The sequence below is a fragment of the Phyllostomus hastatus genome, unplaced genomic scaffold (assembly GCF_019186645.2).
Source record: "Phyllostomus hastatus isolate PE091 unplaced genomic scaffold, TTU_PhHast_1.1 phas_contig_1162, whole genome shotgun sequence".
Classification (NCBI taxonomy): domain Eukaryota; kingdom Metazoa; phylum Chordata; class Mammalia; order Chiroptera; family Phyllostomidae; genus Phyllostomus; species Phyllostomus hastatus.
In genome coordinates, this window is record NW_025333537.1 from 12,049,162 (window position 1) to 12,325,305 (window position 276,144).

The 276,144-nt window shown below is 63.4% G+C and overlaps 3 protein-coding genes across 6 annotated transcripts; all 3 read left to right on the forward strand.

The window, feature by feature from the left end:
• Positions 1 to 316: 316 nt before the first annotated feature.
• On the forward strand, positions 317 to 17,698 carry LOC123821919 (BRI3 binding protein). The gene is made up of 3 exons (XM_045843656.1): positions 317 to 661; positions 4,500 to 4,602; positions 12,764 to 17,698. Exons 1-3 carry the CDS (start codon positions 455 to 457, stop codon positions 13,183 to 13,185), a joined length of 732 nt encoding a protein of 243 aa, XP_045699612.1. The 5' UTR covers positions 317 to 454; the 3' UTR covers positions 13,186 to 17,698.
• Positions 17,699 to 26,900: 9,202 nt separating this feature from the next.
• On the forward strand, positions 26,901 to 46,481 carry AACS (acetoacetyl-CoA synthetase). The gene is made up of 18 exons (XM_045845489.1): positions 26,901 to 27,129; positions 29,742 to 29,845; positions 31,000 to 31,120; positions 32,068 to 32,181; positions 36,390 to 36,487; positions 37,141 to 37,255; positions 37,407 to 37,488; positions 39,036 to 39,183; positions 40,511 to 40,591; positions 41,144 to 41,268; positions 41,568 to 41,632; positions 41,768 to 41,890; positions 42,286 to 42,399; positions 43,034 to 43,159; positions 43,366 to 43,435; positions 43,843 to 43,901; positions 44,671 to 44,873; positions 45,349 to 46,481. Exons 1-18 carry the CDS (start codon positions 26,997 to 26,999, stop codon positions 45,484 to 45,486), a joined length of 2,019 nt encoding a protein of 672 aa, XP_045701445.1. The 5' UTR covers positions 26,901 to 26,996; the 3' UTR covers positions 45,487 to 46,481.
• A 20,128-nt stretch (positions 46,482 to 66,609) lies between these two features.
• On the forward strand, positions 66,610 to 218,341 carry TMEM132B (transmembrane protein 132B). Of its 4 annotated transcripts, XM_045841193.1 has the most exons (9): positions 66,610 to 66,885; positions 147,635 to 148,526; positions 160,198 to 160,344; positions 196,823 to 197,009; positions 209,959 to 210,102; positions 212,678 to 212,883; positions 214,147 to 214,417; positions 216,076 to 216,267; positions 217,043 to 218,341. In XM_045841193.1, the coding sequence occupies exons 1-9, from the start codon at positions 66,819 to 66,821 to the stop codon at positions 218,207 to 218,209; spliced, it is 3,273 nt and encodes a 1,090-aa protein (XP_045697149.1). In that variant the 5' UTR covers positions 66,610 to 66,818; the 3' UTR covers positions 218,210 to 218,341. The 4 variants fall into 4 exon arrangements, with proteins under 4 accessions (XP_045697149.1, XP_045697177.1, XP_045697159.1 ...); XM_045841221.1 differs by lacking the exon at positions 147,635 to 148,526 and having other exon boundaries at positions 66,775 to 66,885; XM_045841203.1 differs by lacking the exons at positions 66,610 to 66,885; positions 147,635 to 148,526 and adding an exon at positions 159,379 to 159,478.
• The last annotated feature ends 57,803 nt before the right edge of the window (positions 218,342 to 276,144 follow it).

The following is a 276,144-nucleotide window of genomic DNA, read 5'->3' on the forward strand; positions in this document are numbered from 1 at the left end:
GGCCGATTAGTGGGTACCGTTGGTCAGCTCAGTGATATATATAATATGCATAGTAGTTCGTGTTTTCCAATCAACTGCAGTCAAGTTTTCCAGGCTTGGGTTGCTTCTCACAGAAAAAAAAATTATTATTATTTATTAACTTTAAAAGGTTGAGACCCCACCAGGTCAGGGAGAGCTTGCGGAGGACGGGAGCGGGGAGACTAAGCGACCTAAAACCGGTCGCGACTGCTCCTGCCGGGTCGTTGGCGGGTCCCTGTCTCCGGGGGCGGGGCCAGGCGTGGGTAGGGCGGTCGCGTCTCTGCGCGCGGGGCGGGGCAGGTGGCGCATTGGCGGCGACGGGCAACGGCGCTGCACGCGGTGCTCTAGCGCGCCTACGCGGTCCCCGCCGGAGTCGCGGCGTCCCTCCGTGCGGCCCTCACCTTTCTTCCTGTCCTCGCATCGCTCCGGCCCCAGGATGGGCGCGCGCGCCTCGGGCTGGCCCCGGGCCCGGGCCGGGCTGTTGCTACTGCTGCCGCTGCTGCTCGGGATGCTGGCCCCGGGCGCGCAGGGGGCGAGGGGCCGCGGCGGCACGGAGAAGAACAGCTACCGCCGCACCGTCAACACCTTCTCTCAGAGCGTCAGCAGCCTGTTCGGCGAGGACAATGTGCGCGTTGCTCAGAAGGTGGGCTCTGGGCCAGCACCCGCGGTCACCTTGCCCCGGCCGCCGCGCACCTGGCGCCGGGGCTGGCCTGGGCCGTACGCGGCCTCCGGTGCGTGGGGTGGGGGGTATCAGGGACAGGGGTGCTTGGGACAGGGGTGCTCAGCCTGCACCCGTGAGCCTGCCCGGCCAGTGTCGGGTCTGGCGGCGGGTTCCGGCGCGGGGCCTGGGCGCAGGGCCTCGGGGCGCCTCCTGCTCCACGTCGCCCTTCTCCTTGGACCTTGCCCCGTAGGGCGCCGCTGCCAGGGCCTCTCCGGGGCTGCGCTGACGCCGGCCGCGCCTCTCATTCATTCATTCTACACGTTTGAATGAGCACCTACTGTGAGCCAGGCACCATGCTGGCTACCCCAGGGGCGCCCTGCCCCCGTGCGCCTCTTCCCACGCTGTTCCCAGCCACCCCAGGTCTCCTCTAGACTCGCACCTCCCCTGGGCTCCTGTAGCCCTCTCTTTTTGTCATTTGAAGATATTTATGCTTTTTTTTCTTTACAAGAAAAATGGAGAGAAGCGGGCTGTTCTGTTGCTTTGGACGCCTGGCACTGTAACCCCCCGAGTGCCTACTGTGTGGGGGGCCTTTCACTCGGAGCCGGTCGTTCCCTGTGGAGCTGTTTAGGAGCCTGCAGCCCCTGGAATGGTGTGGAGAGCTCCGGAGCAGCTCAGGGAGAATGCCGGCTCCCCCTGGGTCACAGCTTTGTCCTTGGAGCTGGGTGGGATGGGCCCGCCATTGGGGCCAGAGTTCACCAGTAGTTCTCCAAAAGAGGAAGTGAATGGGGACGGTTGCCTGTGGTGTATGGTTCCTTTGCCACCCTGCTGTTAATTCCTTTGTCTGCGCTAGCTCTGGGGCTTCGGAATGGAGAGAAGTTTGGGTTCAAGTTCAGGCCCTGCCACTTGCAGACTGTTTGGCTTCAGGCAAGTGTCTGAGTTTCTTCCTCCTGTTAAGTGGGGTTGCTCATGTCCCTTCCGCTGCGAATTCGTGGTGGTGGGTGGTCAGTACTTTCCTGGCCCAGAGCAATGGCTGAATTGGTGTCAGCTGCTATTAGGTATAGTTTAGCCAGGGTACAAGCCAACATTGTTTAACCGGGCTGGAAGGGCTTTCAGGGTTAAAAAAAAAGTTTTCTGGTACTTGAGATTTGTGGGGGGAGAACGATGAAACCCCAATCAGACTGGCCAGACATCCTCCTTGGGCGAAAGGAAAGACGGGCTAATGTGTTAGGAAGACTGACTTCTGACCCTCCTCTCCCGAGCGTTTGTGGAGGCCGGGTGGTGCGGGTGGGGGTGGTGGTTCTGGAGCAAGTGAGCTCTCTGTAGGGGGTCGGGGGGGAGCAGGGGTGGGGGGGCACCAGCAGACACCTGAGTGCAGACAGGCTGCCCTGGGTCTGCCTGGGCCTGAGGGGTGCGGACGAGGCCAGTCTGTGCCCTGGGCCTCTTGAAAGCAGAGAGCATTTGTCTTGGAGCAAAAAGAGTGTGACTTCTTCATGCAGGACGAGCAGCTGCAGCCTGTGTCTCAGCAGACGGTTCTTTGGGAGAACCTGAGGCCCTCGGCTGTGAAACACAAAACATTGACGCGAGGGCTTCACCTCGGGGCCGGCGTCAGTGAGGCAGCTGTGGCTGGCGAGGGCTCCGAGAGGCTCGAGGTCAGACCCTTTCTCCGGTCAGCCGGGCTTCGAGCCTCTGACGGAGGTGATTGTAACGCTGACTCTGCTGCCTGATTGAAATGTGCTGAGTGCTTGCATTAGTCGAGTAACTCAGTCCTGAGAACAGTCCTAGGAGGTAGATGCTGTCACTGTGTCTAATTTACAGGTGGGGAAACCGAGGCACAGGGTAGTGAAGGGACTGGCTGCAGATGAGGCTGAGTGGTAGAACCGGGATTTGAACCCAGGCAGCGTGGGTCTGGCGCCCACGGTCTCCTGCCTCGGGACCTTTCCCGGTGTCTCCAGTCCGGGCAGTTTCTAGAACCAGGCTGACCTGACTTATCTTCCTTCCTGCCGAGTGTGGCCCAGACCAGCCAGGCTTGTGGGGGCTCGTCTCCTTAATCCTAAGGAGAGGAAACCCGGGCTGGCTGGCAGCTGTGGTTCCCGGCGGGCCGTGGAGGTGGAGGGTGTTTGAAGCAGCACCCCATTCGCCAGCCTGGGACTTGCCTACGCACGGGCCTTGCTGACCGGCAGACATGGACCGGGACCCCGGCTCTGCTTCTCACCGACCTTGGCCACTCGCTTGACCTCTGGGTCGCCCGTGTGTGCAGGAGACAGGTGACTTGGGGGCTGAACGTGATCGGCCAGGATGAGGGGTACCAGGCGCCGAGTGGGCCTCCAGCGAATGGTAGAAGGTGTTTGTACAGGGAAGGGGTTCGTCTGGCAGCAGTGACACGGTCGTTCATGCATTTAAAAAGTCCTGAGCGCCTCGGACACGAGCGTTCACAAAAGCACCTTTCACGTTAGCCGGAAGGTGGAAAACCGCCCGGATGCCTGTCGGCTGACGGACGGGTAAACAAACAGTGGTCCGGTCACGTGGGGGGGCCGGTTCAGCCACGGACAGGAATGAAGTCCGGCTGCACAGGCGAGCCTTGGGGACGAACAGCAAGACCCAAAGGTCACGTGCCGTGCGATCCCGTCTACGTGAGACGCCCAGAACAGGGGACCCGAAGACATGGAAAGCGGATAGGCGGCTGCTAAAGTTGGGGGGGGGCAGCTGGGGGAGTGGCTGCTCGTGGGAGACAGAGCTTCCTTCTGGGGGATGGAGATGTTCTGGAACCAGACGACCAGAGGCGACAGTCGCAGACATGGTGACCGTCCTTCCTGCCAGTGGACCGTGCGCTTTGCGGCGGTTAAAAGAGCCCCCGCTCCGTGGAGCGCACGGCGGGTGCAGCGTCCCCTCCGGAGGAGCCCCCAGGGACCGGGGTGTGCACGGGCAGCGGTGACAGGACGTGGTGATGTCAGAGCACTGGGTGTCGGTGAGCAGAAAGAACGGGGTGCTGTAGCAGGCGCAGTGGGCGGCCCTAGCCCACGGCTGGCACCCCTGTTCCTCAGAGGAGGGACCCGAGGCACAGAGGGGCGGCGCTCCTAGGACCTGGAGTTCGGCTACTTGGTGGCGGGGAGCTCTGAGCGTCCACACTCACACCCCCCCCCCCCCGTGGGACTGGCAGTAACCGCAGAGGCGTGGCCGGGGGAGTGAGCTGCGGGAGAAGTGCCAGGGGCCGAGGGGACAGCATGAGCAAAGGCCCTGCGGTGGGAGGGGGCTCGGAGCCTGGGAGGGCCAGGGAGGCGTGGCTTCGATCCGCCTGGTGAGCCAGGGACGTGATATTGTCCTGACTGCGGGTGGTGCGGGGGTGGGCACCAGGCTTACGGGGGTGGGGGCTGCTTCACAAGGTTTATAGACATCTAATTTCTAGGCCGTGCACCTGACGCTGACATGCACTGTAATACCAACTGTAACTGAAAAATAAGTAAGTAAAAATAAAAAGGAGAGATCAGGCAGAGGAAGGCAGAGGCTTTGACAGAGGGTGAGCAGAGGGTTCTGGGAGCACCCAGACCGGGAGCGAGGCAGCCGTGCTGAGGGGCGGCTCCTGTCTCCCGTGGGTGCATTGCTTATTCTGCCGGAGGGACTTTAGCCCAGATTTTGCTCAGTTCTCGGCCCACCGACAATTGGTCCCAGCTCATCAGTGCCCTGGGCTCCTCGGCCGCTCACGGTGGCCGGCGGCTGCGGTGGCAGCCGTGGTGGTTCTGTTTTCCCGCTGGCGTGTCGACCGTGAACTTGGGAGAGGGCAGCGCTGGCCGAGTGAATAACGACCTTCCTCTTGTTTCTGCAGTTCTTGACCAGGCTGACCGAGAGGTTCGTGCTGGGTGTGGATATATTTTTGGACACCGTGTGGAAAGTGTGGACAGAGATCTTGGATGTTTTGGGACTTGACGGTAGGTATCGGTCTGGGCGGGGGTCCTTCAAGGCACTGTTTTATTCCGGTGGTTTCTTCAGGTGGGCCGGGTACCCACAGTGGGTGGTCGAGACGCGCCTTGCGGGGGGCAGCGCGGGTCGGAATAAACACCTGTTGTGGTAGTTGCTTACGTGGAAGGTCCGTCGGAGCTGAGACTCACAGGTGCCACTCAGGATGAGGTGCCAGGGGCAGCGTCTCGGTGTCTGTCTCCGGGCCAACTGCGTGGAGTGGGGGTGGGTCCTCTGGTGTCCGTACCGAACTGCTCCAGTCCCGTAAGCAGGAGGGGGTTTAATTCAGAGAGTGAGGCGCTCACGGAGTCATCAGAAGGTCCGAGGGAGTGGCGTGTGACCCCCGGGCCCAGCCGACTTGCTCTGCTCTGGATGCCGGAGGCTGCTGCTGGGACCGTGGACATCAAGGACATGGCCCGGGTCCAGGCTACTGCCGGTCCCTCCAGGGAGTCTGGAGGCGTGTCGGGGTCCCCAAGGCCACCTCCCCCCCCACCCAGGCTCGGTGACTCCCCGGGAAGGCTCCCAGGGCCCAGCGTGGGGTCATAGTCATGTCTGGTATATACGCCAGTGAGAGGACACGGAGCAAAATCCACGAAGGGAAGAGGCACGAGAGATGAAGTCTGGAGGGGACCAGGCTGCAGCTTCCGGAGCTTTCCCGGGGGAGTCGCCCAGGACACACTTAGTTCCCCAGCGATGAGCTGTGACACTACCTGCGTGAAGTGTCACCTACCAGGGAAGCCCACTAGAGACTCAGGGTGTTATCTCGGGCAGGTCACGTGCACCCCCTCTGCCTGGCTCCCTGACACCACACCGTCTGGGCAAACGGCCCCGCACGGAGAGCCCCTGTCCTCGGGGAGGGGGGGCCCTTTCTCCGACATCGCACCGCCGGGCAGCAAACTCCAATCTCCTCGGACGCTGGCCGGCCGCCCCACAGACGGAGCTCGGTTCTGACGTGACCCCCTGGAGACGCGTCAGCTCCCACGGGCTGGGGGCTCTGTCCTGCGAGACGGCCCCACTGCCAGGGCGTCCCAGGCTTCTGACAGACGCCCCCTGCGGTTCGGGGGGTCCCACGACGCCCTCCTCCGCTCCGATGACTTTGCTGGGTCATCCCACGGAACTCAGGAGACGCGTTTACTCACGAGGTTACCAACTTATTGCAAGACCTAACCCAGGAGCAGCCCGATGGAAGAGACGCAGGGGGCAGGGTCCGGGAGAGGGGCTCGGAACTTCCGCTCTCTGAGTTCACGGCCCCGGAAGGCCCCCCGAAGCCCCTGCATCACGTGGGCACCATTGAGGAAATCACCTGCCTGGCCGTGGGGGACCGGACCGATCCGACCTGCAGCCCCTCTCCCCTCCCCTCCCCTCCCCTCCCCTCCCCTCCCCGAAAACGGCGGGAGAGGGGATGGACCGGTCCCGCCCTCCAACCACAGGGCGTTTCCCCTGGCAACCAGCGCCACCTTTAGGGGCTTCTGAAAGCCGCCTCGTTAAGAAACGCAGGTGTGGTCGAAAGGAACCCCGTGTGAATTATCAGGACAATTTTATTGTTGTTATCCCTGGGGACATAAATGCCCTGGGCTCTAGGAACCCTGTGCCAGAAACAGGGACAAAGCTCAAATACATATTTCTTGTCGTGAACCACGGCGCTCTGGAAATCCAAGTTCACAGACCCGAGCCAAGGCTGGTGTTGCCAGCGGGCCTTGCTGGAGAGGGCGGCCTTGGCCGGCGGGCTGACTCTCCCCGAGCACCTCCTAGTGCGGTTTCTCCCCGGGCTGTTTGTGGTCCCTTCTTGGCCAATCAGCCAGGGTGGTTTTTTTAATTACTATTTTTATTGCATAGAGTAATTAAACAAAAAACCATAAATCAGGTCAAGTCCCTCTCCTAAACTGCCCAGTGACTTCCGGTTGCACTTGGAATTGACACAGGGGTTGTGTGAGGACTGTACGCTCCAAGGATCTCCTCAGCCTCTGCCTCTGCCCTGTTCTTGGACGTGTCTTGGCCTTCACACCTTCCGGGAGTCCCTTTAGGTGTTTTCTGCCAGGAGCGATTCCCCAGCCCTTTGTCTGCTCAGCTGTTTCCATCTTTGGGCCTGTTGTACATGACACCTCCTCCAAGGGGTCCACCCTGATTACCCCAAGTAAAGCCACCACATCTGTTCTCACACTGTCCCTTTGTTCTCTTTATGGCAGCAGCCCCCAGCCTTTTTGGGCACCAGTGACTGGTTTTTCCGCAGTGGGGGATGGAGAGGCAGGAGGCAGGGCTCAGGCAAACTTCCCTTTCGGCCCAGTTCCTAACACGCCCAGGGCCCACACTGGTCCGTGGCCTGGGGGCCTGGGGACCACTGCTTTGTGGCACTGGTCCGCTGTAACCTCCCGAGTGTGCTGCAGGGGGTGCGGTCTCCTCTCTGGAATCCCAGCTCCAGAGACTGCGGTCTTGCCCGGCTCCTCCAGCTGCACCCTCCGCCCCGACTCTGCCCCGGCACTGAGGGGCCTGGCGTTGACTGCCGCTGGAGGACTGCCGCCTGCCGCTGCGCTGCAGGTGTGGTGAACCGTGTCCTTCCAGAAAGGCCCTGCCTCGGTGCAGGCGGCCTCCCCCGGGGACGGGGTCTTGGTGGGTGCGGTCAGGTTAAGATGCCGCCGTCCGGATCGGGGTGGGTCCCAAACCCGGCGCCTGCTGTTGTTATCAGAAGAGGGGCATCTAGATGCAGAAACACCAAGAAACACCCGGAGAAGACAGCCTTGCGACCACAGAGGCAGAGCCTGCAGGGACGTGGCCACCGCGTCACTCCAGAGGCTGAACAACACGAGGCAGGGCCTCCCCTGGAGCCTGCAGTGGGAGCCCCGCCCCGCCCCGACCTTGACCCAGAGCGGGGAGAGAAATCACTCTGTTTCAAGCCACCGGGAGCTGTTGTTTGTTACAGCAGCCCCAGGAAACCGATACAGCTCTGTCCCTGCAGAGTCCCTCGGAGGCGTCCTGCTGGCCTCCGACACCCCCGCCTGACCCGGGCTGGAGGTGGAGCCCGAAGCCCCGGGTCACACCTGCTGTCGTTCCCCTCAGCCGCTTGGAACCACCTGCAGCCTTGAACCGCTGAGTTCGACCTCCGAGGGGCCCTGAGGCTGATGGGGTCGCCTCGCTGCTCGGGCACAGAGTCTGAGGTGTTGACGCAGCCCTTTGAGAGGAGGCTGTGTGCCCTGCAGCCCCTGGGGCTGCCGCCGGCGCCCCCCTGGGACTGAGGCTGAGCCAACGCATAACCCAGATGCAGCAACTGTGTGCAATCCCGCTCGGAACCCGCGCTCCCCGCCTGCCCGGAGCGCTCAGCTGTCGGCATGTCCCCCCCGAGCCCTGAGTCTGCAGAGACAAACCTGGTTGCAAGGAATTGCGTGCCGCTCGGGCCAAAAAAATACGGAGGGGAGACGGCCGTCCACGTGTCTGGACGGGGCCAGAATCGGAGACGTCTCGCAGCGGGGCCACGCGGCAGTGGACGCCCACCTTGGTCCACACTGGGGAGGGGAGACCCCGGTGTCACGGTGTCTTCCCTTTCACCTGGCGCACCGGCTTCACAGCATCCGAAGGCCTTTGCGATTTGTGTCTTGGGCTTAGAAGTTCAAGTGTGCACAAGGCTCGACAGGAAATGCTCCCGGGTTGAACGGTCTGGTACAGTCCTTCCGTGGGCACGGTCCCCTAGCTTCCTCCTTCAGAACGTTCCAGGTGTTGTCACCACGGAGACGTCTTAGCCCAGGGCGGTCTGACAGGAATAGGCAGCCAGCCACCTATGCCAGGTGACATGTCCTCGTCACACTGAGAAAGGAAACTGGTGAAATGAATTTTAATAAGATATTGCCGTGACCACGATCCAAAACATTGTCCTCTCCACCTGTCATCAACGTGGAAAATGACGACTGAGGCGTCCTGCATTGTGGGGGTGTCCGGTCTTCGGGATCCAGTCTGTCTTGGACATGGCGCGTCTCGCTGGGACTGGCAGTGTGCGTGGTGGGCCACGGGGCCAGCGGCCGCTCTGACGCACAGCCTTGGCCAGGGAGGCCGTCGGCTCCAGTGCTGCCCTGCCCTAGCGGGGGACTCTGGACGAGCCACTGTGGGCCCGGGTCCCCGTGTGGGAAACGCTGTGCGTCTCATCAGCAGGTCGTGAGCACTGGGGACAATGTGTGCAGGGCTGTCAGAACGGCGCCTGGCCCACGGCAAACGGCTAGGAAACTCACAAAGGCTTACGCAGGGGCCCCTGTCCACAAAGGACATCTCCAGCGGTTCCAGGAGCCGCCCAGTCTCGATTCTCTCTGCGGAGGGCGCTGCCTGTGCCTGGCGGTGCCTGGCACAGCCTTCCCCTACACCGCCCACGGGGACTCGGCGGTCATGCGCACAGTGACGTGAGCCTCGGGCCAGACGGAGAAGCAAGCCCGCCCCGAAAACGTCCACTTGTCTTTGAGTGGCACGTGCTGTGGGTTGGACTGTGTTCCCCTCAAAGTCACATGTTCAAGCTCCGACTCCCAGGACCTCAGAAGGTGACCTGGTTTGGAAACGGGCTCGCTGCCGATGTCAGCAGTTAAAAATGAGGTCACACTGGGGTAGGGAGGGCCCTACTCCAGGATGCCTGGTGGCCTCGAGAGAAGGGGACATTGGGACCCAGAGACACGGGACGAAGGTGAAGGCGGAGACCAGAGTGAGAGCCACTGGGAGTCGGGAATGCCCAAGATCGCCAGCAAAGCCCCAGGGGCTAGGGGAGGCCGGGACCGGAGTTCCCCCCAGAGCCACAGGAGGGTTCTGCTTAACTTTGCCATGAGCCCCCATCTTGGAAAAAATTGCCTGTTTAGAGAAAAACGTTGAAGAAAGTCACGTCAGTTTCTCCTGTGGTGAATGTCAGGAGATGGACGGAACACGGGCGAACAAAAGCTCGCGGGAGTCCTGAGACCGAAGGGCCGGGCTGCGCCTCACCTTCCGCAGGCGTTCCGTGTGAGGCTCAGGTCCGAAGCCAAAACCGCTTCAGTCAAAGCGCTGCCGAAACCTCCGCGGGGGGCCCCACGAGGGCGCGCGTCACCGCGGCTGTCGGGGACCCTGCCTGGGTGGCCCCGGGTGCCGTCAGCCCCGGAGGAGGCTGCTGTTCGCGAGCTTATGCTCAACCCTCTGACCACACGTGGGGTTGCGGGGAGGGGAGGAGACGGTCACCCTGCAGACGCTTTTAGGGGCTCGGAAAGCCCCAGGCTGCAGCCTTCCTGTCTGGGGCTTGCTCTGCGTGCACGCTTGGCCGCTCCGCGTCGTCACGTCCCGCGTCAGCCGGGGCCCCGCTCCTCCCTCTCGCGCACGGAGCGGGTTGTACCTCGGCCTCAGATCTCAAAGCGAGAGCCTCAGAGCAGCAGCCGCGGCAGCAGCAGCCGCAGCGTCCCCAGGAACTTGCTGACCCCGGCGTGTACGGTCCACCGGTACTGGATGAGGGAGCCAAGACAGCGCCCTGGAAGAAAGACAGTCTTCGGTCAGCGGTGCCGGGGACCTCGGATACTCCCACGTTAAAGGGACGAGACCGGGCCGCCCTCGGACGCCACTCACAAACTCCCTTGGAGTGGACTGGGGACTTGAGCGTGAGACTGGAAGCCGCAAAACGTCCAGAGGAAAACCTACGTGGCACACTCCTTGGCGTCAGTCTTGGTGATGATTTGGGGGATTTGACATCAAACGCAAAAATAAATAATCCGGATCCAACGCCAAAGCTTCTGCACGGGTGAAGAAGTGAGCGACAAAATGAAAAGAACCTCCGACATGGGGAAAAGGTGTTTGCGCACCATTCTAAAATACATAAAGCACTCGTACTACTCAGTAGCAAAAAAACCTCCAAGTAATCCTGCCCTGGCTGGTGTGGCTCAGTGGACTGAGCACCAGCCTGCAAACCAAAGGGTCTCAGGTTCGATTCCCAGTCAGGGCACATGCCTGGGTTGCAGGCCAGGTTCCCAGTATGGGGCGTATCCTGCCATATGGGGTGTATGTTGATGTTTCTCTCCCTCTCTTTCTCTCTCCCTTCTCCTCTCTAAAAATAAATTAAAAATCTTAAAACACAACAACAACAAGTAATCCTATTAAAAAATGGGCTCTGGACCGCAATAGACATTTTTGCAAAGAAGACAGTGAACGGCAAACAGGTGCACGAAAAGCGCTGATTGGTGCCCCTGGACTGCAAGGAAGTCCGATCAGAACTCGCACCTGTCAGAACGGCGCTTTCCAAAGAGACAGGGAGGCAGGAGAACCCCCATCCTCGGTGGTCGGGAATGTGAGTTGGTGCAGCCACTGTGGAAAACAGCGTGGAGCTTCCTCAAGAAGTTACACACGGATCTGCCACGTGACCCAGCCATTCCGCCTCTGGCTCTGTGTCCAGGGGAAACGAGGACACCCCGTCTAAGAGGCACCTGCACCCCGCGTTCGTTGCAGCGTGGTCACCAGCAGCCCAGACGTGGAAACGGCCTCAGCGTCCATCAGTGAAGCTGTGGTGGCTACGCGGTGGGGTAGTACTCCGCCATCACATGAAGGGACTCTGCCGTTTCTGGCCACATGGATGGGCCCTGAGGGCGTCGTGCTGGGCGAGACGGTGCAGACAGAGACAAGTGCTGTGTGATCTCACGTACATGTGCAATCTGGAGGGGGGGCGGGGGGCCATCCCACACCCACAGGAGAAGAGATCAGATGTGCGCCTACCAGAGGCTGGTGAGGCGGATGGGGGTTGGACGGAGGTGGCCGCAAGGAACAGCGTGCGGCCCTCGGCAAATAAGTACTCGGATGTCGGGTGCAACGTCACGGCCACGGCCAGCCGAGCTGCAGGCTGTGCGGAGAGGCCGTGACAAGAGCACTAGACCCTAAGAGTTCTCAGGATGGCAGACAGTTTTTCCCTCTTTTGTATCTATGTGAGGTGGTGGGTGTTAATTAAGCGCACGCGGTGACCCTGTCGCAGTGGGTGTGAGTCATCGTGCTGTCACCATAAACATATGTGGCGCCATAGGTTAGTTATATCTCAATACAGCGGGGCGGGGGGGCCACGCTGAAGTATGGAGTGTTCACCTTTCAATGGGTGGGTAAGAAAAGTACACGTGACTAGAGAGAGAATTGGGAAACCTAGCTGGTTTCCATAGGGGCACCGATTTTACTGCTCTTGTAACCTTTCTGTTTGAGTGTTTTCTGAAGTTGGGCACATGGAAGATGCAACTCCTCCATGTCACTCCATGCTTAGGATGGAACTTTGTGTGTGGGTACCAGTTACCATTAGGTGTGGCTGTGAGTAAGGAACCCCAAAATAGCCCTGGCTGGTGTACCTCAGTGGATTGAGCGTGGGCTGCGAACCAAAGCATCGCAGGTTCGATTGCCAGTCAGGGCACATGCCTGGGTTGTAGGCCACGGCCCCCAGCAACCACACATTGATGTTTCTCTCTCTCTCTCTCCCTCCCTTCTCTCTCTAAAAATAAATAAAGTTTTAAAAAAGGAAACCCCAAAATAATAGCAGCTTAAACAAGATGGAAGCTTATTTCTCTTGTGCAAAAGTTCACAGGTAGGTGGTTAGGCAGGTGGGAGGCTTTGTAGCCCGTCGTCCTCAGGACCGAGGCACCTTTCATCTCACTGCTCCCCAGTAGGTGACCGTTCTTCCCTCATGGCCCATGACAGCTGCTCCCATACCTGCCATCGCATCCACATCCCAGCAGGCAGAAGAAGAAGAGTAAAGAGCACAATCCTGCTACCTTTAAGAAAAACCCTCGAAGCTATCGCAGAAACGGGTCTGCTTCCCTCTCTCTTGACCACGGCTTAGTCATGTAGTGATGGAGGAGGAGACTGGGAAGTGCCTTCATCCTGGGCAGCGTGTGTCCCGCCTGACGGTGGGCACTGGTTGCTGCGGAGGGCAGGAGGGGAGGAAACGGAAGGGCAGTTTGCAGGCTCTGCCCTGCTGTGGTGGACGACCTACACCCATCGGGCAGGCAGTCTGAAAGGCTGACCCTGTCCTCTCCCGGGCCTTAGCGCGGAGGTCCGAGGGGCAGCTCAGTTCCTGGGGCTGTCGCGAGGGCCCAGCAGGTGTGCTGGGCTGCCCAAGCCCGGCCTGCACAGAAACCCGACTCCCTGTAACCGGCCACTGTCCCCCTTTCCTCTCTCCTGCAGTCTCGAACATGTCGCAGTATTTCAACCCCGCCTCGGTGGCCAGCAGCCCCGCCCGCGCCATCATTCTGGTCGGCGTCATCCTCCTGGCCTACTGGTTCCTGTCCCTGACCTTGGGCTTCACCTTCAGCGTCCTGCACGCCGTGTTCGGCCGCTTCTTCTGGATCGTGCGCGTCCTCCTGTTCTCCATGTCCTGCGTGTACATCCTGCACAAGTACGAGGGGGAGCCGGAGGGCGCGGTGCTGCCGCTGTGCTTCGTGGTGGCCGTCTACTTCATGACCGGGCCCGTGGGCTGCTACTGGCGGGGCGGCCCCGGCGGCCCCAGCGTGGAGGAGAAGCTGGAGCACCTGGAGAACCAGGTCCGGGTCCTCAACATCCGCCTCAGCCGCGTGCTGGAGAGTCTCGACCGCGCCAACAGCAAGTGACAACCAGCCAGCCGGCCGGGTCCCCTCGCCCCGGCGCCCCCTCTCCGGAAACAGAAGAAGAGGAGGAAGAAAAGGACGGCGAACCCCAAACAATCTTAATAAACGTTCCTGGGCAAGAGAGAGGGGCGCTCTGTGAGGGTGTTTCCGGCCACGCGCGGACTCTCAGGACGCATTCCGAGAGCGAGGACCCGCTCCGCGACGTGGAGCCACCTGCCAGGTGTTGTGAGTGGGAGAGATATTTTTTACACAAAGGAGATAACCCTATTAGCTGTACAGTCAGAGAAGTTTATCTGCATAGAGCATAAAGTTAATTTTTTCAAGCATTTAAATACATCTTTTGTAAGGTTTTTTAATAAAGGCAGACCTGAGTCGAGTTTCTTAAACCTTTACGTAGAGGGGGAAGGACGTGCTGATTCGACGCTTTAGTGGAGTTACGTGTCTGTGTCCGCGGGGGGGGGGGTGTCGGGGGCAGGGTCCGTGTGCATCGTCTTCACGTCCCTGCAAGGTGAGTGCGTGTGTCAATGTTATTTTGGGCTGATGGCGACCGAGCGGATGAACGCTGTCGCTTCTGAGTGTAGGCAGCTGGGCTGCAGGATGAAACCGAGCGTCTCTCGGGGCGTAGGGACCCCGGCCAGGCCCCCACCGATGACGTTTCCAAGGGAAGAAATCCTTATTTGTAGAAATCTTGCTAAGGGTTCCCCGTCCCCTTCTGTGCTTGGCTGCATGGTAAGCTCCACCTGTGATAAAGGAAGAACTCCAGGGCCGGGAAAAGAAACGTCCTCAGGCGTGATGTCCCGGGGATCTCGCGGCTGCGCTCGCCTCGCCGCCTGCCGCCTGGGTCTGTGTGGGGAGGACTTGTTGGGGCTCTCCGGGGCTCTTTTGCTTAGTTGCTGCCTTTCGGCGTCGGGTGGCTCAGGACCTTGGAGGGAAGACGAACCGGGGCGGGTGATAACACTTGCAGGCCCAGCGCGGCTTACAGAGCATCTCAGGAACTAGAAGCAGCAGATGCAAGCCTGGGAGGAGATGTGAATTGTTTCTCCTGAAATGTTTACGATACACCTGCTAGGGGCTTTCTGTCGGGGGTCTGTGGTGTCCGTGTCGTTTGCGGTGGTCTCCAGGGGGCAGAGAGAGGTCCAAGCAGGGCAGACAGCTGCGGGCACCTGCGTGGTGGGGGCGGGGGTGGGTGGGTTGGACGGCTGGGATCAGGGGCTGGTGGAAGTGCCCCCCCTGAGGACCCCCAGGCGTATTGGCATGCCCCAGAAAACAGGACACGGAAAGGAAGCCCAGCTGTTGCTGAACATAGTTTTGAAGGCTGCTGGGGATCCCCAGGGTCTCTGCAGCCCTCCCTGGCGCACCCCCGAGTCCCGGCAGCCCCTGCCCGAGCCCCCTCCCTGTCTGATCAGGCAGAACCAAGGCCTTGTGGTCCACGCTGCAGATAACTCAGCCCCTGCCAGCTCCAGTGCGGTGCTCCTGTGAGGTTTTAGCTGGAAAACGGAAGCAGGGGTTTCTGAGGGATAGTTAGGAAACGTCTCTTTTTAAGGTGCACAGCAAGGGTCCAGCACTCCTGCATTGGTCTCGCTCCTCGGGTTTGCCGGGGCAGGTGTGTGTCCCTGGGCACTTGCAGCCTGGGCTTTCCAGCTGCGGCTGCCCAGCCACTTTTGCCATTGAGATACTTGTCGGTGGACGTGTTCTAGCACTGAGTACAGACGACTCCCAGGGGGAAGGGGGGCGCCCGGGTCCTCCCGTTTCTGTGTGTGCATTCAGCTTGCTTAGGTACAAAACATGGCTTTGTGTATGCTGACTGGGGGACATTGGCACGTTCTGCACAGAACTTTTAAAGATATTATTCATTTATTTTTTGAGCAAGTGGAAGTGGGGGAGAGAGAGAGGGAGAGAAATATCAACATGTGGTTGCCTCTTGCACGCCCCCTACTGGGGACCTGGCCTGCAACCCAGGCATGTGCCCTGACTGGGAATCGAACCAGTGACAGTTTGATTCGCAGGCCTGTGCTTAGTCCACTGAGCTACACCAGCCAGGTCTGCAGAAAACTTTTAAGTCTTAAACTCTCTCTGGCCTGGGTGTAATGGTCACTCCATTCCCCGTCCCGCCCTCGCACCTGAACCCTGAAGGGCCCTGTGCTGGCCTCAGGTCCCGGTAAGAAAGCCGTTTTAGCTCTCAGAAAACCGAGGGAGCCCCCCCACCCCCCAGCCAGCCACCAGCATAACTGAAGATCGCGGCTGAGACTTCGTACCCTTCCTACCCCGCGGGCACTGGGTGGGGTCTGAAGGCCCTTTTACAGTCTGATGTGCTCCAGGGACGGGTGTCTGTCTGTCTTTGTCACGAGGGAGCCTCGCTTCAGTAGGGGGTCACTTCAGGGTAGGGCCTCGTCTGAGAGTCCGATGGAAATCCTCCATGGTAGGGCTGAGGACTCTTGCTTTTTAATGCAGAAACTTGACTTCTGTTTGGGCATATTCTTAACCCCCAGAGAGCTGGGTTTTATTTTTCTTTCTCCATTCCATGGAAGCATATAGGGTATTTGGCCTTCCCCGCCACACACTCCTCTTTCTTTTTTCCTCTCTTTTGTACGTGGAGAAATGTATTTTTGTACCATGATCTCATACCTTGAAGAGACCCTTTTTATATCTTCAGGGCTGTGGGATGTATCAGTGCAACACTCCAGTTCATGTGGTGTAGAAACATCCCGGCGAGATGACCGCGGATCTGTCCCAAGTGAGACTCAGTTTTCTAAACCATCAGTGTTAATTTCCCGATACTTCAGCATCACAGTAAACACCAAGAACAGAATCTAGTCCAGAAAAGGAAAGGACCAACTGTCTCCCAATCGCTGGATTTGTGTGGATGTTTGGGGACCGATGTTTAGAATGTTGTCTTACCTGACACTCGAGAAAAAGATGCTTTCGGGGCACAGAGCCTTCCCTAATCCCTTAAATACATTTCCTGACACCAGTCAGCATTCCCGGCCTCCTGGGGTCTCTGCTTCGTGTTTCAGGGGTACCCCGTGTCATTTCCAGGAAGGAACGTGCAGCAACAGAACTTGAAAGCTTGTCCTGTGAATTGTGCCAGGGTCTTAATTTATAAAGGTGACCACACCAGGTCACAAAGGGGTTAATGCCGTTGAAAGGTTTTTAATCCTCAGGTCCCTGAGGGCACAGCACGCCACGCAGGGCCACACACAGCCTGTCCCAGGCGGGGTGGGCAGGGAGAGGACCCCCGGGGGCTGCGCTGGCATCCACTGCTGGGTGCGCGTGTGGGTCAGGGTGTGTGTTTGGGAGGGTCACGACTTTTGGGCACCCACCAGGGCTGGCTTCAGGGGACCGCAGGGACTTTGGCTGTTCATCTGTCTCTGATTCAGCAGCCTTACCGAGAGATTAGGAGTGACGTGTCAGACAGCCAACACAGACTCTAAAAATCCTACATGGCTTCATTCCATGCTGCCTGCTGCTTAAGATGCTTTTGATGAATGACATCCATCTGCCTTAGGGGTTGGTGCCCGCCGCCTTCGTCCTGCTGGGGTTGGAAGTGGCCGACTCAATCAGAAACGCAGCCCTCGGCCGCCCGGCTGTCACCCGCCCCCACTTTATTATTATTATTATTTTTTACGATCACTATTCTGCAGAGTTTTTGTTTATGGCCGTCTGAGCAGTTGGACTTTTGCCCCTCACCTGTGAATAATGGAATTATGTATCTTTTGCAGGATCTAACGCAGTACCTTTAAAGTTAGTGTCAGGCACCCATCGGTACGATGTACAATATCTGAGACAGACAGGCTTTGGTCCTCATTCGAACTCTGCCCTCTTCTCTTCTGTGATGGCTTGCCGTGGGGCAGGTGCAGCAGGACCAGATTTCCCCCTGTGCCGGCATCTAAGCTGATTGTCACTTGCGTCACGTACTGAACACCTGTGGCAGCTAGGGACGTTCGTGACCATATGTTCCAATGTCTTTTTGCAGATTTAAAGGTTTTAGTGTTAATTGAATATCTGCATGTGTGTGGAACCTCTGAGTACTGTAAATTAAATTGATTCCTTGTGACAGTGACAGTCAGTGACCGACGCTCAGCTCAAAGTCGCTGAAGCAATCGCCCTCCTCCTCACCGGAAGTCGTACGTGTGAGGTCCGGCGCCCATTGTCAGCAGTGCACTCACGATTCGGTTCTGATTCTGTGTACCTGGTTATGAATCGGATATAGCATTTAATTTGACGCTTCACATAAATCCGTCCGATCTGAACACAGTGGTGTGTGTGTGTGTATACATGCGTGGTGTGCACAGTTCAGCCCCATGAGCTTTGAGAAACTGATTCTACAAATATCGTGTATAGACATAAATGTATAAGGCTTATTTTTTTAATTTAATCTTTTTTTTTGGCAAAGCGATACATTCCTGTTATTTATTGAATAACTGGCTTTGGTGATAATGTAGAGATCTTTGTAGACTGATTTCAGAACAGAATTAAAATACTGTGAAAATTACAGCTCAATAAATGTTTATTGTAATTTCGTTGTACGGACTCCCTAAATATATTTCATCACTTCCGGCCAAGCATATGTGGGGTTTTCCCAAAGCGGTCATGTAAGGGGGATTCTGTGAGTCTGCTCCCCCTCTGAGATGGTCGTACGACCCAAATAGCACATGGGATGTACTTACACTAAAAATGTGTTTGTTGTTTATCTGAAATTCAAATTTAACCAGGCATTCTGCTCTGGCTAGTGTGGCTCAGTTGGTTGGAGCACTGTCCCATAGTCAGAAAAGTCACGGGTTCGATTCCCGGTCAGGGCACATGCCTGAGTTGCAGGTTCGGTCCACAGTCCGGGGGTGGGGGGTGGTGTGCATGGAAGGCACACCATGTTTCTCGCCCTCTCCCTCAACCCCCTTCAGCTCTCTCTAAATCAGTGAGCATGTCCTTGGGTGAGGATGGAAAACAAAAATTTAACCAGGCATCCTGTATTTTTATATGCGGATTAGGGGCACCCCAGCAGGGCTTTGAGGACCACCCTTCCAGCCCCACCCGGAGCCAAGATTCTTGAGAGATAACTTTGTGTGTGCTAAAAATGGTTTTCCCAGCAACATTCAGGAACAAATGTAACAAGAGAAAGTCAAGTTAAATCCACTATGGCCAACAATATTGCTCCTGAGTACATTTATATGGCAAGGAGAGTCTCACAGGGGCCCCCAGGGGACGGTGCGAGGCTAGTCGCTGTGACCGTCTTTGGACGCCGCCTGGCCAGCCCAGCTCCAGGAGACGAGCAGGCAGAGAAGGCAGCAGCCAGTAGCTGTGGCAGCCATGCTGGCGAGACGGTGGGAACCAGAGTGAGACAGGAAAACCGTCCATAAGTGAAGTAAATATGAGAGATTAAAATAACCATTTTTTTGCAAGAACACATCAAAAAAGAAAGATTTGAATGAAACAGCACGCTGGGGCAGAAGATGGGGACCCGGAGGAATGAATGAAACAGGAGCCAGTCCTCGCCAGGCGATGCTGTGCTGGCCGAGGGGACAACGCCTGTCTCTGCAACGAGAGCCAGAGGTCCCACCCCAGTCCAGCCTCCTTTGAGCGTCGCCAGCTTCCACCACGCCAGCTGCCTGGGTCACGGCCATCATTGGTTTAGTGAGTTTCATAAAAATAATATGTGTATGTTAACATGTAATGGGCTTAGCATTGTTATTTTTAATGAATATGTGTATATATATATATATATATGTGTTGCTCAAGTTTTATTTCTAATTTGGTAATTATTTCTAAGTTTATTATTAATTCTGAACGGTAGATATAACCCACAGAAACAAATGCTCCTGGTCTTCGGTAAAAAAGGCATAAAAAGGTCCTTGCCTTAGTCCATTTGAGCTGCTATAACAAAAATACCCTAGGTTGGAGGGTTTAAACAAGGAGCACTTATCACAGCTCTGCAGGCTGACGTCCAAGGTCAAGGTGTCAGATACTTGGTGTTGGGCGAGCGGCCGCTTCCTGGTTCAGCCACTTTGTATTCTGTGACCCCGGTTATTTGTCATTTCCTTCCCTCTGCACTTCGTGGGGTGCCCCCCACCCCCCAAGTGCATTGGGTCTCACTAGGAGCCCCATGTACTCATATCTGAGTATAAATGTTACGAATGTTATACAAATGGTAGAGTGACCGTGTCCCAAACGCAAATTCCTGCTTTCGTCCCACAGGAGCCAAGCTCTAGGCTGTGACTCAGCGACGTCAAGGGTGACTATATCGAGACTGGGGGAGACCAGCATTTGGGGCAGGATGACTCGTCCTGTACCCATCCGGTCGTCAAGGTGACAGCGCGCGGGTCTTCACGGTTGAAGGGCGACCCCGCCCCGCTGCCCAGCTCCTATTGGGCACGCCTTCTTCTACCTCTCCTTTCAGATTGGCTGGGAGGCGCGACCCATACAACGGAGCCACTAGCGATTGGTTGGCCCTCAACCCCTGTGCGGCAGCCGATGTGGGACCAGCGCTCCACTAGCCAATCAGCGTGCAGGCTAACTGTGGTGCGTGCGTGTGGTCGGGATCCTTCCGCCGCTGCCTCCTCCCAGCGCTCCGCGCTTGAGCTGCAGGCTGAGCGTCGGCAGGGGCCGGCGGAAGCCCGCGGGAACTGGCGCGGGCGCACCTGGCGGAGGCCGCGAGCACTCCGTGCTGCCAGGTGGAGGAGAAGGAACAGAGTCGGGCAGGTTTATGAGAGCGGGCTTTGCCTGCTTGTAAGGACGCCTGCGGCAAACTCAAACTCTTGCTTAACATCCAAAAGAACGAAGGAACAAAAACACCCAGAGAATCACGAATACAAATAAATTCAATACATAAAAGGACGCTCGTAAAAAATAAAGGGAAGGTTTAAATTGCCCAAAATGTCCAAGACATGCTCATATAGACTTGCAGTAGACACAAGAGGGACAGATGCCGAACCCCTCCGCCCTGAGGTCGTTCGTCTTTCCAAAACGTCTGTCCAGGTGCTGCCGTGCGCCGGACCTCCCGGGAGTGGCTGGTGAACCAACCAGACGGGCGGGGCGGGGCGGGAGTGAAGCGCTTTCCGGCAGCGTGCTGGAGGCTCGCCAAGGACTTGCTTTCAGATGCTGATAAGTGCTGTGGATACCAACAGGGTCATGGGTGGAGGAGCTATCCGGCTGCGATTCTGAATCGCACCCACACGCAATAAAATGGGGTGGGGGTGGTATCAGGGTGGCCAGTGACGCGGGCTGTGGAAGAATTCACAATGACAGCCCAGAGCAAACCTTTATTTGCTTTCTAAGGGAGGAAAGAGGCTAGGCTCCAGAGAAATGCAGCAGCCCCGAGGGGTTAGGGCACCAGATGGGAGGGGTTAGGGCTCTGAGCTTTCCCTGGATTGCTACGAGGAAGGACAAGGGGCTGCAGTCGCATGACAGCAGCGGACACAGACTGGATGCTTCCGTTGGTTGGTTGCATCCAGTGGGCTCGAGTTTGCCCAGATGTTATCTGTAGGCTCAGGGTCCAGCCCCTGCAGCCTGGCTGGTCCCATTTCGTACATTTTCCCAGCCTCTGTGGCTTCAGGGTGTTTCCAATTACTTTCTAGTCCTGAGGACAGAGTAGTCAGTCATGCGCTATGGGGTCACGCTATCTCTGGCAAAGACCACCCGAAAAAGGCGCTTTTCTCCTTTTAGGTGGGATGGCTTTTCCAAGGAGGAGCGGCACTCCAGAGGCCTTTTACTACGTGCATAGCCCGGGGTGGGGTGGGCACAGCATGGAAAAGGGAAGTGTGTATGCGAGTGGAAATGAGACTTCTTTGCATCTTACTACACCCTCTAGCGCTTTCCTATACTAGATGGGCCGGAGGAACACACAGGAGACTCTTTATGTTTCATGATCCTTTCCTCGGGAAGCCTGTCTTCTGCAGAAAGGGAGGAGGAGGAAGCCACATCAAGGCAGGCCGTGGGGAGGCGCCTCCTCGGAGTGTCCCCTGAGCCTGCAGCAGCCGGTGTCAGTGAGCTGGAGGGAGAATGCATCCACCTGGCACCTACCCCTGCTTCCCCAGAACTTCGCTGTCAAGGGCAGGCACAGAAGACGACGATCAGGATAACTGTCTTGCCCTGTCAAGGAAAAAAAAAATGAAATAACGGGTTGAGTGCCTGGGAAGGCGGTGGGAGGAATGCTTAATGAGTTGGCCGGCCGGGGAAGGTCCGGTTAGAGGGGGGGACGCTTGACCCGATGGCCAAGGTCTGTGTCAGGTGATTCAAGCAGAAAGGGTCTGACGCATGGAAAACCAGTTTGCTGAAGGCCGGTTTGCCAAATCCTCAAGTCACTGGATTTGCAGAATTGGCCCGACTGACCCATCTACCAAAACCCAATCCCTGGTGGCTTAATCTTCTTGAATGAGAGTCAAACAACCATCTAGTCTTTTGAGTTTTTTCCTTGACTATAAGAAAATGCTCTCCATGAATAGATTTTTATTTAGTCGATTCAGGAACATCCGGCCAGAGGACCCTGGGTGCTCCCCTGCAGTGTCCTCACCGTGGAGTGTCTGTGCCCGGCGTGTGAGCTCTGAGGTGCGGGGAGGGGTGCGCTGCGCCCGCCTGGTTCCCGGTCCCAGTCCCTGACCCGCTGCTGTAGGCTCTCTTGTCCGTCACCGGCAATCTGTTGAATGACTGAGTCCCACGGCCAGACTGTGCGTGTGGAAATCTCCCTTTCCGGGCGTCAGGACGGAGAAAGTTTGAAGCCGGAGGCTGCACCTTTGGAAGTACCGATCACGCCGGGAGCCTTTGCGTGTTCGCTCCAGAGCAACCGTTGTGAGGCAAAACAACCCTCAATGTAATGTCGTCGGAGGCGTGAGGCCCTGCTGCTATTTATTTGTTTAATCGTGAGAAGTGTGCGGAAAGACGGAGCACGGTCCGTGGGTCCGGTTTGGGAAAGAATGCGCACGCACCATGTCCCTGTCACCCAGTCTGATGGGGCGCGGCCAGTACCTTGGAAGCCCCTCCCCAATTTCACCCCCTTTTCTTCTCTTAGAAGAAACCTGTGCCCTGAAAGTGAAGTATTTTTTTTTTGCCCCTCTTTGTTTTTCTAACACGCATGTGTCCCTAAACCAGAGATCCTGGGTTTTGCCCGCTTCCGGCCTCGTTGTAAAAGGAAGCAGACGCTTGAGGCGCGTCTGTGGCCTGGTGCGCGCCTCTGCCCGGCATCACGGTTTTGAGACTCATTGTCCTGCTGGCTCGTCTTTGGGGCGCCCCTTCCGAGGCGCAATAGCGTTCCCCTGGGTGGCTCCCCCGCTTTGACCCCGCCCTACTTCTGTTGAAGATGCTGGCTTAGGAGGCCGCATTCCCTCCTCAGCCTTGTCCTTGGGGATGGCGAGGAGGTGGGGAGCTTGAACTCTGAGACATCGCTCCGGGCACCCCGGTAACTGGCGTGCACCCCATCGCCGCAGGCCCGTGGGTGGGCGGGGAGGGTTGTGGCAACCGTCCCAGGAGGGCTGGGGAAAGAAGTCCTCGAACACCCTCTGGCCCGATACCCTCAGGGAGCCTGGCTGGGAGTCCGATGGGAATCATACCCACCCCCCCCCCACCCCCCCACCCCCGCTCCGGATGGGCCTGGAGGGGCTGCTGTGCGCGCGGCAGCCGGCGTCTCGCCCGTCTGCTCTGCTCCCCTTCCCCGTAGCCCCACTGCATTACCCCTTTCGTCCTGACTTGGGGAAAATCAGTTTTACGCTAGAATTTGTTCTCCCGTCTGCGCCCCGAGGTTGCGTATCTAACCCGGCAGCATGCCCTCTTGGTTCTGCTTCCCAAAGTGGCTCTGTGTATGTTGAAAGATCTCTCCACCCACCCACCCATCATCTACCCTCTTCTCACCATCCCCACCTTTCCACCCCAGTCCACGCCACTATCACACCCCATGGGGACTTTTGCAAAACCCCCTAAGAGGTCCTCTGATTGTGCCCCGCCCACCCCAACCCCAACCCCATCCCTTTGAAATCGAAGTCACATCACACCCCACTCAAAACTTTCCAAAGGGCTTGTAATTACACCCTGAATAAAATCAAAAGTTTACCCCTGGCCTCCCAAGGCCCCACGTGGCCAATACCACTGGGCTGTGCCAGTACGCCTCAGGGCCTGTGACTCTGTCTGGAAGGTTCTTCCCAGAGACCAGCCCTGGGCTGGGCGCTTCACCCCACGTGGGCGGAGAGTCTTCAGTTCTCATCTTCCCTGGCCGGCGGGACCCTGAGACGCAGGAGCTGATGCAGGGGTCCCGGCTTGGGTTTCGGACCTTCCCTAGTTATTACCGAGAGCCTTCCATCTCGGAGCAGGGGCGATGGGTGTACTAAAGGGAAGAGAGTCCCCTGGGGGGAAAGAGCAAGAAAAATGGCCTTTGGTGATTGCTTCAGTTACAATGCCTTTGGCAGCGGTTACGACAGCTCGGCAGCCAGCGGCTTAAGCCAGGATGGCAGTTACTGTTCCTTCAGCCAGAAGCCCAGGGCCAGTCCCGGGCTCGCGCTGGCGGCCCAGCGGAGCGGCTAGGCTTCCCCCTCTTCTGCCCCGACACGCCGTGTTTATGCGCTTTCCGCAGCGTTGTTTCTGGGGGTCGCGAAGTGTCTGTCTCAGCTGCCAAGGACCGGGCTCATCAGAGGAAAACCGGCCCAGAGCCCCCCAGTCCATCACACTCTCCTTTGGTCTCATTGGCTAGAATTCGGTCTCATGAGTTACCCTGCGCCAATCCCTGGCAAAGGAGAAAAGGGAGCGCTGTGATTGGCTTAGACTGGTGGGCCTTTAAATTGGGGCATATTGATCCCCCGCGGGTACATAAAGAATTTCCAAGGGGCGTGGGCATCCAGATGCTTTTAATGCACTCAATTTACAGATCCTCCATCTCACATGTCCTCGGCCCTTACGATCACGAGGGAAATGACGCGCATGCCCATTGTCCTTCACCACTTGACGGCGGCAGAGGCTGACTCGGAACTCCCCCCCCGCCCCCGCCCCGGTTCTGGACTCGCCCCGGGTGTAAACAGCAACCCCACCCCAGAGCCTCCTCCTTTAATAGCTGCCTGCCATTCGCTCACATTTCTCTGGCTCGGACATTTCTTCCAGGCAGAAAGTTTGGCTTGGGTTGAAACGTTCTAATTTTGGAACGACCAAAGTAGTGGCATTTACTGATTCTTATAACTAAAAAATGTAGGATTTTCTGATACTTTAACATTTTTCCAGATACATTAAGGAACATCGAATACATTTTAAAATGCAGTTTCTTTCCGAGTTGGTATGCATTAATCAGTAAGATAAATAAAATGTATTTTATTTAATCACGTCGGGGCGTATTCATTCCAATGACAGCAAAGCCTCTTCTCACTTTGTTATCAAATGCTCAGTTAAAAACATGGCCGTGCAAGCCTATGAGGGAACTTTCTAGAAGTCAGTTCTTGGCACCGTACTCCCAGGAGACACCCTGAAGGTGGCAGCAGGCAGGCGTTCTCAGCGGGGGCGGGGGGGGGTGTGTTGGACGTCTACCAGGCTATTTTCCAGCCCCCTCCCGGAGACAGAAACTTTGCTTTTTTCCCAGCCATGCCTGCATTGCGACATCTGTTTCTGAGTGCACAAAGACTATCGTGCTTTGCGAAGAGGACGAATGTCACACTGTCAGAAGCACGTGAACCCTCCTGACCCCGGCTTCTTCCTCCTCTAGGGAGGCCTCGCCTTCTCCAGACCACCCCTGTGGGCCTGTCTGGGGCAACTCCTGGCTATTTCCAAACACTCAGGCCCCACCCATGAAAGGACTTTCAACAGACTCCAGAGGACTCAACCTGTTCCCCCAGTTTGCTGCATTGGTTAATGGCCAGCTGAACAGTGAGGACTTTGAAACGTGGTAAATGTAACTTAACGCACACCCTGGTGGGAGAGAGAAACATCATGGGTGGGCTTATCCACGGAGGGGCTAGCTAGCAGGGCAGGTTTCGAGGAATGACGAGGAGGTCCATGCTCCGAGGGAAGTGCCCGTGTCCTTGGCCTGGCAAATTTCTACCCTCTTTCTGGAAAGTTCTGAAGCACCTGCCGTGTGATGGGGACGCACAGGTCAGGAGTGTGGTGGACGTGGGGTGTCCATTTGAACCCCTTACCAAAAAAAACCAGCAACAGGGACAAGCGTGATCTGGGATTGCAGCTAACCAAGGCGGGTGACGCAATGTTCTTGGAAAAGCAGGACCCTTCCAGCTCTGTTCCTATTTTCAGTGGAAAGAACTGTCTCAAATCTGTTCTCCACCTCCCGCCGTCCTGATCTTGTTAGGAAGAGTGGCGCGTAGCAAGGTGGGACCCCGAAACGCACCTCCGCACACTCGTGTGTCTGGGGGCATGTGCCAGGAGCGGTGACAAAGCGCCCAGTTCCCTCACTGACCTCGCCTTCTCTCCCTGGGCCCCGGGTCTGGGTGAAGGGGCCAAAGGGATTAAGAATGAACCAAGTGGCCGTCAGGTGGGTGTATAAACCCAACCCTTCCCGGTTCCATGAGAATTGGCCAACCCAGTGGTCGGACTCCAGACTTCCGTGGCCCCTGAGGGCTGGGTTCATTCCTTCCACACAGGAGCTCCGTAGCCTCGTCCGCAGCAGGCATGCATGAGCTATTTCTGAATGCATGCATGCATGCATGAATGAATGAATGAATGAACGCACGAACACAGCTGGGAGCCCTGCGGTGAACCAGTGTGACAAGGATTCTGCTCCTCTGGAAGCTGAAGAAGGGGTGAACCTTCACAAAGGGCTAGCCCCCGGCCCTAGGGCGTGGAGGTCGGTGGATGGGGCTGTTCTGGCAGCCAATGGAGTAAGCACCCTGTTTAAGTGAGAACCCGTGCTTATTTGCGGTGCCTGGGAGATGGAAACTGTGTCGGGGTGGAGGGGGGAGGTGGCTTCACAAACCTTCAACACCACAAAATACTGTACTTGGGGGGGAGCAGGTGGGGTTGCTGGGAGAACGAATTACGGCAGGGATATAGGGAGGGTTGCTAGCTCTGGGCACCAAGATACTGCAGGAGTACCACCAGTAAACACAGTCAGAGCCCGTTCCTACTCTGCTCAAAACCTTCCCATTCTCATTGCGTGGTGGTGTGGGGGGTGGGGGGAGCCAGCTCACCCCTGCCACCTTCTCAGTGGGATCTTCCCTGCCACCTCTATTTAAATGGAAACCTCCCACATTACCTACTACCCTTTCCCCTGCTTTATTTCTCCCCACGCGAACCGTATTCTACGTGTTCCTCTGCTACGTATATCACGATGCTCACTGGTATACTGTGTGTGGCCCCGTGAGCATTATTATCCTGTGTGCGACCTACACGGGACGTGTTTATTTGTTCGTGGTCTGCCTCGCCTCCTCCGCACACCTGCCCCTCTCTCCTTCCGTGCTGCAGAGAACAGCAGGGCTTCTGCTTTGCTCCCGGCTGCCTGGCGCCCAGCAGGCGCCCAGTGTGAAAAAAATCACGAGGGAACCTAGAACACCTGATGGAACCTGCTGCTCTGGCTTCCAGGGCTGCTTCCACCCCCAACGCGCCTGCGCCGCTCCAACCGCCGCGGAGGAGCAGGTCGGAGACCTGGCCGCGCTGCGCTCGCACTCCTTTGCAAGGCGCCGCACGCGCGGAGGGTTACACTCGAGAGCGGCGACGAATTGAAAGGGTGGAGACGCCTGTGGGCGTGGACTTCGGCGGGCGGGGGCTTCGGTGGGCGGGGCTCGCCGCGTGTTTTACTGGGGGCGGCCGCGCCTGGTTCAGTTGCGCTTTCCGCGGCGTGTGCAGCCACCTGCCCTCGACCCTAGCTCTCGCCGCGCCCCGGCCCCCGCCGCGCCCCAGCCGCAGCCATGTCCAAGGAGCCGCGGGCCGGGCGGGACGAGATCCTGGAGGGCCAGGTGATGTGGGAGCCGGACAGCAAGAAGATCACGCTGATGGACCGCTTCCGGGCGGCCGTGGGCGCTGCCTGCGGCCTGGAGCTCGGTGAGTGAGCGTGGCTGCTAGGGGGCTCCCGGGCCACCTCCTTTGGGATCCGAGGGGCTCCCCTGGCGGACGGGCTCGCCTCCTGGGGCCCTGGCGCCCCCTTTTCCTGGACGTTGCTCTCGCGGCTCCTCCTAGTTGTTGGAAGGGCTTCCCAATGTTGTTTCCCTCTTCTGGGGTTGGAGGAGCCGCTGGACTTGCGTCCCTCTCCAGGGGGTGCGGCGCCTCGGACTGTGGGGGTTTGTCCCCTTGCCCGTGCGGGGCATCACCTCCCCACTTTCTGAGTGCTGGGCTTCTGACTGCAGCACCTCCTGCGCGTGCGGTGTCCTCTTCTGGGGGGGGTCCCTCCCTGCACCCAGCTGTCCCTTGTTCACAGGGTTCCTCCTTGTGAGGTGAGGTGCTCATCGCCGTCTTGCACTCCAGCGCCCCCCGCCCCCCGCCCCCTGGCTTTCTCCGGAGCACACAGGCCTTTCTGACTTGCAGCTCCTCTCCTCCGTTTGTGGGGGTCGCACCTCATGCTGTTTCTTGTTAAGAGCCCCCACCCCTCCCCCGGCTGACCCTGCTAGAAGGCCAGCGTGTCATTTCAGGGCGCCAGGGAGAAAGATGGTCCCATGGCAGCTGCCTTTGGGGCTGCCCTTCCCTCTTGCTCACCCTCCCAGCCCTGAGCACATATGGAGGGCCCTCCTCCCAGCCACCCCTCGGCCTCCGGAGCCACCAGGCTGGGTACGGGCAGGGCAGAGCAGGACCCTGTTTCTGGGGGGCGCATGCATGTGCTTGCCCCCAGCTCTTGCCGGCTTGTCCCCCCACCTGCTGGGCCTTTCAGCTCTTCGTGGCGTTTCCTCCCCTCTTGCCCCCTCCGCTGCCTGTACCAACTCCTGTGATTCTGCTGGTGGCATCCGCTTCCTCAGTCAGCCTCACAGAAGTGGTGACCTGTCATCTGGCTTGGACAGGGTGTCCGCCCCAGCCACACCGGCTTCTTCCATCCCCCCCTCCCCCCACCCCGGCGCCAGCACCCGCACCTCTCCTGGGGCCCCTGTTATCTCTTCCCGGGACACTGGCTGGTCTTCCTGCTTGCTGCCTTTCCTCCCGCCTTCAGCACACCCTGCGTGCCTTGCCCGGGCGGGCTGGGAGCACAGGTCTGTCTGTCACCCCTTGGCTCCCGGGCTCTCAGTGGCTCCTCGCTGACCACGAATTGCGAACGGTGCAGCCGGCAGCTCCCACCCAGCCCCCTCCCTCGGCCCCTGCAGCCCCGTGCCCCTCCCTCCTGCCCGCTCACCCGAGACTGAGCAACTGGAGGCAGATGGGTCTTGTCGCTCTTGGGGCCTTTCAGGCGGTAGCTGAGAGGTTTACGAAATCATCTCACCCACGGGCAGTCCTGTCGGACGGGTGAGACCACGCTGTAATTTGACAGCCTGGGTTGGAACTGGCCCTACCACTGGCTGGCTGCGTGATCAGGTGCAAGTCTCTGGATCGCCCCAAGCCTCTGTTTCATCATCCATGAAGCAAGCCATGTGTGTCCCAGGGTGGGTGCGAGGTTGCAGGAGGTGGCCCGGCGGGCTTAGTTCAGGTGGCTCCCCTGCTGGGGGACCACGTGGGAAAAGCCAGATTTCCACCTTCTCCAGAGAAGCCAGCAGCCTTCCTCTGTGTGTGCCCCCGCTCCCAGGGTTGGGGACAGCGAGGACGGGGTGACCTATGGTCAGCCGAGGACGGTGACATGGTCCAGCTCAGCCGCTGGAGGAGGCCCCGCACAGCCTGCTGGCCATCCCCCCGCTGTGACCGTGTGCGGGGCACCAGCCTGTGAGAGTCTGTCCCGTGGAGGCGGACGAGGCCCGAGGGGGCAGGACTTTCTGCGGGTCGCAGGGTCAGAGCCTGGCGTGAAGGGGCCGAGTGCCCCGAGCGCGGGGTCAGAGCGGGGGACGTGCTTCCTCGCACACGAGCTCTCCCGGGGGCTGCTCTCCGTGACTGGGGGCATCTGGGCCAGCAAAGTCCGTTTACTGTGTGGCCCTCTATACCTCTGTGATTTTGAATCGCGGGACTGGATCGCTTACTCAAAAATCAAAATAAATAGATGACCCCCCCTGCCCCCAACACCACGCTGGAGTGAGAGGGCCTCAGCAGGCTTCCGGTTTTGACCTTTGGGGTGTCCCGGTCTGTCTGGGGCAGGGGTGGCAGACCCCTCCTGCAGCCCGACCCCGTCCAGGGCCCGCTCTCGGCCTCCTGTGCACATGCCCACCAAAGCCCCCCGGTGGCATTGCGGAGAGGGGCTCTGTTTATCACCCCCGTTTGACGGATGGGGAAACTGAGGCACAGTACGAGCCGAGGTAGCTTGCCTGAGGTCGCACGGCTCCTAAACGGCCAAGCCAGGGCTGGAGCCCAGGCCCCGAGGCGCCTGGGTCCTGTTCTTAGGCGCGCCGGGCAAGACACGGAGCCTCATGGCTTTTGCTCCCCTTGGGGATGGGCGGCGGGGGGCTGGCTGCACCCCGACGTTTCTCGGCAGGTGCCTGTGCGTGGCTCGGCACACCCACAGTTCCACAGGGGCGCCCCCTGACTGCCGGGCCTCGGGGGCTGCCCCTCGGAGACTCACCGGGCTCTGCGCCCTTGTGTTCTGCCTCTAGAGAACTACCACGACCTCTACCAGTGGTCGGTGGGGTCGTACGCGGACTTCTGGGCCGAGTTCTGGAAATTCAGCGGGATCGTGTCTTCGCGCATGTACGACGAGGTGAGTGGGGGTCTTGTTCTGCACTGTCTTTTCCCGGCTGTGGTCCGGAGTGAAGCGTGGGTGTCTGGGAACACCGCGTCGTCTCTTCCTCTACAGCCTCTCATCGGTGGGGTGCGGGGGTGGGGGGTCAGCGCTGCAGAGTCGTGCCGGGGTCACGAACCCCACGCCGGCTCTGGCCCCTCCGACGCGTGTCCGGGGAGGGGGCTTGACCACCCTGAGCAGTTGGGCATCGTTTTACGTTGATTTTATTGAAAAGCTGTAAAAGGGCGATAAAATGCACGTGACATGAAATTTATCATCTTGGCCACTTTCAAGTGTGCGGCTCGACGACTTTATGGTGTGTGCGTTCATGCTGTTGGTTTTTTAAACTCTCAGCAGTGAACCTGGATTTAGAGATTGCTTTTTAAGTCCTTACCCACCAATTAGTAAATAGCTGGGAAAAGGAAGTCCTGTTATTCAAAGTATAATTGATTGTGTGGCTTTTTAAAAAGATTTTATTTATTTATTTTTAGAGAGGAAAGGAGGAAGAGAGGGAGAGACCATCAGTGTGTGGTTGCCTCTCGTGTGCCCCCTACTGGGGACCTGGCGCACGACCCAGGCATGGGCCCTGACTGGGAACCCACCCAGAGACCTTTTGGTTCGCAGGCCGGCCCCTAACCCCAACCCTCAGTCCACTGAGCCACACCAGCCAGGGCGGCCTTATTTACTGTCCACCTTCAGCACCTCCCCGAATTAGGTGCTCAATAAATATTTGTTGAGAAATACATTGGTGGGGGCGGGGTTTCCCCTTGGCCTTCATCGTCAGCGCTTTATGGGGGAATAACGGGCAGGCCCAACTGCGTGTCCTCGAAGTGGGTGACGGGGTGATCTGGTGCGCGTGCACGCTGTGGAGTCAGCGTGTCCGTCGCCCCACAGCGCGGGGACTCCCTTTTTCTCGCGGTGGGAACGCCGGCGCCCACCCTCCGGGCCCTCGGGCACACAGTGCCGCCCAGTCGAGCGGGGCCCTCGCGGTCTGTGCAGGCCGGCCCGGCGCTCAGTCTGGAAAGCGAGCGGAGGACGCGCCGGGCGTCCCGGTCGGTGGGGCCGCGGTTACCTCCTCCTCACCGTGCCCACCTCACGCGTGGCCATGCCATGGCCTGCCGTCCTTTCTCTAGGTCGTGGACACGTCCAAAGGGGTGGCGGACGTGCCCGAGTGGTTCCGGGGCAGCCGCCTGAACTACGCGGAGAACCTGCTGCGGCACGAGGACCAGGACAAGGCCGCGCTCTACGTGGCGAGTGAGTCCCGGCGGCCGCCCCGACGCCCCGCTCGCCTCTGCCCGGGCTCCGGCGGGACTCTCAGGCCGCACCCCAGCACCCCGGCTCTCTCTGGTTTTGGCAAAAAACATGTCATGCTACATTTTTTTCAACCACTTCTAAGCACAGCTTAGCGGCGTTAGGTGCACTCACGCCGCTGCGTGAGAGACCCCTAGGAGCTTTTCGTCTCCCCCGCTGAACCTCTGTGCCCGCGAAGGACCAACCCCCGCCCCCCCACTGACCCCCACGGTGAGGTGGCGCTTTCGAGAACCTCGCTGACACACGGAGCCACCGGCACTTCTGTGACCCGAAGAGCTCGCATGCCAGGGTCCCCTCGCCTCTCCCTCCTGGCCCCTGGGTACACCTGGCACACCTGCGTGCGCTCCATGCACTGCGTCAGGCCCTGCAGGGGCACCTGGTGACCCCCGCCCCGCCCTGAGGACAGTGGAAGGTCACACATGAATCTTCTTGTACAAGCAAAACACAGAATATGCCTAAAAACAGCAACACACCCGCCTGCTACCCAGGCGGGGGAGTGACGGGGTCAGCGTGACTGCGTCCCGCCTCTCGCTGCGGAGCTTGACTTTTAAATAGCGGAGCCTCTTCCTGTGCTGAGCTCTTCCCCCCCCACCCCATATTTGCACTGGGACCAGGTCCCCTCGAGCCAGGGGTCAAACTGAGATTGCACGTGGGTGCCTTCCCTGAGCAGGGCCCTCCCCTGGCTGATCGTTGGTCGGGGCCCGGAACGTGCTTGTCCCATTTCCTGCGTGTTTCTCCAATCTGGGGGGCTTCATGCCCCCGCTGTGCGCAGGTGTTCCAGCCCCCACCCTACTCACAGACCCTCCCAGCCGGGCTCACCCCTCCTGCGCACACTCCGGCGGGGTGGGCAGTGGCACCCAAACGAGCCTGCGCCCCTCTGTCTCTTCCAGGGGAAGGCAAGGAGGAAATCGGGAAGGTGACTTTCGAAGAGCTGCGGCAGAAAGTGGCTCTGTTTGCGGCGGCCATGAGGAAGATGGGCGTGATAGCAGGAGACCGCGTCGTGGGTGAGTGCTCTGGGCGCTCGTCCCGGTTTGTGGGGGGAGACCGCGGCGGAGGGAGTGGCCTGGGGGGTCGGGGCGACTTTGGAGTGAGGCCGGAGTCATGTGGTGACGTTCAGTGGCGCCTGCAGCAGACGTAGACGAGGAGGGCGGGTGGCTGAAGGTGCTGCCTCCTCGGCAGCCTCTGAGGGCCCTGGGCTCCTGGGCTGTGCGACCTGCTTCAGCGCCTGCGCCCCGACTTTGTCTGTGTCTGGGGCGGCAGAGAGGCTGTGTCTCTCCTGGGCAGAGAAGTTCTGCTTCTCAGCCCTGGCCCTCCCCCGGCACCCAAGGGGGGGCCGGTGGCAGTGACAGCTGACAGCGGGGGCTTCCGGTGGCGGTTTCCAGGCCAGGGTGGGGCTGAGGTTCTGCGTGCATTTTGCTATGCCGCTGAGGTCGCTGCAGGTGAGTTCCCGGGATCAGAAATCAGATTTTGTTCTGAAGCCCGAGATCTTGACTGGAGACCAAGTTTGCAGTTTCTCTTGTGCACTTGAGATTCGGCAGGTTTCCCGGAGGCGGGGGAGAGCCGGGCGGGGGCCTGGTCACAGGTCAGTAAGACCATGTGCTGTTTGCTTTGAAGGGAGGGTCTGACAGGCAGTCAGCTGTTAGAGGGCGGGGCCCCAAAGGGGGCGTCGCAAAGGTGCGCGCTCACCTGGATGCTCACCTGGATGCTCACCCGGATGCGCAGAACAGGGGACGGGGCTCGCCTGAGGCACCGGGAAGCCTGGCTGTGAAGGAGCCTCGTGCCCCAGGGGGTGACCGCCGCCCTGGCCTGCCCGGGAGGGAAGGGAGCCATGGTCAGCCCACTTCCTAGCACCGCTCCTTCCTTCCCTCCTGCCCCGTCCTCTTCAGAGTGTCCCTCCGAGCCCCTCTTTGGGGTGCCACGGCACCCCCGACCCTGAGTCGTGTTGCCGACCTTTGTGGTAACGGCGTGGTCCCTGTCTGTCTGTCTGTGTTTGTGACTGTTTGATGGTCAGCCCCTCCACCGAACCCTGAGCCCCACGAGGCCAGGCCCCTGGTGCGCCGCCCAGCGCGGCCTCATTGAAATAGAATCCACACGCCGTGCTGCCCAGCCATCGGAAGTGCCCGAGTCCGTGGCCTTTAGGATACTCAGAGTGGTGGGAACCTCACCACAGTCAATTCCAGAACATTTTGCCCACCCGCAGCCCACGGTCGGCGCTGGGGGTTTGTCTGTCGAGGACCATCCGAGTAGACGGAGTCACGTGCCGCGCGGCTCCGCGGTCCGGCCGCCTTCGCACGCTGCCGGAGTGGGCGCAGCGGTGGCTGCCAGCAGGTCGCTCCTTTCCCGGCCCCGCCGTCTCCCACGGCACGGGCGGACGGCGCTGTGTGTGTCTGTCACCCGCCGGTGGGTGCTGGGTGGAGCGGGGCTTTGGACCCACTGATGCTGAGGTTTGGCGTGGGTGGGGGCCCAGGACAGGGCGGAGACCTGGCTGGGGACACTTTGGGGGCCTTGTCCTCGGCTGGCCAGAGGCGGCTTTCCCGGCCACGGCCATGCGGGGTCGGCGGCCGGGCCCTGGTCAGGGAGGGAGTTGACGGGAAAGGGTGACCCGATGGTGAGGGACACGCCGAGTTGCCCCGTCTCGCCCTCGATGGCCTGTTGCGCACCTGTGGCCTCGCCCTGGGTCATCTGGGTCTCTGTTCCGATGGTTCCTGCTCAGGGGCTGTCCCTGGAGAGAGAGCCCCATGGAGAAACCGGGTGCTGGGCTCTCCTTGTGCCCCGCTTTGCTTTCCTGGCCTCCTTGCCGCCCCCCTGAGACCGCAGGGTTCTGCGTGTGCGTGGCTGCCCTCTGGGACCAGGGGCCGTGCGTCCTGTCACTACCATGTCTCACCTGCACCGAGTGCCTGGCACGTGGCAGGTGCATGACGGGTATTTCTGGGGGGAATGAGCGAGCTGGCCGGCGGTCAGAGCGGCATTGTCGTGGCTGAGGCCTCAGCATCTTGGGTCCAGTGTAGTCTGCACCCTTCCAAGGTCTAGAAAAGGGATTTTGAAAGGTTCTTCTCCAGCTTTTTCTTCCCTCCGGTTCTCATTTTCAAACGCCTCCTCTGAAGCCTGAGTTCTGAAGGGGCACCGAGGGCAGGTGTGCGGGGAGGACTGTGGAGCCCCCTTGGCCGTGCTGGCTCTGGGGGACCCCAGGGGCTCCAGTGGCCTGGACTCTTCAAAGCCAGGCTGGTGCTCGGTGGCTGCAGGACTGGACTGGGCGTTCCCTGGGGGCGGAGCGCCAGGGAGCAGTTCTGGGGGAGGACTAAGTGGGCAGATGCTTGCCGGGCGTCGTCGCTGACGGAGTCAGGGCTGCTCCTGGCTCGGTTTCCTGTGTCGCCTCCCCACGGTTGACCATCCAGCTGGGCCGCGCAGCGTCCCTGGGTGGTGCGCCATCGGGAGGTGCTGGCGTGCCCTCACCCCCAAAGCAAACATCCGGTACCTGCCACACTCCAGATGCTGGGGGGAGCCCCGCCTGGCAGACGCTGGGGCCGGGCCGGGCAGAGGCAGCGCAGCCCCGAAGTAATGGAGGCGCCCCTGCCTTGGCCAGGGGGGTCCGGAGCAGTGGAAGGAGGGGCGGGGGGCATGTCCGGGGTTCTCGGGGAGGAGCCCAGTGGGCGTGGCGGCCAGCCCGGGAGCCCTGCTCAGGGAAGGCCTTTGGCCCTGGCCCTCCTGCCCCGGTGCCTGGTGCACGAAGCCTTTCCTCTGGACGTTTAGGACGGTCCGCTTAATTGACCGGAGTCTCTCTGGCCCTAGAGGTTCCCTGTCTCTCGGCGAAAGCCCAGCCTCTGACCCAACGGAGGCCTGAGCCCCTCCTCCGCCCCTTGGAGGCCTGTGTGTGTCCGTGCGGTCCTGCTCGCGTTCTCCATTCCCCTCTCCTTGCTCTCCGTCGTCGGCCACCCCTCCCTCCCTCTGTCGTCCATCCATCCATCCATCCATCTGTCCGTCCATCTGTCCATCCATCCGTCCTCCATCCATCCATCTGTCCGTCCATCCATCCATCCATCTGTCCATCCATTTGTCCATCCATCCATCCTCCATCCATCCATCCATCATCCATCCACCATCCATCATCCATCCATCCTCCATCTGTCCATCCATCTGTCCGTCCATCCATCCATCCATCTGTCTATCCATCATCCACCATCATCCATCCATCATCCATCATCCACCATCCATCATCCATCCATCCTCCATCCATCCTCCATCATCCATCCATCCATCCATCCATCTGTCCATCCATCCATCTGTCCATCCATCCATCTGTCCACCCACCATCCATCATCCATTCATCCATCATCCATCTGTCCATCCATCTGTCCATCCATCCGTCCATCCATCCATCCATCCATCATCCACCATCATCCATCCATCATCCATCCACCATCCATCCACCATCCATCCATCATCCATCCACCATCCATCCATCATCCATCTGTCCATCCGTCTATCCATCATCCACCATCATCCATCCATCATCCATCATCCACCATCCATCATCCATCCATCATCCATCATCCATCTGTCCGTTCATCCATCCACCAGCAGCCGACAGGCCAGTATGGGAGGGCCTGGACAGGCGGGGCACGGCAGAGCAGAGAGTAGGATGGACGCGGTCTCTGCCGTCACTTGAGAACCAGGTGTTGACCAGCCCGTCGTGATTATCATACATGGGGGATCGTTGTGGTGTGCTTGGTAAGGGAGGAATACAACGTGCTCTGTGGGTGACTGTCCTGGCCACCTGCGCCTGGGGAGTGGCCACAGAGAGGCTTCCTTGAGGAAGTTCCCTTCGAGTCAGGAGCTGAGGGGTGAGCATGCCCCAAGCAGGGAGTGCTGGGGCAGCGCACACGGCTGAGGCAGGGGCAGCCGGGGGCAGCCGCAGACGCAGAGGAAGGCTGTTGTGACCGAGCCCCGTGTGGCCGGACGTGGGGGGAGAGGAGGCGGGGTGGGGTCCTGTAGGGCTGCGGGTCCCTCTGGTCGGACCCTGAGAGTGGCTGTGGGGAGCTTTGGTCGGCCACCCAGCTGGGAGGCGTCACGGCCTCTGGGGAGGGGGGTGGTAGGGGAGGCTGGCCCCACTCCCTACTCCTGCCTGACTCGTGGGGGATGCCCTTGGGGATCTGATGCACCCGATACGCCCTGAGCCCAAGCCCTCCCCCCCGCCCCCCCGTGTCCCCTGCAGGCTACCTGCCCAACGGGGAGCACGCCGTGGAGGCCATGCTGGCCGTGGCGAGCATTGGCGCCATCTGGAGCTCCACGTCGCCCGACTTTGGCGTGACTGTGAGTTGGGGGCCCCACCGGAGGGGGTGATTGGGCTCTGTTGCCCCGGGGTGCAGCCCGCCGGATGGCTTGTGCAGGGGCGTGAGGGCGGAGCTCCCGGTGGAGCTGTGTGGCCGGCAAGGCGGGGAGGAGGTGGCCCCGGGGCAGCCCGGGAGCTGACCCAGCACCAGCTGCGCTGGCCTGACGGCGGGGAGGCAGGGGCCGGGGCCCCGTTCTGGGGGCTGTCTCTGCAGCCGCTCCTCCGGGGTCCGCGCTGGGGGACAGCCGGCAGGGCAGGAGGGAAGGCCTGTCGGGGGGGCTCCCGCCTGTCACCCTTGGACGGCTGGCTCTTGGGCGGCAGCACGCGGGCCTGAGGCCCCCCCTCGGCTGGAGCCGGGGGCCGCCCCTCAGGAAGGCGGGCCCCACTGCGCGTGTTGGAGGCGGGGCCTGCGCGGCAGTGCGGCCGCCCCGAGCTGCCCCTCGGAGAAACGGGGGTTTGCCCTTCCTTCCCGCCGGCTCCTCCCGAGGTGACGGTCCCCTTGGGCGCGTGTCGCGCTTTGCTCGGCTGTGTTCATTGGCTGCCAGGAGACGGGGGCGCAGGAACAGGGCCGTGGGCCCGAGGCCGTGGAGGTGCCTTCGGGTGGCGGGTGATGAACGTCTCCCTCCGCCCCCAGGGTGTCCTGGACCGGTTTTCCCAGATCCAGCCGAAGCTCATCTTCTCGGTGGAGGCCGTGGTGTACAGCGGCAAGGAGCACGCCCACCTGGACAAGCTGCAGCAGGTCGTGAGAGGTGCGTGGCCGCCCCGCCCCGGCCGGCCGGCCCGGCGACACCGGGGCCTGTGCCCGCTGCTGGCAGCACGGGCACCCGGGACGGACGGACGCACCCCTGTGCGGCCCCGGTGGCCGGAGGCCGTGATGTGCGTGCTCCCCTCACTCCTCAGGGCTGCCAGACCTGGAAAAGGTGGTGGTGATCCCTTACATCGCCTCCAGAGAGAAGATAGACATTTCAAAGATCCCAAACAGGTGAGTCGGCCGCGTGCTGACTGCGGGCCCCAGGGGGGACCTGCCGCGGGGCCGCCCGGCGGTGGATTCGGGGGCTCCTCTCACGTTCTGGGGCAGCGGTGCAGGCGGTTGTGGTCCAGTCGGCGTTTGGTGGACGGGCGCCTGAGGCCCCAGACTGAGCCCCGCAAGGCCACAAGGCGGGTCAGCGTCAGGACTGAGAAGGTCCCAGGAGCCCTCTCCTGCTGTCCACATCCCTTTCCAGGGGGGGGGTGTGTGCCAGGCCCCACTCCTGGGACTGGCGAACCTAAGTAACGCATGTGTACACATGCACACACATCAGTGCACACCCATGTCTGCAAACACATGTATACACACATGTATGTGTGTGTGCCAATACACACACGTGCACACACACACGTATTTTCCATTTAGAACCTATTTTCGTCCTCTTTGTGGACAGCACCTTCCTTCACTCTCCCGACACTCACACGCTGATACCCATGCGCCCCGGGCACCGGGCAGAGCCGTGAGCAGCTCGGTCTGTGATAGACGTGGGCGAGGGGACGTCTGTCCGCGCAGAGGTGGACCTGCCCCCAGGCTCTCCGAGTCCCACTGCTGTCCTCTCTCCTGGAACAGCCGTGGGGGGCGGTTCCCAGGTCAGGCCTGGTTTCCTTCGCTGGGAGGCCCTCCCCCCAGCCCGCTGTCCCCGCTGCAGTGTGGGGGGCGGTTGCACGGGTGCAGCAGGGATCCCGCGGGGCTGGCTCCTTGCGGGGGCGCAGGGAGTTCCGGGTAGTTGAGAGAAGGGAGTGTCATTGCTTGTTCGTGGGGTCTGGGAGAGGTGGCCCCTGAGCTGACGTGGAGAGGTGAGCAGGGCTTGGGCACAGCTGCGGGTGCCAGGGTCGCAGCAGCCAGAGGTCGCTGCAGGCGAAGGGACCGTTGTCCGAGGGCCGTGGTCTCGAGCCAGACCGCTCAGGTTCAGGGGTCGCTGCGCGGCCCCGTGCAGGTGATCAGCCTCTCCGTGCCTTGGTTTCCGCATCTGGAAAATGGGCTGGTAACAGTCCTTTCCTCACAGTCCAGCTGTGAGCAGAGTGCTTTCGTCAGCTCCCAGTGATGGTGGCAGACAGCTGCCGGCAGGGGTGGGTTGGGTCCCCAGGGGCCCCTGTGTCGGGATGCGAAGGCCTGGGGGCTGGGACTTGTCCTCTGGGAGCCCTGGCGTCTTGGGTGCAGGACAGCCGGACTCAGGCCCGCAGCGGGGGCGTGCCCGCAGCGGGGGCGTGCCCGCAGCACTGTGGCGGCCCTCAGAGCCCCGCCTCCGTTCATGTACTGAATCTCCGGAGGAGGGGGCAGCCCTGCCCTGCCCTGGCCGTGGCGCTGTCACGGCAACTTGGAATTTCCCCCGGGCTTCCCCTCGGTCCGCCTGAGTTTGGGAGAGGGGACCTCCTGCCCCCTGGCTGCCCCTTGGCCCATGTCCCGGTGCCCAGGCCCGGCCCAGCCAGATGGAGGCAGCGAGGGCTGTGTCCCGGCCGGGAGGGTGCGGCCCTGGTCTGACCTGTGCGTTCTGCCCACAGCGTGTTCCTGGATGACTTCCTGGCCGCTGGGAAGGGGGACCAGGCGCCCCAGCTGGAGTTCGAGCAGCTGCCCTTCAGCCACCCGCTCTTCATCGCGTTCTCCTCGGGCACGACTGGCGCGCCCAAGTGCATGGTGCACTCGGCCGGGGTAGGTCCCCGCCCACGCGGCGCCGGGTGCCGCCCGGAGACCCGGATGGGGCGGGCGGTGCAGCACCGGGTGCCCAGTGCTGCTGTGGGGCCGTCACCTCGGGCAGGGGACAGCGCTCCAGGCCCGTGGAGCTGCTGCTCCGATGGCCCCGGGCGTGTCCACTGGCCGGCTGGGCAGCGCCCTCCACACCCAGCCCCCCGGGCGCTCTCTGCCGGCTCGGCGGGCAGGAAGGGGAGCCCTGCACCGCCTTGGTCACGCCTTGTCGTAGCCGTTTCTCCTGCCCCCCCCGCCCCCCCCCAGGAAGAGTCTCACCCGAGTGGGGGCCTCGCGCTCTAACTGCTGTCCATCCCTTGCTTGCCGAGCCGCGGTGCTTGAGAACGGAATGTAGGACTTCTCCTGGTCTAGCGCATTTGGCTTTATGGGTTCCCCACGCCTGGGAGCCCTTCGAATTCCTTCCGCATGAAGGAGCCATATCCGTTTGACCCAGTTGGGGCCTCATGTGGCCCCTCACGGTGTCCCCCTCAGGACGGGCAGAGCCAGCCGCGCTCGGCTGCAGCCCGGCGCAGACCCACCGAGGCCCAGGTGCGGTGCAGGCTGGGAAATAGCAATGGAGTCCTTTCCGGCACGGCAGCAGCTTCTCCGGACACCCTGGGCAGGGGGAGGGGGACGTCGGGCCGAAGGCTTGTTTTCGGGGTGCTCTCTGTGGGGGTGAGAGACCTGGGTGCTGGGCCGGGCGTGTGCCTCGGGCTTCGAGGTGCAGCTCCGCGGGGCTGCTGCGGCCCCTGCTCCCTGCAGAGGGGGTGCAGCCGCCTGGGCGGGGCCTGGGCCCGGCCGTGGGGGGACGGGTCAGGAGCCTGCAGGCAGAGGGACGCGCACAGCAAAAGTGCAGACGTTCAGGAGGAACCGACCCGTCTGGCTGGGCTCCGTTCTCAGTGCTTTGGGGGCGGAAACGTCACTTTCTAGGACAGGGACGGAGAGAGGCGTTAGGTGCGATAGTGTTTGCTCACAAAACCAATTCGTGGGCAGGATGGTGTCTGTTGGGCCTTTAGAGGGATCGCCTCCTCCAGTGGGCTTGCTCTCTCCTTCCTGTGGGGTCCGACCAGGGTCCCTTGTTGTAAAGGTCGGTTCTAACCGCGGGTCTGGCTTCGGCCTCCGAAGTTCCTGACCCCGGGGCTCCACTGCCGGTGGCGGGGCGCTGCCATCCTCGGGCCTGGCTGAAGGGCGGGCTCGGTCCCTCGGGGCCAAGGAGGGGCGTCCGCAGTCCGGCCTCGGGGCCGGGGGCGACAGCCACTGCGGAGGGGGAAGGCTCATGGCCTCTCCTCCCCAGGGCACCCTCATCCAGCACCTGAAGGAGCACCTCCTGCACGGGGACATGACCAGCAGCGACACCATCCTGTACTACACCACGGTGAGTGGGCCCCGGGGACGCCCCGGGGGCAAGCCTGCGCTCGGCATGGGGCTCCTGCCCGCCCGCCTGTGCGCCCTCCTCGGCGGCCGGGCTCCTGCAGGGTGGCCGGGCTCCGGCTTCGCTGCTCCGGCTTCGCTGCAGTCTCCCCTCGCCTCTCGGCCTCCCGCGGCGGCACGGTTAGTAGCAGGCAGCGCCCGCGCCCTCCGGCCGCACCGGAGCAGCTTCAGCTGGCCGGGCCGCCTCTCCGACTGCTGCTGCCCTGCTCCCTGCCCCTGCTGCCACTCGAGTCTCCGCACCCCGTGGCCCCCGCTTTGCCGGAGCCCGGGTCAGCCCGGAGAGCCCGGGACACAGTGCAGCCTCTAGGGGGCGAGGGGCGAGGGTCACGTGACTGAGCTCTGCCGTCAGCCAGCGGGGCGGGAGCTTGAGGCAGGTGTCCTGGGAGAGACAGCTGCCTGGGGCAGGGGCGGGAGGGAGCACAGTGGCCCCCGAGACCCCAGGAGCCTGTGACCCCCGGCTCGGCCAACGCCCCGCGCCTCCCTCCGTCCGCTGCAGGTCGGCTGGATGATGTGGAACTGGATGGTGTCCGCGCTGGCCACCGGCGCGGCCGTGGTCCTGTATGACGGCTCCCCGCTGCTGCCCACGCCCAACGTGCTCTGGGACCTGGTCGACAGGGTCGGGTGGGTGTCGCGCTGGGGCCGCCTGCCTGCCTCCTGTCCGTGCCTGCCAGCCGGGGCGCAGGGGAACGGGGTGGCGGGGGGGCGGGCCTCGTGGAAGCGGCTGTTGGAAGCAGGGCCGCTGCCCAGGAGCCCGCGCTGCCTGCTGGGCGCCAGGAGACGCAGGGCCCGGGCCGGCCCCCGGCCACGTGCGCAGTGCCGGCCCCACCCAGAAAAGTGACGCCCGCTCACCGGCCGCGGGCCGCTCGCCTCAGAAGGGCCCGCGGAGTTTCTGGTGACTTCTGTCCCTCCTGTGCCCTCAGCATCACCGTCCTCGGGACGGGGGCCAAGTGGCTGGCGGTTCTGGAAGAGAGGAAGCTGAGGCCGGGTGAGTGTGCCCGCAGCGCTGGCCCCCGGCCCAGGCCAGGGAGGCCGCACCCCCCCCCCGCCCCACCCCCCCGCCCACATCCCGGCCCGCCCGGCGGTGCTAGCGGGGCTCGTGTTTCCGCCCCCCTCCCCGCAGTGGACACCCACAGCCTGCAGACGCTGCGCACCGTGCTGTCCACCGGCTCCCCGCTGAGGGCCCAGAGCTACGAGTACGTGTACCGCTGCGTGAAGGGCAGCGTGCTCCTGGGCTCCATCTCAGGTGCGGCCTCTGCTGCGCGCGGGTGCCCGGGAGGGCCCGTGAGCGCCCGTGTGTGTGCCCTCCGGCCCCACAGTGCCCGCGGGTGGGGCGGGTGGGGTGGGTGGGTGAAGCACCTGGTTCCCACAACCCTGGGTCTTGACCTCGGTGCGGGTGGCCGTCGGCTTTGGTCTCCGCCGGCAGGACCCTCGGTCAGAAACACTCACCGGGCGCGGGAGGCGAGGCCGGCCCGTGTCTAAGCCCCTCCCCCTCTCCTGGAGTTGTTAGGGCTTGCCTGAAAGAGCAGGGGGGGCCCGTCCTTGGGGGGCGGGGCTCTCTCTCCTGGCGCAGGGACGCAGGCAGCGGCCGTGTGTCTGCGTTCTGAGCGCCGAGCCACCCCCTGCCGCTGTCTGTCACAGGCGGCACCGACATCCTGTCCTGCTTCATGGGCCAGAACCCCTGCCTCCCGGTGCACAAGGGCGAGATCCAGGCCCGCAACCTGGCCATGGCCGTGGAGGCGTGGGACGAGGAAGGTGCGTCCGCCCCGCTGTGCGTCTCTGTCTGCAGCTCGGTGTGAGCGGCGACCCGGAGGGCGGGGGCGCCTGCCTGCGCTCCGTGTCTGTGCCCCTGTCGCGGGCAGACCCGCGTCCCTGGGTGCTGGTGGAACAGCCCCTGGTCGCCCCAGCCCCTGCCCCAGCCCCAGCCCCAGCCCCTGCGGCCTGCCCACCCGAGCAGGAGGCGTCGGGCTGGAGCGGAGACGGAGAGCTGGGCGCTCAGGAGAGGCGGGCGGCAGGCGTCCCCGGGCGTCCGAGCCTCGAAGGGTTGCCGAGGCCGCCCTTGCCAGCCGAGGACCCCGCTGCCCTCTCTGCTGGCCCAGGACAGGCTTTGGTGTCAGGGTCAGTCATGGCTGGTGGCCGTGCGTCAGCAAAGCCTGTTCGTGTCCCCAGTGCCAAGCAGGGCCTGGCGCGGGGCGTGTGGCGTGTGCACCGCCCACGTTCAGGGACTCGCCCTCCTTCGGCTGCCACCACCGCAATCCTCGCCCGAGTCTGAGCGGGAGGGGGGTGACGTGTGCCCCGCTGGCACGAGGCGGAGGGAACGACCACCGAGGGGGCCGCACCGGGTGGCCGAGGCAAGTTTCCAGCTGACCCTTGAACCCCCCCACACCAGGAAAGGCCGTGTGGGGGGAGAGCGGCGAGCTGGTGTGCACCAAGCCACTCCCCTGCCAGCCCACGCACTTCTGGAACGACGAGAACGGCAGCAAGTACCGGAAGGCCTACTTCTCCAGGTTCCCGGGTGCGCGCCCCGCCCCCCCCACGTGGGCCCCGCCCCCCATGTGGGCCCCCCACCACGTGCCCTCCCCCCGTCCACTGTGTCTGCTGGTGGCACTCGTGGTGCAGAACTGATGAGTGTCCCGTTGCTGTCGTGTTTGCCGTGGGCGTCTGCCCGGCCGGCCGCCGGGACCCTGTGCTCTGGGGTGACCGAGTGCTTTGCCCCTGCAGGGGTCTGGGCGCACGGCGACTACTGCCAGATCAACCCCAAGACCGGGGGCATCATCATGCTGGGCCGGAGGTGAGGGTCGCGGTCGGCTTCACATCCCCGGGTGGTCGGGGGCGTGGGGGGCAGGCCCGTGCCAAAGGCCCAGCCAGTGACTGCCCACAGGGGCGGCAGCTCTTCCGGGATGCGGTGGGGGTTGTGGGTCTTGGGGGCCGCAGCAGAGCTGGGAGGGAGGGGCCCACGCACAGGTGGGAGGCTCGGGGAGGTGACGGGTGTGTCCATATGAAGGGCGCTGCCCCGGCCTCTGGCCTTGAGTTCAGAGAGAGGGGGTGGCTGGTCGGGGTCAGGGGTGGGGACATGAGCCTTCCGTGACGGGTGCTGGCATTGCCGTGCGGACGGGGGTGATGCCACCCCGGGGCCCCCTCCACAACACGCCCCGCTCGGGTGTTGCTGCGTGTTCACGACCTCGTGTCCGTTTGCAGTGACGGCACGCTCAACCCCAACGGGGTGCGGTTCGGCAGCTCGGAGATCTACAACATCGGTACGCGGTCCCCTTCTCCCGGTTGTCGTCGGTCACCCGGGAAGGGAGGGGCCCCCAGCTTTCCAGAGGCCTCGGCTTCGGGGGAACACTGGCCCCCCACCCCCCTCGAGTCAGACATTCACGAGCTCGCCCTTTTCGGGACATGCCCCGTCCACGTGGCGCATAGCTCGTGACGCCCCAGGAGGGGATTCCTAAGGTCACGTGGCCTGTCCCCGTCCCTGCCTCGGTCCCTGCTCACGGTGAGCCCTGGGAGGGGTCGGTGGCGTCTGCTGTTTACGAGAGAAGAAACGGAAGCATGGTGGGGTGGTACGGCTGCTGGAGGTCGCACAGCACCGTGCGGGACGCTGAGGGCAGTGTGGGCCCCTGGGCCTCACGGCTGCACAGTGAGCTCCCCCGGGGCCTTCAGAATGCCCAGCTCAGGCCACAGGTCAGCCTTGTGCGGCCTTGTGCGGCCTTGTGCGGCCCGGTGGGGGAGCCCTGGCTCTCTCCAGCCTTGCTCCTCCCAGCAGCCCTGCCACGGGGTCACGCTTCCTTTGTGTCTTTAAGTCAACGAGTGCAGGAAGGGCTGCACGCGGCCCCTGGCAGAACGTCCCGCTCCAGCTGAAGCTGCCTGTGCCCCCGGCGGGGGGTGACCGTCCGCCTGTGCCCCTCCCCCGATGCTCGTCCAGGGAGGGCGGGAGGGCGGGAGGGCAGACGGCCTGCCCTCCGTCCCTCGGGGTCTCGGGGGCCGGGCGGGACAGCTGCAGCATGCCCTCCCGTGTCCCCGCAGTGGAAGCCTTCGAGGAGGTGGCGGACAGCCTCTGCGTCCCCCAGCACAGCAAGGACGGGGAGGAGAGGGTGGTCCTCTTCCTGAAGATGGCCTCCGGCCACCGCTTCCGGCCCGAGCTGGTGAAGCGCATCCGGGACGCCATCCGCGCCGGCCTGTCCGCCCGGCACGTGCCCAGCCTCGTCCTGGAGACCCAGGGCATCCCGGTACGGCCCCGCGGGCCCCCGCATCCCCCCCCCACACCCCCCACGCCCGGCCCACGCGCCTGGCCTCTCACCTGGGCCTCGCTGGAGCTGTGTGTGGGGGTGGTCCCCGTTGCCTGGCAACAAGTCCTGTTTTCCTCGCCATCCCTTTTTTAAAACCTTTACTAAATCGCGCTATAAAGCGCTTTCTGCTGCTGCTGGTGGGGGGCGGTGAGCAGGCCGGCCCGCAGCGGCTGTGGTGTGCTCTGGAAGTCGTTGTCGATGGGGAGACCGGTGGAGGAAGGCCCCCTGCTCGCCTTGGGGGTGGGCTCTCCGTGCCCTGGAGGCCGCAGTTGGCTGGGAGCTGGGGGCCGGGAGCTGGGAGCTGGGGGCCGGGGGCCGAGGTCGGTCTGCCCGGCCCGCGCGCACCCGGGCGCAGAGCGAGGGAGGCTTCCCCTCCGGCTCACACGGCCCCGTGTCTTCTCTCCCACCCCGGCAGTACACCCTCAACGGCAAGAAGGTGGAGGTGGCCGTGAAGCAGGTCATCGCCGGGAAGGCTGTGGACCCCCGCGGGGCCTTCTCGAACCCCGAGACCCTGGACCTGTACCGGCACCTCCCGGAGCTGCAGGGCTTCTGACCGCGTCCCCCTGCTCCCGCGTGGGTGCCGCAGCGCCGGTGTGTGCGGGAGGGTCCTGGGACGCCCCAGTGCTCTCTGGGGGCTTGCCCCCTGCCCCCCTGCGCCTGTGGTCCGAGTGGGGGTGCCCGGTCTGCCGCACGCGGCACGCCGTCCTGACCTGGGGGCCGGCAGGGGGGGTGTGTGGGAGTGTGTGGGAGTGTGTGGGGGTGTGTGGGAGCACGACCTTGCACATGTGCTCCGGTGTGCACGCCCAGGAGGACTGGCGGCAGACGCTCAGTCATGTGTACGGCGTGGCCTGGCCCCTGGTGACAGACAGCACAGCCCCGAGGGGCCGTCTCGCCCTCGGCGCCCCCGCCCCCCCATGGGCCCACTGTGCCCCGTGGAGGTGCAGATCAGTCCTCCCTTCACTCTGGTCTCCGGCTCCGGCCGTCGTCCCTCAGGGCCCGTCCGTCCTCCCCTGCTCGTCACTTGTCTCCAGGGCGTGGTCCAGTGTGACTGCCCCCTCCTGCCCCCCGCCATGCTCTGTGTGGTGACCAGACACATGCCATTCCTGGCGGAGCCGCGTCCGCCTGCCCGGCCGCACGGTGGGCGCTGCCCTCGGAGAGCCAGCGGGTCCCCTGCCGTGACGGGGGCTCCTCGCTGCGTGGACGTTGGCCGGTGAGAACCCTCCCCTGGGAGTCGTCTGGTGCATGGGTGTTCGGAGGACTGGACGTCCACCTGTGGGCGGCCTCCCCGCCCCCCGGCGGCGGTCACCCTGGATCCCAGGAGACGGACTTCTCTGCGCGAGGGCTCTGCACCTGGGGAAGGTGTTGCAGCGCCCGCTGGTCGCGTCACAGGGTTGACAGCCAGTTGGTTTGTACGTTCTCTTCAGTTCAGCGTATTCCTGTAATATTCCTGTGATCCTGATGTTCGTTTTTATATTTTTTAAAATGGAGCACAATGAAATCCTTTTTTGAATCCCCTTTCTTCTGATTATAAAAATTTATGGGGCCTGGGCTGGTGTGACTCAGTGGATTGATCGCCTGATTGCAAACCAAAGGGTCGCTGGTTCGATTCCCAGTCAGGGCACAGGCCTGGGTTGTGGGCCAGGTCCCCTGTAGGGGGCGCTCCAGCGGCAACCACACATTGATGTTTCCCTCTCTCCCTCCCTTTTCCTCTCTAAAAGTAAATAAATAAAGTCTTTAAAAAATGAAACAAAGACATATGGGGAAAATTGCCACGAGGAGTTTAACGCAGTAACAAAAACGTGTGTGTGTTGTGTGTGTGTGTGCACATACTACACATGCAGTGTGCCGGCGTGTGCTCCCTGGAGGGGCAGCTGGCTCCACGGGCAGGGGGCTGGCTGTGCTGATGGGCCAGCTGGGAGCCGTGCTCCGGGGGAGGTGGTCGGTCCAAACGGTTGGGGCATTTCCTGGGCCCCTGCTGACCAGTGACCCAAGGGTGCTTCTCAGTGGGAAGCCACACCCCAGAGGGCGATAATGTCTTCACCTGGGCTCCCCTGTGGCTGGTTTCTGGACAACGACACTTACCTTGTCATTGCCAGGGTCACGTGTCCCCGGGGCTGTGTCTGGCTGCAGGTCGCAGAATCCAGGCCCAGCCCAGCGGGGTTGGCGTTTCTCACGTCCCAGGACGCCGGAGGCCAGCCATTGTCCCGGGGTGGCTGCTGCTGCAGTGCCCAGCCTCTTCTGTCTCCTGCCCCTGCCGTCCCACGGGTTCTGGGTGGAAGAAGGGCTGGGCGGGAGGACAAAGGTCCACCCCCCTCTGCCTGTCCCTTTTTTATTAGCGGAACGAGGGCTTTTCCGGAAAACCCACCCAGCACCCACATGCTTCTGCACCATGGCCAGAGTGGGCCGCAGAGCGCCCCTAGCTGCAAGGGAGTCTGGCGGTCAGCGTGTTTTGAAACAGCTCTTACTCCCTTTTTGTATCCGTCTCCTGCTGCTGCTCTAACGAAGCACTACCAACATAGTGGCCTAAGCCCACGCCAACTGTTAGTGGTCCTGGAGGGCAGAAGCTGCCGACCGGGCTCTCACTGGGCTGACGCCCCAGGGACGGCCGGGCTGCCTGCTTTCCGGTGGTTCTGGGGGGGTCGGCTCCCTGCCTTTTCCAGCCGCTGCGTCCTGACTGCTGGCCCCTTCCCTCATCCCGTGGTGTCTCACCCTCCCTCCCTGACCACGTACGAGGACCCCGTGATGACACTGGCCCATGGGAAGGTGTGGGTTAGTCCCCGGTCTCACCATCTGCAGACCAGCGAGGTCAGTTTCGTCTGCAGCCGTAACCCCCGCTCCCCCGGCCACACGACTGGACATTTTCACAGGTTCCGGGTGTTGGGACCTGGACGTGCTGGGGGCGCCAGAGTGGTCGTCGGGGAGATATGAGCCTTGAGCTGGAAGAACCCTGGTTGGTGACTGCCCCCAGGCTGGGCTGACCCTCCCCAGGTGACCAACTGGCCTGCCAGTCCTCCCCCGGGGCTCGGGCCAGTCCCGGACCGGCTCACACCGGCCGAGGAGTGGCCAAGGCCTCCTTGCTGTGCCCTCCCGTCCCGGCAAGGTGTCCGGGCGGGCCACACCCACACGTCCTTATTAATCGGCGGGCTGGCAGCTTCCCTAATGAGGGACAGACGGCCGGGAACCACAGCCTCCCGTGCCTTGGCCCCAGTATCACACTCGGAGAACCCGCCACCTGCCGGCAGCCGCCTTCTCCTCTCCGCGGCGGCCCCACCCCGCCCGACCCAACCCCCAGCAGCTTCGGGAAGCTGTGGGTCTGCAGTGCGGCCTGGCGGGGGCGCCCTGACGCCGTGGTCCCGCTCATCCCTCCAGCCCTGCCGCCCACGCGCGGGCTGTTCCTCATCAGCGCTGCCTTCCCCGCTCCGGGAACCTCCTCCACCGCCCCCCCCTTCTGGCCGGGCAGGCAGGCTCTCCTGGGGAACCCTGGAGCACCGGGTGGGGTGCCTGAGCCCGGGCCCGCCCCTTCCTTCCACGCCCTGCTCCTCTGCGCTGGCTTAGATCCCTGCACTGTCCCTGCGGGCACCTGTCAGCCGGTCCCGTCCCTGCCTTCCGCATCCCGCAGGCCCCCCAGTTTGCTCCTTCACCTGGACCCCGAGCCCCCGGCAGAGCGCCCAAACCCACGTTCCGGGAAAGGCCCACCCGGGACCGTGCAGGGACAAAGGAGACCCTTCCCTGGGGGCTTCACGTGCCCTGGGCGAGGGTCTCGTGGGGAACAAGCCCCCACACTCGGGGCCCAGCCTGCCGAGGACTGCGGCACACAGAGGTACGGGTGTGGTCCTTGGGGTGCTGGCTGGGGTGCCGGCTAGGCTGCCATCACGAGCATCCCCGAATCCAGCTCGGCCGGGAAAGAGTTTTTCTCCTGTCACAGCCCTGAGGACGGTGGGTGGGCCAGGGTGGCTGGGTGGCTTTGCTTCGCAGGGCCACCCGAGGGCCCAGGCTGCTTGCATCCGCTGGTGGGGGGGTGGGGGTGGCGCGGGGGGGTGGGTGGTCTTGTCCGCGGGGCGGAGCCAGCTCACGGCGTTCACCTCACTGAAACCCACCTTCTTCCCGGGAAGGGCTCCCCAAAAGAATGAAAAGAATCCTTTTTTTAATGAACCTCATTTTGTGGTCTTTTATTGGGCGGGGGATAGTTCTTGAATGTCTAGATTTAAAAAAAAAATCACACCTCAGTGGAACACCTCGACTGCCATGTATGGTTTCCGAGTCACTCCGACGGCGGCACCGACACTGTCACGTGCTCCCGCCCCAATGAGAGTTGTGGGGGGGGGCACCCGTTCGTGCGTCATGAAACTTTAAAAGACAGCGTTCCGGGAACGGCACGCCCCGTTGTTCCCGCGTGGCTGGAATTGTGGGTTTTAAAAAAGACGCTATTTCTCCTCTGAAGATGAGGGTGCTTTCGAGAGGGTTCCGCCGCACCGTCCTCGTGGGGGGCGAGGGGGGTGCGGTGTGGAGGGCGGCCGGGGCTCTCTGCCATCTCGGAATGGATGCGTTTCCGTGGCTTTCCTTCTTCTCTTTCTTTCTTTTTTTTTTTTTCTCCCGAAATAACCCGACCCAGCAGCGATCCCTCTCCACCGATGGGACCGTCAGGGTCTTGCCCGAGTCTGTGTCACATAATTGCTTTCGTGCTCACACCCGGCACGCTCGTGTTGATGGCTGCGACGCAGATGTGACAATTCTATTAGGCCTGGTTCTTGCATGGTTGACCCTGCAAATTGAATCCGGGGAGGTCAGCCCTTCTGCCTGGCTGCTGGATTCCGCGTGAGCCACGCCGTTGGGGGAGGGGCCGGGAGGTGGAGGCGTCGGGGCCTGGGAGCCTGCAGCCTCTCCGACCCCTCACCCCCCCCACTTGTCGTCCTGCACGCTCCCTCGGCTGCCCAGATGGAAAGTGCAACCCTTGATGGATGGGCTTCTGCCCCCGTGGCATCATTAGCTACTCTGTCAAGGTGACAAGGTCATTTTTAATATCCGCTCTTCGGAGTGGAGGTTTATTTTTAGGTTGGGAGTCCGCCAGCCTTCCCATAGAGAGAGAGGGAGAGAGAGAGAGGGAGAGAGAGAGAGGGCCACGGCTCCGACCCTGGCGGCCCCGGCAGCTGTGAACACTTCCCAGGCCCACAGGGGGCGCTGTCTGAGGCGCGGGACGTGTTCTCAGGACGTGATGAGCACGTGGAGAACGAAGATCCCTTTTGCGTCCCGGGGCGGGGCGGGGGCCAGGGAGCATGGAGTGAGGCCTCGGCTGTGGGAGGGCTTTCATGGCGCCCCAGGAAGGGGAACAGAGCTACCCTGTGCCCCGGCCATCCCACCCCGAGGGGGGCACCCCAGAGGATCGAACGCACGGACTCAGGCGGGCGTCTGGACACCCACGTTCACGGCGGCGCTGTTCGCAGCGGCCGGAAGGGGTGATCGCGATGGTCACTTAGCAACACAGCGCCGGGTCACCGGGGTCTGGACCCCTCAGACTAATTCGGTGTCACCCGTCAGCTGTAATTGAAACATGAAAAGTGATTAAAAAAAAAAACACCTGAAATATTTTCCCTATCAAGTGTTTGGAGGACCTAATTATGAACTTCATTATAATTGTTCATTAGTTATATTTTGTTCAATTACTTTAACAAGTTGCCAAACGGAACACAAAGCCGGCAATTAGCATTATGTAATTGTAATGAGGCGCTCAGATCGGGGCTGCTGCGTGCTTTTCCCGCGGAGGGAGCCAGCGGGAGGCGGCGGCTGGCGCCCGCGTCCGCTCCCAGGCCCCCTCCGAGCCGCGGGGGGCGGGGCGGCCTTTTCTGCCGCGCAAAGATCCCGGTCGGAAACTTGGACACGTGTGAGGGCGGGGCTGAGAACGTCCCGATGACGTCGGTCGTGTGTCACGTGGTGTGTGGCAGCCCGCGTCCCGGCTGGCTTTCGTGCCGTCACTCACGGAGCGTGCCTGTCAGTCCCAGACGTGAGGGCTGTCGCTTGCCCGCTTTGCAGATGCAGACATCGAGGCACGGGGTCCGGGCGACGCGCCCGAGGTCACGCAGCCCGGAGGCGCTGGAGCTGGGCCCTGGCCCGTGCCCTTGACCGCGGCTCTCTGTTGGGCATTGATTACTGCGTCTCCGAGAAACGTGCGTTTTGAAACATGCAACGGCCCACTTTCTCCAGCAGGAGACCAGCAGCGAGAGAAGAGATAACACCGCATTTCGGCCACTTCGTTGTTCGTCTCAGGATGTATTTCAGAGGTAGAAGTGTGAATGCAGCTTTCTACAATTCGCCCCGGCTGGTGTGGCTCCGAGGGTTCCGTGCCAGACTGCGAACCGAGGGGTCACGGGTTCCATCTCCATCAGGGCACAGGCCTGGGCTGCAGGCCAGGTCCCCAGTAGAGGGCGCTCAAGAGGCAACCACACATTGATGTTTCTGTCCCTCTCTCCCTCCCTTGCTCCCTCTCTAAAAACAAATAAATCATTGGCTGTTCTTAACCACTCCCCACTCCCAGCTGTGGCTGGGGGCGGGCGACAGACAGGCCCACCTGACAGGCGACAGCCCTGCGCAGGCACTTCCATCTGTGAACATGTCTGGACAGGATCCCGTCCCTTAAAACCTGTTGAAGGTACAGAGGCCGGCGTGACTCTACGGCAGAAGAGGAGAGCCTTTATTAATGCGACTGGGAAGTCCGAGGATGGCCTTCAGGCACGGCTGGGCCCAGGACCTCACACAAGGTCCCCAGGGCTCGTTCTCAGTTGTGGTCCCCAGAGGACAAGCTGGGTCCCCTCCCCAGAAGGGGAGGGACATGGCTGCACTCAGGCACGCCCAGCCCCCAAGTCTTGGGGCGGTGGGGGGCACGGGTTCAGGAGGCCCGGTCCTCAGCCAGCTTGTCCCGTCTCCTGTTTCGGGACGCAGCAACCACATCCACGTGGCGGGCACGCTGCAGGCGGGTCCCACTCCGTTTCTCTCTCTCTCCCTCCGTCCCTGTCTCTCTCCCTCGCTCTCTCCGCCTCTCTCCTGCCCTCAGCTGATCCCGGTGCTCAGCCCACACCGGTCTGGGCTCCCCACTGTCAGCCGGAGCCCCCTCCAGGTGGAGGGGCGGATCCGAGTCCATCGCCTGGTGTGCACGGGACACGGAGCTTGTTCTTAATAATGATGAAAGGCGACAGGAACCTCCTCTGGACCAGACCGAGGGACCTGGTCAGAATCACACTGGCTGCTGTGGCGCCAGCCGTGGCCACCAGGACAGGTGTGACCAAGGAGCCCGGTTCCCCTGCAGCCTCAGTCCCCTCCTGGTCTGGCCTCAGAGTCTGGAAAGCTAGGGCCGCCTGCATCCAGGACGGGTGTGTCCTGAGGACAAGGGTCCCTCTCAAAGAGGCCGGGGGCACAGCGCAGGTACGGCGGCCCCAGAGCGCAGCTCACACCTGCGGTGAGCACCGTACCTGGTCGGCCGGGCTACCTGGAGGCCTCGAGGGCGAGTCCTGCTGCTTCTCGGAAAAGGAGCTGATCGCAATGGCACCCGGGGAGCTGCGAGGTGTCCGCAGCTACAAATGAGGAGCATGAGGGTGTCCACACCGAGGGCGCTGGGCACAGCGTTAGCCTGTGCGGCATGGCCACCACGATGGGCCCCGGACGCCCCGGGACACGGGCACCGCTTCTCCGCCCCTGCTTTTGCAGGCCGGTAGCTCCCAGCTTGAAGTCTGGGTGCCCACACTCTTGTTGGGGGTTGGGGGTGAGGCCTCAATTAAGCACCCGGACTCTGGCGCTGGATGGGGTGGGCTTGAATCCAGGCTCCACCATTTACCGTGTGCGTGGCTGTGGGCAACCTCTGTGCCTCAGTTTGTTCATCCACAAAATGAGGAGAATAGTTGCACCGGCCCCAGGGGGTCGTGGGAATTAAATGACAGAACATGTGTGCAGCGTGGCCAAGAAGTAACTGGGTGGCGTGCTCAGTTTTGGCGGTCACTCGGAGTCTTTTAAAGGGACCAGTTGGCATGTACTGTGTGAGGTTTCTTGTGAAGACTCAGCCGGCGGGGGCTTCCCCACGGGTAGCAGGGCGGCTCCCAGGACGGGCCCTACCTGGGGCCTCCCTGCCTTTCCTCTGCTGTTCAAGTGGGTTTCTATTTTGAGCTCCGCTGGCCTGAGGTTTCCTGAAATCTCATTCACCTGGGGTCACGCCTGCCTGTCCCCAGGCCGCTTCTCACACGTGCAGTCTGAGCACCCGGAAGCGGAGCGTGTGCCCTCCAGTGTGCCGCAGTCCCCACCACTCCCTAGCGCCCTGCACCCACCCTGTGTCACTCAGTTACCTTACTCAGCCTGGTCCCCGTGGACCTCCGAGGTTAGGACCCCAGAACCAGAGAGCGGGGGTCTTTGGATGATAAAGAGAATGAACCCTTAGAGGCTTCTCCCTGGGAGTCACATCCCCCCGGAGACAAGGAGATGACAGGATCTGTCATCTGCTGAGGGGGTGGGGGGACACAGTGACAAGTGCTACCCAGGCACAAATGGATGGATGCAGGGCCTCTCACAGGGCCCAAATGCAGGACACAGAGCTGGTCCGTGGGGCCGAGACAGTCAGGGCAGCCGCCACCCTCTGCCACCCTCTGGGTTTGTCCCCGTGGCTGACGTCAGCAGAGGTGCCGCTCACAGGAAGTTCCTTGGCCCCAGAGCAAGGAAGCATCTTCTGGGCTCTCCGGAGGCAGAGTCGTGGGTGTGCGGGTCGCCATGGTAACCCTTCGTCACGGTGACGCCCCGAGTTCGGTCCCCTCCTCCACCTCGGGCAGCTCTGCTACCTCACCTCATTGGACCGAGGGGCCACCACCCAGTCCCCATTGCTGTCACCCACTGAATGAGCTTTAGGGCCCCCTCCGGGGACAGAAGCTAACACGTCGCCTCCAGAATCCCTCGTCAGGGCCCCACCCAGATCAATGACTCCCGCTGGGTCCGGGGGCGAGTTCTTCTGACCTTGGTCGAACGCTTTCCCGTGCTCCTCCGGCTTCCGTCAACATTTATCGACAACACCTTGTGGTGCTGTGGTGGCGACCTCTGTCGCCCTGGGCCAGAGGATGTGCCTGAGCTGCGGAGCAGTCCTGGATCCCAGTGGGGGCGGATCTTCGGGGGGCGGGGGTCCCCCTGCAAGGCGCCTGCCCCCCGTGAGCTCACCACTCGGTTTTGGGAACGGGACGGCCTGTCTCCCTAGACAGGAGAGAGTGGGGACAGCCTTTGGCCCGGCAGGCTCCGAGTGACTGAGAGGTCGGAGGTTCTCGGCGTCCTCTGGGCCCCGCCCGATGTCCCTGTTCCCGGTTTCAGCGTCCCGTTCTGTCCCGCTGGGTGTCCTACGCTGCAGGAGAGACTTGGCGAGGCTGCGAGCCCGGCCGATGTGATTCGAGGGCCGCACGGTCAAATCGAGTTTTCGGTGGTAGCAGCCCGTGGCTAGGGTCAGTGAAGGAGACTCCGCCCCCGGAGACAGGGAACGTGAGCAGGGACCGCTCAGCGCCAAGGATCCCGGGCTGGTAGGCGCTGGTTAGCTTCGTTGAGGGCTGAAGGGGGCACTGGGCGCCCGGAGCAGCCGAGAGGAGGAGGACGGTGCAGGGTCTGCGGCCTGGACGGCGCCTGCCCTCATCCCCAGGGCTGACCTCTCTGAGGGGGCACGGTGACTGCGGGGACATGCACTCGGCTGGAGCTGGGACCTGTGTCAGAAGGGGAGGCAGCAGTGGGCCCGTGTAGACGTCCACCCTTGTTCTCTGGACACGGCCCACTGGCCGGGGACACTTGGGTGGTCACTTCGTCTCTCTGAGGCCCAGACTCTCGTCTGACAAGCGGAGGCACTAGCCGGCTCATCCACACTCTCGGGGCTGTGGGGGCGGTGGGCAGTGGTCCTAGCTGGGAAAGTGGACTCCTTGGTTCATGTGGGCGGCGCAGCCAGGAAGTGCACAGCTGCTGTATTGGTAAGACATGACCTTGGCTCACAGGTACCAGGACATCTCACTCTCTCGGCTTAATTAGGACTCACTTTCCTCGTATATCCAGAGTTCTCGAGGTGGTTGTCTCTGGGCGATGCTGGAGTTGCTCAGGGATCAGAGGGCCAAACATCTCTGTGAGTCTTTGGCCTTCTCCTCATGGCCACAAGATGGCTGCTGCAGCTCCAGACATCACGGCTGCATTTAAAGCAGGAAGAAGGCCCAAGGCCTGGCCGGCCACCTCTGTTCCTGCCTCTGGTGGACAGAGGCCATCCCGGCCTATATCTCGCCCTCTGCCCTCTCATCTCACGGGACAGAAGCAGGTCTGCAGGGGAGTCTGGGGTGATGAGCACGTAGCTCTCCTACCTCTGCAGAGCAAGGAGGCCTGGGAGGGGGAAGCGGGGATGGGTGTTGCGTTAGAGAGCTGACGGTGTCTGGAGCAGCTGGCAGGTGCCACGCGGCAGCGACCGGAACTGCTCTGCCACGGCGGGGAAGAGACCATGGGAGGATTCGGTTTCCATCCCGGTGGGCCGTTCACGACGGGGCTGCATCGGAATCGCGCGCATGTACACTCGGAGGTGGAATTACTTTCCGTGCTTGCCGTCATGCAAATGGCTGTCTCGCTATAGCTCAGGGTTTTCGTTTTCCTATGAATTATTCCTTTCTCACTGTCTCCCCCCTCTTGGCAGGCACGACGCAAGCACTGGCTGATCAGAGGAATTTTCCAGTCGTTCAGTCAATGGGACGTTCACTGAGCGTCTTCCAGGTGCGGGGAGCTGCCCCAGGCACTGCCCCAGGACCTAGGGGACAGGGACGCGCCCTCTGTGGTCTGGGAGCTCACGCCCCGGCGGAGCAGAGAAGCAACAAACTCATCAATGTCTCAACGTAGGAGCACGACCGGTGGGCGGCAGGGAGTGAAACATGGCGGGTGAATGGATCTGTGGGTGCGGAGGATGCTTTAGGAGGGGTGGTCGGCAAGAGTCTCGGAAGAGAGGCTGTCCCAGGAGGAACGTGGAAGATGGGAGGAGGCCAGCCCTGCGGTGGTCTGGGGCGGGGGGAAGAGATTCCCGGCGCAGGGAGTGAGAACACAGGCCGAGGCCCCGGGGTGGGGGGCCCCGAGTGTGGACGGCCCGGAGGAGAGAGGAAGGGAGCTGTGGAGACCCCAGTGGTGGGCGGGGAGGGGGAGGGGCAGGCCGAGGCACGCTGGGCTCTGGAGGGGCGCTTTGGCCCCAGTTCTGCCTGCTGGGAGCAGGCTTCCCAGGTGCAGCTCCTTGGCTAGACATGGGCCATCGACCCCTGGCCTGGGGCCCAGCCGCCCGGGCCTCAGCTTTTGGGGGTCCGTGTTACCCCATTGGCGTGACCTCGTTCGTTCCCTTGCCCCCCGCCTGTTTCCCCCACTTGAATACCGACCCCGTGGGGACACGGCCCTTATCTGTCTGGCCCACGGCGGCGCCTCCAGCCCCAAGCTGGGAGCCGCACGCAGCAGACGCTGGGAAATACCGGACCGCTGTGCCGCGGTTTTCCGTTGTTGCATCATCGGTGACTTAAAAACGCAGCAGCTTAAAACAGCGCCCGCTCCTTAGCTCACGGTCCGTAGGTAGGGGCCGAGGCCCCGGGGTCTCGCCCAGGCTCGGGGTCTCAGGGTCTGAAATCAGGGTGTCGGATGTGGGATGCGGGCTCCGTCCCCCAGCCTGCGTGGAGGTGGTGGTGGTGGTGGTGGTGGTGGCGGCGGGGCTCAGTGTTTTGCTCTGTGGGTGCCGGGCAGCAGCTGCTCCCAGCCACGGCCTCCGCCAAGCCCCGACCTGGCCTGTGGGTCTCCTCCCCGGTCCGGCCCCTGGGCCCTTGCACGTCCGGCTCCCGCTGCCGGACAGCCTCTGCCCTCGGCGTCCACGTGTCCGCTCGCCCGTCACACCTCCAGCGGAGCCTCTCCTGACGCCCTCCCCCCCTTTAAAAACTCCTTGGTGCTTGTTTTACACCCTCCTGGGCTTCCCTTCCTCTGACCGACCATACGTCGGGCTTACAGTCTCCCGCCGTGGAACGTCAGCCTCGCACGAGCAGGGAGTCTGGTTCGATCCTCTGTGGCGTCCCCGAGCATGCACACGGGAGGGGCTGGCCAACACCCAGAGGAAGAGTGAGTCAGGTTCAGGGAGGGCAGTTTCCACCTCGTCTCCTTCTCCTTCCTTCCTCTCGCTCGCTCGCTCGCTCGCTCCCCCCTCCCTTGTTTGTCGGGGAAAAACCCGCCAGGCACAGCCTCCCTTCCCCCGGCAGCCGGCGTCCTTATGTAACCAGGGCCTCGCCGGCGGAGCCAGGGGCTGGCGGAGGCTGTGAGCAGCGCTCCTGGGCGTTTGCAGCCTCTCCTCCCGGCGGCACGCGCTCTCTCGACGGGCCTTGGGCAGGAAGAGGGGGCGCCTGGGCCCAGTCCAGGGGGGCCCTGGGGGCGGGAGCGGGTGGGCACTGACTGCAGGATCCGCCCACGGCCAGGGTCACGCCCAGAGGTGCCCCTCTGGGGGTGGAGAGAGGGATTCAGGCTCTGAAGCAGACGGGAGGGGCTGCGTGTCCCGGAACGTCCCGGAACGCCCCGCAGTCTCGGGATGCGGGCGACGCGGCGTCTCCCACTCGGATGCTCCCTGCCGGCTCTCACCTGCAGCAGCCAGACGGCGTCCTCAGGCCCGGCCGGGCTCTCGCTCACCACCCCCCCTCACCCCGGGTGTGAGGGCAAGGCACCAGCCTCTCCGAGCGTCACCTCGACCACCCGCCCTGTCCTCAGCCCCCGAGGGGTCACCGTGCGAAGGTGCCGGCCACGGCCAGTTTGTTCAAGGCTCGCACACTCATCCTTGTTTTCTTCTTCGCTTTGTTTATTCACTCTCTCACACACACGCCCTCTTTTATGCAATTAATAAAAGTGCTCCTTCCACTCCAGGTGAGCTCAGCACACGTGACGAATCTGTAAATGTCAAGGAGATGAGTGCAGTGCACTGTGGGTGGTGCGGCTCCGAGGGCGCTGCAGCGGGCGGCGGGGGGGGCGTCCACGGTGGCGTGGAGTCAGCTCGGGGCCCCTCCCACCCAGAACAGGGGCCGGGCGGCCTGGGGCTGCCGCTGAGCTCCGCACGTTGGCGTGTTTAAGACACTCGAATGTTCGTGGCAGGGGTGGGGGTGGTCGAGCGTTTCCAGCAGGCCCCCCACCCCGCTCTTCCGGCTGGTTGGCTTCCACAGGTGAGCTCCCATCACCGCCCTGAGAGCACAGGAAGTTCAAGTTCAGCATGGGGGGCGCAGTCCAGCAGTTCTCGGTGGTTAACGACCACAGGACACAGTGGCCAGGAAGCTGTTGCCACTCCCCAGGGTGGGTGCCCCGAGACACAGTGTGTCACCCCGGTGGCTGGCAGCTCTGCATCTTGATGTCAGTATCGGCCTTCCGAAGAGCTGGAGACAAGCACCGTGGAGACCCCTGCAGGGCCCTGGGGACAGCGAGGTCTCCGTTCAAACTCCAGCTCTGCCCTTTGAGTGAAACCCCCGAGCCTCAGTTTTCTCATCTGTAAAATGGGGGCAAAACACCCCCATCCTTTGGCTGGGAGGGTGGAATGGGCTGCCACATGGGAGGGCCTTACTGAACAGTGGGGCAGGGCTGATCCCCTTTGACGGGTCACGGGCGCCCCTGCTGACCACCCGGCTTCCTCCACTCGGGCAGGAGGCCCGACGCTGGGACTGGCGCGGGGTGTTTGAGAACCACACTGCTCTGCTTCGGGCTTCTGTCCGGGACCTTGCTGGTATGTTGAACCGAGACCCCCGCCTTACTCAGAGGCTTGGGCTGTGAAAAACTGGGGTAACCCAGCTCGAGTGCCAAAGTACAGGACTTGTTCTATGCTGGAGGGAATGCAGCCATGTTTAAACTTTTAATTTTGTTGTCATCACCTCCGTCCCCAGCAAGCAGAACCAAGGGGCATGCGGTGGGAACTCAGGGGCAGGAGGAGCCTCCCTGGCCCACGGAGCAGCGTTCTGTCCCGGTCTGTCCTTCACGCCGAGTCACCTTACAGTGGACGCCCGTCGTCCTGACCCCCTCTGCACCTGTCTCCTGAAAGCAGCACACTGATTCTCCTGGGGGACCCAGTGTCCCCCACACCCAGGCTGTGGGGTCCGGGCAGAGCCGATCCTTTTCCAGCTCTATGTGACTCAGGCCTGGCTGATTTGCATAGTCATCCCCTCAGACACAATGATTGGTCCAGGGATAAGTATGTGAACTCCCTGTGGCCAATGATATTCCTTTCCTGCCCTTCTTCTGCCCGATGCAGAGTCCTGAGGACATTGGGCTTCTGGAACCAGCCGAGCCTGAAGCCACGGACACTTGGATGAGGCGACCATTGAATCCCTTCTGATTTAGAGTTTAGTCACTGTAAAATAGAACACCGCTCAGAGCCCCGTGGTTCCAGATCCAAAGAAATCTCTTGGCCCTCTGTAGGCGAAACGCAATGATTTGGCAAGGCGATCGGCTCCAACTTGGGTCCCCCCGGGAGGGAGGACTGCGGAGGACCGCAGCCAGCACCGGTGCCAAATGTCCTTTGCTGTTCCCGTACTCCCACCCAGCCTGTCGTGGGTTGGCTCACTGCCCGCCTCTCCGCCGAGCTGCGGGGCTTTGCACGCCCTGCAGAGCTAATGAACAGTATTAATCCTGGTGTGGTACTCGATGTGCTCTCACTTTCCCACAGGAGGCGCTCCTGAACGGAGACGAAAGGAAAACCAGAACGCGCAGGAGAGATACACAATACTTAAAATTGTGTACCCAGGCCTATGGGGTCAGGAGAAGGAGCTAACTAAGCAGAGGGGAACAAGCCCGCCCATTTTCCCGACACACAGCACAATACCCCGCCCCACCCAGAGCTCACCACAAGGAGGTGGGTTGACCGTGATGATAGTGAGTGAGGGTAAAGTCATACCCCGGTTGGCTTCCCCTAAGTTTCTAAGTTCCGTTGCTATCTCCTCACTCAACATGCCATCCTGTACAAAGAACTGACCCGAAGGGGCAATCTGTAATTAGTTGCACAGAGCAGAGGGCGTACATTAAAGAAGAACAGGACAAGCAGGGTTGAGTTTGTGGACCTCAGCTCAAGATCTGAGCAAGTGGGCGCCTGCCAGGCACTCCGAGGAGCTGGCGTCAGTGCCGCTGTCTCGAGGGGCCCTGGAGGTGATGGCCCCCGGCCACACACGCCTTTGCCCGACAACCCGGTTTTGGGGACAGACGCGGAAGGACGAGCCATGTGCATGGGGAAGGGGGCAGGGACGTGCCTGTTGCTTCTGAACATCGAGGAAACGGCGCACGACCCGAAATGTTCGGGAACGTGAGCACTGGTTAAACATTTCCAACCGTCGTGACATTTCCAACGATCAGATTGTTCTCATTAAAACTGTCCTGGAGAAAAAGATTTAAATGGCACGGGAAGACGGTCGTAATGTGTCATTGAGTGCAGGGAACACGTTAAAACAATACCCGTGATGGGAGCTCATCTTTAATGAATTATATACAGAATATGCTCAGAGCAGAGGCTGGGGAGAACATGGTCCCGGTGAGAAGTGGGGATTTCTGAACGGTGGGGCAATGTGTTTTTTTCAATATCTGCCTCTTCGAGTTTCTGCCAGAAACATAATTTGAAAAATAACCCTCACAAAGTCACTGCAAAGGGAGGATACTTTTCTGTTTTTTTTCCCACCATGTGATTTGTTTATTGGGTGGTAAGTATGCATCCTCGTCCACTTGGGAGTTCCCCATACCGGCCTTTATCAGCGAGGCCGCTTTGGGCCGCAAGGAACAGCTGGCCAGATAGCTGTGCTCACACAATGCACCTCGTCACCTCGGCGACCGGCCGGGAAGGCTGCCGACAGCACTGTGGCTCCAGGACGTGGTGCCTCCAGGTCAGAAGAGGCTGCCAGAGCCCTCCCATCACGACTTCACTCCCCAAGATGCCAAGAAGGGAAGGGGTGCAGGGAGCAAAGGGACCTTTGCCTCCATCACCTGCTCAATGACTTCAATCTTCCTGAATTTCCCCGTTGCATCTCATTGGCCAGAACTGGGTCACATGCCTCCTTCTGGCACAAGGAATGTGATTGGCTGAGGCCTGTCAGGATTCAGCCCCTAGGGCGGGGCTTATGGCCACTCAGACCAATTGGAAGCCTGTTGGGAAGGAAGAGGGCTCTGCGTTGAGTTTCTGGGGGTCTAGGGTGGTACGGAGGCAGGGGTGGGTGGGGGAGGTGTAACCCATCCATTTGGAGGGGCTAGCACGCCCGGGAGTCAGACCGCCTGGGGTCAGATCCCATTCCGCTGCTTGCTGGCTGGCCGTGTGACCGAGGGGAAGTTGCTTCATCTCTCTGCCTCAGTTTCCTCTGCCATAAAACAAGCAGATGGCTGAGATGGATGAACGGAAACGTGTGAGCCCCCAAGAATGAAGCCAGCTGCTCCGACGAAACTTGTGCACGAGTGTTTCGGTGGCACTGTTCGTAGTAGCTGAAAGAAAGAAAGGTGGAAACGGCCCGAATACTGAGTAACAGGTGGGCCAGTCCACTGGTGTCTCACCCCCCTGCAGTGGGGTCTTACTCCGCCTCAGACGGGAGGGAGTGAGTGCTGACTCACACTGCAGTGTGGGCGCACCGTGGACACGCTCCGTGCCAGGAGCCGGACAGGAAGGCCACTCATTTTACAGTCCGGTTTGCAGTGAACTGTCCAGAACAGGCGAGTCCATGGAGACAGGAAGGAGTTTGGTGGCCGGGGGAGGGAGGAGTGGGTTAGGGTGGGGGAGGAGCTGGGCACAGCGTTTCTGTTAGGGGGCACGGGAATGTTCTGGAGCCGGATGGAATGTTCTGGAGCCGGATGACAGCACGAGGGGCGCCCGGCACTGGGCGTGTACCGGATGCCACAGAACTGTACACGCCGACGAGGGCGAAGTGGCAGGTTTCACGTCCTGTGCGTGTTAGCACAGTGAAGAGCGGTAAGGCCCATCGAGCCCTGCCTGCTGGGCGTGTATCAGAGGTCCTGCCGTCACTCCTTTCTAGTCTTTGTTTTGTGCTAGCATGTTTTTCCCCCTTACCTTTTAAAATTAAGTTTATTGGGCCCTGGCTGGTGTGGCTCAGTGGATTCAGCGCTGGCCTGCAAACCAAAGGGTCTCTGGTTCGATTCCCAGGCAGGGCACATGCCCATGTTGTGGGCCAGGTCTCCAGTAGGGGGCGCTCGAGAGGCAACCACACATCGCTGTTTCTTTCCTTTTCTCCCTCCCTAAAAATAAATAAATAAAATCTTTAAAAAATTAAGTTTATTGGGGTGACATTGGTTAATAAGATGACATAGGTTTTAAGTGTACCATTCTGGGGTACCTCATTGGGACACTGCACCGAGCTCTCGCCACCCAAAGTGCAATGTAGCACGTGTTAAACCCCCACACCCGACCCCTCTGGGGCCCTTGGCCAACCCCGAGGGCCACCCACCCACTCACTCAGCCCACACTGCCTGCTGCGTGCTGTCCTGGCGCCCGCAGCCCCGTGGTGAGGGAGACTCGGGCTGACAAGCTGGCGGAGGGGCCGGGCAGCTGGCTGTGAAGGCTGTCGTCTCCCTGTGGTTGGGAGGGCCGGCAGTTAGCAGCTGGTCTGCAGGAATCTGTAAGGTGGGGGAAAGGACACAGAGAGAGACGGGGTACCCGAAGCCGGGGGTCCCCAGAACGGTTGCCCTAAAGAGCCTGCTCCACTTGGTCGCTGGCCCAGGTGGCCAGGTGGGCCCGGAACGGCTCCCTTCTTGATTTCCTAGGTACGTGAGCCCCGCTGCTGTATGGAGAGGCGCCCCTTCCCTGCACCGTTCCCCAGAGGGGTGGAAAGGTACCCGGAGTCGATTCTGGTCCCTGGTGGAAATGCCAGCGGCCGGCTCGGCTAACCACGAGTGTTTGCGGTGGGAAAGGAAGACGGTCCATGTTTGCAACCAGCATCTCGACGGGTGGGTCACGTCGGGGGTCATCGCCTGCCTGTTGGAAGTGCTGGCGGTGCAAAGCATAAAGGGGTCTCATAAAGCTCCTGCGATGTGGGGCGAGTGGGAAATCTATTTGCCTTGCCGCCCCCCTCAAACCTCGGCCGCCCCCGCCCCCTCCCTCACCGCCTCGTCCTGTCCTCAGTCTGCCTTCTGAGGCTCAGGTCCCGTCCGCAGTACCAGCCGCAGCCACGAGATGGCAGCGTCGCCCTACACTCGTGGGCCAGAGCGTGGGCCGAGCTGCAGCACGCGGGGCGGGGGAGGGCCGCATTGGGGCAGCTGCTGGTGGGTGGAGCCTAGCGCCCAGCCGAGGGCCTTGGGCCGCGGGGTAAGGCTGGTTCTTACTTGCATCTGCTCCCCCCACACTCACAGAGCCTGGGGCAGGGCCGTTCCTGGCCTCAGTTTCCCTATCTGTGCACAAGGGGACAGTTTGGGCTCTGGGAGATTCTCATGATCCTTCCCCAGACTGGGGGTGGGATTCTGGGTTTGCTGGAGGGGGACATAGGGTGGCAGGGAGGGGAGGGCCCTGCCCAGCCCTGGGGTCTCCTAGGTCATCGGTGCCCCATCTCTGCCAGCCCCCCCCAGCCCCCCAGCCCTTCAGGACCAGGGAAGGCCTTTTCCTGCTCAGACCAACACCAGAAATACCCCCGTTAGACCCAGACTCAGGGACCTGGTTAATGGGTGGGCATCTTCATCCAATCACAGCACAGGCTGAGGCAGAGCTGCAACTGTCACACAGGAGCTCAGAGAGGGCTAGGGGGCCGTCTGAAGTCACACAGCCGGGGGGTGGGGAAGCCACCGTCAGAACCGCACCCTCTTCCGAGCCTCTGGCTCAGGCGTTGTCGGCGCCCTCGCACTGCGCTCCCTGGCTACACACCCTCCTTCCCGTCCGGGCGGGCGGGAAGTCTGTCTGTCTCCGTGGGCTCTGCCACAGCAGTCCTCAGAACAAGATGGGGACAGGGCCAGACAGGGACTGGGGCAGAGTGGGGGCGGTCCATTTTAGACCGTGTGGTCTGGGAAGGCCTCCCAGAGGAGGTGACATTTGAGCGGAGATCCGAAGGGAGAAGGAGCGGGTCTTGGGAAGAGCCGCGCAGGGTGTGCCGGGAAGAGGGCACCGCCGGGGCAAAGGTGCGGAGGTGGGGACACGGTGTGCGGGCGGATGGCCCGGGAGGCCCGGTGGCTGCAGGGCCGGCCCCGCGGGTCCGGGGGAGCTTGCCGAGCTGGGCAGGTGGACGGGCCTACGCTCCCAGCCGCCGCCGGCCCTGGAGACAGCCAAGTGACTCTTGGGGTGTGACGCGGCGGTCCTGAGCGGGGTGGGGGGAGGGCAGTCACTGTCAGTCACCACACCTGCTACCGTGTGACCCTTGCTCGGGGACCCCCTGGACTGGCTCACCCCCTCACATGCACCCCTGCCGGAAAACGACGTCTCATCTTCAGCCACAGACGCCCAGCTCTCTCTGAGCCGCGGCCTGGTCACACCCGTGAGGCACCTTGGCAAGGACACCCCCGGCCAGGGGCCGGGCCCCAATCTCCCCTGCGCTCCCCCCCACGAGCTGTGTGTGCACAGCCCCACCTGAGACAGGAAGCTCCCGGGGGGCAGGGTGCCTGCCCTCCACTTGTTTTCCTTCTCCCCGGCACCGCACAGGGGCCTGGGGCCTGGGGCCCAGCAGGAGCCCAGCGAGCACTCCGGAGTGAGAGCGGGAAACAGGAGAGGTGGCCGGGGTGGCTGTGCACGGAGGGTCCCGAGAGCGGCCTGGAAGCTTCTGGTGGCTCATCCTCCCAGCTGGGGAGCCGGTCACAGAGAGGGGGCAGGCAGGCGGGCCTTCCACCGGGCCACTCCAGACCCCAGGAGACTGCCCGTTGTCCAGCCTGTTACGTGGCTCCCCGGGCAGCCCGGGCCTTGCCAGGGGGCCCCATGGGGTGGGGGTGGGGGGCTCGCCCAGGACGGGGGTCCTTGGAAAGGAAGCCTTTCTCAGTTAACCTGGGCTGCGGCCTCACCACCTGCCCCCAGCTCTTTCTCCCTCTTTTATGTGGGAAGCTCTGAGTGCTGCCTCTGCTAATGAGCTTGTCTGTACTAATGAAGCAGGTGCCCTGTCCCCCGCCGGCCCCCTCGCCAGCTGGGAGGGGCGGAGGACGCTCTGATGTGAGCTCTGGGCCTGCAGAGGGAAATCAGATACATAATAATAATGACCGTAATGACGAGAATACTAATGTCCACAGTGCATCCCTCTGCATGAGCCCGCACCTCACGGGTCAGGGTTTCGCGGGCGTGCTCCGGGGCGCCAGCCGGGCGCCGCAATGGCCTCCCCATCTCAGACAGGGAAACTGAGGCCGGAGAGGCTGGAGCGGGCTCCAGGTGGCACACCTAGAGGGGGGGGGCACAGAAACCCTCCCCAAACTGTCTGTGCGTCACCCCGCACCCCCGAGGTCCAGAAAGTCTGACACTTTCTCCTGGGAAACTGAGACACCGGAGCCGGGGGCCGGGACCAGGGTGCCCGGGGCAGCGCGAGGACCCAAGCACGGGTGCCCACTCCGGGGAGCCCTGGCCTTTGCAGCTGGGTGGGGCAGCTTTCACAGCATCCGAGGGCCGCAGGCCCTGCTCCCAGGGGTGGCCAGCGCCGTGCGTGCGTTTGGCCACGCCCCCGCTGCCTTGCCCGGGTTGAGGGGTGCGCCGGAGCCCATTAAGATGAGGACTTCTCCATCGTAGGCACTGTGAGCCGGCTGAGGCCTTGCTCCTGCCTGGAGGAAGCTGACCACCCAGTCCTCCTCTCTGCCTCGGCTGCACCGCTGCCCTCCCTGCCCTCTCTGGCCTTCGCCCCCTGCCCCCCACAGCACCCCGGCGCGCGCTCTCGCGGCCTGCGGGAAGTGGGAAGGGGCGTGCTGTCGCTCCAGGGAATCAGGGCCTCCGAGGGCCCCTGCTTCCCGCCTGGGCGGGCAGCGTCAGGACACCTTCGACCTGTTCCGGGACCCCTGATGTGCCCCTGCCCCCTGCCCTGCGGACACTCCTCAGGCACCCCCGACCCCCGGAGGCCACGCCGCCCTCCCCTCCCCAGAGGCATCCCCAAGCCCTGCCGCATCTATCTCTTGTCAGCGCCGAGCCTCGCCGCCCCGAGTCCCTGCAGACCCCTCCCCTGAAGGCGTCGCTGCCCCACTCCGAGGACCCTCCGCCGCGCCCCTCGGCCCCCGACCTTGGGAACTCCCGCCAGGACGCGCCGAGCCGCCCGGCTCCGCCCGCACTTTGCCCGGCAGGTCGCCCCGCCGACTGTACCTGTCCCCACGCGGCCCCCGACCACCCCCGCGCGCGCGTCTCCCCCGGGCTCTGCGTCCAGGCGCCCTCCCCCGGGGACGCCAGGGAGTGGCACGTCCCGCCGCCTATCGCCGGGCGGCCGCCCGCTGCCCGGTCTCCGGCGGCGGCCCCTCCCCCGGCCCCGCCGCCCCTCCCTCCTCCCGGCGCTCGCTCTCTCGCTCGCTCGCTCACTCGCGCTGGCTCGAGGGGCGGCCGGCAGCTGGCGCGGGCAGAGGCGGCGGCGGCGGCGGCGGCGGCGGTGGCGGCGGCGGCGGCGAGACAGGGATGGGACGGGCGCTGGGGCGCAGGAGCCGCGGCGGCGGCGGCAGCGGGGGCCACGCAACTCGGGCCAAGTGCAGGGCCGCCGGCGAGGGCGCGGGGTGCTGAGCCGGGCCCCCGCTCCCCTCCGCGCCCGGCCGAGCCCCGGAGAGCGCGCCCCGGCGCAGCCTAGGAAGCGCCGCCCGCGCCGCCCGCCTGCGTCCGGGGAAGAGCGGCGCCGGGGGAGCGAGCCATGCCCGCAGCCGGAGCGTAGCCTCCCGGGCCGCTCCCGGGAGCCGCGGGCCGGGCCGGGCCGGGCCGGGCGCGCGACAAGAGCAGCTCCGCGCCGCACCCACCGCGCGCCAAGGACCATGCCGCCCCCGGGCCGGGCGCCGCCGCTCGGGCTCCTGCTGGCGCTGACTGCGCTCCGGTGCCCAGGTAACGCGTCCCCGGGACCCCATCCCCGACCCCGGCCGCCGCGCGCAAAGTTGGCTCCTGCACAGAGCGGCCACCTCCTCAAGTCCCCGGCAGCTCGCTCCTCCCAGACTTGGAGCGATCTGGGGAGACGCTGGGGATCCAGGGGTCTCCTGCACGCACCGCCTTCCTCCCCCAACCCCCAGCTCCCCTGCGGGTCCTTTCAGAGCGCCGAGCCTCCGGAGGCGAGTGGGGGCGCGCCTCCTGGAATCTAGCCCCCTCCCTGCTCCGCCTCGGGGCGCCATCCCCCAGGTTTCGGTTCTCGCGGGGTTTTGCTGTGGCAGGGCATTGGTGAAGCCCCTCTTGGCTCCCTGGTCCCGGTGGTCGCAGGGCCGTGAGTTCCCAGGACACCTGCGGGCCCAGACGTCAGGTCGTCCGCCGGCGCAGGCTGGCACGTCCCGGCTCCTCCCCACGGGCAGCGGCACTCTCCTTTCATACCCCCTCCCAAAGGGCCCTTCCCCAGGTGGCCTCGCCCTGGCCGAGGTGCAGTTTGCCGCTCGCCTCCTGTTTCAAAGCCGGGCTGCCCCAGCGCCCTGACCCCACGTGGGCCAGGCAACCCCGGGCATGTGGGGCCTCCTTGGAACCGGGTGCCGCCCGGAGCCGTGGCCTGGGCACCGGGGAGCCAGGCTTTCTGCTGGCCCCCGCACAGCTGTCGCCGGAATCTAGTGAGTGGGAAAGGCAAAAACAGGTATTTTCTGTCTCCGCTGGAGTTTGGAAAGCCTTTCCGCCGCCGCCTTGGTGTGGCTCCCTGTTGGTGCTGGAGGGAGCTCATCCCAAAATGCCAGTTCCTCCCCTCCCCCCACCGCAAGCAGCGGAGAAAGACCCTACAGGTCCCTCGGCACCGGGGGCAGCAAGGTTCCCGCTGCGTTTGGAGCGCTCGGTGCTGCAGACCGTGCACAACCAGGACCTGTGATTGATCGGTGAGCAGGCGGCTGGGCTCGGGCTCCGGGAAAACGTTCTCCTCGTTTTCTTAGCAAACAAGCCACACACGCCCGCCCGCCCTCGGAGTGCAGCAGGAAAATGCAAGTGTAACTTTTCAGCTCTCGCTGTGGGGGAAGGTTGCATGAGGAGCGGCCGCCAACTTCATGTGCATTTGCATGGAAAAAGTAAATATCGCCTTCCTCCGAGGTGCCCTCTGGTGACCCGGAGTGTGTAATAAGACCGCGGTGGCGGCGGTGGCGGCGGTGGCGGGGGGTGGGGGGGGCGAGCCCTGCGGCCGGAGGCATCCGTGGGCATTCGGCCTCAGCTGGGTCTGGGCAGCGGGTCCCGCCGCGCGCACGCGGGGCTGCAGCTCCAGCCCGGAGCTGTGCTGCTCTCAGGCTGGTCTCTGGTGCATCAGAGGGGCTGCGCCCGGGGGGGTCCGGGCGGCGTCCCTGGAGCCGAGGCCCCGGGACCTGCGTCCAGAATGCGTGGCAGTCCTCCCTTCGGGACTGGAAGGTTGCACTTGTGTCTCTGTTTGGCTTCTCCGCGGGGGTCAGCGCTGCCTGTTCTCCAGAGCGGGTGCTGGCTGGCGATCTCCCCGAGGAGCAGCCTGCCTCATGCTTTGTGAGAAAACGGTGCAGTCCGCACCCGCCTTCCGCCGCTTCCCCTGGCCGTGGGAGCGCGCGGGGCTGGCTCTGGGAGGCTGGCTCTGGGAGGCCTGGTGCTCCTGCGGGGGGCGCCCTGCCGCCGGTGAGGTCCGCTCCTGGCCCTGCCGGGCAGCTCCGGCCACGTGCCACCGCCGGGTCTTTGGAAGCACTTGTCTGTCTCCCCCGCCCCCCCATCCCCACCCGATCCCCACCAGGGACGCGGAGAGAGACAGTTTGATAACTCTATATTTAGCACCAGCGAGGAAGGAGAGCTGGAGAGAAAACAAGGCTGAAATTCCTGAAAGATACTTAGCAGCCTCCCGTTTGGTGGAAAGGTTTGCAGGCAATGCACCCGCGCTTCCTCCCCCGCCGCCGGTGGGGCCTGAGGGATGTTTTGGCCGGGTTGGCTGACCTCGTCCGGCCGGCCGAGGCCCTGGCAGGGGCGCTGGACGAGCTCAGCGGCGGGAGGAGAGGCGCTGCGCCTGCACTCGCAGGGCCTGTCTGCCTGCGCCCGCCCCCCTCCCCCCTGCGTGGGCAGCAGCCATGGTGAAGAGCGCGGTGGGTGTACTTCTTTCAGCCGCGCAAAGTGCTTAAACATATGGAACTGTGCTCGGTAAGAGTCAGCACAAATCCCACAGCCTAGCGACCGGGGGGCCCCCATTATTCGAGCGCTGTGGTGCCTGCTCCGGCCCTGCAAACGAGCGCAGCCGCCACAGTCCCCGCCGCGGAGCTGGCCGCGCCGCGCGCCGCTGACCCATTGTGCTCGGGCCTGCAACAGCGGGGTGGGTGGCGGGCCCGGACAGAGGGGCCTTGTGAGGGGCCCAGCCCGCTGCGGGGGCGGGGCGGGAGGCCTCTCGGCCGAGGGCCCTCAGTGGTGCCTGGCACCTTGGCATGGGGCGTATTCCATCCTCATGGCAGCAGGGACGCGGTGGGGGGGCCGCGTGGGGGGCTGCTCTCCGGAGAGGGGGCGCTGGGTGGGGGCAGGCAGCGGTATGCAAATGCCGTCCCTCCCCTGAGTGATTTACTGGTGGGACAGGGGAAGTTCCCAGAGTAAATCATTGCCTGCCCCCCCACCCCGTCCCTGCCTCTGCCCCCCTCCCCCGGATGCAGGGGATTTGGGGGCGGGGAGTCCTGCCCGAGGTTGGTGCCGAGGCCAACCATGAGGTGGCGGTGGCCTCGACGCAGGCGGCGAGGAAAAGAAACCCGGAGCCTGTTGGCGCGGAGTCTGGGCGGGCGGTGCCTGGGCCGGCAGAGCCCTTCCCCAGAACCCCCCCTCCCGACGCGCCCCGCCCCCAGCCGTGTGCGCCCGGCCGGAAACGGAGTGGGGGTCTCGAGGGCCCGTTTCCCTTTGCCGCTCTGGGGCTCGGCAGGTGCATGGCCCCGTTCCCGTGGGGAGCAGCCCTGGCACCCCAGGCGGCGTCACGGGGTGGTGGTGGTGCCACCGGCCCTTCCCCCTCCCCCAGAGTGCGCGAGTGCACGTCCACGGCGAGAGCGTGACTTCGAGCGTGCCCGCCGCCAGCCCCTTCGTGCACGTGGGAGGCGGAGCCTCGGGCGCGGGGCGGGGCCTGCTGGGGGGGCGTCTCACAGTGAGGGGGTGGGGGTGTCAGCCCGGGGCTCATGGCGCCCACACTTTCGCTGCCTTGGAAACTCCTTTCCCAGGACGTTCTCGCCCCGCGCAGGGCCCCCCAGCAAAGGCCCCTTTCTGGCAGAGGACCTCCGCCCACGGCCCCGTACCGACCCGGGCTCCATGAAGGAGCTGAAGGTCACGCGAATGAGAGCCGCCTGGTGCGGCCGCAGGGCGAACGTCCGCTGGGGGAGACAGGCAGCAAACCGTCCCGGCGGGGCCGATGGCCAGGGCGTGGCGATGGAAGCTGGCGCTCCTGCGGGCGCCCCGGGCTTGCGGGCCCCCTCCCTGGGGCGCCAGGGCCCTCGCCCCCCGGGGCCCGGGGCTGCCCTCTCGGCTCCCAGGCCATGGGGTGTGGGGGGGGGGAAGCTGCGTCACTGGCTTGCACTCGCGCGGGGTCAGGGGTCAGGGGTCAGGGGTCCCGCCCCGGCGCCGCTCTGTGCACGGAGGGGGGGCAGGGGCTGCCGGACGAGCCGGACGCGTGCTCCAGGGTGGCGGGCGTCAGAGTCCCTTCCATGGGCTGGCCTTCACTGGGGTCTGTCACTTCCTTTCCTCTTTCTCTCTCTCTCTCTCTGTCTCTCTCTCTCTCTCTCTGTCTCTCTCTCTCTCTGTCTCTCTGTCTGCAAGAGTCCATCTCTGGACGCAGACTGAGGGTGAGAGCCATGGGCACCACACCGGACTTGCCCTGTGGGCAGCTGGGAGGCCTTCACGTTCCGTGCCCTGGAGGGAGTGGGTGGTCCCCTCCAAGGGTGAGACTTGGGCAGACAGCCGTGCCGCGGTTGCCTTCCCTTTCCTTCCTGGTTGCCCCACGCCCGTGTACCCCGGAATCAGAGCCAGCCAGCCCCCGTCAGGACCTGGCTGTGAGGCCTCCGACGCCCCTCGCGCCCACGTTGCATCGTGCCGAGTGTTCGGCCGTCCCGATGGGGCGAGGACTCGCATTGGCCCCATTTTGCAGATGAGGAGGCTGAGGCCCAGTGCGATGCTGTGACCTGGGCAAGGTCACACGGCCACAAAGGATGGGCGTGCACCCACAGTGTGTCGGCTGAGTCGGTGCCCCTCCCCTCCCCCCGTGATCCTGGGCGCTGAGACCCATGGGCAGCTCACTGGGCTCGGAGACGGATTTGGGCCAGGGGAGGCCCGCGCACGTGTCTCGGTTGAGGGCGGACTTGGGTCTTTTTCGAGAAACCTGCATTGGGGAGTTTTGGTCCCTCTAATGTCGCTAAGCAGTGCAGGGAGCCCTGGGGCATGGCAGCAGGGTGGGGCTTGGCGCTGCGGGGAACTGAGCCGGCGCGGAAGGCCGGGGACGGCCACCGCTGCCCGTGGACGTGTCTCGTTAGGGGCCGACATCACAGGGTAGGTGATGCTGGCACCGAGACCCCGCGTCTGGTGTCGCCCCCGACAGCGGGGGGTCTGGCCCAGGCCCTGGGCCTCAGCGAGGCTCGGTTTGCCCGTCTGTAAAGTGGGCCTGGCCTTCCGCCACGAGGCTGCTGTCACTGACCGCCACAGACGGGTGTCTGACAAAGCACGGACATCTATTTCTCACAGTTCTAGAGTCTGGGAAGTCCAAGGTCAAGGGGCCAGCACGGCCGCATGGTGTGCGAACCCAAGTCTCCGCGTCTTCTCACGGCGGGAGGGGCGCGGGAGCTCTCTGGGGTCCGTGAGGGCGCCGACCCCATCACGGGGGCTCCCCCGAAGACCTCACCGCCTCCCAAAGGCGTCACCTCCTGACCCCGTCACCTTGGGGGGACGGTTGCAGCATATGGACTTCTGGGGGCGGCAGACATTCAGGCGACAGCAGGCCCTGACCTACCTCTGTGGCCTTGCCGCGGGGTCGGGGACCCAGCAGTGGCGGCGGCGGGGCTGGGCAGCCGGCCCGTGGGGTCCCAGGAGGAGGAGGGGCAGCAGGGGAGGGCTGGTGGGCTCCTTCCGTGACAGCGACAGCTGCAGAGGACAGGGGCCCCTCAGGCCGGCCCTGTGGCTTCTCACTTTGGGATTTCACTGACTGCCCGGGGGGAGGGTAGGGGCTCGGCTGTGTCCCCCGATGGGGTCGCCAAGGCTCCGAGCCAGGCAGGGTCCTGCTGGAGACCATGGAGCCATGAGTGGCAGGGAGAGGTCTCCTCCCCGAAGCCCCTGACTCCGGTCTCTCCTGCCCCTGTGGTGCCTCTTTGTCCTGGAGTTTTGCCTCAGTTTCCCCACACTCAGGCTTGGGCGCCTGTGACCTCAGGGGCCTGCATTCCAGGGCAGCCTCAGGGTGACAGAGAGTGACAAGAAGCTGACACACACAGACAGGAAAGTCCCAGGCAGTAATTTATCCTCTTCATATTCAACACAAGGCGGTCCAATGAGGAGTGACTGGGTCACCCAGGAGGACTTCTTGGAGAAGGCAGCATTTAGGTCTGAGACCTAAATGATTGGCGAGCTCCAAGCCAGAGAAGGGTGTTCCAGGCAGGAGGAATGCACATCCTTGCAGAGTTGTTTGCACAGTGCCTGGCACAGAGCAAGTGCTCAAGAGATGCCGACTCATCTGTCCATCCATCCATCCATCTGTCCATCCATACATTCATCCATCTATCATCCATCCATCCATCATCCATCCATCCATTTATCCATTCATCCATTTATCATTCATCCATCCATCCATCCATCCATCCATCATCCATGCATGCATGCATGCATCCATCCATCATCCATCCATCCATCCACAGACGTGTTAGTCCGCACTGAGCACTGGGGACCGGTAGGGAGCACAAGAGGAGCACCCCCTGTTCCGAGGACCTGTCGTTCCAGCAGAGCGAGACGACATTGACACAATGAAACAAACGATGGGTGAACACGTAAAGGTCATTTGATGTCAGGCGGGGATGGGTGCCCCCGGGAGCAATAAAGCAGGGTCCCTGGTTGTCGCCTTTACTCTCCGTCCAGGTACGTGGTGTGTGTCCTTCCGCTCAGCGCAGGGCGGACCCCCATCCCCCACTCCACGCCGGGGCGGCAGAGGAAGAAGCCGGGCGCCTGGGCGGGGCCTCTCTGGCCCACTCCTCATGGCCCTCGTGCGGGCCGCAGCTCCCCACCCCTCCCCCGACACCTGCCTCCTTGACTGGTCAATACCCTCGCCTGGCGCTTCGGCCCCAAAACTGTTACATAAAAAATCAATAGAGCCCGATTTGATTGGCTGTATTTTATGACTGAGGGCGATGGAGTGTCTGGAGTCCCCGGGCGCCCCTGAGCCGGCTGTTTTGTGGATGTGAACCTAAATGAACCCTTTGGGGTCCTGCCTCGTCCGTCACAGCTGTGCTCGGGAGCCCCACGCTGCCCCCCCCCCCGCCCCAGGAAGGGCAGCTCCGTTGATGACGCTCCCCTCACATCGGCTTTGTGGGCACGAATGCTTCCCACCGGGCTCTCTGTACTGGGCGGGGGGAGACACTGCGGCCAGCCGTGGCGGCAGCCAGCGCTCGGGCCTGCGGGGCCCTGGCTGTGCTTCCTGAACTGGGGTGGGGGGAGGGGGGGCGGCGGGCGGTGCCTTTGCCCGCCCTGGTGTCTCAGCAGGGCTGAGTGCTCTGCTACGTCCCTGCCCTGGTATCTGTCCTGTGGTTGTGTCCCCTGCTGCTGCTGGCCGTCCTGGGCGAGCTGAGGGGCCAGGTCAGTGGCGGGGGGGCACCTGGGCAGAGGGCTGAGGTGAGAGGGGGCGGCCTCTCGAGGGAACCCTGTGCTTCCCGAGGCAAGTCTGGGCGGGGGGATGAGGTGGGGGACACGGCAGATGTCATTGTGCCACAAAAGTTGCTCCCAGGGTGGCAGGGAGTCGGAACTTCCCAGCGGGGGGAGGGTGGCTGGTGGCCCGTGGGCCGCATCCACCAGCAGGCGCTCGTGTCAGCGCCGCTGGCGTGTGGAGAGTGAGGGTGGCCGTACGCAGGCTTCCGGCTTCCCTCGAGACACTGGGAGATCTGCGGGTGCTGGCCTAGCCCCTTGGCCTCTCGGGGACTCAGTTTCCCCGTCTGTAAAATGGGCCCTGCTCATCTTCCTGGGACCGTCACCCGGGGCCCCTCAGAACGCCCCGCCCGCCCCCGTTCGCCCCAACAGTTTCTCGTGCGTCTGTGCTGGGACGGGCACTGGCCTTGGAGGCAGTGACTCGGCAGGGACCAGGCAGGCGTGGGCCCCTGTCCTCGTGGTGCACGGGCTCTGGACTACGTCAACAGCTAGAACGCTCGTTGAGCGTAGTCGGTGCTGCAGTGGACCGTGAAGGGGCAGTCAGAGAGGGGCAGACGGGGGGCTGTGGGGTGGGGTGTCGTGCACCTCTAAGGAGGAAGAGCACGGAGGTGACCCAGGAGGTGGGGGAGGGAGCCGAGCCGCTGTCTCGGGGAAGGGTCAGGGAACAGCCTTCGCTCCGAGCTGCGGGAGCGGCACGAGCAAAGGCCCTGCGGCCGGGTGTGCTGGGCGGTTCAAGGGCAGAAAGGAGGCCAGTGAGGCCGGGCCGGGCGAGGGGCCACTGTAGAGGAGGTGACAGGGACCCGCACCTGGCAGGGACGGTGGCTTTGACTCACGGGGCGGACGCAGGGAGACCCAGGAGGGCCGATGCTGCCGATGGCCCGGTGGTGATGCCGGCGGCTCGGGGCACAGTGGTGACCGGAGAGGCGGCGACGGGCGGTGAGATTCGGGTGGGGTTCGAAAGCCGAGCCACAGGCTCTGCCGGTCGGCGGGTTCGTTCGGCGAACACTGACCCGGTGCCCACTCTGCGCCTGTCTGCGCCTGTCGCTGCACTTGGAGTTGGGGCGGACCGCCCTTTGGTGGCGGGGACATGCACAAGCACAACTCACACTGGTCACTGGAGCTCCGCCTTTCTGGGATCCGCCCGCAGCCCCGGGGGGAAGGTGGGTGCTCGAGCTGGTATCGGCCCCCGCGGGGCGGAGGTAGCGACCTGTCAATAACGGGAGTGGGGCCAAGAGGACGCAATGAGATGGTCGATGTACAGTGCCCAGCGCACAGTAGGTGCTCAGTGGACGCTGGCGACTGTCAAAACGACGTTCCGACAGCAGAGGAGACCATGGCTCTGGGACGCTATTTGTGCCTGGAAACTCAGCCGCTGGGGGTTCCCAAGGGACCCCCGGCGTTCAAAGGAAACAGTTCCCTCTGTGTTCCCGGTGGGGTAGTTCTGGCACGGCGTATGGCTCATGTGCCGGTACAGATGTCCTCGCTTTATTTGTTTAGACGTGTAAGTGAAAAGCTATGTCCATCAAATTCCATTTTCCTCACCTCCACCCAGAGCACTTCGGAGACGTGTAAATGCCACCCAGCCCTGTGCTGGCCTGGGCCCTCACATGTGTCCTGTCATTCTCTGCACCCTGAAACGGGGCAGCACCAAACTGCGGCCCGTGGGCCACATCCGGCCCTCCACTTGCTTGTGTAAATAAAGTTTTATTGCAACGCAGCCACCCAGAATTTTTTTTTTGCCTCCTGTCGATGCTGCTTTCTCACCGCGGTGACAGAGGGGCGCAGCTGTGACAGAGACCCCTCGGCCTGCCAAGCTGAAGTCAATGACCTGCTCTGTGGCCTTTGCCAAGACGAAGTTCGCCTGAAGCAGCCACGCTGGGGATTCTCTGTAGATATGTGTTTGCAGCTCTTGGTGGCCAAGATCAGGGGCCCCTTTTTAATGTCAGAAAAGTTACCCTGCTTGTTGTCTGGACGAGAGTCGTGGGGCCGGTCTGTCTTGGTGGAAAAAGAAAAAACATATTGATTGAAAGTTGCCATCAATTCTGTACTGCTTTTGAACGAGTGGGTTTTGGTAATTACAGTAGCATTTTATGTAACATTTTAAAAATAGTAGCACATGTGTGTGTGAGATATTTTCTGCTCTGCAGGCAAAGCTTGGCGATGGCTCCCAGCTCAGGAGACCTTGTGCAGGGATGCTGCTGCGGGGACTGGTACTGAAGGGACCCACTGGTCGGTTATTTCAGCCTCGGAATGACCCTTGTCAATGGGCCTCTTCTATGAGCTGGGTTTTTTCTGATCTGGTTGTTCTGAAGATGAACGCAGCCCTCTCTGTTTCACGTGTGACACAGGTCAGGTCTGTTTTCAACACTACAATTTTGGGCGAGCTCATGGAGGTGATGTGCCACATGCAAGGGCGTGCCACTGTATTAATTTGGGTTCTCACAGTTGCAAGGGGCACACTTGGAAATTTACTGGTCCTTGGAGGTGGGAAGGTCAAGGGGGGAACAGCTTCAGGCATGGCTGGATCCAGGGGCTTAACTCTCTCCTAAGGAGCGCTTCTGTTCTTTCACGTCATGTCTTCGTTCTCTCGTCCCCCGTGTGCACCTCACGGTCAGACAGCCTTTCTGCCCCTGACGGCAAGGCTGGACACATTCCGCTCCAGCCTTTTTCCTCTCTGACCGGAGAAATCGAAGGTCTCTTTGCTGGCTGTCCCAGCATGAGTCACGGGCCCGACCTTTACTGGATGAACTCGGGTGTGCGCTGACCCCTGAAGCAGGGCCTGTGGCTGTGGGGATGGGCCCCCGTGCCCCCCAGTCAGCCACACGTAGGGCGGAGGCTCAGCTCCGCAGAGGCAGGAGGGGTTCCCATGGGAGAACCTGCTGCTTCTTCCAGAGGCCGAGGCCTTGGGACAGTCTTCTGATGGGGGTGGGGGTCCTCTGGGGCGGGGCAGCCCCTGTGTGAGGCTAGGCCTCCCCTGCCCCACCCTCGGAGCCGACACACACCCCTCCTGCCCCTGAGGTGCTCCCCAGCTGCAGCCGGGCTCCTGGGGCTTCTTTCTTGGGCGCGTGACCTGGACGCCCCAGGTCAGGATTTCTCACGCGTCGTGGGGGCTTTGCACGAACACGAAGAGTATTCGGAACGTGGCCTGCAAACACCGACGGAAGTGGGACCGGGCTGGGACCCCGCGAGCCCCCCTCTGGGGAGCCTCTGCCCTCTGCAGAGAGGGGCAGGACCAGGAGAGGCCGCCTGTTCCGGACGTGTGTCACGGCCTTGTCGGCCGTGGCAGGAAAGAGGTGCTCCCGGAGTGTCTGTCCCCCTGACGGGGTGGGGCGGTGGCATTTCGGTGGCGAGAACCATGCCGCTGTTAAGAAGGGCAGGTGGGACCTGTGTCCCTTGTCCTGGAGGGATGGCCGTGGTGGCTTGGGGTCGAGTGGGCAGCAGGGTCACTCGCACGGTGCGTGCCATTTTGGCGCCAGCCACCGACAACCCCCCTGCACACATCAGCCGGCTCGTGTTGACGTAGTAGCGCTTTCCACGTGCCGCTCGCGCAGCTAAGCACCGTCGGCTCAGCTAATGCTTTCGGCAGGCCTGGGTGTGTGGGTTTTAGCGCGATTATACCCGTTTTAAAGAGGGGGATGTTGAGGCACCAAGCGGTTCAACACATCTTATTTTTTTTGTCCTCAAGCAACTTTCGGTTGGGTTTCTTTCACCTGCACCTGGAAGGGTCCTGAGGACGCCCTGTGACGGCCCCTCAGAGCCCCTCACCTGGTGGTGAGCACGGATGGCAGAGCCTCCGGAGTTCTGGGCGGAGAGTAGAAACGGCCCCTGCCTCGCCTCCTGCGGCGGCGGGCGGGGCTTCCAGAGGGCGGAGCCGTGAGAATAATCTTTCATCCCCCCCCCCTTCCCCCGCTGCACCCCGCGCGGCCTAGGACGCCCTCAGGCGCTGTCGCCTGCCAATCAAAAATGTTTCAGAAAGGATCCAACTCCTGCCCCTGGCGCGTGTGGTTGGCACCCCACCCCCACCACGCCCAAGACGGAAAACGTGGCCGATGGCGCCCCCCAGAGGCAGCGCGCAGCTGTGCGCACGAATCCCGAGTGCGAACGTCACAGCCTGGGGGTGGGGGTGGGGGGTGGGGGGGGGGGGGGGGGGGGGGTGGGGGGGTGGGCGGGGCGTCCTCACAGAAGCGACGGGTCCCAAGTGTCAGAGCTGACCCGAGGCAGCGCTTGGCTCGTTCCCTTAGCCTTGCAGGTTCTAGTCGATGACTCCTAGGACAACCCTGTCGTGTGCAGACATTAGCGGATACCCATGTGTTTCTTTAGCGTGATAGGGTTTTCTAATTTTACCGGCGTGAGAGTTGTATCCAGTGAGCCCAACGCAGGAGCTCCTCCTGAACGCCGACGGGACACAACGTATCCTGTTTTCCCTGCGGCGTCACTTTAAAATGCTTTTTATTCACGCATTCAGCCCCTGGTGCCCACCAGGCCTTGTGGTCACTCAGGGTCACTCCCCCGCGTGTGACTCGTCACAGGGGAGCCCCTCATCAAGCGAGGGGGATCTGACGCTTCCGTGTGGTCGCTGGCGTGCCAGGGGATTTGCAGACAGAGTTTAAAGCCTTCACAGGTACATGGTGGCCAGACTGCAGCCGGCCGGGCCTCCGCAGGGTCATGACCCGTGAATCCCCAGCGCCCCCGGCCCTGATAAGTCTGACCAGGGACCAGCCACGGATGGGGGTGGGGAGGGAGGGGCTGGAGGGACTTCAGGGCAACTGCAGGCCGTGACAGGTGGGTGGAGGGTGGCCCTCCCCAGCTGGGAGGCGGTGGTCTCGTGGACCTGGCCCACCTTCTTCTTAATTCCTTCTGCTGTCATAAGGCCCCCCTTGGCCTTAGGCACCCAGTGCCCCCCTCATCCCGGCCGGGGGGGCATAGTTTAAACTGCGCCCCACCGTCTCTGGCCTGACTCCCAGACAGCAGGCTTGCTGGGGCTCCTCCCCGCAGGGCCACTGGCTCCAGGCCCCTCCCCTCGTCCTAGTCTGCGGGTGGCTTTGGTCCCGGGGTCAGCCCTGCAGGGCCGGCTGCCTGCCCTGCGTCACTGCTGTGTTGTTATCCGTCTTCTCCTCTTCTTCACTCCTTCCAAAGGGGTTCACCGCGTTGTTAGCATTCCAGGACAGCCCGCGACCCCCGTCCTGGGAGGGACAGGAACTAGAATGTCATCGTCACCTGGGGCTCAGCCACCCTGTGTCCGCGCCGAGCGCAGACTGGAAACCGGGAGTCTGTCATCGGCTCCTTCCTCTCCGGCTTTTCTCTGGGCTCCCGGGGAGGGGCGGGAGGTCCCACCGCTCCAGACCCGCCTGTTCCCCTGCGTGCGTGGGGGCCCGCCAGCCCCCACGTCTGAAGCGCCCGTGGAAGGGACTTTCGTCCCCTCCTACTGCAGTGGCCGCACACCAGCCAGTCTTGGCCACCGGCAGCCCGGGGCCCTGTCCGTCTGGCCAGCCCAGGGCTCTGACAAATCTGAGCCGGCGTCCAGGAGCTGGGTGATTCAGTGAGAAAGTGTGGGGTTTTTTTTAAGATTATTTATTTATTTATTTTTAGAGAGGGAAGGGAGGGAGAAAGAGAAAGAGAAACATCAGTGTGCGGTTGCTGGGGTCCGTGGCCTGCAACCCCAGCATGTGCCCTGGCTGGGAATCGAACCTGCGATGCTTTGGTTTGCACGCAGCCCGCGCCCAATCCACTGAGCTACGCCAGCCAGGGCGAAAATGTGGGGTTTTGACTTCTCCGAAGAGCTGCGGGAACAGAGCCCCGGCCGTGCACTTCCAGAGAGTGGCCGGGAGCGGAGGCTGTGGCCTTCACGCACGCTGTCCGACGCATCCTCAGGCTTTGTCCGAGCGTCCCAAGGGTGCTGGGCACTGCAGCAGGGGGTGGGGACACGGGCCCAGCCGAGAAGGGGTCCACAGGCCACGGAGAGTGCGTCACTCGTGGCTCGTGGCTGGCGCTGCCCGGTGGACGCTGCTGTGCTGACATGAATGCTCTCCAGTCTGTGCTGTCCGGGACGGTGGCCACTGGCCACTGAAACGTGGTCCGTGCGGCTAAGGAGGTGAACGTGTGGTTGTTTTACTTCGTGGTTCTTTCAGTTGAGTTTTAAACGGCCGCCCATGGCTCTTGGCTGACGTGTTGGACAGGGTGGCTCTGGACACTTGGATCTGCACCTTGCTCTTCATCCAGTCCCTTCGTTTACCGCTGGGGAAACGGAGGCACGTGGCTGGTGCAGGGCCAGGGCTGGGACTCGGATGCCCTCGGAGGCTCGGCTGGGCTGTCCGATGGGAGGTGACTGAATTCTTTCCGTGTACGTATCGGTGCCTTTCCCTTGTGTGCCGTGTCCATCTGTTTAAGTGATCTAATTAACACATCGTTTAAAAGAAAAACGAGAAAGGTCACCGCCTAACCCGCCCCCTCCCCAAAAGCGAGGGGAGGGGGCTCAGGCTAGCCTTCCGCCCGCGGCCTCCCCCTCCGCCCCCCCACCGTTTGCTCTGTGCTGCAGAAGAGCTGGTGGAGCGATTTTTCTTGGCTGTGGAATCGTAACATTTCATATCTGGCCTCTGAATTTTTAGCACAGAGATGAAATCTGAACGTCTCACACACCCACGCCGCGGCATTGGAGGGCGGGAGAGGAGCCGCCTTCTGTGGGTGCCCACCGGCCGTGCCTGCCGGGCCGCCCAGGGCCCCCCCCGCCCCGCTCCCTGGTGTTCGGGAGAGAGAGACACGGAGGTTGGCTGGGAGACAGGGGGAGCGTGGAATTCTCAGTGGAGCCTTTCTGTTTTTTAAAATCAGCATTCTCAGCACGCCACTACCGGGTTTGCGTCCCAGACAACTGGGAGCAGGTGGCCAGGCGAACCTGCCCCTGCGTGTTCGTCGCAGCTTCTGCTGGGGGACAGCCCGAGTGGCCCTCGGGACACGGAGGGGGGACAGGACGTGGGCCGTGCGTGCAGGGACACGTGATTCAGCCGCGGCCAGGACGGAGCCCCGATGCCTGCCGGAACGCGGGGAAACCTTGGAAGCATTTCGCAAGTGAGAGGCGCCAGACACGGAAGGCCACGCAGTGGGTGATTTCACCGACGGGGAGTGCCCGTCTGGGACAGGCAACTCCACAGGGACGGAAAGCTGACCGCTGACCCGGGGTGGGCAGTGGTAGGGGCAGGGGGCATGGGAGTGACTGCTGATGGGTCTGGGGCCTCCCTTTGGGGTGATGAGAATGTTCTGGAACTAGATAGGGGTGGTGACTCCACAACACTCGGAATGTACGAGATGCCACTGAATCGTTCGCTTTTAAAATGGTTAATTTCTCTGTCGTGTGAATTTTGTCTCCATGAAAAAAACCCAGAGCCATCTGCAGGGAGAGGTCCTGCCTCTCCGGATGCGTCGTGCACGGCTCCGGGATCGGTATCCGGAACGTGGCGATCAATTGGACGTAAAAACAACAGGTGGCCCGCGGTGAGGCTTCCGGCAGCGCCTCGGGGATGCCGGGCGGGGGTGGGGCGCGGCGCTGGAGCTCGGACCGGCCGCCGGGTGACGCCGGCCCACCTTGTTTGGCTGTGCCTTCCCTCGCGGCATTCGCGGCGTGCTGAGGCGGCACACAGCCATCCGTTTATTTGAGGCTCGTTCTAGAACGTCAGCCTCTCCAGAGCGGGGACCTTTGTCCAGTTCATGGACGGATCCCCAGGACCTGGGCCAGCGCCCGGCACCTAGTAGGCGCTCATTAAATACCAGCTGACCGACTGTTTAATGAGCACCTACTCTGTACTTGGCACACGAGGACACGGGGAGAAGACATGCCCCTTCTCTGGTGACAACCAAACGTGTCTCTGGACACTGACCAATGTCCCCTGCTGGGGGCAGAACCGTGCCCCGTGGAGAAGCACGGAGCCCGCTCACCCACGGCACCGGTGTCTTTGAAGGACGGGCGTGGGTTCGGTCTGTGACACTGGATGTGGATTCAGGACAGATCACAGGGCGAAGCTGCACGTCTTGCAAGAAATGCCGGGTTTCGGGACGTCAGCGGAGGGGATGCTGGGAACTGCCCCACACACAGCCGGACCCACCGTTGACCTAGTGCGGAGCCCGAGCAGTTGGCCCTTGAAGGGAAGAAATGGACTGAACTGCGAATTTGGTGGGCGCCTCCAAATAGAATGGTCTGAATATCAGAGGGTGAAGAGATGACCCTGGGGACGCCGACGGGCCCTGAGGTGCTCCAGCGGAGACGCAGGTCCGGACGACCGCCTTATGGAAGTCAGATAATGGGGGATTTTGCTCTTCACGATTCTGCCAAGTGAATCAGCTGGTTCCTGGCGACATCCCGTTCATGCTTCCATCTGACCCCGAGTTGCGGTTATAATTCACATTTTGCAGACCATGAGAAAGCAGTCTTATTTGCAAAGTTTTTATTTCATCTTTCAAGCTGAAGCCCTAATCATGCCTGTTTTTTTTTTTTCCTTCCAGTGGTGAAATGCGCGGAACATAAAACGCGCCATTGAAACCGTTTTAGTGTGCAATTCAGAGGCAGTTAGCATCTCTACGGGGGTGTGCAGCCACCAGCCCGACGGACTTTGGGAACATGCTCAGCACCTCAGAATGAAGCCGCACCTCTTAACAGTTCCTCCTCCTCCTCCCCCACGCCCCTCCGGCCCCCGGCAACCACCGAGGTCCTTCCTGTCCCTGTGGCTTGGCCTCGTCTGGACTTTCCCGTGCGGAGCCGAGTGACACTGGTCTTCTGTGCCCGGTGACGTTCACCCAGTCTGGTGTCTTCGAGGTTCCGCCACGCTGCAGCGTGGATCAATGCCTCATCCCTCTTTAGGGCTGAGTAGTATTCCACCGCATGGCTATGCAACATGATTCCATTTTTCCGTGTGTCTGTGGATGGGCACTTAGGTGGCTGTGCTTTTTGGCTGTCGTGATGAATGCTGCTGCGAGCATTCACGTACGAGGTTTTGTTTGAACATCTGTTTCCGTTTCTCTTGGGTCTAAACCCGGGAGTGGAGTTGCTCGGTCATACAGTAATTTCGTGTTAATGATATTTTATGTTAATTCTATGTTAATGACGGTATTGTACGCCTATGGTAATTACAAGTCATGCTCTTTTTTAATTGTGAGATTTCAGTCTCTGTGTGAAGTGGGTCCCCTCTCGGTGGACTTTCCAGGGACCAGCTCTTCTGACATTGAAGACCTCTGGGTGACAGTTGCCTGGGGGACCTGCCTTCCCCGACCACTGAGTCCTATTGAAGCATCGGTCCCCTTGTGCTTAGGGGGGGTGACTGTCTTGTCAGGGGCAGACCCCCTCGTGCTTCCTGAGGGACTAAAGGCCCCCAGAGAGACCCCCTTCACTGTCTGTGTCGGGGCAGTGCAGGGGGCACCCCCTTCCCAGGGATGGTTGGGGGGGGCCAGGACAAAGACCGACTGAGTCCCCGATGCGATCTCTTTGAGAAAGGCCCCCGCATCTCTCCTTGCTTCTTCCGGATGCTTAAAAAAGTTCGTCTTCCTGAGTTGAAAGCAGGTACCTGCTATAAATAAATATGCTAGCAGTATAAAATAGGTATTTGCAAAAAGTAGGTGTTTCCTCCAACCCCGACCCCTAATCCAAACCCCGGGGCTGCGCCTTTCTTGGGTCTCTGTCATGTTTCCGGAAGAATTTATTCCAGCCGGGTTGGCTGACCACTAGACAAACCACCCCCAAATCTCCGCGGCTTCATCCAACAAAAGTTTCTTCCTTTCCCATGAACCAGCCCAGTCAGGCTGTGAAGCAGGCCCAGGTGACCCCGGGACCTGGGATTCTCCCTGGGGTGGCTCACTGATGCCCGGGGCCTCCATCTCCGCCGACTCTGCACCAGGAGCCAGAGGGCACGAGAGGATCACGAGGGAGTTTTTATGGGCCAGGCCTGGGATTGGGGCACCTGTCTTCTACTCGCATTCCATTGGCTGGAACTCAGTCACGGGGCTACTCCTAGCTGCAAGGGAGGCTGGGAAATGTAGTCCGGATGTGGGCCCAGTACCCAGGGCAGATGGATGGGGAAACAGCCAGCTTATCCACAGCCAAACGTGCTCTCCCTCAGGGAATGCTTACAAATACTGGGCTCTTCTGGTCTGAAACCCAACTCAAAGCCAGTGTGGCCAAATTGCCGTCCAGAGAGGGAAAACAGACAGACACACAGCCTAGGTTTCCAGTGTAACATTTCTGCTGTCCGCTGGCTGCCGGCCCCCAAATCCCCTTTTACCTGGTGATGGACACTGGGCTGCTTCCATCTTTGCCTTCCTTAAAAAAAAAAAAAAAAAAGATGCAGCCGCAAGCATTCTTGTGTGTGCGCCTTCGCGTGCAAGTTCAAGTCTGCCTGTTCGGTTTTATTCTGAGGCAGCAGAAGCAGCTCCCCACCCATTTAGTAGCTTGCCCCCAGCTGAGGGTGCCGGTGCCCACGACAGCATTCCAGAGGGTCGTGTAGGACCAGATAAAGGGGCCCACGCCCGTGGCACGGCACCATGGCCTCCCCACCCAGCTCTGCCTCTGCCCTGCTGCCTGACCCCTTCCCGTTTAACGGGGTCACTGACAACACCAACCGACATTTCTGGAGGGCTCCCTGTGTGCTGAGCACTGTTCTCAGCTCTGTACACATATGGAAACAGTTTATGTTCTTTTTTTTCTTTGTTTCTTTTTTTTCCTTCTGAAACATTTAATTTGCACAACAACCTTCTGAGGAATGCACTGCTGTCCGCCCCATTTTGCAAATGAGGAAACCGAGGCACAGAAAAGGTCAGCCAGCTGCCCGGGATTAGGTGGTCAGGAGCAACCGTGGTTGGGAGGGTCTTGCGAGAAGGCTGCGCAGGCCGGTGGGGAGGGGCTGGGTCTGTTTTCCCATCTGTAAAACGGGAGGAAGACGTACCCGCCAGGGCCTATTGGACCGGTCCTTCCTTTGTGTATTCGCGCGGCTGGCCCCGCGCCGGCCCTGGAGAACTGTTCCGACCGGGTCCCGGCTGTCCGGGAGCCTGTGGTCTCGGGAGAAGGTTCTCCGGGGTTCCAGCGAATGCGCATTTCGTGCCTGAGCGTGCCCAGGGCTCCGGAGGCCCTTGGGGGGTGGCAGTTATCGCGGGTAATCACACGCCAATCACACGTCAATCACACGTCAATCCACTGAGCCACGCCAGCCAGGGCGGAATCTCCGATCTAACCAGGCCTCCAGGTGCACTTGAGCACAAGGCAGTGAGAGCTGTGGCGACAGAGCACAGGAAGGCGGGGACCTTTTGCTTCAGGTGTTGGCTCGTGGCCCGCCCACACCGCCTCTGTCCTCCTCCTGTTGTGAGCGGTGCCCGTGTCCCGGGGCTGCCACAGCGAGTCACCGCACCCCTGGAGCCTCCGGAACCACGGTGCTGGGGGCCAGGGGTCCGAAAGGAAGGTGTCGGTAGGCCCGAGCTCCTTTCTCCAAAGGCGCCAGGGCTGAGTCCTGCCCTGTGCGCCTACAGCGTCAGGGGGCGGCCAGGAGTCCTCGGCTCGGGGCCACGTCACTCCGTCTCGTCTCGTGGCCTTCTCCCCGTCTGTGTCTCTGTGTCCTCTTGCCTCCGTGGAAGGACACCAGGCGTTGGACTCGGGGCCCACCCTCATCCTGTGTGACCTCCGCTGAACTAGCTACATCTGCAGAGACCCTGTTTCCAAACAAGGCCCCGTCCTGAGCGTCCAGGTGGACACGAACTTCCTAGGGGGACCCCGTCCGACCTGTGGCGTGGGCCGGCCTCAGCGGTTCCAGAAAGGGGGTTTTCAGACCACGTCGGCCCCCGACAGTTGAACACACAGAGCCTTTGGGGCAGCTCGGGAAAACCCGGGCACATTTCTCTCAATGAAAACAATGTAAACAACCTTGTACATTTACACCGCCCGTGTCCCGAGGGTTAAACTGCGTTTTGCAGTGGCGGAGCTCTCGCTCCTGCGAGAAATGCTGTGCCGGCACGTGGGCTGTGAACCTCAGCGGTCCCAGCGGGAGCCGGGCTGGGAGCTCCGTCGGCTCCAGCTCGGGCACGTTTGTAAACTGTTAGGGTTCCAGAGCACCGAGTTCGAAAGCACTTGCTTATACATTTTTTTTCTAAAAAAAAGAAAAAAAAACGGTTTATAACTCTCAGGGATTCTAATAGTGCATAAAGTTACAAAACGAAACTTCTTCGGTTTCCCCGCCAAAACTTAGTCTTTTAATACCACTGATCTGTCATTGGAGGAAAATATTTTGTGCACATGCCAGTCCCCGTGTGTGTGTGCGTGCTCTGCTCTGCGTGGAGGAAGGCGTGGTGCACACGCGCTTGCACTTTGGTATTTGCAATGTAGCTCACACGGTGGTGCAACGCTCCCCACAAAGGCGCTCAAGCGCTGTCCTCTGTCATAGCAACATAGTAGCCCCCTGTCTGCTCCCGGCTGCTACGTTTATCCCCAGCGTCTTCCCATTGCTGGGTAGTTACATTGTTTCCAGCGTCTGCTTTTCATTGTCAACGATGCCGGTGTGGGCATCTCTGCCTTTCTCCCGCGTTCTCCCCGCATCACCGCATCACGGTGCCTTTGCTGGGTCCTGCCTCAGTCTCTTCGGAGCGTGGCCGTCAGAGTGTCATCCATTCGAAGAGGATGGGGCCGTGACAGTGAGGGGGCAGCCCTGCAGGACACGCACCTGATGTTTTAAACTTCCCCTTCCTCCTCCTCCTTCTCAAAAAACCAACTATTTCCTTTTCTAAGCTGTAACCTACTATTTTTTTCTAGACCAGTGGCCGCCGTAGACCATCCCAGATCATGGAATTTTCCTAATGCGTTTCCAGCCAATAAACTTCTGATGAGTTGAATTGCAAATCGGCTTTAGGAGAAAGTTTTGGGCACAAATATAGACCCGACACCTGCTTGCCAAGACAGGCAGGAGCGCGCTGTAAATATTGGGGCAGGGTTAAGTATGCGGGGCCCCAGCCTGCATTCCCCCCTCTCATAAATACGTAAATAGCTCTCGTGTTGTGCCTGAGGCTCAGGCTCGACTTCTCTGGGCAATTAATTAATCGAGGTGTTCAGTGAGATTGTCTTGTTCTTTTCTGTTTTTAGATCTGGCAAAAGTATTATTATGGATTCCTCTAGCTAATGAGCACATATTTTGGATGAAAGCTCCTTCAGTATAAGACGTCCTAGCCTGGGGAAGCAGGAAAAGTCTCCCTCCTCCCCCCTTTTTTGAGAGTCTCGACATCCTCGTTTGTCACAGGGGTGGGTGGGACCACAGAGTCTGGAAGAGCTCTCTGGAAGGTGTCTCGTGGATCTCGGAGGCCCCACTGGCTTGTGCATGTGCGTGTGAGGGCCCTGGCTCCCGTGCGTTTTGCTTTAGGCGGGTCAGTGGGTTAATCCCGGGGAAGGGGACTTACGCAGGCCAGGAAGAGGATTCCTCACTAACCCACGTGTCTCATGGCACGTGGTTCCTAGGGCCTCAGCTGTCCTCTGGGGCTTTTGTTGGCCGTAGACAGCAGAGGCGGCCCAAACAATAAAGGCTTGAACACGATGGAAGTGAATGTTCACCTCTCCCCACTGGTGCGGTGACCCCGTGTCTCAAAAAAATCCCCGGCTCCGTCTACTTTTGGCTTTGCCACCCTCGCCTTGTGACTTCTACCCTCCTGGTCACCTCATGGTCTAAGGTGGCACCCAGAGCTCCAGCCCTCACCTCCACCTTTCAGGCAGCAGCTGAGGATGCGGGCACGCCTGCCAGCTGTGTCAGCCATCTCTGATTCGTTTTCGCAGAAGTCCCACCTGAGCTGGTGACAGTTGTATGACCAAACTGTGTCATGGGGACATGAGCTGGTGGTGTCTCCAGGGTCCGGGACACGGATGTCTCTCCTGGGACCCTGTTCGTGTCCTTCACAGACACCCTCTCGCCTGGTTGCGCCGAAGTTGGCAAACACGTTTAGAGCTGAGTTCTCCTCTCGGGTGGAGAACTTCTCGGGGGCAGTACCTGGCGTTGGCTGGTGGGGGTGTCCCTGGTGCAGAGCGCATGCTCAGTACGTACTGCCGGGGTCACCGACCCAGCGCTCTGGCCGCGAGCTGGTCTCCACGCCGAGTCCCCCAGAGGGGCGGTGGCCCCAGGAGCAGGCGTCATGCCCCAGGGACCCGGTCTCGCACACCTTTCCCCCCAACGCCACCAAAGCCCAAGACGCGCAGGGGCGCGGGACGACTGCTCATATTTATGTTTCAAAGGCAGACTTGATTGTGTTTGGATTTTGTGTTGCTTCCTCCTTTATTTCCCCCTAAAGGGACCGGCTTCTAAAGAGGAAAGACGCTGGGGAATTTCTGGGAGGTTATTACCTGCTCTCTGTCACGTGGTCGCCTCCGTTTGTCAGAGCAGCCTCCGAGTCGACTTCGCCTCCTCGGCTGCGTGCAATCTGGTTTGCCGCCGCGTTCCTTCTGCTTCGAGCTCCGGGCTCTTCTGCTCAAGTTAATTCCCGGGAGCGTTGGCTGTTGATTTTGTGTTTGTTCGTTTATTGCAGTGCATTCAAACAGCTATTTCTGTGAGTCTGCTGTTTCTATTTGCCAGGCTTGATTTTTGGGGGAGAGAGAGTTCGTCTGGGAAGCTCTGGGAGCCAGAGAGATGTGAGCAGGAGACAGGTGAGATGGGGGGGGGCTGAGATGGGGGTGGGGAGCCTTTCTCGGCTCCACAGACCAATGTGGGTGCGGAGCCTGCCATTTGCATCTGAAAGTGCTGGGAATAGTCGGAAAGAGGGAAATGGGAGAACCGATAAGGGGAGGTAGCGCAGATGGTCGACTTCAAGAAGATGCATTCACGTCTTTGTTAAGAAGGTACCAGTAGGCCCACACGGTCCCAGTGTCTGGTCTGGCTCTGGGAACAGGAGGCAAAAGGCAGGGTCCCGAGTCCTCGAGAGACTCAGCTCCTTCTGAGGGAGACCGAGTTTCTGCCCCGTGTGGCGTTATGGCGGCAACACGACCAGAGAGAACACAGGAGGGCACAGTTGAGACAGGAGGTCAGGGAAGGCTTCCTGGAGGAGGCGGTAGATGGGCAATTCCGGTTTGGAGGACAGAGATTGAGGAACAGGAGGTGAAGTCTCAGGCTCAAAAACTGTAAGGTGGGGGAGAGTGAGATTTGTAAGTGTTGTTGCTGTAATTGGCTCAGGGGGTTCTGCCATCTCTGATTTACTGTGGCCTTCGTCCCCAAGGATAGAGTAATGGCACTCTGGCTGTGGTGGTTGGACTGTTGTCATGGTCATGATTCATATGGGTGTAAGGACCAGAAACTCAAGTCAGACTGCCCAAAGGGAAAAAAAAAATCTCCCTTCCTTTGAGTATATATAAAGGAAAAGTTTGGGTCCAGCTTCAGGCACGGCTGGCTCCAGGAATGCAGGGAGTTCCTGTTTTTGTCGCTCGGCCCTGCCTCTGTCTGCGTTGCCCCCTTTCTCAACCAGACAGCTTTGCCACGGTGGTGGTGGGACGCTGTCGGCGGTTTCAGTCTGACCCTTACCCCCTCACACCGGCCCTCAGACCGGCACGCCTCTCCCTCGATGGTGCCAAGGCCCAGCACGGAGTCTGAGCTGGCCCAGGGGCATGTCCCCGAGAGTGGGAGGGGCGAGGCCGAGGCCCCTTCTGCCGTTTCTCCAGGCGAGCCCTGCGGCAGAGGCCCTGGCTTTCCCGGGGCAGACGTGGCGGTGGGGGTGGGGGGAGGGCTGCTGCGTGCCCGCTTCCACCGGGGGCTGTAGCCGGCCAGGTGCCGCCGTGGCGGCCTGTGCCGTGTGGCTTTTTCTGGACAGGAGTGGCTTCTTGGCTGCGCCGGCTTCCAGACGGTGGCAGTGGGGGCATGATTCTGGGGGCAGCGGCTGTGGTGACGACACCTTCCCAGTCTGGCTGGTGGCTTCCCGATCACACAGGGGACAGCGCACAGCTCCTTTGGGCCTTGGGTCTCCGTGCGGCTCGCGGGGTCCGGTCTGGGGCGCGAGCAGGGGGCCTGCCTCTCCCCCTGCCTCCCCGGGGCTCCGTGAGCCCGTTGCGTCGTCCCTACAGGACGACCCCCTCTGTTTTGGCGAAACCGGGGCCAGCACCGCCAGTGTCTGTGTCGTGGTGGTTGCACTGCAGCTTGCGGTGAAGTCCGAGTGGGTTCTGGAGTAGGTCCCTGTCCTCTCCGCGGCGTCAGTGACAGAACGGCCTCCCGGAAGTGCCGTGCTGATTACCGGCACCTGTGCCGGCCGCCCGCTCCCTCCGGCGGGGCCTGGGGTCCGAGCCGAGGTCTCCCCAGGGCTCGCCGTGCACCCTGCTGAGCTCCCCTGCGTGGAAGGCCTCTTCCGTGGGCAGTTGGAGCCCCTGTATCAATGGCACCGCCGGCCTGGGGTGGCCTGCAGCCGGAGGGCAGGCGCGGGCCCCGGATGCCCTGGCACGGACCTGGGCTGGGGGGGCCGGCCGTGAAGAAGGCGCCCCTGGCTCTCACGGAGGGGCGCTCCCGTGAAACCGAACACGGCAGGTCCCTGCACTTCAGACCCACTTCCTGGACGGCCCGGCCCTACGCCCACCCGGGTAGACCGGGTGGGTTCCCCCGTGGCCCCCCCCCGGGCCCCCTGTGCTTTGCAGCCGTGTGCTGATTGCAGCTGGTGACGAGGGCTCCACACGCCCCGGCCTGGAACCTGGGAACCACGGGGCCTCCATACGGACTGGGTAGCTGGGTAGCGTGCTCGCCCGCCCCCTCCCCGCCGGGCGGCTGGCTGGCGGTGCGCAGGCCTGCAGGGCCCTAGCGCCGGGCCGGGCGCGCTTCCTCGAAAGCGGAGGTCGTCGACCCATCCTGCGCCTCGGGCCCCTTCGGTGGTTAGGCAAAGCCGTCTCCGAAAATGTCTTTCAATGGTCTCTATAAAATACATCTGAGCACAAAGGAAACCAGTCTTACTGAAATCTGGCTCTCCAACGATGAGGAGAAAGAAATTGGTGATACAGCAATTTGCTTCTCCCGCACGTCCGGTGGCGGGCCACAGCTGTGGGTGCCGTGACTCCCCGAGGCAGGGGGCACGTGAGCGGCGCCGTGGGGTCTCCAGCCCCGACCCCCGACCGCGGTCTGAAACCACGGGCGCCGCTCCCGGTGGCGGCGGGCCTGCCTCCCGGAGATCCGTCGGCACCAGCTGTCCCTGCGAGTGTTTCACTTAAACGTGTTCGCTGACCACCAAGACCTGGAGCGTGTGGACATCCGGCATCCCTTCTACGGACGCGCGGGCGACAGCCGGAGTGCTTGGGTGAGCGCCCTCCTGTCTCCTCGTTTCCGTCTTTCCTCCGGGGACGCTGGTCTCCTTTCAGCACCCTGTTGGCTCGGCGCAGTGAGCACTGCCTGCGGATCCAAGGGTCGCCAGTTCGGTTCCCAGGCTAGGACGCACGCCTGGGTTGTGAGCCAGGTCCCCGGCAGGGGGGGAGAGAAAGGCAGCCACACACTGACGTTTCTCTCCTTCTCTTTCTCCTTCCCCTCTCTAAAAAAGGAAAGAAAAGCAGTGTTGCAATCCGAGGTCCCTCCTTCCTTGTTCTGGGAGCCCCTCTACTGGGGGCAGAGGGCAGCTACTCTCGCCCCCTCCATGTCTGCTGGGGAAAGACCCTCCCTCCCCCCCGCCACAGAGCAAGACTCCAACCCTCCCACGCCCCCACTCTCGGGCCGATTGAGCCTGGTCCCGGGAGGCTGCGGTAAGAGCTGCCGGCACGGTTTCTATGCCGTGTGCCGCCGACAGCCTGGGGGGGGGGGTGTGGGGGCACAGGGACAGCAGGGCTGCTTGTTCCGTGTCATGACGGTGCAGATGCCACGCACCCCTCCCACTGCACCGTCCTGACCCCGGCCGCACCTCAGGGGCCAGGCTCTGAGGTGGGGTTGCAGCTCCTGGGCCGGGCCCTCCTTTGGGGTGCCCAGGGGGACAGCGTGCCTGGCCATCTCTCCGGCCTGACGCAGCCGGGCTGGCCGTAACCACAGCGGTCAGATAACGCGACACAGCGTGCTCCTCACAGGAGGCGGGGCGGGCATGGGCTGAGCACACACAAAGTGGCCAGGGCTGGGGGCCCCGGCCCTGGCAGTGGCCGCTGGCGACTCTCCAGTCTTGTCTCTGGTCCATCGGAGCGGCTTTCTGCTTGGTGTCCAGTGATAGCCCAGCCTGGACTGGAGCTCTCTCTGCACGGACCACGGGGGTGAGCTCGGGCGGCACCCCTCCCCCCCAACCCCCATGCCTTCCCTGCCACAGGGAGCGGAGGCAGGTTGGGGGCCCGAGAGCGAGTTGACCTGCGTGAACGGTGCGGAGGATGCGTCCGTTGTGTCCGCCAGGAGGTCGGCTTCGCCGGCTGCAGGCCTGTCCGTGTGTTGACCCGCCGCCCCGGCAGCCCTGATGGAGGGGTCCCCGCCTGCTCGGGCGTGAAGGCCCACGGCGTGTGAGCCTTCGGGACACGCTCCGCGTCGCCGCACACACCGTGCACCCTTTGAGGAGGGAGCCCCGCACCCCGGCGTTGGCCTCCATGGGCGAACGACACTGATTTTTCCATTTCGGGCTCTTCTGTGAGACGGGGAGGTGCTTTGATCCCTAAACCGGAGCAGGCTCGCGGGCGCGGCTCCCCCGCCTCCTTCCCGGGGAGAGGAGTGATGGGTTTCTCGGTCTGGAGGCATTTGTCATTTTGACTCCATCTGCTTGTTAGGCGTCTCCGGTGTCTGCGACATGGCACTGTTTGATGTTTTAGCGTTTCATCACGTCTCCCACCGAGAGAGCCCAGGTGGATGGCAGGGAAAATGGGACAGGATTTTCCACGTATTTCAAGTTATTACTATCCTGGGCTTGGGATGGATATTTTTAGGAGACGATAAATCAGGTGTGAGGAACCTGAGAGGTACCCTCCCCCTGTGCAGGTATACACCTTCCACACCCTGCTTGATTGTTCCCAGTGATGCGGCACTCACTACCTAAAAAGGTAACTCGTGCTCAGATCAAAGCTCAGATCTGATTGCTGCAGTTTTTTGTTTTTTGTTTTTTTTTGTCTCCTTTCTTTATGTCCATAACCCCCCACGCCTTTGAGCTTCTGGAGTAGTTCAGAACAGGTCTGACCCTGCTCCCCTATTTGACAAACTAATATCACATCCCATTTTCAGGCTAACCGTTCCCTGTTCTTTCTGAGTTGGGTTTGATGATAATTTGCCTGGGACAGTTTCATACAAAAGGCTCTATCTAGTCCAGAACCTTCCGCAAGATAGGGTCCAGGGGACTCTTGGGGGGCGGTGTCCCCTAAGATTCTGCCTTTTCGCAGGAGATGGGCTGTCCACTGGTCTCCTGTGTCCCAGACAACCCCTTCCTGTCTGCCCTTTTTTGAGAGACATTTCTTAGATATTTTAGCCTGTGACTGGTTCCCAGTCTGCTATCCATTCCTTGTCCCCAATTATTATTCTTGGTTCAGGGGCTGCTGACCCACCTTAACCCTCCCTGTCACCTCAGGGAGACAGGTGACCAGTTAGAGATAACATCCTGGCCAATCAGAGCACAGCCTCCTCCTGGCCAATCATAGCACAGCCTCCTCCTGGCTGATCAGAAGTAACACCCTGGCCAATCAGAGCACAGCTTTCCCTGGCTAATCAGAGGTAACATCCTGGCCAATCAGAGCATAGCCTGGCTGATCAGAAGTAACACCCTGGCCAATCAGAGCACAGCTTCCCCTGACTAATCAGAGGTAACATCCTGGCCAATCAGAGCAGAGCATGTCCCCAGGCTGCTGTCACTGGCTCTGGAATAGCGCTAACGTAGGGGTCCTGTTCTCAGAATTTTTGCTGGGACAGTGTGGCAACGTGGTCCCCCCACCTCCAGGGGGCATGACGCAGCACCGCCCCTGTCCTCCTCTGTTCCTTTAGACCACGAGCTCCCTTTCCCCTGGCAGCAAGGGTGGGCTGCCTGTCTGTGATTTGTGGCTGGGCACTCGGCGCTGCTGCAGGGCACGCCCTTGAGCGCGGCTTTGGGTCTGCAGCAGACGCTGTGCGGCGCGGACGCTCCCGGGGCTCTAAATCAAGTCCCGGCCAGCACGATTTGTATTCCCGGAAGCAAACCTGGGCGCCGGTGGCCAGGAGCGTCTGGAAGAGAGGACGCTGCTACCACCTGCAGGCGCAGCGACTCCCACGGCTGGTGGTTTAAGCGCAAAGCTGCGGTCTCCGATCCTGTCTTCCTTCGGGGGCCCATTAGGAGCCGGTGGGAGACACGCCCAAGAGAACGGAACCTCAGAACCCCCCAAAGAAGCACCTTTTTGAGTGTCAAGCAGATGGGTGCAGTCTGGCCCCAGTGGCGGCGTCTCTTAAAGGTCCAAGCAGGCGTATCTCAGGGGGGAGGGGGAGTGACAGCTCCGTGTGGAGACTCGAGTTATGTAACATTTTAGGCAGGTCACCAGGGGGCATCGATTATTCCGTTGCTAGTGCTACCCTGCTACTCTGACTTGATTGCCTTGACCTGGATTTATTTAGTGTGTGATGGTTTATATTGTAGTTTAAATGTGCAAGAAACCCAAACAAGCCCTTCGTGCTCACAGCTTTGCATCCGAGTGTGCCCCACGGAGGGCTAGTAAATTCTCAGGCAGTTCTATCCATTCCACTTAAAGGCATACACCCAGGCGGTCCCGGCTGCTCTGCGTGTGCACTGGTGTGCGCTGCTGCAGGCTGGTGCTTCTGGGGGCAGGAGCCCCTGGTGGGGGAGGGTGCTGGAGGAGGGGCGCCTGCCCAGAGGGGCTGTAGTCCAGGGCCGCAGCCCGAAGCCCCTTCTCCCTCACCCGCTCCCGCTCCCCGCCCCTTCCACGGCTGCTGCCCGAGCGTCCGTGCACACTGGCACCCTGCTCGCCAACGCCCCAGTCTTCCCGGGGACCCCAGCCCGTGCCAACCACCAGTCGGGCCCCAGACTGGCGACCCGTGGTTTAGGGCAGAGGGGAGGGAGGTCCCTCACGAGCGGTGGGACTGGGGTGGGCTGAGGGAGGGAGTTCGGTCGCCTCACGGGGCTTGCTTTTCTAGGGGCTCACTACTACCTGCCCCACCCTTTCCCATCCTCGGCCCCCTGACCTGGATGGGTCTTGGAGACAGGTCTTAGAGACAGGCCCGGCTCAAGCTCACACCGGAGGGGGTTGTCACACCTGAGCATGCGTCGGCGCCCCCTGGAGGGCGTGTTGAACACACTGCAGGGCCCTGGCCCAGAGCCTCTGGTTCAGGAGGTCCCGCCGGGCCGAGAACACTCATTTCTAGCAAGTTCCCAGGGCTGTTGCCGCCGCCGCCGCCGCCACTTCGAGGGCCGTCCTCGGAGAGCCGGCGCGTTCGACGCCCACACCCGGGCAGCAGTTGCAGCCTTTCTCAGAGCCGCATCGCTGCGGAATGGGCTGGAACGTTCGCCTCCTGCACACGACTAGGTTGGGGTCGGGTCAGGCGCCGGGTCCTCTCTCCCCTGTAACCACAGCCCAGAGGCCACGGTCTGTGAACTGGACCAGGAGATGAAGGCGAAGGTGAAGGCGACAGGATAATGACTACGCCGTCCAGACTGGCTTTTGCCAATGCCACTGTCCCTGACATTTCACAGCAATGTCACAGCTGTCGTCAAGTGTCGGGCGAGTGATTGAACGAGGCACCAAGGACTCGGCGGCCTCTGACCCCAGGGTGACCAGTGTGTGGGCCGGGCGGGCGGATAACAAGGGGCCGGCATCCGGGTCAGCTGGGCCGCGCTGGCAGAATCCACCGGCGTGCGGCTCGGACGGCAGGGCGTTCCTTCAGTTCTCGCAGGGGCGGAGCCCAGGGTGCTGATATGCGAGGTCAGGGCTCGCTTCTGGGAAGGAGAGCAGCCTCCTTCTCCTTGCGGCCCCTGCGCTCGGGGGCAGAGGGAGCAGCGAGCGCCTCTCTTCCTCTCCAGGCACTGACCCCACCCCGAGGGCTCCCCAGCCACCTCCCAGAGGCCCGTTTCCCCCTCGCGTCACCCTGGGGGGTGGGGTTCCAGCCCATGCGTCTTGGGGGCAGGCAGACATTCGGCTTGCAGCAGGCGGCGTTGATGCTGGGGTCCCAGGGAGGAGACTGAGGCCGAGGTCAGAGTGTGCAGCTAGTCGGTGGCTGGGCCCTCACACCCCTGGTCACGCTGGTCACGCTGGACCCACGCTGGTCACCGGCGTGGGTCACCCTGCGAACGGGTGTGACCTTGGCCTCCATGGCCGGAGGCTGTGTGGGGCCCACCCTCACAGCAGCGGGGGGAAGGAGGCCCCCGGCGGGGTGGGGGCGTCTGGGTGGGGTGCCCACTGCAGGAGGGGGCGGGAGCGCTGCAGGGAGGTCACTGACGTGCCAGCCTTGCTATTTCGGGAGCCTGCGGGGAAAGCGGTCCGTGCGCCCGCACTCAGTCCCCGCTGCAGAGAGAAGATGTCAAGTCGCTTCGCTGTGCGCGGAGTTTAATCTCGTCCTTATCGACCTTCTGTGGGTCCTCTGCTGCCCTGCTGATTTCATGCTGTCCGCCTGCCCGCCCCCCCCCCACTCGCCCCGCCCCCCGTCTGGGAGCCTGGGCGTTCTGCAGCGGGGGAGCTCTTCTCTCGCCCTGTGCCTGTTTCATCCCACCTTTCATCTACACACGGGAGGGCTTCCCGCACCCCCCAGGGGGCCGGCTTCTGCAACTCACAGCCGTCACCTGTGCTGTCCTCATCTTGTCCTCGCCCCGCCTTCCCCCAGGCGGCGAGCGCTGAAGGCCCAGCGGGCTGGACGGGGGAGAGGGCGGGGCTGAGGGGAGGGGAGGACTCCCTGGGCCCGGTGAGCACAGCGATTTGCGTTTCAGAAACAGCCCCCATCCTGCCCCAGAGTGTGCTGGAGTCCGAGGGGGGTGAGGAGGGGGCTGGGGAGGGAGGCGCTGACGCCACTGTCGGACCCTGCGAGGGCCAGCACACGTAGGGTGACGGGGGCAGCGCCGGGTGGTCCGGAGGCAGAGGGGACCCGTGGCCACCGAGGCCAGAGCCTTCCCCGGGGTTCCCACGGCGAAGGCAGGGCAGGGCAGAGCAAACAAGTGGCTTGGTGGGCCGTTTGGAGAATCCCAGCGGGCTCTGGGCCTGGGGGTGGTCTCGGGGCGCCTGGCCCCTGGGCCTGGGTGACTTAGGGTGGGGGCGGTGGGGGCGGGGTGGAGGGTCTGGTCCCTGGGGTTGGCTGATGTGCGCAGGGAAGGTGCAGTGCTGGCCGGGGGGCTGGGATTAGCTTCGGGAGCCAGCTGGCCCTTCCAGGGGCAGCCAGTGGCCGGGGCCACCAGGCCCGCAAATGCCAGAGCATCAGAACCACAGGACACCCAGCTGCTGGAATGGGCCTGTGACGAATGATGTGTAGCAGACAAATGTGGGGTCTCGGGGGCTCAGGGGGCACAAGCAGATGCAGGCTCCCACGGGGCCCTGCCGTGGCCGTCCCCACCTGTCACCTCCTACGAGTCTGGGACCCTCTCTGCTCCCTCCAGAAGCCCAGGGAGACACAGACAGGTGACAGCTCTCAAGGTGACCTTCCAGTGTGTCCAACTTTGGCGCCCCCGTCTCCTCGTCTGGTTTCGTGGGAGCGTCGAACGGGCTCTGTCTCCAAAGAGGAGACCCTCGCACTAACGCTGCACTGGGCGTGCACTCGGCGTTCAGGCGTGCGTGGGGCCTTGTTTGATTTCGTTTCCGAGTCGGTCTCTATGGCTCCCTGCCGGGCAGGGGGGTCTGTCGGGGGCCGCCTGGGGGTCGGAGGCTTGAGTGGCATGGGGCAGGGACTCTGGGCATCATACGTGGTGTGTTTGGCTCGAAAGGGGGGGGAGACTGGTTTTGAAAATACCAAAAGGCGTCTTTACTGTGGGCTGAAGCAGACTAGTTTTTAAATTCAATGAATGGTGACGACTGCGAAAAAGCATGTGAGGAAGCGCGGGCTGCGAACCAAAGTGTCGCCGGTTCGATTCCCAGTCAAGGCACATGCCTGGGTTGCAGGCCATGGCCCCCAGCAACCGCACATGGATGTTTCTCTCTCTCTCTCTCTCTCTTTCTCCCTCCCTTCCCTCCCTAAAAATAAATAAACAAATCTTTAAAAAACCTGTGTATTTTAAAAAGAAAAAAATAAACTAAAAAAAAAGCATGTTAGGAAAAAAACAACTAGTGGGAAATGTGTTCTGTGACTTGCGAGTTTCACCTGGGATGGGCCGTGAGGTGTGGTCTGTCGTAGCGAGGTTTCCCGCTGGAGGCGGTTCGGTGAGCCTGTCACCCGGGGGTCGCACGCCCAAGGACCTGCGTGCGCGGCTGGGGCCACCGGTGAGGGAGGGACGGGGCTCGGGCCAGTGGTGAGCCATGCACGGCTCTCTGCTTATCTTTGGGTTCTTCTTTCCGGAGCGTCTTGGGGACAGATAAACATTTCTCTGTCGTAGGAAAAACAACACTGCAAGCTCGCCCAAGCAGCTGGTCCCCGGACTCTGGGTTGGTGGGCAATAGGGAATGGAGGGGACTGTGGTGAACCAGAGCCCTCTGACAGCTGAGTGGTAGCTGAGGGATTCCAGCTGGGAACACGGTCCTGGTGTGGCCGGTGCTCACTTTTGCAGGAAGGCCACACGTTCTGATTTTCACAGGAAACCTCCCAATTTTGTGCTGTTAACAATCAACTGCAACTTTTAAAAAATCGTGGGCGGGCCTCACAGAGCAGAAGGACTGCAACAGCAAACGAGAACTCATCTGTGCACTGCATCTGGTCTTCTGGACTTTGGGGCTCAAGGATTCCTGGGGCATGCTCCATGCATCCTCCTGCCTAACGCAGGAGGGTTGTGTGTGTGGTCCTCTGACCGCGAGGCGGTCTTCCTCTTGCACACTCCCGCTGCTGGGGTGCTCACTCCCTCAGGAGATGGTATTTCCCCTCCTCCCAGGCCAGAGTTACAGGACATCCTCTCGGGGGGGAGGGACAGAAACCAAGGCTGGCCGGGAAGCAAGTCCCGTGAGGCCTTGGGTAGGATGGGGCCAGCGGGGCCTCGGGAAGGCGCCGCAGTCGGGAATCAGGGCACCCCCCTTCCCTCTGCCCACCGGCCCTCCTCCTCTCTCCCGACCCAGCAGCGGGATGTGGTGGCCTCACCGCTTCCCCCTCTAGGCACTTCTGTTCCAGCCCCCGCCCCCCAGCACCGCCCCCGCACAGACCAACACTCTCTGTGTCTGGGTCTCAGTTTCACAGACGCAGGAGAGCGAACCTGAGTGGCCCACTGGAGTCAGGTGCCAGCCCCGCTCCAGCCCGCGACGGCCAGGGGGCTCCTGCCCGCACCCGGTGCAGCCCATGGGTGGGTCCTTCCCGTGACTCCCAGAATGTCACGGGGGCTTGGAGGCTCACGCAGCTGCTGGGCAGGATGGCCAGAAGCCCCAGAGGGTATCCGCACGACTCCACAGAGCCGGCCTGTGTTCCGGGCTGACCTTGGGCCTGCCTCCCACCCAGGGGAGCACCCAGAGGTACGCCTGCCTTCCCCCGAGGCCCCGCCCTCGTGCATCTGTGGCTGCTGGCCTCCCGGTGACAGTTCTTCCCACCGTTCCCCGGATAGCAAGGCCCCACAGGCCCCCTCCGTCCCGGGGGCTCACTTCTCCTGAAGTGTGCTCTCTGCTTCCCCGCCCCCAGCCCTCGGGGGCAGTTGTAAAAGCGGTGACATTCCCAGGAACTCAGGGGGGTCAACCGGAACTGCAAGCTGTGTGTCTGGAGCCCCGTGGGGCGGGGCGGCCTGCCTCCCAGTGAGAAACTCTCTCTGGGGTCCCCGAGGGGCTTGGCCGAAGAGATGACCGTCTGGCCAGGCCGCTCTGGCCCTCTCCTCCCTGGGCAGCGTGAGACGCCCTCCCGCCCCGGTGCCCGCAGCGGCGTGCCCTCACGGGACAGCTGCGTCCGGCTGTGCACCGCCGTTCTCCACGGAGACGTCGGGAGCTCGCGGTCACTGGGCGCCCGCTCTGTGCCCGGCACGGAGTCCGGCTGTTCATTGGGTCCCCCACGGGGAGCGGCCGGGTCCTCGTCTGCCCTAAACGTGCCAACCAGACGTTCTTGATGACAGTGACTGTGCCTCGAGCGCAGGGCCACGCCCATCCACGCGTCTCTTCACGTTCTGTCCTCGCGTAGAAACCTCCCGGGCTGTGTGACTGCTGTGGCTGTTCCAGAGCCCCCAGAAGGCCGACTGCCCGCTCAAGGTCACCCAGCCGAGCCGTGCTGAGGCCGGGGCTCGACTCCCCTCCCGGGCTGACCTTGGCCTTTGCCTGCGGCCCGTCGCTCGCTCGTTCGCGCACCTCCGCGGGCCTGGGCCTGCACGGGGAGCTGGAAGGAAACGGGTGATGGAGGAGAGGCGCGAGGAAGCAGAAGTAATTTGGGGGCCCTTACCTGGGGAGGCGACCCGGGGAGAGTTCCAGAGGGCAGCTCCGAGGGCGCCCTGGTCGGCCCTCGGGCCCTGAGCAGCAGCCAAGGTGAGCTTCCTCCAGGGTCTTGCCTGTGAGCGCGTGGGTTTCGTGTGCCGGCCCTGCTCCCCGACAGCTCCTTGGGGGGGCGATGGGGGTGGCTTCCTTCCCCACCGCCTGCCCAGGACCTGTCCTCTGCACCCCGCCCCCCCCTCGGGGGCACTCGGATCTGGGGCGAGGTGCACTTCGGTTTGGGTGTATTCGCTCTCCTGGGGCCTGAGGCTGCACCCCCAGGCCTCTTCCTGCTTCCAGGGGCGGGCTGTGTCCCGGTGCTCACGGTGGGGGGGGGGCCTCCGTGTCCGCGACGGGGCAGGAATGCGGGGGCGGGGGTTGCAGAGTCCGTGCAAGGCACCCGGCCTCTGTGACCCTTTGTAGCTGAGACGCCAGGTGAGGGCATGGTGAGGGCGGGGGGGGGGGGGAAGACGCCGGGTGGCAGCCCGCAGAGCCCGCAGAGTGTGTGTGCACGCATGCGTGGGTAGTGAGCCGTGGTTGCCCACGGGGGCGGCGTGGCTGAGCGGTGCGCTCCAGGCCGCGACCAGCTCTCCCTCCGGTGCTGTTCAAGGTGACTGCCAGAAACCCCCGGCAGGCTCCCCTCATGAGACGGGGGAGCGGGCGGATCTATCCTCCTGCACACCGATGCCTTTCCTTTTCGTCTCCTGATAATTGCTCCCTGAGGTTCTGTCTTACGGGTTTAAAGGGTCTTCTCTTGAGAGACGATTAAGTGGAGACAGTCCACGTCGTGTGTCCGCTGGGGTCCGCCGTGGGAGGCCGACAGGCAGGGCCGGGCCCGGGAGTGGGGGCTCCGCCCCCTCCCTTCGCCCCCTTTCTGTTCTGTTCGGTTTCATTTCCGGGACCTGTCTCCACCCCCCAGGGGCGGTGTGCATGCGGGTGCAGGGGGGCCTCTGGAGACCAGGGGTGTCCAGGGGAGAAGAACGCCTTCCGGCAGGGCAGCGTGAAAGGGCGTGGCTCCGGACAGCCTTCCTCCGGCTGCAGTTGTCACGGCGACCGACGGTGGCCTCGAGGAAGCCAGCAGCTTGTGCTGGGGGACAGTTAGGGGAGTCGCCGGGGGCCTGTCTCACGCCCCTGGTCATCGAGTTTTCAGTTCTCTGCTTTTGCGTGTACGCGTGTGAGCGTGTGCGTGCGTGTGTTACGAAAACCGCGTTAGAATCTCTCATCTCTCGGATCCCACGGGTGTGATTCTGGGCCGGCCGGTTCCTTCCCGGCCTGGCACCTGTCATCAAAGCCCGGAGGTCCCACCGAAGAAGCTGGAACACCATTAGCTCCCGCCGCAGAGAGGCGGAGGCCGGAGTCAGGAGTCCACCGCTCTTTCCTCCAACAGTCAGACTCGGAAACGGGGAGGTCGTGGGGAAACCGCAACGGAGTCTCGGAAAGAGGCGCCGGTCCGTCCCCAGGGCACCTGTGTGTTTCACACCGCCCCACGGAAGGACAGGGAAACGCGTAACCACCCTCCAGGGAAGGCCGGGCATGCGGGGTGCGCCGCTGAGCTCCCACAGGCTTTTAGGTTTTGTGGCCAGTTCGGTTGGAAGCCCAAAACCTTGACTCGGAGCTGAGGTTGGCACCCGTGAGCCGAATCCGGCCCCCAGCCCGTGTTTGTGAATAAAGTTTTATCGGCACACAGCCATGTCCCTTCACGGACGCACTGTCTGCAGCCGCCGCTGGAGCTCCGGAGGCGGAGGTGAATAGATGCATCGCGAGGGACGTACAGGCAGACCGAGTGTCCCCGCCCCCGTGGCGGGACGAGGGTGTGTTCCCTTCGCAGACGCGGGGGTGAGGGGCGAGGCCACCGGGTCCTGCTCTCGGTTCGTGGCCGCTGCTCATTGGCTGCGGCGGCGGCGGCGGCTCTTCCCTCACCAAAGGGGAGCCGGGGCGGGGGAGAAGACGGGGGCCCTTTTCCACCAGGCGTTCTGCTTCTCGGCAGCAGCGCGGACAGGACGGCTTTGGGGCCGGGAGCTGGCGACCTCTGTCGCCCTCAGGCCTGGGACTGATTGGCCGCTGCAGGTTCTGCCGGTGAAAAATGGTCCGGGCGGAAGCAGCTGCACGCGGTTCACCCTTCTTCTCGCGCACGTCGTGCCCGGAGGCCCCCGGTTTCGCCAAAGGTCAGCGGGGGGGGGGGGGAGAACAAACAGCCCGGCTGCCCTTTCTCGGCACCGTTTAATCTCTGCCCCTGCTTCTGTAAATACTCAGGGACCCCGCGCTGCTGGCCTGGCAGCTGGGACCCTGTGGGGGAGGCTGGGGCGTGGGGGGCGGTCCGGGGGCCTGCGGCGTGGCCGGGGGCTGGCGCTGCGTCCTTGGATGCGGAGACCGGCTGAATAATGATGTTCGCAGGCTCTGCAGGGGGGAGGTTGGATAGACCCCAGTGGGGGTGGCTCTTTCTGCCCCGCAACGGCTGGGGCCTCCTCGGCTGGGGAGGCTCAAGGCTGGGGCGGGGCACTCAATGGCCGGGGACAGGAATCACTGAAGGCCACACCCCGCCCCCAACTCACACGTCTGGCCCTGGGCTGGGGCGACTCGCAGGCCAAGGCCGCCGGTCACAGTATCTTCGTTGAGCCCCTTACACGTGACTGGGCTTCCTTGCAGCATGGCCATCTGCAGCTCCAGGCTGGGTGACCTTTGGGGACCCAGCCTCTGGGGTCACACAGTGTCTCTGGTGCTGCCCTCTCCTGGTCACAGCAGGCACAGCCCGCCCAGGGAGGGGCCCAGACCCCACCTCTCAGGGGAAGGAATGACGAGATCCCGTGGTTCCCGCCATGTGTGTGGGTGCTTGGGAGACAGGATTGCCGCCACGTTTGGGAAACGCCGTGAGGGTGGTAGACCAGATGGAAGGAAATGCGGGTGCCTGGGCTGGGGGGGCTGCTTTGGGCTGGGGGGCCAGCAGAGGCCTCGCTTAGAAGTGACACTGAACCCGACTTCCGGGCGGGAGGAGGAGCCGGCCTCCGCAGGACCCAGGGGAGAGGGGAGACGTTTGCATGCTTAGCCGCGTGCGGCATGACACCGGCCCGCGGGGAAGAACGCCGTGGGCCCGCCGGAGCGCGTGCCGACCGTGTGCGTGACCTGGACTGTGCCTGCTGGGACGTGCCAGGCAGGGGAAGGCCAAGGGCGAAGAAGTCCCTGGGGCGGGGGTGAGCCTCGCTCCCCCGGCCGCCCCTCCGGTGGCCCCTGCCGTCTGCTCTGTTGTCCTCCCCGCGCTGACTCACTTCCTGGACGTCGCTCCCTCGTCCGTCCATCTGCTGCTGCTGCTGCTGTGTCTCTCCTGCTGGGTGACACTCCGGGGAGGGGGGGGGCACGGGCCCTCGCCTGTCTTGGAAGCCCATGTTCTCGTGTGTGTCGGGGTGCCCGGCGTGCCCGGGCGTCTGCTGGCCGCCTGCCGGGTGATGGGGGCGTTTCGGCGAGGGCCGGCCTCCTCGCCCTGGGGCTGCCCGGTGCGGAGGCCCCACCGGGACTGGGACCAGGGCAGCCGCGGGGACGTCCCGGGACTGAGTGTGTCGTCGGAGAAGAGCTGCAGAGCGGCACCCACTCCTGGACACCGGGAACTCGTCACCGGGTGGAGCTGGAGCCCGGGCGTGATGCTGCTCCCCTGGGCCGCTGGCCTTGGAAATGAGACTCCCTGTCCCCACAGTGAGAGACCCTCCGAGACCGGGAGGGGGCCCAGCCCCGGGAGCCCGAGTAAACAAATGGTTTCTGTAATGAATCCCCCCGGGACTTCTGGCGGCGGCGGCGACAGTGCAGCTGTTACTGGTGCACAGCAGTGCGGACAAGTGCGGCCGGAGTGGGGCGCCGGGAAGGCACACACCCCACTTGCCGATGGCGGAGGGGTGCGGGCGGGGGTGCAGCACACGGGCCCTCGTCACGGTCACTCCGGTTCGTTTCGGTCTGTGAGAGCTCTTGCCCTGGGAAGGAGCGGAGATGCAGAGTCAGGGGTGACCGGGGAGAGGGCAGGCGGGGGTGTCTGTCTGTCCCTGCGGCATCCTCACGGCTCACGTTCGGCATGCACCGCCCTGGGGAAGGGCTTCTCCTCACCCCAGAAACGGCGTTTTGTGTTCGAAGGCGCCGTGGCCGCGGGCCGACCTGCCGGAAGCCGTCCTTCTCCGCGGGGGACCCGGGCAGACCTGGGCGGAGCTCTGGTCGGTCCCAGTGGACGCAGGGTCCGGGGATGCGTCTCCCTTGGCCCTGCCGCCGTCGCGTGTTTCCGGGGCTGGCCCGTGTCGGTCGAGCTCCTGCTGCGTGCACCCCGAGGTGCCTGGGTTTGCAGGGTGAGCCCCAGGCGCATCCTTCCTGGGGTTCATCCCGGGGGTCCCCGGGCCACCGTGTCCCCCTCACCACCCGCCACCAGGTCCCGACTCCACCGGGGCTTTAGTCCTCCCCGGACCCTGGCCGTCAAACGGAAGCTCCAGGCCTAGCGTTGCCCGTTGCCGATCCCCCTGGCCCGGCCCCTCTGCTCCGTGGAGCCAGTCACGTTTATTTGTGGCCTGCGTGCGAGAGAAAATAAATGTGTGTGTACACAAACCGTTTCTCGGCTGTCCCGGCCCAGCCTCCCCCTTGGACGGCATGCTGCGCTTGGAGAAGCAAATGTTTGCTTTGGCTGAACGTCGTACTTGTTTTGGCAACTCCAGGAAGTTTGTAACTTCTGTCCGTCGCCTCGCGTGACGGCTGGTTTCCCGTGTCAACTCGCCGGGGACCGGGGGACGCCCGGGGAGCCCGTGAGAGGGTGTTTCTGGAAGAGCCGCAGGGCCCAGTGGGCGGACTGAGTGAGGAAGATCGCTCTCCCCAGAGGGTGGGTGGGGGCTCGCCCAGTCCGCTGGGGGCCAGCACACGGTGGGAGGTGGCGGGAGGGCGAATGTGCCGCCTGCCTGAGCCGGGACGTCCGTTTGCCCCTGCCCTCCGGCGTGGACGCCCTGGGTGCCAGGCCTTCGGGCTTGGACTAGAGCCGCACCATGAGCTTCCCTGGGCTCCACCTGCAGACGGCAGGCCAGGGGGCTCTCGGCCTCCACCCATGTGTGCGCCCGTCCCTCACCACAAGTCTCTTTCTCTCGGTGTCTCCTAGTGGTTCTGTCTTGGGGGGACCCTGGCTGACCTGTCTCCCCCCTGAGCGGCTTCGGCCCCGGCATTTTCGGGCCGTGATAGATCTGTCTTCGATTCTGTGGCTGTTTTATTGTCCCCTCTTTCCCTTTCTTTTCTTGGAAATGGATGTAAGGGCATACATGGGAAAGACGTTCTCGGAACACTGTTGACTGGTTTCCAGAAAATTCGGAGAGCGTCTCCCGGAGTGGCAGGTCACGTCTCACAGACCCGAGGGTACCGCTACCAGCTCTTGCTTCTGTCCCAGCGCCCGGAACGAGACCGGACCGCAGGCGGCCTCGGCGGCTCCCGCATGACACGTCCCGGGGGACGGCCGTCCGTGGGCGGCTGGGGGGCCGAGGGAGCTGCTGCTCCCTGGTGGGGTCCGGGGAGGGGTAAGCTTGCATAGCCCGTGACCGTGCTCCCTGGGCCCCAGGCGGGACCTGTGACCCGAGTTATCGACAGGCAGTGCCCCCGAGTGCGGGAGAACCGAGCTGTCACTAGCCGTGTGGTCGGCCAATGCGTTTCACTGGAAGAATGACGCGACGTGACGGTGTGGCAGTCTCAGGACACCCGGGATGCGTGGAGCTCGAAGGGGGGGGGTCCCACACCAGAGGGACGCCGGGGAGGGCCCTGCTCGTGCTCCTGGACGCTGGGCTTGGCCTCTGTAACCTGTGACCCTTACTTCTCCGAAGCCAATGATGCCCCTTGGGCTGGATCTGGCTCACAGATATGTTTTGTTTTGCTTAAGGAATGTCTAGAAAAAGATAAGGGGCCAACGTAAAAAAAAAACAAACAACCCTGAACATAGTCTGTTCTCTTGGTCTGTCTTGAAACAGAGGAAGCTCTGGAGACGTCGGCCCCACGTTCGGCCTGGGGGACAGACTCCGGCCACGCGCCCGCTTTAGACAGGGCGTGGGCTCACGCTTTGCCGCAGTCGCCACCGCGCCCTGCTGCCCACTTCGCCGCCGAGGCAGTCAGTGGCGCTCCCCGACCCTCCGTGAAGCAGAACGAGAGTGCGGCGTCCCACGGCAGACAGGTGCTCCTCCGCTCCTCCGACGCCGGCAGGAATGTGGGCAGCTCCTGAGGGCCGCCTGCTTCCGGAACAATGGGAGAGGACACCTTCCCAGAAACGAAGATTATTCCCGCCTACTTAACATGCAAGCCGGTGCGCCGGCCGCCTCTGTTCATTTAGCTCCGCCGGCTGGCCCCCGCAGGCATTTGACTTTCTGACCCCCCGGATCCAGCTGAGGGGTCAGGGAGGGGCCCCGAAAGGCAGACAGTCTAGTGGGGGGCCCATTGTAGAGTCTGGTGCCCCCAGACGCGGCCAACAGGCCCCCCGGGCCCCTTGGAGAGGGAGTGGATTGGCGTCTGTTTCATCCTTAATGAAGGAGCGGAGGGGCGCACAGCGGGGGAAGCTTTTACCCAGCAGTCCCCACTTACAGCTCCTCCCTCCTCCCTTCCCTCCTCCGCGCTGCCGCCGCCGCCGGGCGCGCTCTCGTCTGTCATCCCATGGCGTTGGGGGGGGGGGCGGCGGTTTTACGTTTGCAGTGCCACGACCCCCGGCCTGAGGTTGGGTTACCTTGGGTCGCGCCCGTGCGCCCCCCGCCTCCCCCGGACAGCGGTGTGGAGTGGATGGGGCACTGGGCGTGCGCGCGTCCCCTCCTGCCGGACAGGGCGGAGAGGGGAGTAAAGGCGCCGTGTTGGTGACACCGTGCGAGCCGCCGGACGTGTCCGGGCCTCAGTTTCCTCATCGGTACGGCGGGTCTGCTGGTCGCAGCCCTGTCCAGGGCGGGTGGCAGCGACCGGCAGGGACCAGCACAGCGTGTTTAGGCCCCGCGCCCGCCCGGACACACTTCAGCACCCGGGACAGCTCCCCGTCCACAGCGCGGCGTCCACGAAACAGCTGTCGCGAGAAGGAATGGGTGCGGGAGGGTGTCTGAGGCCGCGGTGCATTGGAGCTACCAGTACGAAGACACACCCCCCAAGCCAGAAGTCAGGGCCATGGTGCGACCACGGAGTCAGGGGGCCCTCCTGGGTGCGAGAGGGGGCCTGGGGCGTGTGCTGGTGGCCGGGGAAGCGGGACCAGACGCAGGAAGCCCCGGCCATCTCAGGGCGTGCTGGAGGGAGTTGGCTCCCTATGCTGGCGCCGGCTGCCGGCAGGTTGGGGCAACTCGGGGCGCGGGTATGCGTCTCCGCGGCCGCGGGGACCCGTGACCACAAATGTACACACGTCTGTTGTCCTGCAGCCCGGAGGTCGGGAGGGTGGATGGGCTTAGGGGCACCATCCGGGTGTGGGCAGGGCTGTGGGCCTCCCGGAGACCCCAGGGCTCGGCCTTTCCAGCCCCCGGAGCCCCTGCGTGTGCCTCGGCCCCTCCCTCCCGCCCCGCCCACTTCACGGTGCCTCCCTCCAGGCCCTGCTTCCCTCCGCACCTCTCTCAGAGTCCCACCGCCCGCCCCCGTGGTGACCCCTGTGACGACCCTGTCGATCAATCCTGGGGGCCCCTCCGCCCCTCCCCCAGCGCTGTGTTTCGTGTCCCTGGCCACGCTCCCTTGCGGCTGGCTTTGGCCTCGAGAGACTGCTCGGGAGAACCGCCGCGGTCCCTGCTAGCAAGCGGAAGACCTTTTCCCCGCTGATGGAATTAATCTGGGCCTTTGCAGGAGCCGCTCTTTCCTCCGCCCCGGTGGTCACAGCCCCGAGGCGGGCGCGCGCTTCCGCCAGCCTCGGCGCCGAGGCCCCCTCCGGCCCCGTCTCCTGCCGCTTTGCAGCTCACGGTGCGCACCTGGGCCCGCGTCCCTGCGCCGCACCTGAGCGTATGTCACCTTGGCAGCTGCTGGGGGCCCAGGTGCCGCCGAGTGCTGTTGGCACTCCAGGAACCCGGAGGGGCTCCTCGCCTCCTCACCTTCCTCCAGCGGAGCCAGGAGACGCAGCGGTCTCCTGGCTGCGGAAAGTGGGGCGGCAGATGCGCAGCCTTGGTGGGGTGAGGCGGGCAGCCTTCCTGGTTCCTGGCAGAGACCCCGTTTCAGTGACATTTTTTCTTGGAGAGGAGAGACGTTGGGCGCGGCGTAGGGGGGGCTGGAGCCTGGTAACGAGCTCTCTCCCCGCGTCCTGGGGGTTCTCAGCCACGCCGCGCGTCCAGGGAGCCGGGGAGAGGGCGCACGGTGCTCCGCCCCGGGGTGGACCGGCTCTTGCTCCGCGTCTGAGCAGAACAAGGCGCCCAGGTGTGTGGGGCTGTACGGCCGCCATGAACCTCTCGTTCGCCTCACGGGCGGGATGCAGCCCCGGGCACGATCGACAGCTGGAGCTGGCTGCATTCGACCCAGTGTGGGCTCGGCCGCGGGTCCGTGGGGCTTTAAATAACAGTGGTTACAACAATAAAATAATTAGAAAACAAGACGAAACAGCGGTTTAAGCAAAGCAGGCATGTATTTCTCATTCATAAAAAAAGGCATAAGGAAGCAAACCCTCGAGGGCCCAGTTCCTTCCAGCTCACCGGATTTGAGCTCCTCCGGCGCCCTCTGCCCCCGCACCTCCTGCCCCGGCCCCTCGCGTCCAGCCCGGCCGCTCCCGGTCGTCCTCCGGCTTCCCGCTGCCCGTCAGACCAGCCGGGCCCTCCCCCCGCAGGCGGGCCAGCCCCGACGGCACATGCTTCGTCATTGTTGCCGTTCAGTGGCCTTTCCGCTCGGCCGCGCGGCGTGCTCTGCGGAGGCGGGGACGGAGCCGCGTGCGTCTGCTGTTGGGTGCTGCGTTCTCAGGCCCCGGCGCGCCGTGGATGCCGGTCCGTCTCCGTGGAACGCGGGGCTGGGTGGACGCGCCCCACGGCTGTGATTCCAGGCCGCTGCTTCCCAGTGTGTCCCTGCGCCCTGGGTGCCCGAGGCTGCAGGGTCCACGCCGAGGCCCCCGCCTCCCGCCCACTGCTGGGTGCTGCTTGAGCTCGCGCTTTGCTGCTGGGAGGCTGCGCGAGCGGCGGTGCAGCTTTGCTCTGCCAGCCGCAGCTGAGCACCGAGAGCCACACGAGAGGGAGCTCTGCGCACAAATCAATCGGCACACTGCCTCCTGCTGGGCGTTGGGTGTATTGGCGGCCCAGGCACCTTTTCCAATTCGGACTTGCAATGAAAAACGTCCACAAACTCTCGTTGTTTTTTTCCCCCATATAGAGCAAACTTAACGAACGTGAACAGCTAAATGACTGGTCTTCCTGTAAACCCTAGGAAAGCATTTCCCCCCTCACCCAGACTTTAAAAGTCATGTTGAAGGTTTAGAGGATGCAGGAAAGTATAAAAAATAGAAACCATCCAGGAAGTGTCACTAATAATTTACTTTCTCTCAATCTTTGTGTAGTGTGTGTTAACACACATGCACACGCCCCTCCCCAAGATGGTTATCCTAAGTGTAAAGGTTGGCATCTTGTTTTTTTTTTGCCTGTACATTGATATTCTGAGCATGTTCCTATGTCTTTAGGCATTCTTCAGGAACGATTTTTTGGGGAGCAAAAGGGGAAAATTGGGACAACTGTAGCAGCATAAACAATGCAAATTTTAATAAATATATTATAAATTTTTTTAAAAAGCGATTTTTGAGGACTGCATAGTACTTCTACAAGAGGGCATACCTTTTAAAATTTAACCAATCCCTTGTCCTGGCTGGTGTAGCTCAGTGGATTGAGTGCCGACCTGTGAACTGACAGGTCACCAGTTCGATTCCCAGTCAGGGCACGTGCCTGGGTTTCGGGCCAGGTCCCCTGTTGGGGGCAGGAGAGGGGCAACTGATCGATGTTTCTCTCCCTCTCTTTCTCCCCCCTTCCCCTCTCTCTAAAAAATAAACATCTTTAAAAAGATAAAATTTAACCAATCCTTTATATTTCTGAGTGATTTTTTTTTTTTACTTCCATGGGCTTGTTGAAATGAGTTTTCTTGTATGTTTATTTCTTCTTTTCTTTTTGATCTGTGGTTTTGTTTTTAATTATCCTCAGCCTTATGATCACATAACTTACTGATTATTTCTTATGATTCTTAGGAACACAACCTCTGGGTTAAGGACGTGTTTACTTTCCAATCTTTCGACCCATGTTGCCAATTAATTTCGAGAAAGATTATCTGTTGGCATCTCTGCCAACAATATGTGAGCTCTTTTTCCTTTGTGTGTCTCCAGCCATTGTGATTATTATAACTTAAAAATGTCAGTTTGATAGTGTTCAAATTACTCTCCAAACTTCCAGGACAGGGTGGGCTGTCACGCACGTCTGACTTCTGTGCAGATAAGGCCGCCCTTTCGTTCCTGACGGAAGGGCTGACGTGCCGCCTGTCTCCAAGTCAGGGTGTGCGCCGTGGCCGACGGCCAGAAACACAGGCACGCAGCAGAGTCGTTAGAAACGGCAGTTCTCACTCCGCCTTCATTAGAACCTTTCCCCGTGCTGGAGACCTGTGCACCCGTGTGGCCGTGGCGGGTGACAGGGCTGGTGAGGGGGTGGTTCCCAGCCTGACCAGCAACGACTGCCCTGGGCGTGGCTGGGCAGAGGTGGGGGCTCGTGCTGAGAGGTGGCCACCCCCAAACCCATGTGGTTTGCAGACACAGTTCAGCTGCCAGGGAAAGACATTGAAAACATTGGTCAGGGAGAAGTGGTAAGAGACCCGCTGCTGGAAGTGGCCCAGCGTACCTGGAGCTACACCTCGTTTCTGCTCTCGCTGGCTCCCCTCCCTTTCTGTTTCCAGGGGCCTCGACCTGCAGACCTACTATGTGCACAGCTAGCATCTGGAAGGGTAGACCCGAGCAGAAGTCTCTGTTTCCTCAACTCAGATCTTTGTTGTAGAACCTTCACGATTTTTTTTTCCCCATCTGTGGTATTGTTGTGCCATTTTAGATTTAATACATAATTTTAAAGTCGGCTGGTTGGTTTTACTTACACATGTTTATTTTTAAAAGCATCTCTATCCCTGTCACAAAGGGAAAGCCAGGACCACTTGCCGCACATGGAGAGAAACCTTCGCATGAAGACAGTGGGGACAGAACAAGAGTCTGAGGTCCCACCTCGACACCGTCCCTGCCCCTTGGTCCGCGGGGGCGATCCGCCAGGCGCTGTGAGGCCGCGAGCACGGGACGGAGACTCCCTCTCCAGGAGAAGGGTTGCTGGGGAAGAGAAGCGAGCAGCCTTCTCACTGACCTTCCTGAGAACCTTTGGTCTCTGGCCCTCCCGGCACAGGGGCCTGGGCCAGGGCTGGAGAGGGCAGCGCTGGGAGGGCACCGACCGACCTGCCGGGAGCGACAGGTGCATGGGGCGGGGAGGCTTCTGGTCCCATTTGAGGGGCTGGGGGCGGCTTGGGGGCACAGTTCGCCTCCACAGCAGGATGCACTGATGAACTGAGCCCCCTCGTCCCCCAGAGGGATATTGCCGTCTGGGCAGAGGCCTCCCTGCCTGGCCCAGGGTCGGTGGCCCGGCGGACCCACACCTGCCTTCCCGCAGGTGCGGCGGCGCCCACGCCCCCGCAGGCGTCCTGTGCCGCTCGTGGGCACGGACAGCACCGAGCCGAGCTGGCCGCCCCCCCCATCCCGGCGGCATGTGGTGCGTGCGCGTGCCGCCGGATTATTTTTATTTATGATCGCTGATTCACAGCCGTCTCCATGGCGATGCGGGAGCCGAGGGCGGAAGGGAGGAGTGCGTGGTGGCGTTATTCAGTGACCCGGCGCGAGGAGCAAGCTCTCAAGCACATGAAGGACCCATTTGACACCGCGCCCTCGTCTGGCGGGTCACCCTGCCTCCCTGCCGCCGGCGCCGGCGCTTCCATGCCCGGGGCGTTCTGAGCAGCGTGTGCCCCTCCGTGTGTGCGTGTGCGTGTGTGTGTGCGTGTGCGTGCGTGTGTGTGCGTGTGTGTGTGAGAATGTCAGGCTCTGCTCAGACGCAGCCAGGTGCTGAGGGTCAGGAGGGCCCCCGGCGACCCCCTGGGGAGGTGCTGTTGGCCGCCGAGCACCCCGCGGGACGCTGGTTTCAAGGTCAGCGTGCACCCGTGTGTACGCACATGGACGCGTGGGTGTATGTGCAGCTTCCTGAACAGACACATATGTGTCTGGGAAGAAACAGGATCGGACACGTACACAATCATATACATAATTACTTTCAACGGGCTTGGACGCAGAGAAATACAGGTGCACCTGTATGTGTAGTTTTCAACGGACTTGGAAGCACACGGAATCAACCGTGTGAGTTACACGGTAAGACACACAGCTGTACAGTGAGCACCCATGTATACACCGACCGGCCACACAGGGTCAAAGGTGACGCACCCAGGATGACGCACTGTCTCGACTTTCCCGGACAGTCCTCCCCCCCACATGCTTGTTACCCAGTAGCTCGTTTGGGTTTGGATGGTCAGCTGCGTGTCTGCCTTGCTCTGAGGCCCCTCGGGGTCCCTCCCCCCAGAAGGAGCCTCTCCCCGAAGCGCAGCTCCTCACCCCTCGGCCGCCCTGCGTCTGCGCCCCGAACGGTCCCTGACTCGGCCTGCGGCTGTGGCCCGTGGGTGCGGGAAGCCGCCCTCTGAGTGGCCTCGTCGGCGAGCATCGCGTGGGGGGCTCCATCCCCGTGGCTCTGGGTTTGGGGCCCCCGTCCGTCTGCGCCGCTGCGTGCCATCCCGGCGGGGGCGGGGGAGCGCGCGTGTCGTGGCCGGTCCATTTTGCTGCCTGCTGACGTTTGGGGGGCTTCTGCTGATGTTCGGGGGGCTTCCGAGGTTTGCTGGAACAGGCAGGCTGCTCCGCCCATTTTGCGTGCGCGCGCGCGCTCCGGGCTCTGCGTCTGCGGTTGCGGGTCACACGGTCAGCTCCGCCGGGGGATGCCGGCGTGTTTCTCCGCGGTGGAGCGGGCGTGCGCGCCCACCAGCAGCGCGGAGGTGCCCCGGGGGCCCTGCGTCCGTGCCGACGCTTGTGCCGGACTGTAGGTGTCACCGGTCTGGCGGGCGCCCTCGGCATCTCACTGCGCCTCAGACTCCGGCGCTGCCCGGGACCAGGGCCAGCCTGCCCGACGCTGGGGTCCCGCGGGCGGACATCGGCCCCGTAAGTTGGAGCCCGGGCCTGCGCGCCAGCGTGGCTGCCTAGACAGTATAATCAAGTCGGTGTTGGGATGTGCGTCGGCCTTACTTCTTTGTCTATTTTATTTTATTATTATTTAATAAATCCTTTTTAGTTCTCACCTGCGGATACGGCCATTGATTTTAGAGAGAGGAAGGGTGGGGAGGAGGGCAGAGAGAGAAGGAGGAGCATCAGTGGGCTGTCTCCGGTGTGCGCCCCCACCCGGGGGGAACCTGCAGTCTTGTGCGCACTGGTGTTCGGGCCGATGCTGCGACCCACAGGGCCACCCGGCCGGGGCTTCTTTCTCCACTTGAGTTGCTGCCACTCACCTAAGGGCGATGAGAAGGGACACCCCGCCCCCCCCACCCCGTGTTTCCTCTGGAGTCTCAAGGTTCTCATTCCACAACACCCCTGACACCCACGGGGGTTTCCTCCCGCCGGAGACGCCCTCGGGGGCACCAGCTGGGGGTCCCGCCCTCGAGGGGACTCAGCTCTGAACTCACATGATCCACCCGGAGCCACTGACCGATCCCACGGGCCCGGGGCTCCGCCCCAGGGCTGCTCCCATGCCAGACGCCAGCTGCAGGCCCAGGCTGCCACCTCCTGACCTGCCGTCTGTAAACCCGAGGGTCCCTCGGCCCCTCCTCGGGGTGGGTCAGTTTGCTGGAACGGCTCACACACTCAGGAGGGCGGCTGGGTTCCCGGATCGCTGCCGGTTTGTCCGGAGAGGACAGAACTCGGGCACAGCCAGAGGGGAGGGATGCGTGGGGCCAGGCGGGCGGGCCGGCACGGAGCCCCTGTAGCCGCCTTGGGGCACGCCCCCGTGCCCTCCTTGTGCCCACCGGCCTGGAAGCTCCGGGAACCCCGTCCTCTTGGGTCCTTGCGGAGCCTTCGCTGCATCATCAGACTGCTGATCAGGTCACGGCCGGTTTTGGCGACTGACTCCCCCTCAGCCCCTCTCCCCTCCCTGAGGGTCGGGTGGGGGGCCCTGGAGTTTCCAACCCCCTCCCATCCTGGTGTTGGTTCCCTTGGCAACCAGGCCTCACTGTGCGGTTTTGTGGGGGATGGACATCAACTCACCCAGCTCCCCGCGCTCCCTCTGCTCCTTGCTGTGGGCTCGGCCGGCCCCTCTCCCTCCCTGCTCCGCGGGCACTCCACGGGGTGCATGGCCTGCTTCCCGCACGTGGCTCGTGCGGTTTCCTCGTCTTCACACGGCCCCAGGGGCCAGGGCAATGTTCCGTCCAGGCTCACTCCTCCGTCCGGGACCCGTTTGGCGGAGCCCCGTTGGTGCTGGGCCTGACCACGGGGGCCAGTGGCCATAGGTGGTGGCCGCAAAGATCCGGGAGCCCAGTTGTCTGCCTTCGTCAGGACAAGTGCGCTCTCCAGGACAAGCGAGGGAAGCGAACTGGGGACACGGGGGGGGGGGGGGCGCGTTGGGGAGGAGGAGGAGGGTCCAGGTGACTGACGGGGGGCGGGGGGGGAGGGGGCTTTCCTTGCCGGAGACGTGGGGTCAGGTTTCCCAGGTGGGAGGGAACTCCGGAGCGGGTTTTGAAGCGTGAGTAGGAGTTGAGCGGCGGCCAGAGAGCTCCGGGGGTCTGCACTGGTAAGGGAGTGCTGTTCTGCCTTCCCGGTGTGGGGCAGTGCTGCGGTCCTGTGACTCTCATCCTTTGTAACCCGGGACCAGAACACGCTCCTAAGGGCACAGATTCGTGGACATCGCAGAGTGAACGCAGGGGAAGCCGGCCAGAAGGCACAGCCGGCGGAGCCGGGGGGCGAGTCTGGCCCTGCGCATCCCTTCCGTCTGAACGCCTCGTTTGCGTCTGTCGGCCGCGGCCGCTGGCGTGGAAGATGGAGGAAAACTGAGCGCCCCCCCCCCCGCCTTCTGCTCCGACCTTGCTGGGGTCAGACGGCTCCAGCTGGTGGCCCCAGCTGTCACCGCCGCGCCGCGTTCTCCGCGTCTTTCTCCGCTGTTGGATTGGGCGCCCGGCTGCTGGCGGCGGCTGGCACGGCTGCGTCGTTCCGGGCGTTTGGCTAATTAAACAAAGCCATCGGGCGAGATGGACTGTCCGTCCCGGGCTGCTCCCACGGTCATCGGGCGGGATGGCCAACACGCTGGCCCTGGGCCGGGCTGGCTTCCTGGCACCTCGGGGCTGTTTGGGGACATTAGTGCGGGCTGAACGGCTGGGTGGGAGTGGGGAGAGCGATGCTTTTCCTCAGTGGGGGGGAAATTTGTGTGGGCGTGAGTCCCTCACGCCCCGGAGGCTGCCTGTCCGTTAAGCAGTGCTTGCTTTGTCCTTGGCCTTGACCTGACCCCCGGTGGTGCTGTCAGTCAAATAGACAGAGGCGCTGGCAACTCCTTGGCAGCTGGCACGGGCATGCCTCCCGAAATTGCGCGAGCGACACTTTAACCCGGAAAGAGGACCCAGACAGAGGGATGGGGTTGGAGAGAGGCGGGTCTTCCCGCCGGCCCACCTGGGCACGGCGTTGGGGTCGCGGGAAGTGGTCTCTCACCAGGCCAGCTCGCCGCGCAGGTTTTAGTGTGGAGGCCGTGAGTGCGAGGGCCTGGGGCGGGATTGGTGGGTGTTGTGGGCTGAGTGGTGTCCTGAGCCCTCACCCCCGGGACCCGAGACTGCTGCCCCTCGCGGGCTTGGCCTGGTGACGAGTCTCAGCCGCGAGCACAGCCACGTGCTGGGTTCCGGAGCCTTCAGTGAGTCGGCAGACACAGGGGGGCCTTCGGGAGCCCGGCGGCTCGCTGCCGGCTGGATTCCAGCATTAAAAAAAAAAAAAAAGAGCAGAGAGCGTGTGCCCTGGTGACAGTGATGATGGTCAGAAGTATCAGTGATGCTCCTCGCAGGTGACACTCTCGCAGCGCCCACACATGCAGGGCACTGGTCTGACCCCTCCCCGCGGCGGGGCCGATCTAACGTCCTCGTATAACCGCCCTCGGGCGCGCGTTCCTTTACCCCCCCCCCCGCCCGGTTCCACTGACGACGAGACTTGGGGGGGGGCACAGGGCGGGGCGGAACGGCCTGCGCGTCGTCGCCCAGCTCGTGGGCGGCAGAGCGGAGCCTGGAGCCCCCAGACTGTGAGCGGCTCCTCCCGAGTCACTGGACTCTTCGTGGCCCGGGGACCGCAGCCAGCGCCACCTTCCCGGGCCCCCGGCCGTGGCCCCGAGAGGCTCCCCGTGGTCTAGCCCTTCCTGATCGCGCGTGTATTCGAGAGGCCTCGCTGCGACAAGTCATCTCAAAATTCCAGCGGCTTAAAACAGTAACAACGTTCGTTCCCTGCTCAGTGTGTCTGTCGGTCCCGGTGCCCCGGCGGAGGGACGGTCGGTCTGGCGTCCCAGCCCGGGCCCTCCCGCCCAGCCAGGGCTCTGGCCTCCCATTGGCCGGAGGCGCCCCGTGGCCCCGCCCCCAGGGGGCCGGGACGGGAGTCCTGCCAGTGACCCAGAAGGCGGAGGGCGCAGCTATTGAGTGAACGGCGGCGCACGGGATGTTACAGAGAGGATGGGGGGTGGGGCGGGGGGGGGGCTTATTTTCCTGGACTCCAGGCTGGGGCGGAGACTGCCCGTGGGAGGGAGCGCGGAGGGGTCGGGGGGGGGGGCTCGCGATTGTGGAGGGGGGCAGGAGTGAGGACACGGTGGGGGGGCGAGGGGTGGCGCGCAGGCGAGTCCTTTCAGAACGAAGTGATTTCCATGACAACAATTCAATTAGAGAGCGGCAGGAAGTTCTCGCGCGCGAGGGCGCGCTCAGGAATTCTGCCACCGAGCACCCCGGGCCCCCGGCGGCGGCAGGCCATCGGCCAGGGGGGGTGGAGGGGGACGGAGAGTGGCCCAGGGGCACCCCAGCGGTTTGGGGGTGCTGCGGACACGCCCCCTCTGTTGGGGGGCCAGTGGGCGCAGAGGGAGGAGGGGGGACTTGTGCCGACCCGAGCAAACAGACGCAGGGAGGGGAGGGCGGGCGGGCGCGAGCCCCGCGAGGGAGGCGGAGGAAGGTGGGCGACCGCGGAGGGGCCTGCGCTCTGCTCCGGGGGCGGCGTGTGTGGCTGGGGACCGCAGGTTGGCTGGGCCGGTTGCAGCCCAGGCGTTGAAATGTGTCCCCGCCGGATCGGAATTCGGGTTCGCGGAGAAGAGAGGGAGGCCGCAGGGCGCGGTGGAAAGACGCCAGGCCTTGAAATCACACACGCATGGCTTGGAAGTGGTCCCCCGCCCCCGGCTTTCTGTGCTTGAACTTGGGCTCCCGTGCCTTCGTTTTCTGGACTAGCGCCGGGCCGCCGGCGGGGTGACGGGCAGCAGCGGGGCCGCCTCGGCTCCGGGACCCAGTAGGCCCTCCAGCTCCGGCGCCCAGTAGGCCCTCCCTGTCACGTGCCCGCTCTTGCCTCTCTTTGATTCCTGGTGAAGGCACACTCAATCTCCCGGAAGTCGGGGGAAAAGGCTTATTTTCTGGGGTGCAGGAGAGAGAAGACGTCTGTCCCCTCGGGGGAAACCCCCATCTCAGTGGCCCCGGTGTGACAGACCCTTCAGCGACCTGCAGCCCCCAGATTGTTCCGCCTGCTGAGTTTTGGCCTCGCGGATGTCAGGGTCCCTTAGAGCAGGCATTATTTCAGCGGCGGAGCGGCCTCCTTGTTCCAGCCAAGTTTTTCAGCTCCGGCAGTCGGAACCGGTGTTTATTTCAACGCGTTGAATATGTATCGTGCTCCGGAAAGATATTTCCAACTCATGAAAATTAAGTGAGAGAACCACAGGCACCAGGGCCCGTCTTCTGTCCCCGCTCCACGCCGACTCCCGCCGGGGCGTCGCTGGCAGGTGCACCGTGGTCCTGGACAAAAAAGCAGCGGGAGTGGAGAGAGCCAGGGAGACTTGGCGCGTGAATCATCTGGCGGAGGAAACGCGTAATTGCCATGAGTGTCAGTCTCCGTAATGAGGCATCTCAGGGGCCGAAGCCAGGGCGTGAATTCTCCCGGGGAGGGGCGAGGTAAGGTCTCAGGAACCTGGACTTAACCTCTGGGGGGCGCCTGGCCACCGCCTGGGGCTGCCCGGCTGCCCCAGTGAGGGTGTGGGGCCTGGAAGAGGCTGGAGACCTGCTCTGCCTGCCCCACACTCCTGGAGAGACGCGAGAGCGTCAGGGAAGGCCTTGAGATCGCTGTCCAGCCCTCCCACCGTGCAGATGAGGAAACTGAGGCCCGAGGGAGGGGGCCGGGATTCCCAAAGCCCCCCAGAGAGTCGGTCTGCACAGCAGGGCCGGCCCCGCCCACCCGCCGCCCCACGCCCTGCCCCCAGGCTGCAGCAGAGACCCGGCTGGGCCAGCGACCCTGGTTCCTAAGGGACGCTGACATCCAGGCAGCGATGAGAGGTTTCTCCTTCTACACGTACATGGCATTTTGTCTTACTTATTTAGTTCTTTTTTTTTCCTGAACAGATGTGTGTGTTTAAAATCCAAAAGGAATATGCTGACAGTCAGATCTCCCGCCTGCACCCCCACCCCCACCCCCGCCTCCTTCCGACAAGGGCGCCGTCATGCCCTGCACCCACGGGGTGGCGCGGGGCGACCTCCCCTCAGAAGAAGAATCTCCGTGTAGTTGGATCACGTCTGTGCCGCCCCCTGCGCCACGTGAGGCCCCGTGTTCTCCGGGTTCTGGGGATCAGGGCGAGGGCGACTGGGGGGGGGGGCGGTTCGCTGCCCGCCGCCACGCTGCCTGTAAGATAATCCAAGTCTTTGCGCTCTCGGCCACCCGCGTGCCGACTTCCAAACGCAGCAGAGGAGATCGAGGCCGGGCCTTCGGCTCCTGGCCCGGGGAACCCCCAGGGAGGGTGTTTCTGCTTTTGACATTTAAACAGAAAACACAGGCACTATTAGCAGGAAGATAAAGCATGCAAACCACAGCAGGATGCCGAGCGCAAAGGTAACACTGTTCCTCCGGCTGCAAACCGCCCCCCCCCCCCCGCCGCCCCCGCCGCCCCCGCTGTCCGCCCTCGGCGCTGTCCCCCGAGGTAAGGACTCCGGTGTCAGAGGCCCCCTAGCAGAAACCGCGAGTGCGTGAACCAGAATAAATGCGTTGGTCTCTGCCCTCCCTTCCGACCTGCACTCACAGGGCAGTGCTCGCGCCACCCCACCCCGCTGTGCACCCTTGCTCCTGCCGCACTCTCTGCCCCCGTGGGGGCGTTCGGGCCCGGCGCTGGCGAAGCACTCCCTGCATTTCACTGTGGGGACGGAGTGTCCTTCCTTCCTGTATTTCTTTCTTTTTTTATGTTTTAGATTTTATTTATTTATCTTTAGAGAGGGAAGGGAGGGAGATAGAGAGAGAGAGAAACATCAATGTGCGGTTGCTGGGGGCTGTGGCCTGCAACCCAGGCATGTGCCCTGACTGGGAATCGAACCTGCGACGCTTTGGTTCGCAGCCCATGCTCAATCCACTGAGCTACGCCAGCCAGGGCTTCCTTCCTGTGTTTCTGTAGCCAGCCCCTGTGGTTGGTCGCGTGGTCCCCAGCTTGATGTCCTCACAGACTGCGCTGGACGGGCGTCCTGAAATATTGCGTCCCAACGGTGTCTGTGACGGTATCGTTAGCGCCTTGGGTTGCTGCACACCCGGCATCGTGTGGGGACACTCAGCAGCGACCCCAGAGTCCACCCCCCGATGCCAGTCGCCTCTCGCCCCGACTGGGACCAGTGAGTCAGTCTCCCGATGTTGCCACGGTCCCATGGGGGGGGGACATCCGTCACTCGGGGAACCATGCGGTTCTCAGGGTGTTTCTCACCGTGGGGTTTGCTTTACGAACCCGCCCCAAGCGGCTGACCGGCGGCAGGTGGCCCGGTGGGCCCCGGCTCGGCTCAGGGGGCAGGCGGGGTGTCCACGGTCAGCAGGAAGGCTGGAAAAAAAAAGCCGGTACCTGGGAGTTGGCTGGTGGGCGACGCTGAGCATCTCTTGTTACCGGGATTGAAGCAGCTACAGGCACGCTGCCTGCTCCTGGAGCATTTGTCCAAGCCTTGTCTGGCTTGATCTGGAATGTTCTGCAGGTCCCACAGTCTCAGCTCCTCGACCTCTCCCTCTCCCGGCTTGGCTGAGTCGCCTACTCTCTGCTCTGAGCCCGAAGCACTCGTATGATATTCACAGAGCAAACAGCCCCGAACAAACACGCAACACCCGGGCCTGGGAGAGTGCTCTTCCTCCTCCCGGAATGACGGAGGAGTAGATCACCCACAGGAGGGGCCCAGGCACCCTGGTGCGGGCGTGGCTCGTTCTACTCTCTTTAGTCCTCGCACCCGGCCCACTGTTCGCATCAGCCCCATTTCCCAGGGCAGTGAACGGAGGTTCGGGGAGGGCATGGACCTCGTCCCAGGCCACATGGCCCGTGAGTCTGGGGTTCGAACAGGGCGACTCGGGCCTCTGGCGTCGGTGCCCTCAGTCGTTGTGCGAGGACCACGCAGTTTCACGATGAACCTCAGACGGCTGACGCCGGTCTCTGCGGCCACGTGCCGGGCTCTGTCCCTGGTCCTGAACACGGGTCACACCTGCCGCCCTAGAGCAGCCCTGGGACTCAGGCGCTCTTTTCACCCGTGCTTTGCAGCCAGAGTTCAGCGCACAGAGAGATCAAGTAACTCGACTGGGGTCACACAGCTACGGAGCAGCCAAGCGTGGCTCGAACCCGGGCGGCTCCCGGTGACCTGGGTGCCGCCCCCAGGCCCCACTACGGACAGATGAGACTGAGGTGTCTGAAGCCGCAGCAGCCTCGGCTGTCCTCCCTTAGGGTCGACGCCGAGGAACCTGGCACCAGGGGACCTGGGACACCCACCCGCCAGTCCCCAGCACTCTTTCGTCTTCCCAAAGGGACACGCTGTCCTCGTTAAAATGAGTTAAAACGAGCTTTGCTTCCAGAGCGGCCACTGGGAAGCGGCAGTGGGCAGGGGACATGCGGTGCCCACCCAGCGCCGGGCCGGCCCCCACGGCAGCGGTCTCGCCGGCCAGCCCCGCTCCCCGGCTCGGGCCCCACACGCCACCCGCGATCTCAGGGAGAGTGGGGACTAGGCCTCCTTGCCTCTCTCCCGCGGGGCCCTCACGCAGGCAGCAGCTCCAGGAGGGAAGGGAGACAGTCTCCAACTAGATGAAACCTTCTGCTGCTCCTCCCCCTCCCCCGTTACGTGTATAATTTGTTGCTTAGAAACACCTCCCCCCCCCCCCCCGTTTTACCTTCTAAATGGCTGTGGCAGAATGAATGGGAGGGAGAGGTAGGTGGGAGCTTGAAAGGGTTTATGCGCTGGAACAAATACGAAATGTTTTTCTCTCTCGTGTTGGAACCGGTGGCCCGCAGCAAGGGAAGATTTGTTTCCGTTTTAAAAACCTTTAATTTTGGCGTGGCTGGGTGGCTCAGTTGGATGGAGCGTTGTCCTGGGCACCAAAAGTTTGCCGGTTCAGTCCCCGGTTGGGGCGTGTACAGGAGGCAACTGATTGATGATTCTCCATCACACCGATGTTTCTCCCTCTCTCTCTCCTTTCTGCTCTTTCTAAAATCAATAAGCATGTCCTCGGTGAGGACTTTAAAAAATTACTTATTTTTACCTTATTGATTGCTGTTGCATAGAAAGATCGAGATGAAGGAAATGACTGTGAGGAGACACTCGGTGAAGCAGCGAGGACTCTCCTGTTTGCAAGGGACAGAAACGCAACTCAAAACTGGCTTGAGGAGAGACTGGCTCACAAAACTGTAATATCAGGGAGCAACAGCTTCAGGCATGGCTGGATCCAGGGGCTCCCATGATGCCATCAGGACTTGGTGCTTCCCCATCCCTCGGCTCTCTCTTCCCTCTTTCTGAGGCTGCCCTTTCAAGGCGTAGTCTGTGGCGTTCCACGCTCACGTCGTCCTGTCCATGGGTGGTGGACAGAGAGCTGCTCTTTCCTGGTCACTTCAGCAGAAGTGACCAGATGGATTCCCACTGGACTGTTCGGGGTTACGCACCGGCCTGTGTACTCAGTACTATGGCCGGAAGTTTGGACGGTGCTGATTGGCCGGGTCTGGTCATGTGCCCGACCAAACCTAAGGAAAACCGAGGCGCTGTTAATCAGTGTCCGGGGAGTGGTTTCCGGCACAAGGGTGATGGGCGTTCAGTTCGGCCAGGAGTCTGTAGCCAAGGGTGTGGGCTTGGTTCTTTCGTGGTCTCCTGGGGCACTCGGTGCCGTGTGGCTGGAACCCTGGCTGAGCCTGCACAGGGCCCAGTGATGGGAGCGTGGAGCAGACGGTGGTCGGAGCCTCGGCCCGTCCCCCCACCCCCGCTGGCCAGCCCTGCCAGACCCCGGGCCCTCGGCCTGCCCGTGGCCGGGGAGAGGCTGTGTCCCCCGGCGTTCCCTTACCGCGTCAGCTCCGCGGAGACGGGGTGGTGGGGACAGCGCTAAACCTGGCAGCGGCCAGCGACGCCCTCCCACGGAAACACGCGGGGTCTGTGCCCCCTCGCCATGCGTCTGGGCGGGCGGTGACCGCTCCGACCTCCGCACACAGTGGAAGTGACACTGTGTGACTTCGGCTCGGTCCTCCGAGGCTGCGTCTCTTGGTTCTCTTGGGATGTTCCCCCTGGAGATACTCAGAGCCCAGTCGCCAAGCCATGAGGGGAGGCCACGTGCAGAGGCCACGTGGAGAGGCCACGCTGTGGGCATTTGGGTGGACAGCCGAGCCTCCCAGCCGTCCATGCCCAGGCGCTGAGCCTGCGAGTGGAAGAGCCTCCAGATGACTCGAGTCCCGAGTCTCAGTGCCAACCCGGCCCTTCCAGTCTCCCCAGCTGAGCCCCCGTCTGGTGCGCCTGGTCTGAACTCCTGACCTGAGCCGGAACCCCTGAGCCGTAACACAATGGCGTCGGTCCATGAGGCAGAGGGTGGCTTCTTGCTCAGCGAAGCCTGGGACGGGCTCCCTTGCATTGCTGGTGACAGCCGTCGGACAGCAGAGGCCAGGAGTGGCAGATATTTAAGTGGGCTCCTCGTACTGCTGGACCTTGTGATTCTACTGCTGGAAATCTATCAAAACAAAATAATCTCAAATGGGAAATATGGACCACACATGATGCACAGACACTCATCACAGTGCCGTTCAGTGTTCAGATCCCGGCTCTGCTGCTTAAGGGCTGTGCGGCACCCCAGGAAGGGCACCTTGTGCCTTCATCGTCTTCGTTTGCAAACTGGGGCTCACTGGCCCTGGACGATTTAAGTGTGTATGCATACCAGTGCCTGTTACCTGGAAAACTTTGTGTACGTGATTGCTTTCTTTTAAAGATTGTTTTAAAGATTATATTTATTTATTTTTAGAGAGCAGAAGGGAGGGAGAAAGAGAGGGAGAGAAACACCAACGTGTGGTTGCCCCTCTCGCACACCCCCTACTGGGGACCTGGCCCGCAACCCAGGCACGTGCCTTGACTGGGAATCGAACTGGCGACCCTTTGGCTCACAGGCTGACACTCAATCCACGGAGCCACGCCAGCCGGGGCTGACTGCTTTATTTTCTATACTACACATTATCCAAAGCTGTGTTTCCCAGCCCGATCGTACTGCTCATGCCGGCGTAGAACCCGTCAGAGTCGCAGACGTCGCCGGAACCCTCCGGAAGGGGGCTGCAGCGGGCAGGGCTGTGCCTGATCCTGCCCCTGCCCGTGTGTCTGCTCTGTTCGGCCGGCTCACTGTTCGGCCCACAGAGAACTGGAAAAAAAAAAAAAAAAAAAGGAGTGAGTTGCCAAACTTTAAAAATAGAGAGGTTTCAAATAAAAATCCAGATTTCTAGCCTCTCTGGAAAAAGCGTGGTGTTTGAGCCGCCGGGCTGCTCTCTGCACCTGGCAGCGGCTGGCGGGGCTGATGGGCTGCCCGCCCTGAGACGGGGCGAGCTGAGAGCCGCCCCCCACCGCCCCCCTGCCCCCCGCACTCCCCACTCCCCGGGGCCTCACCACCCGCCTGGTTCTCTCGTTCAGCTCGCCTGCCCGGCCCGGGCGGCACCTGAGTGGGGGAGTCCCAGGGCCCTTGTTCGCATCTGAAGGTGGACCCAGGCGCCAGTGGACACTCCGATGTGGAGGTGGCGTTTGCAGCAGAAACTCGGGGCCTTTGGCGCTGTAGCCACGCACCGGGGTCTGTGTCGGAGCCCGCAGGACGGTCTGGGACGGCGCAGCTCCCCGGCCCACACCCTTCGTGCACAGTCTCGTCTCCGCGGCCGCTGCGGGTCCGTCCTGCCGTCTCGGACCTTCCACCCGGCGTCCTCCTCGTGGCCGAGCCTTCGGGACACGCCTGGGCTCTGCCGGGTCCTCCCTCCCGCCCCGGCTGGCCGCTCCGTCCGGTTTCCTCTCTTCTCGCTGGTCCCGTCTCAGCACCGTAGCCAGGGGGAGGCGTGTTTGCAAAAAAATAAAAAAATAAAAAAATAAGTGAACAGACTTTATTTTTTAGAGCAGTTTTAAGTTTACGGGAAAGTGAGCGGAAAGCCCAGAGTGTTCCCCTGTGTCCCCCGCCGCCCCCCCACCCCCTCGCCCGTTATTAACAGCCTGCACGCGTGTGGAACATTTGTCACGGTCGACGAGCCAATGGTGACGCACGATGACTAACAAAGGCCCCAGCTGACACATTAGAGTTCCCTGTGTGCGCTGCGCTTTCTGCGGGTGTTGGCCAGCGCGCAGCGGCACGCGTCCGCCGTCACGGGGGTCCCGTGCCCCCCACGCTGCTGCCCGCCACGGGTCTCCTTACTGGCCCCGCCCACGGCCTTGTGTGTTTCAGGCCCTGGCCCTCTCGGACTGGCCCCTCTCACCTGGTGAGATGCATGTCAGGTCCCTCCCTGTCTTTATGGCCTGAGTCCTTTTTGTGGGTGAGTAGTGCCCCACCACCCGGGCGTGCTGCGGTTCAACCCGTTCACCCGACCAAGGCCAGTTTGGTTGCCTCCCCGACTCCACACTCTCCGCCCGCTTTGTTACTGCTTTTCTCTTTGTTGCTTTTCTTCCTGGCTCGTTTGTCTTGGCCTTCCACGCTCCTCCTGCTTCTCTCCTCTGAGTTAAACGTTTTATCTGATCTTAGTGTTTCTCCTCTTGGAGAGTATCAACTAGACTTCCTCCACACTCCGTTTGCTGGTTGCTCTTCCGTTCGCAGCGTACTTTGTAGCAAGTCCTCCCAGTCCGAGCCAGCCCTTGGCAGCCTGAGTCGGATTTCCTTCTTCTGCCCACAACGCGCAGGGCTCCTAGTCTCACCGCTGTCCTGGCAGGAGCCCAACCCTTACGGCGGCCTCCAGGCCTTGCCCCTCCCTGGCCCTGGGCCTCTTCCTTGCTCTTCTCCAAACCCACAGGGCCCCTCCCACCCCTGAGCTGCGCACCAGCTCTTCCACGATATCCGGATATCCTCACCTCCCTCCAGACCCGCCACCCGCCGTGGCCCTCGGCGACCTCCGCCTTCACACGCTGACCGCGCAGTCTGATCCCCACGTGCCGATCCGGCCTGCCCCTGCCCGGTTTTCCCGTGACCCGAGCCCCGTCTGACGAACTCCATGACTTACTTGCTGGGTAACAAACTATGAGTCTCCCCTGACGGGGTCGTCCACACCTCGTGGTCAGGGGCCCTGTGGGTCTTGTGCTTGGGCCCCCCCCGCCCCGCCCTCCCTGAGCGCCTGACACAGAGCCTGGCCGTTAGCAGGCGCTCGTCACGGCTTGCCCAGTGGACGAGCACAGGCCGTGCTGCCTGCGAGGTGTCTCTGCGGACAGATCCTGTGGCATCGACTCAGGAGTCACAGAAGCAGAACTGGGCTGTTCGCCGGGCCCGAAGCTCCCCCGGGGCTCCTCAGGCGAGGCCAGGGGTCAGAGCGGGACGGGCCGAGGAGAGCCGTTCCACTGGCCGGGCCGTCTTCGCCGCGCCTCTGCCTCAGGACATTTGCACCTGCCGATCCTCTTCCTTCCCCCACCCCCACCTCCTCGGCACTTGTGTGGTGGCTCCTGCTCGGAGAGGGCCCCTGGCCATCCCGGGTGGCGCTGCGCCTGCCCCGCGCTGCCCCGGCCGACGTCCTTCACGCCCCGTCCCATCTTCGCTTTGCTTGGCGGCGCTTGGTACCGCCTGACACACTGCGCGCGCTCTTACCTGTTCCGAGGGCCGTCTTCCGGCCCCACGGGGCCGGGGACTCCTTCCCCGCGCCCGGAGAGGGCTCCTTTCCGGATGAGGTGTGGGTTCAGGAAGGCTTCGGGCACCGTGTTACAGACCCGCGGGGTTATACGTCGTTACACTGGCTCCGTCTGGTACGGTGGTCACTCCTGTTGATTTAGGGGCGCCTCCTGACCGCTCTGGGCCGTGGGGTCCTCCCCGGCAGGCGGGGCTGCGGTGGGGTCGCGCAGATCAGCGTGTGGAAGGCGCCTGGGCCGGTGTCCCTCCCGCACGGAGGACGCGCCGTGTACACGTCTGCAGCGTTGATCTTGCTGCTCAGTCGTTTCTCCGTGGGAGACGCGAGAGCCCGGCTGGCGCCGGCGTCCGCCCCGCCCGCTCCCCGCCGCGCCGGCTCCCCAGAGGCTGCAGCCACAGCCATTAGCCGTTTTCTTGACTTCGGGCCTTCTCCGTGCAGCTCAGTACGAATATCTGCACTTGTGAAAAGGTGGGGCGCTTGGAAAAGGAACTGCCATCCTTCACGAAGTTTATCTTGCAGCTCGGTGGTGGAGTCCCTCGACAAGCACAGCGCGAAGACCGTTCAACGCCAGCTCCTAGACGGCGGCTGCGGTTCTTGCTGCCGCCGCTGGGGTGCGCTGTGCTAGAGCGCAGCTGCCCCGGCGTCCCGCCCGGCCCCACGGGCGGACGGCGAGCCGCCTCCCAGTTTCCATGACTACAGACCGGCGCCCTTCTCCCGGGGAGGGGCCCGGGCGTGATCGCTGCCGGTCGGTGGACGCAGCCGCCCTTTTAACCACCTCCCGCTCTCGGCAATGGCGCCGCCCCTCCCAGGTTCACCGCGGGGTTTGGAAAGCCTTTCCTTTATTTAAATTATAATTTTTATTTTGAGAAATGAAGAAATATGGGAAGTACGAAGGGTAACTAACAAACGTCAGGGCGCTCAGCACCTAGACACGCCAGCGGGTAACGTTTTGTCACATTGCCACAAGTCTCTTTCATTCCTCCGTTAAAGAAATACCCGGACGTGATGGAAAAACGTCACGTCCTCCTTGGCACCATCCTGCCCCCCTTTCCAGAGGCAACCGGAACTAGGAGTCTAACGTGCAACCTTGCAGACCCTTTCTCTGTTTTACTGACATGAGCAACAGATTATTTTTGTGTGTTTAAACTGTTCTCTACGTGTTGTTTGTGGCAACTTGCTCTTTCCAGCCAACCACGTGTTCCGTCGGCATCTCCACGTCGGCGGGTGTAGACCCGCCCCGTCCTTGTTACCTGCTGTGTAATATTCCACCGGGCCGTGGTTCGCTTAGCCCGTCTCCCCGGGATGGGCGCGCTGAGGCCGACTCCAGCGGCCGACTCTTCCAGCCCGTCCGAGGTGGGCGTCCTCGTCCGCAAACGTTCAGACCTTCACCGTGTGTTTTGACAGCTTTCGTTCTGTATACTTTCTAGATTAGGATGTTGGCTGTGTTTTCTTAGACGCAGACACAGCCGAGGAAAGACCATCACCATTTTCTCTGCCCTTTGTTGCCTGCCTGAGGGTCGTTCTCGTAGGGGGTGAAAGGCCCCGTCTCTTAGGGGGATGTCGGCCGGCGGTCCGAGTTTACAGGGTCGGTCACTGCCGTTGGCCATGTCCCCCAAGGCGGGAGGTCCCTGCGGTCCGGGGCCTTGACCGTTTGCGGGGTTTTGTGTCGGTGTTCTTACCCATGCCCCCGACGGTCGCCGAGGGCCAACCGTGTGCCCTGCTCTGTCCATGCAGGGGAGGCCCGGCCATGGGAGGGAGGCCGAGAGGACCAGGCAGGTCTCAGGGTCCCTTCCACCGTAGTCACAGGCCTACGAGGACTGAAGGGGTGGGGCAGTGCCCCCCAACCCTGGCCAGGCCAGGCCATGTGTCCATGTCCCTTGTAAGAAGGGCACTGGGACAAATACCCTGCCGTGACCTTCTCCGGAAAGTGCCACCCACCTGAGCCCTGTGCACACGTGTAGCCCGACGGGGCGGGGGGCAGGGGCCCGGCTGGGGGGACCCGGGGGTGGAGAGGGGCCCGGGGAGCGTTGCAGCGCCGTGTGGGCACTGGGTGCCTCGGAAGGCTGTCTCTGCAACTCCCCACCACGCCCTCTGTCCCTCCCAGTGGGCAGACGTGTCCGCTGTCCGTCCGTAGGGCTGCGTGGGCTGGAACCCGGGCCTGGAGGTCGGACGTCCTCCCTCAGGCCGACGGACCCGCCCTGCCCGGGGGTTGGGGAGGGACGGCTTCTCCATGCGCTCTGAAGGCGCCCAGATATGGGGAGTCCATGGGGCTGCCGGCTGCCTCTCGGTGGCCACTTGGTCTGGTTTCCATAGATACAGTGGCCAGACACGCCGAGAGACACTTTGACCTTTGGCCTCCCGCAGCCCCCACTCAGGGGTTCTGGCTCCCATTGAACGGCGGGAGGCACCGGGCCCGTCCACCGATGGGCTTGCTGGTCTGAGAAACAGTCTCCGGGCGAGTCCCTGACTCAGGGCAGAGCCCGGCGTCCCAGAGATGGACGAGGGTGTCACGCCGGGGGTGGGGCTGTCACCGTATCCGGCGCCTGAGACTGGTCTGTCACCCACGCTGGTGTCCAGGGCCTCCTGACCCTCCCACAGAAGGCCTTCTGAGTGGACGTTCTGCTGCTGCCCCTGGGCGGTCTGGGGACGACGGGTGAGACTCCTCTGCTCGTGTGCTCTCGGGCGGAACTGAGTGCGACAGGAGGCATGAGTGCGTGCGTGCTGGGGTGCCCAGGAGAACCCCGCAGCCGGAGGGGGGTTCCCGCGCGGGGATGTTCCCTCTCGGCACTCAGCCCCCGGGGCGCCTCTGTCTGTCAGTCTCGGGGGACCTTTACGATCTCGGGCTGTGAGGGGCGCAGCCGCCGCCTGGGGAGGGCGGTTTGCAGCCAGGGTGATTCAGGGCGTGCGCGCATGCAGGTGGCCGTGGCCGGGCTGCGTCTGCGGGGCGCTCCGTGCCGGCGGCCCCGTGCTTCCCGTGCGCCCTGATTGCGTGCGTCAGGTCGGCTCCGGCCTCACACGGCCCGGTCCGACCCCGGCTCCCCTCAGCCCAGTCCCCGTGCCGTCCTGGAAGCCGCCACGACCCGGTCACGCCTGCCGCTCTCTTCACCGTCCGCTCTGCGAAGGGCCAGGCCGGGCCTTGGAAGAGGTGAGCCGTGCCGCGGCCCCTCTGCGCCAAAGCCCAGACGGAGGGTGGCAGGTCAGAGGGTGGGGACGCCTGGGGGTGGGGGGAGGACATGAGGCAGCGGATACGGCCCGCCTGGCAGGGGGTGGCTGCCCGAGAAGCAGCCGGGAGAGGCGGGGAGATGTCTCCTTTCACTGGTCAGGCCAGACGGGACTTCCTGGGACGGCTAGGTGAGGGGCGTGCCGGGGGAGAAGGGCGTTTCCGACCCGAGGGGACAGGCCCTGGTGGGAAGAAGTGAGGCACCCTCTGCCTGGTCAGCAATAGAGCTCGGTGGGGAGTGCGGCCAAGTGTGCAGACCACGTGCTCTGCCTGTAAGGCCTGCCCGGCCGCAGCCGCCGTCCAGGAGGAGGTGAGTCTGATGCTGCCTGATCTCCCCGTTTTTTTGTTTTTGTTTTTTTTTTTTAAAGAGAAGCCAGAAGTCCAGCCTGGAGACTCTCCCTGTCCCTGGTTCCTCCTGTGCCGGAGCCATTCACGCGGATGCTCTGACTCACTCCGGCCCCCCTTCCGGCCGCCCCGAGTGTCCCCTGGCGCGTCCCCGTCCTCTCTGGAGCGCTTTCCGCTTTCCTGGCGGCAGCGCCTGAAGCCTGAGCCGACCACGCTCCCCGGCCGGCTGGGGAGGCGCAGGAGAAGGAGCGGCGGGGCAGGCCAGGCACGGGAGAAGGGGCTGTGGCCGGTGGTGGCGCCTCCTGCACGGGGCGTGGGGGGTGAGAAGGGCCCCCGTCAGGCCGCAGAGCCCCCGGCCCCCGGGGGGCAGAGGCCTGGAGGGCGCAGGAGGAGAGCTGCCGCGTCAGAGCGGGGTTCCCGGCGCTGCTGAGGGCGAGGCTCTCAACCCCAGTCCCGGTTCCAGCCCCAGAGCCCGCTGTGCCCCGCTGTCCCCCACTGTCGCCCACTGTCCCCCGCTGCGGCAGCCGCAGCCCCAGTGAACTTGGCCGCTGTGTCGATGCCCCTGGAAGTGGCACTGGGCTGCAAGCTGCGGCTGGAAACCAGGGACGGCCGGGGTCGCGGGGCCACCCGGATGCTGGGGCCGTCGTGTGTCATCGCCTCGGCCTGTCTCAGCAGCACCGTGTCTCAGCAGCACCGTGTGCGGCACCGGCTGGGCAGCTGAGAGGAGCCGCCCCCAGAGTGAGGGCGGAGACCGGCTTGGTGCAGGTGGGCGTTGCCAGGGGAGGGGGTGGGCCAAGCGGCTGTGACCGGGGTCTGTCCCCACTGAAATCCTTAATGATCCTGAGCGACGGCTTCTGCGTTCTCGCTTCGCGCCAGGCCTGTACCTGCCTCGGGGCCCGCACCCCCCACCCCCCAGGACGGCCCGTGTGAGCGTGTGCGATCCCGCACGGGAGACTCTGGCCGGGTGCATGTTTGGGCGGGGAGTGGGTATTCGACGTTGCGCTGTGTCTCAGAGAGTCTCGTTCCGATCTGGGGGTCCGGCGGCCGTCCCAGCCTCCACTCCTCTGGGAAGCAGCCTCGACACGCCCGTGGGTGCCCGAGCCCGTGAGCAAGGCCGCGAGTTTCCGGGACGTGGGCATGTCGACCCGGGGGAGGAGGAGCGGCGGCCACTCCTCTGGAGTCTGTGGTTCTCCTGAAGTTTGGTGTCAGCGCTAGATGGGGGTGAGGGTGGGGAGGAGGGGGGGCAGCCCCTGCCCTCTGCCCTGGGGGTGGGGCGGGCACCGTGGGACAGGTGGTGCCAGGCCACCTGATGCTACCGCCAGAGGGGGGGGGGCTGCCTGCACTTCTGGGGGGGCATCCTGCTCTCAGGAGCAGCCGCCCCTGCACCCAGGCAGGCGGGAGGGGGAGAGCGGGGGTGGGGGGACCCCGCCACTTCTGCCAGCGAGGCCGAGCCAGCGAGGCCCGCAACCTGCAAATCCTTTAAGCTGGAAACGGTGCCAGGTCACGACCCCTGGCGAGAGAGGCACAGAGAGACACAAAGATCTTTTCTCCCGGCCCAAATTAGCGACACGGCCAGAGGCTGCTGTCACTTTTCAGCTCAGACCCAGGGGTTAGGAGTTGGGTCCGCTTCTCTTTCTTCGGCGCTAATGACCAGGCGCCTGGCTGCTCTCTCCCAGGCGAGAGCCGACACCTTGCGTGTGCAGAGCAGCCGCCCTTGGCCTTGTGGCTGCGTGGGGGGAGGGGGGCTGTGCCCCCGGCTGGACCGGGGAGGAGACCAGGCCCTGGGGGATGGGGTGGGCGCTGGACGTGCAGGCGGGGTGGGCCGTTGCCTGGGTCGGGTTACTGGGCGCCCGGCTCTGGGCTCCGCTCTGTCTCTGAGGAGGTGTCCTCCTGCGGCTGCCCGGCGGCAGCGGCGCCCAGGCGGGCACGCACACAGAGGGCGAGGTTAGGGCCACAGAGGAGCAGCAGGGTCACGCGCCCCCGCTGAGACGCTGTGCGGGGGACAGTGTCTCCAATCTGGTACTGAGCATGAGCAGCAGGCCCCCCGCCAGGCCCCTCCCCTCGCCCCGCCCACTCGCTGTGCTGGGTCCTGTCTGCCTGTCTAGCTCCGCCCGGGGTTCGAGGTCCCTGCCTCCCAGTCACTCACTGGGGGGGGGGGCGGGGTTCTTTCCAGCGGGGAGCCCCCCAGCCCCTTCCGGACCGACCGCCTCCGTCAGAGGCTGGGAGCAGGCAACCCGCCGCCCCCCGGGGCTGAGCTAGGGCTCCCCCCCGACACCCCCACAGGTCCCGGGGCCTGGAGCAACTGACGGGCCTCCATGTCCCCATGGGGTGGTGCTGACTGGGGGACCTGCCTTGTCGGGAGGACGGCAGTGGGCCAATACACGGAGGGCTGGGAAGGGCACCTGGGACAGAGCGAGCGCTGGCTGAATACCAGGTCCCGCCGCTTGCATTCGAGCAGAGCTTTCCCTCGCCTGGAAGGGGGCGTCGGCCTGGAAGGGGGCGCCCTGCCTTCCGGCTGCCGCAGGGAGCCGATGTGTACATGCCCCGGGCGGCATGTTCCCGGGGTTCCCGGCAGCGCGGACCCCAGACCTGGGCAGCGTTCTCCTCCAGCCTCCTGTCCTCGCCTCGTCGTGGGCTGGGAGCGGGCGCTGGGTTTCAGACCTGGTCCTGCTGCTGGCGGGATGTGTGGCCTCCGGCAGAGCCCCCACCCCGGCTACGGCCACCAGGGGGCGTGGGTGGGCCTGCCTCCCTGCCGCCTGGGGGCTCCGCTCCAAGTGGGTGTCTGCCTGGTGTTCCCCGTCTGGGCTTCCCTGGTGCAACCCAGAAACCCACTCCCAGGTCAGCGGACGTGCACGCACACGGGAACTGTTTCCTAAAACGCGGCAGACACTCGGACCCTGCCCGGCCTCCGGCAGGAGAGGGTCCACGTGGCATTTCCGTACCACGCGCCGCTCCGGCACCTGGGCGCGCGGGCTCGGCGGACGCGGGTTTCTCCAGCCGGATGCGAGCGGCGGAGGAATGGTGCGTCCCACTGCCCGCGGGGAGTCTGAGATGCAGACACGGTGCCAGGTGGCGTGGCAGGGGTCGGCGCCCCATGCCGTCGTCAAAGTGAAAATGGGCGCGGCCATGACGAGCCCCAAGTTCAGGAACCCCAAGCCCAGGGAGGGGACGCGGTCGGGGAGGGAGCCTGGGGGAGGGGCGCCCTCCGCGGTAGTCACGACGCCTCATTTGTTCAGCTGCGGTGGGGGCAGGGGTCGTATTCGTGCATTCGTTGTATCAAACAGCCTCTTGAGATCTTAAGTATCACAAGATGCATTTGAAGTATTTTGTTGGAACTAGACTTTGTAAAGCTAAGAAAGCCAGTCGGAAGTGTTCTGGCCTGGGTGTCCTCCCAGCACGGACCCTGGAGGATTCCGAGTGTCCCCGAGGCCACCCGTGTGACCTGGGTCTCCCAGGCAGGTAGGGCGGTGCAGTGGTCAGAGAGCCCGGCTGCGGCGGCTGGTTGGTCCCGGTGACCTTGGCTAAGAGCCGGGTCCTCTCTGGATGGCAGTCTCCTCCACTGTAGACTGGACACAGAGGATGCAGTCCCTGTGAATAAACTTGACCCTTGAACGACCCTGTGGGGTCAGGGGCACCAACCCCAAGTGTGGGCAAAACTCCACATATAACTTTTGACTCCCCAAGCTTAGTTTTCTCTTGGTATCTTGAGGGACGGGTCCCAGGACCCCCTCAAATACCGAAGTCCGAGGGTGCTCCGGTGCCCTAAATGAAACAGCATGCATGGGGCATACAGCTGACCCAGATCCTGGGGTACTGTGTTCTCGCCGATGGAACCCCAGTTCCTCCGGCCCCTGAGGAAGCAGACACCCCTTTGCCGTTACAGAGGGCCCACTTTTCTACGAAACGCTGAGACATGACCGCATCAGCAAGGGCATTTTTGGTTTCTTTTTCTTTTTAAAGATTTCATTTTTAGAGAGGGAAAGGAAGGGAGAGAGAGAGAGAAACATCAATGTGTGTGGTTGCCTCTCATGTGCCCCCTACTGGGGACCTGGCCCGCAACCCAGGCCTGTGCCCTGACTGGGAATCGATCCAACCACCCCATGCTTGACTGGCCAGAACTCAGTCCATTGAGCCACACCAGCCAGGGCTCATTTTTGGTTTCAAGAGACAGAAAACATTAAACAGAAAAAATCGGGATGTATTGGCTCACATAATTAAAAAGCAGAGGGATAGCCACAGCTTCAGGTGTGGCTTGATCCAGCAGTTCAAAGAGTGTTGCCAGGACCCAAGATCTCTCTCTCTCTCTTTTTAATTTACTTATTTTTAGAAAGAGTGGGAGGGAGAAAGAGAGGGAGGAAAAATATTGATCTGTTACCTCTTGCATGCCCCCAGTCAGGGATCTGACCCAAAACCCAGGCATGCTCCCTGACCGGGAATTGAACCTGCAGCCTTTCAGTTTGCAGGACAACACCCAATACACTGAGCCGCGCCAGCCAGGGCAGGACCCAACATCTCTTCCTGTCTTGGGTTTCCCCTGAGCGTTGGGTTAATTCTGTGCATCTGCCCGGGGATGAGACGGCCTGTCAGTCAAGCCCAGAGGGAAGACAGGGTTTTCACCAAACACTCCAAACAAACAGGAACCCCGTGCCTCCCTATTGTGGGCCTTCACCGGGCCTCTGAGTGGCCGGGCCTGGGCCGAGTGCGTGTTTCTGGACGTGAGAGCGGGCTCTGCCGAACCAGGGGCGGAGGGAGGGGGCGGCTCCAAGAGGGAAACTCAGGTGCAGTGCCCAGGAGGCAGGAGTTTCCCAGTGGCAGAGTAAGCGCATGAGTCACGGTTTCCCACGAGGTCCAGGGCCCGCGTTGTGACGTCTCTGAGCCCTGAACTCAGTCTCCAGACTCTGGGACCTTGGCTCCGCTCCTGGCCCTGCTCCCGGGACCCCTCGCTGGAGCCGCACCAGCCGCGGCCTGGCCGGCGACGCGGTCTGCCCCGGGGCCTCGTGCACACGGGCACCGGAGAGGGGGCCGCCGGAGCAGAGAAATCGCTGGCCCGCGTGAAATTCAGATTTATTCTGTTGGAGTTAATTGTAATCTTTATTTGCTCCCAAGTGATTCATTCTTATCGTTCTTATTATAGCTGAGAAAATTAATTTTTATTCTACCATAAAGGTGGCGGTAATAATCTGGGTCCAGGGAGGGGGCTGCTTTAATAAGATTTGCCAGGAGGCTTTGACGGAGTCAGCCTTTATTAGTTCACGGAGCCCGCCTGTTGCGGGGGGCGGGGGCCGCGGGGTCGCCGGGGGCCCGCCGAGCGAGCCGGGCCGGGGGGAGGCACAGGTGTGTTTGCTCCGTGGTGAGCCCGGGGCTGCTGTCCTTCCGTCTGGAGCACAGGGGCGGCTCTGCGGGTGGGGGCCGAGCTCCGTGGCTTTCCGTGGAAGCAACTCCCTTGAAATGGACCCTGAGTCCCCCCGTGCCCCGCGCTCCACGGCGAGACGAGGGACACGGCTTCCGGCGTGAGGCTGGCTGTCGGCGTGGGGACCCTGGGGGCCTGGAAAACACGCACCTCCGTTGTTACAAACCCTGAAAGCGCTGTGGGCAGACCTTCCGCGGGCTCCCGCAGGGGCAGAACCTCACCCGGACGCTTTTATTGCTTCTTCCTGCCCAGGGTGGGTGGGTGGGTGTGCACGGTGCCGAGTTGGGCCGGTGAGACGTTTGATTAAAGGGTGTGACTCTGGCCCCCACGGAGGCTGTGACCGACGGTCACGCCGTTCGCACGGCACTGCCCGCCTGAGTCAGAGACAGGAGACCCCAGGAGCTCTGGAAAAGCAGACTGCTCTGGTTTTAGGGAGAGAGACCAGAGGTCCCGGTTTTTAGGTGAGATTTCGCAGTTCCTGTGGGTTACTGATGGATTCAGACTTGCACATGATTAATGTTCTGAAGACAGCAGAGATCCCCCAGACGTCATCCGTTACCGGGGAACGCGCAGTGAGGTCGCAGTGAGGTACCACTGCCTGGCCGTGGGGCGGGGCCGGGGCAGAGGGGGGTGACGTTCAGTCTGGGGCGAGCGAGGACGTGGGGACGCCGGCAGCCGCTCGTGGTGCTGGCGGGGGTGTAGAGAGGTGCCGGCCTGGAGGCCAGCGTGGCAGTTTCTTAGAAAGGTACCCCTCAGCCTCCCCTGTGACTCAGCCGTTGTGCTCTCGGGGGTCTACCTGGAAGGAAGGACAGTCTCGGTTGTTAGGGTTCCCGACGGCTTTATTCGTCCCTGCCCCAACGTGGGGGCGGTCCAGCTGTCCCTCAGCTGGTGGGTGCGTGAGCCCGGGGCCGTGTCCAGAAAGTACCCAGCCACGCGCCGTGGAAAAGAGAGACCTCGACCGAAGAAGTACAGGAGGCATTGTACACAGGACAGGGGCGCCTCTGTCCCCTTCGAGGTCGGTGCCTGGGGACCTCACGCAGTTCTCCGATCTCCGCTGACTGCAGCCCGAGCCCGTTCCACGGCCTCAGGCGTTCTGCGTGTCGCAGAACGTGGATCGCTGCGCGGGCCGCCCAGTTCATACTGCGTGGGGTGACGCGTGTGATCATCGTGACCGTCGCAGGGTCGCCAAACCGAGTCAGACCCTGTAAATCCCCGGTCTTTCCGGTGTCTGTCGCCCAAAGAGGTGCGATGCGGAATCTCCCCGGTGTCGGGGAGACCCTCCTCCCCCCGCCTTTTGTGGGGCACACCCCAAACCCTCGGGGCCTCGTTCCCGCCCCGGGCTCATCGCCGCAGACCCGTCACCCGCCGGAAGTGCGACTTGGAGAGCAAGCCTGGGTCCTCGCCGCTGAGACAGCCGGGGACGAGGGAAGACACGGGAGCCCGCGGCACCAGCCCTGTCCCCGTTACGGGTCCTGCAAACTGAGTCAGTCACGCAGACGCTTCTCGGGACGCAGCTGCCAGCGGCGGGCACGTCCGTGTCCCGGAGACACACGGGGAAGGTGCAGACACGAACACGCAGAACCCGGGGAAGGGCCCGCATCCCCACCGGCGAGAAGCCTTTTGAATTCCCGGCAGAACCGGCGTTTCGATGCGCCGCGGAGCGTGTGGCTGAGAGAGACGCGCTCTCAGGCCCGGCCGGAGCGGGGGGCGGGGCTAACAGCGTCCGCTCTGTGGGGTCGGGAGCGGTTTTCCAGCCGGGACCGGCTGGCCTCGGACGCCCGCCTGGTGGGGAGGAGCGGGACCCCGGGGAGATGATCAGAACGCTGTGACCTGTTCGTCAACAGAACTATTCGTTAGGCCTCCGAGGCGCCGTCCTCCGAGCGCTGGCATCGGGGCGCGCGGAGAGCCCTCGACCGACCGGAGAGCTGACCTTTGCGCAGAGAATCCCCGGCCCGCGGGGCCCCCCTGGTCTGATCCTCAGGCGCCTGCGGACGACGCGGGCACGGCGTCGACTCCGCGTGCTCCTCCCCTCGTCCTTTTCTGGTCTCCGTTTGTCTTCCTAAGGGCCTTTCTGGTGGGTGTTTCCATGCGTCTCGCACGGAGCTTCCTGGCTCCTGTGGGAGCTTCCCTTTCATGGGAAGTCGGGGAGCCCCCCGGGGGTCGTGGGTCCGTCTCTCGGGCGCCTGGTGGAGTGAGCCGTGTGCACTTGGGGTCCTCAGGCGACCCCGAGGCTCGGACCGTGTCTCCGAGGGCCTGGGGACTTCCGGGGCGGGGGGGGGGGGCCGGCCGCGGCGCCGGCCGCTGCAGCCCCGAGCTCCCTGCAGGCACGGCGACACCCGCCGGCCCCAGGCCCCCACCCTCGGGGCACCCTGTTCCCGGGGCACGGCGCCCTCTCTCCGAGGAGCCTCTGCCCACGCCCAGAGGTTTTCTTCTCTGTCTCCCTTACGTCCTGAGCACCCGTTCGTGATGCGGTCACCGCCGCCCTCCCTGAAGGGAGGGGAGGGGGACAGACCGGGGGAGCAGCTGGCGAGGGCCCAGGACTGAAGAGCGGACCCCTGACCGCCGTCCGGCAGCCTGGCCCAGCCCCGCGCCTCTGAGCCAGGGCAGCCTCGGTGTGCGACCTGCTCGTCGCTCTCGGGCTCACGTCCCCACTCCCCTCCTGGCGCGGCCCGGGGCCGGCGGGCTCTATTTCAGCATGTCACGTTCCGTCGCTGCAACCGCTGCCCGCCCTCCTCGTTGACCTGCTTTCAGGGAAGACGGTGGGAGCTCAACACTGAGCGCGGGCTGACATTCCGTCGTCATGGCAACCCAGGTGGTAAACACCAGCGCAAGGCTGCTGGAAGGGGGCGGCCGGGGTGGGGGGCGGGGGGGGGACCGGGGTAAAGCTGAAGACTTGGTGCCCGGGTCTGAGCTCCGCTCTGCAGGGGACACTCGGAGGAGGGTCTGCCAGGGACCCCAGCTCTGCGCCCCGCAGGGGACATGGGGAGGGGGTGGGGTGGAGCCGCCGGCCAGGAGGGGGTTTGGGGCCAGACCGAGGGGCAGGTCCTCGGCCTCCTATTCAGATCCCTCCTTTGCGGCCACGCTTCCCGGAAGGGTGTCCGTCCTTGCGTGCTGCTCGCGCCTCAGCGCCATCCGTGTGCCTCCAGCGGCCGCCTCTGCACGACTCTGCCCGCGGAGGGCGCCGCCGCAGCTCAGGCTCGGCCCCTCCCTCTCGGGAGCCGCCCCCCAGCACCCCACTGGCCCCTCCCCTGAGCCCGGGTGACCCCTGCCCCTGCGCATGAGGCCCCCTCTTTCCACTCCGAGGGTTTCCCTCTGGGACACTCACTCCCGTGACTTCTCTCACTGCCTCCCACCCGATGGGGCCCAAACCTCCCTCCGTCCCTCCCTCCCCGAGGCCCCACGTCCCGCAGGGCTGAGGCCCTCGGCCTGGCGACCCGCTGGCCCAGAGGCGGCTGAGTCTCCCCCCCTACCCAGGCCGCCCCCACCCTCGGGGCTGGGGGCTTCGAGGAAGCAGGGTGGCTGGTTGGAGAGCAGGCGACGGGCTGGTGGTTCCTATGGGGACAGTTCCTAAGAGACATCGAAGAGCTGGGTGGCTCTGTCCTCACGTCTCTCTCTGTCCCCCACCACGCAGGCTGGTTTGTCCCTGTGGTGACCGGCTTTTCCCAGTCTGCCCCTTGGTCTCCCTGCGCCCGGTGGTCTCTGAGAGGGAGCAATGGGACAGCTTTCCATCGGACGTGGGGGCAGCTCCCCGGAGAGAACGCGGGGAGGACGGGGAAGAGAAGCCAGGTGGCAGGACCTCCAGAATGTGCCTGGAAGGAGTGAGTGGTTCCAGCAAAACCCCCTCTCCCCTGTCTGGAGGTTTCTCAGGGTGGCCTGGGCTGGGGGGGGGTTGGCGAGACTCTGCAGCCTCGGGGGGCTGCGTGTGGGCAGCCTGGGGCTGTCTGCTCGGGACTGGGGGCTCAGGGTGTTCTTCCAGATGCCGGGGCGGGGCTGTGATGTGTCCTCCCTTATGGGCGTGCCGTCATGCACTTCCAGAGTGCTGGGAACCTGGCTGTGGTGGGTGCTTCCTCCGCTGCCCTCCACCGCCCGGGCTGAAGTCCGTGGGCGGTGACACCGGACCCGGGTGGGGTTTCTGTTCCTTGCCACGAAGGATCTGGCCACAGGGAGTCATGCTCAGCCTGATGGTTCCCTGTCGGAAGCAGCAGTGGGCTTGAGTTAAAGTCCCCAGATCTCCATAAATTGCCCCCCACCCCCACCCCCCCCACAAACCACCTGCTTCTCACGCGGTGATGGTGACCTCGGCCACTAGGTGGCAGTGCTGCTGTGCCCGAGGCCCCTGTTGCTGCAGAGGCAACCTGTGAGGGGCCTGGGGTCAGGGGGCAGCTGGGGGTGAGCCCGGTGCCTGGACCGTGTGTTCCAGGCTGGGGTCAGGCGCTCACACCGCAGGGCCGCCTGGGATCTGTCTCCGCCTCCCAGAGTGCCACCTGCCCTCTGCGTCCCTCTGTCCCCGGGCACGTTCTGCCCCACCCCAGCAGCTTGCATGACACTGGGCAGAAAAGGGACAGGTGTCCCCTCAGCTGCGGGTGGGGGGTTCCTGGAACAGCCCTGGGCCGCACTCCCCTCCCCGTGTCCCCGGCTGGTTGTGTTCTGCAGCTGCTGGTCCGCGCGCCAGCAGGGAACCACCCGGAGCCCTCCCTCGCTCTGGTGAAGGAGGTGGCGGCATCTGGCCACCACCACGGGACACACCCAGGACAGTGGGCAGAGGCGTTACAGGTCAGGAGCCCGCGGGGAGTGGTGGCCGGAGGCTGGACTCCGCAGCCCAGTCCTGGCTCCACCCCCGACACGCTGTGTGACCTTGGGCATGTGCCTTGACATCTCTGTGCCTCCCAGTTTTCATCCGTCCAGTGGACATGACAACATTGCCTGTGTGATTGCATAATTACGTAGTGACAGTGGTGACAGAGCCACGTGAGGGTGACGCCCTCTCTCTCAGTGCTGTGTGCTGCCGCTGAGTGGTGGCGGGCACTCCTGAGGCTGAGCCAATCGGCACAGGCTGTTCCCCAGCGGCGGCGATTGGTTCAGGGGTGCGCATGTGACCCAGGAGACACCGCGAAGAGGACACACATGGAGGGAGCCCTTTCCCTGCAACTTCGGGACAGAGACCCTCAGGGCACCGGTTGGGTGTGAAGGACGGAAGCGTGAGTGTCGGTGACGGGAATGTGGCCACGGCGTGGAGGCGTGGAGACAGGAGGGAGGCCGCCCGCTGAGCACAGGGTGAAAAGGCGTCTCGACGAAAACCCACGGAACTGGCTTTCACTGCGGCGCACTCTTCTGGGGGTGGGGCTCTTTGAACGCTGGTGACTAGGGTCACGTGGCCCGCGCAGCAGTTGGGGGCTCCACAGCCGCCCCCCCCGGGGGGTCTTTGGTTCAAATATTTGTGGCCGGACCTTCCGCTGCCCCTCGTCCCCGGCAGGGCCCCCGTCTGCTCCCTGTTTGGTTTCTCTGGAACGTCCTGTACATGGGCCATCCAGGTTTGCTTTTGTTCAGCCAGCACGACGTGGCTGAGGTCCATCCACGTGGCCGTGGGGTATCTGTGTGGCCGTAGGGTCCGTGGCGCCTCCACTGCTGAGCAGCATTCCACTCACAGACGTGCCGCCGAGTGCCTGCCACCCACGGGTGAAGGACGTCGGTGATGGTGCACGTAGAGGACATCATGTACGTGCTGGATCCAGCCGGACCTGAAGCCAGCCTACGGCTGGAACCAGGGTGCCCCACCCTCGGCCCGCAGACCTCACGGGGCCCAGGATGGCGGTGAATACGGCCCAACACAAAATCGTAGATTCACCTAAAACATGATGAGATATTTTTGTGACGCCGTGTCAGGATGTAGTTAACGTGTGGCCCGGAGACGCCCAAAGGTTGCCGCCCCCCGCTAACCCCCGGCCACTCTCCGGCCCCGCTGGCCGTCTCAGCCCGGCTGGGTTCGGACGCGGGTTTCCCGAGACCCGGAAGGATCATCTCTGGTCTCCGCAAGGACGCGGGAACGGAGGGCCCGCCTGACTCGGCGGGGCGCCCCAGGAAACGCTCTCCACCCACGACACTGCGGTCCCCGGGTTCCCTCAGGGGGTGCCCCAGTGGGTGGTCAGGGGTGACCCCGTTTGACACCGGTGGGCGTGGACTCTCGGGCGGACGTGGCCACTGGTCTCCGCCCGTAAGCTGAGCCGATGGCCGACCCAGAACGGCGCCCAGGGGTCCTGGGCCTCTTGTCGCCGCGGCCGGCTCCCGGCCAGGCGGAGGTGGAGGCCGAGGCGTCAGGGTTACTCGGTGAGTTCCCCTCGCTGTTTCAACAGCCTCCGAGGGGTCCAATGTAGAATAAATATAAATGGAAATTAGAGCAAGGTCATCAGCGTCTCCCGCTGTGGAGCAGCTGCCGGTGCCCCTGGGAGGTCAGGATCACTGTCACGGAGATCCGTACAACCCACTTAACGCGAGCTCTCTCCGCGCCGGGCACCCGCGGCAACCACTCCGTCGCCCAGCGGTCCCCGGGGACCCACCTCCTGCCTGCTCCCGCGGACTCAGCCCACACACGGACGGCAGTGCCGTCTGCTCTGACTCCCAGGAGAGGGGCCCCGCTGTCCCAGGGGTCAGCGCACACACCCTCGCCCTCGCTGGTCACCAGCTGCCACTGTGGGCAGAGACTTTGCACGGAGAGAAGGTTCCCACTCGGGCCCGTGTGTGTGCTTGTGTTCAAGGGCACCTGTGTTCCAGGTGGAGACTCGGGGGCCCAGGTTCGTGGCGGGGGCGCGGGGGGAGGCGTTGCATTTCTCTACCGGGCCGGACCGTCCAAACGCTGCCCCCCGCCTGGGCCCACTCTGCTTTGTCCTTGGCAGGAGGGCGCTCGCTGGTCCCTCGTTGCCGCCCGTCCCGCCCCGCAGGGCGGGTGCCCAGGGAGCAGGCTGCCGTGCCCCCCAGGGCCCCGCGGGAGTGCCCACCAGAGGACCCTCTGTCAGCGCCGGGAAAAGCTTTCACATCTTGCTCTCGTCTCCTGGACAGTGTCCAGCTGGTGACCTCACCCTGTGCTCGGAGAGCCGGGCGGTTCGGAGGCTGGTCTGCCATTCCCTGTGGTCACTGCCAGTCCCCTACAATAGAGGCTCTGCGGGCTGAGGGTTCCCCTGGCGGCGGCCTGGGGCTGGACCACGTGGCCGGAACTCCACCCTTGCCTCCTACGAGCCACGGGGTCTGAGGCAGCCACTGAGCCTCCCCGTGCCTCAGTTTGCCCATCTGTGAGTGCTGACAATAATCACATCCTCATAATCAAGAATATTGTGAGGATGAAAGAGCTAATACCTATGACGTGCCTGATGACGTGATGATGATGGTGATGATGATGGTTGTGGTGATGGTGATATTGGTGATGGTGATGATGGTGATGGTGACAATCCTGTTCTTTCCATATTTATCACGACCGTAAAGCGTGGACCGCCGGCTGTTTCGGCGGAAGCTGGGTGGAGGTGCCCTGGGCCAGCCCCGCCTGATTTCTGGGTCTGCCTGGGAATGCGGACTGCACCTGGGCTGGCCGACGTGGTCACCTGTGCCCGTGGCTCAGGGGGAACCCTGCTGGCCATCCCGGGGCTGTCTCTGTGAACCTGGCCGTGGGAGCTCTTGGCCTCCTTGTTGCAGAGCCGCTGGGCCAGCTGGCCACAGGTGCACAGGGGAGTGCAGGGGCTCTGGACCCGCACAGAGCTGGTCTGAACCCTCCCTGGACTGTGTTCAGGTCACTGCACTGCACTGCACCTCCGTTACGTTGTTTTTGGAAAGGGGTGAGGACGGCCCCTCCTCGCACAACCGCTGAAATAACCAGCTGACGCAGCTGGGTCCCACGCCCAGGTGTGTGACACTTGGCAGGGGGCCGTGGGCGGTGTGCTTCTCCCAGAAGTGGTCTCCCCCTGCACCCCCCCACCCCCCAGCTGGACGTGCGGCCCACGCCTCGGCCAAGCCGCCGCCAGCCAGTGACCGCAGCGGTGTGGCGTGTGGGGAGGAAATGGACAGAGAGTCATGTGACGGGCAGTGACCTGTTAACATCGATGGTGTCTGTGAGCAGCCCTGGGGGCGGGCCAGAGGAAGAGGGAGGGGGCGCGGGGAGATTCACCCTCTGCGGCAGGAAGCCCAGGCGGTCCGAGCGGACGGGCCCTCCTGCAGCTCACCTCGTGCAGTGAGGGGGCAAACGAGTGAACCCACAGAGGCTCCTCCCGGCCGGCGGGCGGCGGTGGCTGTGGGGACGTGTCTCGGGTGGAGGAGCCGTGGCCGGGCGGATTATGCTTCAGCCAGTGAGACGGAAGTCACCTCGGCTGTTTCAGCCGAGGGAGTCGAGCAGAGGGGCGCAGTTACTGGGGGTGGGGGTGGGTGGGGGACCTGAGCGACCGAGCCGGGCGCGGCCAAGGGCCGTCGGGAACGGTACAGCGTTCCAGAAATCAACAAGCAGGACGTGGCTGCCCCCTCTTGGGTGGGGGCACAGAGGAGGGAGATGAGCGTGGGGACCCAGAAGCCGGAACTGCTGCCGACGGGGAGCTGTGTCCGTGGTGGGGGTCCCGGAAGAGAGACAGGGCCTCTGCCCTGGTTTCCCCGCTCTCCTCGCCCTCGGGCTTCCACCCGAGCCCCGCTGTCCAGCAGCGTGCAGGGAGCGCGGGGAACGGGGTCCTCCGTGATGCAGCCGGTGGGGCGGGCCGGAGTGCCAGTCTGGGACGCCCGCCCTGAGCTGAGGAACCCTGGCGAGGAGGGTCTGCTCTGCGCCCCAGCAAGTGCGCAGGGGGAGGAGAGAGACACCAGCATGGCGCGGAGTGACGCCGTGGAGACGGATGGGACAACTCGGTGGCAGAGAGCGTGGACACCCCGCCCCCCAAGACCATTCCTCCGCCCCAGAGACAGCCCCCACCGCATCGCCCGGCACGGATCTGAGAGCTGCTCAGGGGCTCCTCCTGGCTCCCAGCCACCGTGACCGTGACCTCAGGAGGCGGACCCAGGTGGTGGTGATTCATCAGCTATTCGTGAGGGTCACACTCAGACAGGATCAGCCAGGAATTTCTCTTGCTGGTGGCTTTCAAAGAGCTGGCCGCCCAGCCCGGTGGAAAGGAGCCTTCCACGCCCGGCTGTGTACCCCTGCGTGTCCCCTGTGGGCTAGGAAACGGGACTCGGCTGCGATGTCACCGAAGAGGCTGCTGACTCCGGGGGCTGCAGCAGGTGCACGGTGACCCACCCACCCACCCTGGGGCTCGGGGCTGCAGGTGCCGCGGGCCCAGACCCAGACACCTGCCAGGGAGTGTGTGTGTGTGAGCCAGGCACAGCGAGGGTGTCCGTCTGGGCACTGCGGGTCCCAGGGTCCCCGCCAGCACGCCCAGCGCCCTGTGAGGGGTTTCCATCCGGGAGGTGGTCCGTCCTCCCCCGACCCCAAGCTCTCTTTGGGGCTCCCTGGCTGCCATTCTTCAGCCGCAGGCATCTGTCTGGTGCGCTTGGTGCTCTCGGAGAAGCCCACCCCGATTTTCCCCCTGGCTCGTGGGGAGGGCGGCAGGGAGGAGAAGCCCCGCCCGGCCGAGCCTCTCTGGACCCCTCATTTCCCGCCCCAGGACCCACCCCGTTCAGCCTGGGGGTGAAGAGCCCTTAGGAAGCCGGCGGACTGCACAGTCTCATTTCATCTTCACGACCCTGGCCGCCGGGTCTGCCTGCCGGCGGGGGCGGGTGGTGGGGGGAGGATGGAGCCACTTTGTGAGGTTTGGGGACTAGAGGGGGGGTGTGAGCTTCCCAGGCCGTGGGTCCCGTTCTCAGGATGCAGCCTCACGGCTTCATAAGGCGCGTCTCGGCTCGGATGTCGTCTTTTACTGCAATCTGGTCTGAGGACGAAACGAGGCCCCGGCAGCGGAGATTTACGGCTTCCCATAGAAGCTCTCAGACAAAATCTGTATTGCTCTCCGCGTGAGTTATGGAGGGACGGGCCGCGAGCCTCGCCGTGGGGCTGCGGCCACACTAAAGGAGAGAGGAGTCACCGCTTTAAATTCCTTGTAAATCAATTCTCGAGCGGCATAAAATATCAACGCCAAGGATTAAAAAAAAAAACAACAATCCGTAATGAAAACAGCACATGACGCTTTGCATTTATTTTAATTCCCTCTTCCACATCTGTGAATGTGTCAGAATTTAAACCTGGCCTCGGGCTTCCTGTAGACTTTATGAGTAGGTGAACTTGAACCTGTCACTCCCCGGCCTGGCCGGCTGCGGGCCCGCCCGGCTCCGCCGGAGGGTGCGTGCCCGGGAGCTGTTCCCCCGCCGCCATTCAGTTCTCGGGCCTGCCCACCTGGGTCCGGACTGCCTGGTGTGGAGAAGGGGAACAGCCCCGACGGAAGAACTGGTTCAAGGTCGCTCTGGAACAGGGTGTCCGCGTGGCTGCACTTCGTCACACTGCTCCTTGGGGGCAGCAGGGCCGCTAAACCCTTTCTGGGATGAGGCTAATAACCCTCAAAGTCATTGCCTCCTCTGCCGCTGGGGAGTCAGCCCCGCCCCATCCACGGGATCCGTCTGGAAAGAACCAGGTCCCTGTCAGGAGAGCGAGTGTGTCGTGTGTTGTGTGTATGTTTGTGTGCAGGGGGCACACGCTATGCACACGTGTGTCTTACACAGATTGGGGATCGTCGGGGGTCTGTGTCTGCCTTGCACTCGGCGCGTGGCGAGGGTGCCCCCCCCCACGGCCTGTTTGTCGAAGTGAGGGCGCGGGCGGCCGCGTGGTCTCCGTCACCCGGGACAGTGTTTGTCACTTCCGTCATCGTCTCCCTCGCGATGGGGCCGCGGCTCCGTGCCAGCGCGGGGCGGTCACACATCACACTCGGGACGTGCATCTTGGCTGTCCATCTCCTTCCCGGTCGGTCTCCTGATTATTTCCTTAGCACGGAACCCCACACAGAGCCCCCCGGGCATTTTTCGGGGTCTCAACGCTCCGTTTCGCGATGGCTGGGTGGTGCCGGTGGTCCCTCCTCGGGCGTCTCCTGCTCCTCGCGGGGCAGAACCCGCCCCTGTCCGGCCCTGGGACACCCTGTGGCCACGGTGCCGCACACAGGAGACGTGAGCAGTCACTGTGGCTCGTTGGCTCATTGGAGGGGTGGGGAACCATCACCCTCCTCCTCCACTGGGTAACCCAGCCCTCGGGGCTGCCTTCCCCGGGCCCGCCTTCTGGAGAACCTGCTTTCTTTCATTTGTTTTCCTTCCGATTCATGGGACTGTCGTTGCCACCTGCCTGTAAGGGGCGCCGTCGGGGTGTGGGTGCAGATGCACAGTGCAGTGGCCAGCACGGCCAAGCTAGGGGACACGGTCATCGCCTCTGTTCGTGGGGGACCTGCTGCAGTGCGGTGCTTGGGCTCCCTGCTCCTTGTCTCTCCCGCGGAGGTGTGGGTCTGCGGGCACCTGCGCCCGGGCACCCGAGCTGCGGGAGGGGAGGGCCCTCTGTTTCCGGCTTCAGGGCGGTGGCTTCAGGGCGGACACGTTCTGGAATCACCGCCGCGTTCACCCGCCCCTCCGCGCTTGCGTCTCTGTCCCTAGTCCTCCCTTCCTCCGGGTGCGGCCAGCTGCTCGGCCGTTGGTCTGCCGTTCGGAGCCGCTGCCGCGAATGGGCTCGTGGATGCGGCCTTGTGCGTTCTGGCGCGTCTTTCGGACGCAGAAATTTCTAGAAGCGGGGACGTGAGCCGTGGCCTCCCCGATTGCAGGGGCGGTTGTGGAGAGGCCCCAGTGTCTGAGTAGATGGGACACAGAGGAGGGACAGGAAGAGGCACAGGCCAGTGGCGGCGTCGCGGCGCGTCGCGTGCCCTGGGGCGGCGCCAGTGGTCCGGGGGCGGGGCGGGCGCGCCAGCGGCCCTGCGCGCTCACAGCAGCGCCCCCCGCACCACCCCAGGGCCAGATCCTCGGCTCGGGGCCGTGTGAGAACTCGAGGCGGGGGCGTGTCCCCTCCAGGGGGACAGCGGTCCAGCCACAGGACCTCTGGGTCGGTGGTGAGCGGGGCTCCTCCCCGCTGCCCTGTCTGTCCTCCGAGGACGCGCGCTGCGCCGAGACCCGGTTTGGGGCGGGGCGGCGGGGGCGTGGCCTCGCGCGCGCCCCGCCCCTCCCAGCGCGCGGCTTTCATTCTGGCTTCGCTGTCCCTTGTCCTGCAGTGGCGGAGAGCCGCGGAGTCGCCGACAGCCTGCAGAGGTTCTCCTCGCTGCCCGCCTACCTCCCCGCCAGCCTCCACGTCGCAGACGCGGACGAGTCCTTCTTCCTCAAAGAAGCCGACCAGGACGTCACCCGGAACGCCAGCCTGCAGGCGCGCGTGGAGCCCTTCTTCGTGTACCGGGCCCGGGCGGCGCCGGCGGTCAACGCCAGCTACGGCCCGTTCTCGGCCGAGAAGGCCGTCCCCGAGGAGCTGCTGCTGACCTCCGAGGGCTTCGCCGGCACGGACGCGTTCCCCTTCAACTGGAAGCTGAAGTCCCACGTGCTGGACAGCGCCATCTACTCCAACAGGCCCAAGGTGCAGACGCTGTTCTACGTGGCCGGCATGGCCTGGGACGCCGGCGACCCCGCGGGGAATCTACCCTGTGTCAAGATGTTCGCCTACCCGGAGGCGCGGGAGGTGGCGGCCAGCTGCCGCCTGCGGGGCGCCCCGGGGCTGTGCGTGGCGGAGCTGGAGCTGCTGCCCGAGTGGTTCAGCTCGGGGCTGGACCTGGAGCCCGAGGAGGAGATCCCCGCGCTGCTGGGGGGCACGGCCATGGAGCTGTTCTTCAGCCTCTTCCCGGCCGACCCCGCCGGCCGGTGTCCCCTGGAGGACGACGGCAAGTGGGCCAACAACATCCACGCGGGCCCGGAGGGGCCGCCGCCGGCGTCGCCGGCCCGGGAGCGCATCGGCAGCGTGGTGGTCTACCCGACCCAGGACGACCTGCGGTGGTCCCCGCTGAGCCTGGACAAGAACGTCGTGGTCTCCGTGCCCCTGAACCTCGTCCGCGAGGGGGACGTGGCCACCTTCCTGGTGTCTCTGACCGGCGGCTCCGTGGCGGAGCACTTCACGCTCAGGTGAGAGGCTCCGCGGGCTGGACAGGGGCGGGCAGACCGCCTTCAGCCGTCCGTGCACGGTCGGCCGCCCGGTGGGTGCTGGTCGTGCGCGAGTCCAGGGTCACAGGGTCACTTCCGGACATGGACTAGAGACCGCGTGAGACGGCCGGCCGGACACGGCCGAGCAGCGGGTCCGGGGGTGGGCGCCTGCGCTTTCCGAGTGCGCAGAGGAGCTCCTCCTTGTGCACACGGAGTTCCGATCTGCGGTCATCGATGGGTTTGCCCAGTGGGAGGCGGCAGTGAACCGCTGCGGGTCGGGAAGGGCTAGAGAAACCGGGGCGGGGGGGGGGGCGGCCCCTCCTCCCGTTCTGCTTCCTGACATGTCTCTGGTGGGGGCCGCACTTCCTCCTGTGGACGCACGTCCCCTCGGGGTGGCCTTGCCAGGGTCTCTGCCCCCACGGGCGGCCCTGTGCCGGGAGTTCGCTGCCACCCCTCCTCCCGGGCCCTCCACCCTCGGGGCGGGGGACGCTTCTTGCTGTCGCTAAGGTCTGGTAGCATCGCCATCCCTTTCCGGGGACCTCGCTTTTGTGCCCTCCGTCAGGGGTCCCCAACATTTCGGCACCAGGGACCGGTTTTGTGGAAGACAGTTTTGCCACAGACGGGGGTGGGGCGATGGTTTCGGGGCGATCGGAGCGCGGCACATTCGAGCCCCCTCCTGCCGGACAACCCCGGTTCCTGATGGGCGTGGTGCCGGTGCGTGGCCCAGAGACTGGGGACCCCTGTCCTGCGTGACCAGTTCTCTGCATCAAGTTCCCTCTGCTGGGGCATAGAGAGTGGCTTCTGTGTCCCCAGCTGGCCCCTGCCGGCACGCGCTACAGACCTCACCCCCGCCCTGGACGAGATAACTTTGCGGCGCCCGTGGGCGCTGAATGGAGGGGGCCGGGCGGTGAGAGACGAGGGCTGGGAACCTGGGGTCCGGGTGCGGCGTCGGCGGCAGTTTGATGTGACAGTCGAGGCCTCGGGAAGGGTGGTTTTTCTCAGTAAAAGTCGTGCAAGGAGAAGAGGGCTCGTGAGGAGTCTCGGAGGACCTCGGCATTTAACAGTCGGTAAACGGCAAAGGTGAGCCTTCGGAGGGGCCGTGAGACGGGAGAGGACCCGGGAGCAGGTCGTCACGCCGGCCGGGAGGAGAGGCGGGGGGCGAGGGAGAGGCGGAGAGTCGAACGCTGCTGAGGGGCCGGGCAAGGGGACGAAAATCAACCCCGCGCGCTTTATGTAGGGATGCCACGCGAGACTTTCATAAGATGCTTAGTGGGTGTTTGGGGATAAAGGCCATGTTGAAGGGGTTTGGGGGCGAGTGATCTGCAAGGTATGCTCGTTAGGGAACTGAGTTCAGCCGCGTGCATCAGAAACACCAAGAACGCTGGCCTCCCCGACATGGGGCAGATTCAGGGAAATGTAAGAATGTGCACAGGTGGGAACTGGGCTGGCGGATCGAGGATGTCACAGCATCAGGGTTGTGCGATTCCATTGGCTTTTCCCTCGTGGACACAAGGGGGCTGCTGAGTGGCGGTCATCACGTCTGCATCTCACTCAGAAGGAAGGAAAGAGAGAGGCAGAAAGTCGTGTGCACCCGCGTCTGCCCCTCTGTAAGGAGCCTTCCCAGAGCTCCAGCCAGCGTCTTCTGACGCATGTTCAGTGGTTGCAGCTTTGTCGTGGTCGAGTCCCTCCAGAGCGAGCGAGCAGGGAGTCACAGGCGTCCCACGGGGCACGGTGCCAGTCTCCCTGCTCCAAATCAGGGCGTCCTCGGTGAGGAGGAGATGGAGGGTGCACCTCGTCTGCCACCTGCGATTTGAAGGCCACAGGGAGGACAGCGCCTCTTGCTGTCGCTCCCAGCGTTTGCTGGGAGTAGGACGGGTGGATGGAGAGTAACCTGGGGTGCGGGGTACCAGCAGGACTCCTTCCCCCAGAGCCGAGGGGGCCTGTGCGTGTTCAAACGCGGAAGCAAGGTCAAAGTCCTGGTGGCAGCATGCGCCAGGTTTCCTGGGCCCAACAGCGCCCCTGTGTGCCCCTGGTGGTTTTCCAAGACTCACTCTCAGCGCCCGCATGGGAGTGGCGGAGGATTTCACTGGGTGGTCCTGTGCCCAGTGGGTCTGCCCCCTGGGCTCCGTCCACGGGGGGCTGGTTCACTCTGCTCTTCCGATGTTGGTAGGTGTCTGCGGTGACTCAGGCAGAGAAACAGTTTGAGGGAGACTTAGAGGGTCCGTGCTGATCAGGGACGCAGCCACGGTCCGAGGTCTCTTCCTCCTGGTGGGCGGGGCGCTGTTCGGTGCCGGTTTCGTCGGGGTCCAATAGCGGTGCCGGGTGCCATCCGGCGCGCCGCCGGCCCCGTTGGCCGTGCAAACAGAGACTGTCCGCTGTGGTCAGACCGACCCTCACTCTGTGTCACGGGGGCGCATGTCCAGAAAGGAAGACGCCTCGTGTCGTGATGTGTCATAACCTGTAATTTTAAGGTCAGATAGAGTTTTTAATCGTGACTCTTCCTTTCGGGGCGGTCTAAATCCACAAACCTTTTTGCAAGGAATTCAACGCCCCCACACCCCCCCGTTGTGGGGGTACGTGGTTCCGACTCCTGGTTCCGAGGTTCCGCCGGCTCATCACAGGGACCGGAGCGCGTGCCGGTGTCTTTGGTCCCGAGCCCCTGCCCGCGGGGACTGCTGGGCTGGCCGCCTGTCGGAGCTCCTGGACCCTCTCTGGCGTGGAGTGAGATCTGAAAGCCAGGCTGGGAAACCTGCCACTTCCCACCCGGGCCCAGGCAGTGACTGCTCCCCAGCTACGGCAGCGATGTTGCACCTGCCACTCGTGAATCCGCCGGCCCTTCCCCTGTCGGCGCGCCGGCCGTCAGCAGCTCCCCCGGGACGGCCGCCCCCTGGGGGTGGCCGCAGGGGCTCTCTGCTCGTCCGCCCGTGGTGTGGGGCCCCTGCGTCGACCTTCGGAGACGCTCTTCTCTGCAGAGGGCCTGGGTCGCACCGAGGATGCCCGTCGGGCCCGGGCTGGGCTGGCCGCTGTGGGGACTCATTGTCGCCGCGGCATTCGGAATGCCGCCTGGGTCAACGGGGGGAAAGGCAGCCGGAGGAGAGGAGGTGGCTTTGCTGTTGTGCATCTGCCGTGACCCTGGTTGTGACCCAGGGGCGAGGGCACGACCGGGGGGGTGCCGAGCCCGGCTCCCACCTCGTGTCCCCCACGCTGCCCTTCGTTCACCGCACCCGCCGCGCCATCGGGCCTCGGTGAGCGGGGGGCACACACTGCCGCCGTGCACCCGGACGCTGCGCTTGGTGCGTGGGCCGGCGCTCGTCACGGGCCGGCTGGCCGGTGTCCTGCAGACCCTGTGTGGTGGACACCTCCCCCCCACCTGGACACTTCAGAGCGTGGCCGCACTGACATGCGGGGTCTCTGAAAGAGGCACAACAGCAGCGCGGACTCCCGTCCACTGTGACTGGTGGCTTTCTTTCCCAGGGGAGCAGACGAGGTCCCCAACACGTCTGGGGGAGGACACCACGCGAGCCCCCGGGGCCACGGTGGCCACCGATGAGCCCAGAGGTCCCCGCAGAAACCACGCCTGCCGGTGGCTGGATCTCCGACGCCCGCTCCAGCCCCGTGAGGTCGCTGCGCTGTCACTAAGGCCCCGGCCCCTGGCCCTCGCCCCTGGCAGCCCCAGGTGAGCGAGGCCACGGCTCTGCCTCGGGAGGGACTCCAGTCGCTTGCAAAGTCCGTGGTGGGCAAGCCTGTCCTTCCTCACTGTCCCCAACCCCGTCCTCCCCTTCAGGACTCCCGTTCTCCCCACACTGCTTCGGTTCAAGACCCCCGAGCGCACGGGTTCTGGTGTTTGGAACGGTTCGGCTCACCGGGGCCGCCGCTCAGCACCGGGACGGTCCACGAGGCTCTCGCTCGGGACTTGGTTGCAGAGAACGGGGCTGACGTGGAAGGAGAGGAGTCGCCGTGACCTTGACTCCTGACGCCCTCACCTGGGGGCTCCTCCTTCCTGGACCTAAGGCCGCTTTTCCGCTTCCGTCTCCTGGAACTCAGGAGACTGCAGAGCCTCCTGCCGGGTCCTCGTGAGAGTGTGCACGGTGGCGCGGACTCCCCCGCTGGGTCACCAACGCCAGTCTTTTCTTGCTGAGGTTAGGAGGGGGCAGGTTTCGTCGTCGGGCAGTCCCTGGAGTTCCAGACGCTTCTTGCCAGGGTTGAACTTGACCCACGCAGGCAGGCGTGAGGAAGGTCTCCTTGGGGGCGTCTCGGGGGCTTCAGCCGAGTCTCCCTCAGGCACCGTCTGTCACAGATACCCCTGCGCCCCTCACCGCCCAGATTCCCCTTTTCTGCCTCTCGGGCCCCGGAGCCAGGCCCCCCTCTTGGCCACGGCCTGCGTCCGTGAACTTGCACTTGTCGGCGCTTGCCTGCCAGCGAATGGCAATCACGCGCTGTTAGCACAACCGGAGAGAAGAGAGAGGCCATTGCGGCGTGAACGAGATGCCAGCAGGAATGGGTGTCTCCGACGCTGCGTGCGGAGAGAGACTCAATTTCGGGAGGTTCTCGGGGCGGGAAAATGTCGAGAGCCGCATTTCATTTTGCAAGCGGGGGCCGCCGCGCGCGGCCGAAATCCGCAGGATCAGACGGGCGCCTCCATCACGGAGCCGGTTAATAACGCCCCTAATAGGATTTGCTGACCGCCGGCGCCGCCGCCCCAGCGGCAGCGCGCGTGTATTTATTTGCCATCTGTATGCAAATGTTGCCGTTATGGAAATCGCGTCCGAGAGTGGACCGCGCGCGGAGAACACACCACACACTGTGGCGTTTGAGCTGAGACGCAAAAGGAGGGAGAAAGCCAGCGCGGTGGGTGTCTGGGCGCATAAATAAGCCGGCTCAGCCTCGGAATCTAACCCGCGGTCACAGTGGACGGGCTCATTTGCATATTTAAATATGCAGCCGTCACTCACAGACGAGAGGCGGGGCCGAGCTGCCCCGGGAAACGCCGGGCCCACGCCTCGCCGTATTATTAGCTCCCGCATCCGCTGCCAGTCTGTCCTTTCATAACTCCGCGGGCGGCTATAAAGGGACCGTTTCTTGGCTGAAGGACAAATATTTCTGGAGTTAATTATAGCTAGTCAGGGACGAGAGGAACACCTCTTTGCTTCTGATCCCGAAAGGAACTCGGCTGACACGGGGGAATTAAACGGGGACTCGGGAGTGTGGACGCGGCGACCCGAGCGCCCTGCGGCGGGCGGGCGAGTGGCCGGCCTCAGCCGTCCGTCAGGGGCGGGCGGCGCACTCTGGGGCGCCTGGGGAGAAGGTGTGACTGGCCCCCGCTCCGAGCCCCGTTCCCATGGTGACGTGAAGGAGCCCAGAGGCCCGCTTCGGTGAGCCCTGCACACACGGGCCGTCACCTTCTGTGTCCTGGCGAGTCGGGCCTCGGGTCACGTTTGCCTTTCACCTTATCTTAGAGTCCACCCAGCCGCGGCCTGCGCCTTGCGCTTTGGGAGCGGCCAGTGTGGGGTGGGGGGGGGTGGATATGATTTCGGGAGACACCTGAGACGCTTCGGTGTGGCCACCGGATCGGAAGTTTTAAAAACATGGGGTGACGGCGACCCGTAATGCGAGCACACACTCGGAGGTTGGCAGCGACACCCCTTTATTTTCTCAAGGTTCTCTGGGTCGGGAGCCCTGGCATGGCGAGGCTGGGTCCTCTGCTCGGGGTCCCCCTGGTTCCCCTCGTGGTACCAGGGGGGCCCTGTTCCCACCCCAGACCCGACTGGGGACGGACCTGCTTCCAGACTCTCTCGTGCGGCTGGCAGCCCGTTTGCAGGCCGTCCTGAGACGGAGGGCCCTGGGCTGTCGCTGGCTGCTGGCTGCTGCCCTGCGCTCCCGGAGGCTCCCTGCAGCGCCCCCTGCTGCCCGGCCCCACGAGGCCTCGCTGTTCACGCCTTCAGAGCCGCCGGGGAGAGACGGTGTCTGGAGGGGGTTCGCTTGCCAAGTGGAGTCCTCCCAGCAGCACTGCCCCCGTGGAGGGACAGTCTGTCACCGTCACCACATTCTGTGGGTTCCGTGTGCGTCGTAGGTCCCACCCGCACTCAGGGGGGAGCGTGGGCAGGACCCGTGTGGCCACCAGGAGCCGGGGCGCCGTGGGCTGCCCTCAAGTGCGTCTGGAGTCGGGGGAAGGGGTTAGGTGGAGAAGCCATCCTTCGGTGGGGGGACAGCACAGGGACAGTCTCGTGGAGGCGTGGGGACAGCAGGCTGGGCCCAGACCAGCTTCCCAGGCTGGGTGGGGCTTCCGACCAAGGGGAACCCGCGGGCAGGTCCGCGCTGAGCGCTGCGCTGGCCGGAGTGGGGGGGGGGGATGTCTGGAGTTGGAGTGGAAACAGCCTCGCAGCTCCCCTCTTCTCCATGGTTTCCTGGGGCCTCAGGGGCCCCCCAGCTCTGCAAGTCCCTCCGCGGGTGACCGGCCGTCCCCCAGGGCATCGTCGGAACAACCAGCACACAGCAGCAGGCACCTGCTGTGCAGTGATTAGGACGATTCTCTTGTTTGTGAGAACGTTACATTTCCGGTTTGTCAAAGCGGCCCGTACAGTCTGCCCAGAAACCGACTTCCTTAGAGGAACAAGGGGACGAGAGGGGGCGGTAGCCCCACAGGAGGCAGCACACATTGCTTCTGGAAAGTTCTCCCTTCACAGAAAAACCTCCTCTGCACACCCCTGTCCTCGGAGCCGAAACTCTGGCATGGGCTGCCTGTTCCCGGGGCTCCTGCTCTCTCCGGGACTCGGAGACCGAACTGTGCGTCCCCAGTGCCCACTCTTCAGGCTCCCGGGCAGCGGGGACCCCCACGCTGGTCGTCTCGCACTCGGGGCCAGTGCGCAGGCCCCCCTCCGACCCTTCCCTGCCCCGTCATGTCTGTCCGTGTCAGTCCCGGGACAAAGCCACCCTCAGCGGAGCCAGGCGTCCGTCACCTGCCCCCAGGGCCCCGCGGGGACGCACGCACCTCCCCCGCTGACTGGCCACGGGGCCAGCGGTCGGCCGGGAGCACGCCCGTCAGACCCTCTGGTTTCCCCGGCTGCACCCGGACGAGCCCCGTGCCCGGTGCCGGCTCCTCTCGGGAGGTGCGCCCACCGCCAGCGTCGCCCTCCACGGCCTCGCTCTCCCGCACAGAACGTGGCCACCTGACGCCTATCTCTTCCTGGGCCCCTTCCGCCCTCCACGTTGGATGTTTGGGGAGCACCGGGGACAGGTGACAGCGTGGGCAGAGGCCCTGCGCTCCAGCAGCGTCCGGGAAATGCCCCCACGTGTCATTACCGCCGAACACAACACACAAAAGCCCCCGTTTCCTGGCGCTGAGGCCCCGTGGGGGAGACGCCCAGGGGCGAGGTGAGCCAGGCCCGCGGGTGTCCAGGCAGGGCTCCCCGTGGCAGGGGCCGTGGGGCACGTGGGGCCGCCTTCCAGGCAGAGGGAGCGGCGTGGCTCAGGGGCTGGAGGCAGGAGGACGTGAGGTGCTGATTTCAGCACCGCCAGGACGCCGGTCCCCACGAGTACAGAATTCAGTGCGTTTCCACACGCGTGACGTGGGCGTTGCTGTGAGCGTCACCAGCCAAGCCTGTGGGAGCATCCCGGGGATCTCGCGTCGACCTGCGGAGGTTTGGCTGACGGAGGGGAACCGACCGAGGACGGGGACGTGAGACCTCCCGGCCGGCCGGCAGCGAGCTCGCGGCCACCAGGTGGGGGATGTGCTCTCTGCCCGCACAGGTGCCAGGTCTGCCCGCACAGGTGCGAGGTCTGCCCGCACAGATGCCAGGTCTGCCCGCACAGGTGCGAGGTCTGCCCGCACAGGTGCTAGGTCTGCCCGCACAGGTGCATGGTCTGCCCGCACAGATGCCAGGTCTGCCCGCACAGGTGCGAGGTCTGCCCGCACAGGTGCCAGGTCTGCCCGCACAGGTGCGAGGTCTGCCCGCACAGGTGCGAGGTCTGCCCGGACACGTGCCAGGTCTGCCCGCACAGGTGCGAGGTCTGCCCGCACAGGTGCCAGGTCTGCCCGGACACGTGCCAGGTCTGCCCGCACAGGTGCGAGGGAGACGAGGGTGACAGGCTGCTTATCTCGCGTTGAACACGATGTGGGTCCAGCGAGTCCCACTGTGCGCCACTCGGGGCCCGAAGGTGCTGCCCGCTGGCCGCGCGCTCTCTCCCCCGTCCTGTGCAGGGCCACGGTTTCCATCTCTCACTCAGCATTGCCAGTGGGGGCCCCCCAAAGGACCCAATTTAGCGGAAACATTTCAGGGCCTCCCCGGCTCCCCCAGGGCCCCCCTGGGCTTTGCCCTCCATCCCCCCCATCTGCCAGTCCCTGCTCACTGTCAGCAACCCCTCCCGAGGGCCGGGTGGCGGTGGGCCCCGGCCGAGTCCCCTTTCTCGGCAGCCTGACCGGCACGTGTCAGCCCCCTTACCGGGGGGGACTAGGCTGGCGCTGTCCCCTTGTAACAGACCGGCAGTGCGTTCGCACCCTGCTTCCGGCCTGCAGTCGGCACGGCCGGCCAACCCCGACGGCAGAGACGCCGGCGGCGAGCGTGGGGTCCGCCCGGCCGTCGTCCAAGGTCAAGTGTGCGCGCAGAAGGGGAGTCCCTTATAGACGGTCCGTTCTCCAGCGGGGGTTCCTGACGCATCCCGCTGTCTGCCGACGGGCCCTGTGCTCTGTGCTCCCGGCCCCAAGACGTCGGGCAGCAAGTGTCAGTGGGACGGAGCCCCCCCAGGATGGTGACTGTACGTTCTGTGTGTGTGCGTGTGCGTGAGGATATCGGGAAGTAGGTGTCACGTGAATGGACCGAAGGTGGCCCGTGAATGTGGCCCCTGTCCTTCACCGCGGGGGTGCCTGTTCCCGCAAAGGCCCGCCGGCGCCCAACTGGACGTGAACGCATCGGACTGTTCTGGTCACACCCCAACGAGCGTCTCTCCTGCTTCTCCGGCTCACCCTCGCCGCGTGCCCGGCACAGCCGCGCCCCCTTCTGTTAGCCGAGGTGAGGCACCCGCAGGCCCCAAGGCGCCCCCGCAGCTGCACTCCGGAGCCCTCTGACCCCGAGACCGCCGCTGTGTTGCCCAGTGACAGCTTCCAGACACTGAAGACCACCCCCCCCACCGTCCCACCGCCATCCTCCTCTTCCCCAGGGCTCCCTCCCTCTCCCCCTCCTGGGTGGGGGTCCCCCTTGCCCTACTGTGCGGGGGTCTTACACCGGGGGGGGGACTAAGCCAACGTGTGGACTGTCCAGTCGTCGCCCAGACCGAGCTGGTTGTGGGCCACCGCCACCTCGCGGTCACGGCTCTGCGCTGGACCGGCCCCTGGGCCCTCAGGCGCCTCCCGGCGCTGGGACCATCAGTCATCCCCTCACCGCACAGTCTCAGATGCCGGGGCTTCTAAATAACACGCGTCGAGAATATCACCGAGCCTAAAAATACTTCTCTGAAACACACAATGAATATTCAAGGCATGGATCTTTCTGGGCTTAAATTGTTCTAGCAAATGTGGTCTAAAATTGGGCAGGATTTGGCCGGAGAGCTGGAGCTTAGGAATAGACTGATGGGGCTGGGTCACGTGGGCACGGCTCACCGCTCCCTCGGCCGACCTCAGGGTCCCGGCGCCGCAGAGGCCGGGCTGGGACCGAGTGGCCCGAGGCGCCTGGGTCAACTGACCTCCCACCCCCATCAGTCAGCTCCCTGCTCCGGGGCCTCAGAGGTCAGCTCGCAAGAGCTGAGGGCGGAGACCGAAGTTCTCTTTGTGCAAGACGAACCCCTGTCCGCACACCCAGTGTGCCAGCAAACGGAATAAACCAGAACCCCGGGGAGAGGAGACATTTAGTTCCGAGATGGAGGGTGAGGAGCAGGAGATGCGAGGACTTGGGTGCCCTTGCCTGGCAGGTTTCTTCGTGCCCAGCGAGGCGGGCCCTGCACAGGTCTGGGGAGACGGAGGGGAATGAGGCAGGGCCGCTGGGGTCGCTGCCCGGGTCTCCCGTCCTCGGCTGCCTCGTCTGCTGCGGCGGCTGGAACCTCACCCGGCCCGACCCGGAGGGGGCCCATCGGGGCTCCGACGGCGTAGCAGCAAGTGGACCAGTGTTCGTGGTGTCCGGGGCCCGTCACCCCATCCCCGGGATGCCCTGCGAGGCCACTTGGGTCTGTCCCCGCCTCTGTCCCTGCGACCCTGCTGGAGGCCACTGCCGCCCTGGAGAACGCTGACCCTGCTGGTTGGAGGACCCCGCCCTGAGTCCGTCTCCCGCCACCTCCCCCTGGGACCCCGGGTCTCTCTCCGATCCTCGAGCACAGCGGCAGCCGCGGCGGGCACTCTGGGTGGCCTCCTGGCCTGCGCTGGCCCTGTCCCCGCTGTCCAGTGCTGGTGGTCACTCCTGGCGGGTCACCGGGCTCTGAAACTCCAGGGCGAGCTCAACTGCTGCGGCGTTCTCGGGCGGGAAACACAGAACGCACAGCAATAGGGGGGGGGACAGCGGGGGGGGGGGCGGGGGGATGGTGCTCCTCGCCCTGGGCATCAGGGCAGAGGGGCTGCGCGACGAAGGCCCCGAGGACGAGGGCCTGTGCTGGCTTTGGGACGCGTCGGCCCTGAAGGGCAGAGGGCTGGCGATGGGGCCGCGGTTAGGGAGCTGAGCGCGCGAGACTCTGGTTAGAGACGTGAGCCCCGAGTGTGCGCCGGGCGGGCAGGGAAGGACGCCCGCGGGGCTCACGGGGAGGCTGTGCGCGTGGGGGCAGGGCGGGCGCAGGGCTGGCTCCTGGTCCCGGCTCCGCAGTGACCGGCTCTGCGGCCCCCAGCTGGCCGCTCGCTGACGGGGTGGGAGGGCCGCTGTGGGTGCATCTGGACGCTGAGGACCCCTGACCTCGGGCCGCCTGATGAAAGCTCTCTGCGAGCAGCCGTGTGAGGATGTGACGAGACGCTCGAGCAGCAGGTGCGGGGCACAGCGGGGCCGCGAGGTCCCCGGGGGGGCGGGGGGCTCTGCCCATCGAGGCCCGGCTCTGGAACTTCTCGCCAAGGGCCCCGCGGGGCCGCAGGTTGGGGCGGCCGAAAGCGGGGGAGAAGAGAGGGTGCCTGTCTTCGTGGTTCGCACGAGTGAGTCCCCGGGGCGTCATGCGGGCGGGACGGACAGCTTCGAGCAGAAGCACGTGCCGCCGGCGGAACTTCGCGGGAGGGAAGAGCGAGTCGGGGCAAAGGAAGGCATCCAGAGTCTCCGGGGGGAGGTGCCGTGGGGGCGGCGGTGCCTCCTCCTCGGTCCCCTGGCCGGGCTGCCTCCCAGGTCCCCACACCCTCCTCTCCTCTTCCCTCCCCCGGGGGACCTCTCCCCGCCTGCGGGGGAAGCGCAGGCCCCGCCGATCCTCTCCACCCCCACGACACGTCGTCCCTTCCCGTCCCGGGGCCCCTGAGGCAGAAGGCGCCTCCCTCCCCGAGGGCTGCCGACAGAACACTCCCCCTGAAGGGGGCAGCTCTGGCCCCCCCCCCCCCCCCCACTCTGGGCGCCTGGGAACATTGCAGGACACTTAGCTGTCAGGGGAAAGCCACGGACAGCCAGCGCCCCCGGCGCCCCCCGGAGGCGAGGGCGCGTCTGTGCTTGGGGTGTGCTCTTACTGCCTGTTTCCAACTGAGGTGGTTCCGTGTCTCCCCACCCCCCAGGATCAAGGCTGCGGCCGGTGTGAGAATCGCGGCGGTGAGGGTCAGCGGCGAAGACCACTGGGCCGTGCAGGAAGAGATCGACAACGATGGTGTGGGGACCACGGCCGCCCTCACCTGCGTGGGCCAGCACCTGGACCCGCGGAGCAGGTAGGCGCCGAGGGCCTGCCGGGGCCCCGGCAGCGGGCGTGGGGGACACTGACAGCAGGTGGACGTGCGTGTGAGGACGGCGGAGACCCCTCTGGCCGACGTGCGCTCCTGAGCTGGGCCCCAGACTTTGGGGGGGGCGGGGGCTCGGGGCGGCTGCCCCGTGGTGGGGGGGGCCCTCATTCTTCACGCTCTGGGCTGCAGCCGCCCGATTGGCCCCGCAGCCTCAGACACGACCAGGGCTCACCTTTGTCGCGGTGCTGGGCCTGACAGGCTTGCTTTGAGAATATTATCATTGTCATTATCATTGTCATCGTCATTATTTGCAGTGGGGAGGTGGAGCACAAAAGGGGCCAAGTGCAAACTCCTTGGAGGCGAGAGGAGCTGTCCCTGGTGAGGGGCACGCTGACGTGACTGTGGCTGCCGAGTGGCCGCCTCCTGGTGTCCCAAAGTGGCCGTCCTGCTGGGGCCACGCCGGGTGTCGGCGCGTGGCCTCAGAGCGTTAAGTCGGGGGAACGTGGCGTGGACGGCCGGCACCTGTCTGCGTGGACTGAGGTGCCAGCCTCGGGCTCTCCGGGCTGAGCTGATGGCCGTGCACCAGGCACCCAGTGTGCAGGGAGATCTCTCACCCCGAGGTCCCTTTGCCTTTCTTTCCGATTGTCACCACGGGTTGTCTCTTCTCTCTTTTCTGGTGTTCACACCCTCTGAGGTCCACCGCAGTCTTAGCCACAGCAGGGAATGAATGAATGAATGAATGAATGAGTGAGTGAATGAATGAATGAGCGAGTGAGTGAATGAGCGAGTCAGTGAGTGAATGACTGAGTGAAATGAATGAGCAAGCTAATGAATGAATGAGTGAATGAGTGAGTGAATGAATGAGTGAATGAGTGAGTGAATGAATGAGTGAATGAGTGAATGAATGAGTGAATGAGTGAGTCAGTGAGTAATGAATGAGTGAGTGAAATGAATGAGCAAGCGAATGAATGAATGAACGAGTGAGTGAATGAGCGAGTCAGTGAGTGAATGAGTGAGTGAGTGAGTGAGTGAGTGAATGAGTGAGTGAGTGAGTGAATGAGCGAGCGAGTTAATGAATTAGTGAGTAAATGAATGAATGAGTGAATGAGTGAGTGAATGAGTGAGTGAATGAGTGAGTGAGTGAGTGAATGAGTGAGTGAGTGAGTGAGTGAGCGAGCGAGTTAATGAATTAGTGAGTAAATGAATGAATGAGTGAATGAGTGAGTGAATGAGTGAGTGAGTGAGCGAATGAATGAATGAGTGAGCGAATGAATGAATGGATGACAGGGGGGGAGGAGAGACTGGGCGGAGCTCGCCTTTCCCAGCCGGGTGCCCGCTGGGTGCTGCCCCTAACGGGGGACCCCGGCCTCAGCCAGATGTCTTCCTGCCCGCGGTCCATGGTCTCTTTCCAAGGGAGGGAAGGGACTCGGGCTGGGGGGCCCAGAGCCTCCCCGTTGGGAACAGCAAGGTCGGTGCCTGTCGCTGCAGACTCAGCGCCCCGGTCAGCGTCCCGCACGCCTCCTGACAGAGGTTTCAGTCTGCACCCCCGCGTGGCTCCCCTGGGAACCTGCTCCTGCCGGCCGAGCGTGCCCCCCACACCCTGGGCTGTCAGAGACGCAGAGAGCCTCGGACACTCACACATGCTCTCCGCTACAGGGAGCAGGACCCCCCCGCCCCCAGAGAGGCTGCAACAGTAAGGTTATGTTCTCATCTCACCTGGGGGACATTTAGAGGGGGGTTGTGTGGTTGGTGCGTCACCAGGCGGGTTGTGCCTGTCCGCTCTGTGGCACCCAGTCCACTGGCTGTCATCCTCCAGCTTCTTTCCTCATGGTGGCAGGATGGCTGCGGCAGGCCCAGCCATCACACACGCATCCAGTTGTAGACAAAGACTGGAAGGGAGCCAGCATTCTCCTCAGATACCTTGGTTTCCCGGGGAGGACCTCTCCAGCTACGCCCCTGGAGGTCTTTTTTGGGATCTCACCAGTAAAGACGGGGTTCCGTGTCGCTGCCCATCAAAGCGGGGTCAGCCAGGAAAATGACCATCTGGTATTGTTCCGGGCTTTGTCGTGGGGGTGGGGCGGGCTGCCGTCAGGGAAGAATGGCAAGAACGGGGCTCGGCGGCCGTATTTTGCCGCGCTCTTCAGAGGTGCCCGTCACAGGGCAGGGCTCGATCTCCGTTCTACGCTGGGACGAGTGGGTGCGGTCCTCACGGGGAGTCGCCCTCCTGGTGGCTGGGGGCCCATCATGGTGGCTTCGTCCGGGGGCTGCCGTTAGGTCCACACTCATGAAGTCCAAGCGGCGAGGGGACCCAGGTTCCTCGGGTACGTGGGGGAGTTTGGGGGTGTCTGGGCCCAGGTGCGCAAGCAGCCCCTCAGCCGCCTGTCTCTCATCTCTCCTCTGGGCGGGCGACCCCTCTGGCCGGCTCTTCCTCCTGGTGGCAGGAGGGCCCCCCGCCCCCCGCCCCCAGGGCCCCTCACTCCCCTGGGGAGAAAGCTGCTTCTCCCCATCGGGGCCGCACCAGGCCTGGGGCACCACCGCTGCATCTCTCTGTTTGGGGCAACGTGGCTCCTGGACCCCCCCAGAACCCGTCTCTGCAGCCAGCCCCGGAAGTGGGGGCCAACGGACCCGCCGGATGACGTGGGTGGGCTTCCAGTGTGGGACGCAGAGAGGGTCCTGCACAGGGAGGGTGCAGGGGCGCAGCGCAGGGGTGGCCGGCCAGTCGCCCCAGCCTCCTGTTGTGCTCGGACTCAGGTCCTCAGACGCCGCGGGCCGCGGTGGCGGTTCCCGGGGCCGTGCACAGCGCAGGCGCCGTGTGGGAATTCTGGGCCACCCTGGTGGTGGTGTTTTAAGTTCAAGGAAGAACTCGGGCTGCGGAGATGACTTCTGGGTTTGTGGGCGTCGGTTTCCCGTTCTCTTTAGGAGGGACGGAAGGTTCCGGGACGAGAAACGTCGTTCCACGAGCGGCCACTCACCTTCCAGCGCTTTCTCAGTCCCCTCCGGTGTCCGACCTCTCCGGCCGGGAGGGGCGCGCCCAGCTCGCCACCTGCCCCGGGAAGACCCGCTCCTTAACCGAGACAAGTAGTTGCTGCTGCTTGTGCTTTTCGGTGGAGTCGTGCTGTCAAATGAGGCGTGAAGTGCAGGCTCCCCGGCGAACAAAGGGAACAGGCGCACGTATCACTAACCGACCCTCCCACGGAAAGCTGTAGTCTCTGAGTTGTGACAACCTCGGGTGGGACGGAGTTTCTAATAGGATATAATGTACGAACCGCCTGGAAGTCTGCGATAAGAGCCGGAAGCGTGTTGTGCGTGCGGGCAGGGCCGGGGCGCTCAGCCGGCGAGGCTGGGGAGGTCTTAATTCGAAAGGTTTTAATGAGCCCGCGTTGTGCGGGAATGCGGGGAGTGTGGACGCAAACAGCCGATAGGGCTGGTGCTGCCGGCGGGGGGGGAGGGCGAGAGGCGACGAGACCGATCGGCGGGTGGAGGACTCGGGGCCAGAGGGAACGGGGCGGGGGGGGCGCGGCGAGAGGCGGGTGGTGGGAAACCCGGGCCGGGCCGGGGGGCTGGAGGCAAGGGCGGGAGGTGAAGGGTTTCTTCCCGGCCGGCGGGCCCCGGGCCCCAGAGATTGGCCGCAACTGCAGGCGTGGGCGGGTGCTCCACGCGGCGCGCGTCCGGAGATTGGAGCAGAGGTGGGGTGGGCGGGGCTTAGCGGTGCCTGTGGGAGGAGCTTCTGCTTCCCCGCCCACTGAAACGCTCCTGGGGCCCTGAACTGGCTGCTCCGCTGCAGCCCCGCTCAAGGTGAAGTCAAGGTCGAAGTCACCTGCCGACCGAGTTTGGCAATCTGGAGCCTAGCGCGGCGGCCCGGACGCGGGGGCCCCCTGAGCAGCAGAGGACTTCGCTGTGACTGGCCGGGCCGACTCGTCGCCCGTCCTGTGAGACGGACGCCCACAACCAGTGTGGCCAGAAGGAAGTCACCGCGCCCAGCGTCCCTGGGTGCGTCTGTGACCGTGCACCAGGCGGCGTCTCCCGTCGCCTTTAGGGATTCTCACGCAGGTGAGAAACGAGAATGAAAGAAATGACCAATTTACCTGTAGACACGTGTTCACGCACTGGCATATTACTCGGCAAGAGCAAGAATGAAATCTGGCCCCTTGTGACGACACGGATGGGCCCGGGGGGCCCTGTGCTCCACGAAGTGCGTGCGACAGAGAAGGACAAATGCCGCATGTTTCCACTCGTACGTGGGATCTAAAAGGAACCCCCTCCCCCGAAGACTCAACAAGACGCAGTCCAAGCAGGCCCACAGACAGACAGCGGCTGATGGCCGTCAGAGGGCAGGGTGGCCGAAGGGGCGTGAACAGTGGAAGGACACATACACAAAAAATACATAAAATAAAGACTCCCCGGGACTGGGGAAACAATGGGTAAAAAGAAGGAAAGAAGACAGTGCAGCGATCGCAACAGCCGCCTCTGTGTCTGGGAAAAGTCCTGTGTTTCTACGAGACTCAGGTTCCTTTGGGTTCTTCCCTCCTGTGACAGCCCGCGCTGAGAGGAGAAAGTGCGCGGAATGTTTTTGTGTGGCTCTGAGGGCGATTTTGTGGGATTCTGCCGTTTGTCCCTTATTTTCTTGTAGAAAATGAACAACCATGGAACGCTCGTTACACGCATTACATGCATCACCCTTCGGTGAGCCCTGGAGGAACGCGGACTTTAACAGTCAGGAGCCTGAGAGCCCCGTCGGGCAGGTAGCCGCCGTCATTCCCATTTACCAGATGGGCACACCGAGGCACGGGTCCCCTGGCTCCCCCACGGCTTCAGAGCCCACGCCAAGCCACTGCCCTGGACTGGCCACCAGGTGCCAGGAGATGCCGCGAAGGGATGTTTATTGATGAGAGAGAGAGAGGGGAAGAGGGAGAGAGAGAAACCCACCGGTCACTTTCCGTACGTGCCGGGACTGGGGATCTAACCCTCAACCGAGGTGCAAGGCTCTGACTGGGAATGGAGCCCAGAAGCCTTTGGTGTACAGGACAGCGTTCTAACTAACCGAGCCACCTGGCCAGGGCTGTCATTAAGAGTCTTGAGTTGAGGCCACCCTAGACGATGTGGTGGCCCCTCCATCCGATGAGGTGACCCTGTAAGGGAGACGCACAGAGAAAAAGGCACCGCAGAGCCGGAGGCAGAGATGGGGGGGGCGCCGCTCGAGCCGGTGGGCGCAGGAGCCACCTACCGAGAGCGCCAGAGGCAGCGGAGGGGCCTTCCCCCGGAGCCTCAGGAGGGAGCGGGGGCTCCGGCTTCTAGAGCTGCAAAGAACCAGCCTCTCTTGTCTCAAGCCCTGGAGTGTGTGGCGCTTGTTACAGCGTCCCTAGGCGGACCGAGTGAGTCAAGGCTCCGCAGCAGCGGAGGCCTGTCCGCATGGCCGGTGGGCGGGGGGGGCTTACAAAGTGACGTGCGCTATCCTCGGGGTGCCCGGCCTCGGCGACTTCGAGAAGACTCCCCAGGTCACCTGGGCCGGCAGCCGGAGCTGAGAATCACAGACACAGGAACGAAGGAAGTGCTGGTGAATTGAAACACCGCCAGGAGACACAGGTGTTTCATTTCGAACAGTTTCGGGACCCGAAAATAGTGGACTTAGAAACACGCAGTTCCCGGATGTGCAGGGGCAGCGGCCGTGGGGCTCCTGGGGACCTTGGAGCACCAGCGACACGGCGGTCGGGAGCCGGGAGCCGAGGCAGAGGAACACAGCAGGCCCCGAACTGGTCTGTGGTTTCCGCCGGAACGTGGCCACCGCGTCCGCCTGCGGGAAGTGGAGGGCTCCCCCTCACGCCCCAAACAGGCTCAGGCCAGCCGAAGCAAAGAAAAAAAGAAATATTTTAAAAACACTCCACCTCTTTCTCCACCCAGCAGGAAACCCTGTGTGAGCGTGTGCTGCTGGCCAGTATGAAAAGGCCCCTTACTTCAAAAGTAGCCGCCGCTCCGCTGGGGAAGTTTGGAAAACAGCGCTGAGTGAAATGGGAGGAATGAAAGTCGTCCCCGAACCCGTGCGTGATCCAGGGGCAGGCGCGGCTAATATGTGGATGCGTGTATATGCACACACACTAACATGCCACTTTGGTCAATGCTAGAATTGGTTTAGCTTTGAAAACAGTTTTACTGTAATCAGGTAGAATACATAAATGACACTGTTTAACTATAACAGTAAACCCCCACCCCCTTGAAAAACCTGATACAAAGTGGTGGTTTTCTTCCTCTTCAAATACACACAGGCACACACATAAGTAACTCTTTACAACAGTTTCAGGATTCCTGGGGCCTTGCAACGACCTGTCGTTTTAAATCATTTTGAATGTAACGTTTAATAGCAGTGTAGCATTCTATTGATACTATAGCTGGATTGTCTGTTCATCCCCCGTGTTTCATCTCCGTCCTCTTTGAAACATTGCTGCTGGCTATTGTTATGATGTTTCCATTTCCCCCTTTTACACATTCTCTTTTTAAACATAAAGTCTCTGTTAAATATTCCTGTAGGTAATCTTTAGGAGAGAACGCTGCCAGTGAAGAGGTCAAAAGACGAGATGGAACTTTACGTTTTTGATGCTTTTGTGACATGTTCCTGCCCGTTCGCTCCGCCAGCTCTGTGTGAGACCCCCGTTCTCAAAACAGCAACGACCCCCCGCCCTTCTCGCCGTCTGTTTAGTTTTGCCTTTGTGCTGCGGGCCCGGTAGCTGACATTACACAGGGTGTGCAGCACTCTCCTCCGCCTGGGTCCTTCCCCCGAGTCTGTGTGCTTAGGTTCCTCCACGTCTTTTCTCGACCTGGTCACTCCTTTTTCCGGCACCGGATAATCGCCCGCCGTCTGGACGGACCGCAGCTCGCTCACCCACCCTCCGCTGAAGGGCACCCTGGGTGCCCCCAGGGTTTGGTAGTGATGAATAAAGCTACCGTAAATATCCATGTGCATATTTTATTGTGTGTGTGGGCAGAAGTTTTCAGCTCCTTTGGGTGAGCCCCGAGAGGCGTGGTTGCTGGACCGTGTGGTAAGAGTGTGTTGAGTTGTGTGTGACGCCGCCACACTGTCATACGCAGGAGCCGGACCACCTTGTACTGCCCCGCAGTGAGTGCGCCTTCCTGTCGCTTCACAGCCCCACCAGGATTTGGCTGTTAGTGTTTGGGAACTGAGCCGTTCTCACGGGTGTGTAGTGGCATCTCATTGTTTTAATTTGCAACTCCCTGATGACATGTTTTTAAAAAGAGTTTATTTATTATTCTTAGAGAAAGAGAGGGAGAGAAACATCAATGTGGCCCCCACTGGGGACCTGGCCCACAGTCCAGGCACGTGCCCTGACTAGGAATCGAACTGGCGACCTTTTGGTTTGCAGGCTGGCGCTCAATCCACTGAGCCACACCAGCCAGGGCTCCCTAATGACATGCTGTTTGGAGCATCTTCTGTGTGGTTATTTTCCATCTGTATGTCCTCTCTGGTGAGGCGTCTGTTCAGACCGTGGCCCATTTCTATCTGGGCTGTCTGTTTTCTCGCTGCGGTGCTGAGAGCTCTTTGTATGCTTTAGACACCGGTCCGTGGTCGGCTGTGTGGTGTGCAAACACCTTCTCCCAGTCTGGGGCTTGTCTGCTCAATCTCTTAATCAGACATACCTCTTTGAGTCTCCACACCCTGTCTGGAATAAACTGACAGGTTTCAAAGCAGCTACCTGTAGATGACTCAGTAGTTTTCCTGATTCTCAAGATGGATAGTTTGGGGGGAAAAAAGGAACCCATGTTTGGGTGTTCTGGAGTTGTTGGTAAAAAACGAAGCAAACGTGTCTCGTCTTACGCCCCCGAGGCTGCTGACCAGGGAAGCCTCCCGGGCTGAGCGCGGTGTCCCGGTGGGTGACGTGCGGGTCATCCCTGGAACGTCCCTGGGGCTGCCTCCTGGCCTCGGGCTGTGGTCCTCCCCCTCCGATCCCTCCCGCTACCAGTGGCCAGGCTGATCTTAAAACGCTGCCTTCGTCATGACCTGGTGGCTCCCTGTCGCCCGTCTCTGCAGGTCTAGACAATCGGCTGGACTTTCACAGTCCCTTTCAGAAGCAGGGACTCACACTCCCTCTCCTAAGATGCTCAGAACGCTGGTCCAGGAGACAGACGCTGAGATGGAGAAGCTCAGCCAGCAAGGGGTGCTCTGCACAGTTCTAGGACGGGAGACCGAGGAGCAAGCAGCAGGGAAGAAAGGGGGCACAGTGTGTTCTGTGGGGACGAATCCGGGAAGGCTTCTCAGAGGCGGTGACGTTTGACCTGGTCCTTAAAGGGTGGGCGGGAGTTTAAAGGGGCCTAAAAATAAACATGTCTGGGAAGCGGGCCCGTGTGGCTGTTCTCTGTGTAATAATATCCACACTGAATGGCATGAGTCTTCCAGAATGTTCTCTGGGGCAGACGCTGGGGAGGGGCTGAGCGGGAGCAGTGCAATTAAGCATTTTCCACCAAAGCAGGTGCCACCGGCGCTCAACAACCCATTGAAACGGTAAGAAAAACGTCTGGGTTCTTTTTTGTTGTTGTTTGTTTGTTTTCTGAAAACATCTGTTAACAAGACAGTCTCGCTTCCGTTTGTCGTCTCCCGAGCCTGAGTGACGGTAATTCAGACGAGGGTCGCGCACCGTGAAACTGAGCCGCGTCGGGCAGGGCGGAGTCGGGGGGACTGTGGTTTTTCCTGCGGCAACTTATCAACATTGGGGCCCCCACCCCACCCCTGGGTCGGGAAGCATCAGACCTGGTGGGGGCGCCTGCCGGGCGGAGGGGCGTGTGATCTCTCCCCTGTCGGTCCCCTCCCTTGTCCCAAAGGTGAGAACTGTAGGCCTTCGCCCCCTGTGCCTGCACAGACGTGGGGTCTGGGACGGGACGCAGCCCTCCCATCCGCCGGCACGGTGCCGCACTGTCACGGGGGCTTCCTGGTTCGCACGCTGCACCCGTCTGTCCGTGGCCCCGCGCGCTTCAGGAAGGGATGCGCGGTCGCCGTTGGGAAACGGCAATCAGGGTGTGAAGGACCCCGTTTGCGCTGTTTCCGGGTGCAGTCCCTGCCCTGCCCCCCACCCCCCGACTTCGGCAGGTTCTCTCCTTTGGGGGGGGGCTTCGTTTTCTGTCGCGGGCACTTGTGGCGGGAACGGCACACTCTGGTGAGCCTCTCGGGAGCCCCTCCCTGTTCTCCAGACGGACGGTGAGTCGCTTCCCTAATTTCCCTGTTGAGGCCGCTTAGGTGATTTCTAAACAGCTTGCTGTTCCAACTAGTACTTAAATTTTCATCTTTTAAATGATTTTCTTCGGTGCGTTTCCAGAAGTGATGGTGCTGGTGGTGGGTGTTTTTTAAAGGTTTATTGCTTCGGAAAATTGCTTCTCCGGAAGTTCCAGCTAATGCTCGTGGGGGGCGGGGGCCATCATCTGGTTCTGCCCTCCGCGCGCGCCCACCCGCCCGCCCGGCCCTCCTCTACCCGGGAGACTGGACTCCTGGGGCCCCGGGTGCAGGCGTCTTGCACCCCACCCCTGGTGCCGCCCTGCTGGCGTGTGGGCTCCAGACTGGCTGATCGGCTCTGCCTGCCCACGGGCCTCTGGGTGTGCCTGCGGCCTGGCGATGAGCCGGGCCACCCAGGGAAGTCTGCCTCTGGGGGCTACGGCTGCAAGAGCACCCACACAGTCGGGCCTGAGCCCATGCGGACCCCTCTAGCCCCGGCCGAGGGGCCCCGCTTTGGGGCTGTCTCTGTCCACGCTCTCTGAGCTCCCATTTTACTTTGATACCTTCCCCCCATTGTGGCTCATCGGTTTTTGTAGTGAACGTTGCTGTTCAGATGACGGACCAGACCCCAAGTGGTGCCTTCCCTGGCAGGAGGGTGGACCTGGCCGGCCTGGGGGGAGTGAGCCCTCGATAAGTGTTATCGTTACTGATCCTGCGTGTGTTTTTATCCGTGGTCCTACTGTGTGGTCTCCCTCTACGGTTCCTGCCCTGTATCCCTTCCTTGCTTTCTTGTAGATTGATCAGGAGAAGGTTGGTCATAAATCCATTCTCAGTTAGCTGCGAAGCTGCACACTCATTGCGTGAGGGCTGCTCTAGAGAATCCCACATTTGCCCTGGCTGGAGTAGCTCAGTGGATTGAGCGTGGGCTGCGGACCAGGCATTGCAGGTTTGATTCCCAGTCAGGGCACATGCCTGGGTTGCGGGGCCATGCCCCTAGCAACCACACATTGATGTTTCTCCCCCCCACTCTATCTCTCTCTCTCCCCTCTCTAAAAAAATACATAAATAAAATCTTAAAAAAAAAAGAGAATTCCACATTCCACTTTTCTGTGCCGAAGTCTGGTGTCATGTGATACCTGGGCCGTATTTCCAGGCGGCTCCTGACCGTACGTTATGCCACGGACCACTTTCCCTAATGAAGCGCCATCGTCATGGGGCAGGCCGATGCTCCATCCGTGTTACTGTGCACGGTCAATATTCATTCGTTCCCCTGTACCTGCCTTTTTCTCGACTCTTTTATTCCCTCCCCCGCTTCCCTCCTTCCGTCCGGGCTCGCCCTTGTTCTGCCGTCACTGGTGTTTTACCGGGCGGCGTTTGCTGTGGGTGAACGTTGCCACTGGTTGCTGGAAAGGCCTGTGCGGCGTCCCTGTTTCGGAGAGCGCTTTGCCCGGGGTGGGGATCGAAGCCGGCACTCACCGCGCCGCGCTCCGAGTAGATCATCGCGCCGCCTCTGGCTCCTGCGGCTTGTGCCAGGCAGTTGCCGACAGTCTGACTATTTTTCCTTCCAAGGTCGTCTTTTTTTTTTTTTTTCTTTCCTATGGCTGCTTTTGAAAAAAATCAGACGTTCTCGAGGTCTCATTTGGATACAATGAAACACATCCACTGTCGATGCACCTCTGATGTGTTTTGACAAAGGTGCGCACCTGACTCATCAACACCGCCAGCGAGAGGCCTGCCGTTGCCATGACGACCGGAGGTGTTCGCGCGCCCGATCCAACCTCCCCGCCCCGGTTCCCAGGCAACCGCTGACCTACTTTCCGGCTCGGTGGAGCAGATGGGCTCCTTCTAGCGTGTAACGGGGCCGGCGCGGGGTCTGGCAGCGCTCACTGGGCGTGCTGCTTCGGGCCGTCCCCACGCCGCGCGTGTGTGTCCGCACTCCGCCCCTCCTCCGCTCCGCCGTGGCGTGCTGCCGCGTAGATACAATTTGTTGCCTGTCTGTCTGTGCGTGGACATTTAGACCCTTTCCAGCTTCATGCTCTTGTGAGGGAAGTTGCCACAAAGTTGCCACAAAGGCTCGCATCCAAATCCGCGTGTGAAGGAGGTACGTTACCGTTTCCTGTGGTTAGTATCCGGGGGCGGGTCCCTGGGTCACAGGGCAGCGCACGTTTCATGGCGGACGAAACTTACAGAAGGCGTTGCAAAGTGAGCGCATCATTGTATCCTGTGGGGAGGGGGAGTTTCAGTTGCTCCTCGCCCTCGTCAACGTTTGACAGTGTCTGCCTTTAATTTTAGCCTTTCTAGTGAGTGTGTAGACTCGTTACACTGTGGTTTATCTGCATTTCCCTACTAGCTAAGTGTTGGGAGCATCTTTTCCTGTGCTTACGTGCCATTCATATGTCGTCTTTGTGGATATGTATGTTCGAACCTTTTGTCCACTGAAAACAGTCTGGTTGGCTGGGTTCTAATTATTAAATTGTAAGAGTTGTTTTTATGTTCTGGGCACTAGACTCTTACTAGATAAATATTTGGAAACGTTTTCTTCTAGTCTGGCTTCCCCTTTTCTTTTATTTCCTTTTTTAAATTTTTTGCCTTTTGAGGAACAAAAGCTTTAAATTTTGATATGGTCCTCTACCGTGTCAAAATTTAATTTAAACTTAGTAGAAAGTTTATTGATTTTTTTAATTTTATGGTTCATGATCTTTGAGTCCTATTTTTTACCCTACGCAGAGTCATGAAGACTTGGGACTGTATTTCCTTGTAGGAGTTTTATGGTTTTAGATCTTATGCTTAGGGCTGTAATCCCACCCCCCAGCCCCCTGCTGTGTGTGTGTGTGTGTGTGTGTGTGTGTGTGTGTGTGGCTGAGGTGAGGATCCTGTTCTCCGCTCTCTTTTTTTCCCCCCCTTTTTTGGTTCTCTCTCTCTCCTTCCTTCATCCCATCCTTCTCTCCTCTCTGTCCTTTTCTCCCTTCTTTCCTATGGCGCTTTTTGCCCAGTGCCCAGCACGGTTGTTGAGAACAAACTCCCCACTCAAGTACCGTGATGCCCTTGTTGAAAATCTGTCGGCCGCACGGGTGTTTGCACCCCCGTCCCTGGACTCTGTTCTGGCCCAGGTAGGGGTGCGTCTGCTGGGCCACGTCATCCTCATTATTTTGAGACCAGGTGTTTGTAACTTCTTCACATTTTATCTTCTGTTTCCAAGCTGTTTTGCTATTCTGAGTCTTTTGAATTTCAAAATCAGTTTTGGATTCAGCTTATTAATTTCTAGAAAAAAAAGTAAGCCTTCCGGGGTTTTGATTGAGATTGCATTGCATGCGGAGACCAAGTTGGGAGAGTTCATACGCATTTTTAACAATAGCGAGTGCTCTGATCCATGAATAGGTGATCGCTATCAGTTCACGTGGGCCTTTTCAAACTTCTCTGGGCAACATTTCCTACTTCTAGTGTAAGGGCATTGCAAATACTTTGTTGAATGTATCCCCTAAGTATTTCCTGCTTTTTGATGCTGTTGCAAAGGGTATTCTTGTTTACAATTTTAATATCCAACTATTAATTTAGAAGTATAATTGGCTTTTTACATGGACGTTATCTTCCGTGACTTTCCTAATCTCGCTTAGTCACTCTAAAAACGTTTCTCTGGCGGCTCTCCGAGAACTCTCTGTGTGGGTGCCCCTCGGTCACGTGACCCGGCAACAGGGACAGGCGACTTCTCATCCAGTCTGGAGAGCCGTTCTTTCTTTCTTTTCACGCTGCTGTTGGGAACCTGATCTCAGGAGAAGCATTCGGTCTCTCCCCACTTACTACATACAATGCTAGCCGCAGTGTTTATTTTTTGTGGATGTATTTCATAAGATTGAGGTAGTTTTCTTCTATTTCTGCCTTGCGGTGAGGACTTATCATATTGCATTGTGTTAAATTGTCTTTCTTCGTCGATGGAAATCATCATACTTCTTTCTTTAGAGATTGTTTGCTTTGGTGAAGTAAACACTGGTGTTCAAATGTCAAGTCAGAGAGCGAGAGAGAGAGAGAGAGAGAGCGAGCATGTACGTGAGAGTGAGCCGGCAAGAACGCAAACAACAGGACAGACAGAGTGGAACTGGTGAATCAAGTGGAAACTGGTGAATCTGGGGAAAAAAGCAAAGAAGAAAGCAAGGGAAAGTGAATCTGGGTATTTGTCACAATATTCTTGTTCTCGTAGTTTTCTGTACATTGGAATTGTTTTCCCGATGACGTGATAAAACATTAAAAAGTGACCGGGGTCTCTGCCTGGGAACGCTGTGTCGCGCCCCGAGGGTCTGTGGTCCGCCGTCCGGACTGCCCAGCTTCGACAGCCCACCCGGCCCCGTCTCCCCGGTGCCTGGTTGGGGTTCGCTGTGTTTTCAGAAACGCCGGTGGGATCGAGTCCTCGGAGGGTGTCCCCTGGCTTCCAGAGGGCCTGGGTGTGCCCTGCGGGGCCCCGCACCGGGGGTCTGGGACACCGGAGTCGGCGCGGGTCTCCGTCACGAACCCTGTGAGGGACCCACCTGATGGGCGGGAAGAACTCGGGCGGTGGCCGTGTCTGGTTCACCCTCGTTCCCACGCGGTGGCCCTGGGGTTCCCGAGCCGGAGTGCGGGCACACGCGTGTGCACGGGTGTCGGTTCCCTGGGCTGTGGTTTCTCCGGGCTCCTCTCGTCCCCTGGAGTCCGGCCCGGCGATGCTTCACCTTTTGGCCTGTTTTTGTGGTGCCGTCAGCTCATCATCCTTGTACCCTGGCCGGCTCTTCTCGCCACCTGGCTGGGGGTACCAGCCACTGCTGCTGGGAGCAGGCGTCTCCTCCCACCCTGACTTAGGAAAGGTGAAGGTACGGTTGCCGTGTGACATGACATTGGTGCCACGTGTCCAGTGTCCGGACCGGCTGTTTTTGTCTCCTGCGGACTGACCGCCACACCAGGTCTGGTTCACACGCGCCACTGCCCGTGGTCACAGGAGCGTTCATTCTCCTGAGGGGGCTGTCGAGGTCTGCACGTTGCTTCTCCACGTGCGACACACACCACACACACGCTGCTGACCCCGGCCGCACACGCACTCCCATCCCGGAGACTCGTTTGTTTTGCAGCTGGGAGTTCGCGCCTCTTGACCACCGCGCCCGCCGTGCCCGCCCTCTGACCCCGCAGCTGCCCGGGGAGGAGCTCCCTGGCGCCTCCTCTGTCTGCCCCACCGACCGCCTCAGCGCCATGCCCTCGGGGCCCGCCCACGCCGTCTTGGGTGGCAGGACTCCCGCCTCTTCGCCTCGCAGACGGCCTGCCCACCCGTCCCCGGGCACGGAGGCCACCCCGCGTCCCGGCCACCGTGAATGACGCCGCAGTGCGTGCGCCTGGGCCGCTGGGCGACGCATTTCTGCTCCTTCCCGTGTGGTGGGTTCACTGTGCTCGCACGTCGTCTTGGGGACCCACGGGTGTAAGCGCTTTTCTAGAAAAGTTTCAGGTAGCAGGAGCGCTCAGGCCCAGGGTGGCGGCGTGTTTTGGGCATCTGGAAGCAGGAAACCGTTTTCCCAAGTGGCTTTGCCGGTCCCCCCTCCCGGTGATGTGGGCCAACTCTCACCTCTGCGCTCTTCCGGGGGCTGGACGTGTCCCGAGCCCCCCGCCCCCTGCCCCTTGGTGCGGCCGGTTGGCCGAGTGGCGCTGATGCTTCCTTGCTGTTCTGATTCCCACTAAAGCGACTGTTGGCAACTCCGAACATCTGTTCATCTGTTTATCGGCCATTCGTATTTTCTTCTCTGCGAGAGCCCTGTTCGTGTCATTTGGCTACCAACTGGCATTTCTTTATGGCTTTGGAGATGCTCTGTATGCGCTTTGGGCATGAATATTTTATTTCTGAATTGAATATTCTTCCGCTGGCCCCTTCCCCTCCCTGCGCGCGGAGCCTTTGGTCTGCCGTGTGTCCGAGACTGTCCGGGGAACCAGGGGCCGAGCTGCTGCTCTCCGAGGCAAGTGTTCTCATCTCCGACACCAAGATCCGTCTTAAACCGCGTCTCCTGTCATTCTCCTAATAACCTCACTTACTTCCTCTGCATCTCAGTGACTTGCATGGACAGACACTCCAACATTAGATGGTGTTTTTTCTTTTTTTTTTTTAGTTCACTCACATTTCGTGAGCACTAGCGGCCTGCATTTTACTTTCAAATTCTGTGGGACGCATTTCAAATGAGTGCACTCGGTGACCTTTCTGTCGGTGGCGGAAGGAGCTGCCTTTCTCGTCACATCTCTCCTCCGTCTCCCTCGTTCCCCCCTGAGGACGACGGGAGGAAGCCTCAGTGTGCAGTGGTGATGCAGCCCCTGGTCCAGCACGGGGAAGGGGGGCCGGCGGACGGGGGGGCGCACCCCGGCTGCCCCCGGCTCACTGAGTGTCTGCAAACAGACACGTCCCTTCCTCTGGCCAGTGTCCTCAGCCTCGCAACGAGAGCCTTTATTTGCAACCTCCACGAGTTTTTTTCCGGTGCTCATGTTTTTATAATCCTATCATGATGAAATTTAATCTTTTAAAAGGTTCATATCGGTGTTGCTGGAGACCTTTGGCCTGGAAGTAAATTATGCATCAGACACCGGGGGCAAGGAAGAGGTTATTGAAAAGCTCTCCGGCACAGAGCCCGTCCCCGTTGGCCGAGTGCGGAGTATCGGTCTGTTTGGAGACTTCCTGGGAAGTGGCCTGAAGCCTGGGTGGCCACGCGGGTCCGGAAGCCCCTTCGTGCTGTGCTCTCCGTCCAGTCTGCTCGTGGGGACCCCACGGGCACACGAGCTCCTTAAACTCTGCAGGTCTGCGGGGGCAGGTGGCGGTCCCCCGGCCCCGCTGGTCGCTGTGCCGCGGCCAATCACGCGGCCCGTCCGGGCTGTCGCTGCCGTGTTAATTGCTGTCGGGGCAGCTTGTCCCCGTCCCCTGCCCTAGGCGCGGGGCCAGGCCCGACAGAAGGCGTCGCTTGTCCGCGCTGAATCTGCTCTTGTCTGGCGGCTGCACGTGGCTCCACGGAGCTGAATGGCGCTTTCACGGGGGGCTCGTCGGACACGGAACGCGGGGGCCCTGGCGGCGGCCCACCGCTGCTGGCGCGGCCCGCTCGCCCCTGCCAGATTTCCGTCTCCAGAAACAAGCGGCCGAGTGTTGGTGACGACGTTCCATTTGGAAGGCACCAGCGCCCAGCCGTGATCTGGCGTCTGAAATGAAGTGCTGGGTGGGGGAGAGGGTCCCGACGGGGAGTTCACGGCCCCCCTCTCCCCGGCTCAGGGTCCCACCGGGAGTCTGTTCGTGCAGCGGAGAGCAGAGGGTGGGAGGAGGAGCCGCCTGCATGGACCAGCCCATGTGTCTGTGTGTGCACAGGCGTGTCTCTGTGTGTGCACAGGTGTATCTCTGTGTGTGCACAGGCGTGTCTCTGTGTGTGCACACGTGTGTCTCTGTGCATGTGCGTGTGATGCTCTCAGTCACTCCCGGCAGCCCACGGGATGCGAAGGTGACCACGACACATGTCCGCCTGTTTGGAAACCAAGTGCCAGCTGCAAGCCTGGCCTCTCGGCAGAGCCAGCCTCCCCTGCAGGCACCTGCCGAGACGGGGCCGGGGCAGCGAACCCCATGCTCCAGTGTAGAAAAGACAACATCCCGGCCCTCCGGAACCCCCCGGAGCTTGGAAGACGTCCCAGACCCTCTGCTGCTCCGCCTCTCGGGAGGGAGCACACCCACAGACAGAGTCTCCAGGAGGCGGAGACCACGCGTCCCGGGCGATCTCGCCCGCCGCCCTTCCCGGTTTGCGTCCTTCGCCTGTGTCCTTTGTCGCTTTTCTCTGGATTCCCAGGCGCGGCGTCTCCCTTGATGCTCACTCCCAACCCGACGGCAGCAGCTGCTGCAACCCGTCTCCGGGTCGGGAGGCGAGGCTCTGAGTGCTCTGTGCTGACCCTCTTTCCCGCGTCTGCGAGCACACGAGAGGACCTGCAGTTGTAGGGCTGAACACGAGTCCGCGCCGCGCTGGACTCGTCACAAACTCGCAACGCGCCTCGCCAGGCAGGGCCCCCCGGCCGCTGGGACAGAAGGCGTCTGTGCATCAACGCCGAGTGAGCCGGCCGCGTCCAGTACAACGCAACAAACAGCCATTGATGGGGCAGGGGCCTGGAGTGGCGCCTCGTTGGGGGGTGGGGGGGGGTCGAAGGAAATCGAAAGGAGGGAAGGAGTGAGACTGAGGACCTGGCGCCCCGAGGCGGGGAGAACGGGGAGGGGATGCGAGTGAAGAGCCAGAAAACACTGGCACTAACTGCTGTCTTGGAAACAGAGCTGGGCGGGGGGCGGGGGTCTCAGCTCAGAGCTCTGACGGGGAGCAGGCCTGTCACCGAGGGCGTCCGTGGAGACCCGGCTCGCTCTCGGCCGCTGAAACACACCCGACCTGAAGCCCTGCCCGGCCCAGGACGGCGCAGGGGCTCTCCTGGAGGGGCCGGGGGATGTTACAGGACTGCATCCGAGCCGGGGCGGGAGTGCGAGCAGGCCGGCCGAGGAAGGAAGCCCGTGTGTGCGCGTGAGGCTGTTTGGGAGGGGTGTCCCGGTCCTCGCTGGACTGTGTTCGGAGTTTCCCGAAAAGGCTGTGGGACCGGATCGCTTCCACAAGTCGCTGCCCTGGGGTGGGCTGTTTTCAAGGGTTTGTGGGATTCTTTAAAAAAAAAAATGCGGGCGGGCACTCGTGCAGCTCATCAGTGACGTGGGGGCGCCGCCGGCCTCTCTGTGGTCGGGCGGAGCCGTGTGAAGTCGCATGTACTTTGCGCGTCACTTCATGTCAGAGCCTGTACTCACTGCCACGGAACTTTCCGGAACTCTTCCCCAGGAGATCGGCCCTGCAGAGACAGCACGGGCCGGACCAGGCGTCCACACACGTTGTCTAAGGGACCCGGTGGTCACTGTTTTCGGCTTTTCCGACCAGGTGCTCCCCGGGCTGCGGACATGCTTGCACGCCCTCCTCGGCGGCGGCGGCGTGGGCTGGCTCCCCATTGGACGTGTCTGCGAACGTCCCACGGACGCTCACCATCACCACGGCGTGGCTGTCTTCTCCCTGGAGGACAACGTGGCCGGCCCGCAGTCAGGGCCCGTGGCCGTCGGGTCTGCACAGTGACGCTTTTCTCCGGCGGGTCTTGCTTTTCTGTTCGTTTGCTCAACTGTGGCGAGCCGTCCGTGCCGCCTCCTGCACGGGTCTCCGGGGCCCGTGGTGACCAGCCGGGAGGCAAAGGCCAGGGCAGGGGTCTGGGCCCGGTGATGGCAGCTCCCTCTGGGAGCTCACTGGCCCCAGGGTGTGGGAGCCCTGCCTCTCAGAGAGTGGAGAGCCCTGTGTCAGCACCTGTCCGGCTGCATCAGCGGCCGCAGGGAAGGCGGCCTGTCCCCAGGACCAGGTTCGCTGGAAGCAGGTGAACTGCCGCTCGGCTAACTGAAGCCCCCCCTTCGATCACCCCATGGCTTCTCTCCCCGCCCGGACCACTGCGCTGGGGGGACCGTGGGGCGTTGTCTGTGGCAGGATACTTGTACCCGGGCCTCCCTTGAGGCTGGAGTGGGCGCACACGCTGTGGTCCCATGGGCTGGGTGGTGGCTGGACGCCATCAGCGTGGGGCATGCTTTCCAGGATCCAATCTCCTCCCCTTTCTCTAGATAAACAAACACTCTGGGGCATCTGGTCAACCCATGAATCGGGCCACCTGGTCAACCCATCTTCAGCACAGTGCTTTATCTTGATTATTGAGTCTTCTTGGTGTCCTCCAAAATGTCAAAGCCCTACCCTTGGCCCAGGTTTCAGTGCCGCCCAAAGGGCTCTCCCCTCCTGATGGCCCGTGTTGCATGAACACGTTGGCGCCGCCAAGGCTCCAGTGTGGCTTTGACTGGCCTGTTCGTTCAGGCCGGTGTCTGTCTGGTCCTTAAAAACCGCCTGGAGGATCCGTCTGTAGAAGCACGCGGCTCCCACTTACTAGTCTCCCGACCTGGGGCAGCTCAGTCTCTCCTGTGTTTCCTTCTTCCTTCATGTACACTTGCGCCCCCCCATTCCGAGCGCCTAGGGACCGGCTTTGGTTTCCCCATCAGAGACGCAGCTCGACGGTGTTGAGTGTAATAACTCGCATTCAAACGTGACAGAATGCTCTAGACGCTGCCGCATTCAGGTCTCGGCACCACTGGCCCCTGGCGGTCCCCAGGTCTCTGCTCAGATGTCACCTCCAGAGAGAGACCTTCCTGCCCACAACGCAACAGTGTCCGCCTTGCCTGTCACTCTCAGGCCACCCTGTGTTCATTCCTTTCTGGCAGTTACATTTGGAAGCTGTTTCCATGTGTTTTTAAATTTATTTTTAAGGAGAAGGGAAGGGAGGGAGAAAGAGAGGGAGAGAAACACTGATGTGTGGTTGCCTCTCATGCGCCCCCTACTGGGGACCTGGCCCGCAACCCAGGCACATGCCCTGACTGGGAATCGAACCAGTGACCCTTTGGTTCGCAGGCTGGTGCTCAGTGCACTGAGCCCCACCCGCCGGGGCCTCCATGTGTTCGTTGTCATTGGTCTCGCTGTTCTGGAGCGTCAGCTCCAGGGGGCCGGGGACTGGCTGGCTCTTTCACTGCCGCTGTGTCCCGGGCCCTGGAAGGCAGGCTGGTACACAGTAGCGGTTCTTCAAGTTTCGCTGACTGAGTGCACGACCCTGCCTGCGAGGGTCAGCGTGAGGGTCGCGGGCTTCACCAACGTTTGTGGCGGTGTGTCATTTCTCCGCAGGCTCTTTGTGTAAAGGAAAGGCCGGTACTTGGAGACCCTCAGCACGGCAGTGTCTGGGGCAGAGACTTTTATTCCCAGACTCTTGTGACAGTAACAGTAGGGCGTGCCTCACGGGACTGTCGTAAGTTCGACGGGACACGGTCCCCCGCCCGGACCTCCCCCCCCGCTGCCCCCCGGCTTCCAGCCCAGGGCCTTTGACCCTCGGAATGGTGAGCTGCTGGGTTTCATTCTGAGCCATTCCGGGGGAGCCCTCTGGCCACAGCCGCTCGCTGGAGCGGCTGCCTGGCAGTGGGGGTGCAGGCTCGGTTGTGAAGTGAAAGCTCCTCCCCCGCCCCGTTCCCAGGAAGGACACGTGCCCGGGGCGCCGGCCCGCAGAGCAGCGTGCTGTTCCCCGTGGGCCTTCCTCTGCGCCCCCCAGAAGGCCCTCCCGGGGCCGGGAAGGCCGGTTTGCTCCAGGAAGTGTTGCCCAACAGCGGCCCTAGCCCGGGCGGGGGGCGGGGGCGCGGTTTTAATCTCCCAACATTAAAACGCAATTTATTTTGCTTTCCAGCGATTATTTCTGATGGGTGTGCGCAGGTTGAACATCCCATTTGCGGGCGATGGCTGGGGTCGCCCACGCGGAGCTGGACTCCTGTGTTGTGGATTGTCCACGGGCGTCTGTGACAGCGTGGAGGGCGGTGTGGGACGGCCTCCAGCGGCTACCGCCCCCGGGGGCCCCTGCAGCTGCCCGGCCGGGTGGAGGCCACTCCCTTCCCAGGCGGCCGCTGGCCAGCCGACTGGACCTCAGGGATGCTGGCGCCTGGCCTGCCCCGGCCGAGGCCCACTCATCCCCTGGGCATCTTTGCCCCGGAGCCGGGCGCTGGGCAGGGGAGGCTTTCCCGGGTCTGCCTTGCGGTCCGAGTGTCTCTCTGTCCAGTCCTCTCCTCCTCCTCCTCCTCCTCCTCCCGCGGGTACCAGCCTTAACGGAATGCTCGCCGTCCCAGCTCCGTTTTCCTGGCTGCCTCTCGGAGGGTCTGAAACCACTCGGTGCAAAGCACCGCCCCTTTCATGCCCCGCCCCCTGCTCTGTGCTCCTGGGCAGTGAACCCTGGGCACCCCGTGTTCATCCGTGCGGTCCGTGCCCGCTGCGGGGGCGTGGGGGGTGCCTGCCTGCAGGGGGCGCTCTGTGAGAGCGCTGACTCTCGAGTGTGTGGCTTCTCCCACGCCCCGGCCATGGAGTCCTCCGGGGAGGGGGGCGGGTGGGGGACAGAGGGAGGCTCCGGCAGCGTGTCCCGGGGTCTCCCGTGGGGAAGTGCGCTGAGCCACACCTGGGCGGGGCTGCGGTGGAGTCAGCCCAACCTGAGTGGGCTATGAAGAGATTCGAACTCAAAACCGACCTCATCATAATTAAAACAAATTATCAGGAGGAAATGGGGCCACGCAGACAGCCAGGTGACGCAGGGACTCAGCTCCGGGGCGTGGTCCCCCGGTCTTGCCCTCTCACACCTCCCCTCCCCCTAGAGCTCAGCCGGTCCGCCCTTCCTTCGCCTGGTGGTTCTTCAGGGAAGTCTCTCTCTCTCTCTCTCTCTCTCTCTCCAAGAACCTACATTTTTTCTCTCCCCACCGTGAGGCAAAATTGTTATATTGTTGGTGTCGAGACTCTTCTATTTTTTCAACTTCAACTAAGAACTGATCAACCATCGAGGTCATAAGGGGTAAAGTCCTAATATTTTTTAGCTGGGCATTTTTGGCTTTTAATTTGCTTCCTTTTAAAGTGTAGATAAAAGCATCTTGGTCTTGTTTCTACTGGTTGAGGGTTTTTTGTTTGTTTGTTTGTTCGTTTGGTTTTTCCCCTCCAAGAGAGACAGCGGGCGCCCTGGGTGGGGTCTGGGTGGCGTCTGGGTGAGCCCCTCTCCCGGCTGGGCGGGCACTGCCGCTGTGGGAAGACCACAGACCCTGGCAGCAGGGATGTGCTGAGCTGCTGGCGGTGGTCCTCGTCTTTTTGTCCTTCGATGGACTTCGTGTCGTCACTGGGGTCGGTGGCCAGCTTTCCTGGTGGGCGGCCGGTGTCTCGGGGTCTTCGCCCTGCGGGTCTCCTGGCTGAATTTAAGAGCGTCTCGTGGGAGCCGGACAGGCTCCAGGTCCCCCGAGAAGGTGCGAGGCCCCGAAGACCCCCCGCCTACCCCCCCGCGCCCCCCCGCTGCCTGGTGGCGCTGGTTTTAAAATTCGCGCTGAGACTCGGGGAGCCTGGGTCCTGTCACCCGGGCTGCCCGCCGGCTCTCCGCTTGGCCCGGGACGGAAAGCTTCGGCCGGCTCTGACCTTTGACTCTGGAACGCTACTTAGCGTGTCTTTCGTGGCCCCACTTAGTCTCCCACCTTCCTCCAGGTGGGCTGGTTATGACAGGTGCGTCCCTCTCCACAGGAAGTGCCACGAGGCTCCTCCTCCTCCCTGCGCCACCGGGCGGAGGCCGTCCCTGCACAAGGGAAGTCAGAGCGGGAACCGCGGCCTGTTCCGGTCGTTGGATTCTTTGGGCTCTGCCCCGTCCAGCGCCTGGTGGTAATTGGGGTAATTACGGTTAGCTGCGATGACACGCAGCCTCATCTCGCACGGCTGAACGCCGCCCGACGGGCCTGGAGGGGGTCTCTGAGCTGCGGCCAGGTCCGGGCGGCGGGCCGCATGGCCTGGCAGCTCTGCCCTGCTCGCCTGCCATCTGGACGCTTTGCTTGGGGCCCCGCCCGCCTGGAGGTTGCCATGGCAACCGCGGGAGAGCATCCACGGTGCTTTCGGAGCCCAGCCTGGACCTGGCTCGCCTGGCCGCTCCGCACCTCTCGCCGGGCAGTGCCCGGGGGCGCGGCCTCGGGGAGGCCAGCGAGCGGAGCCGCCCTGCGCGCCCGGGAGAAAGACGCACGCTCTCTCGGCCACCCCGAGACGCTCGTTCTCACGTTTCACTTTCGAAAGGGCCAGGCTCGCCTTCTCCCCCGACCTCCTGTTGGACTTGAGCTCGTCCCGTCCGCGTTCCCGCCGGCCCGTGTGTGTGCGCCCCGTCCTGTTGTTTCCGTGTCTCCCGTGTCTCAGCCCGGCGTCTCCCCCACGCTGGGCGGTCCCACGCGTCCCCGGAGCGGCCTGCTGGGGGAGGCCGTCCGTGCGTCTGTCTGGCAGGGGCCGCTCAGTTGGGGATTCTCCGATCCAGCGCGACGCCTCCCCGACGCGGCGGGGTACGGGGGGACTCGCGCGGGACGCGGGGTCTGTGGGTGACGCTCCAGTCTGCTAAGAGGACCCGGTGTCAGGGACAAGGCTGAATGGAGACACGGGCTTTTATCTCACGCGTCGACGTGTATTTAAACATACGACAACTCAGCCGCCTTTTTCTTCGCCAGGCGTTGGTCCTGAGAGACTCGTCCCTGAAACGGTGCATTTGGGGCACCACCCCCGCCGGCCGCTGTCCCTTTCCTGCTCCGGGCTCATCTGCCCGGGCGTGCTCGCTGCCTGGCCTCCGACCTCACCCAGGGGCCCGCCCCAAGGAGACTGGGGGGCTGGGGTTCGGGCGCTCCTCTGACGGCCGGGACTCAGAGAGGGCTCCCAGAGGGAGTCTGTCCGTGGCCGCGCAGCTGGGCTGCGGCGAACGAGTGTGCCACTCGCGTGAGCGTCAGCAGCATCGTCTCGGACGCTGGGCATGCATCTGCTCGAGTCGGGGGTCCTGTCACGCCGTGCCCATGCTTTCCCCGCGCCCCCACACAGGAGGGGCGGCCAGGAAGGGTGGCCCCGGAGGGGAGGGGCTGACACCCGGGCCTTGTCGGCCCCGCTGCGCTTGGAAGGCAGAATCTGCCGGTGAGCACTCACAGGACCGGGACACCCCCCAGGGCACTTCTTGGGGGCCTCAACGACCTGGCACCATGTTTTCGTTTGTTCAAAACTCAGAGTTTTAATAAATTAAAACCAGTGACCTGTTATTGAGCTGTATATACGCGAGCTTTAATTATATTCGGGGCAGGGTGGCACCAGGGACTACCGTGCAGAGAGTGCCAGTGGCTCCCCTTTACTCTGGACAGTCGCTAGGCTGCGCGTCCTGGCGAGCCGGGTTCCCCCTGAGCGCCGGGCGCTGCGTGGACCGCTGTGCGAGCCTCGTCCAACCCGACGCTCACGGCGCCAGGCGCCAGGCGCCGCGGCCCGCGCTCACCGAGGAGGGGCTGGCGGCTGACGGGCACTGAGTGGCCGAGGGGGTGCAGACCCGGCTCTGGCCAGCCTCTGGGCTTTGAGTTCAGCTCTCGATTTTTTATTTTTAAAAAGATTGTGTTTGTTTATGTTTACAGTGAGGGGAAGGAAGGATGGAAGAAAGAGAGGGAGAGAAGCATCGATCGGTGGCTTCTCGTCCACGCCCCGACCAGGAACCACACCCGCAACCCGGGCGCGTGCCCTGACCGGGGAGTGAACCGGCGGCCTGTGCTCCGAGGGTCGATGCCCAGCCCAGGGAGCCGCAGCGGGCAGGGCTCGCGCTCCCCGCCCCCCGCCCCCCGCAGACATTTGCCCAGCAGGCCCGTGAGGCTGTGCAGTGGGCATGCATGTGCTCATGAAACTCCCGCTCGGGGAGGCGGGGCTTCCCTCTGTCCCCCTTGTGTGTGGGCAGGGCCTGTGGGCAGGGCGCCGTGACTCGCTGCTCAGGAGTTTGGTTTGGTGGTTTGGCAGAAGTGAGGTGTGTGACTTCAGGGGCCGGGTCGTGGGAGCATCGCCCCTTCCCCCCTGCTGTCTGGGGTCCCGCCTCCCGGAAGAGGCCAGGGCTGGGTCACCAGGAGGGTACGGCAGGTCCGGGGAGACGCCGGCGAGGTGAGGCGCCGAGTCCTCCTGCCGACAGCCGGGGGAGCGAGCCGCCTCCAGCCCCAGACGAGCCCTCGGGCGGCCGCAGCCTCTCGGGGGTCTCACGAGGGGCCTGGGTCAGCACCACTCAGCTCAGCGGCTCCCCAGCGTCTCACCCCAGGAACCGTGAAATCACCCCTGTCCCCTGCGGTGTCACAGGCACAGTGGGGTCAGCAGGTCCCCAGCAGCGCTGGGGCTGGAAGGGCGGCCAGCCTGCCTTTGGCGGCAGCTCACGGGTGTGTCTTGCTCCTTCAACAGAAAGTCCTTTAAGGAGCTTCGAACACGTGGCCGCAGTCGCTGCAGAGGTCTCTCTGCGCGTTTTAAGGGAACGCGGGCTCGGGGGCCGCTCGAGGCCCCTCATGCCCCTGATCCGTTTGGGTCGGAGCCACGGCGACGGTGAGGGCACCGGGAATGACGTCATCGCCCTCTGCTCCGGGGGGGGGGGCCCTTCCCTTGTCTGGGCCACGGGGGGACTCAGACGTCTCCTAGCTCGGCTTTGGAGCAGGGGAGGAGGGGAAACCGTCCCCCCGGGGTGGCAAGATGAGCTTCCGGATGGTGGCTGGGAGGTTTGTCATTGGCGTGCTTGCGATTCAGGAGATTCACCGGCCGGGGGTGGGGGGCGCCGTGCAGGCCGTGGGGCCTGTGTTCTGGAAAGGTCGGGCTGCCCACGGAAGGAGGCGCAAGGCTGTAAGAAGCGAGGTGTGTTGCCGGCTCTCGGTCCTGATGTGCTGCTCCCCCTGGCTCGCCGCGCCCGTCAGGTGCGGTGCAGGGCGACCCCGGGGAATGTCGCCGTGGCGGAAATGGCGGGGCGGGGCCACCTGCCTGCCCACGTCCTCGTGGACTTCCACGCTGCCATGTTATGCTTTTTAAAAACATCCTTGCCGGAGGACACACGCATTGGCTTCAGAGAGGGGGCGGGAGGGAGACACACCGACCAGCCGCCTCCCGCCTGCGCCCGACGGGGTGTTGGACCCACAAGCTCTCGGCTTACAAGACGGAGCTCCAACCGGCTGAGCCACACCAGCCAGGGCTCTGTTTTTCATTTTTCTGCTGTAGCTGCGAGCAGAAGGAGCTTACATCCGCTTACCCGAGTACCAGAGAGAGGCTTTGGCGTAAGGCAGCGGGGCCGCTGGGGCTGACGCTGGCTCTCGGCTGGCTCCCGCCCCGCCACCGCCGCCGCCTCCTCCGTGTGTCCCCTGCCTTCCTCCTCAGGCGGGTGCGCCGCTCTCCCACGCCGGGCGCGCGACCCCCCCGCTCAGAACGCCCTGCACCCGGGGGCCGTGCTCAGGGGCCCCTCGCTCTCGGCGCCGCTGAGACTTCCTGGAGCGGGTGGCTGGTGTGACTCCGATGACTTCGGAGTCCGACACTGGTTTCAGTCCCGGTGCTGTGCCTCCTGCATGGCGACACCGTGGGCAAGTGCCCCAGCATTTTGGGGGCTGTCCGGCTTGTGCCTCAGGGCCGCGATGGAGCCTGTCTCCGAGGGCCATGGCTCCCTGCTGTGCGTGCACCAGGAGCCCGTCGGCGGGGGACAACGTCCACCCGACTTGGGGGGCCACGGCACCCCTCCCTTCTCTGGGGGCCTCAGCCCCCCAGACCCCCGGAACTGTCTGGAGCTGTTGCAGCAGTTTGTGCTGAGAGAGAACCAGCTGGAGTTAGGTCTCTGTGGGGTGCAGGTGTGTGTGTGTGTGCATGCGTGTGTAGGGCGTGTGCAAATTTACTACCTCGGGGCCTGTCCCGGCTGGTCCCCTCGTCTGGCACACTGCCCCTCGTCCTCCGTCACTGCAGCCTCTCAGCTGACAAGCGGCCCTTCTCAGCGAGGCCTCCCCACACGGTCCCAGCGGCCCCTCGCCCGTCACTTCACGGCGCTCGCCCTCCTCTCCGCACCTGTGGTCAGGTGGGCTCGTTTGTGCCGTGATAACACCCCCCCCCCCCGGGGCTCAGTGGCTGAAGTCAACGGAGGCGGACTCCTCGCGCACACCGAGCCCATCGGGGTCCAGCTGCGGGGGGTGGGGCAGGGGTGGGGGCGGCTTTGACCACTCTAGCCTCTCGGGCGGCCAAATAGCACCTGGTTTTGAAAGTCGCCGGTCCCTGCGGCCGTGGGAAACGCGGACTGGCACTCACCGCTTGGGCTCGTGTGTGGGAGGGAGACCGCTGCCTGTCGCCCTGAAGCGGTCACTCGGCCGCAGCCGGGCTCACGCAGGCTGGAGCTGCTGTCGCCCCCGGTGTCCAGCTCGCGGGCTGGAGTGTTGGGGGAAGGCCCTTCAGGGCTCCCGAGTTCCCCACTTACGAGAAGCCCTGTTTGTTCTTCCGTTTGCGTGTTAGTGTCTCCTTCCGGAAGGGCACGAACTCCAGCAGAGCAGAGGTGTCGTCCGCCTTGGCCACCCCGACCCCCCCAGTGCTGAGAACGGGACTGGGCACGCACTCAGTGTGCTGGGTGTGCACTCAGGTGTGCTGGGCGTGCAGCTCAGGTGTGCTGGACGTGCAGCTCAGGTGTGCTGGACATGCACTCAGGTGTGCTGGGTGTGCACTCAGGTGTGCTGGGCGTGCAGCTCAGGTGTGCTGGGCGTGCACTCAGGTGTGCTGGGCGTGCAGCTCAGGTGTGCTGGACGTGCACTCAGGTGTGCTGGACGTGCACTCAGGTGTGCTGGGCGTGCAGCTCAGGTGTGCTGGGCGTGCACTCAGGTGTGCTGGGCGTGCACTCAGGTGTGCTGGGCTCAGGTGTGCACTCAGGTGTGCTGGGCTCAGGTGTGCTGGGCGTGCACTCAGGTGTGCTGGGCGTGCAGCTCAGGTGTGCTGGACGTGCACTCAGGTGTGCTGGGCGTGCGAATGAACGAGCTGTAGTTCTGAACCTGGAGACGCAGCCAGCGAGCGCACGACTGGGACACTGGACAGGGTTAGAGACGGGCGCGGACCTGGCTGCTTCCCCTGCCCTCCTAGCCGTGCCGGCCTCCTTGGAGCTGACACTCGTCACCTCCTCCACACCCCGTTCCCCTGGGAAGCTCATGCATCTTCACCCGCGGCCTCTTTCTGCGTCCAGAAAGTGTGGTTCCCGGGCCCCCAGCCCCTCTCCTGGGGCCGACTCAGCCAGCCGGCCCCAGAGGGAACAGAGTCATGGCCATCACAGCAGCTGTGCAGCTCGGACCTGGAAGCGGTTTCTCTTGGCCTGGGTGTCAGGCCGGAGACCAAACCCACCCCTCGCCGCCCCAGGCTGTGCAGCCTCCCAGCGAGCTCACGCCCCTCCCCAGTGTGTGTGTGTGGGGGGGGGGTGCGGGGCCGTGTTCACCATGCCAGGGGCCATCCCACGGCCACGGCGCCCCTTGCTGCTGCAGCCGGCTCGGCCTCCAGGGCAGAAACCACTCTTCACTCCGGTGGGCACTTCCTTAGAGAGGGCAGACGGTCATTGTCCCTCGTGGGACATGCGTGGAAGAGCGGTCTCACTGGGTTCACGGTCACGGGCCCTGCCTTCGACACGGCGGCGCTGAGTGTGAGACGCACGAGTGCTCGGAATTCGCCGGGGAACACCGGCCGTGGCTGGCACCCTGTCCGCACGTTTGCACTCGGTTAAGAGGCAGAGCTTGTGCTGAACGTCCGCACCACGATGGAAGCGTTAGCGCCGGTGATGGCCAGCCTGGTGGCGCCCGAGGGGCCGCCGTCACACGGGCGCACTCACGCCGTCAGCTACAAACGCCGGAGAACGCGCAGAAGCAGTGGCCGGACCGGCGTCGAGGCGACCGGGGCCCGCGGCCCTGGGGGCGGGGCGGCCGTGCGTGCATTTCCCGGGTGGCGACGCGGCGGCCCGGGCGGCGGGGAAGCTGACCCCGGAGAACACAGTCCCCCCGGTGGGGCGGGGGTCGGGAAGGTGCCGTGGGTGCATGTCCGCGTTGGGGGATGGGTGGGCATGAGCGTGGCGTGGACGGGCCCCGCCCGGGACGGACGGCGGCGACCTCACGCTCGGGTCAGAGTGGCGCGCTGAGGGCTGGGGAGTCAAAGGGGGCACCCCGGGCCCCCCCAGCTCGGGCGTCCGTGGGGTGCTCCCAGGGGCGCCTCTCTGGGCATCGAAGGCATCATGGGAAAGGCGGAGAGAAGGCCGTCCCCACACACTCACAGCCCAGCAGACAGAGCGGCCCGTGGGGAAGGCAAGCGGGTGACACGCAGGGCGTTCGGAGGTGCCCAGAGCCGCCGAGACCCAGCCGGGTCGGGGGGGGACAGGGACGGCGGGTGCCGGGGACGGGCCTTCCAGCGGCGGCACCGAGGAGCCCTCGTCGCCCGGAAGACAGCGTCGCAGGGGAGTCCTGCGGGGGAGGGGTCGGGGGTGCAGGTGCCATGGGGCAGGAGGTCCAGGCCGAAGGGACAGCTGGGGCGAGGACCTGAGGGGCCTCAGGACACGAGGGCCACACGGGGCCCGGGCGGCCGGAGCAGAGTGACCGGGGACGGTGGAGGCGGAGGTGCGCAGGGAGCAGCGGGCACGGGGCCAGAAGGGCTGCTCGCGCGGGGCCGTGGGGAGCTCTGTGCGGACGTCGGCTTCTCCGAGAATGAGGCGAGGGTCCCTCGAGGGTCCCGAACTCGGAGCGGAAGGACCTGACTTCCGATTCCCCAGGAGGACGCGGCTGCCGCGGAGGGACAGCCCGGCGGGGCGCAGGGGCGGGTGGCAGCAAGCGGTCACTCACTCAGGAGGGGACTGTGGCACTCCTGACTGCGGGGGAGAGGGGACACTGGCTGGGTCCACCACGTAGTAGACGTGTTGGGGGACGGGGGTGAAACCATTTAAAAAATACATGTTTCAGCCCTGGCTGGCGTAGCTCAGTGGATTGAGCGCGGGCTGTGAACCAAAGTGTCGCAGGTTCGATTCCCAGTCAGGGCACATGCCTGGGTTGCAGGCCATGGCCCCCAGCAACCGCACATTGATGTTTTTCTCTCTCTTTTGCTGTCGCTTCCCTCTCTGAAAATAAATAAATAAAATCTTTTTAAAAAAGTAGTTACCTTTATTAAAAAAACCCACGTGTTTCCCGGCTGGAACCGGCGGGGTCTCTGGACAGGCCGGACGTGGGCCGCGGAGGCAAGAGGACAGCTTGGGCGCTGACCCCAGTGGGGATGGAGGGCGCCGCCTCTGGGGTGGGGGGGAGGGGGGCACCATGGGCGGTGGTCTCGGGGGCGGGAGCGGAAGTTCAGTGTCCCACTTGGGAGGGATGCGTAACTGGGGCTGCTGAACAGCAGTTGGGTAAGTCTGAAAGTTGGGGGAAAACTCAAAGTTCTTGCTCCTTCTAAGCAACGAGCAGTGAGCTCCCTGGTCCCTGCACGCAGAGGCCTGCGGTCTTATTATGGTCCACTGCGGGTGGACGTGGGCATCCTCGTGACCTGTGCTGTGTGGGCAGCGCACCTGCTGGGTCGCCCACGGGCTCGGCCCCGCCCCTGCGGTGTCTCGGCCCCTGACGGGCAGACCGGCCACTCCTGGGCAGGGGTTTCGCCCCAGCTCTCAGCGGGGGAACACCGGGACGGGGAGTAAATTGGTGCCGATGGCAGGTGTCGGCTGGCCCCTGGTGACCCGGTGGCCTGCAGCAGCTGTGGCCATCTGGAGGAGCCCTGCTGACCGGCACACACGGGGCGAGACCCCGGGACCCTGGCATCACTAGTGGCTGCTCCCACCGGGGGGCCAAGTTGCCTGCGAGGCTGAGGCAGGACCCCGTTTAATGAGGCCCCGGCCCCACGGGGCGGGAGAGCGGGTCTCCGGGAGAAGCAGACGCTTTGAAAAGCAGCCAGTTCGCTCACTGTGTGTGTGACTCTGCCCCCCACTTCCCCTTGGATGCGTCCCTGGGCCCCGAGCGGAGCTGGGGACATGGCCCTCCCTCCACGAGCGTGCAGACACGAGGGACTGAGTGTGACACGGTGTCTCCAGCAGCCGCTCCGGGGTCAGACGGGGTGGCTCCTGGCGGCCCCTCCCCCGCCGGGTGGCCAGCCCCAGCCTGGCTTCCCCGTGCTCTGGTCACCGGCCTCCGTCTCAGGTGCCCCCTGCGCGCCGGCCCGTGAGCCCCGCAGAGCCGACAGGGTCCCAACCCACACCCCGAGGCGGCTTCCGTTCTGTGTCGTCTCTCCCGTCTGTCCTCGGGGCCTTGCTGTCCCCTTCAGGGACACCCGGTGGTGGAGGCGGCCGCGGTCCTGTTACAGAACAAGAGTCCTCGTCACGGCTGGGGGCAGGGCGGGAACGGGGGGGGGCGCCCCGAGCCTGACACTGAGGGGCGGGCCCAAGGCCATTTCCCGGGAGGGCCTTCGGGATGTTGCCGGGAAGACGGACGGGGGCAGCCAGGCACAGCGGGTGGTGGTGGCGGCCTTCTCAGCCGCCGCCGGGCTCGCCCCACGGCCCCGTTGGGGTCGAGGTCCAGCCAGGAGGGCGGGCGGGCCTCTCGCGTGGGTGCCGAGCCGGGGGAGGCGCCGGACGCTCCCGCGTGTCACCGAGGCGCGTCGTCGTCGTCGGCTCCGGGAGGCGCTGGGAGCGGAAATAAGGTCACCCGTGCCGTGTGCAGGGAGCGTGGAGGATGTGGGGACAGAGAAGGGAGGCGGCCGCACCCTCCTCCTGCGGCGGGGACTGGGGCGGTGGGTCGGCTGCTCACCCCGAGCCAGCTCCGGCGCCGACGAGAACCTCGGGGGGGGGGGCTTGGTGGTGGTGGGGGGGAAACACGTTCCCGGTTTAGACGGGGCGGGGGGAGACCGGTCGGGGGGGCTGGCAGCGGCCGTGTCCTATTTTTAAGGGAAACGTTTCCTGATCAGAAACAGGTACGGAGCACGAAAGATAACCTGACACACGTCCACTCACCCACGCGCGACGGGAACCCCTGGCACCTGGCTGTTTTCATCCAATTAAAAAAGAAACTCCAGGTAGCAGCGGCGGGACCCTCACACACCCCTGTGCTGGTTTCCCTCTCTGTCACCTGTCACAGTGGGGGGGGGAGAGGGAGAGAATGGGAGGGAGGGAGAGAGAGGGGGAGGGAGGGGGAGGGAGGGGGAGAGAGAGGGATTGAGAGGGGGGCAGAGAGAGAGAGAGAGAGAGGGAGGGAGGGGGGGAGGGGGGGAGGGGATCGCTGTCATCACTCACTCTCAGCACGTGTCGGAGGGAGGAAGCTCTGGGAACCTGGGGGGATGGTGGGCACAGAGTGGCCGGCACGGGTGTGTGTGTGTGGGGGGGACTTCTCAGCATGGGGGGGGGCCCAAAGGCGTCTGGTGAGCAGGCGCTGTCTGAGCGAAGGCCTGACGGCTGTTCTTTCCGACCGAGCTCCTGGCGTCCATGCAGGTGGCCTGGGACGCCCTTTCCCTGTGGGTCCCCCCACCGCCCCCCTGCCTCCCAGTTTTTTTTCAAGCTTCAGGCCGGGGCGACTCACTGGGTCACCAGACCTTGGCTGAGGGCCGGCTGGGCTGCGGCCCGCCCCGAACCCCCTTTCCTCGTCTCCATGGTAACTCGTGTCCTACTTTAAACCAGAAGTGACAATTTGAAATTTGACGTACATTTCTCACTTTTTAAAAATTGGAAAAGCTTATCCGGCGTTTGAGAGAGCAACGGAGCCCTGCTGTTTCACGCGCAGGAGGGCGGGCGGTGGGCCCTCGTCGGCCAGGACCTGCCTTGCGTGTCCACTCGACGAACCCGAGAGGCGTCGTCTCCTCTCGGGCGTCTGCTCGCGAGTTCCCGCGCCCGGCACGGAGCCAGCGCCCGGCCAGTGCCACCGGGTAAGCACACGCGCCGGGCGCGCTGGCGACCACGGCGTCCCACAGCCCCCGGCCTTTGGAGAACTTGGGTTCAGGTACTTACCCCTCATGCTCCTTGGCACTGGCCCGAAGGAATCAAAAACTTATTTCCACAAACCAAGACGTCCTTCAGCGGAGGGTGGGTGGACACGCGAGGCCCCTGCGGACCGCGGCACGCATGTCACTCGGCGCTGGGAGGCGTGAGCCCCGGGCCGGGAGGTGCGTGAGGAGCCGTGACTGCATGTCCCTTGGAGGAGGGACCAGCCTGAGAAGGCGGCTGCGCGCTGCGGGGTCCAGCCACGCGCCCTTCCGGAACAGGCAGACCGAGGAGCCGGTGGGAAGATCCGGGGTGGCAGACGCTGGGAGGGGTGAGGAGGGAGGGCCCGGCGGTGCAGGGAGGGGTCTGGGGCGGCGAGCGTCCTCTGGATGAGGCCGTGTGTCCAGCCCACGGGGCACACAGACCAGGAGTGAGCCCTGCGCCCGCTGCGGGCGCTGCGTGACCATGGCGTGTGCGTGTGGGCTCCGCGGCTGTGCCACGTGCACCGCCTGGTGGGGACGCTGACAGTGGGGGCTGCGCGCGTGGGGGGCCGGGGGGACACGGGGCCCCTCCGTCCCCTCCGCCCAGTTCTGCTGCGAACCTAAAACTGCTCCGGAAACGAACCCTTGGCCGCAGAGGCGGGAGGCACCTCGGGGGGTGCGGACAGACGAGTGTCCTCGGAGCGGAGAGTGAGCCAGCGTGCCTCGCGGCCGGACAGAGGAATGGGGCTCGGGGCTCGCCGACCGGTGGCTGCTTGTCTCCCAGGATGTGGGCGACGCCCCCCCCCCGCCCCGGATTTTACAGGGTGCCCTGCCGGCCCTTCGAAGGGGGCCCAGTGAGCCCGGCCGGCGCGCTGCACCCCGGCATTTCTGCAGGCTCCGTGCACTGGCTGCTTCCCCCGGAGCCGGAGCCAGAGCCAGAGTCGGAGCTGGAGCCGGAGCCGGAGCCGTGCACGTGCGGCGTGGTCCCCCGGTGAGCGGCGCAGGGGGCGTGTGGCGGTCCGACCTCTCGTGCTCCCCGAGGGCCCCCGGCCATCCCGGCCTGGGCGTTTGCTCACTGTCACCCCACCCGGTGTCCACCGTAAAAGTGAACCCTCCTGTGTGTGTGTGTGGGGGGGCTTCTGCACGTCCGAGGTGGGGGGGGGCAGTAATCTGCGTACAGGCACAGCCTCCGGAGACCGGTTCCAGCTCTGAAACTCTCTGCTCCTTTCTCCCTTATTTCCCCTCCGCCTCTGGCCCACCCCCCTCCCCCAGCCCCGGGAACAAGTACCGTGGCCGTGACCAGCCCAGAAGCGGCCGCACGGGGCTCCCGGGGAGGGAGCTGCTGGGCCCCCCTCCCGACACGAAACGTGCCTGAGCTGTGTCAGCCCCACGTCCAGGCCCGGGGCCCCGGGGCCCAGGGAGGAGTCTCGGCTCATATCGAGGGATGGGGGGGGGCCGTGTGCGTGCTCTAGTGTGAGGAGTGCACACACACACACACGCACACACACGTGCACACACATGCACACACATGTACACACATGCACACACATGCACCTCCCCACCTTGGGGCAGCGTGTCTGGTGACGACGTGTATCTCATGGCTGAACACCGACCCCTCACTTGGTCTTTGCTGAACTGAGAGACGAAGCGTTCTCTAAAACTGAAAGGCACATCAGGAATAGACCAGGGACAAGTAGAATTAATGGTTATAGACCCGTTTCCATAGAAGTGGACTCGTTAGCCAGCGTGCCCGCCGACCCCATGGAAAAGCCCCCACCCCCAGTTTGAGAGCAATCCCTCGAAGTAAGAACGTACCCGTGAAAGTGACTCCAGCCTGACGGTCATTCCCCTCGTCGCCGCGCTCGGGCAGGTCCCGGAGGTGGCCCTGCTCCTGGCCTGGACGGCCGGGGAGGAGGGGCCTCGCACAGGCCCCGCCCCCTCTGGCCGAGGGTCTCAGCCCCAGACCAGGGTGCGCCCGGCAGGATCACACGCTGGCACCAGAGGGAGCGCCGCCCTCTCTCCGTCCGTCCGCGCTGGACGGGAGATCCGAGATCTGATCTGGGCGGAGAGAGCGCCTTCTAGAGGGGGCTCAGCAGACGGGCGTGTGGGGGCCCCTGGGCCCACACAGGGGACTGCAGAGGGGCACGGATGGGACATAGGGGGACGGAAGCTGGGACCTCAGTGCCCGAGCTCCTGAGATGGTCCTGAGATGCCCCCTGAAATCCAAACTTCAGCCCTTCCTTTGTCTCTTCTCCGCCTTTTCCCTGGAGCTGCCCAGGCACGCAGGGTCCCCGGTAGGGGTCCCACCGGCGCCCACCCGCCCCCTCGTGAGGCCAGGAGTCAACGCACACGCTCCCCACGTGCGAAGGGGCCTCCCGATGGATCCACGAGGACTCGAGGCCGCCGCGCCCCACGCCCGGGGGCGGCTCCGCGGGCAGGCCCCGGCTGGGTTTGCCCGTGGGGGCCCGTGGGCGGTTCGGGAACCGTGTCCTCGATGGTTTCGGCACCATCGCAGTCTGTGTCCCCAGTTCTCCGCAACGTACAGCGCGAGTTCACATCCGGTCCCTCGTTTTACCCCGCAGCTGTCCCGGCAGCGGGCAGGTGACTGATCGCCCGCCCATTTTCCGGGTGGGGAGACCGAGGCGGGAACCATGGGAGTGACTGGCGCGGGGTAGGAGCAGGCCAGCGGTTCCGTCCGCGGCGTCCACGCGGCAGCCACGGCCACGTGTGGCTGTGGAGCACTTGGGAGGAGGCTGCTGTTGGGGAGGAACGGGAGGGTTAGTTTGGTTTATTTTTGAGGGAAGTTCATTTGAGTGCAAGCAGCCACGTGGGGCTGGGGGCTGTTGCACTGGGCTGGGGGCACCCGAGTTCCTCCAAAGCTGCACTAAGGGGGCAGAGGTCGGACCCGGCCCGTTCTCTGTGGAGTCCAGCGCGGCCCGTTGTGCAGAGAACTCGGCCCCGGGCGGCCGGCTCCGCCAGCACCCCTGCTGTGCGTGTGCATGGCCTCGGGCGCCTCTGGCGTAGGCGCGGCCGGCGGCCGGTCCTGGGTGTCTGCCGCTCTACGACCCCCGCGGAGGGGCGCTGTCCGGGGTCCGGGCCTCCCAGCCCCTTTCGGGCCCGGCAGGCCCACGGGCGGGAAGGACACAGGTCGGCTGGCGTGCCTCGGACCCAAGGAGCTGCCGTGACTGGCTCGGTCAGCCTGCTGTCACAGCCCTCGGACCCGGGCAAGGCGAGTCTCCTGTGCGGGCACGGCCTCAGTCCCCACGTCTGTGTCCGTGACGGTGGGCTCCCGTGCGCACAGACCCGGGGTAACACCTGTCGTTGCCACCTGTGTGCGCCTCGCCCACCTGGTTCCCCCTCCGAGTGCACCTGCGAAGCCGTGGCTGCAGGTGGCTCCTACCGCCGCGCTGCAGGCTGACGAGAGGAAGAGCTGATGGCTGCAGTTCATCCTGTCACTCGCAGTTTGTGACGTCCCTGGGTGTCCTCGGTCTTGAGTGTGGTGCCCAGAGACCCTAGAGCGCAGAGAGCTGGACCCATGCACCCAGCGGCCGGCAGCCCCAGTAGAAGCAGGAACCCAGGCCGGGCCTCGCGGCTGGAGCAACGGTGCAAGTGGAGGAAGCTCAGGGGCAGCTCTGGGGGTGGTGCGTGAGTGGTGGCGTGTGCACGCGTGGGGTGGGGGCAGCTCTGTGCGTGGGGTGTGCACACAGGGGAGGTGCCACCCGTGGAAGGCCAGCTGCTTCCCCGGGGCCCTGACAGTGGCTGGTCACCGCTCTGAGCTCGGGCCAGAGACGACGGGCAGCCTGGACACTGGGCTCTGGTGGCGCTCGGTGACGCTTCCTCTGGTTGACCGCGAGGAGTGTGGCCATTTCGTGGTGCTCTTGACCCTGTGCGGAGCCTCGGGTGCGAAGTCACACTTGGACGTGTGCTTGTCTTCCAGGGTGAACGGCTCCTTCTCTGAGATCTTGCAAGTGGACTTCGGCGTGGACAACAGCAGCGGCCTGGCCGGGGCCCAGGCCATCACGTGGCAGGTGGAGTACCCGGCGGAGGAGTCCCGGAGCCAGCTGGCCGTCTCCGAGATCTTCGTCAGCCAGACCAGCTACGTGGGCATCGTCCCCCTGGCCATGGTGAGGGGCGTGGGCTTCAGGAGGGGGGTCTCCGCGTGCTCGTGGGGTCCCTCGGACACGCGGCGTTTCCCCGCCTGCTCCTTCCCGTGCGCCAACCTGGACATACTTAGAGTCCTCGGGACAAATCCCCTTTTCTCTCTGTGGATGTCACTGAGCTGGTTCCCGGGGAGGCCCTCTTCTCACCGTGTCAACCTGTGTGCGTGTCAGACCAGGTGCGGCGCTGAGCAAAGACGGTTTCGTTGAACGGCGCTGGGGGGTGGGTGTGCACGGTGGGAACAGTGGCTCCCTCTGCTGAGTGACCACCCCCCGGGCAGCCAGCTCTGCCCTGAGGGTTCCCCGGTGGCTCGGGATCGGCACACTTTAAAATGCAGGTGGATCCACAGGGTCTTGTTGGGACCCGCGCAGCGGGACCTGGCCAGGGCCCCAGCGTCCGTCAGACCCTCTTGCGTCTTTGTTGCATTGGCCTGGAGGGGTCCGGATGTCTCGCTGGAGCTTGCGGCCGAAGCCCCATTCACGACTGGGTTCAGGGGCTGCACCCGAGAGCAGGACGACGTTCCAGCACGTAGAAAGGAGGGTGCTGGTGGGTCGCCGGGGTGGTCGGCCCCTGGGGGTGGCGTGTTCTGGGTACCCTTTTCCACACCAGAGATATTCAAATACACATTCAGTTCTGTGCTGTTTTGACCCACCCAGATATCCCCAGGCAATCTGTGGGTGCTTTTGTCTGGCACGCTCAGGTGGGTGCCAGGGTTAAGGTCATTGCAAACGAAACCCTGTACCCTACGACTGGCTGTGCTGTTCGAGCGCCCTGCTTCTCAGGCAGGCGGCTCCTGTGAGTCGCGCACGCTGCACGCCTCTGGCTGTCGGTGTCTCTGCAGCCAGCTGATCTCCCCTCGGGGGCGGCTTCTTGCATTTGGCTTTAATTCCCATTGGCTAGGAAGTGCCGTGTTGGAAGGTGGAGTGGGGTTGTGTGTTACAATGTACCTCTCCGATTGGCTGAATGGGGTCATGTATTACAATGTAACTCTTGAATCTGTTGAGTGGGGTTGTGCATTACAATGTAACTCTTAGATTGGTTGAGTGGGGGTCATGTGTTACAATGTAACTCCTGGGCTGGCCAGTACAGTAGTGTGTTACAATGTTACCCTTTGAGCATGAGGAAGAGCGACTCTGACATGGCTCAAAGGGCCCTGAGCTGTTAGCAGAGTGCAGTGGGACCAGAGTCGGTAGTTCATCTTTGTTTAATCAGCCGTCATGGCTTCTTTTCAAACCTGCCTCTGCTGAAGGGCGGGCAGCCTTCGGGGGGACTGTGTCTGCTCCCGCTTGGAGTGGACGTGCTCCTTCCCTCCTTCGCCGTGGCAACGAACCCCAGACAACACTTGCATGAGGTGAGGGTACTAGTGTCCTTGCCCAGAGAATGCCCCCCCCCCAAAAAAAAAGTGGGTCCTGTTATCCTGGGGATTCACCCCAGCCAGGCCTGTGATTTAGAACTTGGCCACCACGTTGTGTGACCCTGGCCTGGGTCGGATGCTGCGGATGCCTCTTGGGTAGCAAACCAGCCTGTTCACTCCTCTGTGAAGGTCAGTGTGCAGCTTCGTATTGGGGGGGGGTGCCTGGGAGTGCCGCGGAGAGACCCCAGGCACGGGAGCTGGTGCAGCGGACCAGGCAGGAGAGCCACGGTCGTGTCCCCATCTGTCCATCCATTCATCCGTCCATCCACCCTCCCACCCATCTGGTCAGTCGCTATGCAACGGACGTTTGTCCAGCACACATCGTGTGCTGGGTCCATTACTTTTCGGGGAGTGGAAAGGGAAAGAGCGGAACTGGTGGAGATTCGGGGGTGAACTCGCCAGGCCTCGGAAGCCACTGGCGTCTAACAGTCCCAGCTCTGGCAGGGCAGCACAGATGGCGGAAACTCCAAAAACGCCGTCTCAGAAAGGGCATCCGAACACGAGGGGCTCCACGTCCCAGGGCGACGGCCACAGCGCTGTCTGCGTTCTGCATCGTCTCTGAAACCCGAAACTCAGCTCCGGCCGGATGGCTCGGCCGGTGGGAGCGGGAGCGCCGCCCCGTGCACCCAAAGGGTGGGGTCTGGTCCCTGGTCGGGGCGCCGGTTCGGGAGGCAGCCTGGTACATGTTTCTCTCTCACACCGGTGCTCCTCTTCCTCCCCCTCCCGCTTTCCCTCTAAATCCGCACACGTACCCTCAGGCGAGGACTGAAACCCAACGCTGACCAGTGCTCTGGCGCTGCCCCTCGGCGGCTGGGACATGCCGGTGACTGTTCCCGTTCTTTCCTCTTCTCCCTCGCGCGTCTGCGGAAGCGCAGTTTCCTGTTCCTCCCCGGCCCCGTGCCCCGTGCCCCGTTCCTCCTGCCACTCCTCGTGGGTTTTCCGTGTGTCGGCCGAGCTTGGAGCCTGGAGACAGTGTCCACGGGCGGCTGGGAGTTGGGGGCCGCAGCCCCTCGTCCAGCACGGTTCTCAGCCTCGGAGCCCCTGCAGATTGAAAACCCGTTGTCCTCCCACGAGGGAGGAGTCAGCGCATGAACCCGAGTGGTGAGTGTCTGGGCGACAGGGCGCACGGGCTCAGCTGCGGGGACAGCAGGAGGAGACTCGAGCCCTCGGTGGCCGCCGGGACCTGAGGCGTGACAGCGAGGCCGGGCGCCGCAGCCCCGGAGGGCCCTCCCTTTCCCTTGTCCTCTCGCAGCCGAGGAGGCCGACCGGTGCGGCTCTTCCCTGGGCGTTGGGGCTGTGGCACCGGGCCCTCGCTTGCTCTGAGTGTCCCGGCTGTGGGCCCCGAGGTGGCCGTGAGCCACTCCTGTCGTCCCAGTGAGACCCCCAAGTGCGCCCGCAGGGGGCCCTCATTTCCCGGGGTGATTGTGCCTCACGGCCCCAGGCCGACAGTGGACTTGACCTGGTGAGCCTCCGGCTTCCCGTCCGCGGGGCTTCCCCCCCCCCCGCCCCCTCAGGTGGCTCCTGCCCTTCGTCCCCTTGCTCTGAGTGCAGCTGGGCCTGGCGGCGGAGCCTGTGTCCTGGGAGCCCCAGCTCTGACTGGGACAAAGGAGGGGAGGTCCAGCGGGTGTCCCGCGGGCCCCTCGGCGTCTGTCCCCTGAAGCAGGAGGGCCCCCCGGAAAGACGGAAGGCTTGGGAATGAGTCGTTTTGGGCGGCAGCAGGGGGGACGGCCGTCAGCCGGCGGCCTGTTCCGGGGGCCGGTCTGATCTGCCGGGGCTGCCGGCCGAGGGGCCCCGCCAGAAGGCTGCGAGCGGCAGGGGCGCGCCCTCTCCCGGCTCGGGAGTTCGTCGTCGAGGTGTCGGCAGGGCCACACGCCCTCCAGAGGCTCCGGGCTCCCCATCCTCCCTGCCCCTCCCGGCCCCCCCAGGGGCTCCCGGCCTCCCTCCCTCCCCCCTTTGTGGCCCCACTCCTCCAGTCTGTGCCTCTGCCTGCACAGGGCTGTGTCTGTCCGCCTCTGTGTCCTGTCTGTAGGAGGACGCCGGCCGTTGGACTCAGATCCCACCCTCGTCCAGTGGGACCTCACGTCCACTAGTTCTGTGCGTGGGGAGGCGGACGTCCCGGTGGACGCGAGGGTGGGTGGGGGGCGCAGTGTCCAACCCACTTCGGGTGCAGGAAGCAGGAGTCGGCTCCGCCTGTCACGTGCACCTGTCACCTTTGACCTGGATGGGGTTTGGGCGGCTTAGCCCCATGCCCCCCGAGTCCCTGGGGACACCAGCGCTGTGGGTGGTGACCCCACAGGGCTGCTCGGTCTGCAGTGGACTCAGCCGCAGGGGACCCGAGTGCTGCCGTGCTGGTGGGGCTCTGCCGGGGCTAGAAGAGTCTCCGGGGACTCTGGGGGGGGTTTCAGGGGGAAGTGTGACGTCACAGGTCTGTGCAGAGGCCCGCGGGCCTGTTCTTGCACCCAAACTCGCATGCCGGCTGGCACAGCCACCCGTCGGGGACCGCACACGGCCCCGGGCGGCAGGCGTCCCGCGTGGCCCTGGCACAGCTCCGCCCCCCAGGGCCCCCCTGTCCCAGAGGGAGCCCGGCGGGCCTCCCGCGCGCACACGCTGTCTCCTTGGTCGCGCACACGCGGCCTCCCCGGCCGACCCGCCGCTCGCCGCCGAGAGGAGCAATTTGAAGCTGCCGAGAGCGGAGTCCGGCGGGCGCACGTCACAAGGGACCAGAAAGAACCGTCTCGGTTGACCGAGACTAAAGCCGTGCACTTAGCGAGCGCCGGCGGGCGGAGGGCGGCCCCCCAGCGCCCAGCGCTCACCCCGCGCGTGTGTGGCACCTGCGAGGACAGTCCCCAGCCCGTCACCGCCGTGGCCCTGGGGCTGGACCCAGCTGTTAGGTCATTTCCCAGCTTGCCCTTGAAGCGTCCCGCCGTGGAGGAAAGGCTCGCCCGCGGGGAGGGAGCCCCTGGAGCCAGCCAGCCGCGCGGAACAAGGGGGAGAGAACACCCACGGGAGCGTGCGGTTCTGCTGCCCGAGTCTGCGTGCGCCGGAGGACCTGCGGACGCCCGGGTCGGACGAGGAGCGGGACGGACGGACCCCGGACACAGGCCCCGAGGGACGCCAGTGGCTGCCAGGCGGGGGGACGGGGGATGGGGCCCGGGGGTTTCTGTGGCGGCGGGAGCGTGCGGGTGGATTTCTAAGGCTCTGCACACGCCGTGGGTATTTAGGGCCCGTCTCGAGAGACCGGCCGTCAGGGGCCCCTGCTGGAGAGCTGCCCACGCCACGGGGCGACGGCCCGAGGGACAGCACGGCGCGCGACCGCCCGAAGGTTCCACGCTCGTCTCTCGCACACCCGTCTCTCCCACGCCCGCACACACCGTCCCCAAAGGTGATGGCCCTGAACTTCCTTTTCCCTGAACCCGGACTCACCGGCGACAGTCCCTGGGGTGCCCACTAGATGGCGCTCACACACCAGCCTGTGGCCTCCCTGGCCCTGCCCTCCCCTCCCCCAGGAGCTGCCTGGACACCGCCCCTGGCCCGTCCCTGCCCCAGGGAAGGGGCTGCCCCTTGAACTGCCCTGTACTCACCTGGGCCCCCCCACCATGTCCCCACGTGCGGGAAGTGGAGGCTCCCTCCTGCCGTCCCGCCCAGCCCCCGGCAGCCTGGAGAGGGGGTGCCCCCTCGGCCCACACCACGGCCCGCCCTGTGGCTGGACGGACGCCTGAGTGTGGCTTTTTTTTTCCTCCTTGGAAGACTTTATCGTTTCTGTTTCACAGGCTGCCTGCTCATTACAACGTGTTAAACAGCCCAGAGAAGAGTAAAACCCGGCCCCACCCCCACCCGGGGATCCGAGTGCCGTTAAGGAACCATCATCCGACGGACGGTTCTGAGCCCACGGAGGCGCGAGAGCCAGCTGGGCGGGCTGCGGCCAGACGGGCCTCGGTCGCTGTGACGACGACGAGGTCCCCCCCCCCCGACAGGCAGCTTTTCAGGCGTGCAGTCCCCCCCCCTCACTCTCAGTAAGAGAAGACGAAGTTCCGGCGTGAAGTTTCTGGGCTCCAGGAAACAGAAGTCAGGACAGGAGCCGCTGGTCTCTGAGACGCGGTGCTGAGACCCGGGCGGGGGGAGGGGTTATGGTGGAGACAACTCGGGGCTCGGGCCGGGCCTCTGTCCTGGTTACGACAGACGTCCCCTCGTGGCCACAGCCTCGGCGTCCAGTCCTTTGAGGCCAGCCCTTTCTGTTTGTAGACCGTCTTTTCTGGAAAAAACAAAGTTTTCATTTATTTAGGACTGTGTTTCAGCTTCGTGGGGGTGTAAACACAGACCAGCAGGATGGTGTGTATTTGGGGGGAGCAATGGGACGTTTTCACGGACACACCGCGGCATGAGGGGATGACCGCGATCCGGTGAGTCAGCGTGTCCGTCACCCCACGCAGCTGCCGGTCCTGCGTGGGGGCGGGGGGGCCGGTGCGCGCACACGGGCTCCGCCGTGTCCACACGTCTCAGGCGCGCAGTGCGGTGGCGGCGGCGGCGGCGGCGGCCACCTCGCCGTACACTGGACCCTCAGGGCCATCTGCCCTGCAGGACGGGAACTCTGTGCCCTTGGCGGTCACTCTCCCAGTCCTGCCCGGCCACCACTGCCAGCTGCCCTTGGCCTCTGTGAGTCTGACCCTTCCAAATCCCACCTCTGACAGGGATCTCGTGGCACCTGCGTCCCTGCGTCTGGCTGACCTCGCCTGGCCCCGTGTCCCCCAGGCTTGTCCGTGTCGCGGGAATGGCAGCGCTTGGTCCTTTCAAACCGTGTTCTCTGTGTCCCTCCGTGCGCTGGTGCATCCGGGGGTTTCTGTCCCGTGGCTGCTGCCGTGGCCGCCGCCTCCCGGACACGGGGCGCAGGCGTCTGAGATGACACAGCGTCTGCGGTGTCCAGCGTGGCAGCCACTGACGACACGGGTCTGTTTAAATGAAAGTCAATTTTCGTCCATGTTTGCCCGTTACCTGTGGGTGTGGGACAAGCCCCTCCCGCATCCGCCCCCTCCCACCCGTCGGGATGGACACGGGTTCCTGTAATCCGGTGGCTGTCGGACTTCCACTCAGCTTGGTCTCGGACGGTTCTGGGTGACGGCTGTGCTGTGTCTGAGTTGCAATTGTGACGCGGTGGGAGGAGGGGGCCGTGTCTGCCAGCCGCCCTCGTGGCTGGAAGTGTAGGCTGCTTTAATGGAGGGGGCGGGGCTCACCCCACGGCTGAAGACCCAGCTCAAGGCTGCCGTCCTCGGGCGGGAACTCGGACCCAGGAGACGCCCTGCCGGTTCTCCTCTGGGAGGGGGACGGGGGTGTTCGGGGGAGACCAAGGGGTGGGGGCTCTGCACCTCCTCACGCTGGCGACCGTGTCTAAATGAGTTTTCTCAGGACAGTGTCAGGCAAGCATCGACTTGTTCCTGAGAGTAATGGTGCCCTCCCCCTGTCTCGTGGTCATTTAGACTGGAGATTCTCACGCCTGAGCTTCGGAATCTCAGGGGTCTGGCTGAAAATGGGGGTTCTCGGGCCTCACGGCTGGATGCTGAGTTCCTGCGGTTTCATTCTCCAGGAAGCGGCCTTTCTGCCCGCCCTTCCCCGCCCCACCCCTCTGCGGCGCGGAGGTCTCCGCTGCTGGCCGCCTGGACCGCCCGGGGCTGACACACAGACGTGGCAGAGAAGAAAGCAAAAGCGGCCTCCCCCCCCCCCCCCCGCCGCCTGGAGACCTGCCTCGGCACCTGCGCCTGCACTTCCTGTTCCCCGCGCCTTGTTTTTGACGCCTGATGGTCGTGTTCGACTTCTTAGCCTTTCGCTCTTTCATGTTGTCGTCGAGTGGGTTGGCCACCGCGGCACCGATGCGGCGTCTTCGAGCCGCAGTGGTTTATGGTCACGGGTGTGGGGGCTGGGCGGCTGGGCGGCTGGGCAGGGGTCCCTCCGCGGGGCCAGCTGTGCGCCTCGGGGCCACCGGGCTCTCTTCGTCTCCTGGGGCCAGGCGCCCAGCCTGGCAGGTTTCGGAAAGACGAGGAGACCAGCAGGGACGCGGGGGTGTCTGAGGCCGTGGCTACTGAGAACGGCGGCGCTGTGTCTTCCTTCTCCTCGCACGGGAAGGCACGTGGTTTCCTTCGCTGCCCCCCCGCCCCCCCCAGCCCCCTGCGTGCAAAGGAGGAATAAGCTCTCAATTTCCCCAGTTCCTCTCGGTAATAGCCCCTGTTGCGGAGCATTATGCGCGGGCACTCAGGCTCGCTGGGAACCGCGTCCGATGAAATAGCCTGCGTAGTTTTGTCCGCAGACGGCCGGGGGAGAGTAACAAGGACATTATTAGATTACGGCCGGGGACCGGATGCCGGCGGCGGGCTGCTGATGAAGATCTCCAACAGTCACTCCCCGCAGAGATGGAGATGGGCGGGGGGGGATCCCGCCTGAGGCAGGCCCGTCGCTGCCCCGTGGGCGGGCGGCTGGGCGGCTGGAAGTTTTCTCAGCAGGGATGGAAGCGCGGGGCCTCGGGGCTGGGGTTGCCCTTGGCCTTGCCCGTTTGTGACCACTCCGTGCCTCGTAGCCGTGTTCCAGACAGGGCAGGCGGTGTCGCCCGGGCCCGGGGAGCTCTGGTGGGAGGCCGTCCCACTGACGGAAAACCTGAGGCCACATGCCCCTCCCCCCGCAACGAACCAGCCCGCCACGCCCAGGCCCTTCCTGGGCCATTCCTAGTACGCCACTCTCTGGGAGTCCCTGCGCCTGCTGTGTGGACAGGGTTTTAATTTTATGATGTGAATAAACCTCTGGACAGTGGCCTCGTTGCCTTATTTCACTTATTTTTGTTGTATCTTAAAACTTCACTTGAAATCCCTCCCTGGGGTGCCAGAGTCCCCGGGTCTCAGTAGGCGATGCCATCTGGATGTCCCGTGGGGTGCGGCCGCTCACCCCTGCAGCGGAGGTCAGGGGAGGGGTGTGTGACCGGCCAGGCGGCTGCAGCGGGGCCCCTGGCTGAGCCCCTGGGGGCTGCTGAGCAAGGTCGGGGGGCCGCGGCCACCCCCGGCGACGCGGTTCGCACGCAGACACTGCAGACCCGGGAGCCTCGGCGGGACGGCTGTGTAGCAGATAGCGGGCAGGCACCTCCTCTGCACAAACGGATACGTCGACAGTCTTCTGGGTGGTGGGAGGGGCCCCTTTCTCTAACTCGGACTCACAGAAGCGTCTCCGCACTGGCCACCTTGGGGGGGGGTGCGTTATTTCCCGCGGCATTCCAGAGAAGCAATGCACTGGGCAACGTTAACAAAGGTGTGACGAGTGCCTACAATTCCCGGCCACAGGGCCCGCCCGCGGGGTGCAGCGGCAGGGACAGGGGACCAGGAGCCTGGTCCCTGCATCCGAACGGGGACGTCGGATGTGGAACAACCGAGCGCACGCTCGCGCAGGCGCTCACGGCTGTGGCAGGTGCCCGGACGGGCCGGTCTGGGTGTCACGAGAGCCTCCAGTGGGGACGGGAGCAGGTCCATGGGGGCCAAGGGGGGCTCAGGGGGTGACGAGGACCAGAGGGCAGGGGAGGTGGGGTGACGGGGCAGGTGGCCTGTGGGAGGAACCCGAGGACGCTGAGGGTCCCCTGCGCGGAGGAGACATGCGCACCCACGGAATGGTGGGTTTGTGTAGCGCAGGGACAGTGCGTGAAATGCACTGCATTGTGGAGAGAGGAAACGACTTCCTTGGGACCCCCTGTCGGTCTTTCCCGTCACGGCAAGAGCAGAGGCCCACCCGGGCCTGCGGTGCTGTGAACAGCTCTGTAACGTGCGTTTCCTACTCTCCGTTTTTTCACAGAGAGACTGTGGTCCTTACCCAGAGCTTTGGACAGCAACAGTCTCCCAATGCAACGTAGTCACACGGCCTTGTTTTAATCACAGGTCTCCCTCGCCTTGCGTGGTGGCGCGGGACCGCACCACCCGCGCGCGCAGAGACCACAGCGATGTCAGCAGTCGGCGGGGAAACTGGGTTTGCTTGCGGACGTCAGAAAGTCTTGTCGGAGCATTGAAACTCTCTCACTGTAGATTACAAGTGTATGGGGACGTGAAAATCTCCCCAAAGCAGTGCTTGCCTCTTAGTGCGTCACCACGGAGAACGGCAGCGGCTCTGAGATGGGAAATGGTTTCAGTAAACCACGCCGGCGCTCTGACCTCATCGTGCTGTGTACTTTTATTCCTGGGGACTCTCTCTAAGGACGAAGCTTCCTCTCTCCCCTGTCGTTTCTATCAGCGAGGACTCAGGAGCTTATTATATATATAACACGTGTGATAGGTATCACATGTAGTAGGCAAGCCATATAGGAAGTAGATTGTCTGTATGTGATACATTGTTACAACAGGTCACACCACTGTCTGTGTGTGATACATTGTTACAACAGGTCACAGCACTGTCTGTGTGTGATACATTGTTACAACAGTCCACAGCACTGTCTGTGTGTGATACATTGTTACAACGGGCCACAGCACTGTCTGTGTGTGATACATTGTTACAACAGGCCACACCACTGTCTGTGTGTGATACGTTGTTACAACAGGCCACACCACTGTCTGTGTGTGATACATTGTTACAACGGGCCGCACCAGCTGCTCACAAGGCTGTTCAGTCGACCCAGGTTGGCTAGCGGCAGCTGCTTCAACCTGGCTCCTGGGGCCTCGAGACATTTTCCTGAGCATGTTGTCACCTTCTGGCTCACGGTACATTGTGGGCTCCGTGCCCTGTGCTGCCTGTGGGGGGCCCTGGCCTGGGCCATGTCCCCCCTGGACCCATGTCCTGCCCTGGGGGGGTGGTGTTTAGACTCACGCCTGGCTGTAGCTACGCGGAGTGCTCGCGGCGTCATTGTTTGTGTCCTGTCCCTGTGAGCGACCAGAGCTAGGGACGGCGCTGTGCACACCCACCGGCACACACAGGTAAACACGTGCCCACCCCTCCCCCGAGTTCGTGGCGGTGCCTGCAGTTCCGACTCAGGCCCCGGAGCCCGCGGCCCTGTCCGTGGGTGGCCTCCCCGCTCCGGCGGCCAGGAGCCTGGCGCTGTCCCTCAGCGTGCGTTGTTTGCCCAAACCTAGAATCAACCAGAGTATTTCTGGGCTTGCTAACCCCATACCGCCATGGAAGGCAAACGTAACTAGAATTCAGTATGTTTACAGATATTTTTATCTTTAGCCTGAGACACACAATCAACATAATATGCGGGAAAGTTACATGCGAGTCCTTTAAATAGCTTAAGTAGCTTTTAAGAGTTTAAAGCCCTGGAGACTTGTCCGTGCTCACCCTGCAGGTCCAACACAGGTGGGCGGGGCCTTCGTGCCTGCCGCAGCCGGACTCCGGGGCCCGGGATGGAGCGTGGGGCCCATGCAGCAGCCTCGGTCACTGGGGCAGCGACAGGGAGAGACAGCGTGGGGTCTCGTGATCTTAGAGCTTCCGGTTGGAGGCGAGCGCATCATTGCTCTCACGTTTCATTGGCCAAATCATGTCATGTATAAAACATCTTTTTATATTGGGTTGGCATCGTTTTCAAAGATACAGTATAAAGTTGGTGTTTTCTATCGACAACATCTATTATCTTCAGGCTTAATATCAATGAAAGACAACCTATAAACGGAATAATACTAGCAGCTACCTTGGGAGAGTTTTAGAGAAAAATGAGTGAGCAATTAATTGTTAATACAAGTAAAGTGCCTAGAACTCTTCCTCCCCCTCCTCTCCTCATTATTTAAAAAAAGATTTTATTTATTTACTTTTGGAGAGAGGAGAAGGGAAGGAGAAAGAGAGGGAGAGAAATATCCATGTGTGGTTGCCTCTCGTGCATCCCCTACTGGGGACCTGGCCTGCAACCCAGGCCTGTGCCCTGCCTGGGAATCGAACCAGTGACCCTTATGGTTTGCAGGCCTGTGCTCAGTCCACTGAGCTACACCAGCCAGGTTGGTGGGGGCGGCTGCTGCTGCTGCTGCTTCTTCTTCTTCTTTTTCTTCTTTTCCATCTTCCTTCTTCCTTTCTCCTTCTTCCTTCTTGTTCTTTTTCTTTCTTCATTTTATTAGTTTACTCAGTCTCTTACCCTTTTTCAGGCCTGGGGTGGAGAGGGAGGGGCGGACTTACCAAGCCCAATGTGGCGCTCACTAAGCGCTGAGCTGGGCCGAGGGGCCGAGCTGTGGAGGGTCCCTGGAAATAACTGTTATTTCGGTCAGTTCCGTGGGAGCCAGTCAGGAGTGCTTGGTGGCGCTCACCGTTGAGCCGGGCTGCCCGGGTGTCTGCCAGCGTCTGTGGGTGACCTCCTCTGCAGCCAGGCGCGGGCGTGGCGTCTCCTCCGAGCGCCCGAGGGCACCACGTGGTGGTTCTGTAACTCGCTCCCCCGCCAGTGTGTGAAAGCCTCCCCCGTGGTGGCTGTGGTCGCCAACTCGCGTCCTTCCCTGCGTCCCGATTCTGTTCCCAGCTCTGCACGCAGGTTGACCCATGACACTCCCAGGGTTCACGCACAGAAGGTACTCACAGGAGCCCCGGGTCTAGCCCAGGGGCCCTGGCGCAGGGAGAGGGGACTTGTGGTGGATGCTGGTAGTGGACCAGAAAGGTATTCACGCCCTGCCCCCCCCCCACTCCACAGCCGGCTCTATTACAGGAGCCACATTCCCAGCCTGCTTTGCCGCTGGCGCAGCCACGGCTCGGGCTTTGGACATCCGGTGCAAAGCAGCAGGTGCAGCAGGTGTGCTCCCGCCCGCTCAGCCTCCCCACTGCTGGGACAGTGGGAGAGATGGCTGGTGTGATGGGTGCCATTCTGCGACCCTGAGGGCTGCAGAGAAGCAGCCCTGACCCTGCTAAATGCCTGGACCGGACTCCTCCAGGCCCCTGGTTGTACGAGAAGCACACGCACCTTCGCTGGGTCACCTCGCTGGCCTCGGGTTTCCCGTGGCTGCGGCTCCACACGGCCGCCCCTGAACCAGAGTCCGAGCCCGTTTCGGACCCGGGCAGTGACAGTGGGGTCCGAGTCAGAGGACTCTCCCTTGGTGAGCGGGTGGTGGCGAGAACGGCAGGTCGGAGATGATTCTGGAGACAGCAGCTCAGAACGCTGAGCGGTCGTCAGGGGAAGAGAGGGACCGACCTGCTGTCAGCGTCCCACAACCCCCGGGCCGGCCAGCGGGGGCATCTCGGGGGTCCCTGGAGGTGTGGGGGGCGGAGGGTGCTGGTGGTCAGCTCACGGGGCCGGGGTGCTGTGGCCCATTCTCTGCCATCCACGCTCTCGCCTTCCTTCCCTGGGGCTGGGCGTGGGGGCCGGGTGCACTGCGTTGTTATTAATAAGCCCTGAAAATGGGCCACCACTGGCGTGACTAAACTCGGGAAGGGCCCTTGTGCCGTGTGAGGGACGGGCCCGCAGGACGCACAGCCTGCTGGGTGTGGCAGAGTAAGGCCTTGGGTGCCCCCCCCCCCGCTCCGCCCCACCGCACACTCGGGGGGCGTGCCCGTCGCTGACCGCGCCCCCTCTCCCCCCCATGCAGGACGCGGAGATCCTGAACACGGCCGTGCTCACCGGGCGGCCGGTCTCCGTCCCCGTCAAGGTGGTGGCCGTGCGGGAGGACGGCTCCGTGGTGGACGTCTCGGAGCCTGTGGAGTGTGCGTCCGCGGACGAAGACGTCGTGAAGGTACGGCTGCTCCCCCCCACCCCCCACCCCCCACTCCTTCTGGGCCCTTCTCCTGCCCCCGCCCTGGTTCTGACGGAGCAGAGCATGTCCCGGGCCCCAGGGGGCTGCAGCTGGGGGACCCCGGTGAGGGGTGGGCGACCGAGCACACAGCCCCGGGGGCGGCAGTGGTTTTCGTCCTCCCCCCTTTGCTCACGCGACGGCGCCCCCTCATCTCAGCCCCTGCACCCCGTCCTCGCGAGCGTCTCTGTGCCGAACGGTGGGAGTCGGCGTGTGAGGTCATCGGCCACGCGTGCCAGGTGCCAGGGAGGAGCCGTAGGCGCCGCCGAGGTGGTCTCCACGCGGGCCGGGTCCTCCGGGGCTGGCGGCACAGCTGATGAGCGTCGATGGTTAACGTTCACCGGACACTTCTCCTCGAGCGGCAGGCGCTGTCCTCGTGCGGGTGTCAGGGAGATCGGCTCATTCCGTCCTCACGACGGGCCTTGCGGACAGGTGACGGTGCCCGTCCGAGTGCCCGCAGAAGGGAAGTGCTCCCTCCGGCAGAGAAGGCGGGCGCAGGGTCCCCCCCAACCCTGCCCCGTGGCACCTCCGTGCTCCCCGAATTGCCGTGGCCTAAGGTCGCGTGGGGCACGGGGTGGGGCGTCTCAGGAGCCGGGGGCCAGGCAGCTGCGGTGTTCCCGTCAGGGCCCGTGGGTGGCAGGCTCTGCCTGGGCGTGCGGAGGGCTTGCCTCCGCCCCGTCGCCTGGAAGGCAGGTGCTTCCTCGGCTGCTGGCACGGCCGCCTCGGGCTCGGCCTGAAGGGGCACAGCCGGCGGCGGGCAGACCCGGCAGCAGGAGCCCGGGGAGGGGGTGGCTGGGCCGCCCGCCTGCTGGGAGCCCTGGGGGACGCTCTGGTTCTTGGCCTTCGCCGCATCCCAGGGGCCCGCCCTCCAGCCCCGCAGCCAGCGTCTCCTCCTGCGCGCTCTGTCCTCCGGGCCCGTCCCCACAGGCGTCTCTGAGACGCCCCCCCCGCCCCCCCCCCAAAACCCGCTCACAAGCGAGTGCTGGGCGCTGCACTGGACCCTGGCCCGGGCCCCCCGTCAGCTGCAGACCAGGCCTGTTCCCCCCTCTCCTCTGCCTGCTGGTTACCCACCAGGTGTTTGGTGGGGGGTGGGGGGGGGCGTGTGACATCAGAATGCAGCGTCACGTCGGCCACTCAGGAACTTGGATCTCGTTCGGTTGATTGGTGTCTGAGGCCCCAGGAGGACAGCCACCCAGTTTCTCCCGGGACCGCAGTAGCCGCGTGTCCGGCACTGGTGTGGGGCTCGAGGGTCGTTGGGTTCACGCTGAGAACCCGGGGAAACCTGCGTCTGCTTAGCGCCCCCTCTGGCCGCTCGGCCCGCCTGGGGTGGGGGGTTCTGAGCGAGCCTGGTGAGGCCGCGTGGGGGGCGGGTCTGTTTGCCGGGGTCGTGCGGGTCAGCCGTGCCGACCGTCTGGGCGAGACGCGTTGTCTCCGGGGTCCTAGCGGTGGCAGGCGTTAGGCGGGATGACTTTTGCGGACCACCCCACTTAATACTTATGACCCGGTGGCGCTCTGGGGGCCGTGGGGGGGGCCCAGCCAGCGGCCCAGCGGGGCCCCCAATGCGGTGTGTCCGCCCCACCGCTGGCCTCGGGGCCGTCGCCTGTGGGGTGAGTGTGCGCACCCCTCGCAGTGTGTGGTTCCCCGGCGAACTGACTGACTGCTGACTCGGAGTCTCCTGAGCGTTAAGTGACCCTTGGCCCACCCCCCCCCCGTCACCCCCCTGCAACCCCCCCACACATTGAGACACATAAGGGACATTTTCCTGACGGTCCCGGAGAGAAGGTCATCAATATTTGAGCTGCTTATTTGGAAGACGTGAGGCGAACGCAGGGGGGGACTGGCCAACAAGCGGCTGGCGGGTGCGCGTGCATTATGAGGGCCCCTCCCTGACCCGGGGGCGGGCCCAGAAGGCAGCCCCGCACTTCTGTTCCGCAGCACCAGAGCTTAGCGGGGCGAAAGTAATTGTACCCACGTCTCACTGCGTTTTGTGAGTGCTTTCCTACCAGGATTTCAATCTCATGCAAGGCTCTCTTGGTTTTTAATTCAAATAAGACCCTTTTTATGGCTTGAATAAGGAGAGTGTGTGTGTGTGTGTTAGTGATACACGGTTCCTTCCTGCTGCTTCGGACACGCTGCGGAGTGAACTGTGCCGCACCTGGGGTTGATCAGCCGCGGTCTGGGCACATACAAAAGCACAGGGTGACGACAGGGACACAAAAGCAGGCAACGGAGGTTACATGACACTGTTAAATTACGTTCACGGCTTCACCTGTCAGTGTTCCGTCATACGGAGTGGTCTCCCCGGGGCGCCCTCCTCGGTGTCTGTCGCTGGCTGGCGCCTGCACACGGCCTCTGGTTCAGACCCCGCCCGTGGGGGTACCTGGGTGGCTCCTCCGAGGTCACCCAGGGCTGGTTCAGCTCCCGGGCACGCGCCTCCGGCCTCCGCTGCCGCTGCCGCCGCATTTCCTGCTGATGCGTCTCTCGGTCCCCGCCCCGCCCCGCCCCGCCCCTCCTCCAGGTTTCCGCCGACTGCGACTCCGTGTTCGTGAACGGCAAGGAGATGAAGGGCAGAGTGGGCACCACCGTGAGCTTCACCCACCAGCATTTCACCGCCCAGCTGGAGGTCACGGTGTGGGCGCCCCGGCTGCCCCTGCAGATCGAGGTCTCGGACACAGAGCTGAGCCAGGTCAAGGGCTGGCGGGTCCCCGTGGCCCCCAACAGGAGGTGAGGCGCCGGGGAGGGCGGCTGCCAGCGAGGATGGGGGCTGGGGCCCTGGGCCGAGCTGGGCAGGGGGGACACACGGGTCCCCCAGCGCCGTGCCCGGCGGCAGAGCCGGGGGGCTGGAAAATACAACGGGGACCGTTTTTTCAGTCTGTCGTCCAGTGTTTTTGATCCTGCGTCCCTCTGTCCCCCCAAGTCACGCTGTGGGGACAGCCGCCCCCCGCTCTGGGGGACGCACGTCGCCGCGTTACGGCGCCGCAGACGCAGTTCCCGGTGGCTTTCCCCGCGGTCCTCAGACGGTCTCCCCCCCCGCCCCGGGGCTGCTCGCCGCCAGCCGGCCGGGCTCCCGGGGGCAGCAGGCACCCGTTTCTGGGCCGCGGGGACTCTCAGAGGAGTCGGCTCCGAACCCGGGACAGGGGCCTGGGTGTCTCTGTGACCAGCTGTGTGGCCGGGACCAAGTTGCCGCTCCTCTCTGCCTCGGTTTCCCCACCGGGAGGCCAGGATAACGCAGCGCCCTCACCCCTCGGGCTTCTGTGGGGGCGGAAAGAGTCTAACGTGTGGCCCCCCCGGGTCACCACCCATCGCCACCTGGGCACGTAGGGCGGGGGCAGCGCACAGTAGGTCTAACTAACCCGAGCCTGTGAGCGGCTGCCCCTTCCTCTCCGACACAAACCCGCACCCACGGGTGCTCCCGGGCTGGTCAGCAGCCACCCAGCAAGGCCCTCTCCTGAAAGGACAAGGGACGGTTGGTCTGGAGGGGAAGGTTCTGGAATCCCAGAGCCAGAGAGGACGGGTGAGGTCTTCCCACCTGGACAGACCTGAGTCTCGGGGACACCCCGGGGGTGGGGAGGGGCAGCGGCCTTTCTCCCACTTGCAGGCGAGGACACCGGCCGTCGCGGGCGGAGCCCAGGGCCAGCAGGGAGCTGGAAGCCGGTCCCGAACCTGCCGCCCCCGCACGGACCGGAGGCCGGCGTCGCCCCTGAGTGGGGGTGGTTTTGAAATTACAGGTTTCCGGGACACGGGGCAGAGAGAAGCCTCCCCCTCTGTGTGTGGGGGAGGGGAGCAGGGACGGGCTCCCCCCCACGTGCCACGGGGGCGCCTGCAGGAGCGTCGCGGGCACCGGCGGACGAATGTGGGCGGGGCCTGAGCGGCCCTGGCGGGAGGAAGCGGGATCCCGTCCCCGTGGCCTTAGGGACTCGCGAGTCGAGGCGCGCGGCCCGCCTCCCCGCGGGGATGGTGACCCACGTGTGGTTTGTCTGCGCCCAGGCCCACGCGCGAGAGCGAGGACGAGGAGGACGAGGAGCGGCGCGGCCGCGGGTGCGCCCTGCAGTACCAGCGTGCCGCGGTGCGCGTGCTGGCGCAGTTCGTGGCCGAGGCGCCCGGCGCGGGCCCGCCCAGCTACCTGCTGGGCCCCGACTGGCAGCTGGACGTCACCGACCTGGTGGCGGAGTTCCTGACGGTGGAGGACCCGAGGGTCGCCCAGGTAGAGGCCGGCAGGACCCTGGTGGGCCGGGAGCCGGGCATCACCGCCATCCAGGTACCACTGGCTGGGGCCCCTCCGCCTTCAGGGTGCGGGCGGGGGCGGGGCCGGCGGGGGCGGGGCCCGGGAGTCTCGGGCGGCGTCTGCCCGGACGCCACCGGTAATCACCGAAACCCAAACCCATTTTTTGCATTTTAGAGAGATTCAGGGAAAATACTGAAGCTCTCTGACCCAGGCTCAATCCCGTGCATAGCTCGAGTGGCCTTTTCCCGAGCTAACGCGCTTTCTGGCGTGGCTGGGGGAGGGCGGCGGGCGGGGGGGGGGGGGGAGCCACTTCTGTTCTCCTCACCCCCCGGGGGTTAGCCGTCCAGCCCCACTGTGCCTTGACTAGCAGGCAAAATGGTCTTTACAAAGCATGTATTTGCATTAAAAGTAATTTAAACATCTACAGCTAAGTGCTGTCTACTTTGCCAGAGCAATAGTAAAACTATCTTTCAGCCGGTGTTGATAGGACAATTAGGCAGAGATGGTGTCGCACAGTTTCAACAACAGTGTAAAACGTTATGGCTCATAGCTGGGGCGTTTGAGGTGTCACCCAAGGTAAATTCCGACCCAGCTGAATTACACGTGTTACGTTTTGTATCACTTTTCTGTGGCTGTGTAGCAAGCCACCAGGAGGCCAGCGGCTTCCAACGCCGCTGGTGACAGGGGTCCAGGAGGCTGGGCTCCGGTCCAGCCCTGGGCTCTGAGCTCGGGGGGCCACGGGGCCCCACCCACGGGGGTGGCCCGGCCGGTGGAGACTTGGGAGAAGGGTTCCTCCGAGATCAGCTCTGGCGGCAGGCAGAGCGCCCCTCCCCCGGTGTGGGATGGCGGGGGGGCCGTTTCCTGGTTGCCTGTCAGCCCAGACGTCCCTCTGCCCCTCGGGGCCTCCTGTGCCCTCCTCCCCGGCCCCTGCTCCACCAGCCGCGCCCACTGAGTCCCCCTGACACTGTGAGTGTCTCCGGCGTCCGCCCGCAGCTGGGGCCATCCCCCCCGCCCTCAGGGCCTCCCGCACCTGCCCTGGACCCGCCTGGAGAACCGGGGCAGTGCCCCCGTGTGAAGGCCACCTGCGCCGTGTGACGATAACACGACCCCGAGAGCAACCCCGGGGTCACAGGCGGGACGGACGAGGTGGGCCACCACGGCTGGGGGCAGCGGGGCCTGGAGCTCTGCCTGCCGGGCAGTCCGCTCCGTGGGCTCATCGGCCGGGTTCCCGACGAGGTGGGGAATGAGGAGGGGGACTCCCCCAGGTTAAGATTCCCTCTCCCACTCCGTGGTCACTCCCCGCAGGGGGCAGCTAGGTGCCCCGAGAGGCCATATGCGCAGGCGGTGGCCGATGAGCCCTTCTCCGCCATTTCCCCGCAGTTCTGCCGGTCCCCCCCTCCCACCCCCGAGTGTTAGTGGTCGGGGCGGGGGCGGGGGGAAGCCCCTCCTGGGCGTGCGGCACCGGGGCCGGCAGCGTGTAGGTGTCGCCTGCACGTTCCATCGAGCTCTTCTCAGAAAACACGCTGCCGCTACCGCGGTGTGAGTCACGGGGGGAAGTGGACGCAGGTGGGGCGCGAGCCCACACGCCTTCCCTACGGGCCCCCGGGGAGCGGAGGACTGGGGGGACCCTTCGGGGTTTAAAGCGGAGTGCGGGGCGGGGACCGGAGCTCTCTGGCTTCCCTCCTCTGCAGGTCCTGTCGCCGCTCTCGGACTCCATCCTGGCGGAGAAGACGGTGACCGTGCTGGAGGACCGCGTCACCATCGCTGACCTGGGCGTGCAGCTGGTGGCCGGCTTGTCCCTCTCCCTGCAGCCCCACAGGGCGGACCGGAGGGCCATCGTCTCCACGGTGACTGCCCAGGAGGTCCTGCAGGCCCCCCAGCAGGTAGGGTTCCGGGGCCCCTGGTGCAGTCTCCTTGGTGCTTCCGGCGTCTCATCCGGGCGGCTCCTCTCCAGGTGCTCGGGGACCTAGAGACAGGCCTCGCGTGTTCCTGTCCACGGACCCTGTGCCCGTGGGCCGTCTGCCCCCTCCGTCTGCTGCCGGCCCACGGCCACAGGGCCACGCGTTTCCCTTTTGCGGGAGCCCCTGCTTTTCGGTGCTTGGGAGTTCCACGGTGGCGTGGCTCCCGGGCACCGGGTGGCTGCTGCTTATCACGTGTTCACCGTCACTGCTTAAACCCTCCCACACCTTTAAACTGTCCCACGCCGCTCGTGAGGACCGCAGGCCTCCGTGAGCATCTCGAGACCTCTCCCCGGGGCCCTCCTGGCCGGTGGGTGTCCTCCGCCCCGCCCGCCTGGGCGTCCGGGGACAGAGGCCCCCGGTGACACCGTGTGCCGCCGACGGCCGGTAGCTGCCCCTGGATTTGGTTCGGATAAACTGCCTGGCCTTTCAGTGCGTTTTCCGGGGGTCAGAGCCAGAGTCTGCGGTACGGCGCGCAGTAGGTTGACGTGCCCTTCTGCGCGCTTATTGAAGCGAAGTGTCCGTCTCTCATGTGCGTGGGCCGGTTCTGGGCGGGCGGCGGCCATTCAGAGCGGTAAGACGTAGAACTTCGTCTGTCTTCCTGCCTGTGTGTGAGGGGTTCGAGGCAGGGAATCGCTGGTGTGTTGGCGAGTTGGGAGACCCCGATGGCAACGAGACGCCTTGGTTTCGTTTCTCCTAGGAAGCCATAGTCAGCTCCTGGATCCTGTTCAGCGACGGCGCGGTGACGCCCATGGACCTTTACGACCCCGAGGACTTCTCCCTGGCGGTCTCCTCGCTGGACGAGATGGTGGTGTCCGTCCAGGCGAGCCTGCAGCCCAAGTGGCCGGTGGTGGCCGCGGAGGGCGAGGGCCAGGGGCCCCTGATCAAGCTGGAGATGATGATCAGCGAGCCCTGCCAGAAGAGCAAGAGGAAGAGCGTCCTGGCCACGGGCAAAGGCCAGGTCAGGGTCAAGTTCGACCCGCACGTCGACCGGCACCAAGGGGGCACCAATGACATCGAGGGTGCGAGCCGGGACTACACGGACCCCCTCAGCAATGCCATAGGGCGCGAGGGCCACCAGGAGAGGGCGGCGCAGGAGTGGCTGCCACGCGGCGGCGTCGCTGCCGCGGGCCCGGAGGACAGAGGCAACGGCAGCAGCGTGGCCCCGCCACCCCCCGCAGAGAGGAAGGACAAGGGGCTGCTGAGGGGCGGCGGCCCGGACGCCTCCACGAGCTTCCCCGCGCGAGGGCGGCCCCGGGAGCCCAAGCCGTCCAGGGAGCTGACCGTGGCCTCCCGGGGGCTGAGCGACCTGGAGATCGGCATGTACGCGCTGCTGGGCGTCTTCTGCCTGGCCATCCTGGTCTTCCTGTCCAACTGCGTGGCCTTCGCCTGGAAGTACCGGCACAAGCGGTTCGCCGTGAGCGAGCAGGGGCCCGTGCCGCACTCGCACGACTGGGTCTGGCTGGGCAACGAGGTGGAGCTCCTGGAGAACCCGGTGGACGTGACGCTGCCGTCGGAGGAGTGCACGACCGTCCTGGACCGCGGGCTGCCCTTCGAGGAGCGGGACTTCCTGCTCAGCGGCGGCTCCCAGAAGGCCTTCCACAGCCACCTGCTCGGGCCCGCGGACTACGTCTACGAGAAGGACGCGCGGAACGAGCCCGGCACGCCGTCGTCCTCGGGCCCCAAGCGGAAGAGGGTCAAGTTCACGTCCTACACCACCATCCTGCCCGAGGACGGCGGCCCCTACACCAACTCCATCCTGTTCGACGGCGAGGACAGCATCAAGTGGGTGTGCCAGGACGTGGGGCCCGGCGGCCCCCCCCCGGGCTTCCGGGACTACCTGGGGGGGCTGCAGGGCCAGCTGTGAGCCGCGCCCCGGAGTTCGTATTCACCTTTATGCCTTCTGTTTTCGCAGCGCTGGAGCGGCGAGGTCGGTTAGCAATAGGGGGCGACTCGGCAGTGCTGACGTCGTGGGGGCCGGCTGGGGGGTGGAGGGGCCCCCCCCCCCCCCGTGCTCGGGCGGCTCAGGGGCCGGAGAGCTGGCGGGGCCGGCCAGCTGGCTAAGCCGGGGAACGTCTCCAGAGCAGCCCCGCGCCGGCCCGGGTGCGCCCTACCACCAGTCCGGTCTGCGGCTGGCCCCAGCTCCGTCCCCGACCCGGGACGGCCCCGCCCCCACGGGCGCTGCTGGTCCTCTGCTGCCGCGCGGCCGTGCGGAGTGGGGAAGGACTCGGCGTTGATTTTTCTACTCCTCGACCTTCTAAAGCACAGTGGGCGCCTCCGGCCCCGGGCCCGAGGCTGGACACGCACGAGAGACGCCGAATGTAGCCGCCCTTCGGGACGACGCTGCTCCTGGGTTTTATACGCTCTCCCCCCCCCCCCCGCTTCCCGGGCCCCCCCGCGGCCCTCCCGGGGACAGGAGGACGGGCCGCGTCCCCCTCCCCCTCCTCTCTGAGCTGTTCGATGTCCATGCGTTTCGTCGCGTCACGTTCTTCCCCGTGGGGCGGACAGGAGGTTCGCCACGTCCCTTCTGGGGTGTCCACGCAGAAAGCCCGGTTCTCCCTGGTTCTCCCCGCTTCCCCCTGTTGGGGGCGCCATTCCAGAAGCTTCCGCTCCCTCGTCTCCCCTCTGTCTCGTGGCCCGAGTCTCTCTGGCGTCCGGCGGGGACGTGGGGTTTTACTGAGACCGTGTGCGCACTGCGAGGGGGGCCGTGTCTTCACCATTGTTCCCTCGGTGAAGCGTGACCGCCCTGGGGCGGCGCGGGGGCCCGCCGACCGTGGCCTGACCTCCCGCGTGTGGGCGGTTGCCGGGGGCGCCTGGGGTGCGTTTCTGGGGCAAAAGGCCCCCAAACAGCTGTGTTTACACCAGTGCTTTTCGGTCGGCTCAGCCCAGCCCGTTGTCGTCCGGACCGAAGTCCAATGTGAGAGCGACGCGCACGGGGCAGAAACTGCGCAGGAAACGGCTTCCGGCTGGGCTTCCCGTCTCGCCGGAACACAGACACGTTTTTAAAACACAGAGTGATGGTTTCACTCAGCAATATGTACAGACCCACCCACACCCTCACCCTCCCCCCTGCCAAAAAAACCCCTCCAAAAACAAAGTCTCCCCGCCATGACTCTGGCAGCGATGAACCCACCCAGGGTGTGGTCCGATGGAGGAAAGGGAGGCGTTTTCAGCCCGAAATCCGTAAAAGTAGGTGGCTTCTCAGAGCCCCAGAAGCAGCTTGATGGAAACGCAGAGCTGTTGGAAAATCAAAGGGGAGGGAGAGAGAGGGAGAGAGAGAGGGAGAGAAGCATGGTTCCTACAGAAGTTTTAAATACAAATGTTTTTCAAAGAGCAGCGTGAACCGTGTGAAGCAGACCGAGGCTTTGAACTTGAGAGACTGTGAGGACGACTTTATTTATGGCGGCGGCGGTGGGGGGAGGCGATGCCTGGGCACCGGATCCGGAAGCCGCATTCCCAGCTCCCCGGGCCGTCTGGGTCCCGGAGAGATGGCGCTGGAAAGGCCCGGGGGGGGAGGGGGTGGGCGCCGGCCTGCAGGAGGTTGCTGGAGCGGGTCCCGGACCCCGGCCGGCTGGTGACTGGCTGGTCCTCGGAGAGGCGATGGACGGCTCCCTTGGAGATGCATGCGCACGGGAAGGTGACCCCCCAGTCTCGTGCAGCTGGAATGCGGCGGCCCCCAGGTCCTGCCTGTGTCTGGCCCACGGAACCCGCTCGCTGCAGACGTGACCAGTGACGCAGGCCCGTGTTCCCGGGGCCGGCGAGCTCGTGTTAAACGTGGGGGTGAGGGGGTGAAGCTGGGGCCCCAAGTGCTGGCTGTTTGTAAGGGGATGGCTGACGCCTCACAGGACCAGCCGTCCTCGGGGGCTGGGTGGGCGGGGCTGGGGGGAAGGCCCCGAGTGGGCGGAAACCTCCGGAGCCGTGCTCCCCGTGGGGCAGTTTCGGTTTTGTCTCCGGGGCCGTGGGGGCTTCGTGTTGGGCGCCGGGCCATCCTGAGTGGCGCCCTCCGCAGCTCCGAGGGCCGGCTGTGGCCCAGGGGCAAACGGGGGAGGCCGGGGCCTCGGGGGGCTCTGCAGCCGAGCCCGGAGCAGACGGCCACCGGGAGGCATCCCCTGCGGGTCCGTGAGAGCCACCTGGGGTGACACAGGCTCCTCACAGTCGCCGCCTCGGTTTGTGTTGAAACTCCGTGCAAACTGAAGGTCAAGTGCAAGGTCGTAGAGGAGGGGTCCGGTCAGCACACGCGTCTCACATCTCTGCACACAGACACACGTGCACCCACGTGTGGGAGCGTGAACAGCGAGGAGCCACGGAACACGGCGTTTAGTGAGTCGGCAGTGACCGTCCGCTGGCGTGGGCACCGTGCGCCTGGACAGAGCTTCGCCGAAGGTCTCTCTGCTCTCAGCGTGGACCATGTGGGCCACGGGTCGCGTCTGCGTGTCCTCCCGCGGCTCGGTTTGAAATGGAGAGGAAGACGATGCCCCAGGACATCGGAGCAAAGGTGGGGGAGCGACAGGAAACACAGTGTCCCAGGGGCTGCCCGTTTGCCTGGGGTTTGCAGGTTTTCACCCCTGAGCACCCCACCGGGTCGGAGCTGAGGGTGTGAAGGAGAAACACCTCTGGCAGAGTCCCTTCCACGCCCACGAGACGCCGCGGCCGCCCAGGGCAGACTCCAGCACGCCGCTGCGGGGGGTGGGCACCAGGCTGCCAGCGCTGAGTCACGGTGCGGGGGGACCCAGACAGCACAGGACTGTGGCGTGGGAGAGAACGCGAGGAGAAAAGACACCGGAAGCTTCTCCCGGAACCTTCCCTTGAAAGAACGCCCCCTAGCAAACCCCAGAACGCCGCGTCCGCCCCACCCGGGGGAGCCCGTGGCCTCCTGGCTGTCCTGTCTGGCACCCTGGCCGGCGCGGGTCCCCCGGCGGCAGTGACCCTCCCACTCGGGGCGGGGTTTCTTCCGTCCACAGGGACGCCGGGAAGGTGGGCCCCATCCGTCCCCGCGGCCACGTCTGTAGACAGTGTCGTGCGTGTTTCGGTCAGCGGTCTCGTGACCACGGTCCAGCCTCTGACCCCGGTCAGCGGCCACAGCGAGCAGGTTCCTCTGCTCCCCCTTGTCCTGGGCCCCTGGGCTCCCTGCTCCGTCCATCTCAAAAGTGGTCCCCATTCTCCATTGCTGTCTGCGTCTGCGACACCGTCTGGGTCACACCCCCGGCAGCTGTCCCCGCCCCCGTCAGAAACTCCCACGTGTGACGTAACCGTGCCGCCCGCCGTGCGGAGGGACCGCGGTGGCCAGGTCATGCCAACGCGCGGGGAGCAGATATTTTTGTATGTAATATAGGCAATATACTAGGACACCGAGCCGTGCGTCACGACAAGTACACTTTTTAAACTAAAAGCATGAAATCCGTAGCGTTCACTGTACAGACCCCGCCCCGCGCCCGCGCCCGCGCCCGCGCCGGTGGTGGGAGGACGGGGACCTGGCGCCGGGGGGAGCGCCGGCCCGGGGCGGGGCGGGCGGGCGGGCGGGGCTCGCCCCGTGACTGTGCGTGGAACCTGCCAGAACATTTTAATCTCATTTGTCATTGCTTTTGGATCTTTTCCCCCCTTTTCCTTTTTTTTTTTTCTGGAAATATTTCAGAAATAAAGTGACTTCATTTTCCAGCCTAAAAGTATATTCTAACCACAGGGTAGTGCGTCCTTTTTAACCCGGAAATAAACGCTTAGACCTTCTTCGCTGGTGCCGTTATTTCAACCGTGTGTTCCCACGGCGTCCGGGGGCCGTGGCTGTGTGTGGTGTGGGCCCCCCCCCGCCAGCGCTGGGGCACTGCCTCCTGGGGGCTCAGGAGGAGGCCGGTGGGGGCCCGTCCCTGCCCAGGGTCGGCCGGGCCGGGTCCAGCAGCAGGCATGAGGGGCGTGGTGGCCCCGGCCTCCATCCCCCTGCAGGTCCTTCCTCGGCGGGGGCCGCCTGTGCGATCCTCCCCCCAGGATCGGGGGAGGGGCAGGACTGGGCGCTGTGAGCCTTCTGGGTGGGGGGCACCTCGGATGCTGCGGGCCTCCTCTCAGGCCTTTGGGCGAATGCCACCCTCGCTTTTAGGGTGAGACGGGCACCACTGGGCACGTCACGGTGTGTCCCGCCGCAGCCTGGCCTCGCCCGGGGCCCTGTCCCCTCACCGGAGGGAGCCGGCGGGGACACTGGCTCGGCCGAGACACTGAATGTGGGGGGAGCGGCCCCCCGAGGGGCCCGGGCGCCCTCTCCCAGCCGAGCAGGCCCCCGTCCGGGCGAGGGCTGTCCCTTCTATTCTGTGTATTTCCCCCATTTTAACCCATGAATTCTTCAGTCACTTATTCGCTCCTGTTTGTCGAAAGTGGATTAAAACCCTGGTGGGCGGTGGCGCACTCCACGGCCGCTGGTGTTGAGCCGTCTCTCGGTGCCGTCGGAGGTGCGGGCCCTCTGCCGTGGGAGCACCGTCGGGGGGTCCACGAAATGGAGGGAGTGACGCAGGGGCGGCTGCGGACCGGACACTGTGTGTGCTCTCAGAGCAGCCGCTTCCCTGCCCCCCCCCCCTCGCCCCCTGCTGTGTGCGAACATTGGCCCAGGGTCAGCAGGGCTCTGTGGTCCCGGCCAGCCGGACCAGAGGACCCGCGGGGGGCGAGGTGGGGGCTGCTCGTCCGGGGAGACCCCTTGGGGTGATGAGGTAGGGGTGACAGAGGTCCGTCCTGCCTCTTGTGGCCCCAAACACGGAGGCGACCTTCTCACGGGAAACTGGAGAGCCGCTGCTGTTCCTCAGTTTTTGAAAAGATTTATTTATTTTTAGAGCGAGGGAAAGGGAAGGGGACGGAGAGGGGGAGAAACGTGGACGTGAGAGAAACGTCGATCAGTTGCCTCTTGTTGGTTGCCCCCCCGCCCCCCCACCGGGAGCCAGACCCGCAGCCCCGGCGCGTGCCCTGACCGGGACTCGGGGGCCTCGAGGGACCACTCCCAACCCGCCGCGCCGGTCAGGGCTGTTCCTCCTCCCCCTCGGGCGTTCGCGTGTAGCAGCCGCGCTGACACCGAACCCACACGCCACACCAGTCACGCGTGTAAAGTGCACCGTTGGGTGGCCTGGAGTCAACGCCCCGTTGCCGGGGTCGAGGCCCGCATGTGGCCCCGGGGGGAGCTGCAGAAGCCGCGCCGCCTCGTGGAGCCGCCGGAGGACCTGAGCCGGGCCTGGGTCCGGTCCCTCGAGGGCCGGGTGGCGGACGCTGTCGGACTCACCCGCACATCGTTGTTAGGAGGGGAGGAGGGCAGTGCAGCGGTCTGGGGTGCACGTGAGAACGCACCGTAACATCCACGGCAGGCACAGCCTGATGGCACAGCTGGGGGCCCCTGAGGTCCCCTCCGGTGGAAGCTGCGGCTTCGAGCGCGCTGGAGACCCTCGCGACCGGGGCCCGTCCTGCGGAGGACGGGGCGGCCCCCCCAGAGGGCGGCCGGCGAGCCCTGGGACCGCCCGTCGTGACCGTCTGTGGCTCCTGTTCCAGAGAGCGGACACCCTCACACACCGACGCCCCCGGGCTCAGGCGAGGGAAGCCCCCACAGAGCCGCAGACCCTCTTAGAGGAGACTCGACAGCTCCCACGTCACCACGGGCGGTTTGGGTAAGAGCCGCCGTCAGGGCTCGCAGGGGCCGGTGGGGCGGGCGCGAGGGAAGGTGGTGGTTGGAGGGAAACAGGGCAGGGAGCGGCCCTGGGAGTCTCCCGCGGAGAGGGGCGGGGGGTGCCACTGTCCAAGAAGCCACACGGCGAGTGGCAGCTGGGCAGACCTCCTCGAGGGAGCGGGAAACAGGGACCCCTGCACTGTCATGTCCACGGTGTTTCGTGGGAGCCCACCCATGCCGCTCACTCGAGGGCGGGGCGAGGTTAGGAGACGCCGGAGAAAACCAGGTACACAGCGCCCTCGGCGTCCGATTCGACTCCCCAAACCGGGTGCGCGTCTCTGCCGCCGCCGGGAGACGCAGCCGGACAGCGAACGTTTTGTGCTGGAGCAGAAAGTGGAAGCACGGCACGGGAGGGGGCTCCACGGAGAGCTACCCGAGGAAGGTGAACCGCGGGAGCGCCGAGGGGAACTTCCCCAGGGCGCGGAAGGGACGCCCGTGGGGCTCGTCCGCAGCAGAAGAATCGAGACCCCCGGACGCCTCAGGAAGCTGGCAGCGCCCCTTGAGGGGGTCCGGGGACTCGGGGGGCCGGAGAGCAGGTGTGCACGGCCCCCCAGAATCAGCAGCAGCGGCTTTTAACCCCGAGCCTCCGTCAGAAGGCCCCTGCGCCCCTGCCGCCCCCGACGCGGCCTGGAGAAGGAGCAGCGGGCGATGAAATAAATGGCTGCGTTTATTTCCTCTCTCTGCTGCCCACGGTCAATGGGGAAATGGCATCTTGAATGAGAGCAATTTGTAGACTTATTTCGTGCCTTTTCTTTTTTATTTGATGTTGGGGTTGAGGGCAGGGAGAATGGACATCTTGAGAGCAACAGGCCCACCTGTGTTTCTGCGTTATCTCCCTGGCGCCGGCCCCCACCCGGCCAGGCTCCTGCATGGGGGCCGTTCGTTGGGGGGGCGCAGGGAGCTGCTCTCCGAGCAGCCGGGGTGCCGGGAGCCTGCTCCGGCCGGCCGGCCGGCCGCTGTCAGCCACTCACCCTGCGGTCAGACGAGAGATCCCAAATAGGCCAGAAACCATAAGGGGAGAAACAAACAAACAAACGAACAAAAAAACAGCAAAAAAACCACCCCTATTAGCTTTAACAAACAGACAGTTCTGTTCTCTGGGAAGAAAGCAGGAAGTTTGCACTAAATGACCCAGTCATTCTTGAAACGGAAAACACGGCCATCACCCCAGGGTTTCAGGATGCACGCAGGGGTGGCGGGCGCAGCCGCCCCGACTAGCCACATGGTGCGCCTGGCCTCGGAGTGTGGTGGCTCACGGAGCGACTGGAACCCCCTCAGCTTTGGAGTTCAGGGACTCAGGGGGGACGACCCCTCAGCTGGAGCGACTGGTACCCCCTCGCGCAGCAGCGAGTGTCGCTTCCGTCAGCCGCCGACGATGTGATGTTTGTATTTTATCTGGAACGTAGATGTGTCTGCCTGTGGGTGACTCACTCTCTCCGGAGGGAAGTCGGTGCTGTGGCGGCTGCATCCTCGTTCCGGGGACGCGCTGTTTTTGTCCCGGCGGCTCGCCCACGCCCCTGCACACGCACCCACGCCCGAGGTGTATCCGCCCTTCCTGAACGTGCAACGTCAGGTCGTCCCCTGCTTCCTTGGGCACCTTTGCCTGCAGCTTCATGGAAGGACCCCTGCCCTGCGCCTCTGCTCCTGCCTCGGGGGTTCCCGTGTGCCTCTCCACGGGAGTGATGACGGGACAGTGATGGTGATGGTGATGATGGTGACGGTGATGGTGGTGACGGTGATGATGGTGGTACGGGTGGTGGTGGTGATGGTGGTGGTAGTGGTGGTGGCGAAGGTGACAGTGATGATGGTGATGATGGTGGTGGTGGTGAAGGTGACAGTGATGATGGTGATGGTGGTGGTGATGACAGTGATGGTGGTGATGGTGATGGTGATGACAGTGATGGTGGTGACGGTGGTGAAGGTGATGGTGGTGATGATGGTAGTGATGGTGACAGTGATGGTGGTGGTGATGGTGACGGTGATGATGATGGTGATGGTGGTGACGGTGATGATGGTGGTGATGGTGGTGATAGTGGAGATGGTGACGATGATGGTGATGATGATGGTGATAGTGGTGCTGACAGTGGTAATGGTGATGGTGGTAAAGGTGACAGTGATGATGGTGGTGATGGTGGTGATAGTGGAGACGGTGACGATGGTGAAGGGGGGAACGATTGGTGACTGCTAGGGTGGGTTGGATTACTTGCTCCTCCCATCAGGCTATGCAAACGCTCCACTCTGTTGGCTTTCACCTTGGTCATGTGACCCTCACTAGCCAATAGAATGAGAGTGGAAATGACTAATCCTTCTTTCGAACCAGTGACCGCGTCTTCCCAGGCTTAGACGAGGGGCCCACCCACACTGCGGGGGTGGGACTGGACTAGTCGGTAGGCTGTGGCGTCATCGCTAGGTTGGGATGGGGGCGCTCGTGGGTTCCCCCACAACAGTGCAGCTAAAATGAACGCAAGGCCTCCCGCCTGAGAATGTCTCTGTCGGGTGACCGTGCCCAGCGCTGAGCAGGCTTCCATGCAGAAACCCATCCTATCGCTGCCGCCCCCCGAAACCGGACAAGAGTGGGAGGATGCATCTCAAGAGTGAGAGCGTCGGGACGGTGGGAGACGCCTCCCTGAGGTGAGGCGGGGACCGCCGTGCGCAGCACAGAGCTCGGGAGGGAGCGGGCGCCATGCCTGAGGGACACAGGGACCCCGGAGTGGCCGAGCCAGGGGCGGGAAGAAGGCAGGCCTGTGCCTCAGGGGACGGCGTGTTATTGCAACGTGACAGGACTGTGCGCATGGCCCGACCTGAGCCCGGGGCATCCTGCTGTCTCACCGGGGGCGGAAACGCGTGGGACCTGCTGGACCGTTTAGACAGGGGCCAGGAGGACACGCCCCGTGAGCCCATTTGAAAGGGGACGTTCACATGCCACACCCGCCTCACGCCCTTGCTCCTGGACAGGACCCGTGGGCCGCGGGGCGGGCGTCGTCACCTTGTGTCCCAGGCAGAACTGCTGTCCCAGCACCGGGCGTGGCCGGAGTTCCGGGGCAGAGCTCCACCCTCTGACGCCCGGGCCCCAGGCCCAGGGGATGACCGGCTGCCAGCGGGGGGCCGAAGGGCCGCTTGGGAGCTGCGGGGCGGAGGGCCGTGGGCGGTCAGCACCACCTCTGGGCGGCTCCTGGGGCACGCCGGCTGGACGCGGGCCCGGGGTCGGTCCCAAACTAAAGAAGGAAAATCTCGGACACCTGGAGCCCAGCACCTTCCCGAGCTGCTAGAAACTTATGCAAAACCGGCTCTTTCTCCCCAACAGGGGCCGGGGAGGCTCGGGGTGGGAGGGGGTTCGATGTTGTACCTGGTGCTGAAACCACAGAGTCGAACCGCTGTCCGGCCCTCATCGGTCCCCCCCCACCCCGCCCCTCGGCGTTTGCGTGGCCCACTCGGCATGACATCGCCGTGGGGGTGGGGGAGGAGACGCCCACCCAGGCTGTTATCTCGGGGAGTCGGGGAGCCCGTTGTGAATGAGTTACAACATCGTTTGAATAATGCGCACACGCTGTTTATCTGACCGGACCTTCTCCGAGACGAGCCACGCGGCTCCCTCCCTGCCGACCGCCCCGTGCCTCTGGGAGGAGGAGGAGGGGCTATCTTTAACTCCGAGTTGCTGGGGGAGGCGCGTGGGGCCCGTTTTTTGGGGGTGGGAGGCGGTGCTCTCAGATGTTCAGCTGAGAAACGGCCTCCCCGGGGTTGGCCCAACGTTATTTCCCACCCACTTTGACACGCCCACTGTCGTGAAACAGTGTGGGCGCTGGAGCCCGGGCCCCTGGACCTCCCCAAGCCCTCTCGGCTGCAGTGATGGGCTCGCGCGGTGTCTGCTGGAGCCCGGCGGGGGAGCCCGACCTCCGGCCCCCCTTTGGGCCGCTGGCCGGGGCAGACGCGGCTGGCGCTGGGGGCGGACAGTGTCTGGGCTGGATGCTGGCCTGGTTCTGAGGAGGGCGGTGCCCTGAGCTGAAGAGCAACTGTGTGAGCTCACAGCTGGCGACCGGGGGCCGGGAGCCGTTTGGGGGGCCGCCGACCGGGCGACCGAAGGCACCTTCGCGTGAACACTTTCCCTGCGGCTCCTGACGGAGGCGGGTGCGGGGGCGGCCGCACGTCTCACGCAGCCCGGAACGGAGCCGGCTGGGTCGTGCACCCCCGTAGCTGAGCTCCACGTGCGGGGCTCGGGCCGCGCCCGGCGGCCTTCTCCGTGGAGACTGTGCACCCCAGAAACGCAGGTCAGAGCCGGGGGCTGTGGGCAACAGTGTCAGAGGGGCGTGTGCACTCTCACGAGTGGGTCGTTGTTAGTGCAGGGGGCTAGAAATTCATGAAAGAGAAGGGGGCGAAGCTGGCTGGGCTTAATTAGGTCGGGAGCTGCGGCTCCACACGCCCTGGGGGCTGCGGCGTCCTCTGCCTGGGGGGACCTCGTTCCCGAGGGCCGGGAAGGGTCTGTTACCAGCCGTCCCCCAGGGTCGCCAAGGAAGGGAACAACCAGGGGAAGTTCTCTGCTGCGCGTGGGCCCGTGGGAGCCAAGGGGGCAACTGTGGAGACCGGGCCGTCTGGCCTGGGGAAGGATCGGACTGGATGAGGGGCACCCCTCCCCCAGGATCTAGGACTTGGACTGGTTAGGGGCAGGGGCCAGCGCAAGCCCGGGAAGGATCCGGCTCCTGGTCCTTCCCAAGCCCGAGATGATGTAACTCAGGCCAGCAAAGGCAAACGCGAGCTCCCTCTCCGATACGTGTGTGTTCATGTGTGTGTTCACGTGTGTTCTCACGTGTTCTCTCTCTGTAGCAGCCATGCGGGCTCAGCAGCCACGTGGGCTCCCAGCACAGGCTCCAAGTGCGAGCCTGAGTACCACCGGGGACAGAGACTGTGCCAGCAGCCGGACGGGGGAGAGGCTGGGCGGGACTGAGCTTTGACGGGAACCGAACCAGCGGCACAGGAGTCCGGGACCCTGGGCCTCCCCCACAGCGGGATGGACAGACAGATGACGGACTGCAGCTGAACTGGGGGGCGGGGGGCAGCCCTCCGTGTTTGCCCAGGTTCAGGACGTCTCCCCTCCGTCCCTCGGCCTCCCACATGTGGCCCCTGCCGTGCTGTTCTCGTGACACCGCGAGGACCCCCATCGGCACCGGCACAGGCTCGTAGAGGCAGGGAACAGCATCGGGACTCTCCTGGAACAGACCGGGCGGAGTGCTCCAGGGAGGACCCGTCTTAATAAACCTACCCAGGGCTGTGCGCTCTGCACGGTGAGAGCTTTGGGGAGGGACACCCCCACCCCAGAAAACACCCTTCAGACTCTCATCACGGGGCTTGGGACTCCACAGCTGGCACCTCCGTTTCTTTGGGGTTCTAAATCGACCTCGGGTCAGCACCACGTACGACACTGGGCCAGAGGACGTCGAACAAGACGGGTGTTGTCTCTGCCACCACGCAGCCTGAGAGCGCGTCCCGTGTTTCTGGACACGCCTCGTAGAAAACCCTCTCCGTGGTTTGCTGCCGGTGTGGCTGGCCCACCCGTGAGGATGCCACGAATCTCATGTTCCTGGGCCCTGACCTTCAGAGTCGTGGCCGTCGGCTGGCACAAGGCCAGCTGGAAGCTCATTAAGGAAATACCTGGTGGGAAAGTAAACGTGCCCGAGGTAACATTACCAGCACAAGGAGCGGGCAGCGTCATCGCAAACGCAGAAAACGAAAACAGAAACAAACAAATCCCAGCGACAAAGCCCTGAGGCCCCACCGAGGGGGGCCGGACCCCGCACGAACCATCTGTCCCCGTTTATGTAAATCGGCCGAGCTCGCTGTTTTGGTTTAAATTACCCTCCACGTGGATTGGACGGCAGTAACATTCTGTTTCTCGTTCACACGCCTCATCCTTGAAACTTTTTAAGGGAACGCAGACTCGGTGTTAGGATTGAAGAGGTTTTGATGTTTTTCTCCTCTGAGCTCTCGGCAGTCCCTTTGAAGAGGAGGACATGAATATTCACCAAACAGGAAGTCGGAGCTTGCTGTCACCAGCCGGCGCGTGTGTGTGACTTTCCTGGGGTCTGTCATCTTTTCCGGGAGAGCCCGTCCTTACTTGCCCTTCTGCTTAGAAACTCGGGTCTTAGATCTAAAAACTCCTCACGCGGAGTCGTCTGGACGGAGAGGGGAGGGTGCGCTGTGCCCCCCTCTGGCTACAGAAAAGGCACCTCACTTGTGATGCCCTCTGCCAGCTCCTTGATGGGGGGGTGGGCTTCAGAGACCAAAGCAGTCCTGGGCCTGGGCGCAGCCGTGGGGTTCTGTGGAGCCAGGAGAGGTGAAGTCCGTGTGCCTGCTACACAGCCCTCCGTGACCCCAGGCTCTGCCTGGCCGGCCCTGACCCCACCCTCAGCTCCCTCCCCACCTTGGTGCTCCGCCCTCCCCAGGTGCCAGTGATTCCAGCCTCGTCCCCGGGACACGTTCGAAACCCACCCGCCCCTGCACACCCGCTCACCCAGGTTTGTGCACGCTGGCATTTTCCTTGAACTCTAAACACGTCATCTGAAGACAAATCACGCACCACTGACATAAATACATCAGCCCGTGGCTCCCTCTGTCATTATAATTCTAAATTTCGGGACACAGATCAATGTGCGCTGATTCATGGCCTTGCGTCCTTCAACTTGTCTTCAGGAACGACTGGGACGGTGACAGTGATCGATGGCAAGGGCCACCGTGGCATTCGGTGGCGATGAAGCCCCCCCCCGTGGCTGTCCCCACACAGACCCCGGCGGCTGGGGGCGCTGGCTGGGGGCAAGGAAGCGGGTCTCGGGGTCCACTGTCGGCTAGCAGCTGGCGGGAGGGACGAAGGAGGACCCTTCCCGTCTCGCCCCCTCGGCCCGCTCATGGGCTCCTTGGTCTCAGGCCCGTGGCTGCCTGCGCCTCTCCAGCTTCCCGCCACGGGGCCGGCCCTACCGGCTGCCTTTCCTGCCCCCGGGGCCCCTGGCTGTGGGGCAACCCTGACCCCCACAGGGGTCACATGAGGCCAGAGGCCTGGGCAGCCCTGCTCCCTGCTTTGGGCTGCACCCTGGCCTCACATGTCTTCTCCATGCTTCCGGCTCTCGCCCACTGCCCCTCGTGCCCGGGCCCCGTGCCCCTGTCTCTGTGGGGAGTTTTATTAATTAAGTTATTTTAAAGGCACAGTCACTGAAGGGTGATGGGACAGGCTGTGCTTCCAGCAGGCTCTCAGCGCGGGGCCAGGGGCCGGGCAGCAGACCGAGCCGCACAGATGCTGGACCACCCAGACCCAGGGACACGGGGCGACATCCGCCCCGGTGTCCTGGGGCGTCCCTGAGACAGGCTGGAGGGCGCCGCGGCAGGAGGGTTCCTGTGTCACCGGAAGGCAGGGTCTGTGCTGCCACCTGCGCGCACGCCGCTGTGGGGACCTTCCTCCCTCTCTCCATCCCCGAGCTGGGGCACACACTCGCCGCCTCCGGTCCCGAGGCCCCGATAAACACCCGCGCGTCCGGTGCCCACGGAGCCCAAGGGCCCCGCCTGCCCTTCAGGTGTCTGTCCGCGGTCGCCCCTTCTGGCTCCACGGCCCCTCGGCCGCCGCCGTCCTCTTCCCGGTCCAGGCTGTGAGGGTCGCACGACGATTCGCTCCGGCTCTGCGTGCGGGGGGAGACGCCGCCCAGCAGGTGTTGTTGAAAAGGCTTTTAATCCCTGGAAGCGCGGCCGGCCCCAGCGGGTTGAAAGCGCTGCAGCTCCTTTTCTGAAGACGCGTGCGGTGGCCTGATCTGATGGCCGCCGTTTGCTGTGATAAAGACATGGGATCAAAGCCGCGCATCAAAATGTGTGTTTTTTAAAAACTCTGTCCCTGCCGATCGCTCTAGGCAGTCACAGCCGGTTTCGTGGCTTTCTCCTCTCCGCGTGCGGCTGGAGGAAGGGGTGTTCTGGTCCCCCCCGCCCCCCGCCCCTCCGCGCTTGGATTGAATTCTCTCTTTTTCCTCCACAAATCGGGGCACATGCAGCCTAATCCCACGGGGAGGCGGAGGGCTTTGTCGGAGAAAGGAGACCTTGTCTCCGAGTTCCTTTGTGCGTCCAGAGGACGCCGCCGCAAGGACAGCCGCCTTTGCATGCGGTGCGTTTCCTTACCCGTTTGTCCGCAGGAAAATGACATCAGGCAATTTTACAGGCATTTGCCTTTCCAGGAGGAAGGTTTTCATGCCGCTCCGGGCTCCTGGCTTTGCAGAATGGGGCTCCTGCACGCATTTTCCCAAATAATGAAAAAATAATAATAATAACAAATGCTTATTGTGCATCGGACCTTGCGCCGAGAGCCTGCAAATGCGTTCAGGTGCCAATGCGCTCACCTGGAAGGAAAACAGCTGACACTCACGAAACCAGGAGCCGGGGGGAGGGGGGCCGGGCGCTCACGGTGCATCTTCTCCTTCGGGGGCCCGCGGGCCGGCCATGTGCGGTGGCAGCGGTGGGCTGTCTGGTCCCCAGACGCTGCCTTTGCCCCCAGGACACCGAGCTCAGTGACATTTTCAGCGTGCCTGGACCGCGCTCTGGCCAACGGCACGTGCGCATCTCCTAGTCCTGACCCTTTCCCCGGAGAGGGGAACTCTGGGAGCTTTGCAAACGTGGTTGTTTCCGAGGCAGGTGGGAGCTAGGTCCTCGCCTCCCGGGGTCCTCAGGGAGGGTCCCCTGTTTGGGGCCATTTTATCGCTGGACCCCCAGCGAGGCCCGAGCAACCCAATCCACACTGACAGACGGCTTTAGAAGTGCGGTTGCTAGAGTATCGACTGAGAACGCAGACTTGTTCATCAGAGTCCACTGGTCTGTGCAATTCACTCTCCGGCTAAGATGACTTCATTGACTTCTCCCAAAAATTTTAGAGGTGGTTTACAAAGCACCCCGGGAGAGACAGCTAAGCCTAATAGAACATTTTGTTTTGTGAATAATACCGTCTGATTAGCAATGCATGCGTGCTCCCGAGTTTATGAAACGTATCCGTTTGGCCTCTTGCATTTGCAAGGAACAGGAAATCCCACTCAGGTCGGCTCCAGCCAACAGGGGAACGGCTACGTTTTCCAAAGCTCGGGTGTCCGGGGCAGACGGGCTGCAGTCCCGTGGGGTCCGGGGTTCGTTGGAACTATCTCTCTCGACCTTGTGTCCTGCCGTCCATGCTGTGACGCTTGTGACTCCTAGGGGGTCTCGTGCCTCCCTCCTGGAGCCGGGGGTGGGCACGGGGTGGGGGCTCCTCTTGTTGTCGGAGACCCACGCTCACTGCCGTCCCTCATGTCCTTTCTGTCCCCCCCTCCACCGTCCCAGCTGGCCAAGCCCGGCTCTGCGGCTTGCTTTCTTTCTTTCTTTCTCTGTTTCTTTCTTTGTTTCTTTCTTTCCTTCCTTCCTTTCCTTTCTTCCTTCCTTCCTTCCTTTCCTTCCTTCTTTCTTTCCTTCCTTTCCTTCCTTCCTTCCTTCCTTCCTTCCTTCCTTCCTTCTTTCTTTCTTTCTTTCTTTCTTTCTTTCTTTCTTTCTTTCTTTCTTTCTTTCTTTCTCTTTTAAAAATACTTAGTTATTTTTAGAGCAGGGAAGGGAGGGAAAAAAAGAGCGAGAGGAATATCCCCACCAGTTGCCTTTCGCACGCCCCCTACTGGGGGACCTGGTCTGCAACCCAGGCCGGTGCCCTGACTGGGAATCGAACCGGCGACGCTTTGGTTCGCAGGCCGGCACTCAGTCCACTGAGCCACACCAGCCAGGGCTGTGCTGGCTTTCTTTAACATCGTCCACGTGGTGGCTGGCGTCAGAGCCATTGCAAAGAGGGCTCCTGTGCACATATCTTTGTAACAACAACATCGTCCGTCTTTCCGACCCCCTCTTGCTCGAATCTGCCCGGGTCCCGTGGCGTCTGCTTTGTCCTTTGGTCCTGCTGATCACTGACGCACCCGGACCTGTAGCCCAGGGTTTGCTGGAACCGCCCCTGTGCTCAGATCCGCGCCTCCCCGACCCCCACCCCCGCCGCCACCCCCACCCCGAGGAGAGGAGGAAGCCACGTACAGACCCCTAGGACAGACCCCTAGGACAGACCCCTAGGACAGATCCCCAGGGGCCTCGTGGCTGGGACCACAGCGACGGGACTTTGTCGGTCGGCAGCAAAGGAGGTTTTTGCTTTTGGACCCACGGCCCTCCCTGGCTCTGGCTGGGTCCTGACGTCTGCGGTCATTAACCGCCCCCGGCCCCCCTCCCCTGACCTAACAGCAGCCCAGATCCTGCCCCGTCCCAAGGTGGTCCTTGAGGACGTCGGTCCCGCCGCCCTCCTGGCTCCACTGGCGTCCCGAATGAAGTGGCCCCCGCTTGCCCCGACGTCCCGCCACCCCACACAGTGGCGGCTCCGGTGCAGCCGGCGGTCGGGGCGCGTTCGCTCCGTCACCCGCGCCTGGTCTCCTCTAAGACGACGCTCCCATCTATAACTGCAAACAGGCCGTGAAGAGCTTCACGCCGAACCGCCGCGTGGCTGTTTGGGTAACACGTCTCCACGGGGCCCCACGGCGTGGGAAGGAGCCGGCGGGCCTGGCCCGCCACGTGAGCGATGCCTGGCGATCATCAGCGCTCAAGTCCTGGTGTTCCGGGACGCCGTGTCCCCGACGACTCCCTCGGCGACGGAGCACCCTGCGGTCCAGCCAAGCAGCTTCCTCGAGAGACGCCACCAGCTCCCCAGTCTCTGTGCGGTTCGTCTCCTGCCGCCGGGACACTGGCGTGGCAGCGTTTGAAACGTTCTGTGACCGGGTTCGTCAACCAGGGTGCAGGTCATGGGGTCACACGTTTTTATCTTGCGGGAACCCGGGGTGAACTTGAACTTGCACGAAGCCCAGAGAGGCCACCTGAGTGAGAGGGGCTGATGACAGGAAGGGACGGGTACTCAGGGGCGTCTCCCGCCAGGCCCGGCCCAGAGGGTCGTGCGGGTGACCCGCCCCCTAATCGGGAAGACGCTTCCCCCCAGAACCCACGTTGCGGTCAGCTCGGGCCCTTCTCGGGGTTGGCCGTGTGGCCGGACCAGGAGGCCGCACCCTCCCAAACAAGAGGACCCAGAGGTCTCCTCCCGTAGCTCGCTCTTGTCTTTGCTGGCCACCCCCCCGCCCCAGAGTCCTTTGCAGGCTGCGCTGTGTGGCTGCCAGCCGCTACAGCCCCCCATAGACCCCTCCTCTCAGCAGGGCCGGTGGCCTGTCCCCTGGGGTTGGCCGAGGCAGATGGGACTGCGGGGCGGGGGGGGGGGAGTGGTCTGGAGGAGGAGCCAGCACTGGGGCGGCACGTCCTCCGTGTACCCGGGACGGGACGCAGCGTGTTCCTTCCACGTGGTGGGGGGGAGTCGGGCGGAGGATTCTGTAATTCTGTTCATTGTAGCAGGAAAATAATTCGCTCTCAGGCTCTCAAGATTACGATGGAAATGAGCCCCGTTCCTCACTCGGGGCTGTGTCACCGCTGCGAAGGGCAAGGCCGTCCTACAGCACTGTGCCTGCTAGGGACCTGATGATTTCTTTGGCTCAGTGTAAGCTTGCAACTTCAGAAATCTGTTAAAGCTGTTAATGCACTGAAGGCAGTGAAAATTCCCCAAATGCCCCCTCGTTCCCCCCAAATCCTCGTCCTTTCGAAATTGCAGAGCAGGCCCCATAAGCAGTCTGACTAACTGCCTCTGACTCTCTGTCTCCCAAAAGGAGTCTGCTCTCTGTCTTCTGTGCCAATCTCACTCCTCGGGCCGGGAAATATCGAGCAAACCCTGCACAGGAATGTCGGGGCTCTTGAAGAATACATTGCCTCCTCATAAATGCCAGGTTTGGAAAGTGGCACGGATTCAAGGAATGAATGGGACGCTGCATCGGGCATTTGGAGTAAGCAGTAGCTTTATTGTCCGCCTCCCCCGCTTTGGAACTGGAGGCGCAAGGAATACACGTAGTCAGGAATTACTTAAAATCTTCCCCCTGCACGTCAGTCTTTTATCCGTTTGTAAAGTGGGAATAATTATGTGGGTGCCGCACACCCCCCTCGGAGGAGGGGGAGGAAGAGGAGGAGGAGGGAGAGGTGGGCGGCGAGGGGGCGGGCAGGTCTCCCGAACACGGACGCAGGGCCCCTGGGAGACGTCCACGTCAGATGGAGAATCGATCATTTTAATCCTCACCTAAATAATCGATAACTTTCCTAAAAGGACAACCAAAGCAATATTTGAGACGTACTTTTCTTAGAAAGGTATCCTTTACGTGAAATCCAAATTTAGTCAGCTGTCTCGTATGTCAGCCCGTGACCCCCGTTCTGAAGGGGGACAGTGAGGACACGCAGGGAAAGAAGAGAATGGCCCCACGTATTTGTCACCCGGAGGGACTGTCACCAGACACTTCGGAGCCCAGACCAGCATTGCAGGAAGTGAGGGGAGGGGTCACTGGGTGACCCCCGGGGTAGAGAGGAACAGCAGAGTCCCTGTCACCGGGCGGTGATGGCGTTTCTAGGACTGCCCGACCCCGTCTTTCCGGGCCTGACCCTGGCCACCCCGAGATCGCGTGTGCAAACGTGCTGGGGCTGCCCGGCCTGCCCCATGGGCCGAGATGGGGAGGGGGGGTCAGACCGGGAATCCCAGGCTCGTCCAGACTCGGGACTTCGTGAAACTCGGCCCCGTGCCGACCACCCGTGCCGGCTCGCTGGGCCTCAGTGTCGCACCCGGCAGCGGAGCCGGCAGCCCCTGCCCCCCCCCCCCGCCTGCGGTCCAGCCGTGTGGCGGGGAGAGCTGACCCAGGCCCGTGGTCAGAGTGGATCCGGGAGGAGAGGAGCCTGTATCTGTTGGGCTGCGTGTCCCGGGGACCCGGGCCTGGGTCTGTGTGTGCACCGTGTGGCCCCCGGCCCTGGCAGTGCAGGAGATCCACACAAAAGCGTGTTCGGGAGTGGGTGAGCACCAGCACATGCGTGGTCAGGTCCTGCCAGGCATAAGGACCACAGAATGCCTGTTGTGCGTAAACATGTGTGTGCACATGCACATACGTGTCGGTCCCATGTGTGCACACGCACTGGTGTGTGCACGTGCATGCACAGGTGCTCATGTGCATGCATGTATGTGCTGCATGTAGTTACACATGCACACACACACACGTGTGTGCATGTGTGTGTCTTGCTGTGGTGATGGCAGCTGTGGCAGCAGAGGCAGAGGGGCCTCCGGGCTCCCCCGCTGTCTGGGCAGCACACGCCACTGGGCCTCAGCGTCAGGGCTGACTCCAAAGCCGTCCAACGAGCACGGAGTAACTGTGCCGCCACACACCGGGCGGCCGTCCTGAAGAGAGACGGGAGGCGCGGCCGGCTCGCCGGGACTGCCCGCCCCTTCTGCAGTCCGCTTTGGGATTCGCACCTGCCCTCTCCCGGCGGTGAGCTCTGTCCCCGCGACAGGGTGGCGACCACCACCGGTCTTGCACACACCCGAGGGATTTTGCCTCCTTTCTGCTGGTTGATGATCACGTCGGTGGTCTCACCTCCGTGAGAACATCTGCATCTCGATCGGTTCCCACGTGACAATGACTGATGTGTAATTAATCGCCCCTCACCGCGGGGCGTGCCGGAAGCCGGCGCGCCTGAGCTGACTTAGCAGGAGCGGGAGACTTCTTTCCCACCGAGCACAGGTGTGATACAGTTGAGCCCAGGAAAAGCCCAAACAGCCCAGCTTAGCCCTTACTTTCCAGCCTTCCGGCGCTGGGGCGTCCTCCGCGACCAACGAGGACCGAGGCGCAGAGGGACGGCTGCTGGGCTCAGCCAGCCCCGCCTCCCCGAGTGTCTTCCGCTCGTCAGCTCGTGCGGGCGCTGGAAACACGGATGCGATTTCGTGCCGGAGGCTTTGCAATGAACAGAAAGCCCAGGCGGTGGCCGCTGTTTCCTTCCCGGTTCCGGAATCACTGTCCGCAGCGCTGGCGCCCTCCCCAGACTTCAAACAGTACAGCAGCCATAACCTACTGAACTCCAGCGTCCTCACGTTTACAAAGTATCCACAAACTTCTCTCCCACCACACAGGCAACGAGCACCCGCTTCACGGGCAGGGGGCTGTGGGGACCGTAGGAACCGTGGCTGGGTGCCGCAGCCACTTGCCTCTCTCAGGCGCGTCCCTACCCAGGGTGGGGACCCCTGAGCCTGGGACCACCACTGAGTCACAGCCGCTTGGGCTGTCACCGGCTTCCCTGGTCGCCCAGACACTGCCTTTGAGTTCAGCTCCCGACTCTCTCCGGCACCTGGTGCTTCTCTGATGATCGAAGAATCGCCCGGAGCTGGGCTACCGCGCTGGCACCCCAGTGACCTCTCTCCCAGCTCCTTGCCCGCCCCCATGCATCTTGCGCAAGCAGCAGATTAAGCCCTCCCCCCCTCAACCATGGACTACAGACACCCAGTTCCAGACCCTGTGCCCCGTCCGCTACCCAGCCAGTCAGTCAGTCACTCCCCCAGAGATGGGTCGTTGCTAGGAGCCCGGGAATGGGTCTGCGCCTCAGAGACGCTCCAGCACATTCCGCTCCAGCTGCCCAGTCCCGGCGCTCGGCGGGCTGGCTGCCCAACGCCCCCAGGGGCGGCTGAAGTGCCTGGCCTCCGGGAAACAGTGCACTCGGGGGTCCTCACTATTAGCCGCCCCCACCCCCCGCTGGAAACCCCGCGTCAGCGGCTGCCAGGTGCCTCTCAGTGACCCCGGGAATCCCGGCCGGCCCCGCCCCCCGCTTTAACTGGTGTGTGGCCAGACCGGAGCGAGCGAGCGAGCGAGGAGGAGGGCGCAGAAGGGTTATCTTCGAGAGCAAAGTAATAATCTTCCAATTCCGCAGCCAGCCGTGACTCCCGCCCGAATCCGGTTAGGGGTGGGAGAGCTCCTTACACGTCTGTGCATGTTTGGATTAGATGATTATAAGATTTTTTGCCATGAACTATTTTTAGAGATAAAGCGCCGGAGGGTGCGCTGGGGCATTTTCCTTCGGATCCCGGTTTCTGGGCTCGCCGGCCCCGCCCCCACGAGTAGCGCAGGGCCAGGCCGCGGTGGGGCGGGGTGCGGTGGGGACAGAAGCAGCCCTTCCCGCGCAGGAACTCCCACGCGCAGGGTGAGCGCGGACCCTCGCAGGAACTCGCACTGTTCGACACATTCTCACACCACCGCTTTACAGTAGCGCGGGCGGCTGCGCGCTGCGAAGTCCACTCGGGAGGAGACGGCGGTGGTGCCAACGACACCCCGCAATCCCGGGGCACCCCGCGCTGGGCTGCCGTCCCCTCCGCGTGGCTCCCGAGGGAGCCGCGAGTCCCTGAGGACGACCTTCACCTGGAGAGCGCGAGGGTCAGGGCGGGCATCACCCAGGCTCCGACTCCGGAGCCGGGCTGGGCACTCGGACAACCCGTCGATCCAGGAGGGCTTTCCACGGGAGGAGGGTCCGTGGGGCCCCGGGACCATCTGGCCTCTGCTCTCAGCCCACAGGGGACCGCAGGGGAAGACTTTCAGCATTTTTGTGAAAATTCGTAATAAAGGAGCCAGGCTGGAGGGCCCTTCCACTCACCCAGCAGAAGGGAGGAGGATTTTCTCCTCGCCTGGCAACAGCCCAGCCAATGAGAGGCTGGCACAACCCAGCCAATGGAAAGGCAGTAGGCTGCGAGTGCCCGGTTTCCTCCAATGGGCTCTCTGCTCACATAGCTCCGCCCAACTTTTCTGCTACAAAAGACCGTTCCTCTCCTTTGTCCTCCGGACTCGCCTGGTGTTGCCTTAGTGCGCGTGCTCCAGGGGTGGTTCTTTGCTCTCCCGGAAAAAGCCCACTGTTGCTGGGAAAATAACTTTCATGGCGAAGGTCAGCATCGCCGGCGTGGCAGCCACGACGGCGCAGGAGAGTCCCACTGAAGGACCGGGAGGTGACCGAAGGCCAGTAAAGGACTGGAAGCTTGCGCCTCTCGTGACCCCACTAGAAACCTGTGCTTGCCGCAAAACACCCTTTTTCTAAATGCCAGGCTGCCTCGTGACTGGTCCCCTTACTCGCATTTTTTTTTTGCATGTGTTGACAATATTTATTTAGACAAATGTCAACATTTACAATCAAGACTCCGCAGTGTCTGCCAACTTGCATTGGCATTTGTCTTTAAAAAAGAAAGCCAAAAGAAATTAACTGGGCCTTTTTTTGTGTGCCTTTGGATGGGCCGTGACCTTGTAGACGAGCTGCTGTGGGCATGACTGAGTCCCCGCATGTCAATGAGAGGGCGTCAGCCAGCGGGAAGGGTCTCAGCGGGAGGGATGGTCAAGGTCAACGTTCACTCACCCGATTGTGATTCTGGGTCGGTAATCACGCAAACACGCAGGAATGGTGACCCCTTCGAATAGAAATAAAATGTTTTCTGGAACACGTTTGTTTCAAGAGCACAGACTCAGCCGGGACGAAGGGGAGTCTGTTGAAAACTTGCCTTGGATGGTGTTGTGACGTTTGCACTGCGTGACGGGAATTTACCCCCGATTCGGAAGAACGGCTTGTCGAGTTGTTCAACAGCTTCGAACCTGGAAAACTCGACAAAAACGCAGTGCTGTGGATTCAGGTGTTTTTGAACCCAAACGTTTTCTGTTTGGGACTGTGTGGGTAGATCTCAATCCCGCAGCAAAATGCATCCCCGCAAACAAGATGACCCTCGTCCCTAAAGGGGACACTGGTCTTGCTGTCCGTCGCTGCTTCCAGTCTCAGCAGCTTCCACGAGCAGAAATGACATCGGAACACTGGCAGGTTACAGCCATTGACCTTCAGTGCAGCGCCCCCTGGTGGCACCGCGTGTGCGGCCTCCGCCAGCACCGATCGCATCTGTCACCGGCAGCCCGCCCCGCACCTGGCGGGGAGAGCACAGCCCAGGAGGCAAGGGGAACCCTTGTGCCCCGTTCCTCCCCAAGTCCCACCCAGAGCTTCCAATACACCCGTCTGGAGACCCAGACTAAACTTAGTCTTCTTGAACATGTTTTTTTTTTTTTTAAACCTCACCGGAGGATATGTTTTCACTGATTTTAGAGAGGAAGGGGAAGAGAGACAGAGGGAAACATTGATCGGTTGCCTCCTGTAAGTGCCCTGACTGGGGATTGAACCTGCAACCCAAGCACTGGGAATCAGACCGGAAATTGGACTTGAAACCTTTGGTGTAGGGGCCCGTGCTCCAACCCACTGAGCCACTGAGCCGGGGCGCTAATGTGTTTTGATTGCTCCAATCACACGTCACCACAACCAAAGAACCTAAACTTATATATATTTATATAACATATAATATATCATATCATATAACTATATATAACATATTTGTTATAAAGCATACAATTGTATATAAGTAATATTTGTAGAACACATTATATTATAAACACACACCATATATCAATGATATATCAATTAATAATGCATTAATTAATAATTATATATTACACATAGAATAATTATATAATACATGCTATATAATATTATATATATATGTAAATATATATGGCTGGAATAGGCAACATCAGCTCCCCTTCCAGCTTTCCGCGTTTCCGGCCTCCAATGTGCTTGCTTCCCGACCCTGCTCTTCGGCCCTCGGTGTGACCTTAGGTCTTCTCCCTGTTGCAAGTGTCCCTGCCAACGTGGAACCAATCTGCTGAATGGCTCAGTGAAATTAGCTTCATCAACACTTACAATTAAAGGGAAATCATTTTTTACTCAAACCAACTTGCACTTCACGGGATTTAATACCTCGTCGCCGTCAAGCCGGCGATAACCGTGCATTATGGGTCATTTGCAGGGAGCGAGGCAAAATTAGCTCCTGGGCTTGTCTCCAAGGTCCGGGCAGATTTACGACGGCTCCGATATTGACCAATAATATTTTAAAAGCCTTTAACATTTCTCAGCACCGCTGGTTATAAAGAATTTATGAGCCCCCAGTGCTGTACAATGCAGATGGCGTTCCAGGCAACAGCACATATAACTTCTCCGTCACGTACACTCCCACTTGAAATTTCGGACGTGTTTGTGAGTTGCACGACGAGGGGGCACTCCCGCACCCGACATTAGCAGAACAGAACAGCTTTTGGGCGATTCACAGAAGGGGACACCCGGCGGCCACACTGAAGCCAGCTGGAATTCCCCGCGTCTTTGTCGCAGACGCGTGGCTCTGCTGACTGAGAATGGGCGCTCGCATGGACTTCCACTCAAACACGGACCACGGGCAGTTCTGTTTCCGCGAAGCATGGATTTGTTGCCGCCCAAGAGGGCGTTTTTCTTTCAGTGTTAAAAACAGTTTGTGGAGTAATGACCCCTACTTTCCTTTAAGGCCGAGGGTCAGAGATCCAGCGCCCTGGGGTGCGCCCCCCTCCCCGCCCCCAGCCAATGGGGTTCTGGATGTCCTCCGTCCCATCTGTCATTTTAGATGGTTCCTGGCTCAGCAGAGAGACATTCGTCACTGGGCTGGATGGAGCAGTCCAGTTCGTTCTGCAAAGGGCCAGCTGACATCGTCACCGAGGTCCCGGTGTGGCTGTGTGTGACCTACTTCCCCTCTGGCTCTAACTGGCCCCTTAAACAGGGGTTTTCAGGGGGAACACCTGTTGGCGTGAACAAACACACCCCAACAGCACCCCCAATTTGCTGTGGTCATTACCGATTTCCTTCCCCGAAACCCACGTCCTAACCGGCGTCAACGAGCATCCGGAGGTGTCCGGGTTCACACACACGCGGGATTTTGGCTCGTCGCTCGCCCACTGGACAACCCCGGACCCCCAGCCTGCGAAGCTCCAGACCCGGCCCTCTTGCGCATGCTCCGAGAGCGTCTTCCTCTGCTCAGCTCCCAGCGACGAAAAGTTCCCGCTGTCAAGACGAGGGAGGACGAGGCTGCTCGCAGGGGGGTGGCCCAGAACGAGAACTTTCTTTTCCCTCCAGTGAGAACCCAGGAAGGCAGGCGTGCGCCCGCACGGAACCAGAGAGCCCCGGACCTCTCCAGTGGAAGTGAAGGTGCCGGCCCCGGTAGGAGGGGCGGGGCAAAGCGAGAATAGGGGCTCCCCACCCCCGCTCACCGAGGTTGCCTGGGCCTTGGACAAGGGCTGCCCACCCTCCCCCTGCTCTGCACCCTAGTGTCTCCAACGCAAGAGGGACGCGCTGCTCCTGCTGCTGCTGCTGCTGCTGCTGCTGCTGCTGCGTGGAAGGCGGAGGCGCTCAACGCCGAGGACGCTGTTTGCAGGTGGACAGTGGGGGCCGAGGCTTTCCTCTGCCCCGAGGGGCGTCTCACCTCCCGGGTCGGAGCTGTGCGTGAGGAGGAGAGCTTGGCTTTCCCCAAATCCGTCTCCCCGGGTGGCTGCCTCCTCCAGAGGCCTGCGCGGGGGTCTGACTCGGGATAGGAGGAGTGCCCCCCGCTCGCCCTGGGACTTCATTTCTGCTGTGCACGGCGCTCACGCACACCTGTGCTGCCGCGGACGCGCGGGTCCGGGTCTGTTTATCTGGGCCACCGGGAGCCTGGTGCACCCCCAAGCAATGGGCACGGGAGGGCCTGTTAGGACGTGAGAGCGCCCCCTGGGCCTCCGGAACTTTCCGCTCCATCGCCCTCCCGCACCGTGGCTGCGGCAGTGCTGCCGGTTCTGGAGTGGAGCAATGGTGGGGTTTGGAGGGAACGCTTTGTGTTACTGAGCCCAATTATTGGGCTTTTTTTAACAGCAAAATGACAAGACCGGAGAAAGTGGGAGGGGCGCTGCGTGGCAGACAGAGGGGCGGTGAAGGGCGTTCTGAGTCCTGAGTTCCACGTGATTCTCTTCCACGCAGTTTCTTAGGTGACCAGAGAGAAGCTCCCTTGGGAAAAAATGTGCGTTCAGAAAATGCGTCCATTTTCCTAGATGATACATAGTATTTAAAAAAATTGTTTTTAGAGAGAGGGGAAGGGAGGGAGAAAGAGAAGGAAAGAAACATCCATGTGTGGCTGCCTCTTGGGCGCCTCCTACTGGGGACCTGGCCTGCAGCCCAGGCACGTGCCCTGACTGGGAATCGAACCGGCGCCCCTTCGATCCACAGGCTGGCGCTCAACCCGCTGAGCCACACCAGGCAGGGCAGTAATGCTTTTCATTGTTACCATCCATGCACTCTCTGATTTGTATGCTAAATTATTTATCGTTTTCTGTCTACAGTTGGGAGAATGTTTTAATTTTCAAGACGATAAAGCGGCATTTAGGCCGGTGACACATTACCGAAGGTGAAAGCGTCTGTGACGAGGCACCTGGGCGGCTGGTCTGCCAGAGACGTGCGTCAGGAGTGAGGACGCGGCGCACGACAGCCCGTTCACCTGCAGACGGGCGTCTCCGACAGGCTGCGCGTTTGCTCATGGGAACACGAAGGCGCGTTGCTGGGCGGCGCGGGAGCCGGCGCGTTTTCTCCCCCGGGTGTGGCCTGGCAGCGTGCCTGCCCGCGGCGCCACTGCGCGGTCCGATCGCTGCGCGGCCCGCGGGGCGGCCGAGGGTTCGAGAGCGGCCCAGGCGGCAGCTTCCGGCGCGGAGGGAGACCCTTCTGCGCCCGCCTCCGGCGGCAGCTCGCAGCAGCGCAGAGGTTGGGGGCCTGTGCCGACAGAGCCATCCGCAGGCGCGTCCATCTGGGGTGTTTAAAAGAGGGCGTCTGGGCAGAGCCAGGACACCAAAGCGGAAGAGGCTGACGGCTGAGGGCTCAGACAGGCCCCGCGGGAGACGCGGATCTGTCTACGCCCAGGACGGGGGGGCTTGGGCAGCAGCGGCCGGGGGGTCCCTGGGGGGTCTGGCAGAGGCTCCACAAGGACTCGAGTCTGCTTCTAACACCTGCCAGGTCCGGGGGCCGTCAGGCCGTCGGGGCGCAGTGGGTAGCAAACAAGGGCGCACTCCCCGGTGCGCCCCCTGGGGTCACCACCTGCACTAGCTCCTCGGGGAGGAACCATCTGGGACTATGAGTCAAGGGACCCCGACGTCCAAACTCCCGGCCCAGACCCCACGGATGCCCTGAGCCAAGGCTACAGCCGTCTGTCCCTGCACCCCGTGCCCGGCGAGGAAAACAAACCCGTTCGCTATTTGAGTTACCGGGGTCGGGCTTGACCGCCTGTGGCCCCGGGTGGGCCTCGCTGATGCACGCATGTGCACCGTGTGATCTGCAAACAGGCCCCCCTGTGACGGAGGAGGACACGCGTGCTCTTCATGGGGGTTCAGCGTGGGGGGGGGGGCAGTGTGGCCAGGGTCTGGGCCCGGGGAAGCCTGGCCGTGTCTGTCTGTCCTGCGGCTGCTCTGACAAAGGTCGGTCCTCAGCGTGGCGTGTGGTGGGTTGTTTGTCACCCCCCCGGGTGACGTGCTAGACGTCAGGTCCCCAGCCACCGCCCAGACCCGGGGCACAGGAGACTCAGGAGCAAGACCGGCAGCCTCTGCTTCGATCGTTCCCAGGGGATTCCAACACGGGCTGACACGTGGGGGTCACGGGGTCGCAGCCGTGCGTAAAGCCCCTGTCTGCTCTGAGCGCGCCTTCTGAGGCTTCTAAGTCCCGAGGGCTGAGTGGGGGGCCTCTCCCCACACTCTCTCCGGGAGCAGCGCCTGGGACCCTCGGGGCGGCAGCCGTCACAGCATGAATAATTCAGTGTTCTTGGGCGGCAGGGCGCCTCTGAAAGGGGCGCACCCCCTGGGGTAGCAGGTCGACAGGTGTGAGGGAAAGTGATACCACGATGATCACTCAGCGAGTGAGCCGCACCTGTGCAGGGCACAGCACCGGGCCCGGGCCTCGGAGGCGGCCCGCTCGTGGGCAGCCGGGGAAGCCCCCACGCTGGGCTTTCACGTTCCGAGTGAAGATGCCACAGGTGTGATTTAACCGTGGCTCATTCGCTTTCAGGTTGTGGCTGCAACTGGCGACTTTGAAATGACAGCTATTCAGCAAAAATGGCCCCACGTGAGCCACAAACAGGCTCCTCCCGTGTCCGGAGCTCACGGTGGGGTCGGGGGGGGGGGCTGGCCGAGGGGTTTCCCAGGCCCGCCCCGCACGGGGCCTGCGGGCGCACACGCCCCGGCCTTCTCCCCGCTGGGCGGTCTAAAGGAGACCGCGAGTGCCGTTCACTGTTGGTCACCCCCGGACACTGGACTCCAGCCCGAGCCGGCGGCCACCTGGCCCCCAGCGTCCTGCAGCCGAACGCCGCACGGGCCCGGCACCTGAGCTCTGAAGGGCTTCAGAAGATGCCAGCACCTGCAGGACGATAGATCGGACTACGTGGACTGATGCGTTTGTCGCTATGGCGACCGATGATGTCATCATTTTAATAACCTCATCGAGCTTCGACGTTTGGTAACAGTGAAACGGTGTCACCCACGGGCCCACACTGCGCCCACCCGAGCAGGGGCCGGCCGTCGGCCCCGGCCCAAGCGTGCTCCGAGCTCGTTTCCCAACTCACAAGAAAATGCGTCTCGTGACGCAGAGGCGGCGCTGGGGTGCACACGAGCCTTTGCAGGTCATGAAAAACCGGTTTGCGTCTCCGCTGTCCCCAGCGCGGCGGGTAATCGGCAGTGGCACCTACGGGGAGTGTTTATTAAAAGCCTGGTCTGGTGTGTCATCCCAGAGTGTGGTCAAAATGAGAGGAAATTGGAGAAAACAGCCGTTTTTTACTCTGTTCTGGGTGAGTGGCAGCTCCGCGCCCACTGAGGCTTCCACACCTGGGTGGTTAGTCCCTTGCTGCCTCCCGGTGCTGATGCTGACTATGGCCTTGTGGGGCCTGGAGCCCAGGGCCCAGCCAACCCGCACCCAGACTCCCGGCCCGCGGAGAGGCAACCTCTGTGTCCTTTTCATCCACACCGCCTGCGATGACTTGTCACACAGCACAGTCCTCTGACACGGGGACAGATGAACAGGAGGGACCCTGGGCGTGATGCCTGGGAACACTGTCATCACGTGGTGTGTGATGGAGGGCCCGGGGCCCCTCCCACGGAGGCTGTGTTGGGGCCTGAACGCCAGTGTGACCCACACGAGTACTTCCAAGGTTCCGACAGGACTGGGGATTCATTCACGGGTGGGGGGCTCTGCAAGGGGCCGGGGTGACCACAGGCCCAGAAGTGGCGTGACCGGTCTCCAGGGGCACTTCCTGCAGAGACACAGCCCGGGGGTGGGGGTGGGGGTGGGGTGGGGCTGTATCCCCACCCCCCTGTTTTGTAATTTCACGCTGGGACACAGCATTCTCGACCTTCTCTTCCCTTTGAGGAGGAGCCAGCCTCCTGGACCTTTCTGTGGGAACCACCTTAGTAAACGCCGGCAGCCGACCGCGCTTCTCCCGAGCGTGTGCGCTCAGGGCCCTCGGCTCCGCGAGTGCCAGCTCCCGGGTTCCAGCCCGTGCGTCTCGCCTCGACCGGCTCTGCGCTGCCAGACACAGATTGTCCCCGACAGGCTGTGACGACAAGCACCGTGTGAGCGAGCAGATTTGAACGGGCGCGTGGCTAGCCATCTGCGGTCGGCCGTGCGGGTAAACAAACAGCGAGACGGGAGAGGGTGCGCCAGTGTTTGTGTGTTTTCCGGAGGTTCCCAGTGCGTTTGGCGACTGTGACAGCCCCCTCCTCCCCCAAAGCCCGTGAAGCTTTCTCAGCAGCGACGCGAGTGAGCGTCTCTCGCTCCGTGTCGGCTCTGGCCCGCGGCTGGCCCGGGTCTTCTCGACACGTGTGCGTTTTGCATGACGTCCGGGTAGTGGGTGCCGCGTGGCCGGCCAGTCTCGGGCATCGGTGCCGCTGGATGCCTCTCGTCCGCTCGCCGGTCATTTGCGTTTCTCAGAGAATCACCTCTTTATGTTCTTCCGCTTTCCTCTGTGACACCGACAGCTCTTGTTGTGCTGGGACATTAAGGCTTTAAACTCTGTACCATCTCAGAGATACGCAAGCTTTATCTTGGTGGCGTAAGTTAATATCGAACCATCGGGCACAGTAGGTCTCGGAGTGGTGTTGTCCTCGCTGAAGTACCCCGGGACGTGCAATGTGACACTCGTGGCCTCCCGCGCCCCCTGGGTGAGGACTGGACCACCCGTCTGCGGTCAGATCCCCGCTCAGGCGCCTGCGCGGCCCTGGGACTGGGGCAAGGTGACGGAGGGGTCAGGTGACGGAGGGGGCAAGGTGACGGAGGGGTCAGGTGACGGAGGGGTCAGGTGACGGAGGGGGCAAGGTGACGGAGGGGTCAGGTGATGGAGGGGGCAAGGTGACGGAGGGGTCAGGTGACGGAGGGGGCAAGGTGACGGAGGGGTCAGGTGACGGAGGGGTCAGGTGACGGAGGGGGGCAAGGTGACGGAGGGGTCAGGTGATGGAGGGGGCAAGGTGACGGAGGGGTCAGGTGACGGAGGGGGCAAGGTGACGGAGGGGGCAAGGTGACGGAGGGGTCAGGTGACGGAGGGGTCAGGTGACGGAGGGGGCAAGGTGACGGAGGGGTCAGGTGACGGAGGGGTCAGGTGACGGAGGGGTCAGGTGACGGAGGGGTCAGGTGATGGAGGGGGGCAAGGTGACGGAGGGGTCAGGTGACGGAGGGGTCAGGTGACGGAGGGGGCAAGGTGACGGAGGGGTCAGGTGACGGAGGGGTCAGGTGACGGAGGGGTCAGGTGATGGAGGGGTCAGGTGACGGAGGGGTCAGGTGATGGGGCAAGGTGATGGAGGGGTCAGGTGATGGAGGGGTCAGGTGATGGAGGGGGCAAGGTGACAGAGGGGTCAGGTGATGGAAGGGGCAAAGTGATGGAGGGGTCAGGTGACGGAGGGGTCACACTGCAATGGGCAGAGAACACAGGAGTGCGGAGACGCCTGAGTCAGAGCCAAGGACCGGGGAGACAGAGTGAGCCTTCGGTGCTGCGTAGGGTGTGGAGAGGCGCAAAGACCCAGAGCCCCGGTGTAACCACAGGAGAAGCCGGGTCGGCCTCGAAGTGACCCATTTTCTTGGGTCCACAGGAAGGCTGGGGTTCAGAGCCGCCGGGTCAGCCGAGGCCACAGAGACAGTTCACTCCGCCCCTGCCAGAGTCCGGGGAGACGGGCGGCGGCCCCCCGGGCGGGCGAGAGAGGAGCTGAGCCGTGAGCGCCTCTGAAGGACCCCGGGCGAGCGGGCGGGCCAGGCGGGAGCCGCTGGGTCTCCTTGCCCAGACGGACTGCCGGCTGAGGCGGGCAGGCGGGGGCGGCTCACGGCTCCTCTGCTTCCCGGGGTTTTCCCTCCCACGAGTCAGGAAGCCGCGGTGCAGGCGGGGAGGGCGCCCGCCTGCCAGTCCCGGGGGCACAGGCCAAGACTGCGGCTCCGGGAGAAGCGGCAAAACCCTCCCACCCCTTCAACAGAGAGAGGAATGTCTCTCGACTCCCAGGATGCAGGCGAGGTCCCGTGGCTGCTGGTGAGTGCACGGGGAGAAGTTCTCCAGGAGGCCCACGGATGCACACACTCCTTTCACCTCCGGCTGCTTCGGTAACGATCCCCGGGTCTCCCTCGGCCACACTTGACAGTGAACCAGGAGAAATGTTCTGGCGACAGGGGCTATGTCTTTGGCCGGAGCTGGGCACACGTTCGACCGCACCCGGGTCCTGGGAGACCCACGGCGGGGCCCGGAGCCGGGGCGCCAAGGCGGAAGCCCAGGCAGACCACCCGGGCACGGGCTCCCTGCCCCCAGGAGCTGGGAGTCCCGTGTCCCTGACGGGCTCGGTCAGCTCACCCCGGGCCACCATGTTCACTAATGGGTGTATTAATCAGTGTACTAATTAGCGAACTAATTAGTGTACCAGCATCTGCCCTGGGCAGGGGCTGGGCCCGGGCAAGGCCCCAGCTGGTGACAACCTGGCTGCTCGCGGTGGAGTCAGGCCCACGTGGTTCCGCCTGCCGCGTGGGAGCATCCGTGCATCTGGCGTGAAAGCCTCCGGCCTCCGGATCCGAGAGGGGGAGGCGGCAGCGCTTCCCGGCAGCAGAGCCCTGGTCTCCTCCGGTTCTCACGCCGAGGCTGCGCAGGCTGCTCCCCACGCTGCTGGACCGGCATCAGTCCCAGCGTCAGTCCTGGCGTCAGTCCCGGCAGGCGCAGCGGCAGCCTGGTGGGCGAGGACAACCCTCAGGGGGCCCCCAAACTCGGGGGGGTCCTGAGGACAGCATGGTAGAGACCGCGGGCAGGTGTCCTTGCCGGGTTCATGCTGCCCGCTTCTGCAGGCTGGTCTCCAGGACTCGACGCCCTGTACACGCGCCCCCCTACAGTGGGGGTGGGGGCGGACTGTGGGGTCCCACCTGCACACGCCGAGGGGGGGTGGACGTGTTCAGCTCAGCTGCTGCCCCCTGGGTGAGAGTGAGAGAAGGGTCCACACTGGAGCCAGCCCCGATTTCCACAGAGACCCCCACCTGGAGGCCCGGGAAGACTGTCTCTTCCCAGCAAAGCACTCTGGGAAACCCACCCCGGGGATGGCGTGACGTCCAGGTTCTCGGGCCCCCACAGCGTCACGGGGCTCAAACCCCGCGTTTCTAACAGAGGTCTGGTTTCACGTGGAGCTTGTTGTCCCTCTGTTTTCCCTGCCACTTGTGGGGACCGGTGACATTTCCAGAAAGAGCGTCTTTAGGAGGTTGGCGCGGGTGCGGGTGCCGAGGAGCCGAGGACAGCAGTTCAGGGCACGAGGCGGAGGAGCTGAGCATGCGCCTGGGGGAGGACCCGAGAAGACCCGGTCGCGCCCCCTGTGCACGCAGGTGTGAGACGGTGCTGCTCCTGGCACCCCGAGACTCGTCACAGTCCCTGCCACGTGGGTGCGTCCTCGACTCGGGTGAGAAGAAGTCACGTCGTCTCATTTCTGCACGGCAGGGTCCTCGGGTGGCCTTGACCTGCCGTCCTTTTAGGCTGAAACGTGGCTATTTTTAGAGCACTTTTGGTTGGAAGATGAAGAGCACATATTCCCCCGTGGCCTCCCCAGCTTCCAGCCAGGGCCCAGGCCCTGGAAGCTGAATGCCCTGGGCCTGGCTCGTGCCTCCTGCCGGGGACCCAGGAAGGCGGCCTGACAGGCTCCGCCCTCTGGTGCTCCACTCCGAGGCACGTCCCGGGGGTGTCCCCACCCTCGGTGCTCCCCACTGTGGGGAGAGGGTTTAAAGAGCGCACGCCGAATGTTTGACGGTGGTGCTGGAATCAGAGAGGGTGAGGTCAGTCCCCGCACCCGGCCATCCCTTGGTTACGGCAGCTGTGAGAGCGGCAGGTCCCCACGCTCATGACAAAAACGGATTTTGCTTCTCCCAGAGGTGATTCGGTTTCCCTCGGGGGTGGGAACCCGGCTCCCTGGGAGAACAGGCTCAGCCTGTGCCGACCGTGGAGCAGGTCAGCTTCAGCCCTGCAGGGACGGGCTCCAGGGAAGCAGCAGCCCTGGCCGCGCGGGGCAGCGGGTCTGAGAGGGGCGGACTGGCCGCGGCGTGGGGAGCGGGGTGCAGTGGAAGGTCGGCACGCCGGTCTGCGGAGGTAAGACCTAAGGCTGGGCAGGCCATGGGCAGGGTCGCAGAACAGCCACACGCGTGTGAGAGCCGTGAATGCCCGCTACACGTCTGGGGACACAGTTATTGTGTGCATGCCAGGCAGGGTGAGGTGCTGCGATTTCCTTTACAAATGGTGTCGTCATTCAGAGAAGTGAGCTGAAATATTTACAGGTCATAGGCGAAAACTCTCTCTGCAAAGGGATTTTCAAAGGTTGCCGGAAAAAAACAGAGCAAACACAGATGTTTCAGGGGTTTTGCTTCTGTGAGGGGCTGATGTGGAACTGACCACGTGGGTATCTGGGAACCAGCGTGACGGCCCAGCCCCGTGACCACCCGGCCCGGAGCCACGGCTGCTGTGTGCGCACTCTGACCTACGCACTCTGACCTCCTGCTTCTGGGGGACAGACCCGCCTTTGGAGCCTTCGCCTGCGGCTCTGCGCAGGAGTGCTCAGTGCCGGGCCCTTCCAGAGCAGGCTCAAACCCCGCGTGCAGCAGGGCCTCCCCGGGGGCGTGGCCGGGGGCGTGGCCGGGGCGTGGCCCCTGGCGGGAAAGCCCTCTGGACCGGAGAATCGAAGACCCATCACCACTGGGCCCGGCCCCCGTGGAGCTGTAATTAGCGCCGACGGTGTCATTTGCACTCATTTGCGGCTCCATTTCCATCCCCTCGCTAACAAGCTCATCTGTCTCGGTGATGGAAGACTCTCCGAGCGGAGAGACGCCTGGGAGGAGGACGGGTGGGAAGCGGGCGCCCTGGGGCCGCTGGCGGGTGCGGGGCCCAGCGAGGCCCCGCGGGGCCGGAGAGCCCTCGCGCCTCCGTGCAGGGGAAGCATTCCGGGGCAGGGCGAAAATTCTATTTTAACACGTGAACATGTTCAGGACACAACCGTCCTAGACCTAACCACACAGCACACGTTGGCGCCAACGTAACATTCAAAACGTATCTGTTTTCAGTCCGGGCTGGAGGAAGGCGAGGCCGCGACCCCACGGACTCGGAGGGCTGACCTTGAGTCCCGGCAGCTCAGGGAGGTGTGGCATCAGGGAGACCCTGGCGCCCGCCCCTACTGCCCCCCTCGGAAAACAGCACGCTCAGAGGAAGAAGCCGGACACACATTGTGTAGCCCACCCATAACCGATCCACAGAGACAGAGGGGAGAGGAGGGGAGGGGAGGGGAGGGGCGGCCAGGGCGTGCACGGGGCTCCCTGGGGACGTGGGGGAGTGACCTCCCACTCGTGGTGACCGTGGCTCAGCTCTGGGAACACAGAGGAGCCGCCGACTTCTGTCCTCCAAGAGGGCGGCCTCTGTGGCCTGTGACTAGTGTCTCCTCCACCAACCTGCTACTGAAAAAAGAAGTGACTGTGTCCTGAGTCACAGGCTGAAGTGATAGTTCCGGCCAGCCCCCGGCTGCAGGGCGTGCGCTCCACGCTGCACACGCACCAACACGCACACACACGCGCACACACACACGTGTGCTCGAGAGAGTTAGCTGTGTCCCCACTCTGCCAGCCATCCTTGAATTCACGGGCGCTTAGGGCTGCGGGGGCGGGGCGAAGGGCAGAGTCCCTCCCCCGTGACAGGTGTCAGTCACTGTGAAAACACAGCGCCATTGGCTGGACGTCAGGGAAATGCTGGTGTCAGGCGTGGGGACCGCCCCTCGCAGCGTTTCAATAACTGAACACAGTGGCAGCTGAGCCTCTTGCTTTAAGTAAAAACATCAGGATTTACGTCCTTCTTCGGGACAGGACTATTTTCAACAGCTTTGAGGCCTTCACAGTAACACGCGGCCCTGCCTGGACGCGCCCGTGGAGTTCGTGGGGCGGCCCGGCGCCCGAGCACGGGCGCATTTGCCAGATTAAAGCGCGCGTGCGCACACGCGCGCGTCGAAGGGAGGCGTCCCTAACGCGGCCCGAAGTGGCTTCAGTCTGGGGGGCTCGGCGGCTCTGCGCCCCGCCCGCCGGCCCTCCCAGCGCGCCCCCTGCCGCCTGCCCCGGGCGAAGCCCCCGGGCCGCACCTGAGCCCAGGTAAGATGCCCTGGTTACCAGCTACACACCCCTTACGTTTTCCTTCGTGACGTGAGCCACAGAGGCGATGACATCACTGTTTGTGCCAGTTCCCTGGTTTCCATAGTGGCGCGCCTCGCTCGGCCGGCCACTGTGCGGGCAGACGAAGTGACAGCTGTCACAGGTGGGAGGCGGGGCTGAGTGACCAGCCGGGCGTGTGGCCTGCCAAACCGGGCACGTCTCCGTGCCAGAGCCCAGCCCCAGGCCGATTCATCTCCCCTGTTTTAAGGGAAGAAGGAGAGGCCTTTTCCGTGTGCCGTATTCTGACATTTGCACCGCCGGCGATTAATTAAAGAGTACACACTGTGACAGGCGGACACGGCCTGGCCACGGCGCTGTCACGTTGCGGAAGACAAGTGTCTGGCTCCCTGTTTGTCTCCAGGTTGACTTGGCATCGGAGGGACGTGACCTTTCTCTGCCTCCCGCAGCGTCTCTGGACGCCCCCGCCCCCCCGCCCCCGGCTGCCTGGCACATCAGACAGGAGACGGGAGAGCCCAGCCCGGGGGAAGGCCCAAGTTCAAGTCTCGGCTGACAGGGCTGTGACCGAACTCAGTGAAGACTCGCCCGGAGCTGAGGGCGGGGGGTCGGTGGCGCCTGCACCCCAACGCCCGGTCCCTAGGATCCGGGAACAGAGATGGGCTCCGTGAGCAAAGCCATGGGGACGGTCAGCAGGGGGGAAGGAAATCACCCCGAATCTAATGCAAATCTCTAAGGCACCGCTATTCACAAACGGCACCCAAAACCCCACCAGTCATCCACCGTGTGGGACGCCATGCGTCACACTGTGTCATCGACAATGTCTCCTGCTGCTGTGGGAGTAAAAATAAGCGGCTGCTTAACTGTACTTGCAGCTCACGGTGACATCGTGCCCTGATGCTAATGCAGCTTCTGAGTTTGCCAACGGGGGGGTGGGCAGACGGGCTGGTGGGTGGGGAGGAAGGCCCTGGGGCCACTGCGCGTCCTGAGACCCTCCCCCTCCCGTCTGGCCCTCCCACATCCTCCACAGCTCGCTCAGCACAGCTGTGCCTCAGCAACAGCTGGAAACAGCGGCATTTAGGCCTCAGTGTCTACCACACGATCTGGAGGCTTGGAAGTCCAAGGTCAAGGTGCCACACGGTCACATGCTCATGTGGGCAGCTTCCAGGTCACAGCCGGGGCCTTCCGGCTGTGTCCTCACCCGGTGGGGAAGGTCAGAGATCTTTCTGGAGCCTCTCTGACAGAGAGAGCAATCCAATTCTTGAGGGCTCTGCCTTCGTGACCCCTCAAAGTCCCACCACTCACCCCATCACCTGGGGGGTGTGTGGAGTGGGGGCCACAAACCTTGGGGCCGCAGCACACAGCACATGCCGTGTTTACAGATATATGCGTGTGTTCACAAGACTGCATTTCTCCCGTTGCCTGGCCCCCAGTAATCTTGTTTGAAAAAATCAGGCTGTCAGGGAGGTGCAGTGGCCTTGGAGGCCCGGGGGTCACGGGCCACGTGATGGAGGGGCCTTCTCAGGTCCAGGCCCCCCCCCCGCCCCCGGCGAGGCGACCGGTGCGGTTTTCCGCTGCAGGGTTGACGAGGACGGTCCGCCTGAATGTTCTCCAGCCTCCCTCCTGTGCCCGACCCCCCGTCTGTGCCCGCTGTGACAAATGTCGGCACTGTCACCAGACCCAGAGAGGACAGCCAGGGCCCTGAGGGGTCCAGCTGAAACGGACCGTGAGGGGGCCACGGCTTTGCCTGTCCCCTGGGCGCTCAGGGAGAGGCTCTCGCTGACGTGCCCTTGCGGGTTCAGACGGATGGAGACGCCTGGGCCTTGGTTCTTTCACTGTGGGCGCCGGGCGGGCGGGCGGGCGGGTGGGCCGGGGTGTCTGATGTGGCGCCAGAGCCGCATGGAGACGCGGCAGAAGGGCTGTCGGCCAGCGGCGGCGGTCAGAAGAAGAGCTTTGGAACAGGCCCCGCTTGATGTCAAGATCACTCGCTCTCCCACCAGGCACCCCCGGCCCCAGTGGCGATTCAGCAGCCTCCAGGGACACCCGGGGCCACACGGCGCAGGGGCAGGGGAGGGGGGACTCGCGTTCTCGCTGCCCCTGCATTTGCATGTCTTGGAGAATAGACAGAGACGCGCTCGCCGCCGTGGGCCTGGCTGTGTGCCGCGTGCCTGGCGTGCCTTCACAGAAGGGGCCTGTTCTGCGGCGGGTTGGGGGTTTTTGGCTCCGACGGCTGCTGGCTCCCCGGCAGCGCGGAGGAGCCTGCGGGCGGGCACCTGCGGCGGCTTATCTGCACAAGCACTTTCTGAGTCGGAGATAAAGCGACTCTATCTCCTCAGCCCCCTCTCCAAATCGCCGCCCGTGTCTGCCGCCATCTGCTCCCCGGGCTCCGAGACGCCCCTGGGCGAGAACAGAGCCGGGACTGTTCCTGCGGGGTCCCGGGCGCGGGCGGCTGGGGGCGGCGTGTGGCAGGCAGCCAGGTCCCCGGTCTGCCGCCGCTCGTCCTGAGCACACCCCTGTGAGGCCGGCGGCGGGGAGGAAAAGGGAGAGGCAGGTGGCAGAAGTGGGGACACCTTGTCTCCTTCCCCTGGCCCCCCCCGGGGCGCCCCCACCCCTGGCTTGCTTCGGAACCTGGGAGGCCTGCCCCCACCCCCCACCCCCCGTCTCTGCTCAGGCCGGTTCCAGCGGCAGATAGATCCTCACTGTGGTGGCAGCGAGGTGGCACCTCCCCTGGGTGCCCACCAGGGACGGCAGGGTGCGAGAGTGTCCCAGGGCCCTAGTGCAGCATTAAAACCAGACGCCCCCTCTGGGACCATCTGCCCCCGGACCCCACCACGGCTCCGAGCAAAGGAGCTGTGTTTCCGGGCTCACGGTCGCCCGGCAAGAGGCCCTCCCGGTGACCCACACGGTGGCGACCCTGCCTCAGATCAGTCCCCTTGCTGCTGTGACGAATCTCCACGAACATAATGCTTCACACAACATCAGTCATTACTTCGAGGTTCCGGGAGTCGGCGTCCAGCACAGGTCTCTCTGGGCTTCGCTCCGAGGGTCTGCAGGGCTGCGCCCCTTCCCGGATGCCGGAGGCCAGACCCCGTGTCCTGCCGCCTGAGGCTCCGGAGGCCCCCCTGCAGCCCCCAGGCCAGCGGCAGCGAGCCCTCCCTCCAGGCGCTCTCTGGCTCTCCCTCCCCGCCTCCTCCCTCCAGCGCGAGGGCGGCGATTGCACTGGGCTCACCTGGCTCGCCTGGGGAACTACCGGGTGAACCCCCACCTCAGGGCCAGCTGGCCTGCACCCCTAACTCCCCCTGCCGCCTCGACTCCCGGAGCCACGAAAGGTCAGGGAGGCGCAGAGTCCAGGGACGGGGCCTTAGACACCTCCGGGCGGAGGCGTGCACCACAGACCACCAGGCGCTGGGGGGCAGGCGGGACGGTGGGGGGGGGCAGTCGTGTGGCCGGATCACGTGTCTGGCAGATGGTCACGGATGGTGACTGCCCTTCTGGACACACAGAACCGATCTGTGTTTTTTCTTTTTAATCCTCCCCCGAGGATATGTGTATTCATATTCTTTTAGAGATGGAGGAAGGCGAGTGGAGAAGGAGAGAGAGAAAGAACAAGCAACATCGATCCTTTGCCTCTAGTTCGCACCCCGACCGAGGTCTGAACCCACAACCTAGGGGTGTGCCCTGACCGGGGATCGAACCTGCAGCCTTTTTGGTGTGTGGGACGACACTGCAACCCACTGAGCACGCGGCCAGGGCTCCCTGTGTTTGCGTGCGGGTGGGTGGGCCAGTCCATGTAGCTGTTAACGCCGTGCAGGTGGCTGGCTAGTGGGTTGGAGCAGAGACTCCCCGAGACCCGCGCGGTTCTTGCTCCCGTCACGAAACTCGCATTCCAAGTCTCAGGACGCCAGATTTCCCAACTTGGCGGGCACTTTAAAGACCTGAAGAGGTTTAGGAAATGATTGTGGGCTTGGACACACCAGGGACTCGGGCCCCAGTCCCTCCCGTGCCGCAGGGGGTGGACGGTCCCGCCCTCTGTCGGGGAGATCTCGTCGTTGACGGGCGGCTGCTGGAGCAGAGGCGCCTCCCTGGGCGGAGAGCACACGCCCGCAGCCGCTCCGGGGACCGCAGGGGGCGGCGGCACCATGTGAAGTTCCGTGACATCCCGTGCTGGCAGGTCATTCCCCCTCGGTCCGTGCAGTTGCACTGGGGTCGGGGGTCGGGGGTCGGGGGGCGGGCTGTCTGCTCAGTGCGGGTGAGTGTGTGGCCCCTTTCAGACGAGAGCCGCCCTCGGGCTCACAGTCCGCGGCCGGAAGAGTGGCTGGGTTTTATTTGGTGCGTTGCAACATTGCTTTTCCTTGTGTCTGTTTTTACGGCTGCCTCCCTCCGCCCCCCCACCCCCCACCCCGCGGTGGCGGCAGGCGGGAGCAAAGCTGCACACGCGAGAGCAGAGCTGCACTCCCGTTTCTCAGACAGAACAGCGAACGCGCAAGGTTCCTCCCTCAGGCTCCCCCTGAGGCTACCAGCCTCCCGGGAGGCGCGTCTAGCAGTCACCCCGGGCGTGTTCCTCCTCCTCACCTCTCCCCTGCCTGCGGGCAAGGGACGTGTCTCTTCGCAGGAGACGCAGCGAGAATGTCCCCCGTGAGCCCCAGCCCCAACCCCGAGGGACTCGCGGGCTCACGGAGGCCACTCCGCTCGCTGCCCTGTGGGACCGTTCCCAGCGGGGGTCTCCGCCGCCCCTGGAAAACAGGGAGAAAGTGGCCAGGACGTCCTGTGTCCCGGTGCATCCAGGAAAGGGGCCCACCTTCAAGAGACCTTCCTCGGAAACAAGTCCGGCCCTGGGGCTGACGGGCGGCCACGGGAACCCGGGAAAACCCCCCCGAGATCACGATCTTACGAACTTGAACTCCGCTGGAGGTCGGGTCTCGGGGCCACTCCTAGATTCCGCCGCTGTCAGGGAGACGTTGAGAATGCCCCCGCCGATGCGACTTCAAAGCCCCAAGTCCCACCGGCAGCGCGAGTCAGCGGGAGGGGTTTGGATTCAGAGCTCAGGACGTGACGTTTTAAAAACTTCCCGTGTTGCCAAAAGAAAGGGCTCCGTGGCCCACAGCCGCCCTCCTGGCTCCCGAGACAAAGTAGACACCCCGGCAATACGTGTGGCACTGACCTCCCGTAAGTCCAGGACACGGAGTGGTAACAACGATGGACAATACTAAGGAGGCCATTACTACCTTCCTTAAATGTCGCTGTTGCTTCCGCTGTGAGGAAAAATGGTGGAAGACACGTCGGTTCACAGACGGGGCAGGCGAGCGCTGATCAGACCCCTCCCCCCACGCCCGCCCCCCCCCCCGGGGATCTTTTGTCCAGAACCTTCCCTTCCCGCGAGGACCCGAGAGGGGGTGTCCGCCAGCCCTCCGTCGGAGGCGGGCTTTCTCACCCGCACACGTGTTGCCGCCTGCAGCCCGAGGAGGCCGCCGTGGGCTCGCCGGTGGCCGAAAGCTTGTAAACCGGGGACAGACACACAGGATCCTGGTTCGAAAGGTCATGGTCAACAGTGACATCCGTCGTCGGCAGGGGGCCCAGCGAGGGCAGCATGAGTCCTCGGGGTGGGCTGATGGGGAGGGGCCGAGGAAGGGCGGGTGGGCCGGGAATTCCTGTCTTGTCCCGACCAGAGCGCCGGGGGTTGCCAGAAACTCCCGGGTTCTTAGGGCCCCTCTGTGCCGCCTCCCGGCCCCCACCAGCGGTGACACTAACCAGCGATTTCAGGGAAAGGACCAGCGGGATGGGCGTGGGGGCTCAATCAAAGCGAAAAGTGCCCAGAATCCCATTTTTCAGCTTATCTCTTCTTCTGAGAATTCAATTTATCGGCTGAGATGAGGGTCGGATTGCGGCTTAAGAGAACGAGACAGAATGAGGGGCTGATGTTATCCGTTTCCCCGAAAACGTTTCTGCCAGCAGGAAACGCAATTTTTTCTCAGCCAGGGATCACCGTCCACTTCTGTCGCCGATCTGACCGCCGATGCTCCTCCCCTCTGTCGCCACCCCCCCCCCCAGACGGGGAGCCAGGGAAACGAGGTTCACGTCCTGGCTCTTCCACTTCAAGGCTCTGGGGTGTCAGGAATGTGTCTTAGATTCTTTTCTTTTTATTTCTAAAGACGTTTTATTTTTATTTATTTACTTTAGAGAGGGAAGGGAGGGAGAAAGAGAGAGAGAGAGAGAGAAACATCCATGTGCGGTTGCTGGGGGCCATGGCCTGCAACCCAGGCATGTGCCCTGACTGGGAATCGAACCTGCGATGCTTTGGTTCGACAGGGGAGGGACGACATCCCCGCGAGGACCCAGGTCAGGCGCTCGGGCGTGAGACTCTCCTGGGGAGCCTTTCGCACGGCGGGGGGGTGCGTCGGGGAGAAGCCAGTCCGAGAGACGGGATTAATTGTGAGTGATTTCCTTAACGAGCGGGAAATTAAATTGTCTCGTTCGATTTCCCTCACTCCGCTGACGCGTGCACGGTGCGTGTTGGAGTTGTCACCCACGAGCCGTTCGCCCCCAGGGGGCTTTGGCGTGCCCTAAGCAGTGTTTGCACGGCCCTCACTGCCCCCTCCCAGGCGCCCCCTCCCTCCCAGCGCGGTCACCCGGGGGGAGCTGGAGCGGGCGGCTGTGGGGGAGCGTGGGCTCCGGCCCGGTGACGGCCGGCCGTGTTGGGAAGGCCGCCCCCCCCCCCCGCAGTGGGGCTCTGTGGGGGCTCTGCGCTCTCCCGCCCACCTGCGCCGTTCCTGCGGGGCTGCTGCCTCCACTGCGGTCTCCCCGGCCCCGCCCTGCCCCGGCAGGACAGGCGAGAACAAACGCCTTTGTCTTGGGGTGCCCCTGGGCTCACCGTCACCCTGACCCCCACCCCCACGGCTCTGGGGACAAAGACGATTCCCTGTGGCGGGCTGACGCTAATGCAAAGAGGCCAACGCAAAGAGCCTCCTCCTGCGGCCACGCGTCCGACCCGGGGCCAGCGGCGGGCGCGGTGCAGCGAGTGAAAGGCTTCGCCGGTCCCAGCTGCGGGGATGCGGGCGGCGTCCCCTGCGCGACACGCCGCCGTGGATTTCCCGAACCGCGGTGGCATTCATGTCGAAACCTTTGCATGAATAAAAAGCGAGAAATATAATTAGTATTTGGAAGGGCTGGAGCCGCCGGATAAAAAGGTTCATCTTTTATTAATCGCATACATTTTGAAAAAGGAGATTATTCCTCTGGGTTGGGGCTGATGTCGCGGATTCATTGTATGTAACGGTGGGAACAGTTGGCCTGTGACAGTTTAACTGTGCTTTGCAAAACTCTCATTTTCCCAGCGTATCAGCTGACCCCCCCCTCCTTGCCCACTTGTCTTCTTAACCACAAGCGAGTCCTTGGGGCCACTGACCCGGCCAGCTGTCCCCCTGTGGTTGGCAAGTGTCGTCAGTTCCCCAATAGTAACCTGTCCCGATCCAGGCCCACTGAGGGGCCATAGGCGCGGGCGGATGCCTGTGGGAGTGGGCGGTAGGCAGTGGGCAGCGGGCTGGCCCCCAGCATCCGACCCCAGGAATCTGTTCAGCTCACGTCCAGTTGCGTCTCCCTAGCTGGCACCGCCATGTAAACAAGCCCCACCCACTGGGCGGCTTCAATGACAGAGACCATCGTCCCCCAGGTCCGGAGGCCAGAGACCAAGACCCGGACGCGGGCAGGGCTGGGTCGCGGCGGCGGCTCAGAGGGACGGGGTGGGGGGTGGGGGGTAGAAGGTATTCGACCTCCACACAGAAGACGGGTCAGCACCGGAATAGGACATTCATCTGATCGTTTGAGGCTTCCCTGGAGAAGAGGCTTCTCCGTCCGTCAGAGGTGTGCCCGCTGGTCGGATGATTCTGGAGTGGCTCGCACGCAGCGGTCGGAGCCGGCCCGCGCTCAGGGCGGGCAGGAGGGCAACGGCGGGAGGATGTGTGGCCGCGGTTCTGCGCCGTGAATGGAGACGACGCCCGGCCCCTCAGCTGTGGCGGCCCAGAGAGCGCGGGGAGCTGTGCCGGGGGGACGACGACGGTGCCCGCTGGGGAGCGAGGTGGCATGGGGGGGGCTCCTGTGTCGGGCGTCCCCACCCTGCGTGCCTTTGCCGTCGGGGCCGATGGAGTGGTGCTCGGACGCTTGCGCCTTCTGTTGGGTTCCCCCCACCGACTGCAGCCGGCTTCCCTGGTGCCGGACCCGCTTCAGAAGGCCCAGGGGGGCGCCCCGCCCTCAAATGGGCCCAGCCCGAGTGCCCTGGGGTGCCCGGCCTGCAGTGCTGGGGACCCAGCCCATCCTGAGCCCGCACACCCTGGCCCTCACTGTCCAGGCCCATGGACACGGCCACGCCCGCCATCCATGTGGCTCAAACCGGGGTGTAGACTGATGGGCAGAATTACCCGGGGGGGGCTCCCAACGGGGGAGGGCAGGGACCCCCGGGGGGTGGCAGAGGGACGCCCGGGCAGCTGTGCCCAGGCAGAGAGGACACCGGGGCCACACGGGGGCAGGTCAGGAGGTTGGGGGACACTTTCCGGAGACGGCGGTCAGGCCTGCGGTCAGCGTCCTGCTCTGGAAGACGGGCGTGACCCGGTGGTGTCCCGGCGGGCTGGGTGCGGGTGAACGTGGTGCCAGGACGCCGAGCTGTGTCCAGCCCCGCTGTCCCCGGGAAAGAACCCCATTTCCCATGTGTAGCCCCGGGGAGCGGGCTCTCTTGAAAAGCAGAAGAAAAGAAAGCTGCTCCCGCCCCCACATCCCCCCACTTCCCCCCACAATCCCCCACTTCCCCCCACACCCCCCCACTTCCCCCCACACCCCCCCCCCATACCCCCCCCCCACATCCCCCCCCCCATACCCCCTCACTTCCCCCCACACCCCCCCACTTCCCCCCACACACCTCCCACACCCCCCACATCCCCCCATACCCCCACATCCCCCCATACCCCCCACATCCCCCCCCCCATACCCCCTCACTTCCCCCCACACACCTCCCACACCCCCCACATCCCCCCATACCCCCACATCCCCCCATACCCCCTCACTTCCCCCCACACCCCCCCCCCACACCCCCCCCCCAGCAGCGGCACCAGCTCACCGACGCCGGGGCTCGCGAACGGCTGTGTTCCAGCAAAGGCAGGATGCACGCAGGGAGCAGCCCTGAGTCACCCCGCGTGCTCGCACACGGAACACGGTCACTGCTGGGAGCCGGCTTCTGCGGCGCCGGGCGTGCCAGGCGGGGCGGCGGCCGTCGGAGACACGGGGCAGGGTCCCCTCTCTCTGCGGAGAGACCGCGGCGGGAACACGAATCGCCCCGCTTCAAAGGCCCCTCAGAAAAGGCCTCCCCCGCAGCCGCGTTCGGTGTAAAGCCGACCTCCCGCGGCTCGTCCTACTTTCATGTTCTTGGCCACGGGCGGGCCGGCGGCTGCCGATGGTCAGGAAGGCGCTTGGAGGGCCCCGGGTTCGGGGGGCTGCTGTTCTCGGGGTTTCCCCCTGGGGTTGCCGCGTCCTCCCTCTGTGACCCCGTGAGAGGGGGGGTGCTTCCGCTGCTTTGATCTGAGCTTGCGTTCCGAGCTGCGGCCCCGGCTGTTCTCGCGATCACACGCACCCCGTGGGCAACCCGCGTGGCCTGGGGAAGGGAGGAGCATCCCGTGTGCGTGTGCTCTGCGTGTGTGAGTGCTTCGGTGGCTCACACGCAGACAGCGCCGGTCCGAAGCCGGCGCCTTCGGGAGTCAGGGAGGGAGGAGGGGCCGTGCGCGTGACCCCGGGTATTGCTAACGAGATCTCCCCGGGCGTCCCCCCCGGTGAGTCCTCGTCAGGGCCAGGGGGCCAGGGACCAGCCGGGACACAGCCCCTCCCCGGCGTTCCTTCTGATCTCTGACACGGGCACCATGGGCCCGGAACACGCTGCCAGGGGCGTCGCCCCGCACGCCGGCGCCCGGTCGGTCTGGGCGTCACCGCTGGGGGCCTGGACCCAGCCCACCGGCCTGATGGCATCGTCTTGCATCATTCCTCGGACCCTCGGGTGTCACCTGAGCACGACTCAAGGGGAGACAGGAGGCACAGAGGATCCGGTTGCTGGCAGAGTCGCCTCGGTGTCGGGAAAAGGCCGTCGGCCGCCAGGGCCATATGGTCTTGAATGGAGGTCACGGGAGCGTCTTCACAGGCACCTGCCTGCTCTGCGGTGACCAGGGCCCTGTGGCCAGACGGCGCTGGGGGGGGGGCGCCGCCGTGGAAGGGCAGGTCGGGGGCGCCCGCGTGCCCTGGGGGTGCTCTCTGGCTCCCCTGCCCATTTAATTATCCCCGGAACCAAGACGCGGGAGCCAGAGCCCCTGCCGGACCTTCTGGCATCCGCGAGCACGACCGCGTCGCACCTGAACGCTGCTGCCTGTTGGGTTTCTGTCTTCTTCCTCCCCCGGCTGGTGACGGGGGTGGGGGGGGGTGGGGGCTGCTGGCCCGGGGACGTCATGGCGGGCGCGCCGCTGGGTGGAGGCGGAGGACGAGCCGGCAGAGAAATCTCTTTGATGGATCTCCAGCGGGGCTTCCGCTGGAGCTGTCGGTGAAAGGAGCCGCACCCACCGTGAGCTCCTGCCCCCACCTCCCCACACCCCGGTCACCTGTCACGTTAATTAAACCCCGACAGCGTCCGAGGACGCTCCTGGCACCGGCGCTCCCGTCTGTCTGCGTGTTTCCGAGCACGCCGCCCCGCAGGGCGGGAAGCCGGAGCCCCCGGCGCCCGCCAAGCCGGCCCCTCTCGGAACCCACTGGTCCAGATGGTTCTCCCGCGCTCCCGCCGCCGGAGGGCTTGAAACAAAGGAATCCGACACGGACGCCAGACGCCGTGGGGAAGCAGCAGCCGGCGTCCAGGATAACGAGGGAGCCCGTCTTCCCCCCTCCCGCCGAGAGACAAAGGCCGCCAGCCTCTCCTTGAAGCCGCTGATGCGGTTGGAAGGGGGACGGGATGACCTCCTCCGGCTGCCGCGTTGCAGTGTCCTTGGAGAGGAAAGAGGGCGTCACCGGCGGCCCCTCCGCGGGCCGGAGCCAGGGGCTGTACCTGCCGAGGTCGGCCCCCTCCCCAGAGTCTCCTGCAAACCTCTGGACCCCGGCGCTGATTGGCTGGGTCACGGCAGAACTTTCCGGAACAAGGAAAACTGTAATGCACCCCCCACAGCCCCCCACCTCCTCTGGCTGCTGCAGAGAGAGCCCCTCCCAAGTCTTGCGTGAAAGTCACCTCCGACCCGGAGCGTGCGGAGAGGGAGCAGGCGGCCCAGAGGCCCCCGGCAGGCGGCCTTCTCCGGGCACCCCGCACGCTTGGTGAACTCGGTGGCATGGGTGTCTAAGGTGGAGAACGGGAGGGTTTCCCGCAAGACTCCAGATCTTCGGAGCCTCGTGAGACAGGGGCGGGGAGGACCCACGCCTTCCAGCCCCTGCACCGCCACGGTCTTCGCCTCCGCGGCCGCAGTCCCGTGGGTCTGGGCTGACCTCTCTGAGCGTGCGAACCTGAGAAGCCTGGACAGGGGTGGGGACGCCTGGAAGGGCCCCCTGCTCACGCTCCCTTTGATCCCGGGGACTGTCAGGGCGTCCGTGGGGTGGAGGGAGGGCGGAGCCTGCTGGGGGCGCTGCTGCGGCAGCTGGGGGCCCGCCGCCCCGCCCAGCCCTGCTCCTGGTGTAACTCCTGCTTCTGGTCTGGAGCCCCCTCCCTTTCCCTAACGCTGCCCTCCCTTGGGTTCTGCTCCGGTGATCCTGATACAGTGTTTCTGAACACCTGCCGAGTTCATTCATCTCCATCTCCCCGTAATTTACGCCAGGCCGCAAGATGACACTCCGGCTCTAATTCACGGCAAACCGGCGGGGCACGGATCTCACTAAATCACGCGGGGCTGACGGCAGACGGGGTTCGGATCCCGAGGAGCGTTTGCTGGGGCCGCTCGCCGCCCCACTCGTCAGGGAGCCGAGCGAGTGGAGCCTCTGCGGCCGGTGCCTCTGCGGCCGGCAGGATCAATAGACGCACGCTCTGCCCCTCCCACCTGCCCACCAACCCTCCCTGGTGCTCAGCGGAGAAAAGAGCTCCTCGGTCCGGAAAACGTGTGTGGGTCCGCTGTTTTCTACCTGCAAAGCCGGAAGGATTGAAACTTCTTTTATCTGAGGACGCGGTTGCATCCAATTTGCATTTGGCGACCGCGCTGCCCGCCGCACCGCCCGAAGGCGCAGGAATGGGGCAGCTTTGGTCACCGGGAACTGTCAGGTGTCCGGGACAGTGGCTTCCAACTCCCAGTGGGCTGCCCTGCCTCTCTTGGAGTAACCCTGTGGGAGGCGGGGGGGCGGCGGGGGGAGAAGCTGCGGGTTGGGGGGATGGGATCTCCTATTGCTCCTTGGGCAAGAAGACTCCGGGGGGAGGGTGGCCCGAGGTCTAGCCCACCTGTTCGTTCTCTGCTGTGATGAAGGAGTTTCTCCCCTGCTCCCAGGGACGTCGGCCCCCGGGCGGCCTTGTGTGTCTTTCAAGGGGTTTTTGTGTCGGTCAATAGAGAGGTGGGTCCCTACTTCTGCGCAGAGGGATGCCACAGCCCAAGACCCTGGACACGGGTCCCACGGCGGCTGGCCCTGAGAGTGTCAGCCCTCGAGCGGACGAGCCCACCGGCTGCGGAATCCTGTCCCACGTGACTCCGGGGCTCCGCCCTCCTGGTGCCCGCGGACCCACGCCGGGACTCTGCACGCCCCTGTCGCCGCCTACCTCTCTGGTCTCGGCGGCAACGGTGGTCCCGGTGCCCCCGCTTCCGGGCCCCCAGCCTCCACTCCCACAGGAGGAAGTCAGCTCTGCCGCCCTCGCCCCGTCCACGGAGTGGACATTTTCTGTGCCGTTCGGCCACGCCGATAATTTCCTGCGTGGAACCGGGCTTGTGTTCATCTAGACTCTCCAGATAACATATGGAAATACAAACACAAACGTGTGTGTGGTGTGTGTGTGTGTGTGTACACGTTTTCCTGCAGGTGCTCACGTTCCGGAGTCCCCGGCGTGGCGGGGGCACGCGGGGCTGTGGGCAGACCCGGAGACCAGCCCGCTGTGAGGGCCCGTCCCGCTCTCCCGCAGCCGGAGCTGCTCGTCATGCAGATGGCCTCTCGCTGGCGTCGCCTTCCAGGCTGCTGTCTCCGGAGAGGTGGCCGGCCGCGGGGCCACCGTTTATGGGCAGATAATCCGGGCGCGGTGACAGGCAGGCCTTCGCAAAGATGGAAATCTCCTCCTCGCCGGGGGACGCGGCTCGGCCGGGCCTTTCCGGGACCCGCGGGCGACCCAGAGAATGCAGCGTCTGCGCCGGCGAGGGGGTGCTTCCCGGGCGGCACCCCGATGATTGCGTGGCCTTGCAGCGGGGGGAGATGGGGCGCAGGAGCGACGGGGAGCGTCGGTGTTTTGAAAGGACGTAAACATGTGGAGGACAGCAAAAAGGGATTTTAAAGAACGGCCCGGACGGCTCTCGATGCCGACCAGACGCGGAGTCTGTCGGCACCAGCCAAGGGCAGCCCGTCCTTCCCCTGCGAGGCCCCGCTGCGAGAACTCGGCCAGACTTGCTGGCGCACGCCCCGGACGGACGCCTCTGCGTGTGCTCTGCGGAGCACTGGGGTGTGGGGCTGCGCTCGGCGCGGGTGCCGGCTGCGTGCTGAGCGAGGGCCGGTGATGGACGTGGAGGGCGATCGGAACAGAAAGAACGCCCGTTGCCGGCGGCTCCAGGCTGCTGCGGGAAATTGCCTTGTCTCGGGCTGGACGCGGGCAGCCGTGTGGAAGGTTAATTACAGCAGGCCGCTTTCTGAAACAACAAGCGATCCTACGAAGCCTGCCGTTGGCTAATTAATTTATCGAGAGCGACAGGGGGCCTCGCCGACAGGCTTTGCCACTCGGCACCCTGACGGTCGGAGAACAACATCCCCGCGTTGTGGCCCGTGCCGGGCGGTGGCCTGGCGGGCCACGCTCACACGCAGTGGTGGCCGTGCAGAGTGGGTTCGTCAGCAGGAGCCGCCTCACGCTGTGGTAACAAGCAGACCCCGCCTCTCAGGGCCCCCCACCTGTGGGAAAGGTTCGCCGGCCCCTCGGTCAGTCCGTCCTGTGCCCTTTGGGAGGTGGGCTGCTTGGGCGGTCGCCGCTGGGGACACGGCTGGGCATCGTCATGAGTGCGGTGAACACCGCATTGGGCTGGACAGCTGTCATTGCGAGTGGCAGGTGGTAGGTGGCAAAGCCGGCCACATGCAGCCCCTCCCTGGACCCCTGCCCTTGCAGGGAGTGACCTTGGAAGTCCCCCACCCAGAGGTGGCGTCTTGCTGCGCCGTTCGAACACAGGCTGGCCTTGTGACCTGCTTGGCTCCCGGGGGCAGCCGCCAGAGTGATGTCATCAGAAGCTGGAGAGGTGATTGTCCTTGGGGTTTGGCCTCGAAGTCCCTTTCTCATCGGCACAGCACGGGGCTGACCTGATGGGTGGCCGCAGGTGCGGGGGGAGCTTGCCCAAGACCAGGGGAGCTGGGCCCAGGCCCGCAGCACGGCCAGGACTCACGGACTCCTGGGCAGTCAGAGTGTTTTTCTCCTTTGTTCGGAGCCACCGAGTCTGGGATAGTTTCTCGCAACAACAGACAACGGCCCCTAACTTGTCGTTTCTGCTCGACTTCCGTGGACCAGAGAAAATCACATAGCCCAAGTCGAGTTCACGGAGGAGGGGTCTGGGGGGCTGTCTCGGGTCCAGGGGGACGTTCCCGGCTGCAGAGACCAGACGGCACCGGTGCCCCCCACCGTGGGCACACCGGACAGGCGGGTGACAAAGCAACCACCACACCCCCAACCACACCCCGCGTCAGGAGTGGACGCTGTCCGTCCACGGGCCACACAACGCGGTTCTTGCGTGACAGCCCCCGAGCTATGCAGAGGACGCAGTGAGTCCCTTGTTTCCAGGGAGCCACCCCCTGCTGTCCATCTGTGAGGGGGGACGTCCTTTAGAACCGGACGAGAGTAAACGGCCCGTCTACCGGCCCAGGTGCACAGGAGTGGGGTCAAAGGGCTCCATTTTCTGGATGTTACTCTGATTTCTGATTCAAGCCCCTGTCGCCCCGGTTAGCAGGTGTGGCCAGGATGCAGAGCCTGAGGGCCGGACCCCGCGGGCCCTGGGTCCTCGGTCACCGGGTCCCTGCTGCGGTCTCACTGGAGGATTCTCCGAGGCTGCCCCCGGGGGCAGCCACACTGGTGAGCTGTCCATGTGATGCTGTTTGGAACGCACAGAAGTTGGTCGATCCTACCAAAGGCCCTGCCCCCAACCCCGTAGGAGGTGACGGATTGCTTTCCTCCCTCCAGTGCAAACCCTGCATTGGACTGGGGGTGGGGGGAGCCGATTGCAGTCCACACCGGAGGCGGCGGGGGGGGGCGGTGGTCTGTACTCCCAGGCTGAGGCAGTCGCAGGCCTCCCTCTTCTGCCCACGGTGCATCCTCAGTGTTTCGCACATCCTCCCCCAGGTCTGCCCCGCTGGCCTGTTCGGGGAGAACTGCACGTCCGTGGACAGCGAGTGGGCTCACGGTGTTAGGTGCCCAGCCCCGGAGACCCGGGTCCCCACGCGCACGACCCCGGCTGCGCTGGCCCTGCCTGGGGCCAGCTCTCGGGGGCAGGCACCCTGTGTGCTCATTTCCCAGAACTTGGGGCATCCGGGACTCACACTGGCGAGGTCCCTCGGTCCCAGCCACGGTCCCCCTCCTTGCACACGGCATCTGGAGAGCAGAAAGGGACGTCAGGAGGTGCCTCCTTGGAGGTGTCCCAGACTGAGGTCCGTCCCCTTCTGAGGCTTCAAATGGACCGGATGGAAACTCGGAATACAGAAATGGCATGAAAACTCTATCATGTGTTCCTGGATTCGTTTGGTTGGTTTTGAAAATGGTGCTTACTGAGCGCACACTCGGGCGAAAGCCGTGAGGGAGGGAGGAGGCAGGGCCCCCAGCCGGGCCGCCCCTGGCCCAGTGCCCTCCGGCTCCAGGCCCCCCCCCCGCCCCCTGGAAGAGGCAGGTCTGGGCAGGGGCTCCGGGCTGAGGAATTCTGAGTCCGGACTCCACTCGGTGAAGCATGCCCTCGTCGGTGACCACACCTGGGCAGGACCCCCCCCCCCCCGCCCACCCCCCGCCGGGCAATCTTATTAACAGCCTCAGCCTCGCCCCCTGCTGTTACATAATAGAGGGCCTTGAAGGGTTCCCGGGTAGTTTTACTTTGTACCATAGATTTTATCCAAGCGTCTTTGAATTATTTAGCTAGAGTTTAGAAAGGCAGAAGTCCTGCCTCTCCCTCCTCTGGTTTTCCCGGTCAGCAGGAGCTTCAATTACTCCCATATTTTGCACCGACAACAGAAACAAACAGTCGTCTCTAGAATTTGGGTCACGTCAAGATTTTCTGACCCAGTGACAGTGCGCGTCGCCCAGGAACGCCTTCCAGGCAATTAGAAGCACGGCCGGGTAACACCGGAGCGTGGCATTTGAGACCGAGGCCAGAGAAAGCGTTGGTAATTGGCTGTAAATTATCACGTTTGTGCTGGAAAATGTGCTTCGGTAGACACCCTCCTCTGCGCTCCTGAGGACTGGCCTGACCTCGGTCCCTTCTTGAGAGACTAGGTGGAGAAGGAGGTCGGAGTTGGCCGAGCCGGGCTCTCCCCCTCCTCCTCCTCCCCCTCCCCTCCCCCTCCCCCTCCCCTCCCCTCCCCCTCCCCCTCCCCTCCCCCCCTCCCCTCCCCTCCCTCCCTCCCCTCCCCTCCCCTCCCCTCCCCCCTCCTCCCCCTCCCCCCCTCCCCAAGGCGGGGCTGCGGGCCGACGCCCCACCCCGCCCCATCGCCCGCAACCCGCCGTCTGTCCGGGTGAGTGTCCGCTCTTCATTTCTGTGCGTTTCCCTCTGTCTCGTCGCCTCCATTTTAACGGCATTTTAACTCCTTTTGGGGGAGAGCAGCTTATAATTAACATGATTGCTAATTGTGTGTTTTTAATTAGCTGCCGCCTGCTGAGAAATTACAAAACAGTCTGGAGCCCGCGGGGCGCGCAGTGACCAAGGAGGCCCCGCCCACCGCTCCCCCCAAGGGGCCGGTCCCTTCCGCTCCGCTTCCCTCCGTCCGTGGACTGGACCGGGAGGGCTGCGGCCTGTTCAGAAGGTGGCGGGGCAGGGCAGGGGACACACAAGGCCCCGGCGCTTTCCCTGGGGCTCCTCGCCGTCTCCCACGTGCAGGAAAGGCTGGGAAATGAGGGAGGGGTCCGGGGCCCCCTTCCCGCCTGCGCCGCGGAGGCCGACCTCTGCAAAGCGGCGAGCACGGCGCCCCCTGCCGGGGAGAGGGGTGCGGCGCCCGAGTGCAGCGGCTGGCTCCGCGTGCAGGGGGAGCTCCGGGACCTTTGCGGGGTGGGGGGGGCGAGCACCACCGTCGCCCTCACGAGCGCACGAGCGGGGGACGGAGGGGAGTCTGTGTGCGACGAGGGGGGGAGCGTCGGCGGGAGGGACAGGCCACCGCCTGGACTCTGCGCTGCGTCGTCGCCCGCGGCGGGGCTGGCCGTCATCTTTGTAACGGTATCGCCCGCCGTCCAGGGGGCGCTCTGAGTTTTGCGTCGGACTGAGAATTGTTACATCAGGGAGCGCAAGCCAGCAGACAGGCCGTGTGCGCCACCGAGGAAGACGCAGGGGAGGTCTTGGCGTTCGGAGAAGACAGGCCCGGGGCCCGTGTGTCCCCTCGCCCGCAGGGCGGGGCGGGGCGGGGCGGCCGGGCTGGACCACACGCGGAGGCAGCTCGGGGTTGCCCCGGTAACAGCCCTCCTGTTCCCACAGCGATGACGGTACAAGGAGAAAAAGGACGATGGAGAAGGAGTGGCGGAGACGGGGCTGGAGCCTCCCGTGGTCTGTGAGCTTCTTGTGGGGGACAGCAAGAGGGGCCGTGTCAGAGCCGCTCTCGGAGAGGATGGGAGCGAAAGGGTCGGATGAACAATGAAATCGCTTGACGGCATCAAAGGCCGTCCCCTCCCCAGGCCAGGGAGGGCAGCCCCCCAGCCCCACCCTGCCCGGCTGTGCGAGGAGCACCCTGGGCCCCCGGCGGTGACACCAGGCACTGGGTGATGCAGGCGCGGGCGCCTGGCCGGCCGCATTAGATCCAGTGAATGCCGGCCGATCTCTCCACGCACAGGAGCTCAGCCTCGGTGTGAAACAGTTTCTGCAGGACCCACTGACAGGACAGAAGGCCACGCAGGCCGGGCCGCACCGGGTGGGGCTGAGGGGGGGAGAGGAGCGGGCTGGTGGGGGGAGGGGAGAGGCTGCGGAGGCTCGAGGGCCCCTAGGGAAGGGTCCCCACGCCCACCGCCCACTCCTCCGTTTTTCCTGGGGCCAGAAATAGCAACCGAGAGGAGTTCCCCGGGGACAGGCATCCATCCCTTTAACATCTCCTTGCCTTTCAAACACTGGTCAGAAGTCACCCAGCGTCACAGGCACGTCCCTCAGCCCCGGGGACGTCATTTTGGTTATTCTTGCTCCTCCTGTTCACATTAGCGGCAAATGTCACCGCCGTCCTTTAATCTGCAATGCAAACCTGACATTTCAGCCCCCGGTCTCCTGTGCTCGCAGAGCCCGGCTTTTAAATTCCAGCGGCCGCAGCGCGCGAGTCGGCCCCGGGCGAGGCTCTGGGCGCCCGTGATCCGAGAGCAAACACAAGGTAATGCTGGGGCCCGGGAGCCCACAGCGCAGCGAGGAGGGCATGTCTCTGAGTACCCGAGCGACCGCCGCTGTGTTTGTTAATTCTCCACGCGCCGTCTGGGCCTCTCAGAGCCGGACCCGGCCGGGAAGCGACTCATCTCACCTCCCTACAAGCTCGCTCTGGACCCCACACGCCTGCGATTCCGGGACCACTCCGCCCGGACGTGGCGCTGCGTAGCTGGCACACGGAACGCGGGAGAGGCACATCCCAAGGCCCCGAGGGGTTTCCTGGCTGATGGGGTGACTTTGTATTTTCTTTGGGATCCATTCTGACTGCAGAGGACGTGGGTGCCCCGGAGTCTGACCCCTGCACTCATGGAAACATCTGGACGTTTCAAACCAGCTTCTGGGGGTGACATGGTCCTGGGGGGGGGGAGTGTCTCTTCCCACTCCCCTCGGGAGAGGGCCACGCTCTTTAGTGTTTGGTTACAAACGTCTCTTCTCGTTCGAGAGCTCTGGGTGGGAAACTGCTCTCTCCTCCCCGGCCTTGGTGACAGTCCGCTGGGTCAAAACGCAGCCCCGCAGAGGCCCCCTGAGGGACTGCTGTGGACAGGAGGAAGCGGCTGTGGTCCGTTCGTCTTTCCGGAGCCGACCGAGGGCCCAGGGGTCCCCGCGTCGTGGAAAGACCCCTCGTCTCCCCACTTCAGGCTTCGAGAGCCGCCCTCTGCTTCCCCGGCTAGGGTGTCGCACACGGTGACCTCGGTCTCCCAAGCCCTCCGCGGCCTTGGCTGCAGCCGACGGGAAGGCTGCGCCCTCCCGGGAGCACCCGGGTGTCTGCCCGAGAGCCAGTGGTGAGGGCGGGAATGGGGTTTGGGCGTGAGTTTGGAAGGCAGACACTGGCCATTTCAAAATCTAGTTTTTATTTTTTTTTGTTTGTTTTTTAAGTAAGGCCAAACTGTGCCAAACAATCTGAAGAATCTGGGGAGGAAGCCACAGGCCAACCTGGCAGGAATCCCTGGATGTCCAGGTTCGGGCTCGTGCACGGCGGCGGCGGGAGAGCCGGGCGAGGGGCGGGGGGCCGGGCTGCGCGGTGTCTCCTGTTCCTGGGGCTCTCGGGGACCCTGTCCCCCACCCCCCCACCGCAGCCCCCTCCCCAAGCCGGCAGGGAGCCTGCGAGGTTTCGGAATCCAAGGCCGATGGACCGTGGCCAGGCCACCTGGAACGGGGCTCCCCCCTGTTCCCCCCCTGCAGGTCACGGGGGCCGGTCTGTGACCCTCTGCCAAAGGCCACCGCCGTGTCGCATGGCGCCATCCCAGAGTCACCGCTGCCCCGTCCCAGGCACAAGACACGTGGACTCCCGCACCCCGACCGCCCCGGGGTCTTCTCCCGTTTACCTGGGTGTGTTAACGGCGGCCCGCCTGCTCCCGGTGCCTCTGTGCATCTGGTTCCACGCCGTCCTGTGGAGCTCGAGCCCTGTTCCCTACACGGTCCCCACCGGCAATGCCTTAGGCAGAGCTTCTTGTCGACGGCGCGCATTGCTGTGCTCCCTCCGGGGGAGCCCGAGGCCCCGGCCAGCGCAGCTCCCGGCCTGTGACAGGCTCCGCCGCCTGCCGCTCTCCTGCGGGAAACGGCTTTCCTGGGCCAGCCTGACCCCGCGCCCCCGCCAGGCTGCCCCTGCCCCGGCTGCGCCTCCAGCCGGTGGCCCTCTCGGGGGGGCCCGAGGGTCTCAGCACCCAGGAGCCTCCCCTCCCGTCCACGGGGCCCCCCCTTTAGAAGACTTGTCGCTATACATTCTTTCTCTGCTGCTCTGAGACGTAAATCTCTTTAAAAGCCTCCCGTCAGATTTACAGCCCAGACGGGCATTCCCCGCCAGAACAGCGCCTGCTCCTCTCCGGTCTCGGGGTGGGGGGGGGCGCCTAGGATGGGCAAATAGTTCCGGAACCCAACCCTGGGGGCGTGGCACGTTAAAAAAAAAAAAAGTTGATGCACGGGACTTCATCAAAATTAAAAAGGTTTGATCTGCCAAAGACTGTTGAGAAGATGAAAGGACTACAGACTGAAGGAAATATTTGCAAACAGCATACCTGAGGTTAGAACAATACAGCCACATTCGACGACAGTCAAAACCAATGTCACTGAGCGCGAATGGGCTGACATTCTTCCCGGAAGGGGAATCCGAACGGGAAGTAGGCGGGTGGGGAAGGGGTGCGCCCCGTTCGGGAAATGCACGCGAAGGCCAGGCCGGGATGAGGAGTGACCTGCACCTGTTCGAACGGTGCACCCCCCCCCCCGACACACCGGGGCACTGGCAGGCGCTGGCGAGAACGTGGGGACCCGGAGCCCCCCGACATTCCTGGTGGGAAGGCGCAGCCAATCCGGGCAATATGGATCGATAGGCTGGCATTTTCTTACACATGCAGACACGTGTACCGTGCCAGCCAGTGAGTGCCCCGGCCATGTGTCACGTGTGGGTGAAAACTTACGTCCGGCTAGGACCTGAATGTGCAGATTCCTAGGGGCGTCATCTGGAAACTTCTCTGTGTCTGGGGGGGGGCGTCACGGGCGCACACTCTGTCTCAGAAGCTCCGGACTCCGGGCACAATGAGGCGAGTGAGGGGGGCCCACCGTTAGCTGGGGTGTCACCAGACGGTCCCCCAAAGGCCTCAAGGACAGTGTCTCAGGCAGGACATGCAGGACCTGACATGACTCCACTCCTCACGCTGCACATGGACGGCAGCCTCACCCCCTTCTGACGGGCCATGGCCGACGCCGTGACTCTGAACTCGGAGATGAGACAGAGGGTGATGGCTCGTCTGGCCATGCGGCGTTTGTCAGTACAAGTCCCCGCGGCGTCGGACATGTCCCTGAATTCTGAGACCACATTCGTGGCCAGCGGTCGGAGGAGGATGGCAGGACAGAGCCCGGCCTAGAGTTCCCGGGGAGACGGCCGAGGTCCCCAGTCCCCGAGAGAGGCCAGGGCCTTTGGTTCCTTGTAGACGAATCTTCAGGAGCTGTAATAAACCATCTGGAAGTAAAACTGACTTACAGTGTGTTTTTCCTTAATTTTCTTGTATAAAATATATGAACCTCATCGAGGACTGGAAGGTTTCCGTGGAGCCCCAGTCTGAACGTCCTGCCTCCAGCCGGGCTCCGCGTGCGTCCAGGCGCCCCAGGCGGAGAACGCCCTGAAACGGCCACAGGGGGGCTTCGAGGGACGTGGTCTCGCACGGCACCACCTCGCACGCCTCAGCACGCCGGGCGCGCCGGCGGCTGCTGCGGCGTCACCGCCCCCGAGCCCACAGACCAGAGAGGGATGGGCAGTCACGTCGTGTGCACCCCGACCCAGGCGCCCACACGCACACGCCCATCCCCCCGCCCGCCCGCCCGCCTTCCTGCTGCCAACGGGGTCCGGAGGGCTGCCGCTGATTCCCACCAGCCCAGGCTTCGGCCGATGCGCCCCCTCCCCTTGTTTAGGGCGTCCGTCTCACGGCCAGGAGCCGGCTCCCGTGTTCTGTGTTCACTCACTGCTCTCGCAGCGCCGAGCACCCTTAGCGCCGCAGTGCCCAGTCGGAACGCAGCGCGCCCGCGTCACACGGGCCAGGCCGGTCCTTCGTCTCCCCGGCCCTGCGGCCAGGCGGCGTCACTCACGGGCGGCACAGACAGACCCAGCGTTACCCTTGGGCTCCCTGCCGGGCTCTCCCACAACCGGAATGCTGAAAACCCCGTGTGCATCCGTGGGGCGCCCGAGACCCCGCTGTGGTTCCGAGTCAGAGCGCTGGGACCTCCGTTTCCGGCGTGCCTCTCCTGTAAGCAGGTCCGGGGGCACGTTCTCAGGGGTGCGGCCCCGGCCCCGGGGGGAAACACAGTGTCTGTCGAGGGAGACATCCCCTCCCTCCGAAACACGAGTGAAACTACAGAGACAGTAATTATAAACATTAACGAAACCGTTGCCAAATACACATATATGTATATGTAACAACACACATCGAT

Coding starts and splice junctions, on each gene's coding strand:
- LOC123821919 (XM_045843656.1), top strand. CDS start 455: ATGGGCGCGCGCGCCTCGGGCTGGCCCCGGGCCCGGGCCGGGCTGTTG. Junction 662..4,499: donor ATGTGCGCGTTGCTCAGAAG/GTGGGCTCTGGG, acceptor TTGTTTCTGCAG/TTCTTGACCAGGCTGACCGA. Junction 4,603..12,763: donor GGATGTTTTGGGACTTGACG/GTAGGTATCGGT, acceptor TCTCTCCTGCAG/TCTCGAACATGTCGCAGTAT.
- AACS (XM_045845489.1), top strand. CDS start 26,997: ATGTCCAAGGAGCCGCGGGCCGGGCGGGACGAGATCCTGGAGGGCCAG. Junction 36,488..37,140: donor CGCCCGACTTTGGCGTGACT/GTGAGTTGGGGG, acceptor CTCCGCCCCCAG/GGTGTCCTGGACCGGTTTTC. Junction 43,436..43,842: donor ATCATCATGCTGGGCCGGAG/GTGAGGGTCGCG, acceptor GTCCGTTTGCAG/TGACGGCACGCTCAACCCCA.
- TMEM132B (XM_045841193.1), top strand. CDS start 66,819: ATGCCGCCCCCGGGCCGGGCGCCGCCGCTCGGGCTCCTGCTGGCGCTG. Junction 148,527..160,197: donor GCGGAGCACTTCACGCTCAG/GTGAGAGGCTCC, acceptor CCCACCCCCCAG/GATCAAGGCTGCGGCCGGTG. Junction 197,010..209,958: donor GCATCGTCCCCCTGGCCATG/GTGAGGGGCGTG, acceptor CCCCCCATGCAG/GACGCGGAGATCCTGAACAC.